The 288,358-nt window shown below is 44.1% G+C and overlaps 2 protein-coding genes across 2 annotated transcripts; both read right to left on the reverse strand.

The window, feature by feature from the left end:
- Positions 1-66,780: 66,780 nt before the first annotated feature.
- LOC147896341 (choline/ethanolaminephosphotransferase 1-like) lies at positions 66,781-223,250 on the reverse strand. The gene is made up of 19 exons (XM_087382292.1): positions 223,030-223,250; positions 176,592-176,748; positions 159,756-159,765; positions 159,580-159,630; positions 123,046-123,123; positions 122,684-122,759; positions 122,532-122,554; positions 122,293-122,393; positions 103,963-104,057; positions 103,632-103,700; positions 91,327-91,396; positions 91,124-91,187; positions 90,741-90,781; positions 75,364-75,448; positions 75,205-75,267; positions 74,953-75,011; positions 68,259-68,311; positions 67,941-68,013; positions 66,781-67,718 (listed from the first exon to the last, which is right to left on the reverse strand). Exons 2-19 carry the CDS (start codon positions 176,726-176,728, stop codon positions 67,697-67,699), a joined length of 1,170 nt encoding a protein of 389 aa, XP_087238418.1. The 5' UTR covers positions 176,729-176,748; positions 223,030-223,250; the 3' UTR covers positions 66,781-67,696.
- Positions 223,251-269,009: 45,759 nt separating this feature from the next.
- On the reverse strand, positions 269,010-270,008 carry LEA14 (Late embryogenesis abundant protein). Its single transcript, XM_087382444.1, has 2 exons — positions 269,702-270,008; positions 269,010-269,450 (listed from the first exon to the last, which is right to left on the reverse strand). Exons 1-2 carry the CDS (start codon positions 269,905-269,907, stop codon positions 269,201-269,203), a joined length of 456 nt encoding a protein of 151 aa, XP_087238570.1. The 5' UTR covers positions 269,908-270,008; the 3' UTR covers positions 269,010-269,200.
- Between the last annotated feature and the right edge of the window lie 18,350 nt (positions 270,009-288,358).

Raw genomic sequence — 288,358 nt, forward strand, 5'->3', positions numbered from 1 at the left:
CTACAATTTTAGTAGTCTACAATGCGTACTTTGTTACATAGTCTCTAGTATAATAAAACAACTTTACCAACAACATCAAGGTTTTACTAGAAAGGTCTAAGGAAACAAAGAACGCTTTGAGAAGACTATGTTTGATTTTAAATGTAACAACAATAAGGTTTTACTAGCAAGGTTGAAGAAAAAAAATAAGAAAACAACTTTACGAACAACTCAAGGTTTCACTAGCAAGGTCCAAGAAAACAAAGAAAGCTTTCAGAAGACTATGTTTGATTTTGAATGTAACAACAATAAGGTTTTACTAGCAAGGTTGAACAAATAAAAATTTGAGAGGCATAGGCTCTTTGTAAAATAAGGCCATTCAATGTAGCCCAAAAAGTGGGGGGAAAGTGGCTTTGTTATAGTGACCTAGTCAGAAAACAAAGGATTAAGATGTAATATTGGGCAATACATAAACTTGGAAACTCCTTGATAAAATAGGAGATGGGTCTTCACTATTGTCTAATCACAAAGGGTCAAAGCATGTTTGTGAGTGTAGTCAATCATGGAACTAATTTGGTAGCACTTTGCAATCATGGGCATTTTTGACCTGCGGCCTCATTTATTACAATGGAGGGACCCAATTTCAACCTGGCCTCTAGCCATCTCTTTCGAGACTCCTTAACTACAAAATACTACAAGTATTATCAAATAAATTGTGCGAGTTAGAGGTTGTGTAATGTGCTACTTCATGCCATAATTAAGGTTCTTAATGGAGGAGATGTGGCACTATATAGGCTTAAAGAAGCCAAGTCAACCATTAGAATAGCTCAACCACATGAACCATCATGGTTGCTCAAACTAGTGACATTAACCACCATGATGGCTGAAACTAGCCGTCTCAACCACTATAGTGGCTCCAACCAATGGCATCAACCACCATAATGGCTCAAAGTAGCAAGATCATCTACCATGATGGCTTAAATCAATCACTATGATGCCTCAAACCTATAGAACCAACCAACATGATGGCTCAAACCAACCACAAGCAATAGCTTAAACCAATGACATCGACCATCATGATGGCTTCAATAAACCAAATCAACCACCACAATGCCTCAAACTAGCCATGTCAAGCTCTATCACAAGAAAAACTAGCCATGTTGACCACTGCAATTGCTTAAATGAGCCACAATTTATGGTGGCTCAAACTAGTGAATCGTGATGTTAACCATCACAATGGCTCAAATCATCCTATTGTATGGCATGTGTGTTCATGTAGGCCATTGAGCTTGCTTTATTTGCATGGATGGCATTATGCACTTTGGAAGCTACCCACATCATAATATGACTAAAGAAATATAATTTACATAACCAACCAACTCTCTGTATGAATTCGATTACATAGCCTCATGTGCATGTACACTGGACCTTGCACTAGCCTATGAAAATGACTAGATGAATCAATTTTTTTTTGTCCCTAAGCTCTATATAATTTCTACTCTTTGCAAGCTCATGGCAATCCTGTAGTATTTCTCAATATTAACCAATGCAAAATAGAATAACTAAGCCCGTTGGAGGCCCTTTTGAGACCCCATTTCTCCCCTAATGGGAGTAACAATGATGCAATAACCTATCCTAATCTATCTAAGTGCCTAGATTGCCTTGAAATAGCAATCCAAATTTCCTCACTTATATACACATGTCAAAGCTCCAAATATTGAGTAATGTCAAGTATGATTCCACCTCATCTTTACGATTTTGGGTAATTAGTATAAAACCTAGAAGTTTATAGGATTTGAGATGATAAATCTGGTTGACTTGAATGTTGTTTTTATTAAGATTAGTTATAGATTGAAGATTTTCTGTCCTAATTTTAAGGGATTTGAGATGTACCAATGAGAGTGCTCCATTGTGTGGGGCAATGATATGTTGAGGTGGAGATGAGATAGAGGGATGGCAGGCATGCAAAGAGCTACTATTGGCTATTCCTCTTTGTACATTGGGGACAACCCCTCTCGCCCCCCTTAACCCATCCTCCCATGTGCACCTACCCCAAATCATCCCCAAATCTCATTCAAGGCTTTGTGGGACCTTTTGGGCAAATTTCTCTTCTCCTTTGGCGTATTGTGCAGGTCTGCCCCTTCTTTCTCTACTCCTTTATTATGGTCCAACTACCCTCTCCCTCCATTGTGGGCCGTTTTGAACAAATTTCTTTTGTCCTCTAGCCTACTACAGGTCTACCCCTCTTTCTCTTCTCCTCTAATCTGGTCCAACTATTATCTCCCTCCATTTTTTAAACATTTGGGTTGCAACACCTCCTACAATTGGTCTTCTCTCTCCTACTCTTTCCCCTCTTTCTTTACCTCCTCCTACTATGTCCCCTCATGCTCTACCTCTACTTGCTCTTTCCTCTCTTGATCTACCCTCTCTTGCTCTATGCCCTCTTGCTCTACCCTCTCTTGCAAGTGCTCTTTCCCCTCCAATAGTTGCTTTGTCCCCTCTTACTTTTCCTTCTACTATAGCAACTCTTTTCCCTCCTACAAGTGCTTTTCCCCTCTTGTTTTTCCATCTCATGTAGGACACAACTACTCTTTCCACTCCTATAGCTATTATTTTCCCAACAGGAATGGTCATGAACAAAGTGATAGAAGCTGGCAATATTGTGAGCTTCAATGTGTTATAAAGGCATGGTCAAGAACAAAGTGACACAGCCTAGAAATATTGTGAGCTCTAGTGCATTCTAGAGGCACGGTCAAGAGCAAAGTGACAGAAGTTGCCAATGTTGTGAGCTCTAGTGTGTTCTAGACCACTAAAAATGCATTGGATGATTGGATGACTTGAACTTATAGTTTGACTAACTAGATAGTCATGGAAGGTTCAACTAACGGTCCACATAAGCTTCCCAAGCTAAGGAAGGATGTCTTACCACATCTTGAACTTCAAGGAGAGGAAGGATCTCTTGCCAAGTTGCAACATGTGAGCAACATGTGTACAAGGCAAAGGACACATGCCTTGCTTCTAGGATACCATCACATTGTGAGTCATTCTTTCTATGTACCTTCCTTCTCTATCTTCTTTACAAGTGTGAGTGTCAAGATCCTATTTGAGCATAGGAATGGGACCTAGTGGAATCTCTAATAGGTAAGTTTCATTGCCCTTCGTGAGGGTTTAAATATTACTAACAATGGACTCTCTCTAAGTTATGTGCAAGAATACCTTTTAATCATGGATAATGAAATGCTACAGTCCTTCAACCTTACTTGAAATGCTAAAAAGGTAGGCAAGCATCTAACAAATTTCATGAACAATATCTATTTTATCAAGCCATTGTTTGCTTGGGTGTAGCCATTTTTGTGAGGTTCAGGGACTTTTTTGTATATAGGTATCTTGCATGATCCATAAGTACTTATGCATTGCTTAATGGAATTCAGCAAACTTTGTCTTAAAGTTTTAGTACACATTCCAAACTTGAACATGAGACCAAAAAATTTTGGAATAAGGATTTGGAACGAGACCGTTAAAGCATTACAAGTGCTATGTTGCATGTGAAGCATGCATTCTAAAGACTATAGTATATAGCAATTTATTGAAAAACATCAAAATTTTGTTATGTACATACATGCAACCAAGTAGTCATTCAAAAGTACACTACGTGATCTTATCCTTAACCGAAGGACACACCTAAATGAGAACACTAGGCATGGGCCTCCAATATGGTGCTAAAGTGATGCGCACCCATTTGAGGGCACGCGTACGCTCCATAACTTTTTGTGGATTTGTTGAAAACCAAAATGGATTGAAAATTTGGAATCCAAACTAGTGGGAGTACTGCATGGTGGTCTTAAAACGTTGATAGTCGTTGGTATTGGTATCTAGATTCATCCTAAAATAGAAGAAGGAGCATGCGTAGACTCCATAACTTTTTTTGGATTTGTTGAAAACCAAAAGGGATTGAAAATTTGGAATTCAAACTAGTGGGACTACTGCATGGTGGTCTTAAAACGTTGATAGTTGTTGGTATTGGTATCTAGATTCATCCTAAAATAGAAGAAGTTGAAAATATGCAATTTGTGCATGTGCAAAGATCTTTTAATAAATCCAACACTATTTACAATTTTGAATTGTTTCTTTTTCCATGCACTTGCTTGCTATATGGCTCATAAGCATGCCAAAGTTCATTGCATTTCAAACCCAAAGGGAGCCCTTTGGCCTATTTGTATTTTGAAACATTTTAGGTCACATTACACTTGTTTGGGATATCCAATTCTACTGATGTGTATCACCAGAAGGGGGAAAACCAGTAGCTGAAAATTTTGCTACCCCTGCAAATTTTAAATTTTCACACCTCCTGCCCATCAAATCTTGGAAGATTAAGTACTTACAACCTACCCTGCCCTGCAACCTACACGCACCTCAACATGACCTTATGCAAACTTTGGTTTGGCATTGTCTTCTTTTGGATAAGTTGTTTTCTATTCTTTGCTTGCCTCACCATCTAGCTTCTTTGGGTCTATTTTGGACTGATTGTGGCCATGGTGTCAATGGAAACATGCAGCTCGCCATGGCTTACAAGAGAAGCAAATAGAGGCTACAAGACAGGAAAGCTGAAAAGCTTGGTCAAGGCACAAGGAATAGATTATGGGTCGAGGAAAGCGATGGCATGATATCAAAACAGCAATGGAAGGCACTTTTGCAACATCTGCAAAGAGAGAAAAAACAAGAAGAATGAAAACTCATTGCAGAGCAACAGCAAGAAGTGGTTGGCAGATGCATGCATTGGATCATTGACATCGGAGCGAAGAACATGAGCTGTGGTGTCACAATTAGTGGGAGTATTTGAGGCAGCAACATCAGGCCATTCCGATGAATACCAATCTCGAGTCTTTACAAGCTTTAGCTTGCATCCTAAACTTCATAGAAGAACAACCCTACCAACACCTCAGGAGATGCACATCTAAGAGGCGATGCTTTCTAATCTAAGAAATGGCCTACAAAAAGCAAAAGGGGTGCACAGCTTAGATCAACTAGCTACAAAGAGGGTGACATTAGCTATGTTGGTTTCCCCTAAAACAAAAGAGAAATGGCTTGGGCGCACAATGTCAAAGATGTTGTCAACAATTAGAAGGACCAACGTGGCTCCAGTGGTTGAACATAGAGCAGAAGCAATGCACGATCATCCGGATCTAAGAAGTCTGTGGGCTTCAATAAAATGCAAGAAAAGGAGAGACAGCCTAAGTGCATAAGTCATTGCTATAGTGACGATGTTTTGGCGCAAAAATAAGAGAGTTTCTCGAAGTAGAAAGGACATCTGTAAAAAGAGAACGAAATGCAAGGTGTTTGAGGAGCACATCATACACATGCTTGATACAACGCAGGTCTGTGGTGCCTAAACCAGCCTGGTGGTTGTTTCTGATTGAGCTTTGGGATAGTTTACTTGTTTCATTTCTTAAACTAGGCTTGGACTAAATGTGATTGTCCTAAACCAACCCGGTCATTAGAACATCATGCAACTATAGGCTGGTTTAGCTCAATCGCCAGTTATGTGATTGTCCTGAACCAGCATGGTTGAATAGACATTAGTTGTTGTCCAGCTCGATGGCATGGTTGAGAAGAAATTACCATCAATATATTTTGGAAAAGAATAGCAATATATTGTTATTGTACTAAACCAACCCCGTGGTTGGAACATCATGCAACTGTGGTGGCTGCTTTAGCTCAATCACAAGTTATGTGATTGTCCTGAACCAGCATGGTTGAACAAACATTAGTTGTTGATCATCTCGGTGGTTGAAATTATTATTTTTCTTATTACTTCAATTCGTTAAATTTAATTTCCTGCTATTCGGGTCATATACCACTATTTCTAGATCGGGATGGCTTGGACATAATGTGATTGTCCTAAACCAGCCCAGACAAATAGCATTTATTGACTAAAATTGTGATTGAGAAATTAAGAAATGAAAAGCAATATATTGTTATTTTCTAATTGTGAAATTTAGAAATGAAAAGCAATAAACTTGTTATTGTTTAATATGTGAAGTTGAGAGCATCAGGCTAAACAAGCCTAGTGGTTGAAATTGTGACAATGTCCTAAATCATCCTGGTGGTTGAAATTGTGACTAGTGTCCTAAATATGTTCTAAACCAGCACAATGGCTAACTGACCTAAACATGTCTAAACCAGCCCGGTGATTGAAATTGTGACTATCCTAAACTAGCCTCGTAGTTGAAATTGTGACTGTCCTAAACTAGCATGATGGTTGAAAATTATTTTGCTTCATTATATACTTTAATTTGTAAGCCCTGGTATGTCAAGAAACTCAAAGATAAGAATATTTGTTGTTGCAAAACACACATACACTTTAACCTAGCCCGGTAAGCTATGAATGACTTGAGGTCTGGTTGTGTTGGAGCATTGCTCCATGGGGATCGATGCCCATGTCTCCCTGATGAATGCGCAGTCTGTAGGCCACCTGGATCCTCATCATGTGTTGCAAGGGAGATTAGGTTTGGTAGCCTAAGGTCTCTATGGGAGCTAGTGGTTTGTCCAAAGGGAGACCGTGAGTGGCACCACATTGAATCCATTTGTGGCACATGCAAGGTGATTGAAATTGTGACTGCAGCCTGGTAGTTGAAATTGTGACTGTCCTAAACTATCACGGTGGTTGAAAATTTTTTTGCTTCATTATATACTTTAATTCAAACTTTGTTTTGTCTTGTTTTAGTAGTGTGGAAAGAGGGCTCATTGTACTATTGTTCCATTTAAAATATGCCTCACTGTTGTTCCTGCATGTTGGGTCAGCAAACAAAGTTGTATCTCAAGTTTATGGATCAGAATCCTGACATTTCAATTGAGCATTGTAAGCCCTGGTACATTAATAAACTCAAATATAGGAATGTTTGTTGTTGCAAAACACACATACACTTTGACTTGGCTTGGTAAGCTATGAATGACTTGAGATCTGGTTGTGTTGGAGCATTGCTCCATGGGGATTGATGTTCAGATCTCCTGGATGAATGCACAGTCTATAGGCCACCTGGATAGGCCACCTGGATACTCATCATGTGTTGCAAGGGAGAGCAGGTTTGGTAGCCTAAGGTCTCTATGGGAGCCAGTGTTTGGAGACCATGAGTGGCACTGCATTGAATGCATTCATGGCACATGCAAGCATTGTAGTGTAATGCTGAAGAAGAAGATATTTCATGTCTGTTCAAGGGCCCACCCCTCCCTTCATGTCGCTTCCTCTTTCCTTGATTTGAGCTTCTTGGTTGCAGGATCAACCCTTCTTGCTCCTTTCCTAAAGGGGGCTAGTTCCTCCCTTCAGGCTTCTTTTCCTCGCAGTCAGTTGGAATTCTTCCATTTGAGCTCTTTGTCTTTTGAATTTTGTGCCCAAATGGCAAATTGAGCTATAGCATCTACTATCTCATTATAGATAGATGTAGCAGGCAGGCACATTTGATCTGTCCATGACCTAGGAAATGGCAAATGACATTCTCTATATAGAGATCTTGCATGCACAAACACCCCAAAGCAAAAGACATGCATAGATGGAGGCCATCGAATCATTGAGTTCATCTGTGATGGGAGTATGGTAGACCATGCATTTCGGGCCCTATTGCATAGCAGGATAGGCATCTGATTTAACTATTGTGGCCATCAATACCATAGTCTTGCTCTATGCATGATGAAGTTGCTTCTTTATTCCTTCCTCCCTCATCCTACGGCTGCAGATGTTCTTCTTCATCTCCTCCATTGTTTGCTCACTCCATGCAATAGCTTCATTCTGCATCCCTCGGCATCTGTTGAAGCGACTTAAAGTGCTCAAAATCATCAACATCGGCCGTTTCTAAGACTTCCACTCTAGTTTGGAAATCTCTCATGACGACGGACTACTTTTCAAAACTGTAGAAAGCCACGGCAAGCTCATGCACAACCCTATCGTAATCTTGTTGCAGGGTCTTATAGCTTACTCTTTGAACTTCCAACAGTGTTTTTTAAAAAAAACCGCATGACCGTGGCTGTTGTAACTTGCTCCACTGTGACTGCTCTCTGCATCCTTTTCCTGGCCTAGAGAGCTACCTCATTGTCTTCTCCACCCTGGTTGCTCTCTACCCCATCCTTCCTTTCCTTGAGGCTCTCTTGTAGATCTTGCATCACCGCTCTAGTTTTTGCATTCCCCCTTTTCAGCTCCTCCATCATCAGGTATTTTCAATGTTCAATGCATTTTGCATGTTGCAGACTCGGGGGGGTCACTCATTATATGTAACCCTATCATGTGAGTTCAATAGAATGATGTTTTTAATATCTAAATTTAACAAAAGTTAATTTATGTAAGGGAGTATTTATAACAATTTTCAAAAAAATTTACAGATTTGTATAGAAAAGGGGTACATTTTATTAATGAAAATTTTACAGATAAGGGATTTTAGAAATATGCCTTGAACGTACGTGATATAGAGGGTTTATACATAGTGACCCTCCTGAGGTTGCAGAGCCATTTGTAAAGACCCTCCTTTTTTTATCTCTAATCTTCAAGCTCCTTTCACATCTTTGCTAGCTCCTTGTCTGCAATGTCCCCATCACTTCTAACTTCTTCAAGCCTATCTCAGAGCTCCTTGATGCGCTTCTCTACTTCTTCTCCTCTATGCCTTTCCATGTCGACCATTTTCGCAGTGCCTCAGCTTGCTCTTGTGCCTGCAAGGCCCTTTCTTTTTCCTCTACCTTGGCTTCAGCTCCCTCGAAAATTTTCTCAAGTTGCACTGCCTTTGCTGCATCGATGGCTTTCTCTTGTAGAAATTTCACCTTTTGAGATATCTTCTTATCATATTGCTCAAAACTCTCTTTGAGGTTAGATGTCATCAGGTGCATTGCAACCTCAATAGTCTGAGATGTCAATTGGGATTTGCCATCCATGCAATTCTTCAGGTTGGTTATCACACTCTTGGAGATCGCCCTTGAGAAAGATGCATCACATCCTTTAAGTTTGTCTACTGCAACTTAACAGAACTTCATGATTCCTTTCGTATCAGGAAAGAAGTGCATTGTGTTCTTCAGCACATCTTGGAGGTCTATTGGTAAGCTAGAAAGATTGACTCCACCATCTTTACTAATCTGAGCATTGGGGTATACATCTAGAATATCATGTCTCTTCCATTGCTTCTCAAAGAAGTGTGCTTGCAAATTGCCTCCAAGAATGCCTAGTGCATTTTCAATCATGCTTTCAATGATGGTAATCTTCTGAAGTTGATAGACTATTTGTCCCTCCTTCACGTTCACCTCTTGTACCAATGTAGTGAAGTTGCGGAGAGCATCCAAACTAGCCTTTTGAAGAGTGAGTGAGAAGCTCCTAGATGTCACGATCTCAAGATTAGGGGAGGAGAGGCTCTTGCACGGTGTTGTAGAGGAGGAGGCCCAGATTGTGTGAGGAGCTCCCAGATTGTGCAGGCTCCATTACGATAGGGGATAGAAGTTGCAGCAAGAGTGCAAAGGAGTCCAAGTGCAAGGGAGAAAGAAATGGTCGAGAGGGATAGAAAACAAAATAGTTAAGGGAATGGAATAGTGGAGGCTTAAGTTTGTAGCGTGACTACAAGGAACTGTCAAGGTGAGAGCCATCGTGGTGGTCAGCCCAAATTTTGATTAATTTCAAGGCGGTAGTACTACCTTGCATGGTAATGACTAATTAGAGGTGGTGGTGTCTAAGATTACCAGCCATGTCTATGGTGGCGGCTAATATTCCATCGTTCTGGCAGTTAATTACAAGCCACCATCACAGTGGCCTTCAATTACTCACCTTCCAGTTACCACCACTGGGCTTGCATGCATGATTACTACAAGTGCAGTAAATTACCAATCACTAGGCTTGCATGCTCAGTAAAGTACTAGAGTGCATGGTAATGAGTGATTACAGGTGATTAGGCTTCATGATTTGTTTTTGTGGTAATTACTATTGAGTGGTGGTGGCTCTCATCAGCCACATTTGTGGTGGCTAATATGCAAGCTTGCATGCTCAGTAGATTACTAATGAGTGATTAATGGTGATTAGGATTCATGATTTACTTTTTAGGTAATTACTTCTTGGTGGTGGTGGCTCTCATCAGCCATGTCTATGGTGGCTAAGATGCCACCAAGCTGGTAGTTATTTAGAGGTTATTTACTAGCCATTACAGTGGCCCATAGTTACTCACCCATCAGTTACCACCACTAGGATTGCATGCATGATTATTATGAGTGCAATAAATTACTACTCATCAGGCTTGCATGCTCAGTACAGTACTAGAGTGCATGGTAATGAGTGATTAGAGTTAATTAGGCTTCATAATTTACTTTTGTGGTAATTATTATTGCCTGGTGGTGGTGGCTCTCATCAGCCACCTCTGTCATGGCTAAGATTCCACCAAACTGGTAGCTAATTATTGGCCACCATAGTGGCTCCTCACCCACCACTAGGCATCTACTTCATGATTACCAGCCCCTGTCTAGGGTAGCGCCTAAGATTCCACCATGGCAGCCTACAAAATTAATATGGATGGAACCCCAGGGTCCAACCACCATAATGGCTCAAACTTTATAATATATAAGATATGTGGCATTTGGCATTTTGCTACATTGCTCTCATCCTACCCCTGCTCTGCTACTTTGCTCCACACACCCTCCTCCAACTCTTTTTTGCCCTTGCTCTACTTTGCTCCATGCTCCCTCCTCCAACTCTCATCACTCATCTACTCCCCTGCTCATCTGCTACTCACCCACTCATCTTCATCATGCCTACTACCACCCCCCCTCGATGCACTGTGATCCCAATGTTATCTTCCTTGTCATATAAGGTGATTGTGTTGCACTCACCTGGAGTAGAAATGTTGGCACTAGTGGGCACCCTTCGTTCCCATCGTTGATTACCCCCATATCTGCATGTTGCCACCTGACATGCTCACTTCTGGCATCTTTATGGTTGTGTTGTATGGGTTCCCCCTAGACGTCAATGAAGGCCTCAGGATTTTCACAATAGAGTCATCTCAACTTGTTGGGGAGGCCGTAATCTGAGTTTTGGCAATGTGCATGGTCTTTGGCCTCTCCATTGTCTCCTCCATTGGCCCCCTAAAAAAATTTAATGCAACAAGATGGGCTAGTGGCAATGTTTGCTAGTGTAGTGGTCATCATAGACCTCCTTCTATAGTACGTCAAAATAGATAACGGAGCTATAACTCCAAGAACTAGCGTGGTGATTGCTCCAAGGCAACCTTGAATTCTGGGTGATGAGTAGGTTGTCAGACCAGATACTGCATTGAGGCGACATTCAGAATGATAGATTGCATCTCATTATTATGCCAAAAACCAACATGGTGGTCTCTCCAAGCCAACCTATGATTTGCATGGGCATGCTGCCTAGTGGTAGGTAACAAATCTGCGGCAAGGCATGATGATAGGCGGTCAGCTACGCTGCGACGATAGTAGGGCGATGGTCTTTATAATAATAGATTGTTTCTCATTATTACACCAAGAACCAATGCGGTGGTCTCTCCAAGACAACCTTGAATTTTAATGATCTGCATGAGCGAGCTATCGAGTGGTAGGTGGCAAAGCTGCGACAAAAGGCTGTGCAATGATAGGTGGTCAGTCGGGCACTGTGCGAAGTAGTGTAGAGATGCATGATGTACCGCAAAGCTATTGTGTGTCAAGCTCTACAGTGTTCAGAATAAATAGATTGCATCTCATTATTATGCCAGTGCAACATCATGATGTTGAGAAAGGCGAGAGCATGGATCCACACAAAATTCAAAATTTCACCCAGGAGCACGTTGCGTCGCAGCTCCAAAATGGCTTCGAAAATAGTTTCACGATTGGCTACACCCAAGAAAACATTGACCCTGTCACTCATGCAACATTAAACTATGTGTTTGACTAGTGCAAGCTACCCATCATATTCTAGGTTGGGCATTCTGGCATTTGCATAAAGTTTTCTTCATGACTTAGAGGACATAAAGAATAGTGATGCATTTTATTTTGATGTTTTATTGTGTGGTTTCATGTCTAAAGTTTTTAGGTAATATGTCGCATTTTTTACATTTTATATCTTTTTTTTTTGTATATAAACGGGCAAGAGGAATTTTCACTTCACTTTTCTTCTAGAAACTATCATTGTGCTTTGCTTGCATCATACACAATGAACATTGGAAGAGAGGACAATTTTTAGAGATCAATTGCAATTAAAGGACACAATGCTATGATGGTAGGCAACCTACGTACTGATTTATTGTTTATGGTCTTCTAATCTAATGTGATTTGTTAGATCTACTAATGTAATGGTTGTTCAATCATTGCAAGAGGCATTTGAGATTGAGGAGTTATCTCCTAAGCAAGCCAACTTTCATAGCACATTTTATTGAAATCACTCTTTGGTGCATTATATTAGTCAATCAGGAGGACATGTTGTGCTCTTCCACATCCAATTTTCACAAGGGCCTACTTAACTACTGAAGTTAATCAAAATATTGACAGGTTGATCATTGTGATCCATCACATGGCTTCCCCTAATGCATTTGTATCCAATTGGCAATGATGTAATAAACTTTATGCTTGGCTACCCTGAGAGGAGAGCCTTAATGGTATTTATATTAGGAACTTACGTAGGTATTTCAAAAACCTCTATTTTTTATGTATTAGAGGTAAAACAAAGAGGAGGTGCAGGCTAAGTAGAGTATTAAATACACCACCTCCAAGTTTACTGTGTACAGAGGTGAACCTTTTATATGCAAACTTGTCCCTTTTCCTTCATTTGTATCCAAAGTAATTATAAAGTTATGACCCCCTCAACTTGTGAGTGATTTTTAAGGGCCTTATACATTGAATTTTAATATTCGGGGGAAATAGAGTCATAGATCATATTTTTCTAGTCAAATATAGAAGAGCTACTCATGCTCTCAATTTTGAACTAAAAATATTTGCAATCGGAGTTACAGTGCAAAAGTTATAGCCATCTCACTATTCTCTTCATATTCCGTGCAATTTAGTTCTATCAATTATTTATATATATATATATATATATATAATTTAATTTAGTAAAATATTATGAATATTCTAAGTCAATAAAATACTCTAGACCAAGTTTGGCCATTTTGTTGACCATTTTTGGCAAATTTAGAAAGAATTTGACGATGGCACAAAAGGCAAAGTTGATCCGGACGTCATGGGGTGTCCAAAAATGCCAAAATCTACCATGGCATGGATTTGGCCATTTGGAGGGTGCCCAAATTGCCAAATCCACACTGTGGTGGGTTTTGGCCTTTTTGGACACCCCATGATGTCTCGATCAACTTTTTCTTTTACATCGTGATCAAGTTCCTTCTAGCTTTGCCAAAAATGGGCATTGAAATGGCTGAAGTTATCAAGTTCCTTCATCTACCTAGCTGGCAGTTAATTACCAGCCACTGCAGTGGCCCGCAGTTAGTCACCTGCTAGTTACCACCACTATAGCGACGCTTATTCGTCGCTATATAGCGACGGAACAGAGGAAAGCGTCGCTATATAGCGACGCTTACTGTCACTTTTTTTATGTGGCCTCAAGAGAAGCTCAAACATGCTATTTTATAATTGTTAATATCTCCTAATGACCCATTCCATATATTGCACCTTCACTGAAAAATTGTGGTGGAGTATCTCACAAGAAAAAGTTTGGCCACTCCTTTTCAACTATTGGTTGTCATTAACTCTACTTATCATGGCACTTAACATGAAAAAAAAGATTTGTCCTGATTTTCTCCTATGAGGAAACAACAACTCTACCCATTCAATGAGAGTTTTCTCACAAGGTTAATTCAAAATATAAATTTAATTTCTCCATACATTAAATAATCAATACAATGATCCAATACCATATGCCATTTTGCCTCATACAATAAAATAATAAATACATTGCAAATTATCAAGCTATTAAGTAGTCCGGACAATGGATCCTCAATACATGTGCATGTCAATTCTAAATACAGCAATCCACTTAATACATGAATACTAAATACAACAATTCCATGCCAATCCTCTAGTTTGATTCAATTGAGTGGTCCTTGTTGTTTTAGAGGCTCGTCTACATTGATTGAATTGAGTATTTCAAAATAACGTGGCTGAATTGAGTGCTTCCTATTATTTGTTGAGGTGTTTTAAATAAAATTAGAGAAGCATACTATATGATCAACAAATCCAATGCTAACTTGAATTAGGTTTTCCCAAAACAATAGAAGGAACTATGGATGAGCTTGGTAACCAAATATCAAATTCTTCAAAAAAAATTGCAAAAAACATGGCATAAAGAGATAGTTTGCATATAGGTATACTCCTCAATAGAATAGAATTGTAGAAAGAAAGAACATAGTCATAGAAAAGTCATTCAGATGCATACTAATAGAGAACAATGTTCCATATCCTTATTGGATAGAAGCATATAAACTTATGAGTAGTTCCATCTTGTGAAATGTTACACTAGAATAAGTTTCCACAGGTGAAACCATTTGTGACAGTCAATCATTTGAGAGTTTTTGGCTCTCTTTCATATGCACAAATTCTAGATGAAGTATTAATAAGTTGGATACAAAATCCATCAAATGTGCCTTTATTTTCTATATTTTAGAGTCAAATCATGCTTCCTCTTTGATCTAGTGAAAAGGAAACTTATCATTATAGTAGATGTTATTAATGAAACATAATATTTTGCTAAGCCTGCAATAGTGTTAGTAGCACTATCTATGACTCTAACTATTCGAACGATTACCTCTAGTAAAAAAACATTCTTACATAGGAAGTGTTCAATCTACTATTATGATACAGAGCAAAGGAAAAGGAAATGTCATAGATGTAGTTGGAATTGTGATGATAGTGGTTATTTATAATATAACAAAACATTATACCATGACCATGAAGATATGCTCATGATCAAAAGGAACATGAAAGATGCACCTATAATTTAAAAAAATCACTCATGGCTAATGTAATGAATTAGAAAAGCTTGCATCATTCCAAGAAGCAAAGCAACTTTCAAAATGGCAATAAGTAATGGATGAAGAGTACAATGCTCTTATCAATAATATTCAAAATTAAATTTCCCTTGCTTCTATTTAATTAGTATATCCATTAAATGGATGTTAGGAATGTTGAGATATCGAGCTCCACACTGTTGTGCATTTATGTCACCAACTTGTTAGCTGCAAATGCAGTTGGTACACCACCCATGAATAATAGGTGGATGACAGTTATCTTTATGTACTCTAGTTAGTGGCTCAGTTAGTATGCCACCTTACTTAGCTGAGTTTGGTTTGAGACCCACATATAGGTTTTACCTATTCTTTTGTACTTAGAGTTCTTTTGGCTTTCACAACTAAGAAGAGGAAAACTATTTTCAGCCTCCACCTTTGTGCATATTCCCCCATTGTGTATGTGAGAAAGCTGCAAGTGAGACTCCTTCCTTCTCTCCCACTCTCTTCACATGGTATCAGAGCTCAGTTCATGGTAAAGAGCTCAAGAAAGCAAACCAAGTTTGCGGTGTCCTAGTAAGAGGATCGGTGTTGCTTTCCTTTTTTTCGAGTTTGGGAGCAAATCTCTATAGGTAGCACAGCCGAAAAGTGCAAGAGTGCATTGTTGCAGATTGGAATGCCCTTCACAGTGTGGCGAGAGGGCAGTATATGCTACGGGTGTGGGCATAGCCCTCAATGAAATTATTTTTTTGATTCGAGGCCATTTTGGGGCCCGTTTTGGTGGCAGAAGTTTTCCGCAGGCACTTAGGCAAGTGCCCTGTTTTTGCTGTGTGACCACTGTTCTACAGGTCGATGAAAAGTTATCGCAAAAATTACATCGTATGCCTGTGCGTAGAGATATTGGGAGTGACAGAATCATTCTTATTGCCTGTTGATGCATAATCATCACTAGGAAGTGATTGTGTGGTCAAATACCACTCTCGTCAGTTTTGCAGATTTGCCCTTATGAGGTAGAAGTTGTGTTTTTTTGCAGTGACAGAATACTTTGCAGTGTTCTGTAATGGCGTTTGATGCTCTTTCACAGATTGTCACTGAAAAGCTTGACAAGAACAACTTCCAAGCATGGAAGTTTAGAATGACAAATTTCCTTAAGGGAAAAGGCTATTGGGAGTTCATTACTGGAGCTGAATTCAGGATGCAAGCATGTCGAAGGAGGCATGGGATACTTAGACAAAAATGTATAGCATAAATGTGGAAGCCATGAAAATGCAACTCAAGCAAGGGTTGCATAATGTGCAGAGAGAAAATATGAGCATTAATGACTACCACATGAAGGTGAAGAAGATTGCAAATGCACTTGCTTCTATTGGGTCACCAGTGGAAGATGATGATTTAGTTTTTGTGACCTTGAATGGTCTAGGAAAGGATTATGCATAATTCCGGACATTCATTGCCATCCGTGAGAATTTTCTTGATTTTGAGGAGTTGATTGCTCTTCTAATTTCTGAAGAGCAGAGAAATGGTGGTGCATCTTCTTCAGGAGGAACTTCAAAAGAAGCTATCTTCTACTCAAATGCTAGAAGAGGTAGAGGCAAAGGTAGAGTACGCCGATTTGGAGGCCGTGGCAGAAATCAAAATATGCAGCAAATTCAAGAAAACCAGTCCTATGGAGGAGGATGTTGGGGTAAAGGACAGTGTGCCCACCCATTGTACAGTGCCCATGTATACTCATATACATATGATAGAGGAATAAGCTGGAGTAGCTTTTGCTCTACCATATACGGTGTCTCTTATCCCTTCCTGAGTGCTCCCTCTTCCCCCTCAACTGGTATCACAGCATGGTGAGAGCTTGGTGAGTGTGGCCAGCAAGGTTAGAGAGGAGCACCCCGATGGGAGCTTCATCGATCGAATTGGAACTGCAGTGAAGGCGAAGAAGCGGATGATCTAATAGAGAGCTCTTGCAAGAAGCTGAAGCAAGCTTGGGCTTGGTAGCTCATAAAAAGAAGGTACAACGTTAGAAGAGTGGAAAGGAATAGAATGGGAAACCGAGGGGGGTGAATGAGGCACATAACTCTTTCTTGTATATTGCGAAACAGATGGACAAGGCGTTGGTGATACTGAATTTGGATTGTTTGGTTGGGCCTGGAATTGGCAGAATAGGAAGCTGACCGACCTCTGAGAATGTCTTTTCATTGGCCATTTTGCTTCCAATATCGAGCTCGTATTTAAGAGAGCAAGCTAGTGAGTAGAAAAGTCCCCAATTGCATTCCATACAAGCTAAAGAACTGGATTTTTCGCTCTCATCAAAGGAGGAGAAGATGTGAGATGGGATGCACATTCCTAGTCCCCTCAGTGTGCCCCATTGGACTTTTGCCAGCAAGCTTCGCTTGTAAGCAGCTGCATTTGGCAAACTGTCAGTTTGTTGATCGAGATTGTTGTTGGAAGACCAGTCCGTTGAACTGATGGCTTTCCCAAGATGAGGTCGAGAGGAAATCTGGTTATGGCTAGAGGATAACGGGTTGGATTCTCATATGCATTGCATGTATCAGAGGTGTCCAGGATAAGATGCTTATGATTAGTAAGTAGCCATTAGTTAGTCTATGGTATGCTTTGAGAGTGCTCTCAACGGAAGCAAGAACGGAAGAAGGAGAGAGAGAGACAGAGAGCCACACAAGTTTTGGTGGGTGCAGAACCACCCTAATCTTCTTTTTCATTCATTTATATATGTGTTTGAGTATTGTACATAACTGGGGTTAAGGCACAGTGACCTTTAACCCCACAACCTCCCACTTAAAGGACAATGTGCCTTTAAGGGAGAACAACTAGTGAGCATACTATCCAATGCCCATCAATACACGACAATACTCAAACCGCTGACTAGGTAGACTCTTCGTCAGCATATCTGCAGGGTTATCATCTGTATGAACCTTGACAAGCTCTATGCGCTTGTCCTCAAGTACCTCCCTAATGAAATGGTACCTGACCTCAATGTGTTTGGTCTTTGCATGAAAGACCGGATTCCGTGCTAGCTGAATAGCACTCATGGAATCACTATGCAATGTCGGTACACCTGTATGAATCCCCAAATCTCCCACTAGCCGATCAAGCCATATAGCCTCCTTGCAACCCTCTGTGGCTGCAACATACTCAGCCTCTGTGGTAGACAAAGCAACACACTTCTGTGCACGAGACATCCACGACACTGCACCACCTGCAAAGGTGAACACATAACCAGAAGTGGATCTCCTACTATCCACATGCCCTGCATAGTCTGAATCTGTGTACCCAAGTACACGCATGTCTCCTTTACCAAAGCAAATGCACATCTCCTTGGTACCCTTCATGTACCTCATGATGCACTTAACTGCCTCCCAATGCCTCTTTCCTGGATTAGCCATATATCGGCTAACAACTCCCACTGCAAATGCAATGTCTGGTCTAGTAGCTATCATAGCATACATAAGACTCCCAACTGCTGATGCATAAGGAACCTTGGCCATCATGGCCCTCTCCTCATCTGATTTGGGACTATCTGTATGACTCAGTTTCACATATGGAGGCAATGGAGTACTCACTGCCTTCCCCCCCTCCATATTGAAACGCTGCAATACTTTTGTAACATACTCTTTTTGTGAAAGCCAAAGGAGTTTCCTACTCCGATCACGCGTGAGCAAATCTGGCCCAAAAGAAAATGCCAATAAGTGCCAAATGACTCAAGCATAAACACTGTCCACTGGCATATGCATCAATAATGTCTCATCCAAGAGAGCATAGCACTATCAGTGCATCACCTGCAATGTGTCAAAGCTGTCCCTCAGCATAAAATAGCATCCATGTGCAAAGCGTCCATAAAAATAGCATCCCACAAGGCAATTTGGGCCTATCAGCGCATCCAACAAGGACCGCAATGCATCCAAATGGCCTATAAATCATCCACTGCAACCCAATGCATACCACGAATGAGCGCACACTGCTCAAACTGCAACCAGAGTGATCTGCATAAGGTATGCTCAAGAAATCATAGTCCCACGGTAATGAGCGCTACTGAAAATAGAACCTGAGATGCTTCAAAACATGGGCGCCATTGCATAATTGGACTCAGCAAGAAAATCTGCAAATATCTCTCTTCTGCCAGAACTCCAAAATCCCAACCGATGAGTGAGAAATGGGAGTCAACACTTATCCACTGCCATGTGGCATAAATCTAAGGTTTCAAAACCTTAGTATGAAAAATGCATAACAGAGAGACGAAATCGAATACACAGAGATTTATAACTCTGAAAATCCTCCACCGAATCACGCAAGAACTGATAGGTAGGGGTTTTTGGGCGTCCGGAACGCAATGGGACAGACGGTTTTGGAAACCGTGGTCTCAATCACTGGGTCCAACACACGAACTGAAAAACGTTTTTGGAAATAGAGCTATCTGTAAACTTCACCGGAGTGCGAATGATGAGCAACATAGAAGTTTTAGGACCTCCTGAGTCCACCGGAACTGACAGATCTGCAAATGGTTGCTCCAAACTTGAGTTCCAACACCCGGGCAAAAAACGCAGGAACTGACACAGTGACTCAGAAATCCAATGAAATGATCCCAGATTCAAGAATGAAGGTGTTTCCAGGCTCCTGAAGTAATGTGGACACCAAAAGCAAGCAATAGTTGCCTCTACAAGTCAATACGGAGTCTCTGTCATCGAACGGAACAGGGAAAAGCTCAAAAAACGACTTTTTCTTTGAAAGCTCTTAACAGGCTCTCAAAACCACTTCGCAAAGCCAAAGTGACTTTTCCAAAGGTTCCTCCAAGGTCTCTGCACACTCGGATGCAAGTAAAGTCACCCACAAAGCTTCCCACAAAGCTTCTCCTTCCTCCCACAGAGCTACTGAGCTTCAAGCATTCACGCACGCTCAGCTAGATCACTCGGGCTCTGATACCAGTTGAGAGTGCTCTCAACGGAAGCAAGAACGGAAGTAGGAGAGAGAGAGACAGAGAGCCACACAAGTTTTGGTGGGTGCAGAACCACCCTAATTGGACATATGTCTACTGCAGGTATGGAAGCCCTTACAACATTGAGATACATTCCTGTTATGGATGTCTCCAAATTTTATGTCATGATTGTGATGATGGTCAGCAGTCAGGATCCTCTTTTGTGAGGAAGATACTCAATGAGAGGTATGTTGAGCCATTGCAGTTGGTTCATAGTGCAGTTTGTGGGCCTATGTCTACCGTTTCACTCGGTGGTGCCTCTTACTTTGTGACATTTATTGATGTTGCTACAAAGTACATATGGGTATATCCGATTCGGCAAAAGCATGATGTATATGATACATTTCAGCGCTTCTTGGGTAATGCTGAAAATCAGTCAGGAAAGAAGCTATTGAGCTTGATGTCTAATGGTGATGCAGAGTTTACCTCTTCTAGATTTCAGCATCTATGTGATACACTTGGTATCAGGAGGGTGTTGACCACTCCTCATCTTTTTGCTCACGATGCCTTGGCAGAAGACATAAATCAGATTCTATTGGACAAGATTGGTAGCATGCTATGATATGCAGGTCTTACCGAATGCTATTGGGCTGAGGCATGTAAGATAGCTGCATACTTGCTTAATAGGTCACCCAGGAGATCTTTGAATGGTAGAGTGCCATTTGACTTCTTTACAAGCAGGGCACCATGTTATGAGCATTTACGTGTGTTTGGCTATGAGGCTTATGCTCATGGTTCCCAATCGAGGAGGTGTATCTTCCTTGGATACAGTGAGTCTAGTAGGGACTACAGGTTATGGCATTCTTCAACTAGAGAGTTGATACGCAACCATAATGTCTATTTCAGAGAGGATGCTATGTTTAGACAGCCCAGGATAGTGGATAGTAGGAGAGTGGTGTTCCAGTAGGGTGTAAGTGCACTGATACCTCCGAATTCTTTGTAAGGGCAGCCCATATCCCTTGAGTGGGAGGTTTTTCCCACGGTGAGCAAGTTGTAAAGTTGGGACAGCCACGATTACTTCCTGATTTTGGTCAGAGATCAGATGTCTCGAGTATTCCACAGGTTTATACTCCTATGGAGATTGTTGATACATCTTCTATGGATAGTTACATTTTACTCCCAGGATGCGGAGTGCCTCTTGCAGATGAGGATGAGGCTATGTATGGTGAGGAGGATACCTTGGCTAATGATGCCCGGTATGATCCATTGGCTGGTTATGCCAGGACAGATGTGGTTTGTGTAGTTATTGACTCGGGTCATATTGCGCATGGGCAGGAATCATTGATATGTTTGCTTCGTAAGTGCCTCCATGGCCAGAAGCAATCCCCTCGAGCTTGGCTTCATAGGTTTTATACTGTTATGAGAGCTCAAGATGTGATGTGCATTGAGACAGGTTATGGTCTCAGTATTCAGGAGGTTGCTATCCTTCTAAGGTTACTTGCCATATAGTTCCTTATGGATAGGGATCCTTTGCAGTGGGAGCTGCATGGTCTTGATGATGTTTGTCAGATACTTAGTTGTTTCAGTATGGAGAGGGGGAAGTTACTGAGTACTCCATTGCCTGTATTGGCTCCATACTTGAAACACAGTAGGTTTGACAATCACAGATCAGTTGAGCAGCAAGTTATGGTTGATATGGCAGCCATAGTACATCATGCATCCATGACTGTGTTGAGACTTGGTTCTCACATGTTTGCCATTGGGGCTACACTTCCGATTCTTGCTTCCGTTGCAGTGGGAGTTGGTAGCATGATTATGGCAGATTTTGGTAGTAGGGAAGCGGTTGTGGACATCAATTCCTTATGCTTCCAGGAGCAGCATGCAAGTGATGCAGGTTGGGTAGACCAGCAGAGGTCTATTGTAGGGCATGTGCTTCTGGTCACAGGTGGTACAAAGACATTTTCTTTGCACAGTGATAGTTCGGGTGCTATGGACTTAGCATAGGAGCACGTGGTGGTGAGAGTTCACTCTCCCAGTGAGATTTGGCATGAGATCTTGGTTGACAGGCATCTACAGCTTGTCATTTTCTATCCTGCAAACCTGATGTCTGCTAGTAGCTTATCCTCTATGCACTTTGCACATTGTAAAGTGCCAATGGGCATAGCACGACAGTCTGGTCATCTTGTTTTTCAGCCTATGGCTGATTGTATTATATGTATACTATACTCCCTTAAAGGCACACTATCTTTAAGCGGGAGGTTGTTGGGGTAAAGGGCAATGTGCCCACCCATTGTACAATGCCCATGTATACTCATATATATATGATAGAGGAATAAGCTAGAGTAGCTTTGGTTCCACCATATACAGTGTCTCTTATCCCTTCCTGAGTGCTCCCTCTTCCCCCTTAGAGGACGTGGTAACTTTAGAGGCAAGGAGAGCCAAAGAGGTCGTGGTGATGGCAGAGAGGCCAAAATGCAAACAACAATGTTGAATGCTACTACTGTGGTAAAATGGGTCATACGGTTAAAGACTGCTATAAAAAGCAAAATTGACATCATGACTCGAAAATTACAACAAGGCAACTATGCATCCTCTAGTACATAGGGTGATGACAGAAATGAGCATCTGTTTATGGTGCAGCACGACCAATTCTGTGACAAGTGCAAAAGAAAGCAATGATGTGTGGTATGTTGACTCAGGTGCATCAAACCACATGACAGGTCATGCAAAATGGATGCAGGATGTAAGGAAAATGGAAAGACCAGGATTTGTGGAGACTGGTGATGATACTGCACATCCTATTGTGCAGATTGGTAAAATTCCTTTGTCTATGCAGGATGGAAAAAAGAAATACCTATTTGATAGCAAGGAAACCATTTCTTAGACATGTTCAAGAGAGTAAGAGGCCATTGGAATTAATCCACTCTGATGTGTGGACTACTAAAGCTGCATCTATTGGAGGCTGTCATTATTTTGTCACTTTTATTGATGACTATAGCAGAAAAGTTTGGGTGTATTTTATGAAAAAGAAAAGTGAAGTGTTTGGGCATTTCAAAGCTTTTAAAGCTATGGTTGAAAAAGAAGTAGGCCTGCAAATAAAATGCCTAAGGTCAGATGGAGGGGGAAAGTACCTCTCAAATGAGTTTGCAAGTTTCCTATAGGAGCATGGCATAAAGCAGCAATATTCATGCAGTCATACCCCATAGCAAAATGGACTTGTAGAAAGGAAAAGCAGGCATATTGGAGAGGTATCTTGTGCCATGCTCAACAAAAAAGACCTGCCAGATTATTATTGGGTTAAAGCAGTTGCTACATCAGTCTACATAATGAACAAGACTCCCACTACAGCAATACATGGCATGATGCTAGAGGACAAGAATACTGGTAGGAAACCAGATATTTCTCATTTGAAAGTTTTTGGTTACATTGCCTATGTTGATGTACCAGATGAGTTGAGATCCAAGTTGGATCCAAAAGCTAAGAAGTGCATCTTTATTGGTTATTCTCTGCAGCAGAAAGCATATAGATGCTATAACCCTTCTACTCATAAGTTTACAGTGAGCAAAAATGTTTTTTATGAGATGAGCAGCTGGTATAAACTAGTAAATGTGATTGATGATGTAGATGCACAAAATGGTAATGCTGCACAAAATTCATAGCAGCAATCACAAAATATTAGTGGACTTGTAGTGTCCTCTAGCAGTGGTTCACATACTTCGCCATGGACAGGCAGATTGAGATCGGGAGGATCTCCTCAAAGCAATGCAGATAGTGGTATGCAAGTATCACAAAAAGGAAAAGAGAAAGTAGATTAGCCCATGGTTGATGTGAATGCAAGTCACTCTTATGTGGATGGTGAATCCAGTGGCCCAGAATAGAGCCTTGATGATGAGTTGGGTATTCCTTCTATTGTTACACCTGGAGTAAGGAAGACAAGGGATGTTTTGAGAGCACCTGGTAGTGAGCCTATTTTGCACAGGTCTACCAGAGCTAGGTATCCTATGGATAGGCTGAAATATGATGGATTTATAGCCATTCACTATGCCTATATGGTCAAAGTGATACATGAACCAAAACCCACTTCTTTTGAGCAAGCCATGGGAAAAGAAAAATGGGAGAAAGCCATGGATAAAGAAATGGATGCCTTGGAAGCAAATGCTACATGGGAATTGGTGCCTTTGCCTAAAGACAAGAATAAAATTGGCTGCAAGTGGGTGTATAAGAAGCACAATGCAGATGGTTCTGTGAACATATACAAGGCAAGATTAGTTGCCGAGGGGTATGCATAGACATATGGCATTGATTATGAAGAAGCATTTAATCCGGTTGCAAGGAGGGCAACCATAAGAGCAATCATTGCTATGGCTACATCAAAGGGATGGTCTTTACATCAGATGGATGTAAAGAATGCTTTCTTGCATGGTGATTTGCAAGAAGAGGTCTATATGGAGCAGCCACCAGGATATGTTCATGCTGTTCATCCTGAGTTTGTTTGCAGGTTGAAGAAAGCCTTGTATGGCTTGAAGCAAGCACCCAGACATGGTCTGACACGATAGGATAGTATCTTGTCACTATTGGCTTTCAAATTTCCAAGGTAGATTTCTCACTTTATGTGAGAAAAACAGAGAAAGGCATTATGATGCTTGTCATTTATGTTGATGATTTGATCATCACAGGTGATAGTGATGAAGATATCCTTCATGTCAAAATTCTATTGAAGTAGAAGTTTGAGATGAAGGATTTGGGAGAGCTGCGTTACTTCTTGGGCATTGAGGTGATTAGATCCACAAGTGGGATATGGCTCTTGCAGAGGCAGTATGGATTGGACATGCTGTCCAAAGATGGGATGACAGGCTATAAGCCTATTTCAGTTCCTTTGGAGCAGAATGTGAAGCTGAGCACAGATGCACATGATCTTCTGGAAGACCCTACTATGTACAGACGCATAGTAGGAGGTTTGATTTATATGATTATTACCGGGCCAGATTTGAGCTATGATGATGTTGGTTTGGTAAGTCAATTTATGCAGGCTCCAAGGAAACCACATTTGGATGGGGCTAGACGCATACTGAGGTATGTGAAGTCCACATTGCACTATGGACTATTTTATGAGACTGGGGTTTAGATACAGTTGCATGGATACATTGATGCTGATTGGGCTGGTAGTATTTCTGATAGACGATCTACAAGTGGATATATGTTCTCTTTTGGGAAAGCTACAGTCACTTGGAGCAGCAAGAAACAGCTTATAGTTGCCTTGTCGAGCACAAAGGCTGAGTACAAGGATGCAACAATGGCTACTTGTGAGATAGCTTGGTTGCATAAGCTACTTTATGATATGCATTAGTCTACAGATGGGCCAGTTGTCATTTATTGTGACAACATGAGTAGTATACACTTGGCAAATAACCTAGCTATCATGCTAGAACAAAGCACATTGAGGTGTATTATCACTATGTGCAGGAGAAGGTTCTAGTAGGTTGTATTGATCTAGTTTATGTCAGCATAGAGGATCAAGTAGCTGACATATTCATGAAGGCATTGGGTGCAGAGAAGCTACGCAAGTTCAGAGACCTGCTTGGTGTGCAGGAATTGGGATTGAGCTCGAGGGGGAGTGTTGAGATATCGAGCTCCACTCGTGATATGCTAGGGTGACCATTGTGCATTTATGTCACCGACTTGTTAGTTGCAGATGTGGTTGGTACACCACCCGTGAATAATAGCTGGATGACAGCTATCTTTATGTACTCTAGTTAGTGGCTCAGTAAGTATGCCACCAGAAGAGGAAAACTGTTTTCAACCTCCACCTTTGTGCATATTCCCCCATTGTGTATGTAAGAAAGCTGCAAGTGAGACTCCTTCCTTCTCTCCCACTCTCTTCACAAGGAATACTTTCCTCAACACATACTTGGATGCAAAAATCTACATTATGCAACTACATGATATTTGTCAATGGCATGGAAAAGAAAGTCTAGAAATTGTAGAGACAACTTTTACGGTTCGAAAATGGCAATCTACCTTATTACCAAAGGTCCCTCCTCGTGTGATTAAGAAGGATCGTTTTATAGATGGACTGAAGTTTGACATTTCACTTTCTTGCTCAATATTTTCAAGATTAATCTCGGATCTATCTCTTTACATCAAAAACATTAATAAAGATATTATTTTTTAAGTTCTTTGCATTGATGACTTGATCATCACAAGTTCCAATGGACACCCCATTTCCCAAGTCAAAAGGCACCTCGCATTAGAGTTTGACATGAAGGATATGGGAGAGATCCATTGTTTTCTTGGGGTATAAATATAGAGAAATGATACAGATATTATGCTCACATAGGGAAAATATAGATATTATGCTCACATAGGGAAAATACATCTACAAGTTCTTAGAAAATACATTTACAAGTTCTTAAGTAGCTTAATTTGCATGACTATGAACTGTTTCCAAGTCTATGGAATGCAACATCAAAATTAATTGTCTGTTCATGATATTTATCCTACTATAGATCCGCATTAGCACAGATAGCTTATTGGAAGCTTGACCTATTTGATAATCATATGGCTAAATATCTTACTCAATTGTTGTTGGGTTATTATTCTAAGTCAATTTGTGAAAATATCTTAATCATATGGCTAAATATATTACTCAATTGTTGTTGGGTTGTAATTCTGAGTCAATTTATACAAAATCCCAAAAAGACTTGTCATTATAGATATAAAGTGTTTTTGGACAATTAAAATGTAAATGGTTTTATGGATTTCTTTATGACAAGTACACAAATTTTGCCTTTCATGGTTATGTCAATGTTGATTGGGTAGGAAGTATAGATTATTGAAAATCCACTAGAGTAGTTATAACTTTAGTCTTGAATTAGTAGTTTTTTCATGGCAAAGAAAGAAGCAACCAATAATAAGTTTATCCTGTATAGAAGGATAACACAAAGGATCTAGTAATATTTCATGGAAATAGTTTAGTTCAAAAGGTTTTATTAGATATTGAAACCCTTTTAGAAGAACCTAACCTTAAGGGGAGAAATTGAATAGATTCATCATATTATTCATTGTAATGTAGTGTACATTTAATATGCATGTGCACTATGCACTCCTCTCCTTCACTCTCTCCTAGCTTCTCCCTTTCCAAAAAAAGATGAGGGATCACTTCTAAAGCTTGTTGGTAGCTCTCAATAAAGTTCATGCTATGTGCCTTATATACATCCTCATGGATATGAGACCTTAGATGAGAGAGTCTTGAAAGATTCACTTTATGACGAGCACTTCTAAAGCCTTGTGGGCTTTAATAAAATTCATATTATGTAAAACCAAGATTCCTTATGGATTCATTTGTACTTTATAAACTCGTGATGGATGCCTATTATATGTGACCTCTGACATGCATGCTTTGACGTCAAGAAGACCCCCTTGTTTATGAGGTGCCCCTTCAAACCATTCCATTTTACTATATTATACATATACATATGTGCTTTATAAAATGTTGCATGAGTGAACCTAATGGATCTTGAGAAGTACCCAAGTTTTATGCTATAGCTATAGTAAACATGCCCTTTCTATAAATTTTGCATGAAATGCATAGTGAATCTCTTGAGGAGCACATCCATCTTGATTTTTAGAGTGGCTAGCTAAAGATCACTACCCAATTGTATTCTATTATGTACTTGAAAATCCTTTTGTGTTCTATGTGGATCATCAAGCCCTACTTTATCTCATCAACAAAACTATCATTCAAGGATGGGTTGTTCATTGAATGTTGTTGTTGCAGGAGTTCAACTTCAAGATTATTCATAAACCAGGTGTAAGACCAATGTGGGCGCTGATTGTTTGTCCAAGTTACCAGTACCAGAGCAAACTCAAGAAGTTGACATGGAATTATCAGATGTTGATTTGTTTGCACTTGATTATTATGAGAATGAGAATGCTGAGCCGATCACAATTACTTGTCTCAAGGCACATTCCTTGAAACTATGTCTTGAGATAAACACAAGCAATTAGCTTTTAAGGCTTGGAAATATACTTTTCGTGTTTGTTACGGTGGTCAAATGAAAATCTTGGTGGTGACCTTTGGTCTGGCCAGAGGGGCTCTATGGTAGCACCCTCGACTCCCACAGCCGTTAAGGTTCTTCTTTCCCCAGCTGACAAGGAACAGGTACATCAGGTAGTTCAGTCCCTCTAGGACAAGGCGCTTGTCGGCAGAATTGTGGGCCTCACACCTACACGGAGACAGGTGCGAGAGTGGATTTAGGCGAGCTTAACATTAGAGGGCGACTACATCCAGGAGGTCACCATCTATGGACAAGGCATTTTCCTCATCCAGCTGAGCTCCCCTGACACCGCCTCGACACTTGTGGAGCAGAGCCCCATACTCCTTGGCAGACAATTGTACGGACAATGTGTAGATGGGATTCTTCACCCATGGGTGCTACCTCATGAACGTGCAGTGGTGTTGCAAAAGTCTCACTTGGGTCCATTTGGAGGAAACTTTCAAGGTGAGTTAACTGCTCAAAAAGTCTTACAAGCAAGGTTGTCATGGGAGTCATTGTTCAAAGATGCTCAAACCAGATGTACGCAGTGCAATATTATGTGCCAACACACTGGACAGATATTGTCCAAACAATCTATGCCTTTGCAACCCACCAGACCTTGGGAAGCCTTTTTTAGTAGAATCTAAGGCACCTCGAGATAATTCATCTCGGAGCACAGGTAAATTTGGGTATGCAAATATTATATGCTGGTATGGATGTCCTCTCTAACTTGCTAGTGATCAAGGAGCACATTTACTCCATGATGTGATGCAAGTACTTAAAAAGGAATTCAAAATTATGCTCCACTACTTATTATGCTCGTGGTAATGGTGAAGCCAAGTCAACTAACAAAAGGTTGAAGCTCATCTTCACAAAAACAATACAATCGGCTAAATGGGAATGGGACATCAAGTGATACTCTGCTTTGTGGGCTTACAGAATGGCTTACAAGGTAACTACCAACCTCACACTTTTCCATATGGCTTTTGGCCTAGAAGCAATTGTTCCCTTAGAATTTGTGGTGCCGAGCCTTTGAGAAGCTATTGAGCATCATTTGGGTGAGCCAGATGCAATCAAGGGACGATTGAAACAACTAAGCCACCTAGATGAGATATGTCTCCGAGCTACCTAGTCAAGAACAGTGATACAGCCTTGATACAACATAGAAGGAATTTGGAAAGCCTAGAACGATCGACATATTTTACCTAAGAATTTGAAGAAGGGTATGCTTATATTACACTATCTCCTGAAGTGCCTTCACACCTGATTTTTTTGGGCCTCTTAATCTTTGGGGGACCCTACACTGGCCTCTGGATATGGCCCCATGGCCGCTTGTCCACTTTGAACTTCTTTTGCCTCTCCTCCCTTGCAACTGCCCCTTCAGACTCCTCTTCCTATGTCTGGTGGGTCTCGAAAGTAATTCACTCAGTTGTAAATGCCTTGGTGAATTTTTTGCAAGCCAACATGCCAGCAGCTAACTATATAATTATTGTGGGCCAAGTGCATTGTGTGATGCTGCATGGCATGATTAACGTTAAGGGCTTATTAATGTTGAGATATCATGCTAAAGTAATGGAGATCCATGCAACTACTACTTGCAATTGCAAATACTAAACAAATATAGTTGATTAGAAGCTCCACTGATTAAAGCTGATACCAATTGCAAATTTTGAATATACAATCATTATCATCTTCGTCGTCTCCCACAGCTACCTTGTAGATACTCTATGCTCTTGTTCTTTCACCTCCATCCATCCCTTTGCATTTCTTGTCCTCATCAAGCCAATGTATCACTCACCTATAGCTTTCCTCACAACCTTCTCTTTCTATCCCTACCTTTGTCATCTTTGTCGTGATGGCAAATCATAAAACCCATCACTCACCCATCGTAAGGAAGCGCAGCTCTCGCATTTCTCCTTCGCACCCCATTGAGAACTTCTCTGATGATGTTGTCACTGGTATTCTTGTAGTGAATCACATCCTCAAGTTTGTTCAGCTACCCTAGAAGGACATCTATGACGAGGAGCTCATTGAGGAGAACCTAGATTCATATGATGAGAATGATCACAGTCTCAACATTAATGGAACACATATTAGGATTACTTCGGAACCTCTACAAAGGGCATTCTAAATGAAGTAGTGATCCAATCCCAAGAAGATGGGAAATGCTAAATGTTGTGTTGCGTTCTTTGTGGTGGGCAATTATATTACTCATCTTCACAAGGCTATCTCATCAACAAATCAAAAGGATGAAGTCCTGAAGACAACCTATAGTTTTTTGTCCAGTCTCAAGAAGAGTGTTGGGTGTGTGCCCCGCTTAGAGTATGTAGCCCGAGTCATTACGATAATGGAGGACTAACTCCATGTGGACTCGTTCACAATTTTTTTTAAAGCTTTTGAGAACCAACTCTGCTGAGCTATCAACAAGGGAAAATCCATTGCAAGCTCGGCCCCCATCTATGTATGCTCCATCATAGACTAATATCTAGGAGGGTGCCTTAGCCGGAGTCACACTACAAGTAGGAAGGGTTAGGAACTTTGGGAGTGTGTGACAAGATGAACAAGAGCAAGCCGAGCTAGATAAGGGGCAACAACAAGAGGACAAAGGAGTGGAATAGGGATAGGGAGAAGGTGAGCAGGACAAAGGAGTGGACTAGGAACAGGGACACGGAGAAGGTAAGCAAGAAAAAGGTGAAGAACAAGAGGAGCAAGGAACAGGTGAGGAATGGCTGGATAGCCAAACAAGTGTGATAATAAGAAGATTAGAATCTAGAGGGGAACGATGACAAGGACACCTCTAAGAAAGCTAATCATGGGGGGAACAACAAGGAGAGCACCCCCAAGGAGTAGGAACAGTTGGAGGGGAACAGCCAATAGGGCACCTCTAATGGAGAGGACAATGATGGTAGGGATATAGTGGAACAGGAGCCAACAAAGGAGGCTGAGGTTGTGCATAATACCCCCACTTCATGCCCCCCTCCAGAGACTTGGTCTAGTAGAGCCATTTCCTCTCGACTTGCTACTAACCAAAAAAGAGTATTAGGACCACACAGTCACAGAAAGTCAGTGGTGGTAGGTGCTGAGAGAGAATATGGTTTACATAGCATAGTCCTTGGACTATTTGGCCAACCATTGGATTCCTCCCCAGGTGCTAGAACATAACTTTATTTTGCAAGCCATGTACTGCGAGGAGGTGAGAAAAATTTTCAAGGAACAAACATCCAATCTATGTCAGGTGGAAGGTGACCTGGCTACCAAGTGTAAGTCTCTACAAGAATAGCTCGAGGGAGTAAGGATAGTTCATGATGAGCTCCTTCAAGTGCACGTGCAATTGCAACAGACACATACCAAGCTCCAGACTAACTATAGCAACTTGCAATGCAAGCTCGAGCGTTAGAAGGACCTCACAAACAAGGCCCAAGGCACTGTGGTGTCCATTGCTACAAAAAATGTTAACATGCGATAGGTTGTACAGAAGCTCTAACAATAGGTCGTAGTAGTAGCAGGTAGGACCAGATTGAGGTGCCAAAGTACGAGAATGTGTGCCTGAGGGAGCAGGTCGTAGAAGGGGAGACGTTGCGAGAGGAGAATTCAAAGCTCCAAGCACAAATAGAGAGGTAAAGCAACTCATCCGCCTCCTCCAAGTGCCCAGCGAACACCCTGACAAACTACCTTGCAAACAACCCCCAGATCAGGATTGAGTTGGTGGTCCAACAAGTGGCCACCAATAGTCCACTCCAAAAGAGTAATCTGGAAACTTGGACCCACATTCCTTGGCCAAGGGAGGGATTTTGCAGACGAAGGGTCTAGAAGGGGTCACAACCTAAACACTGCTATTGTTACATTCTAGTAAGGAGACCCATATCGAGTGGGCACTACAAATGAACTGCAGTTTTGGTATAACAATGCAGATCCGAGTTTTGGCCAAGGTCAAAAGTAAGGAGGTACAAACCAAATGTAGATCCGAGTTTTTGCCAGATGAAATTCTTCCAATTGCTATAGCAACGAAAGTTTTGCAGCGTGTTCTAGGTAAGGAGGAGATGCCTATCTACTACAGGGTTTATCGATAGCCGGTAGGATATGATGTGTTTACTGCACCCTCCATGCATAAGGACATTTTGGAACCCATCCAACCGATCAATTCTGTCTATGGCAAGGCCATCCAAGACATCAACCATTCTGTGAAGGAGAGCTAAGCAATGCACAACATATTCAAAGCCAAACGTAGATTGATTCTTGCACGAGCTTAGCAGCTACCTAAGCCTACCATAGCCAAGTTACTCGTCTACTATGGCAAGCTTTACGGGAGCTTGAGCACCTAATTTGTATTCATGTAACACAAGTGCAGTCCATGCAGGATAACATATGTGACTTGTGTAAGGAACCAAGGGCTAAATGGCAAGAACACGTCAGCCGGGTGCAACAGTACCACACTGATTTTGAAGCACTCTGCATCGACTTCCCATCTGAGGACTTAGTTGCTGAAGCTTGGTTGGCTGGCTGAACCCAAACCCAAGCAACCACCAGTATACATCTCCAATGTCTATCCTTGGCCACCAAGGGGTCGCCATTTTGAACTAGCATGTTCCCCTCCTCAACCACCACCTACAGATTAAGCCAAGCCTTCTCAACCATCCGTCTGCCCTCAATCATCCAATCAATGAAGGTGTTGCCACCCCCGCAAGTTCAATCCACAAGCATCTGCCTCTGAGCAATGACTGGTCCCTGTCAATCTGTGAGGCCACGGGCAAGGATAGTCGACGCGAAATGTTTCAAGGCAACTACTATGCGGTCATCGAGCACAGATAGCAGGAGCGGTAGCCGAGCACCTGCTTACAGCAATGGGTGTAGATTTGTTGGCACTTGTTCTGCACTCGAGCACCCCTACCTTATGATTGAAGAGCAAGCATCTTCACGAAGCATAGTACCAGGTTGGGAATTGACCTAAGTATTCTGAGTTAGTAGGGTGAGTGAAAATGAGCGTCAACAAAGTTATGGGTTCATGATTTAGGAAGAAAAGGTAGTAAATGGGAGAGTTTCTGATGGAATCCATAGAGCACTCAATAGTCAAACTCTAACATTCGACGTTAAAGTTTCAAAATTAGAGTTTAGCAAGATTGGACTCAATGGTAGACTCAATTTCTAATGGCTAAGTCAAGCTTCAATCTTATGGTTTAAAAATGATGGTTTAGGAACAGTGCACTCAAAGGAGACATCTACATTCCAAATCTCTCCCTCAAGAGTTGGTTTTAACATCCGATGTGCCTAATTGGCATCCCATGTTTTGTCAAAATTTAAAAGAGTATTCTTGGGGTATTCTTGCATTATGTGGGGAATGCTTACACTAGTCCAATGTTGGTGCAAATAATGAAGACAAAGCATGTGGATGAAAGGGAGAAAAAAACACAAAAGAAGTTTGTAAGAAATCCATGGTGGGCATGACATCAAAAAGCCTCATCTTTATCAAACTGACGGTACATGTAGGGCACATGATTTTCATCCAACTTCTATGCATCTACATACCCATTGCACTAATACATTTTACTTTTGAATATGGGCAATTATTGACAATAGAGTGCCATATTAAATATTACTCCCAACAACCATTGCACCTAGTCACAATAGAGTGCCAAATCTTTTTTGGACATTGAGAGTAACCCATCAATTGATCATCCTTAGAGATAGATCCTACTTATAAATGGAAATTTAAATCTACCTTAGGGTTGATGTATCGCATAGAATTTTGCTTTATTCACCACTTCACATAGCAAATATAAGCTTCATGTTGACATGTTGTACCCCGATTCCCTAGCTAACTCACTAGCCCTCAATCTGTTGCTTGTGATCCAAATCAATATAAGGGAATGACGTGCACCTGCAAACAACTTGCCTACAAAGTTTGTGCTACTAAACACATGATTATCTTCTATATTAAAAGGAAGACATGGGGTCATCTTGCATAGGAGACAGACTTGTTAGTATGAGAGTAATTGTACCATGCCATGTCACCTTCCTAGGGCACCTTCTTCTCTTTCTTAGGGAGCATTCTAGGGAAGCATGCCTTATAACTAGCAATAACCGGGCTATATTAAAAGAAAGTAGTAGAGCTAGTTTGCATAAGATGTAGACATATTAGCATGCGAGGAATACAAATCTCACATATTAAAGGAAAGCACTGTAGTAAGAGGCACACCCATCAACATGAGAAGAATCCAACTCTAGTCATATATTCATAGTGGACTCAAACTTGAAGGGGAATATACAAAATTTGATAGTGGCCGCAAATGATCACATGGTCCAAGTCGTCTCATGAACAAATCATGTGAAGATGAAGTAGGTGCCCCATTGGACAAATTTCCCTGGTTGGATCCATCAAACCACATTTGTGCTTTCTCCGGATATTTGAAAGTAAATACACTTTTTTTGGCACTTGGACTGGATGCTTGCAATTCCTAGATCCTTACAAATAGCATTTTCTCGCCTTTATTTGATGCCACAGTTGCTAAATTGTTTGTACCGATTGCCCAACAAAAGAAATCAGACATCTCATATTAATTGTTATAAGCACACTTCAGCAATGCTCCATATGTATGTATGTATGTATGTACACACACACGGCTTACATATACACTAGTACACGCAAAATATGTACGTATCGGTATATCAGCGGCCACAAGTCCCGTTATATAAACCGTCGTGGCCATTGGAGGTTTCCATTGAAATGCTCTGTGCTCTTACCCAGACCTCGTCCTGTGTCCTTATCTCCTTAAGAAGCTCTTGTAGAGATCTCCATCTTCTCAGCTATGGCGACCTCTGCTTCCCTCCAGTTGATCACGGTTGCTCTTACGTTGCTGGTGTTTGCTCTCTCATCTCCCGTTTGCAATGCCTGCGGCTGCGAGACAACTCCCAGCTCTCACAACGCCCCCTCCACACCCAAAGTGTCCACTCTCCCCAGCCCCACTACCCCCTCCACTTCTCCCACTACCCCCTCCACCTCTGCCACATGCCCTGTTGACATTGCTAACCTTGGCGTCTGCCTTCCTCTCCTCTCAGGTACCGCCAGTAGCCACTGTTGTGCCCTTCTCGGTCTCCTCCAGCTTGACGTAGAAGTATGCCTTTGCTTGGCCATCGACGTTAATATCCTGGGTCTTATAACCATCGATGCTAAGCTCGACGTGATTGTGAGCATCCTCACCTCCTGCGGTCTCCACGCCCCCCCAAATCTTTCTTGCCCGTGAGGTGTTTGTGTCCTTGAGCAAACAATACGGAGCCTCGCCTTAACCCAGCTTCTTGAACCTCTTTCGTCACTAATAAAGTCTCAAAGGACTGATCTGATTGGCATAAATTAGTCCTTGGCCGATGGAATTAGATATCATCGTGTTTGCTAGTTGAAGCAGTGTACTGAAGTAGCTTCTCCTAGGAACGGCGAGATCGCCAAGAATCGCTCGTGGCATTTTACATCTCGGGCATCTCTATCGTCCCTATATTGTCTCAGGGCGGATCTGATTGGAATTTTTGCATTTGGTTAGCTACCATAGAGTGGCTAGTAGTCGATCTGCAGAACAGATTGAAATAGTAAATGTAATGATTTCTTGCTATTCTTTTTCCATCTTATATATAACTATCAGCGTTTATTTACGGTTGCTTCACATTCCTCCAACATACTACATGGCGATTGTCTTTGCTTCACAGAGTTCTACTTACCGTTAGCGTCGCGCTCAATAATAACGCGGTAAAATGTGCTTATAATAAGAACTCATTGTATGCCCAGCCGCATTTTACATAGACTTCACACGGAGCTTCTCATCAATCACTATTTTGGTTAGTAAAATTGGAATGACATCAACTAAAGAAAGTGAAAACTAACGGAGAGAATTTCTCTATAGATTTCTTTATATTAACTAAAGAAAGTGAAGTAGATAACGCGAAGATCTTCATAACTAAAGTAGATAATTTCTATACAGATTTCTTAATTTATACAAGAGACATTTTCTCTTCATCATTTGGAAAGAGGCTCTTGCATTGGGAAGCTATGTTTGAAAGAACAATCATGTATATTAGAAAGATGTATACATGATGCCCATGACTTCGAACCTTTAAACCATAAACACTTTTAAAATTCAAGCTTTTTATTAAAAAAATCAAGCTCTAATGCCAAACATTCCTAATGCAACATGAATTTCCTCATTTCTTTAAGTAAGCAAGAGAATAAACTCAATGTCCCTATGTATTTGTTCTAGGGAGGACTCACTCTCAATGTGATTATTATCATTATCGACCTCTATAGAGGCTCTTTATGCACAAATGACTCTCATCTAATTTCTCCATTAATTTTCTCATCTATACTTTGCATTTGTGTATTCTAAAGGCCCTTAGGATTCCTTGCATCATATAACTTAACTCACTTAAGGTAAGGGCAGAAGGCCTTTATTTTTCAATTTAAAAATTCAATTGATTTCTTAGGTAAAAAGGTAGAGTATCCACCAACCTGTACCCAATTAAGTGAAGGTAAAAGAGATAGCTTCAAATTTTCATGCAAAGGGAGAACATGAACTCAAAAATATCCATTAGTAACTTTGAAGGTCCTACCATAAGGCTCGAGGGGTTTCACCTCACAAATGTTAGTGTACCACAAGCATTCAAAAGGAGGGGTATTTTACTTTCAACTTTTTGGAAAAAATTAAGAGGATTACAATAGCAGGAGGGGCTTGTTAATTCAACTTTAGGAAACATTCAAGCTTATTTCATAAGTAAAGAGGGGTGCTTTTATTAGGCAAAAAACTCAAGAATATTTTAGTTGAGGGATTTTTTTAGTACCCCTTGAATGCATGTGATACATAGGATTTCTTAGTAGTGCACCCCTTGAGCCATAAGGCTACATGAAGATTTTGTATAAGAAGTAGAGTGTAAAAGTGATAAATGCTTTTCCTCATAAATAAGAGGGAAGGGGGGCCCTCTTCCCACTCGAGGGGGTCACTATGTGTAAACCCTCTATATCACGTGCATTCAAGGCCTATATTTAAAATCCCTTATCTGTAAATTTTTTCATTAATAAAATGTACCCCTTTTCTATACAAATCTGTAATTTTTTTCCAAAACTAATTTAAATAGTCCCTTATGTATATTTATTTCTATAAATTTTAGGAATAAAAAATATCCTTTTGTTGAACTCACGTGATAGGGTTACATATGATGAGTGACCCCCCCGAGTCTTCCCATAAATACAAGGATTTGAAAGAGATTTAAATCAATCTTTTTAAATCTATGTTTAAAGCCTTTCAAACATTTTTGGACAAAAAGGTCGACATTTGAATTGCCCCAGCAATGAATTTTTCCCACCACCAACCATGTCTAGTCACTACATAGTAATACCATGTCACTGCATGGTACCTTTTTATATCATGCATTGCTCTAATAACACCACATGATTTTGTACTATTATCATGTGGTATTTAATGTTATTGTGTGGTACATGCGTGTGCATGCCTCTGTGCATGTGTGTGTGTGTGTGTGTGTGTGTGTGTGTGTGTTAAGATTAGACTAGAATCCCTCAAGAAGGCCCAAGAATATATGCACACCACTGAACTTGATATGATTATAAAAAAGGACTACTTAAAAAGAGCTGATGTGGTTGAATCCTTTTTTAAAAATTTTATAGGATTCAATTGAAAAATTCCATGGTAGAACCTTTGCACAAACCTCAACCATCAATGTTGATACCCGCCACCATGCAAAAAGTTTAAGTTAGGACCAAAACAAAAAGGGAAGGCAGGTGTTGCAGTGTTGCTATACTTGTTATCATTGTCCAAAGTAAAGTACAAGAAGAAATTATAGAAAAACACAGATAGGAGAAATTCCTAAATCCTCACACATTTTTTTTAGAGTACAAAATATTCAAATTCATGAACATAAAAGAGAATGTCCATATGTAAGAGAAGGAAGATATATACGAGAATAGACCATAATTGTATGTGTGGAATTAAGAGAATATCTCTAAACCCTATGTGTGGCGCATTATGTATATATGAGAGAATATACATCTAAAAGAATGTACTTTTGTATAGGAGAATATACATATAAGAGAATGTACACATAAGAGAACGTATATATAAGAAAATGTACATATAAGAGAATGTACGTATGTAAAAGAACAAGCATGGCCTTAATTAGGGGAATAGTAGAGCATACTATCCCTGTATATGTAGAGGAGAAGTATCCAATTACATAACATTATTGCCTATAAGTGAGTGGCCTTAAATAATAGAACTTTCCGCGAGAGATCCTATGGAGCATAAGAGCACATACAAATGGCTATGTAGATAGAAATGGCCTTGTAAAAAGGAATGGCCATATAGTAGAGATGCTTGAGAGATCATACAAATGGCCATGTACATAGTAGAGTAGGGAAATGGTCTAAAGAAAATTTCTATTACTTAATCCCTTTTGGCACCTTAGTATGCAAGAACATGCAACACATTTACACGAGCTCTTACGTGAAGTGCTTCACTTCAAGTGCCGAGTCACATAGCCAAGGCCATGGCGATGCAACTGAGTCTAAATGTGTCGCTTTTTGATATTGCATAACCGTGAGTTGTGTTGAGATATGGTGCCATGAGCACATAGATTAAAGGCTAAGGTATGGTATAGGAAAGAATTAAAGTAGCCACCCTAGGATGTGGACTACATGATGTGAGATGTGGATCAAGGATATCCAGCACCATGACAGAGACATAAGATAGGCAACACTCGATCCTAGAAGTGTTGACTATTCTAAAGGCTCTCTCTATATAAGAAGCCTATCATGTATTGTTGATTATATATTTGCAAAAGATTCATCCACATCTCTCCTTCTGGATATCCTTGATCCACATCTCACATCTTGTAGTCCACATCCTAGGGTGGCTACTTTAATTCTTTCCTATACCATACCTTAGCCTTTAATCTATGTGCTCATGGCACCATATCTCAACACCTCCCCTTGGTGCCATGATCCTTTGGCTACTGCAAGGTGGTTACATGTGAGTTACAAGATCAAATCCTTCCTTGGGTGCTTACATGGCTACTCTCAAGTGGTCCGTTTTGATTTACAAATGTGTGGGCTGAAGGTGGCAAGGCTTTTGCTTCTCAATACATGTTGTTCTTATCATTCTACTCATGGCTTGATGATGACTCCATGTAGTTGACCTGTTGGTTCTTCAATCTGCAATCTTCTTCCTTGTGTCCCAATTCCTTGCAATGGTGACACTTTGGTTTGTGCTTCAGTCTGCAGTCACTTTGATAGTGACCCATCCTTTCGCAATGGTAGCACTTCGTTGATGTTTTACTGAACAATGCTTGTTCTTCATTATAGCTGTTGTTTGTTGATGTAGATGTCAATGCCCTCAAATCTCTTTCTTTTTCAAGAAGAGAGGATACACATTCCTCAAACTTTGGATCTAGCAAATTCTTCAAAGTGGTTGTCAGTGATCTGTACTCTGCAGGCATGCTTTTAAGGAGAATTGCAAGTGCATCTTTTTCCCCTACTTTTGCATTTATGCCTTCTAGTTGGGTCATAATGCTTTTGATTTTGTTGACAAATTGTGCCATGGATTCATTGAAGCTCATGTGCAAACCATAGAATTCAATCTTAAGATGACTTTCTTGGTTTTTGGCTTTTGCACCAAACACTGTGTTGAACTCATCCCATGCATCTTTGGCATGATCCTTGGAGTCTATATGATGAATTATGTTTGGACCTAAGTGCAAACCAATGAGTGGGTATGTTTTTCCTTTCAGGCATCATTTTGTATAGTGGGTATGTTTTCTTTTATAGTCTTCCAAAGCTTTTGATGCATCAAAAGATACCTCATTTGTGTAGACTAGGTATGAAATCCTTCCCCAATGAACTTCTTAATAGTTGGGGTGTGTACCGCCATTGAAAAGGTCTTTACAATTGAAGAAACTTTCAAATCTGGTAGTGTCTAATTGCATACAGAAAGTCTTGTAAGAAACAAAGAAGCGATCGGAAAGATATGGGCAGTTTATTGGATGGGGGTAAAAACTGTCTGAAAAAGAAACAATCACACACAGAGAGTCATAGATTTTTGGTTTGACATCTAATACAATAATTGAAGACATAAGATGATGCTTCTTGAAGAGATATTTGCACTGATATAAGTTGTGTCCAAATCGGACCACCGAGCAAAAAGTTATGAGCAAAATACTTATAGGGGGTCAAACTGTCATGAAAAACACCTACTCCTTCTATAGGTGCCGACTTGGGAGAATACTGCCTCCATGCTTAGCCTTCATCAATGATCCAAGTCCCATAGAGGTCGCCTAGGAGGGAAGGAAGAGCTCCCTTTATGGCTTGGGAAATAGATAAACCATGTATGCGCAATGAGCGACCGAATAGACAACACTTTTGAGAACTTTGGAAGAGAAAACAATGGAAAAAGAAAAGAGACACTCAAGAGAGAGAACCTGAAGTGACCTTCATTACCAATAGAGTGAGACTCCACTCCAATGCAACTCAAAATACTACAAACACAAGGGAGAAGAAGAGGTTTCATACGTACAAGAGGGAGCAGAAGCTCCAAGACTACTCATAGAGAGAGAGATGGACTCAAGAGTCTACACAAGAGAATATCTACAAGAGGGAGAGAAGGCTCATGGAAGAGGCTTAGGGAGACTAGAGCTACAACAACATGAGGCTTAATGGTGGAAGAGATGTTGAACAAGGGAGAGGAGGGCTCCTTTTATAGAGATTTTGTCACCCTCCTTCACCCATTTATAATTGCTACTTGTAGATTCTTTTCCCCATCAATCACATAAGCCTGTATGTCACCATCCATGTCCTTTTTGGCTACTTTTGCCATGTGTCCCATCAAAAGATGCTCAAGACTCTTAAAATATTGAGAAAGTCAAGAGTCTCCCCACATGGAGCCCATCGGGACCCTCTCTTTTCCATATGTCCACATCCTCCTTATTCCACATAGGAATTCTAGAAGGATTCTTCTTGACTCCACACTCCTCCACATTCCTTCCACATGCTTGGCATGTGATCTCTCTTATATTATTGGAACACACGGACATGAGCCCACCTCTTTATATGACTCACTCTTCCTATTTTCTAAAAACCCCATAATATCCCATACACAAATAACTCTCACCCCATACCAAGGTATTTATCATTCATACACATGGTATTTACAATGATCCATTCCACTCATCCTCTCAATCCCATACAATATCTCAGAAAATAGAAATAAGTGAGAGCAACTAGGCTATCACTTTTTACTCAAACTCTTATCAAACATAGAAAAAAACAATACCAATGCCAAATAAAAAAATATCAATTTTTGGCATCACATCTTTCCCCCCTAGAAGATCCTCTCTAGTGACAGAGAGGGTCTGCTGGCCCTTAAGGTGGTCGAGCATAGATGAATTTAAGGCGATACTCATTGGTGCGTCTGGATATCACCATGCCATCAACATCCTCAAGCTGATAGGTTTCATTCGTGAACTTCTTTTTGACTCGATATGGTCCCTCCCATCAGCTGATAAACTTTTTGTCTAGCCGCTTGTCTAGATGGCTATCAAATCTCATGACCAAATCTCCTTCTGCAATATCTTTCTTCTTGCATAGTTTGGTGTCAAAACGAGCCTTGCGCCTTTTTTGAGAAGCTTCCAAGTTTTCTAAGGCCTGTAATCAGCATTGATCCAAGGCTTCTAGCTGTACCAAGCATTGAGCATAGGCATCCTCTTGTCTTACTTTTCTTGCAATAATAGTGTGAAGACTATGTATCTCCAATTCAATGGGTAAAATGGCTTCTATTCTATACACTAGTTGGAATGGTGTAAACCCAATAGCTAGCTTGTGTGTGGTTCTATAAGCCCATAAAACTTCTACCAAGTGCCTATCTCAATGCCTTTTCTTGGTGTCTACAAGCTTTCCCATTGAATTGCACAACAATCCATTTGTTTTCTCAGCCAAGCCATTACATTAGGGATAGTATGGTGTGGACATGCTATGATTTATCTTTAGCTTATGCACCACATCTTCAATTAGTTCATTTCTAAAAGAGGTTCCTCCATCAGTGAGAATTTCCAAAGGACAACCAAAGATTGAACAAATTTGATCAAAGAGAAATTTTGCAACTGTGCTTACCTTGCTATTGATTGTGGCCTTACTGTGCTTACCTTGCTAGCCTTGGCCTCTGCCCACCAAGTTGCATAATCTGTGGCCACCAATAAATAATGCTTCCCTGAGATGAGCCAGGGAGTGGTCCCACAAAGTCCAACCCCCACCTCTCAAATGGTCCATATGCTGGAATAGGCTTCAAGGGCCTAGGAATCAATTGTCACCTTCCAAACTTTTGGCATACTTTACAACTTCGACAAAAGTAACATGCATTAAGAATTCTCCTAGCTGTGCTCACTGAAGCAAAATGATCGGAGCATTCATGACACATTTCTAGGATTCTCCTAGTCTCCATGGGATGGACCACCCGACGGAGCACCTTATCTTTTCCCAATTTATAGCTAGCTCATCTGCCCTTTGATTTTCTTTTTTGTTTATATGAACAAACTTGCAAAAATCAGACTAACTACATAGTGCCATAGCCTTTTGATTAAGCTCATTCAAATGAGGACTTCTTGTCTTGTAATGCCCTTGCATTTGCTTTATAATAATCTGAGAATCTCCTCTTACTTCCAATTCTTTAACTTGACTTTGAAGACAACCCTCCAAACCAAGAATCAAAGCATTATACTTAGCTGCATTGTTAGTTGTGATACCTGGAAGCTCTTGTCCTCTTGCCCACACCTCTTGACCTTCAAAATTCATCAATACTATCCCCCCGACTCCTTATTGGCATGAAGGACTAAAAGCCCCATCAAAACACAAGACAAAAGCTGTTGGTGGTGTCTCCCTTTCATCATTAATGTCCTCCTTATATTTCTTTTCTTCTCTTAGATCCTGCCATCCTGTGAGTAAATCTGCCATAGTGGACCTAGTGGTATTTTCAGTGACAAAAGAGAAAGAGAACTCTTGAAGCTCTGACAACCATTTTGCAAATCTCCCCCCAGGATTAGGCTTGCGAACTAGATATGCTAATATAGACAAAGGTAAGGAAGAAAAATGGCCGAGGTAATAAATAGGAGCGAATCTTTCTGACTAAAAATGCCAAAGAGAGGGCTTGCTACTCCATTTCTTCATACCTTGTTTCCACCTCTGTAAGCTGTCGGTTGGCATAATAGATGGGTTGCATTCTACCTGCCTCTCCTTTTTGTAGTAATACAGCACCAGCTGAATGCAAAGATACACTTGGATTTACATAAAAGTCTTGAGACTAATCAAGGGGCTTCAATATTAGGCCCTTACTCATGGCCTCCTTAAGTTACTAAAAAGACTCTTTTAGCTCCACACCCCATTGGAAAGAAACTCCTTTTCTTGTCAACAAGTTCATGGGGTGCACTATCTCTGTGAAATCATCACAAAAGCATTGATAATACTTGCTTTTGCCTAGAAGTCTGCGAACACTAGTGACACTCTCAGGACTTGGCAATGCCATGATTGCTTGAACCTTGTCAGGATCCATTTTTAGGCCTTCTTCAGACACAATATGCCCCAATACGACTTCTTTTGTTTGAGCCAAATGACACTTGCTAGGATTTAGACACCCTTTTGTTTCATCAATCCTAGCTAAGGCCATCTTTAACTTCTCCATGTGATCTATGTGCTGAGAATAAATGCAAAAACCATCCAAAAACACCCTTATGAACTTTCCCAAGTAAGGCTCGAGCATTTGACTCAATAACCTTTGAAATATAGCTGGTGCATTGGTCAACCCAAAAGGCATTACTTTGTAAGCAAAAACTTCCCAAGGTGTGACAAATGATGTTTTCTTTTGATCTTCCTCTCGAATATGAATTTGAAAGTACCCAGAATACCCGTCACATACAAAACATCTCATGCCCTTCTACTTGGTCTAGTATTTCATCTTGGAATGGCAAAGGAAAATGATCCCTCTTAGTGCATGCATTCAAAGGACGAAAGTCCACACAGACCCACCACTTATTTCCTTTCTTTGTTGTGACAACTACAAGAGATATCCATTCTGAATCATCAATAGGAAAGATGAATCTCGCCTCAAGTAGTTGTGTTACCTCTTTCTTTAGTGCCTTAGCTTGGATCACCCCCAATCACCTTAAGCGTTGCACAACTGGCTTGCTTTCTGGCTTTAACTCAATCTTGTGCTCCACAAGAGAGACTGGTCGAACCTGTGAATAGCTTGCTCTTGCAAAGAGACATGGAAAATCATCTAACATATCCAATTACTGGAGCTTCTCGCTACCTAATAGAGAATCACCAAGAAGCTCTTCATTGCGTTGGCGTCGTTTAGTGTGCTCCACATTCTCCACATGAAGTGTCTCTCCAGGATCTTCTTTTACCACCACCTTATTCCCTCCTGACTCATCCCGATCAGCACCAAGACAAAGACCAAAGGTGACTCCTTCCACCTCATCCTTTGCGTTGGTCTCCTCAGAGCTACACCCTGTCTCTTCTTCTTCATCGATTAAGTCAGAGCTTGAACTCTTTGATGTTGAAGACTCCTCCTTGATAACTTTATTTTTGCCGCTTCTGATGCTGTAGCATACCTTCTTATCATTTCCCTACAAAATCAATTATCTAGTATCCCACTTTTGAACAGCCTTCACGTTGCGTACCCAAGGCCTTCCCAAAATCAATGGATAGGCATGTGCATCTGGCTTAGTAGGGATCACCTGAAAATTAGTCGCCATAGAAATTCCACGTACATCCACTTCTAGATTCTTCACAACTCCCAAGGTCCTTACCCTAGTGTTGTCAGCCAATTTGATGCGATAAGGAGAGGTAGTACTAGAGTATTTTAAATTAGCATCTATCATGGTCTTCTCACTCATGACATTAATCGATGCACCTCCATCAATGTACACATTAGAAATCACTTGACCATCAATCAAGTACACCCAAGACCGTTTAGTAAGGTGCGATGAATCCAATACCAAGCGTACCCGGCATCTCCACCAAAAGACGTGACATGAAGTTGGGGGTAATAACTTCACGCACCTCTTCACTTCCTACTGCTTTCAAACTAAGTGATAGAGATATTCATCACTAGGAAAGGGACATTAAAAATAAGCTTTTATACCAAGAGACCACACCATACTATCCTCCCTTAGATCAGAATGAAGATGGTAACATCCCAAGTGATGTTGTACTCGAGCATAGGGAGAAGGAAAGGATCAGCGGAGACCATAATCTCAGCAAGCCGGTCTGCACCAAAGAGAAGAGCGATACGTTGTTGAAAGAAGATCTTGCGACTCAACATGACATGAACTGATATATATCGAGGAGTTTGAAGGGGATGATTGGGTCGGATGGGTAGGTTTCGGGGAAACATTGCACCTCCTTCATAGATACCTTTACAATTACCTCAAAACACTCTCTAAAATATCATAAGACACAAAGACCCATAACTTTTAGCAAAGACATGATATCAAAAATTTTAAAACATATTGAGATGCGCCTTAAAATGGGCTTCGTTCTGATATAAGTTTCGTAAGAAATAGAGAAGCGGTTAGAAAGATATGGGCAGTTTACTATACAAGAGTAAAAACTGTTTGAAAAAAAAACAGTCACACACAGAGAGTCATAGATTTTTGGTTTGACATCTAATATAATAACTAAAGACATAAGATGATGCTCCTTGAAGAGAGCTTCACACTTCTATAAGTTTCGTCCAAATCAGACCATCGAGCAAAAAGTTATGAGAAAAATACTGACAGGGGGTCAAACTATCATGAAAAACACCTACTCCTTCTACTGGTGCCGACTTGGGAAAATACTACCTCCATGCTTAGACTTCATCAAAGATCCAAGTCCCATATAGGTTGCCTAGGAGGGAAGGAAGAGCTCCCTTTGTGGCTTGGGAAATAGATAAACCATGTGCGCGCAATGAGCGGCCGAATAGACAACACTTTTGAGCACTTTGGAAGAGAAAACAATGGAAAAAGGAAAAAGACACTCAAGAGAGAGAACCTGAAGCGACCTTCATTACCAATAGAGTGAGACTCCACTCCAATGCAACTCAAAATACTACAAAAACAAGGGAGAAGAAGAGGTTTCATATGTACAAGAGGGAGCGGAAGCTCCAAGACTACTCATAGAGAGAGAATGAACTAGAGAGAGATGGACTCAAGAGTCTACATAAGAGAATATCTATAAGAGGGAGAGAAGGCTCATGGAAGAGGCTTGAGGAGAACAGAGCTACAACAACATGAGGCCTAATGGTGGAAGAGATGTTGAACAAGGGAGAGGAGCGCTCCTTTTATAGAGATTTTGTCACCCTCCTTCACCCATTTACATCAATCACATAAGCCTGTATGTCACCATCCATGTCCCCATCAATCACATAAGCCTGTATGTCACCATCCATGTCCTTTTTGGCTACTCTTGCCATGTGTCCCATCAAAAGATGCTCAAGACTCTTAAAATATTGAGAAAGTCAAGAGTCTCCCCACATGGAGCCCATAGGGACCCTCTCTTTTCCATATATCCACATCCTCCTTATTCCACATAGGAATTCTAGAAGGATTCCTCTTGACTCCACACTCCTCCACATGCCTTCCACATGCTTAGCATGTGATCTCTCTTATATTATTGGAACATATGGACATGAGCCCACCTCTTTGTATGACTCACTCTTCCTATTTTTAAAAAACCCCATAATATCCCATACACAAATAACTCTCACCCCATACCAAGGTATTTATCATTCGTACACATGGTATTTACAATGATCCATTTCACTCATCCTCTGAATCCCATACAATATCTTAGAAAATAGAAATAAGTGAGAGCCGCTAGGCTATCACTTGATACTCAAACTCTTATCAAACATAGAGAAAAACAATACCAATGCCAAATAAAAAAATATCAATTTTTGGCATCACAGTGGCGGAGATCAATTAGAGATAGGTCGATTGTTGGAGTGCTAGTTGAGTGGCTGTGGGTGTTGCTGGGCTATGCATGTAGTGTAACTTGGAGACAGCTCTGCGTTGAAGGAAGCCCGTTGGCCTGTTCGTGGGGGCACTGTTGTAGAGATGCCATTTGGAGGCAACTCGTTTGGAGGCCAGGAGCTCACGGGAGTTGAGAGACATTGCAGAGTCGCTCATTGAGGGAGCTATAGAAGTAGGAAGTCAGAGGTCCCATCGCTGCTATCAGTCCACCTCGCTGGTTGTTGAAGCAAGTCGAGGTCCGTGGGAGTTGTGCGGGGCTGTTGCTACTGCAGGGTCGTGTGCGGGCTTAAGCAGTTGACATTGTGAGCAACCTCCTTTGTTGCAATCCGTGTAGGAGCTAAGCCTTTACTGCTAATCCTTGAGAGGGATGGACATCGAAGAAGACTTGTTGGGGAGGCTTAACTTAGGAGCTTAGCTTAGTTAGTTGCCCATTTGTTGTTGCTTGTAGGAGCTTACTTGAGGAGTCGGGATGCTGTAAAGCCTTTGTGAGACTCGTTGGAGGCTACAGTTGGCTGTGAGCATTGGCTGTGAAGGAGCAAGTTGTAGATAGACAAGCTCCCAAAGAATAAGATTTGCGACCTCCCTCTCAAAATTGTCATGGCTAATGCAGGAAATGGGATGCTATCTCTTCCTATTTCTCAATGAATCTCTTTCGATTCTCACAATGGAGTTCTTTCTAAAGGCAACGATATTCTCTCATGAACTAAGAAATCCCTCAGAAATCAATATAGCCTAAATCTCTCTCTCTCTCTCTCTCTCTCTCTCTCTCTCTCTCTCTCGGAGAATGAATGGGCGAAAATCTCTCAAAATGAACGGAAATTTTCTCAAATGGATGAAAATTCTATTGAGCAAATGGAAATTCTCTCAATGAAAGAGAATCCTCACAATCACTCAAGAACCCTCTCGATCACTCTCTCTCTCTCTCTCTCAAGAATCGCAATGCCTCAACAGAAGGCAAGGGAGCTCTGATACCATGTAAAAAGCGAGGGATCAAGGAGGATCGTAACACCATGAGAGAGACATAAGATAGGCAACACTCAATCTATTGCAAATATATGATCAATAATACATGCGATCCTCCTTGATCCCTCCCTTTTTACAAGTTGCTCTAATGTTTGGTCCTCATTGTGAATTCGCCCTCTTTGTAAGGCACTATACTTTCGTCAACCTTCATTGAAACTCATCAATTGCAGGCATTGTCTTTTATAGTGTTTATATAATGTTAAATGGTGATTGATTTACATTACTCGTTACAACTCCCAACCCTTGGATTTCCAAATGAAAACAATTCATTCCCACTCCTCCACACTTATGTATATGTTTTTCCTTAGAACTTAATTGCCCATGTTTATATTGGGATTCCATGCATAGCCCAATTGTATAAAGGGTGGAATTAGTTTCATTGGTCCCCTATTGTGAGATTGATATCACCATACAACAAATATAAATAAGAGATACTTCATTTTTATTTCAAAATGCCTCATATATTTAAGTGACCTCTCCATCATCCCATGAAAAATATTTAAATCTTTTATCATTTGGACTATTACATCAGGTAAGAAAAATGATTATTTTTTTTACCTAACTACATTGTATATCCATTCTTGACATGAATTGTCAAGAATTTGGTTGTACCCACCCTTATCCCATGGTGGGCACTACACCATAAATGGAGGGATGGTAGACACCCCATCATGGGTAGTGCCTACCATAGAACTCCTTAGCTACACAAAGTTCTTTATATAGAAATATATCTTCAAGGAGTTCAACCAGATCTCGTATGTCTAGTAGAGCACCAAGAAACTCTGAGGACATTAAGAATTGTCGTATGAGATGTACTAATTTTTTTTAAAAACCCATTGTTGGTCATAAAACTGACCATTTTTAAAATAGCAACAAAATTTGTGGCATTATTTGCTACGTAAGTATGGAATAGGAACATTTTGGGAAAGGATCATTTTGTATGCTTGGTCAATAGGTCTATTAGAAGTGGATAAATTCGGATACATGAAAAGGAAGTGTTTTTGTTTTTTCAAATTTATCTAATATAAAACTTCTGTCTCCTAAGATCTCAATAAGAGATACATGAAATTTGTTGATAGAGTTACCACATTATCCAAACACATATGGATTTATGAGTGGTCATGGGATACCTTCCGTATACCTATCAATAACTCTACATCGGGTAGAGTATTGAAGTTTGATGATTTTGTGGGTAGCTTGTTGGCCAAGGAGATTAGATGAAAGTCTACGGAAGGCAAAAAGCAAGATGTAGCCTTAAATGTACAAAGGGGTAGATCACCGTTCAGGGGGAAGTCCCAAGAAAGAGGAAGGTCTCGTAGCAAATCTAGGGCACAAAACATTGAGTGTTACCATTGTGGCAAGAAGTGCCACATGAAAAAGGATTGCTACAAGCTAAAAAGAGAGCAAAAGGATAAGAAAATGAATGCAAATTTGGGTGCAAATAAGAAGGAAGAGAGTCCAAGGGAGGACAAAGTAAAAGTGAAGATCGAGGAGATCAATGCGATCAGTGATAATAGTGACAATGACATTCTCTTCATGTCTAGTCTACCTGCTACTGCTGACTTGCTTACCACTTCAGATGATTCTTTTATCTCAATCAGAGGTCAAGGATGAATCCAAAAGGGATTATTTTGATCTCTAATAGCATTTGGATGAAGAAAATCTTTTATAAGATTATTGTTAATACATAGAATGTCATCAATGTTACCTAAACATGTGTTTGAAGAGTGGTAACAAGTAAACTCTACGAAGTTTCATGAGCCTTAAAATGAATAAAGACTCATACCAAAAGAAATAAACAATGAGTGATAAGCCATGATTGTACTAAAATCAATTTGTTTTTGTCTAGGCAAATTGAACCTTGTATATTTGTCAAATATTTAGACCATTTTGGCTCTTGAAAGAGTGGGCCCATAAAAAACCTAAATTTCCAAGTCCTTTTTAAAAGCTGACACTTCATTAATATGGATAATTAACTTCATATTTGAGGTATTTGTTAATCTTCCATTGAAAATTAACTCTATCTTTTGCTCATCTTTTGTGTTGATATAGCTAAGTGCTATGAATCTTTACCTTATTATGGAGATAATTGATTAGTAACCATACTTGCAAAGGTGGTTACTCAGGCCTTCAAGCAAAAACCCATAGTGACAATGACATTCTCTTCATGTCTAGTCTACCTGCTGCTGCTGACTTGCTTACCACTTCAGATGATTCTTTTATCTCAATCAGAGGACAAGGATGAATCCAAAAGGGATTATTTTGATCTCTAATAGCATTTGGATGAAGAAAATCTTTTATAAGATTATTGTTAATACATAGAATGTCATCAATGTTACCTAAACATGTGTTTGAAGAGTGGTAACAAGTAAACTCTACGAATTTTCATGAGCCTTAAAATGAATAAAGACTCATACCAAAAGAAATAAACAATGAGTGATAAGCCATGATTGTACTAAAATCAATTTGTTTTGGTCTAGGCAAATTGAACCTTGTATATTTGTCAAATATTTAGACCATTTTGGCTCCTGAAAGAGTGGGCCCATTAAAAACCTAGATTTCCAAGTCCTTTTTAAAAGCTGACACTTCATTAATATGGATAATTAACTTCATATTTGAGGTATTTGTTAATCTTCCATTGAAAATTAACTCTATCTTTTGCTCATCTTTTGTGTTGATATAGCTAAGTGCTATGAATCTTTACCTTATTATGGAGATAATTGATTAGTAACCATACTTGCAAAGGTGGTTACTCAGGCCTTCAAGCAAAAACCCTTACAACCTTTATCTTGACCCATTTCAATGAGCCTAAAGGGACAAATTAGGAGTGTATATATTCTCATAATAAGTTTGGCTAGGGCAAAATATCTATACATTTATATATAGGCTCTATCCCACGGCTTCTGCAGGATGAGCAAGGTGTTTAGTGTTTGCATGGTTCTGAAGCTTTTGTCACCTATAAATATATCGATGTCATTATTGTAGTACACATGTAGCTTAGGACCTTGGGTTGTATTCTAGTGAGAGACATTGGCTCAAGTGTGGAAAGCAAACATTGCACATGCTTCTATGAAAGGAACATTCATTAACATGGTCGAAGTAATGAAGGATTTTGCCTCCATCGGGGGTTTTAAGGTTTAAAAAGAGTTTCAGGATTTATAAGGGGGCTTTAAGGTTCAAAAGGAGGTTCTAGGGTTTAGAATGAGGTTCCAGGGTTCAAAAGGGGGTTCAAGGTTCAGAAGGAGGATCTAGGGTTTAGAGTAGAGTACATGGTGGAGAACGTGTCTCCCTCATAGATCATGGAGGTCAAGGGTTTAGGAGCTCACCCAAGAGGGTAAGGGTTTAGGGGAATCATAGGAGTGGGAGAGAAGGAAGGTGTAAGAGAATGGGCGTGAGGGAGAGAGAGGAGAGTAGGAATTGCAAAGCTGGAGGAGAGGGGAGGACATGCTCTTAGACGTGGAGTGAAGGGATGCATGGACACTTGGAGACAATTTTATAGAACACCAAAATAGAATTCAACACAATGCTCCAAAGAGTGTGGGCTTCATTCCATTAAGGGATATTCATACAAGTTGGAGAGCTTCTCTTTACATGTAGGAATTTGTAAGACTTTCTCTCTCTACATGTAGAACTGGCATTTAGGATGCATATGTAGAAGTTGCATGTAGGAGTTGCATGTTGCATGCATGAGTTGCATGTAGGAACTGCATGTAGGAATTGCATGTAGGAACTTCATATAGAAACTGCATGTAGGACTTGCATGTTGCATGTAGGAACGACATGTAGGAACTTGCATGTAGGACTGCATGCTGCATGTAGAAACTGGATGTAGGAATTGTATGTAGAACTTGTATGTAGAACATGCATGTAGGAGTTTCATGTAGGACTTGCATGTAGAACATGCGTGTTGGATTCCTAAGAGATATTATTCCTAGACTTGTGCAAGTACAAGTGGAGCTTTGCCACTACTCTGCACACACATTTTGTGCTACTTGAGTCCATGTGGACACAAAGTTAACATTCCCCTGGAATCCGGATCCATTTTACTACCCATCGTCAGGTTATGGCCTATTGTGATCACAGAGTTGGTATGCCATTTGTGTAACCCAATGGCTATGAAACTTGTGGCATGCTAGTCGATCATATTGTAATGCCTTTGCACCATATAATTTCTTCTCTATTTCTAGGAAGCCTATATCCACCATTGGTTTAAAAAGAGATATGTGGCGTGTGTCAAAGAAAATGACCTTTGATAGAGTCTGGCTTGTAGTCTAAGCATTGATCCATCTATTGGGATTGAAATTGAGTGTACGCAAATGGCGATCGATGTGGTTGGGGACCTCCAACATGTATTCCAAGTTTTTGCAAAAGATAGCACTTTGTCAGAGGATGCAGTCAATGTTGCCTCGCATTATTGCCTCATGCTATTGAAGTGCTCAGATCAGTGTGCCTTGTATGTTCCATTCTACTCCATAGTTTGGCTCAATCATTGGCCAATTAAATGTGTGATCCTTACCCAAAGTGTGTATGTTGGCCGCCCATCTATACCGTCGTGGAACTGCATAGATTTTGGGATGGGTTCTGAGGCATGGAGGTGCATGGAGGTATTCATTCAAGAATTTTACATCAAAAAGCTTGGGGTGATACCAGTCCGCCGGTTGGGGATCCAAGCTTCAGTAAACTGATGTTAATGAAGGTTGACTGGGAAGTTGCTAAGAGTCCATCTGCCAAGAGTTTTCATATCTCATTTTTTTTTAATGGGGTTAATTGGAAGTGGTATTACATCTAAATCATAACCATCATTGGCATGGGAGTGGATTTTGATTATTTGGATCTGAATATTCAAAATCAAAGATCTAGTCCATTTCTGTTGATGGCATCTCAAGTAGTATCGGAGGTGATGGTAGTGCATAGAAAAAATCTAGGGACATGAAGGAATAATATAGAAGAGTGTTATTTGTGGGAAGGGTATCTGAGGGGGGGGGGGGGGGGGGGGGGAGAACTAGGAAAATGGATTGAGCAACTTGGTAATACTCGGAGGCAGGATTAGTAAGGGTAGGAAAAAAGTTAGGACTGAGGAGATGGTAAGTTTGTGATGTTTGGTGAGTTGGAAGTGGTGAGAGGCAAGAGCAAAGTGACAATGAAGAGAGTAGATATTTGGCTAGAGCTCAAGAAAGGTTAAAAGGGTTGTGGCAGCAAGGGAAAGTGAGGTTATGATATTGGCATAGAGAGCGGTTAGATATGGCAAGCTAGATGTGAGATAGGCCATGTCATCCTCTAACACTTCTTTCTGTTGGTGAGATGGGATCATCAGCTGGCAGGGTGGGATGTTGGTTATGTCATGCCCTCTAGATAAGAGTGGTGGATTTTATAGCAATGGAAATAGACCACCAATGATCTTGAGGGGAGGACTGCCCATGAGGCAACATATGCTATGAAAGCATCCTTCCTAAGTGCAGTAAACCCAGCATGTGTGGATAGGCAGAAGATATTTTTTTCATCTGCTCACAAGTCTTGACAAATTTTGTGCATAGTTTTTGCCCCTATGGAACATTCCCATTTTATGTTTGGATAAGCGGGTATGATCTTGACTTGGAGTTGTTTCCATTGGATGAGTGCCCATGCTCTTAGATGATCTTTGGCTTGATCTTTGGCTTGTAGAGCAACCATAAGTTCTCGTACACTTTGGTCGTGCACTATAGTGGGACTTCATTTGTGGTATCATCCATTGCCTCGTTGTTTTGCACTAGCAATTGGAGTTCAACCTTTGAGTTGGCTACCTTGTGGGAGTGCAGCTCATCCAACCTTTCCTTATGATAGATGGATGTATATGCATCCTTAAGATTTTTCATCTGCAAAGGTGATGTGTGCTTGCTGATGAATGGCTTCATTGATATTTGACCATTGATCCAAGACTTGAGCAATGCTTGCCTTTGTTTTTCCCACAATGCTTGCATGCCTTGTACTTGCTCTTTGATGAAAACTTTACTGTAAGTACTTCTGTGTGTACTTTACCCATTCTTAAAGTGTTCTTTCTTTTCTCCTCTTGTAAAGCACTGATGATGCCCTCCATGTGGGTTGGTGAAGATTCTTCAAAGTAGTTACAACATAATCATACGCTTGAGGCATGCTTTTTAAGAGCACAACCATAGCATCATCTTCAATCATTGGAGAGTTGATTGAGGCCAATTGTGTCATAAGACTCCTCAAAGTATTAACATGAGCTACAACATTGTCTCCATCCATCTTAAGTTCAATGAACTTAATTTTCAAATTTAACTCAGAAGTATGAGAGCTAGCACCAAATAATACATCTATCTTATGCTATGCCTCAAAAGGGGATTCCAAATCTGAAATATGATGCACATAATCATCTCCCAAACCTAATGCAATTATTGCATAAGCTTTCTCTATCCTTTAAGGATCTACAGGTCTAGTTGAAGAAGAATCACTTGCTTTCCCTTTACCTTTAGTTGTGGTTGATTCTCCTTCTTGATATGATTGATTCCCTGACTTGACCAAGTCCCACAAATTCTCTTTCATAAGCACAAATTTGATTTTCATTTGCCAAGTGTGAAAACCTTAGCCATTGAACTTGTCAATCTTAAAGGTAGCCATGAGAGGGTCTTATCTTTATCAAGTAGTGTCTACTCTCTTACAAAATGACTAATCTTGCTGAGCAAAGAAATCTCCCTCACCATATAAATGTAGATTTCTAGAGAGAAACTCAGAAAAGCCTAGTTGTTTATAATATGCATACCTAGTTGGCTTCTCCCAAAGCTTAGCATTGGAAGAGCATTGAGAGCTTGGCATTTTAACAAGATATCAATGCCAACTGAACTACAGACTGAAAGAGCATTCTCTGAACTGTAGTTTAGCACCACTTCATACCTCAACCATCAACTTAGCATTTACTTTAGCATCAAACTTCAAGAACTGTAAAAAATGCTTACAAAAAATAGAGTAACTTGGAGGCTTGATATCTCACTCCACATAACTTCAAATTTGGGGCTTTGTGAGCTAGAATGAAGTCCCTATATTAGACAAGAAGCACGTAGAGGAGGGGTGAAAATTTGTGCCACGTTGCCCGTGAGAGTCACGCCAATGTCAACCGGTCTTTTGCTAAATTCTCAGAAACCACTAGACCAAATGGGCTCAAATTTCACTACGAGCAAGCTCTTAGTACTGCCTAAGTTGTGCTTGAAGGCCAGGTCGTCATTTGTACTGTAGAGGTAGAATTTTGCTAACATGCACAGAAGACAGAGAGTGTTGGTACGCATAGCAAAGACGATATCTCGAGGAATTATTTGAGCCAAAGGTGTACCCCAGGGGGAAGAAACTTCAGTTCAGAGGGTTTGGCAAATGGCGCAATGGATGAGGAGAACAGAGCTTAGAAAAATTTGAAGAGAAAGGAAGAGGGAGCTTCAAAAATGGAGGTGGTGGAGAAGATGATGAGGTGGCACTTTCAAAGTGGATTCTCTAGAACCTATATGCTCTGATACCAAATTAAGAGATGGGTGGGATAGAAGAGGTGCATAATGACACAAAGGAAGAGCACAAGTGAAGGCAAAATCAAGTGTATTGAAATGAAGGGTGAACCTCCCTTATATAGACTAGAGAGGAAGGTGTCCTAGATCATAGGCACCTCCCCTACATCAGTGGCAATCAGCCCCTACATCATAGAAACTGGCTAAATCAAAGGAACCTCTCATGTGGGGGCCTTTGTACTTACATTATCACCTGTGTCATGGTCTGACACCTCATAGCACTAGATGTGCTTCTACTACACACACACACACATGTGACTCCCCTATATGCACACATGCAACTAAGAGCAAGCCCTTAATCACATTTATCCCAGCTACAACCTTTGTATTGGTGGCAAGTTGGTCTTTTAATAGTTGGCATTCCCTTGTAGGCTCCTCAATGCTGAAACTGTGTGTGTCGCCTAATGATGTTGAAGCTTGTACATGCACTCCATCTGATTTTATTCTATTGTGCAAATCATATTTAGAAAAAGTGAAAAGAGTGGTTGATCCAACACTAATAAGGAATTATGGAAATACTAATGTTAGTGATGAGGTCGATGAGACAATTGAAGGAGAAGAGATGGAAGAGCCATCAAATGTAAGAGATATATTAGCACTAATGGGAATGCAGATCTACAAAACAAACGGATCACAAATGAGTACCTCGGCACGTAATGGGAGTGTAGATTTACAAACAAATGGATCACATGTGAGTTTTGATGCAATAAATGTCAGTTAAGGAAGAAAAAGAAAAGGAAGAGATCAGTCATCTATGGAGGATGATTTTCTTCGACAACAGTGCACAAAGAGCACTTGACTTGCTAGATTGTGTGGGGGCTAAAAGCCACTGTGTCTTAACCCCGGGTATGTACAATACTCAAACACATATATATATATGGATGACATAGAAGATTAGGGTGTTCTTCACCCACCAACAAATAAGTGTCCTAGTAGCGGTCATTGCCATGAGGCCATGATTTGTTGGACATACCTTATGCATAGCACTCTAGTTACAGTTTGAGCCATGTGTGCTCATTCGTGATTTGAATTGGGTTGCAACGGATTCTTTACAGGCCATTTGTATACATTGCGGCCCTTGTTGGATGCGTTGATAGGCCCACATTGCCTTTGGGATGCTTTATTGGATGAATGTTTAGCACACAAATGCTATTTTATGCTAAGGGATAGCTTTGATGCATTGCAATTAATACATTGATTATGCTATGCTTTCTTGGATGAGACATTGATGATGCTTATGTCCATGGATGGTGTTTATGATTGAAACATTTGGCTCTTATTGGCATTGGGTTTGCCATTGTTTTGTCATTGCAGGTTGGCATTTTCTTTTGAGCCACATTTGCTCATCTGGATGCATAGTATATGCACATTAGTCAGTTGCATTCTGATGTTTTGAGCTTTGAGTTTTTAGTGACATTACCCTCCATTGTGGTATACATATTTGGATGCACCTAGTATTTGGTGTGATTCTTTCTTGCACACACTAGAATCAGGGATTTTGCTTTATTTGCATCATGGCATCCTCTTTGATGACTGAAAAGGAGTTTTTCAGCATTAAAAAGTTTGATGAAATAAATGTTTCTTTGTAGAAAGAAAAGATAAGAGATGTGCTTATTCAAAAGAAGCAAATTAAACCCTTGGAAGGGATTGCAACTAAGCTTGCAGCTATGCCTGAGGATGATTGGAGTGAGTTGGATGCATTAGCAAAGTCTACTACTAGACTTTATCTTGCAGAGTCAGTTTATTTCACAATAGTAAATAATCAGACTATGGAAGATATGTGGAAGAAATTTTGTGCCACTTATGAGAAGGAAACTACCTCTAATAAAGTTTACCTCATGAAGAGGTTGTTTAAGCTAATGAAGGAAGGAGTCTCCATTTCTTCTCAATTGAATGAATTCAATATTATTTCGAGCTAGCTTCAGGCTCAAAAGCTGAATTTTGATGCAGAGACTAAGGCAATATTCCTCTTGTGTTTATTGCCATCCACATGGGATACCTTCTGTACAACGATCAGTAACTATGCACCTGGTGGAGTACTGAAGTTTGATGATGTTGTCGGTAGATCGTTGACTGAGGAGATTAGACGGAAGTAAATGGATGGCAACAAGCAAGATGTAGCCTTAAATGAGCAAAGGGGACGATCACAATTCAAGGAAAAGTCCCAAGAAAGAGGAAAGTATCGTAGCAAATTCAAGGCACGGAACATTGAGTGAACATTGTGGCAAGAAGGGCCACATAAAAAAGGACTACTACAAGATGAAAAGAGAGCAAAAGGATAAGAAAAAGAATGCAAATTGAGGTGGAAATAAAAAGGAAGAGAGTCCAAGCTAGGACAAAGGAAAATTGAAGATTGAGGAGATCGATGCAGTCATCACTGGTGATAGTGACAATGACATTCTCTTCATGTCTAGTCTATATGTAGAGTTTCTTACCACTTCAGATGATGCATATTCCCAGGATTGAATTTTGAATTCTGGTGCTTCATTCCATGTTACTACCCATAGGGAATGGTTCTCCACTTATGACAGTGGAAAGACAAGTTGTGTGCATCTTGGAAATAACTATGCATGTTACATAGTGGGAGAAGGTGACATAAACTTTTCTTTTGCAAATGGGTTTGCTTTTGTTTTGAAAATTGTGAGACATGTTCCTAAGCTGACCAAGAGTCTCATTTCAGTGGGTCAGCTAGATGATGCTGGCCAAACCACCTTTGGCTTTTAGAGTTGGAAAATTCAGAATGGCTCTATGGTTTTGGCAAAAGGTGCCAAGTGTGGGACATTGTATCCCTTACATGTACCAGGGGTGTCTAATCATGTTGTTGCAAAAACCAAGCAGCCAAGTACTTCTTTGTGGCATTGCTAGTTGGGGCACATGAGCTAGAATGGAATGACACTCTTATGCCATTTGGATTATGTACCACATTTGAGTTTTTCTGACTTTGAATTTTGTGAGCATGGATGTTTTTATCGAAGGTATATATATATATTAATATAAAATCTTGGTGAAATTTTATCAAGCTATTTTTTTTAGTTTCACAATGTTGATAGCGCACAATTTTGTATATTTTCATTTGAATTTTGAAGTAAAATATGTAAATCCTTGTGAAACTTCCAATTTTTTCACATAAAAGTTTCAAATCCTGGCGAATGTTTCAAACATTTATTTGTATTAAGGCATACAAACTTTCGACACCAATATAAATGTTTCGCTTCTTAACGAAACTAACATGAAAAAATCATCCTTGTTTGTGAGCATTGTCTCTATGGGAAGCAGACTAAATCAGTCCATAAAAGAAGGGGAAAGAAAGATCTTGAAAAGCTTGATTTGGTGCATTCATATGTATGTGGTCCCATGCCTACAAGGTCATTAGGCGGGGCTGAATACTATGTGACATTCATTGATGATGCAACTAGGAAAGTGTGGGCCTATGCTATGGCTCAAAAGAGCGACGTGTTCCAGGTATTTCATAATTTGTTGGTTTTGGTTGAAAATCAATCAGGAAGACCATAGAATTCTTAAATGCCTATGGATTGACAATGATGGATAGTATCTCTCTCATGACTTTCAACATTTATGTGATACACATGGGATCAAGAGGGAGCTCACATCCCCTCATATTCTAGAGCAAAATCTAGTTGTAGAACAGATGAACCGCACCATTTAGGAAAGGTTACAATGTATGCTTTCCAACGCAAGTCTTTTTTGTGGTTTTTGGGCTGAGGCAATGAAGACTGTAGTGCATGTGATCTGTTAGCTTCATCTCAGTGATGAACAATTCTAAGATTGCCACATGATAGGAACTATCTTGGCTTTGCCCTCAAATTACCATGCTCTTAGCCTTGATAACTTTCCATGTGTCGTTGATGGATACACAAAACCACCCATCCTTCCATTCGTTATCTTCCATCAATACCTTCCATCTATTTTTCTCAAGATGAACCAACTTTAGCCATGCTACTTTCAATTGCTTTAATGTGTGATCTACTTCTCTTATAACTATATATTTGAGATCATTCAATGAACATAAGGTATCAAGATGAGACTTTAGTAAAACAATATCATTTACCTCTAGCCAAGGAGGAACACATCCAACACAGCCAGGCTAGATTAAGCATGTTCTCAATCCTAAATCTATTGTCTCATATGCAATGATACCACCTCCATGTTGCAAAGGAATAAACTTATGCAATAAAGAACTTATTGGCCTTATACAATCCCATGTGTATGGAAGATATGCATTTTGTAGAACACTCATGCTAGTAGGGGTATCTACATCTAATCTTTCATGTCCTCTTTCAACTGCAACCCGTTGCCTATAGTAGTGCGCTCAAAATAATAGTTGTATGTCATTTGTGGTAATTAATTTGGGTTCCTACTATCGAAAGCTATCTTGAAACAAATAAGAAGCATCCCAAAAACATGTCATGTCATTTGCAAGCTCACTATCCACCAACTCCTCATCTTGTATAAGGAGAGCCTCAACTCTAGGATTTTAGATTAGGATTAAGGAATGCCTTTGCCACAAATATGTACAAAGAAAGTGATTACCCTCATTGGAATGATCTAGAAATGTTTGGTTCCAGGCCTCCTATTATTAAAAACATTGAAATAAAAACCTTCCAACTATGTGGTCTTAGGTAGTGACTCATGTGTCATGGGATCTAGCCCAATAGACAATGTGGTACTCCCTCCAAGTGAATTTGGATGAAGAGTAATGCATGCAAATGTTGGTTGCTAGTTTCATCTAGCAATTCTTGGATTGTTGCAATCATGAATCCAGAAGAGAAGAAGGGGGAAGGGAATGTAGAAGAGAGGAGGAGGGAAAAGGGAAGAGAACATGGCATTCACAAGAGGCATGCAAAGGAAACAAGAACAAAGTTCAAGAGATGAAAGAGAGATTGTATTCCAGTGAGAGCATATAACAATTGAAGGCCAAACCCAACTACTTGGGCTTTTATAAATGCCACCTTTTGAAAGGAAGGCCAACCCTATTCTTTCTTGACCACTGTCACTTTCTTCCTTGATTCTTTACAATCATCTTGGGCCCATCTGGCTCCAAGGCACAGTCCTAGCTCTATGAACTTGCCACCATCTATCAAATGGCATTACCAACCAATGTGATTACCATGCCCCCCTTTCTACTCTTGATCCACAATCCCATGGATCATGTAAAGGTCATGGTTGTTGGAGTATGGTCGATGAAGATCATTCCTTTTGTGCACTCGTGTGAACTTTCCCAGGCTGCATGGCTTTTTAGTCCTTCAGTGGATCCCTGGTTCTGGAATTGTTATTGGAAGGATTGATATTTCATCTGGTGATGTGTGGCTTCTAGCACCAGATTTTGCATGGCATGAGCAATTGCAGTGGCTAGGCATTGGGTGGATGGATCAGAGCCGAGTACTTATACCTTTCAAATAAAGAAGAAGAAAAAGAAAAATCTAACATTTAAGTTATTAAGAAGAAGGTGTTAATAGGGTTGATGTAAGATCGTAGTGTCCTAGCAGTGTTAGAGTCAATAGAGTATTACCATGCTCCTCCTTAAGTCCCATATTTGATTTGAGTGGGAGTTATGTTGGAATCTCATTAGACTTGACATGCCATGTTTGTATGCCTAGAGTTGTGCATGACATTTTGACATGCCATGTTTGTATGCCTAGAGTTGTGCATGACATTTGTCTTGATTTTTTGCATAGGGGCTTCTTTCTAAACCTATTTCATGGATTCCACTTCATTGAGGCTTTTTCCTTGAAGTTTCTTTGAGTCTAATAAGGTTGTGGTGCAATTTAGGAGCTCTATTTTTTTGAGTCATCGAATCCAAGGAGTGTAATAATACACCATACAACTCCTACAATGAGGACTATGGTTGAAGAGGTTTATAGCATCTTGGATTATAGGAAATTTCTCAAAGTTAAAAGTGATATTATGTTGGAAGGTGCAAATGGTTAAGTGGGTACTAGTCTTTGTCAAAAAAAAGAAAAAGAATAAGGGAAAATTAAAAGTAAAATTTAAAAAAAAGAAGAGGAAGATTTGGAGTTAGATAAGGAAGGGTGGTTTTACTAAATGAATGTGGAAAAGCTTTAAGGGTCACATGAAACTCATCTAGACCCATTTTGTGTCATCAAATTCACCTTGCAATCGAATGCATGATCTAGATTTGTTGGTGTAGAACCACTTGTTTTTCCATTTATGGACAAATGCATTGGGACACTGGGGGTTGATATGAGCTTAAGTAGCCCTAGACCTTAAAGAAGTAATTAGGTTGCATGCCTTGTTGATAGCCATGAGCTATATGAATTGACTATCTCATTTATTTGGGTCTTCATCATAGTTCGATAATCGCTCGAAGTAGTATTATCGAGACACTGATGGGGACCTTTGTTAGTCACGTGTTTTCTACCCATGGTAGCAACATTTCTGTAAGGTCTTGGATGTCTTTTGCCGTAGTAGCTTCTTATGGGTCTACTCTAGTTTTAGGAGCATGATCTTGTGGGTCTACTACTATGGAGGTGGACCGAATGTCATGTTGAAGGAGTGATTTTGTAATTCTTTGTTGGGACACCCATCAAAGACTTTGAACTACCCTCTCCTTTCCCTTTGCGGACCCTATAGTAGGTTCTTGTGGAACCTCTCCATTTTGAGGAGCAGGTTCTTGTGTAACTACTGCCAGTGCATTCTTTGTTGTCGTGGTGATGTAGGATTAAACTTTTAGGGTCTCCACTCTCATTGGTGTGGCTATAGAGGGGTGAAGTGGCCCTTGAGGCAAGCAAGAGAAGGTGGGCTACATTGTTGATGATGCTTAGGGATCCACATTTGAGTATTGCCATCATAATATCCATAATAACTGTCTTGTGCCTTTGTTAATTACATCCTCTCTTATGTTCCAAATTCATTGTATCACTGTAATAAAGTGATATATATTATTTGAAGTAAATTTAAGTAGGACTACAATGTCTCAAAGATCTTTTGTGTTTGTTTAGCCCAAGTTTCTTTTGAGGAAGTTCTTAGTGAAGATAATTTTTCATTCACATTGGAAGGTTCTTGAGTGACTTCCATTGTGACTGGCATGGTTGGTGTGACAGGTTCTTGTATAGCTCCCATGAAGCTTAATATCAAATTTATTACTAAGGAAGGTTCTTGTGTAGCTCCCAAAGTAGATTCTATTCTTTTCTTGGTAGGCTCTTGTGTTATTGTCTCTTTTTTAGAGACAAATTCCTGCCTTGAATATGTTGCAGTGATTTCAAGACATTTTAATAGACTTGTGGTTGAGCAACTTCTTGTGCTACTAGTTTTGTTTGCAAGAAAGGTTCTTATTTAACTATTTGAGAGGAGGTAGAGGATGTTCTTTGTGTGTGATCCTCCTATATTGGTGCTTCTTGTCGTTATACCTTTTTCAAGGTAGGTTCTTGTCACTTTGCTCGCTATATTTGCCTTGATTTTGCATAATGGATAGGCACGAAATCAATGGATTCCTCTCACTTATCAATTTCAATTGTAGAGGCTTTAGAATCCATTCTTTTCTTCCATGCTTTGTTGAACACATCATCATTGTTGCTTGAAGATGATGGAGTTGATCTTGTTACACATAGTACCTTGGGTACCTAGATATTAGCGTTTCCAAGGTAATATCCCTGGGCCTCTAGTATTGTTATGGGAATCCAATAGTAATGTACCTGCCTTGTTGTATGGCATCATTTTGTTCTTCAATGTCAAGGTTTGTTGTTTACCTGATGGGGTGGATTTTGATGTCAAGGTTTCATTGGAATCCAAACATTCGACTCACCTTCAAAGTACCCTTGGGTCTTCATTAGGAATCCAAATAGATGATTCATTTTCATTGGAATCCAAATATATGATGTTGATGCTTGAATGTCGACTCATTTGGTAGTGATTGGTACATCTTGATAGGTTGATGCATTGTCAAAAAACCCTTTGTAAGTGGCTTGGATCCAACTTCTACCAAGAATTGCTACTATTGTTAAGGTACTTGTAGGAGTTACAAAAAGCTTGCAAGGCACTAGGCGATTGTCCATGGAAACATTCATATTAAAGAACCAATAACCCAAATTGAGGTACCTCCTATGGATTGAATTTTAGAATCACATTCCATGCATTTTGAATTAGTGATGAGGACTTTTTCTTTTGGAGTTCAAATTATTTCTTTACTGGGATTCAAAAAGCTTTATAGCCAGGCTAGATGTTGCTTTCAGGCTATCAACCAAGTATCATTAGTCATTGCCTAGTCCTGTAAGTCTAGGAACTCATTGCACAACCTAAGAGACCTATCAAGTACTTCTTTTAGAGTGGAATTAATGGATTCTCAGATTGTATAGATAGAACTTGCGAGTAAGGAGGGAAATTGTGAGTCTTCTTGCTCAAGAGGGTGGGCTTAACATCGTTGATCTAGATAGAGGACCTTTGCCTGAGATGTGTAATTTTTTTTGTTACGATGCATTGGTAGGTCTTGTATTCCTCCTTCCTTAGGAAAATACTAGGGTTTTTTATTTCTACAGTCCCCCAAATACCTTCTTCACCACATATGGCTACATTATCAAAGATTGTCACACTTCAAGTGTTCCTTACAAAGGACTCTCCCATTTTTGTGAAGGACTCCCCACTTTGCAAGATGAGATTGATAGATAGCTAATCATGTGGAATGATTCAACTTTGAATGATATTGTTAGACCTCTAGGTGCTTCTTGTTATATGCCACTTGATTTAGTGGAAGAGAGGCCTCGCTTCTTTGGAGGGGTCTTGGAAGGATTTTAAGTATCTCTTCGAAGAACACACCATGATGATGGTTAGTCACCTCATAGGAAAAAGCAGAGAAATTACTCAAATAGATGCATCTATCCCTTGGAATTGGGCCACTAAAGATGAAAGACAACATAGACTTGTCAGATGGATAGGTTATTTCTCTATAGCACAAGTTCCCCATTGCATTGGTATCTTGTGAGATAGAGGTGGACATATCATGGCTTTCTCCAACATAGGTATTCCATTACAGTTTATCGGGCTCATGGTTTTCGAAGTGTAGTTAGGGGACAAGCTAGTTAGATCGTTGGATCAATATGTTATTATAGATGCACACTTTGGCCCAACCAATCATGGTCCATGTGGAGCAATGCTTTTGTGCTATGGGCTAGTATATTGAACCTCATTTGGAGGACACTACCCTAGTTATTTGGAGGCTTTGGCTTTATGGAAGTGTTCCCACAAAGGTTCTTCACTATGTATAGCTGCATTATCAAAGATTGTCACAACATTAAGTGTTCCTTGCAAAAGACTCTTCCTATGTTGTAAAAGACACCCCATTTTGGAGGATGATAGATAGCCAGTCATGTGAATCAGTCTATTTTGATCACTTTCTAAGAGTACCAAAGAACAGAGCGATTATCAAATCCCAGTATCTAGGGGACAAACGAGTCTCCCACGCCCCGAGGATCACCATTGGACAAATGTAGATCTCATCCCATAAGTAGAGGATAGAGGCAAGGAGAGCCACAGGTACAAGAGAGCAGTGGATCTGTAGACTATGCATGTCAAATGAGGTGGAGACAAAGCACTTCCTGTGTATTTGCCCTGTTTACTATGGGATCCGGGGACAATATCATTGCCTATTTTAGGAGAGACGTGGTTTTGGACCTCTCCCGACTAATTTGCATCTCCATCTTATGGAGATGCATCGGCATAGAGAGACCTTGTTGCGCCTTATTAGAGAGCAAATCGGAGAGGAAGAGGAGACGGTGACGCGAGACTGAGATAGATCGAGCCCACAACATGTCACATATCTTTACAAATTTAATTTTTGCCCTGGACATAACAAAGTAGAGGAGGAGATAGATGATATGAGGGCTACATGGGTCAATGGAATGAGACGATGATGAAGAGGGATGCAACCAAAGATGCAAGAGCTACACACGATACAGAGACGAGAACCAAGACACGGACGATGGAGGTCCAACCCATCACACCTATATTCATAGGGGATCACCCAATCGGGTGGCTCATAGGAGAGCCACCTAAGCACTGGGTTATGTATTTTGACTCTGTAATTTAGCATAGTGCTCAACAAAGGGCCTTAGCGCGCCTCCTGCTTCAGCCCACAGTATCTTGTATGAGTTATCTTTGTGATTGTACTTTGTCTCATACGCCTGCGAGGCCTCCTAAAAACGGTAATACATCTCTCTCTCTCTCTCTCTCTCTCTCTCTCTCCACCCTAATACACATTAATTAGTCAACATAAGAGGAACCTCCCTCATGTTGATTCATTTCTTCTTGGTCTCATACACTTTATGGCCTTCTGCAGGTATTACTAAACCTCTCTCTCTCTCTCTCTCTCTCTCTTCATCCTGGGAATTTAATCCTATACATAGGAAGGATTTACAAAAACAAGATTCTCAAGTACTTTTAAGGTTTGCATATAAAGGGGGGAACACTATAAGCCCTAGTAAATTGACACCACCTCACCCACATTCATCTCAAAAGTAAAAGTCAATGCTCTTTTGATAAAGGTCGCGAGGCAAAGCCCAACTAGTAGTGCCATGTAGTGCCATAGCAAGGTCACCAACTACACTCCACATAACAAGCCTCCATTAGCATCTTTCCAATGCAAGAATAAGTCACATGCACCATACATGCAAATTTGACCTAGAGCCACTTGTGATTGAGCAAAATGCCCAAAACAACGTCATCAGCCGCATTCCACATAGCAAGCCTCATTTAACCCAGTTTCCACAGAAAGAATTAAGGCATGTCCTGGCTGTGCAAATGTGAATGCTATCTGTAACAACCACATGCTCAATGTCAATACCCATGATGGGGTGTCTTAATGTCATAACTCTTCTTCTATCGCACTAAAAGGCTAGTTGAAAGACAAGCCACATTACAATGTTGCTAAAATGGGCATAAAAAACAAGGCATGGTTCCACAGTTGAGCCAAACATACACCAAAGAGTTCTTATGTTGAGGCACCTCACATGTGAGACATCGCCCTTAGACAAAGATGAAGATAGCGGTCTAAAGACAGCTACCTGAATCTCAGAACCAGAGCAACACTCAGCTGGCTAGAAGTCCGGCTAGAAGTCCAACTGACACGGCTAATGAGTGTCTTCGTATGTATGGGACGATGTCAAATAGTGGAGAAAGTCCTGAACTCTTATAATTAGATCATGAATGAAGAATTATCCAATTAATACCTACTCAGCTGGTGTCTCCCAAAGAGTCTAAAGCTGAAAAACCAGACAACCCTGCAGTGTCTACATCACCAGTAACACAGCTGTCCACAAGGGAATGTGAATAGAGATGAAGTGATATAGCCTGAACATTTAACTTTTAAAGGAATGCCTCAAATAGAAACCAGTGTTTTGTCCCATTTTACAACGCATCTCCGATAACCACATCTACCACTATTTATCATATCTGGACAAGGATAATTCAAGAATGGTGAATTTTATGGAGCTGCATGCAGAGGCTTCAAATCTTTCTGTCAGATGTGACAATTGAGCATACCAAGTTACAACAAATGCAAATTTCTCTCTGTCAACGACCTGAGGGCATATGCACCAACAAATGGATTATCATCCCACAAGAACTACTATAGGGAAAGAAAATAAACTTCCAAACCCCCTTCTTAATGAATAAGCAAACCTTGATAGGGCACAACAAAAACGGCAATGCCTTTTATTCCATCATCCAAAATTAGGGTCCATATTTCAATTGCTCATATTGGGCATACACTCAAAAGCAAATAAGAGTTGTTACATGAGCTTTTGCTATGGATTATCGCCACAAGCTGGGAGATTTCGTCATTTCGCATGAAACGACAGTAATGCCACCTTTTCAAAACCTTTCATTTTAACATGCTCGTACACAGTTGGCTTTGCTTCCATTCATATTGGCAGTATCCTTTCCTTTATCCAAGATAAGCTTAAAATAAAGAACTCCTAACATTGAAAACTTATTGCAGACTGTTGGGCTGTCACAAGGTGAGGAGGGCAACTTCCCAATGAAGTACGGCGACATGAATCCGGACAATGGTGCTGTCTGCAAATACTGCCTTGCCAATTGGTCAATATCTCTCTGAATAGCATTGCATTGCTGTACCTCCCTACTGACAAATATAGGTAGCAGCAACTGCATCTCTCAATCTCATGTCAAAATAGAGCCGAAAGCTTACAATATGAATCATGCCTCCTTCCTGCCAATCCTGCACCCACGCAATATTTACAGCTTTGTTTTATCGCACATTGCCAAAATCTTCCCAGATTTTTTCTAAACAGAAAAGTCAACAAAACACATTTTTTGCAGTATTCCATGAAAGCAATGCTTTTAAATTTACATATAACCCTGGAAAATCCTATCATACACCAGGAAAATTCTCAATTAAGTTTAGACAACAGGCTGATACTGCTATGTAAGTGAGGTTTACCTGAAGCAATGGATGCCAAGGGCACCTGTGATCTCATGAATAACACTAATTGCAAAGTGCATGTATAATGAGACTGCACAAAAAACCGTAAGATCAGCTCAGCCTTTAAGAAAAGTAAAAGTTCACTTCAACCCTTCAATTGTATATCATAGTCAAAGCTCGGACATTGGAAATAAAAACATGATTGCGAAGTGCATATATGATGAGACTGCACAAACATAATCTCAACCTTCAAGAAAAGTTAAAGTTCAATTCATCCTTAGAGTGTATAACCTAGTCAGGGTTGGTACACTGGAAAGAAAAACAACAGAGATTTACTTGTAAAAGCACAGTAACCAGCGAGAAGCCATTGCTCATCAATCAAAGGTGACCTGCAGAGTGCAATACATGAGACCAGGTTAAGAGCTGTTGCACCAGAATAATGCAGAAAAAGGGCCTGTATGCAAATAAGAGGTGATTAGAGACCATAACTTTCAAGAATCATAAAAGGCAAATATCACAATGTAACATTCAAAGTCATCAAACTAAACCAAACAAGACGTTTTTGACAACAAAAGAGCTATAAAGCATGGCTATACATTAACAGTACTGCTTTAATGGAGCTGTTTATCAGCACAGAAACTCGAAAAACAATGATAGAACCCATAATACATTCAAATATCTCTGAAAGCCACAGGGGTAACTCAAAGTCATCACATACTGCTCATTGACTTTCAGGATGATTCTATTTTGCTACCTCATATTAATCTAGAGGAGGCAAGGATATCTGGATTATCCACAGACAAGCGAGCTCTGACCACTACGTATGGGCACTCTTTCTTGGAAGTGGACAAGATACATGACTTCATTGGCTATAATGGTCTAGACGGAAGGCCTTCCTCATGTGGATTCACTTATTTCCCACACAGGGGAGGCTCTAATGTAGTTGATTACCTCATGGGATCCCCTACCTTCGCCTCACATATCACTAATTTATTCGTTTCCCCAACACCTCCTAAATCTGATCATCCTTATCTTAGTAGCACAGTTAGTCAGAGAGTATTCCAAGCCCCTTGCCTTTTACATTAATGACTTAGGCAAAAGAAGAGCTTTAGCATCTATATCTATCTAATTATCTATGTACTCTTGAAGGGTGGCAAGATAGCTACCATATATGTGATCTAGAGTGGTCAAAGTCACATTGATAGTCTGTAGATGAGGAGGCTGTGCATGGCAGGCTTTTCTTGCTCAAATGCAAGCTGTGACTCGGGATTATGGTAAATTATTTATGCGAGCCACACGGGAGACTATTGTGCATGCTAAACTCACTTGCTAGAGTCTGACTAAGCTTAGTCACCTTCAGCCTTTGTCTTCTGATGAAAGCATGCACTTATGTCAGGCCAAATTCTGCCTCCAATCAAATGATAGAAGAAAGCTTGCTAAATGGGAAACACGATATGTAGATGAGGAGGCTGTGCATGGCAGGATTTTGTTGCTCGAATGCAAGCTATGATTAGGGATTATGGTAAATCATTTATTCGAGCCACACGGGAGACTGTTGTGCATGCTAAACTCAATGGCCAGAGTCTAACTAAGCTTAGTCACCTTCAGCCTTTGTCTTCTGATAAAAGCATGCACTTCTGTCAGGCCAAATTCTACCTCTAATCAAATGATAGAAGAAAGCTTGCTACATGGGAAACATGATCTCGACAAAGAGCTTTTTTGGATAAAGGCTGCTCTTCGAAGCAATTTTTCAAAAGTTTGCATTACAAACGACGGGCTGCAAATATTTGTCAAGTCCGGATGCCTCATTGTTCTTCGTCATCATCTCACTCTGAACTTGCTGATTTTCGTGTGCAGCACCTCTCCTCTCATTTTGGGCATGTGGACTTTCCTTCTCTTGAGATTTTGTCTGCACGTCAGCTTCTTTTACAGCATGTCCATCCAATTCTTTCTCAAGCTCAGGCCTTGGAGCTGGAACTTCCCTTCACTGAACTGGAATTGTTAGATGCAATCAAATCCTGTGGTAGATGGAAATCTCCAGGATGGGATGGCCTCACTATTGAATTTTTCCTTGCTTTCTGGGATAGCCTCAAATCCCCTCTGCTACAAATGGCTAATTCAGCTTGGGAAAATCAACAAATGCCTTTGTCATGGGAAAAGGGACTGGTAAAGCTCCTTCCTAGGAAGCAGATTTCTGATTTTATCACTGATTGGAGACCAATCACGCTTATGCCAATCATTTACAAGGTCATAGCTAAAATGCTTGTGGACCTTATCAAAGGCTATCTGCATGATGGACTGCATCCTTTCCAATATGGTTTTGTTCCTCGTAGGCATATCATGGACAATATCGCCAATGCTTATGTTGGGATTGAATATGCCAAGTACACGCAGCAGGATGTTTTGCTCTTACAGATTGACATTGCCAAAACTTTTGACACAATTCAATGGGAGTTCATCTCGCAAACAATGTGATCCTTGGGCTTTGGAATAAAAATGCATCAGGTTATTTATTGGCTCTACAGGGATAGCAATGCTGCTTGTATTCTTTCTGTAGACATTTCTGAAGAATGGACTCTTCGTAGTTCGGTTCGTCACGGATCTCCCCTTAGTGTCTTACTGTATGCTATTGTTACTCATCGTATGCTGCAATACATTGATCATCTAGTGGCTGCGCATTCTCTCAATGGTTTGGAACTGGATGAAAATCGCCGCATGGTTGCTCAGGCCTATGCTGATGATTCTTTCTTTACTCCAAGGAATACTCCGCCTAATCTTCTTGCTTTGATGCAAGCCCTTTCAGTTTATGGCTTGGCAGCTGGCCTTCATGTTAACTTTCAAAAGTCTAAGCTGCTCCCATTGCATCTTAAAGACTGGCACAGTCTCTTATGGCCAGGGGAGATCATCCCACCCACACAGTTAGCTCGTCACCTTGGTTATCCTTTGGGCTGGGGACTTACTCATCAACAGCAAATTGATTGGGTTCTAATCAAGCTCCCGAAAAAGCTTGAATATTGGAAACTGGCAACCTTTTACATGTTTGCCTCCGAATAGTGCAGTCCATTCTTGTGGCGTACATTGAATTTCATTTGCCTTTGATCATGTTCACCAAGGCAAGCCTTGCTTGTATTCTTTCAGGAGACATCTCGGAAGAATGGGCCCTTCGTAGTTCGGTTTGTCAGGGCTGTCCCCTTAGTGGCTTACTGTATGCTATTGCTACTCATACTATGCTGTAATACATTGATCATCTAGTGGCTACAGATTCTCTCCATGGTTTGGAACTGGATGAAAATCGCAACATGGTTGCTCAGGCTTATGCTAATGATTCTTTCTTTACTCCAAGGAATACTCCGCCTGATCTTTCAGCTTTGATGCAAGCTCTTTCAGTTTATGGTTTCGCAGCTAGCCTTCATGTTAACTTTCAAAAGTCTAAGCTACTCCCATTGCACTTCAAGACTGGCACAGTCTCTTATGGCCAGGGGAGATCATCCCACCCACTTTCTTGGACCGACACCTTGGTTATCCTTTGGGCTGGGGACTTACTCGTCGACAGCAAATTGATTGGGTTCTAATCAAGCTCCGGAAAAAGCTTGAATATTGGAAATTGGCAACCTGGCCTTTACATGTTCGCCTCCGAATAGTGCAGTCCATACTTGTTCCATATATTCAATTCTATTTGCCTTTGATAATGTTCACCAAGGCAGATCTTGATTCCTTATGTCTGTCATTATGGAGATCTTTTGGCATTCTAAACATGGCAGAAAAAGTCTCAAACTGCTTTCGATGCATCAAATTTGTTTCCCTAAGATGCATGGCGGTTTGAATATTACTAATATCCAGGTGCACATCCTTGCTCACAGGGGAAAAATGTTGCTGCAATTTCTAAAAGGTGATCAGTCCTGGGCTCTCATGATTCAATCACTGCTCACACATATCAGTACTCTTGCTTTTGGTCATTGGCAACCCACTCAGTGGGATTTCTTGTTTGGGTGCATTGATGGCACTTTGCATGGCTGACCTATGGTCTCCAAATTACTTCTTGACTAGAAGCATATTCTGTCTCACCTGGAATGGCATGGTTGACAGTCTTTGATGGGTAATTCTTTGCGGGCTGAAAGCATTCACTGGACAAAAGTTTTTCAGCCTCCACTTGCTTTACAGGAGCCTCGCCATTCTTACTTTATTTATTTTAAAGGGATCAATACTGTTGCTGATGTTATTCATGATGATGGCTCTATGCTTCCCTTTCTCTGGCAGCCACAAAGTTCTCATTATCGTACTTTGTGGTAGCAAATCACTTGTATGCTTTCACCTTTGGTCCCGATTCCCCCTTTGGAACTCCAGGATAGATTAGAAGATTGGACTTTGACTTCCCTTGGGTCCTCCTCTCATCCTTTGAGGCTATCTCAGATTACTATGCTTGCATTATACAAAATCCTTTTGCCTCAACCCTGGGTTTCGGGAAAGGGTAATTCTATTTTGGCAATTGAATCAGACAGCTAAGTGGTGGAGGAAAAGACTACGGGAACTTTGGGTATACAAGCTTTCACTTCGGCAACAGGTTTTTCCATGGCGAGTGCTTCTGGGAAATTTTCCCACTGGACAATTGATGGCCCATAGGCACATTGCTCTTGCTTTATGTCATCGCTGTCTGAGCTCTCAGGAGACTGTGCCTCATTTATTCTAACATTGCCCGTCTTCTCAGCAGTTTTTGGATTCTCTTCAACAGCGGCTATGAGCAAGATTCCCGACTCTTCTCTTCGGGAAATTTTTCTGGTCCTTTGGCTTTCTTCCACACCGATCGGAGTTTCATCTTTTCTTTGTTTCGGCTCGCTATTGGGCACTTTGGACTTTATGGACAGACCGCAATTGTAAAGTCTTTAGTGATCCCATTTTTTCTTTGTTTGCTTACTTTAAGCGTTCTCTGCAGCAAGCTTTCTTTGATTGCTTGCAGACTCACCAGATAGATCAGGATGTATATTTGGCTTATACTGAGATCTTCATTTGATGTATTTTCTAGCGCCTCTTTTCTTAGGTGACTATTCTTGTAATATAATCAATCAAAGTTTTCACTAAAAAAAGTGTGTCTTGAATAGACTAGGTGGAGTGACAAGTCGAAGCATGAGTGGGAATGATCTGCTTCCAACGTGAGGGTATGGACTATGATATTAATATATGTATTGTGAAGGTTAGGGATCCTATGATGTAGCCCACTACACTATGGTGACCCTATGTGGGCAGCATGAAATTTTTTTTTATCTTTGTCATCTTTGTAGCCCATTGTAAATAATCAACACATGAGTCGTGCACATGTCAATAGAGACCTCCCATACTATGTGACGGCGGATGTCTCCGACTAGAACCTAAGCTCTTCCAGCATAGATGAGAGCATGACGGCATTGTCCTGAAAATCTAGGATGTTTGTGTGCTTGTCTCTGATCTCCCATGAGTAGACCTTACTCTGTTGCCTGTATGTCTAAATATACTCATTTAGTACCATGAGTACGATCCCGCTTTGCATCTTGGAGGACCTCACTATAGTCCTAGCATTGCACCATTGGGCTTCTCTATGAGATCATGGACAAACTGGGGGAAGCCCTTGATGTGTGTACTCACCTATCTGTGGACAGGTATCCTGTACTCATGAGTCATCCTTTGAAGTTTAGCATTTTTTGATCTAGCAAAGTAGCAATGCTTAGAATTCCTTTTAATATATGTTTTCTTTTTTCTAAACATATTTCTTATGAAGGATTCAAGACCTTAAGGAGATCTGGAACACGCATTGGGATTGGTTTAATAGGCCAATCCATATTGTTGCTCATATCCTTCATCCCCTATGGAGGAATGAGCAGCAATATGTTGACAGAGAATTAGAGGATGGGTGGTCAGCTTATATGAGCAAGATTGTGGGAGATGATGATGATCTGCTCTTGAAGCTGGAGGATGAGTGTCTTCTTTTCCGCAAACGAAGCGGTGTTTTTGGATCGCGCAATGCACAGAGAGAGAGAGAGAGACTATCACCCTACGCACTTCCTCCCCATCCTTTACATGAAACTAGCTAGCATTGTTACTTCACTAATTCTCACGGAACACCCACCTCCTAGCTCATGCAATCAACCCGCCCTTCGAACAAGATCACAGCTCCCCTCCCAGTTGTTATCTCTCTTGCCATCTTCCCCATGGGATCGCAAAAACCCCCTTTCCTTCCAGGACCATCTTCCAACCGCCTTCTCCACGTACTTTGCCACCTTCATCCTCCAGAAGATTCAACCCGCCATCACATAGCTCACCCTTGCATGCATGGATTACCCACATCATTCATGCTTTTTACTTCTCTCAAAGGTTTTCTTAAACCTTAGGTCCATTAATCCCCAACCTTAGGCTTTAAGCACACCCTTTTACAAAACCTTCAAGCAAGCCCTTAGTGTTTGACTGCCGCATATGACCACACATTCATGAAGCCCACAACCCATGATATGAATGCTCACAGGACTTACAAATCGGAAACCACTCATCGCAAGATAAACATAGCACAGGACAACAATGAAAGACATGTCATCCCACACCAAATGCTCTGGAGTGCTTGATGCACCCACACTGCTCTATCATCATATCCTGAGAGTCCCTGCAAATGTATCTACAATCTCAAGAAAATATCTACATCAATGTAGATTCTTTTATGAGAGTGTCCATAACTCAAAGCCACCACCAACTAGCTATGTACATAGCTATGCACCTACCCATCAGCATGCAACAAGTGAAAAACATATTTACATTTTTATCCACACAACGTTTCCAACTGTTTCAATGGTATATCTATGGTTTCATTGATGCTTTACCAAGGGACTTATCGACCTCTCAATGAGCAATGCCACAACCACAATGAAGAAGCTATGGAAAAATTATTTTTAAAGCTTTAGAATGACTACTGTATACAGAAAAGCTAATGTCAGCCACCCAACAACATGGGTGGGGTACCACTAGCTACAGCACTAAAAGACCTATTTAGGCGAGAAGTATGTGCTCTTACCCGCCCAAAAGCCTTGCAGACAAAGCATTAGCAATAGCAAGTGGAATGAGCAACAATGACTGCAGAAAACACAACAAAGTACTATCAGCACACCAAGTCTAAATGTCATCATCAGACAAAGTGCTTTAACATGATTGCTGTGTAATCCTCGTTTTATTAAAAAATGAATTTTAAACACTGCCTTGAACAATTTGACAGGAATACTTTGAAAATAAAATACTGAAAAGACTTTTAGCTAAAGGATTATCATACTATGCACATGCCGGTCTTCAAACCTTTTGGTTCATCGCACAGGTGAGCTAAGATCATCCTCCCCTGACCAAAGGTTGCCTTTAAAATTAGCATTATTCTTCTTAATGCAGGTACAATTATACAAGGAGCAAAATGCATGGATAGGGCCAATAAACTCACAACAAGGTAACCAAATGCAAACCCTGTACCAAGCAAAACCAAATGAGGCTGCGTCTGAAGTATGTCGGAAGGTGATAATAAGCACCTGCAATAATACATGAGAACTTTGATATCATTTGACAGCTCAACCAAGGAAAACACATTAAAATAATATGCACATCAATCCACATTGAAAACAATAAGAATCACTAATACAGGCCTTCTTAGATTCACCAATAGAATAGACTTACCATCTCAAAACGGATAACCCACATGGGGTCTTGCTACATGGCAGCTTACCTAGACACCCATTGCCATACTGATGCTGAATGTTACTTTCTATAGAATCTCACATAGTTTCCAAAAGTCTCTTTACAAGCAACAGTTGGCAAACATTTGGCTCATCAAACTTACATGTGCCTGACCAAAGATACAATCATAACCAAAGAGCACGAAAATTGGCAGCATCCATTGTCATTCATTATAACAAAGCTGCAATATCCAACCTCACCTGAATCAACAGCACTAAAGGTCACATGAATAGAGATATGTCAACTTTAGTATCACACCTATGGCCAAGGTCACATCACTAAAGATATGTCATCTTCAACATCAGGCCACACCATGACGAGCTCCTATCATCCTCCCATGGAGCTGCATGCAATGTCAACAGTTCTCCAACCAAATGCAATGCTTGGGGATCTTCCCTCCATGTTCTGTTAGAATATTTATATTTCCTTAGGCCATGGCCAATGTTATTATGTACAGGTCTTTTACCCTTAACCTCAGTTAGAGGTTGAGTTTGTGGGTGAGTTAGTCACCACACATCTTTTGACCCTAGTTAGGGTTCATTCTACGGTTTTGTCACATTCTCTCGCTTCCATTTCCAACATTGGTATCATAGTAGGTTATCCCTCGCTCCCATTATCTGTTGCTGTTTCAGCCTGTTTTTTGCAGGTTTCTGGCTCCAAAACGGAGTCACCTCTCTCTTGAGCCTCATTTTCAGCATGACGACCTGTTTTTTGCACCTCCAGAGCTGTTTGGAATCAGGGCGACATGGCTTTTGTGGGTCTTTCCACTGAACTCCAGACACAACATCTGTTTGAAGGGCTGGGCTTGTGTCTGTTTGAAGGGCTGGGCACTATTTCGAGGTGTTTTTCAGGACTATTTTGCTGTTATGAAGCTGTTTCATCACTCTCGGCACTGTTTCCGGGCTTCTGGAGACCTCTCCTTGCTGTTTAGAACCTGTCTCAGGTAGTATTGTGCAAGGACAGGCCATCTTTTGCACTTTTGGGTGCATTTTCAGTCCACTCGGTTAGGGAGCTCTCTGTTTTTTTTGCAAAACAGTGATTAAAATCAGCATTTATATTTACTATTTGTAGTTCCATTTTGTGTGGCCCCGAATCCCCAACCACTGGTTGAACCATACAACCAAAAGCCATTCCCACCCTTACTTCATCGTGCATCATGTCAGCCCCCATCTTCACCCATCATGCACTTACTTCCTCAAAAAAAATAGGGCTTTGCGATTGGCTATTGGTTCAGGATAGAGGTGTCTTTCAGTTGGGTTTATGCCTTGTTGAGGCAAGCATTGGCTGGCTTTTGAGAGAGAATTCTAAGATTGCAGCAAATATCCCAGCACAGGACTTTTCTGGTAGATTTGGGTGCATCCTCATCCCTAGTACAGGCTTTGTCAGTGATTTCTATTGCTTAAGCAGGGTGTTCACAGCACGTGAACTTTGTTGAGATTTCATTGCCTCTTTTTGTTTGCTCAAATGGCACAACAAAATCCGAATGATGTCTTTCAGTTGCTTGCCAAGGAGGATCGGTTGGATGGCACCAACTATCCTCTTTGGAGTTTTTTGATTCGGAAACTGTTGGTTGCCAAGGGTGTCTAGGATTATGTTACAGGAGATGAGGCCCGCCCCGGTCCTATAGCGCCAGGTACTCTCCACAGCAAGGGGGGGTCGTGGTGGTGGTGGTGTAGATCGTGGGCAACAAGGACAACAAGCTGACCCGGTTGGGCAAGCACCTACACGTATTACTCCTACGAAAAGGAGGTGGAACATACGTAATGCTCAAGCCTTGTCTTTGATTTTACTAAGTATCAAGAGGTTTATTGTCCCTCATTTCAGGTCCTACTGGATTGCTAAAGATGCCTAGGATATTTTGGAAAATATGTATCAAGCTGGTAATGAGGCAAGAGTCTCATATTTGCGTAGAGAGCTTGATAGTGTGCACATGGATGAGGATGACTGTATGCAGGAACATGTCACTAGGATTCATTCTTGCAAATCTTGAACATTGACGAGGTCATTCCATACTCACAGCATGTTAACATTACTTTGAACTCCTTGCCGGAGTCTTATCTTTCGCTTCATATACGTCTCTCAACCTTTCGATGCAAGGACTCAAAATCACCTCACTTTTCAAGAATTGCTAGCACTTTTGCTGTAGGATAAAGAAAGAAATTCTATTAACGTCCACTGGAGACCAAATGGTCTATGGGACAGCAAGAAACCCTCTAGTACATCTGCTTTAGGGAGGGCACATGGCAGCTCCACTGCCCATTTTCCATCCTTTCTGGGAGCCCTGACTTTTGCTAATTCAGTTGCCTTATTCTTGGGTCGAGCTTGTGTAAGCTCCTCTGCTATCCATACTTTGGTACCCTTCAACTTGTAAGATTGTCGAAGAAGCTTGATCCACATATCTTTTAACTTGAGTGTAAGGATTGCATGACCTATAATATAGTGCATAATAGAAGCTGGCCTGGAGTCGCGTCGTCATCATCTTGCTTATCATCATCCACCCATTCAATGTTGGGCAAGCTTGCTTTGATCTTTGTCAATATTTCACGATATGTGTCCTCTTTGTACCACTCTTCTGGAAGTCCCCCTATTCTAATCTTCAGTGCATTATCACATCTAGCTTAGGGTTCTTTAATCTCTGCTTGAATATCAGACTTACTTGCTTTGGTGTCCACTTCCATAGTCACTTCCTTCTTAGCAATTTGTACTTCAATATGAACAAGATCTTTGACTGTAGAGACCAGCTGCGCCTTAGATTAATCTAACCCCCGGGATGGGTTGGGAGTTTAGCCCAACTCAGTGTTAGGGTTACTGTGTTTGTTGCTCGCCGAGGTAACTGCTGGCTGAGACAAAGGGGTGACGGGCTGCTAACGGATTGGATGGAGAGATACGGGGAGGCACGGGCTGCTAAAGGAGAGGTACGGTGCCGAGCTAGTACGAACCTCTTTCAAAAGGGGCACGGCTTTGGACCACTCTCTCAGTTCATCTACTTCCATGACTAGGTATGTGTTAGCCTCTACATGATTGAGATGAGATGGCATAGAGAGATCCTATTGAGGCAAATCAAGCAGCAACAGCAGGAGATGATAGCACTGCAGGAGACTCGGATAGACCGAGCATAATGACATGTCACGGACTTCTACGCATTTGAGTTAGCTCCATAACATAGTGGGGTAGAGGAGGAGGAGCTAGCCGCCATGATGACACAGATGACATGGAGGTGTGGAGCCAAAGACGAAGAGAGCACTCACGATACAAAGGCTGACCAAGAGTACGCATGATGGAGGTCCAACCTATCTCAGCTCGTCTCAAAGGGACCATCAGATCCAAGGTGTCACTCTTGATATGGCTCACCGGATACAAAGATCACGAAGACCATGCCCCGTGCCACAATGAGGGACAACTCGATAGACACAAATACGAGATATCTACGCAGCTCACTGAAGAGCCACCACAGAACCTAGTTTTGTATTTGAATACCAGTTTTGATTTGAGCTTGAGCTTTTGAGCTTCTTAGCTTAGCATTGCACTAAGCAAGGGCCCTAGCGAGCCCTTTCCCTCAGCCCACAATGGCCTCTAAGGGTTACTCTTTTTTATTGTACTCTGTCTCATAGGCCCAAAGACGTACATACACCTCTCTTTCTCAAAGCTAGAGTATTATCAAGACAACATAAACCCTTCATGTTGGTCTACATACATGTCCATGGAGGCCTCTGCTCAGCCCTACATTAGCACACCTATTCCCCTTCTCTATCGCAGAAATATAGCTAGGTTTCGCACCAGATCTCATACGCTTGCTATACAGAAGGGAGCTTGGATGCATCAGCCCAGACACGCCAGAGTTTGTACTCTCTGCGACCTACAGTCAGTTGAGACGGAGGCACATGTAGCTTTATAGTTGCCCTCGATATGCACATATCAAGGAGGACTACCAGCAAATACTGGAGGACTCCGCTCAGTTGACATCAGTTCTCTCTACTACCTCTCCGGCAGCGTTGGGATCTTTTGTCACCCATCTTTTTACATGTCGTCAGGAACTCATAGATTCATGACTCCTCTTTTTTACGAGACTTTCTTTACATTGTATTGAGATGGTCCCATGGGTCATTTTTGGCTGCCCGTGGACGTTAATAAATTATACTTCTACTTCTCTCTCTCTCTCATATAAATACTTAGGATTGGATTTCACGAACTACAAATGGAATGCATGCGTGGAAACAAGGATTTTGGTAGGTCTCAAAGCTATACATAGCTTCTAAAATAAAAGGCGCATCTGTGGAATTGGAAAATGAGAAAGTTTCTATACACGATGCTTGTGTAGACAGTAATCCTCTATCGATGCCCTGCCTGAGCATCCGGGCTGTCTAGGACATACTGAGACAGAATAGAAATTATATGTAAACGCTTTTTGATAGGGGAGCTAGGGGTTAAGGCACAAACACCCTACCCTATCCTACTAGCTGACAATGGGAATGATACCTCTAGAGGGGGCAGTGCTATGTCAATTCATGGCTTACCTCAACAAAGTTGAGAACATGGCTGCCAGTAGGATATAACACAAGGCGATAGAAGCTACACAAGCCATGGGCTGGCACAAAGAAAGAAATAAATAAATAAATAAATTTTATTAGAGTCTTCGGAACACCGATGGGTCTATGAGACTTAAAGAAAACCTTATACAAATCACAATAAGAGTGGAGCTACTAAAACGAGCATCATCACCCGTGATGAATCCCAAGTCTGATCATACATAATCAAATACGGGTATGACAATGAAAAGAAAAAAGACTGGAGCGGAGCGGAATCCTCCGTATGTCATGTCGCCCTAGCTGATGCATAGCTGGTGATGGGATGCTGGCGTCCGTCAAGGGCTCCCGTGCATCTCGATCTCCTGGAGGAGACTCGACGTAAGACCAGAGCTACCGTGACTCCCGTGGGACATATCTCGGGTCTAAACAATGACGCGAGGTCTCTCAGAGTGATCTGTGTGTCCCATCGATGTCTTGTGTGTCGTGTTGCGATCGTCAGGTCGGGGTCTCTATCACGTCTGCGGCTAGACACTGGACGATCAATGTCACTCGATGGGAAGAACTCTGTGATCCTGCCCCAAAAGGTGTCTAATGGTGTGGCCAAACCCCGTCGCCTGAGTAAGTACTCTCTGTGTCAGACCCCCTCGTGAATGAATGCCACGAGACATCTCTGATCTGGGTAGGCGAGGAATCTGGAAAGGAGCCTGGAGCCGTCTCTGAAGAGACAATGGTAGCGACCTCGGATCTCGTAGTACACTGGACACCTGAAAATAAAATGCTCCTCTGACTCAACCTCCTGACAGTCGCACAATATGCATATGCGATGCTCCCTGGGAATCCCCTCTGCTCTGCCGCTCTCTATGCGGCGGCGGTGTGATGGGACCTGAAATTGTCCGATGGAGTCCGTAGTGAGTGAGGCATATGAAGCTCAGTGTATCCTAGTAGTGTGATGAATCCCTCCTCCGAAATACGAAGACAATAATCTATGTAGAAACTCATCTTCACTGGGAGCTCCCTCGGCTCCAACCAGATCCTAAAGGTGTGTAACTGCAAGAGATCCTCTCGAATGACCTGGTTGGTGTGTGGCCCGATCGGGATGGTGGGTGGGAGTACCAGAGGGGCATCTAAACTATACTGAAAAGGAGGTATTCTTACGATGTGAAACCCTAGTCTCACAAACCATCTGTGAGTCCGTGCATACCAGCATCGCTTGTCTCCCTCTGCTGCCAACCTCATGGAGGAATCAAGAGCCAACCATGGCAACCTCTGTCTCCCTAATGTGCAATCCCCATATGATCTAACCCGGTGTAGATATGTGATGGTCTAAAAGGCTGCATCTAACTGGAGTGGAGAAGCACCAAACTCGGCCTGAATGATGTGATGTCGTACAGATGGTTTCCCTCGGATCATCCGTGAGAGCATGAGGATCTGTAGGCGCTCCACCCGTGTCCACTCTATCTCTGAAATGTCAGGTCCCCAACAAGGGCTACCATACATACCGCGTGGTCGGACCAAGGAGTCAAAGAGAAGATCCTTGGTCCGAGGGTCCTGAAAGCGGGACTGGAAGCACTGTCTCTCTAGCCGAGCCAGTGAAGCGTATCTCCTACTCAATCTGGCCTGCATCGTTGGTCTCATCGTGAAGATCAGGCCAGAGAAGATGACGCCCAAGTAAGTGTATGAGGATACGATCTCAACTGGTGACCCACCGAAAGTAAAAGTAAACTGCTTCCGTTGCATGTTTGCTCGACAGGTGTTAAAGATCATGACCTTGGTCTTGCCAAGGTTTGCCTCTAAATCATGGGATAAACAAAAAGCCTGTAGTGCAACTAGGTGTCGCTAGAGCCCCTCGGGTGTGGACAACATGAGTGCCACGTTATCTTCATAAAGTAGGATCCTGATGATGATCCCGACAAGTGAGCAACCGGTCCCTCCGGAAGCCCCCATGAAAGTCTAAAGCTCATCAATGTAGAGACCAAACAAGGTTGGTGATAAGAAGCAACCCTGTTTGACCCCTATGGTACTCAAAGTCTCATCTGTCTAACCTGCCCCTGTCCGAACTCGACCTGAGACTCTCTCATAAAGTGCCATGATTGCCCAGATGATCTCGTGATCAAATCCCAGTGTCTGTAGGTGTGTGATGAGACGAGCTCGAGGTACTATGTCAAAGGCTTTGCGAAAATCCACAAAGCAGCAATATACCCTCTCCTTCCGTGATATGGCCTCCTTAATGACACTCCTAAGTGTGAGTATGTGATCCATAGTCCCATCGTCTCGCCTGCAACTGGCCTGACCCTCTGCTCTAAGCCCTCTCATCTCTGCGAACAGGCTGACCAACGCATCCAATATAGCTGCATAGATCTTGGACATCACATGTCCAATCATGATAGTCCTATAGTTACTTGGGTCCATGGGATCCCCTGCCTTGTGGATGGGGGTGATGGTGTTGAGTGTCCAACTGTGAGGGAAGCCAAGGCAAACAACGTCATTGAATAGCTTTGCTAGGATCAGGAATAAACTCAGTGCATAGTCCCTCGTGATCCTTAGCTTGGCCATTGTGCAGTTTTAATGTCGCGTCCTCGACTCTTCCTCTAGTGAACAACATGCAAGTGGTGGGGCAAGGTTTGTGTATGAGATCTGGAGTGCGCTGGTATGGGACATCATAAAGATGGTGTGCATACGTGTGCTAGACTCTTGTGTCGGTGAGGGGTGATGGAGACCTACGCTCAAGAAATCTCCGCAAAAAATCCTTAGAGTTGTTGCTGAACAAGATGTGCAGCAGCTCCTCATTTCGACGAAGAAATACTTGCTTCTTCCGACGTACGAGACGTCGGTACTTGCATACCGTGTCTGGTGTGTTCGGGAGATGACATCTGGTTTCAAGTCAGAGCTGTCGGCGATAAGCCTTGCACTCCACATCGTACCAATTGTTGCAAGGTATAGAACCAAGAGGTGGTGGTCTAGTGGACCGTGTGGTGTGGGGAAAGATTTGGAGGACAGCCTCATGAAGTGTGCCACTAATCAGGGCAGCACGGTCCTCTATGAGTGGTATGTGATCGATGTAGGTTAGAAGTCTGTTTAGGCATCCAGAGTAGGCCGGTGAGAGGCTATGATCAAAGTGTATGTCATGGTAGGTGTCGTGCTTCCTATGTGGTGTGTGTGGTGTGACTAAGCGTCGGGTGGTGATAGTGAAGAATAAGTATGTGTGATTAGCTCATAAAGGGAGTGGTGCTACAGTGAAGTCGGTGATACATGAATTGAAGGTAGGGGATCCCATGATGTACTCTACTACACTACTGCCCCCGCCGTGTGGGAAGCAAATAAAACCACCTGAGGACGGCCATAGGTCAAGCCCGTTGTAGATGATGAGATCATGCATGCCGGTGGGCCCAGTGGTGAGGCTACTGGAGAGGAGACCTGTGATGATGATGCAGGAGAGGGGGAGGAGAGAGGGGGCGTAGATGATGAGGCAGATGATGGTGGTGAAATAGTGGTGCTAACCATAGAGGTCGAGGATGTGGTGAGCAGCGTGGGCTTTGGGTGGGCCCCTTTCTTCTGGGCCGCGTTGCTGTCCACTGTCAAACCGCTCCGGTTGCTGCGTTTGTTGAAGTCCTCCAGACTGAGTTGCTTTTGTGTTTTCCCCTTGTCATTGTTCCCCTTCCCCATCTCCACGCATATGCAAATTTGGACCGAAGGGTCTCCCGCCTAGTCTTCTGTCCTCATCCCCCTGTTCCCTTCATTATGGGGGAGGCAGCAGCGAGCAAGGAAGGGATTGCAGGAGGTCGGAGCTGTTGGGAGAAAGAAAAAAAAAAGGTCGGAGCTGCAAGTGGGGGTTTTTATTTTTATTTTTATTTTTTTTTAAAGCTGAGCGAGGGATAGCGGGGGGTAGCGGAGCGGGTAGCGAGGGGGTAGCGGGGGGTAGCGGAGGGGGTAGCAGCGAGGGGGTAGCGGGGGGGTAGTGGAGGGGGTAGCGGAGGGGTAGCAGCGAGGGGGTAGCGGGGGGTAGCAGCGAGGGGGTAGTGGGGGGTAGCAAAGGATAGCGGCAGGTAGCCGAGGGGTAGCAGCGAGGGGGTAGCGAGGGGGTAGCAGCGAGGGGGTAGCAGTGACGGTTTGCAGTGAGGGAATGCTAACAGCAATGGGGAGCACACACACAGCAAACTGTAAATGTGAACAGAGAAAGAGAGAGTCGACTCAGAAGGTGGGAAAAAATTCTCTGTTCACTGAGAGAGAACCTGAGCACAAGAGGGAATGAAGTGGATGCAAAAATCATGGGGTATAACAGCCGCTGACATACCAGAAGACATGTGAAATAAGGGAGATTGTGATGCAGAAAATGCTCCAGAAACTCTGGCAAAAACTGGGAACCAAAATGCAGTTTTAAAACAAGAAATCAGCTCAATGAACAGCCATGAAATGCAGAAATACCTTGGGGAAGACATCAACATTTAAACGACATCTAATCTGCAAAATCAGAACCAATTACATTATCTTGAGGTAGACAAGGATAGATGGGCAAGCCCACGGATTCCCAAGGCAAGAACCTGAAAAATCTGCCCCACAAGGGCGGTAGAAAAAGAACAGCATGTACTTCTGAGATGTAGAGCCCATGCACATCAGACAAGGCTATGGAGACAGCACAGATCTAGAAAGTCTGCTGGAGCAGCCAGCCAAAAAGCTAGGAAGCTACCTGAAAAAGACTTTAGAACATCCCAATAACATTCTAGGTTTAGCACACAAGCTAGCCCAACAAGTACTCGATACATGACAAGTTTGTAATGTTTTCTCTCACTGAATGTAAGGGGTCACTATTAGCTAATAGTAATCGCCAGTCCCATAGATCGTGAAGGGTCCCCCACGGACTTTAATACAATCATATCATATCATATCATCTCTCTCTCTCTCTCTCTCTCTCTCTCTCTCTCTCTCTCTCTGTGGGACCCTACGGACTTTAATACAATCATATCATATCATATCATCTCTCTCTCTCTGTGGGATCCTTTGGAGGCGTCGAACTACAGGACCATTATGATTGGCCATGTCATGGCCAAGATTTATGCGACCATTCTAGAAGGACATATAAATGACCATGCCGAGGCGACAGGCATGAGAGCTAGAGGGCAGGCAGGATTTCGTGCAGAGCACTCGACTCTAGATCATATCTTCACACTCAGGGCTTTGATTGAGGAGGCGAAGTCACGTAAGCAACGGCTCTATTGTTGCTTCGTGGACTTCAGAAAGGCATTTGACACTGTGCCGCGTTTCAGACTCTTCCAGCGACTTCGTGACTTGGGATTCAATGGGGAGATTCAATGGGCGATCATGGCCTTGTATGAGAGAGTCACAGGTAGAGTCAGGACACGGGCGGGGCTGTCGGGGGAAGTACGCAGTACGATAGGGGTGAAGCAGGGGTGTCCTTTGTCTCCGACACTCTTTGGTCTCTATATCGATGAGTTAGAGATGTACATACAGACGATGGGTGGTACAGGTTCTTTATTGGCAGGATCCACGATACCGATTCTCCTCTATGCAGATGACGTGGTTCTTATTTCTTCCTCCCAGCAGGGTTTACAGGCACATCTCCATACACTCCACAGCTTTTGTCAGGACAGAGGGTTGTCTGTAAACCTTGGGAAGACCAAAGTCATGGTCTTCAACACGTCATACCAGGTTTATAGGAGAGGCGAGTTCTCTTTCACATTTGATGGGCAGGAGGTGGAGCTAGTCAGGAAGTATACATATTTGGGTGCCACATTTAGAGGTCCAGTCTTCACCATGACGCATGCAGCACGAGATAGGATCAGTAGAGGGTATGCCACCTTGGCTCTTCTCGAGAGGCAGTGTGCACAGTCACATTTTCAGCATCCCGACACGAAGTCCTTACTTTTCGATACGCTGGTGAGACCTGCAGTCATGTATGCTAGCCCCTTTTGGGCAGGAGATCTCAGTGTTGCAGATCGGAGACGAGTAGAGAGGTTACAGATCATCATGTTCTCCAGATTGATCAGAGCGAAGCCCACGGTACCGCATCAGATTACGTTCGCAGAGTTCGGAGCTACACCCCTAGCGCTAGATGCAGCATTTCAGTCAGTTACATACTTGCATAGGATCAGGGCGCTCGGAGACTCAGCAGTAGGCAGAGCACGATTACCGTGGCTAGCACTGACATCCTCGCAGATGTTAGCGGAAAGAGGTCATACTTTTTGTTGGTACCACACACTCTCCACATGGCTCACCTCGCTGGGCTTGGATATGGATAGGCTGCCACCATTTCGATACAGCATAGATGCCCCTCGCCTCCCTCTCACTCGACATGAGCTCAGCCAGGTTATCAGGGCAGATTTGTTGCAGCTACACACGTTTCGCACTTGGGTTCATCCCACGGAGCTTCCTACGAAGATGGCCACATATCGTGACCATTTTCTCAAGATTTCAGAGGATGGCTTTATCATATCTCCAGGATATATCGGCGTTCATATGTCGCACTCACTCAGGATTGCCTTGGGCCAGCTCAGGGTATCTTCCCACAGATTAGACGTTGAGGCCGGCAGGATGCGTCGTATAGCTACCGGACATAGACCCAGGCGAGAGACTAGGATATGCCCTTGTTGCACTATGGGGGAGGTGGAGACTGAGGAGCACTTTGTTTGCAGATGCCCTTTATATTATGAGATCCGTGGCAGATTTCACTGTTTATTTGGGCACGGATTTGGACCTCTCTCTCGGATTATGGAGTATGAGGATCAGTATTGCTTAGCGTTGTTCATCAGGGAGATCACCAGATACAGAGAGAGATTCCTCAGAGAGCACCGTCGCATCCCTGCCAGAGACCTGGTTATTCATGAGGAGCAGGACAAGGCGCAGGACCATGAGCACAGAGATAGCCCATCTTGCCAGAGAGCACCGATGGTTCCACCCCGAGGATGTACATATGACATGATCCGGCAGCACCGCAGGATGATCTTACACAGAGGCCGTACCCGTCGCTTTATTTCTAGACGACGGAGGATGATGACAGATTTTCGGAGGAGATTGCTCCATGGAGACTTGGCACCGCCAGCAGCCCATTTGACACTTGCCCAGATCTTCACACTCGTGGCAGGAGGCATGGTCGATGGCCATGACTTCCATCATTTCTTTGGATCACAGACCCCTTAGGGAAGACGATGTTCCTCATATTTCATATTTTACATTTTGTATCTAGGCATTTTTGGTACTCTATTTCATTTCATTTTGTATCTAGGATTTTTGTAGCCATTTTTGGCATCTTAGCGGTATTACGATGAGGCCACCTAGTTGGCGCATCGTTGATGATGTATTTTCCTTTCGGATGATTTTGTGTCCCATAGGCCATGTATGGCCTTCCGTGGACCTTTAATAAAATTTCTTTCTTTCTTTCTTTCTCTCTCTCTCTCTATGGTTACCACCACTATTTCACCACCATCATCCGCCTCATCAAATACGCCACCTCTCTCCTCCCCCTCTCCTGCATCATCATCACAGGTCTCCTCTACAGTAGCCTCACCATTGGCCCCACCGGCCACGGCTCCACAGTACTTTCCCCTCGTATCACCTCTACCTCTCAGTCAGCCACCCTTCATCACCTTGTCCGGCCTCGCTACTCCTACATACCACTCCCCCGCCCAGATCATGCTGTCCCCACCCTCAGTACAACCTCAGCAGCCAACCTTCATTCCAACCCCTCTCGAGATCCAGTTCTCACCAGATGTTTGGGACTCCCTATTGGCTGAGATACACAGCATCCGGGCCCGTCAGGCAGAGCTGACACATTACACCCAGGAGCAGGCCCGATACATCCAGGAGCAGGCCTGCATTATACAAGAGCAAGGCACCCTTATCTAGGGACTCAGACACGACATCACACAGCTTCGAGAGGAGCTCGGGACCCTCAGAGCAGCGCCTGGATGGACCCCAATCACAAAGATGGAGGCACAGATAGCCACGATACAGTCGGCTATACCAGAGACGACTAGGTGGGTGGATGTGGCGAAACGGGAGCCCGCAAAGGCAACTGTTTCAGCCGCCATACAGGAGCAGCAGAAGAGGGCTTCGAAGGCCCTCAACATCCGGATACGAGGGATCACGCGAGACAGCACCAGCACCACTAGGACGCCCATGGACGAGGCATTCACCTTTGTGACCACCACCATGGGGGTTCCCGACCATGGCATAGAGGAAGCATGGCGTGTACCTCAGACCCCAGTACCTCAAGGATAGAGGAGTCTCACATGCACTGAGGATTGCAGTTGGACAGATGCGGCTCTCATCCCATCAGCAAAGGATTGCGTTGCAGGTATACCCAAAGAGCAAACGATTTGCATGCACCTCGAGGATAGAGGAGTCTCTAACCCCAGTACCTCGAGGATAGCGGAGTCTCACATGCACTGAGGATTGCAATTGGACAGATGCGGCTTTCATCCCATCAGCAAAGGATTGCGTCGCAGGTATACCCAAAGAGCAGAGGATTTGCATGCTATGTACGCTGGGGGCAGTTGATTCTAAAGACTGGCATACTCTTTTATGGCCGGAGGAAATTGTCCCGTCTACTCAGTTAGTTTGCCATCTTGGTTCCCCTTTGGGCTGGATCATTACTCATCACCAACAAGCTAATTGGGTACTTGCAAAATTGAAGAAAAGGCTTGATTAGCAACTTGGTCATTGCATGTTCGCCTCAAGACAGTTCAGTCTATTTTGGTGGCATATATTCAGTTTTACTTGCCTTTGATCATGTTTGGCAAGGGAGATCTTGCATGCTTTATGTCAGCCATTATGGAAACTTTTTGGCAATCCAAACATGGCCGGAAAAGTTTAAGATTGCTTTCAGTGCAACGTCTCTGTTCGCCAAAGATGCATGGGGGTTTAAATATTCTCAACATACATGTGCATATCCTTGCTCATAAGGGGAAAATGATGCTGCGATTTATTCAAGGAAATCAATCTTGGGCTGCCATGATGTGTTATTTGCTTTTGCAAATCAACGCCTCTGCTTTGGGTCATTGGCAGCCAACTCAATGGGATTGTCTTCTTGGCTATATTGATGGCAAGATGAAAGACTGTCCTTTGGTTTCCAAAATGTTATTTGATTGGAAGCATATCCTTTTCCACTTGGAATGGAATGGCCTCGACTCCTTGAAGGGCAGTTCTTTAAGGGCTGAAAGTTTACATTGGTCGAAGGTCTTTGACCCTCCGTTGGCTTTGCAGGAACCCAATCGTTCCTATTTATTAGTTCCAAAGGGATCTACTCTGTGGCTGATGTAATTCATGATGATAGTACCATGATTTCTTCTCCGTTGGCTGCCAGACAATATGGTTCAGGCATGCATTATCGTCCTCTGTGGCAAAAGATTGTTTAAATGCTTCAGTGTTTTCTGCCGCTACCACCACTTGACCTTCAAGATAGGCTTGATGATTGGACTCTTCATTCCCCAGGCTCATCAGCCCGTCCCTTGAGGCTATCTCACATTACGGTATCTTCCTTGTACAAAGTTTTGCTGCTACCATCTTGGGCTACAAATCAACTCTGGCGCATGAATTGCCCGGCAAAGTGGATTGCGGCAGCTTTGGACTTCAGAAGTCTCTCTTAGGCGGCAAGTTCTCTTGTGGCAGGTGATGCAAGGGGTTCTTTTCTCTGGCCAAGAGTACATATTGCTCCAACTGTTTGTCACAGATGTTTGGCTCTACGGGAATCTGTGCCTCATCTCCTTTGGCATTGGCCACACACCAGTGATTTCTTGGGTCTTCTTCGGCAACATTTGAGAGCTAGATTTCTTGCTGCTACCTTAGGGAAGCATTTCTGGCTTTTTGGGATTCACCCGCGCAGACAAGGGTTTGAGTTCTTCTTCAATTTGGTTCGTTATTGGACACTCTGGACTCTATGGAACGATCGAAATCATAGAGTCTTAGGCGATCCTACTTTTTCCACTTTCCCCTTTTTCAAACGCTCTCTGCAGTAATCTTTCTTTGATTGTCTGCAAACTCATTGCATAGACTACAATGTATACTTGTCATATACTAAGATCTTCTGCTGATGTAATGTTGAGCTCCCCATTTAGGGGAAGCTTCTGTGTAATATAAAGAATCAGAATTCCACACAAAAAGTGTGTGTAAAGTTGTCAAACACGATGAAACCTTTAGTGGGAGCTAAAAGGTACACAGCCGTTTCCCTTCTCCGCTGGGCTCCCTTTTAAATTAAAAAATGCCCTCCTCTAGTCTCGATGAGTGGGATGGACACTACATGAGCGTATTAATTCTTCGGCTTAATCAGGAATCGGATTGCCCTTCTTTACTTACCATAGAAAGTTGAGCTCTATGGTCAATCACATACCCTCTCAAGGTATGCCTTCTATTAAAAAGTACATCACTTAGCAAAACTGTGCAGCTGTCAGCTGAAACAACCTTAAACGTATTTATATTTCACATGATAGAAATGAGGGTTTTGATCTTGGAATGACTCATTCGAAACATGTCTGGGCACATCTATCTTTTGTCTGCTGTTCTTAAATCCAAAGCAAGATAATCCACTGTGGAAAAGCGGTGTTTAACATACCACGTAGTGACGCCGCCCATCAGCAAGAAGAATGGAAAAAGCTGGGACAAAACAAGGCCACAATTAACGATGCCCTTCAATACACCCTAACCAGAATATTTTAGATCAAATGGTTCTAACAGGATGACCTAGCAGATGTTAATTGGATATAAGTTTGGGCACATAAAGCACAGAACCTGATGGCTAGATGGCCAAGACTGCGTAAATTACAGAATGATCTCTCGAGCAGAATATGTAGTATTGAGAGAGTTAATGATTCAAATAGGTTGATTTATAAACTTCATTGCAACATTCAAGAATGAAGATGATTGTTATAAGGCACTCCTGCACAGGCACTTGATGCCCAGAACACTTAGCACGCTCTGAATGGCGAAGAAAAATACCATGGCCAATGCCAAAAGCATGCTTCCATTCTTACTTTTAACCACTTTGTAGACATTGTAGACACTGCCAGAGCAAGCCAGATAGGAAGAGTTAAAACGGAATCTTCCACCATGAAGACTGTCACAAATAGAGGTGGGAACAGGACAGCAATAAAAGAATAAATTTACTTTGACGAATGTCTGATGGGTGTGCTACTGCTTACTTGTAGCCCACAGTTGGTGCAACTGCTAGCACCATCATTGCAATTATGACGACGTCGTACAACACCAGTCCTGGACACAAATATTATGTTGCAAAACCATGCTTGTCATTCCTAACTTAACAAGCAACCACTGCAACAGTGAAATTAGAAACAAACTGAAGAGACCTTTCCATTTCACTAAACCTCTACTAAAATAGACGAATTCTGTGAAATAGTTCGTTCATTCGTAGAAAATTTATCCTGTAACTATGGAAGCTTTGTAGTGATTGTTTGCTAAAGAGATTTTATCCTTCAAACAAACCCTTTCATTTACAGTGACTTTTATCAAATCCCTGAAGGGCTACCAAAACCTCAAAAATGGCAAGTGCATATATCTCAAATCCAAGACCTTAGTGCTCTTCCAACACAATTCTCCAGGGAAATAAATGAAGCTGTAGGTTGAATGCTATGAATTAAGACCTTTTTCTTTTTTTGTAAAACCAAGATACTTATATTATAAAACATTCATTTACATCCAGGCCGTGCTCAAAATAGAGCTACAGCCCTATCCATCAGAAACAGTACAAGAAAAGTTGAATACAAGAAACATCCAAATCTTCCTCATGTAAGGCATCATATAAAGACTGCCTTAATGAGGCTCTGAAAAACTCATAAGGATGCTGAAGAGGAGAATTCAGATATGCTTGGATGCGCTGCAGCCAGAGGGTCCATAAGGCCCAGTATCTAATCCAGTGGAAGAAGAGAGAATACTGTGACAAAGAAGCTGATAGTTTGCCATACATCCAGAAAAACCTGTAGAACCTGTGTGCTGGAAATCTGAGAGATAAACAATAGGAGATTCTATCTAGAAGGTCTCTGGAATATGAACAAAACCACAATAAATGCGGAATACTCTCCGATGCAAGGTGACATCTTGGACAGAGAGGTGAAGCTATTCGTCGTTTAGCCAATTTCACTCCCACTGGGAGAATACCAACAATACATCTCCATAGGAATAGTCTTTGCTTCAATGGCATTTTCAACTTCCATATCATTTGCAATCTTCCTTTCCACCAGGCTAATGATTTGTTCAGATGCCATAAAGAATTAGCATGATGGGCAATCCAAGGAGGAGGTAATATTAATCTATAAGCCTGTATAGATGTCAATGACTGCAAAGGCTTAGAAGAAATGCTTGGACTTGAAGACTGAAGGTGCCAATCTTGAAGCCTGTCACTGCCATTCAATGTCGGAATCGGAACCAGAGGAAGTAGGAGATCAGCAATAGCTTTCCAAATAGGTCTATGATGCATTGCCAGGTTGTATTGTCTACATGCTGCTGGAAAAAGGAGAATATTTCCTTGCATATCTACAACGTCATCAATGAACCGGATACCCATTTTCATAAGATTGTAAGCTCTGATGGGTTGTTGAACAGCAAGGGGAGAGGAAAACACAGCACTCCAATGAATACTCTCCAATCTGAGTGATGATGCTAGAGAAGCAGGATGAGGAGACCATTTGATGTGAGAGAGTACTTGCTTCCAATCCTGAATCAAGGAATTAGAAAATGGACAACCAGGGATTTTACCTTGAAATTTTTCAAGTACTACTTCCGATGGATCTACTATCCAATGTCCATAAGCATGTGTGCGCATCTGACCACACAAAATTGCTAGCATAATAGACCAAGGCTGCTCTTGTTGAAAGAATGTTTTGAGCATAGTGATCTTTCTTGCCAACACATGATATTTGATGTTTATTATATTCAAACCACCATGCATTCTGGGTGAGCAAAGCAAGTCCATTTTGAGCAACCGTAAAGCTTTTTTATGAAGCTTGGTTTTCCAAAAAATCTCCATGGCTTGAGACATAAAAGATGAGAGATCTCGAGATGACCAATGTAATAGAGGAAGGTAGAACTGGACATAAGCTAGAACAATAGACTGGACAATTCGAAGCCGTACATGCAGAGGCCATGTGGAAATCTTCCAATATTGTAATTTGTCCTGAATTTTGTTGAACACCCACAACATTTGTTGCTTATTACTGATTTTCCAGCCAATAGGATAACCCAAATGTCTTACTATATTTTCCGGTTGAATAATCTGGCCTGGCCACAGAATAGCATGCCAATCACAAAGCTTGAGAGGCAAGAGTTTTGATTTTTGAAAATTAATTTTAAGACCAGCTGCCAACCCAAAATCTGAAAGGGTATCCATCAAGAGGCGAATCTCCAATGGACTGTTCTTTAGCATGAAGAATGAATCATCTGCATAGGCCTGCGCTATGAAGGGTCGTGAACCAGAAATCTGAAGCCCCTCTAGTTGTCCAGTATCAACCATGTTATCCATATAAAGAAGCAAAGGATGTGAAGCGATGGCATAAAGCAAGGCACTGAGAGGACATCCTTGTCGAACCGAACGTTCGAGAGTCCAAGACTCAGACAAATGTTTCCCTATAAAGCATTGTGCAGTAGAATTGAATAAAGCCAATATATGACATTAGATAGCTTTGGCCCAAAACCAAGTTTTTGCATGATTTGAGAGACATAATCCCACTGTACTGTATCAAACGCCTTCGCCACATCCACCTGCATGACCAACACATCTTGATCTGAATATTTAGCATATTCCATTGCGATAAGAGTGTTAGTGATATTGTCATGTATGTGCCATCTTGGAACAAAACCATATTGCCTGGGATGAAGTCCATCATGAAGGATATCCTTTATCTGATGTACCAACATTTTGGCAATCAGTTTGTATATCACCGGCATCAAAGTAATTGGTCTCCAGTCATCCATAGTCTCACAAAGAATCTTTTTGGGCACAAGCTTAACCAGACCATGCTTCCAAGCTGAGGGAAGATGTTGGTGCTGCCATGCTGCATTAATAAACTGCAGAATTGGACCCTTCATTTTTGGCCAAAAGGCTTCGAAAAATTTAACCGTCAGACCATCCCAGCCAGGGGATTTATGTTTACCCAAATGCTTAAGGGCTTCATCCAATTCATCATCTGAAAGAGACATTTCCAGCATTGAGGCTTTTTGCGGGGAGACAATGGGAGAAACAAGCTCAGTAAATCTGTTACGAGCCAATGCGACCTGAGGTGCAGAAGAAGATGGCTGAGAATAAAGGAGCTGAAAATGATCCAGACATTGTTTTTCAAGCTGTGAGAGAGACTGGGTCCAGAGACCATCTGATTTCCTTACCCTCATGATAGATTGGCTTTGTCTGTGTGCATGTAAGTTCCGGAAAAAAGATTTAGAGGAACAGCCCTTATCTAGCATAGGTTTAACCCTCGCCCTAATCTGCCATTTAGACAGCTTGCGTTTGTCATTGGCATCAATTATAGAGGAAGCACAAGATAATAAATGCTGCTCAGAATCAGATAGAGATCTTTGATGACTAATATGTACAAGATACTGCTTGTATGATTTTGCCCACTGGATATGATGTCTGGTTTCTGCCAAGTACCATCTTCCATATTCCTTGAAGACATTTTGAATACGATGTATGAAAGAGATCCAAGCAAATTCCAGATCCTCCTGAGCATGGGATAGCAATGGCCTGCAAGCCAGTCTGATCATATGCTGAAATTTTTCGTGAGAAAGATAGAATTGATTAACCTGTAAATTTCTGACTGAAGAGAGCTGCAAGTCATCCAGAGGCATACCAAAAGAAAGGGTGAGCCAAAGTGGAGTGTGATCAGATAATTGTTGTGAATAATCAGTCCACATCTGACATGTATATTCATCATATTGCTGAGCATGAATGAGATAAAATCTATCAAGCCTGGCCCAATAATCTGTAAAAGCATTATGATGATATGTAAATCCCATCACTGAAGGATGAGTTGCTGTCCATAAATCTGCAAATCGAAGTGATGATGTCATGTGTTCCCATTGCTGGATTTCAGAGGGCAGCATATGTGATTTATGCGTGGTATTGTCCTTCCAGTGAGGAAAATTGTTGAAATCACCACAAAGTAGAGCATTAGAGGACCAAGGATATTGCTTTATGGAGTTCCACATTTGAGCTCTGGAAGCTGAATTTTGAGAGGCATACAAAGATCCTATTTCAAAAATCTCTCCATTGATTATACATTGGATAATCATCCATCGTCCACCTAGATCATTATATGCTATCAAGGGTTGCAGATCATGTCTGGCTAAAATGCACAGCCCAGAGAATTGTTCCGATCCTGAATAGAATATATCATATCCTGAAAAAAAACCCATGCTGTCCAGCAAAAAAATGCTGATTATGCTCTTGGAGACATACAACATCCGGATGAGTTGTATTTATATAATGCCAGAGAAGCCTCCATTTATTCTGGTTGCAGAGGCCCTGTATATTATAGGAAAAACATTTAAGAGAAGCACGCATGAAAATATATACAAGAGAATGATCGGTCCTCCAAAAGAGTGGGAGGCCTCAAGCCTCTACCATTGCCACAGGGTCTTGCTGACCCTCAGCTTCCAATTCCCTGATAATATCATCTTCTTCACAAAGGGGAAGACCCTTCTTGACTGCATTGACCCAAGCCTTTGAGATGGGGCTGCTTGAAGAGGTAGAAGATTGTCCTGGAGAAGGAGCAGAGGCATCCCAATTACGAGATTGGAGAGGTCTTTGTTTGAGAGGCACCGTCTTCTTTGCAGTCTGCCATCCCTCATGAGATGATGAAATATTTTCTCCTAACTTGCTTTTGCCTTTATCCTTATTTTGAGCTGAATTGGCCTGGCTCCCTGTATGAACTGAAGGCTTTGCTCCTTTAGCTTCAATCTTTTCCACATATGTCTTCTGACCTCCTTTATTAGATGGCAGAGGAATAGCAGCTGGAGGAGGTGGATGAAGGATAGAAGGACACTCCGAAGCAAGATGCCCAAATTTGTGACAAGAAAAACAAGCTCCAGCAAAAATGCCCCATTTTAAGGTGAAATATTTCTTGCCCAAATTAACACCCTCAATCTCAACTGCAATAGAAGAAGGGATCGGTCTATCAGTATCCCATAAGATGCAAAAACGATTTTTATTACCTGTTAGACGAGGGGAACAGATCACTTGTTCCAATGTCATAGCTAAACCTGGAAGCTCTGTTCTCATATAATCTGGAAAATCAACCACTTCAACCCATACAGGGCAATGATGCTTGATGAGGTTCTGATAGTCCTTATTGGGGGACCAGGGCATGATATGCACCATCTGGCGACCAAAAAATAAAGGGGACATTTCCAGCATCTTTTGTTTTGTCAAAGCATCCAAAAGATGAACTTCATAAAATCCTCGGGAGGCAAAATAGACTCCTTCTACAAAGCATCCACCTAGGAGAGAATTCACCCATTGTCCCACATCATTAGCAGAGGGAATTTTGCCTGGGAAAAAGATGATAACTGCAGTTTGAGAGAGCTTCTTCAAAGGTTGCACAAGAGATGGCAGCTTCATTTTGTAAGTGAGTTCCGGAGCAGGTTGAATCCATTCCCTTCTGCTTTGTTGAAAATCATCATTCAGCATATCAAACACATAGGAAGCATCTTCAGAAGAAGGAGCTATGGGGGAAGAGGCTTCCCTTAATTGTCTTTTGGGTTCAGGAGAGAGGGCTCTCTTGACATAGTACTTGTTTGCTTCTGCCATGGAGGCTAAGGGATTGAACAGATATCAAACAGGGAGAATCGGACAAGGCACAAAGAAAGGCTGGCAGGCTGTACGGACGCTGGGATGAAGCACTGTACGGACGCAACGAAGAAACTGACAGAAACTGTACGGACAGATTGAGAGATTGCAGGAAAGGACTGACAGGCTGTACGGGATCACTGACAGGCTGTACGGGACAACAGACAGTCTGTACGAAAGAGTTAACGACTGTACGGAATGATTAAACGGGAAAAGTACGGACGGACTGTATGGACTTTGGGAAGGAAGACTGCAGGTAAGAACTGTCGTGCAGGGTTGAATGGAGCCGCGATGGTAAGGTAACCTGACGCAAAAGCCGTACGGGAACCGTACGACGGCCGTACGATGGTACGGACAAAAAGACGGGCGCCAAACAATGACGGATGACGCTGATCAGCAAGCACTCAGACCCTCACGATCGACGCTCTCTCTCTCTCTCTCTCTTTTTTTGGTAAAATCCATTGTATTTATAAGCTCATGAATTTACAATATGGGAAGTCTCCCACACACTAGCATAGAACTCCGAAAGAGAGCCCGATAGAAGAACTCAAAAACAAGTAGAGAACACTTCAAGGCAAGTAGCATCCAAATCCCTTGCAGCAAGACTGTCATGTAAAGACTGCTTAAGGGACATTCTGAAGAAAATATATGCCTGAGGAAACTGTTGACCCATCCTAGAATGCAGTCTCTGTGTCCAGATGGTCCATAATACCCAAAAGCGAGTCCAATGAAAGAAAAGGAGTAATGGAGACATCTGAGATGAGCAGCATCCAAACATCCAGAAAAGTTTCCCAAATCTGATAGAAGGGAACCGAAGCCGCAGTAAATGAGAAACATGAGTGATCAATGTGCGAGAGTGCGGGCAAAACCATAATAAGTGAGGAACTGTCTCGCGGGGATGAGAGCAACGGGGGCAGAAAGGAGAAGCAATGCGGCGAGCTGCCAATTTCACCCCAATGGAAAAGGCTCCCACTATACATCTCCAAAAGAAAAGCCTCTGTTTCAATGGCAATTTGGTTTTCCAGATTTTCATGAGACGGGATTGCCACCAAGATAAAGGCCTATCCAAATTCCAAAGAGTGTTGGCATGCTTGTCAATCCATGGCTGTGGAAGAAGAAATCTGTAAACCTTCGAGGAAGTCAGATTGTGTATCGAGAGTGTATGTGTAGCAGGAGGTATGGAAGTCAAATTCCAGTCCATTAATCTGTCCTGTGCAAACAGTGGAGGAACCGGAACAAATGGCTGCAACATAGTTGAAAGTGTTCTCCAAATGGATCTATGATGCAGGCCCAAGGAGAATGTCCTGCAAGCTTGTGGAAATGAAAGTGTATAGCCTTGTTGATCCACAACATCACCAACAAATCTTATGCCCAATTTCATGAGATTATATGCTTTGATAGGTGCCTGTAAAGCGAGAGGCGATGCAAACACCTTGCTCCAATGGATGCTTTCCAATCGAAAAGAATTGCCATGATGAGAGGAAGCACCTGTCCATTTTGCATATGAAAGAATTCTCTTCCAATCATGAAGAAAAGCAGTAGAAACAGGGCAACCAGGAATTTTTCCCTGAAAGGTAGATAAAACTGCTTCCCAGTGATCTGTAATCCAATGCCCATATGCATGGGAAGCCATGTTTCCACACATAGCTGCTAACATAATAGCCCATGGTTGTTTTTGCTGAAAAAAATCAGCAATCATAGTGCTCTTTCTTGCCAACATATGAACCTGGAGATTGAGAATATTCAGCCCCCCATGAGTCTTGGGTGAACAAATAGACTGCATAGGTAGTAGTCGCAAAGCTTTTTTAAGAGATTTGCTTTTCCAAAATATCTCCATAGCTTGGGACATATAAGAGGCCAAATGCTTGAAAGACCAAGGAAGAAGAGGCAAATAAAATTGCACATATGCCATAATGATGGACTGTACTATCCGGAGTCGAACATGTAGAGGCCAAGTGGACAAATGCCAGTATTCCAGCTTCTTATTGATCTTTTGAAGCACCCATTTGAGCTGTTGCTGCGGAGTAATATTCCAGCCAATGGGGTATCCGAGATGTCTGACAATAGTAAGGGAAGAGATAATGTGGCCTGGCCAAAACAGTGCATGCCAATCAGCTTCTTTCAAAGCTAGAAGTTTTGATTTCTGAAAATTGATATGCAGTCCAGCAGCTATGCCAAAATCATTCAGTGTATGCATCAAACGAGAAAGATCACTTTGAGAATTCCTTGGCATGAAGAATGAATCATCAGCATAGGCCTGTGCAAGAAAAGACTGTGCCCCTGGAATTTGCAAACCATGAAGCTGTCCTGTATCTGTCAGATAGTCCATATGCAAGAGTAACGGATGGGTAGCAATGGCATACAGTAGGGAACTAAGAGGGCAACCCTGTCTCACTGAGCGAGTCATAGTCCAGGTTCTTGACAACCCACCACCAAGCAAGCACTGTGCCGTGGCGTGAGAATAAAGCCAGTAAATGATGTGGACAAGTCGAGAGCCAAATCCCAATTTTTGCATAGTTTGAGAGATGAAATCCCAATGGACAGTATCAAAAGCTTTCGCAATGTCTACTTGCAGAATGAGAACATCTTGTTTAGAATATTTGGCATACTCAATCGCAAGCAAGGCATTGGAGATATTGTCAGTGATCTGCCTTCTGGGGACAAACCCATACTGCCTAGGATGAAGTCCTGCTTGCAAGAGGAAGCGAACCCTGAGGACAATCATTTTAGCAATGAGTTTGTAAATGACAGGCATGAGGGATATAGGCCGCCAATCAGCCATCGTCTCACACAACCTTTTTTTGGGAATCAATTTTACTAGGCCATGTTTCCAGGATGGAGGAAGAGATTGTTCTGCCCAAGCATGATTGATCATTAGAAGGAGAGTATTCTTGAGATCACCCCAAAATGCACGGAAGAATTCAACAGTCAGTCCATCCCAACCAGGGGAGCTGCTTTTGCGTAGATGACTCAAAGCATCTTCCAGTTCACTAAGCATAAAAGGCTGTTCCAATGCATGGGCCTGTTCCCGAGATACTATGGGCTGAACATGCATAAGAAATTGAGACCTGGCTGCATTTACTTGCATCAAATGATCAGGTTGAGAGGAAAGGAGCTGCTGAAAGTGACTAGAACATTGCAATTCCAAGTCTGATTTGGAAGTGGTCCAGGTGCCATCAGCCTTCTTGATCCTGCAAATATCCTCCTTTCGCCTATCCGCATGGAGACTTTTAAAAAAGGCTTTGGAGGAGCAGCCCTTATCCAAAAGGGGTTTCATACGAGCTCGGATTTGCCACTTCTTTAATTTGCGAAGATCATTTTGATGGATGATATGAACCGCATAAGCACAAGAATCCTGTTCAGAAGAAGTAAGCTGCCTATGAGAACTGATTGCATCCATTTGCTGCTTGTGGGATTGAGCCCATTTTATCTTGAGCCGAAGGTTTTCCATGTAACTCCGTCCATAGTCTTGAATAACAGCCTGTAAACGATGAGCAAGGCTGATCCAAGCAAAATCCATATCCTCCTGAGCATGTAAGAGGAGGGGACGGACAGCCACTCTCACCATGTTCTGAAATTGTTGATGAAGCAAGTAGGCACTATTAACATGGAGCAAGCGATGACCAAAAAAAGGCATATCATCTGTCAGACGTGCTATTGATAATGTCAAGCATACTGGGAAATGATCAGATAGCAGGAGGGAGTGATCAATCCGCAATGTACATGTGAAATCAGCATACTGCTGAGCATGCAGCAAATACCATCTGTCAAGTCGAGCCCAGTAATGATTAAAAGCATTGTGATGATATGTATAACCCATATCTGTGTCCCTTGTTGAGAGCCATAGATCTTCAGCATGCAGAGATGAGAGCATATCTTCCCAATGTCGGAACTCAGTGGGGATCATGTGAGAGCGATGAGTAGTATTATCTTGGGAGGCAGGCGAATTGTTAAAGTCTCCACACAAAAAAGCATTGGAAAGCCATGGGTATTGTTTGAGGGAGTCCCACATTTGAGCTCTAGTCGCAGAAGTTTGTGAGGCATAAACAGATGCTATTTCATAGAGAGTATCCTGCCAGGTGCACCTGATCACCATCCATCGACCCTGAGGATCATTGTGGGCCACCGTGGGCTGTATATCATGTTTTACAAGCATGCAAACCCCCGAAAAGTGCATTGTACCAGCATAAAAAATATCATAACCAGCATAGTGGCCTTGCTGACCAGCCAAGAAATGTTGATTGTGTTCTTGTAAGGAGATCACATCGGGATGCATTCTATGTACATAATGCCAGAAGAGTCTCCACTTATTGGCATTGCAAAGACCCTGAACATTGTATGTAATGCAAGTGATTGAAGTAGACATAAAAGATATGTACAGTCAAACCAAAAGGCAGAATAGAATGTAAACTGTCAGGCCTCAGCCATGACATCAACATCCACCTGGGCTCCTGGATCATTAGCTCTATGATCCTCATCATTATCACATACAGGGATGCCTCTTTTTAGCACATCAACCCACAGTTGAGAAGCAAGGCTGTCAGCAGGGGAAGAGGTCTGGCCAGGGGTAGAAATTGAAGCATCCCAATGGCGAGATTGTAGTGGACGTGGTTTGAGAGCAAAAACCTTTTTGGGTTGCTGCCAGGCACCCTGGGGAGAGACATGAGATTCTGAAATTTTGCCCTTACCCTTATCCTTTTGCTTAGCTGAAACCTGAAGTACATTTTCCTTGGAAGGGACAGATTTGAGAGCCACATCACCCAGTTTGGTAGGCATTGCCTTAGACCCCGAGGGATAAGTCGGAGGGGGAGTATTTTCTGGAGCAATAGCTGTGGGAGGAAGCTGATGCAGAACTGCAGGACACTGTGAGGCTAAGTGGCCAAACTTATGGCATGTGAAACAAGCCCCTGCAAAAACTCCCCATTTCAAGTCAAAATATTTTTCACCAAGGGGAACATCCTCCACTTCGACCGCAATGGAAGGAGGGGTTGGGTGATCTGTATCCCAAAGAATACAAAAGCGATTGCGATTACCCGAAGGGCGGGGTGGGCAAACAACTTGCCCCAAAGTGGCTGCCAAACTTGGTAACTCAGCCCTCATATAGTCTGGAAAATCCACTACCTCAACCCATACGGGGCAATGATGTCGAATGAGGCTGTGGTAATCTTTGTTTGGCGACCATGGCATGACATGCACCATTTGTCTGCCATAGAAAAGGGGCGACATCTCCAAAATCTGCTGGCGATATGAGGCATCTGAAAAGTGTACCTCATAAAAACCCCTAGAAGCAAAATATACCCCTTCAACAAAGCAGCCTCCCAACAATGCCTGAACCCATTGAGCCACATCATTTGCTGAAGGAAGCTTTCCTGGGAAGAAGATAATAACTGCTTGCTGAGAGAATTTTCGAAGAGGAGCAACCAATGATGGAAGCTTCAACTTGTATTTGATGGCCGGGGGAGGTTTGGCCCACTCCTTCCGGCTGTACTGAAATTCATCTTTAAGCATATCAAAGACATAGTGAGCGTCGACCGAATCTGTAGTAGAAAAATCAACCTGTTGTCTTTTGGAGTCCCGGGTCGACTCCTTACGAGAGTAGCTTTTGAACTGATCTTCCATGAAGAGAAGCAGGGCAGGATTGAAGGAAGGGCAGAGCAAAGAAGGGCTGTACGGACGAAGAATAAGCTAGAGATGCGAGCTGTACGGAAAGAAGGAAGAAGCAGGGAGAATAAAGACTGTACGAATTTCGGAAGTGGAGAGGGGGCTGACGCAACAGGCAGGACTGTGTGTACGGAAAAGGGCAAGAGATACGACGGTGAAACAAGGAAGAAAGCGTAGGGCAAGCTGACGGGACGGAGCAGCGCAGGAGGAGAGAAGAGTGGCTGTACGGCGTCCGTACGAAAGTACGGCGTCCGTACAGTTGTACGGACAGAACGCAGGAGCGAGCGGAAGAACGAGGGGAACGCGGACGTGTACGGAGAGCGCAGGTACGATCAGAGACCACGAGTCGAATTCGTTTCTCTCGCGCACATGGAATCCCTCGCCGTCGTCACTTCTCCTCCACCACCACGCACACCTCTCTCTCTCACACACACACACACTACCTCTCTCTCTCTCTCTCTCACACACACACATACACATACATACACGCACGCCTAATTAAGACCTTTTTCACTACTAAGCTAGTTATGTTGGAGGCCAACTGTTAACTAACTAGCTTAGTAGTGAATTAAGACCTTTTTCACTACTAAGCTAGTTAGTTAACAGTTGGCCTCCAACATATCTCCATTGTGAGCGCTGCCACCCCAGGCACTTGTGAGCCTAGCTTTGACTTTAAAGCTTGGTGATTACCCTCTCCTCGTTTCACATGTCTAGAGCACCCATCAATATTAAGACATACGTATTCAATCAGATATCAAAGAGGGGTACCCACAACAGTGCATGAGTCTTCTTGTTTCCATGAGATGACATATTATCTTCCTCAATTCTGATACCTACTGCCCTATACATAAATTGCTAGTTTTCATTCATATTATCTGAAATCCAAAACCCCCGTTTCTCGATATATTAGTATAAAGAATTCAAATAAATTAAACTCGCATAAGGCAATGTCATGGGTCATTACAGAAATCAAAAGCACCAGAGCCTCACCTGAAAAAAATGGTAACCCTGCAAAAATATGAGAAACATCACCCAATTTTTGGCTCCACCAAGTTGGTCCTACAAAGTCAACAACAGAACACAATCCTCATGAAATATTGTTACCTACAATCAATCAAATTACAATGGCAAGCCAAACCTAGGCATTCACTTTGATCACATTCTAGAGAGGAATCCAAAATGACGCAGGCAAGAGCTTGTTTTAAAAAACACATCGGACAACTAACTAATATTTATTCAACCCAACAATTGAACAACTAATTGATTGTTAACCCAACCAAAAGAGCTTCCAAGAAAAGGACCAGAGATTTTGTTCAATTACCAACAATAGCTGTGAAAAAATGAGTAAGGTATATAAGCATAAGGCCTTCAGTGGGACCATTGATCTCTGGAAGGATCAGAGTGTGTGTGAAAAAGCTGCAACACAAATAAAATGAAGATTGAAATAAATGACAACTAAAGTATTTCAAAAAACAAAACTAAAAACTGCTTTGAAGGAAGAAATGAGTGCAGAATATACAAAACTCAGTGGCTAATTCAACATAAAAAAGATTTATGTTCCAGAGAAATATAGCTCATAACCTGCTCGACATACATGATCATTCTACAGGAAAAAGGCACTTCATCATGTGCTATGAGTAAGTGTGATTGAGTACTAGGACACTAGGGTGTATTTGGGTCTATATGACACCTCGTTTGTACTTTCTCATCATCCATTTGCAAGTACACTCAATTGCTTTATGCTTGTTATCTGCTCCCTTGCATTTCAGCTTTCTTCCACTGCTTCCCCAATCCTACCTCCCCCCGCCTCCCTTTCGTGCTTCGACGGCTCATTGCTCTTCTCAAACATCTTGCAGCCCGACTTCATTTGTGCAGCTCCAGCTCATCTTTGCTACTGACAAGCAGATTGCATAGCATCACTCCAGTTTAGCGTGTCCCCCGATCGCATAGCACTGCCATTGCAAAAGCATTTGAGTTGCTCCTGCTCAAACAGTCATGACTGATTCACAGACATATCCAGCTGATTCGCGCATGCATTGCCATTGCCGCCCTTGTGATCAATTCCCTGTTGGAGTACTATCTGCTGCACCAGCTTCGTCAAACAAGTACTCCCCGTACAATAGTTGACCGACAGTTTCAGGCCCTGCATTGTGCTCAGAATCTGTCCATACAAGCGCTGTTATATTCATCCTTACAGGTGCTATCAGCTATCCTTACACAGGTGCGACCCGTAAAATAGTCGCATGGGTCTATATGAGCCCTCAGTTGTACTTTCTCAATATCCATTTGCAAGTACACTCCACCGCTTTCAGCTTATTGTCTGATTCCTTGCATTCCAGCTTTCCTTCAATGTGACCGAATGCTAGCCTGTCTGTGGATACTCCAGAAATCCTTGTCTCATCTACATCAATATCTGGTAATAAGATAGTGTCATCGTGAAAATCAAGAAGTAATGCCCGACGCATCCCGTCCTCGTGTTTAAGTCCCCAACAAGGAGGACTTCCCCGCAGCTCAAGAAATCCATGATGTTTCGATGAGGGGCCATGTACAGTGAAGTTTCAGTCTCCTCACGTAGATCTCTAGCGAAGTGTGAGGTCTAGAGAGGGAAGTAGCATGCTGCAATGAAGAGGTCCTATCAAGAGGTGCGTCGGATCCAAACCCAAAGAAATCTGGAATGTGTGTCATGCCTCTTGACAGAGATCATCTAAATGAGAGATTATCTGTATAGTACTATCACTCCTAATCCACGCACTCCACCTGTCTCTCAAGTCTCATCTGGGTATGCTCTCTCCCATGTGTAGCCACCGACTAAAGGCTGCTCTAGGCTGTTATGGGTCTTTGCGTAGAAAGCTGTATATCGTCCTGTGTATGATTTAGAGACATGAACGGATCTGACCATGATGTACTATTACAGTTCCAAACAATGCCGATCAGGGTCTCGGTACTCAAAGTCTCATAGATGCCATCGTAGTATGTAGAGAGACTTTGTTGTACAAGGGAGCACCTCTCCTATACTTCCAAAGGTGTGGGGTTCTCATCTAAATGGATTTAGGGGTGGTCTCGTGGAGCCGACCGCTTGCGTAGTGTTGCTTGCAAGGCTAGCCTAAGTCTCCCGAAATCGAATGACAAGACACTGCTCTGGAGTGGGGTCACATCCTATGCCCCATGCGCCCTCAATCCCATGCTCCGGAACTCCCAAGGTGGAAGCAACAAAGTTTCAATGGTAGTGCTGGATGTACGAGGGGTCCTCCTAGCTCTAATGTTAAGAGTCTTACTAGCTCTGTGCTGCCGCTCAAGAATGGTTGGCCCAAATAGTGGCCTTTGCAAGCTGCATTTCCCAACATCCTCCTCCATGGCCGACTGCATGGTGGCTATCTGTGCCCGCAGTACTGGCCCCTTGCTCAAGGCTGTCTCTATGAAAAAAAAATTTATATGAAAGCTTCAAAAGACCACGGTCTATGAGACTGAGAAAACCAGATACAATGAGAAACAATCTGAATAAGTGGAGCCACTAAGCGGGCATCCACATCCAACACAAATACTAATATATGAACCCATGGGATAAAAGATAGATCGACAAAGTGACATCCCTATGGCGGTCCTCTATATGTTGTCTAAGCCCCAACAAAGCCCGTCTTGTTGCAAAAGGATATGCGCAACAACAAGGCATTGACTTTAAGGAGACATTTGCTCCCACATCCAAGATTACTACCATTAGATGTGTCATTGCCATTGCAACCCGTCATCATTGGCAAGTGCACCAACTTGACATTAAGACTACTTTTCTTCATGGGGATGTGCAGGAAGAAGTATATGTCACACAACCTCCTGGCTTTGAGGTTGTTAATTCTGAAAATAAGGTATGCCGGCTTAGAAAAGACCTTTATGGTTTGAAGCAGGCACCCAGGGCATGGTATGCCAAAATTCATGCACACTTACTATCCCTTGGTTTTCAGAATAGCCCCACAGAACCCACTCTTTATGTCCGCGGGAGTGGATCTGATTTTTTAGTGCTGATTTTATATGTGGATGATATGCTCATCATGGGCCCAGATACTCAGCAAATTGCAGCTTTCAAGGCTGATTTGCAGCAGATTTTTGACATGTCAGACATGGGACGGCTCCATTATTATTTGGGCATTCAGTTTGCTCATGTTGAGGGGGGTATCATGATGTCTCAGTCCAAGTATATTGGACAGCTCTTTGATCGTTTTCAGTTCGAGGATTGCAAGCCAATCTCTACTCCAGTGGACCCTGGCTTCAAATTCTCAACTCATGATGGGAGCCCACCATGTGATATCACTCTTTATCAACAGGCTGTTGGATGCCTTATTTACTTATGTAACACCAGACCCGACTTACAGTATGCAGTATCTCAGCTCAGCAGATTCATGCACATGCCCAATTCACAGCATTGGCAGGCACTGAAGAGAGTCTTCAGATATCTCAGAGGTTGGCCCTCTTCTATGATGATCAGCGTTCACTTACCATGCATGCTTACACGGATAGTGACTGGGCAGGATGTTCCGACCAGTGTTCACAGAAAACATTTTTGTCAACAAATCACAAAACTTGGGGTTTCAAATTTTGAAGGTTTTTTTGAGAATTTGCAAATTTTTTGGTTTAAATATAACTAATTTGCCTAAAATTTTGCAGATTTTACAAAATTGAGAAAATATAGGTTCATCGTAAATAGTTCGCAGGTTTTCTGTGAACACTCGTTCCGACACCAGAGTGTCACATACTGGCAATTGTTTTTTGCTTGGCAATTCATGTATCTCTTGGCTCAGCAAGAAGCAACCAATAGTTGCCACATCTAGCTGTGAGGCTGAGTACAGGGCAGCTTTCACCGCTACAGTAGAGTGTGTTTGGCTTCGGCAGTTACTTACAAATCTTGGTATTCGTGAAACATCCTCCACTATTGTCCACACTGACAACCAGAGTGCTTTGGCCATTGCGTGTAACCCAGTGTTTCATGCGCGCACCAAGCATATTGATGTTCACTATCATTATGTTCGGGAGCGGTTGTCAACAAGAGACATAGAGTTGTCCTATTTTCCAGAAGACAACATAGCAAATATGTTTGCAAAGGCACTTCCTCGTCCCAAGTTCAAAGTCTTCCGATAGGCTTTACACTTGGTTCCCTTTGTTACATGATCTGACATCCCTTGTACATTCATAGGTGGCTATATCCTTTTGGATGAACATGTGCCACCATGACCAGAAAATACCAGGTATTCTGAGACGTTTCCAGAATACTTCAGCCCATAGGCCATGGTATGTGCCTTGTAGGCATAAATAGAGGCACTAAATATGGTATGTGCCTTGTAGGCATAAATATAGGCACTTAATGCCTATACTTATGCCTACAAGGCACATACCATGGCCTGTAGGGCATCACTAGAACCATCTAGAGATGGCCTACAAGCCCCCCTCCATAGGATGGGCTGAAGTATTCTGGAAACATCTCAGAATACCTAGTATTTTCTGATCATGGTGGCAGATGTTCATCCAAAACGATATAGCCACCTATGAATGTACAAGGGAAGTCAGATCATGTAACAAAGGGAACCAAGTGTAAAGCCTGTTGGAAGACTTCGAACTTGGGACGAGGAAGTGCCTTTGTAAACATATCTGCTATGTTGTCCTCTGTGGGAAGATAGGACAACTCTATGTCTCTACACGGTTGACTTGGCATTCTCAGCCTCAGCCTTAGTTTCTTTCTACCTCATTCCTCTGAGGTGTTTTCATTACATGTTTAGCATGTTGTATTTCCGCACAGAGCTTGCTCTAGCGAGTTTCTTTCTTATTTAATAGAAGTCTCCTTTTTGCAAAATAAAAATAAAAAAGTTACATATCAAGCTAGAGGAGGATCAAACACAGCATCCTTCAGCTTCCAATTATTGCTCTGTAAAAACTGATGCAGTGATGAAACCACACCATCAATAAAAACAAGCTGTTTTTTGCCCTTGTGGTTCTTCTTGATATAGGCTGGTACCCGAAATTTCTGAATCACAGGGTAAAAAACCTGTTGTAACATGGGATGAAAAGATTTCAGTAAAAAAGGTACTTCTGCATCCCAAACAGAAGAAGACTCTGGCACAGGCATCAAAGGCAAAGGGGCTAAATCAACATTTGTATCCTCCGACGAAAGAGTTGCATCTGATAAAGTAGGACTCAGCATTTTAGCTTCACTCTGAGGATCAACCTAAGAAAGAGCAGGGGCAGCATCTTGTATAATCCCCTCTGCAAGAGGCACATCCATATCCTGAGGGGAAGGAAGCTGAAGATGCTCAACACCCAGGAGTCGCATCCTAAACTTCTTCAGCAAGAGAAAGAGTGGCCTGTGATTTTTCTACCTTCCTCCAGTAATGCTTCGTGGCAATAAAAGAAGGCTTATCCAGCAAAGCCTTAGCAGAAACCGGAGGAGAAGGAAGAGTAAACTTCATAGCTGAAGAAGGAGCAAGAGGAGTGGTCATGGAAGTAGAAGGGCAGGCACGTGCAAAATGACCAACCTGACGACACCGATAACAGGCTGTAGGAAAAGAAGCAAAATGTAGCCTGATGCGCATCATATCAGCAAAGCCCAAATCATGATCCAAAGTAGATGGCACAGGTTGCATCATATCCCATAAGATACAGAGTCGAACATCACGGGTAGCCTGCAAAAACTCTGGTCTCGGAACATGGAGAGACCTCCCCAGAAGTGTTGCAAGAGTTGGCAGATGCTGAAGAAGAGGCACAGGCAGCGCTTTGAGGGTAATCCAAACCGGACAATGGGTCAAAAGAGAGGCAGACGGATCAAATAGGGGATCCCAGGGCATCACATAAGCAAAAAAACCCGCTCCAGGAACACCAGCACGACTGACAAGGCACTCTACCAAATCAATCGAAGAGCAGTGGGCATAGTAAAATCCTTTGCCTAGAAAGACAAAGAAAGAGATAGGGCGCGACTGAACAAAACAGGGCTGGGACTGTACAAACGGGGGGAGAAGGGAGCAGGAAGCTGTACGGACGGTATGGATGGGGCTGGGAGGTGAATAGAGGATGACGGAATTGAAACTCGACCAGGGCTACGGGGGCTCCAAAGCTCTCCATCGCTCACCTTACATCTCTCTCTCACACTGATCGAACGCACACACACACACACACACACACACAGAATGAAATGAAATAAAATGCATGTATTAAAGTCCACGGAAGAGCCATCTAGATGTATGGGGCTGGAAAAAGACCAATATACAGAAGCTGTACCGGAAAGTTCTAAAGATAACTCTTCTGGATAGAAAATCAAAATTGAACAAACAGCCTAAACTGGGGTATATGAATCTACCCAGTACCAAGCTAGAAAAACACACTGAGACACAGAAAGTGCATATTACAAACATATAATGGGAGATAAAGAGACCAGAGAGAATGTGCTATCTCCTCCAACCGTGGTAGCCAGAATACTCTACCTCTAGAGAAGGGTTAGGAAGGGTTGAAAGGATCTCCACTGGTGATCAACGTCCCGCCCTAAGTGCTAGGAATGCTCTCCTATGTGCCGAGATCTGGATCAATAAATCTCCAATCTGCCGTGATGGGAGGGAGAGAAAGGTCATCAGATCCTAGCCCTGTGCTGATCTGATGTCGGAGTACCTCTGACACTACCAGATAAAATGGTGCTCATCCTCAATCAAACTATCGCCACATATCTTGCACAGCCTCTCTTGACTTGGGGTGTCTGTCAATCTACTTGTCTCTACCTCCAAGTCGGGTGAGCTGACTCTAAATTTGTATATGTAAGTATGTAGAGATGCTCATTGTATGTGAGCATAGGATTGACCTCTTTTTTCTAGAACTCCATTACCCCTTTGCATCTGTTCCATAAGGTGTCCACCACTTTCTGTTGTACAAAGCCCCTTATGGCTCCCTTTTTCCCCGGTAGGTCTTGACTTGAAATGCTCCATGTTTCTAACCAGTTCTTTGGTTCTTTAAACCACCCTTTCTCTTTTGTTGCTTCCATCACCCTGCAAGGAATTCTGTTCTTTTCTATTTTTTCAAGTTTTGCTTCACCCTCAAGGGGTAGCATCCCTTTCTCTGCTAGAATCATGGGGGATGAGGTTTGAAATTCTTACCCCTAGTTCTTCTCTGAGAAACCTTTTTCAAACTCTCTGTCTTTTCTTCCACATCTCTTTTGTTTATGAAGGACATTCAGATGGCCTACTCTACAATGGCATAAGGATGTAACTGCAGGCATCCATCTGGATTTTGGAGGCCTGGACGCTTTAGCTACAAGTAAAGGGAAAGGAAACAGTAGGGGGGACTGGGACCTTTAACATGCACTAGAGAGCCAAAAGAACAAAAAGAAAATTGATTCTGTTGACCTACTCTACAATGATGGATGTAGATTCACGCATCCCATCCGGATTTCACAGGTCTTGAATGCTTTGGCTAATTATAATCCACATCATGGACCTTTGTATGGCACTGAATCTCCTCCTTTGCTGCCCTCCTATAATAACTGTGGCATCTATCCTTTCTCTAGCTTTACTTACCCAAAAGCAGAAAATGTATTCAGAGCTCGGACTACTCACATGCAAAGGCATGTACAGCTTACATAAGACATTGCACACTCTTTGAGATCAGCCATGATACTGAAACTTGAGCTACCTTTCCAATATTTTTACACAGAAGCCTCTAGCCACAAGTAGCCTCTGTTTGGGGTATCATCCAGTTGACATAATACTCAATTTCAACACTCATAATTTCTCTCTCACCATCTCAATTAACCCGAGGCAGATACATAGTGTGGTTCCAAGATAACTTCATCATCAACAGGTTTCATTCCGCCTGCCTTGCCAAGTTCTTTTAATGCCTTTAAAAAAAGGCACTGTACATTACAGTTCCATTAGATTACTGCCAACTAACCCTCACCGGTCCCCTTGACCGTTAGGCAGTCAATAATAATCATAGTCTAGATTCCACTTTAAGAGCAGTCATGACAATAAGGGTTTTAAGACTAGCCATGAAAGAAAGCACCACAAGAAAGAGCTCTTACGCATCCTCTACAAGAGTAATTCCAAAGAATTTTGGGTTTGACTCCTAGAAAGAAAATTGTCATGTCCTATCCATGACCCTAGTCTTTGGAGAGCCTATGCAGATACACTTTATGATGTCCCTTGTCAACTCCATCCCTGTGAGGGGCAAAACACCCGCTTACATATTACTTAGTAATTAAAGATTCTTTTTTGGATATTTGCCCTGAAAAGCAAAAGGGAGATCACACAACACAAGATTAGGCGGTCAAGGTGTGGACCCCCTGTGAGTAGCAAGATGCAGACCTCCTTGGATCCTACTTTGCATTGAGTCCCACCAAATGAAAAATGTGGTTCTTTTACCATTGCTCCTATCTTCTCATGGTTGGCAACCACGATATCAGAACTCTTTTCCAAGTAATGAGTGGAAGAACAGGCTCTAATCTCATAAAAGGAAGTCATTTGCCTCATATTTCTTCAACAGTCCCAGATACTTCTAGGAATCCGAAACCACAGATTGTATTTTCAGATAAACAAGAACTGCTATAAATCAGAACTGATCCCAGAATAGAGAAAATTTTGCCATGATTTCCTTCAGTTCTGCTTGTAACAACGATAGACAGCATTGATGAAGTATTGCCTGAGAGCCACAAGAAGAAGGGATGAATTAGAGTGAAGGGGCTGGAAAGGCTTTTCTGCTTCAGGCTGAGGTAATTCATGTGATTGCCTCTGTTGATTGCAAGCTGGATAGACAAAGTCAGATGCTGAAACTCGGTGAACAGCTTAGCAACGAGTGCAATAGAGTATGCGAGGGCAAGGAGGCAGACTGCAGGGGCTGTTGAGCTAGCAGGGAATGCACAGGAAGGACTAAAGCAGGGCTGGCTAGTCCGACAAATAACCACCATAGGGCTGTTTATGTTAGCTGGGCCCTTGCCTAATTTCACCCGTGACCCAACTAGGGCTCCAAGATAGGCATGAATCTCCCTTGAATCTGACAAAGGGAGCATGTAGCTGTCCAAGGGTGAGCCTGGTGGACAGCCAAGGTACATTGCCTGTAAGCTGAAAGAGAGAGATTCACATGGCCTGCGACTGCATGGGAAAGGAAGGGGAGAGCTGCCACGTGTGATTGCAAGATTTTGGAAGTAGCACATGGAAATTTGACTGAATCTTCAAGTGGGTTCCCCCTTCTATTCCCTGTTCTCCTGCAACAAACTTTGATTTAAGCACTGATCCCAGAATTGGATGAATTGGAGTTATCCATAGTGTAAAAGTTGTTCTTGGTATTTTATTGACTCCCTTGGTACGAAATTGATAGAAATCTCAGTCCTCCTTAAAGGTAACAGGCACGGGATTTTATCTGCTTTAAAGTTCTGATATAATCCCTGCCTCGATCGCCAGCTGATGTAACGAGACCCGCATCTCTCCAATGGCAATCCTCTGTGTGTGTGTCTGTGTGTACTGTTCAATGGGATTTTATCTCTCAAATCATGACAAAGTTGGGCTTTGGTCCCAAGATAGCAAATGCAATTTATTGGCTTTATTCTGGCTCTACTTCTCAATGCATTCTTGGGGGTCATCTATCTCGGTCATGGACATTGGGTAGATCAGTTAGACAGGGCTTCCCTCTTAGTGGTCTCTTCTATGCCATTGCGACCCATCCCCTCTTGATGTATCTTGATCATCTTACAAACACAGGACAGATGACTGGTCTTAAAATCCCTAAGGCTGCATCTTTTTTGGCACAAGCATATGCTGATGATTCCTTCTTTATGCCATAGAACTCTCCCCGGGAAGTTCACATGCTAATGACCACACTATCATTGTATGGATTAGCAGTGGGATTGCATGTCAACTTTGACAAATCTAAATTGCTTCCCCTGAAACAATGTGACTGGCATTCTATTCTCTGGCCAGGTCAGGTAGTGCATTCCAAAGATATAGTCAGGCATTTGGGATATCCTATAGGATGGCATATCACTAGGAAGCAGCAGTTAAAATGGATCTTCCAAAGACTTCAACATAAACTGAAATATTGGAAAATTTCTACTTGGCCACTTCATGTCAGACTCAGAATAGTACAGTCCATTGTAATGTCCTATGTTCAGTTCTTTTTGCCTTTGCTACATTGGTCCTCCAGAGATATTTCAACCTTTATGTCTCAAGCTATGGAGCTGTTATGGAGGACAAAAACTGCTACGAAAGCATTGAGACTGATGAAGATGGAAATGGTGTGCTCTCCTAGGATGCATGGGGGACTCAATGTTCTCAATATAAGATATCATGTACTTGCAAGGAAGGCGACTATGCTCCATACTTTTTTCCGTCAACAACAGCCATGGACTTGTATGATAGCATCCATGTGTGTCAACATGAGGACATCTGCTTATGGCCATTGGACTATTGATCATTGGGAGGTTGTCATTGGGAGATTTGTAGGGAAGATTCCTGGCTGCCCTTGCTCTACTGCTCTGATACTTGACTCGAAACAAGTACTTTCCAAGGTCAAATGGGCTCCTGATAATTGCTCGGGGACAAACTCAATGAGGAAAGAAATTCTTCATTGGAGTGCCATCTTTGACATTCCACTTGCTTTACAGGAACCTGTTCGGGCATATAATCTCATGAAATTGGGAATTAGATACATCAATGATGTGGTAGATGATCAGGGTTATGTCTTATCTTTGCCTCAGGCCACTGCCTCCTATGCATTGGGAATGCATCATAGGTCCATATGGAAGAAAATTGCTGATCTGTTACATCCTCTTCTACCTGTTCCTCCTGTGGCTGACACAGACAGGCTTATGAATTGGCAATTGCAACCCTCTGCTACATGCTCTCATCCTGTTCCTCTACCTGCTTTGACCTCCATCAAAGCCTACAAGCTTCTTCAACCTGCTCCATGGATTCAGCAATATACTAATACTCTGTGGCATATCAGGAAGCCCCTCTCATGGTGGCGGAAGAATCTCCGAATATTATGGAGGTGTAAAATGCCTTTGAAACAAAGACTTTTTCTTTGGAGATGCATGACCGGCACATTGTCAGTGGGAATCACACTTGCCAAACGTCACATTGCACCATCCACATGTTTACCATGTCAAGCTCCTTCAGAGACTGTCCCTCATTTGCTTTGGCACTGCCCGTCTTCTAGGAACCTCCTTGGGAGAATTTCAGATCATCTTCGGCTCCGTTTCCCGAGTCACAGATTTGGGAAACATTTTTGGTTATTTGGCAAATTTATGAGGTCTTTGTCTCAATACTCACTATTTCTCTCATGGGTAAGATATTGGGCTCTTTGGACAATCTGGAATGAGCATAATTTGGCATACTTGGGCCGGCAAATTCACAAGTCATATGAATCTTTCCGAGCCTCATTGCGGCAATCCTTATATGATGCCTGCCATGAGGGTGATCTAATGCTTCTTGCATAGAGCTTTTCTTTTTATGCTTCTGATCTTTGGGATACTCTCCATTTTGGAGACTTCCCATCTTGTAAATTTATGAGAATATAAATACAATGCACTGGATTTTACCCAAAAAAAAAGTGTGATGTGTAGGTGAGAGTGGTAGCGATGGAGAGCTCTGGAGCCCCCGCAGCCCTGGTCGACCCTCCAACCCCCTCTGTTCCCTACCTAGTTTTGCCCGTACAACCCTCGTCTTCCACCTTGCAATCTTCATCGCCATTCGTACAGCTTCCGCCGGCTGTACGGAACTCCGTACAGCCCCCGACCCCTGCAATTCTCTATACAGCCTTCGGTTCAGCCCTTCGTACAACCCTCCATACAGGTACACGTGGTGCAGACACCCGTACCTGCCTCATCCGTACCTAATCTACCTGCCTCATCCGTACCTGCAAAATCCGTACAGGTTTCCCCGTTGATAGGACAAAATCTGTATCAAGTTTTTGAGCACTGTATATAGCTGTGGGTAGGCACATAGTTGTACACATCTAGGGTAGGTGTGGGCTTTTGGCATTTGTGGATTTTTCTTTCACAAGCATGATGGACTAATGTATAGTTTTTTGAGACGATAAAGTATGTTTTGCACGGACTTCATGGGAGATGATGAAATGCAATGTGGTTGTATCAGTCTTCTAGAGCAAGGGTGTCCAGTGTGTGGTCAAGTGAAATGTTTTTGGGGTCATGTAAAGTCAAGTCATGAAGGGCTTTTTAATATTTTCCTGAGTCAATGTGCACTTGCATGTTACGGGAATTCGACATGTTTTGGTGCCCACGTCAAGGGGCTTTTCATGTGTGTGTACAGGGGTGCATGCAAGCTTTAATGTGCATGCTAATGTGTGTGGGGATTGTGTGACTAAAGGTCCAAAATGTGCATTTAATGTGCCTTGGGGGAATATTTGCATTTTTTAAATGGGAGAGTGGTAAAATGTCACTGATGAGGTGGCAAATTAGGCTGAGGTGGCTGGACTGATTGGGAAGGCATCTTGCTCATGCAAAGGTGGCTACGTAGCAAGGAATGTAGAGCGGCTGGATTGCGATCGATCATGTGTAAAGAAATCTAGTATTTCTGAAGAAAAGAGGAAGCGACGCACGTAACTAGGGGTCTCGTAGATGAAAGCGAAAGGCTAAGCGCCCATCAAAAAAAAGGCCTACGTACGTGATGGGATGGGGATTTCTGACTGCATGCTTGGCACAAATGAACACTAGGTGCTTGGTGATGATGAGCTCGGTGGTGTAAGTGGCGCTTACTGAAGTCCTGTAGAATTTTGGCCGTGTGTTGATAGTGCGGTTAAAGGAGAGGATCTTGGGCGATTGAGTCTGTGAGCTCCACGAAATCCAAGAGCATGGGCTGACTCTTATTCGGGGTACACGTTCGCTTCAAGGCTGACAGCAGGGAGGCTTTGGCCAAGCAAGTGCCCGGTGATGCTGAGGAGACCTTGGTGCTGAAGAAATCCAGAGATAGCGATCTGTTCGTAGTTGGCTGAGCAATGCTACCTTACAGGCAGGACCATCATCGTTAGTTCTAAGTTTATCTGTTTCGGGCTGTGTAGTCTTTTGGCTCTCTTTGAGTCTGTGTAATCCATGTTCACTCAGTTTTTGTGGGGGTTTGTCTCGATGCCTAATACAAAGACACATGCTCTGGAACCTGGTTCATAAGCTTATCATCTACGAACCCACATTGCAGCTGATCCCTATGAAGTCTCAGCTATCCGATGTGGTGAAGTACATAATTCCTGGTTGTCTTTCCTTTTTTTTCCTTATCACTGTTCGTACAGCCCGTACAATATGTACGGTCGTCCGTACAGGCTCCCGAAACATCTTCTGTTTTTTTCGCTTCCTTTGTTCCTCCTGCTCGAGTTTTCATTCGACGGAAGCGTGGTGCTTTGCCTTCTTCATCCTCTTTCAAATCGGCAAAGCTTGATCTCGCAGATGGCCCTTCTTCTTCCCAACAGCTGGATCTTCTACGTCAGTTATGCTCAGCCTCTGTCACAAATGATCCTTCATCGGGTTTCCCATTTGTTTGTTCATTGGATTCTGCCCTTCTGGTTTCAGGTCTTCGACAGGCTCAACAGTTTGGAGTCTGTCTCTACTTTATGGGCAGGGTTCTTTCTGCCGCTCATCTTCGTCGTTGGAAGCCGCAATTGGTCCGGATTGTATTTTCTCCTTTGTCTTTCTGGGCACAGGATTTTATTATCACCATGTTTCTTCGTCTGATGTGGTGGAGCGGCTAGTCAGTCATGCTGGTGTTCCTGGGGCTGGTTTCTTCGCTCATGTGATGCCCTGGGATCCACTTTTCGATCCTTCTGCTACCCTTCTGACTCAATGTCCGGTTTGGATTACTCTCAAAGCGCTGCTTGTGCCTCTTCTTCAGCATCTTTCTACTCTTGCAGCGCTTTTGGGAAGGCCTCTTCATGTTCCGCGACAAGAGTTCTTGCAAGCTTCCCGTGATGTTCGCCTTTGCATTTTGTGGGATATGACTCAGCCCGTGCCATCTACTCTGGATCTTGATTTAGGATTTGCCCATCCAATGCACATCAAGCTGCATTTTGCATCTTTTCCCACTGCATGTTATCGATGCCAACAGGTTGGTCATTTTGCACGTAATTACCCTTCTACATCCAGGCCCACTCCTCCTACTCCTTCTTTAGCTGTCAAGGTTACTCTCTTCTCCTTCGGTTTCTGCTATGGCTTCTTTGGAGAAGCCTTCTACAGCTACGAAGCACTACTGGAGGAAGGTCGATAAATCACAGGCCAATCTTCCTCTTGCTGAAGAAGCTCAGGATTGCACCCCTGTTGAGCACCATCAGTCTCCTTCTCCTCAGGATATGGATGTGCCCCTTGCAGAGGGGATTTTACAGGATGATCTGCATGCTCTCTCTTAGGATGCTACCCCTACTCTTTCTCAGGTTGATCCTCAGAATGAAGCTGAAATGCTGAGTCCTACTTTATCAGATGCAGCTCTTTCATCGGAGGATACAGATGTTGATTTAGCCTCTTTGCCTTTGATGCCTGTGCCAGAGTCTTCTTCTGTTCGGGATGCAGAAGTACCTTTTTCACTAGAATCTTTTCATCCCATGTTACAACAGATTTTTGACCCTATGATTCAAAAATTTCGGGTACCAGCCTATATCAAGAAGAATCACAAGGGCAAAAAATAGCTTGTTTTTATTGATGGTGTGGTTTCATCACTGCATCAGTTTTTACAGAACAACAATTTGAAACTGGAGGATGCTGTGTTTGATCCTCCTCCAGCTTGATATGTAACTTTTTACTTTGGCTGCCTCATGACTTTTGCTCTGAGGCTTTACTTGTAAATTTTTTCCTTGTACTTATTGGTGGGTTTTAACCTCCTTTGAGGTTTCCCACATAGAAATATAAGATTTCACTACAAAAGAGTGTGTGTGTGTGTGTGTACTGAAGAAGAAATCTGTAGACCTTCGAGGAGGTCAAATTATGCATTGAGAGCGTATGAGTAGCAGGAGGTAAGGAAGTCAATTTCCAGTCCAGTAATCTGTCCTGTACAAACAGTGTGTACAAACAGTGGAGGGACCGGAACAACTGGCTGCAACATAGTTGAAAGAGTTCTCCAAATGGACCTATGATGTAGACCCAAGGAGAATGTCCTGCAAGCTTGTGGAAATGAAAGCATACAACCTTGTTGATCCACAACATCAGCAACAAATCTGATGCCATGGATTGATAAGCATGCCAACACTCTTTGGAATTTGGATAGGCCTCTATCTTGGTGGCAATCACGACTCATGAAAATCTGGAAAGCCAAATTGCCATTGAAACAGAGGTTTTTCTTTTGGAGATGTATAGTGGGAGCTTTCTCCATTGGGGCGAAATTGGCAGCACGCCGCATTGCTTCCCCCTCCTGTCCCCGTTGCTCTCATCACTGTGAAACAGTTCCTCATCTATTATGGTCTTGCCCACACTCTCGCATATTGATCACTCGTATTTCTCATTTGCTGCGGCTTCGGTTTCCCTCCATCAGATTTGGGAAACTTTTCTGGATGTTTGGATGCCTCTCATCTCAGATGTCTCCATTCCTCCTCTTCTTTCACTGGACTCGCTTTTGGGTACTATGGACCATTTGGACTCAGAGACTGCATTCCAGGATGGGTCAACAGTTTCCTCAAGCATATATTTTCTTCACAATGTCCCTCAAGCAATCCTTATATGACAGTTTTGCTGCAAGGGACTTGGATGCTACTAGCCTTGAAGTGTTCTCTATCTGTTTTTGAGTTTTTTACATTGGGCTCTAGTTTGGAGTCTAATGTCAGTGTGTGGGAGACTTCTCATCTTGTAAATTTATGAGAATATAGATACACTGGATTTTACCAAAAAAAGTGTGTGTGTGTGTACTGTATGCCATTGCTACTCATCCTATGCTGCAATATATTAATCATCTTGTGGCTACAGGATCACTTCATGGCTTGGAATTGGATGCTAATCGCAGCACGGTTGCTCAATCTTACGCTGATGATTCTTTCTTTACCCCGAAGAATACGCCCCATGATCTTTGATGCAGGCCCTCTTTGTTTATGGTTTGGCAGCTGGTCTTCATGTTAATTTTCAGAAGTCTAAGCTCCTCCCTTTGCGCCCGGGGATATCATTCCACCCACTCAGTTTCTTCGTCATCTTGGTTACCCTTTGGGGTGGGAACTCACTCACCGACAACAAACTGATTGGGTTTTGGCTAAGATTCGGAAAAAGCTTGAGTATTGGAAACTGGCAACCTGGCCTTTGCACATTTGTCTTCGAATAGTGCAGTCCATCCTTTCCCGCTTGGATTGGCATGGCAGTGATTCCTTGCAGGGAAACTCTTTCAGAGCTGAAAGTATACATCGGTCTAGAGTGTTCGTCCTTCCTTTGGCTTTGCAGGATCCTCGACGTTCGTATTTTCTAAGTATCAAGGGGATTCGTTTGGTTCAGGATGTTGTTGATGATGCTGGATTTCCCCTTACTTTTCCTTTAGCCGGTGCCAAATTTGGCCTTGGAATGCATTATCGTCCACTTTGGCATAAGATTACTTTGATGCTTCAATCTTTCCAACCGGTTTCTCCATTGCATCTACAGGATCGTCTTCAAGACTGGACACTTTCTTCTGTGAGCTTGTCATGCCATCCTCTACAGTTTGCACATATTACTATCTCTTCTCTTTATAAAGTTCTACTTCCTCCACCATTTATTTCGCAAAAGGCAAATCAACTTTGGCATCTTAATCATCCTATGAAATGGTGGCGGAAACGTTTGAGACAGATTTGGCATTCTAAGATTCCTCTCCGTCAGCAGGTTTTCTTGTGGAGAGTTTTGTTGGGTGTTCTTCCTCATGGACAGCTCTTGGCACGATGACATATTGCTTCCTCTATTTGTCGCAGATGTCTCGCTCCGAGAGAGACTGTGCCTCATCTCTTTTGGCATTGTCCTTCCTCTAGTGCTTTCTTGGACTTCCTTGGGCAGATTTTGAGAGCTCGGTTTCCTGAGATTGCTTTTGGCAAGTTCTTCTAGCTTTTTGGTGTACATCCACCCAGACAGGAGTTTGATTTCTTTTTTGTTTGGGTTCGCTACTGGGCACTCTGGACTTTCTAGAAGGATCGCAATCATAGGGTCTTTGGTGATCCTGTTTTTTCCTATTTCTCTTTCTTCAGACACTCTTTGCAGCAATCACTTTTTGATTGCTTGCAATCTCATGTCTTTGATCATGATGTATATTTGTCCTACAGTGAGATTTTCTCTTGATGTATTATAGCTCTCCCTTTTTGGGATAGCTTTTTTTGTAATATAATGACTCAAAGATTCCACACAAAAAAAGTATGTGACTCTTCGATACTCAAGGTATTGGGGTTTGATGATGAGTCCATCCTCTGACACTCTCAAGAAGTGATCAATAGAACTGGATCTTGGTGGGGAACTCCTTGTCCCCTCCCCAAGTCCGGGATGTATAGAGCTGGAGGAGGCCTAACCGTATGATACGGTTAATCTCTTCTAGAGGGATCAACTCGGGTGGTGCAAAAAGGGTTTCTAATCAGACTCAAACTCGCCACCCTATCTCACTAAGCTAAAACAGGCATGCTGCCACTAGAAGGGGAAGCCCTATGCCAACACATAAGATATCTCAATACAGCAAAATTGCGAAGGATAAGCTCCCCTGCAAAGCAATTAAGCAACCAAACACTAGGAGGTGAAGCCCTATGCCCACACATAGAAGGGGATGCCCTATGCCAACACATAAGATATATTAATATAGGATCAAAAATGTGTAAGGACAAGCTCCCCTGCAAAGCAATGGAAGCAACCAAACACAAGAGCTGGTACCAAACAGGAATAGAGTGGCTGGACTATTGGGTGATTAATGCAGAAAAACTCCCGGACACCGCCATTGACATCAGAGATTGGTAGCTAAAACAGGCAAAAAACTACAGAACGACCCAAAAGAGAGGATGACCTTCTATAGAAGAGAAATCAATCCAATGCTGCCCTGTGGGGGACACAACATACAGAGGCTGCGACAGTTGACCTACTAATGACAGGGTCGCCACCTTCACTCATGCAGACAATTATGCTCTTCTGCAGAGACATCACAGTGTATTTCACTATTTCGTTATTGTCATCTCAAACATCATCCTTGGGTGTGAATGCCCGCTTAGTGGCTGCATCCCTTATCTTTTATCATATCTAGTTTTCTTCAGGCTGATAGACACTTTGGTCTTTTGCAGAATTGAATAAACTTCCTTTCTTTCATTATTTATTTATATCTCTTATCCACTTATCATACTCTGTACAAATAGCTATGGGACAGCTCATCCCATCGACTCCATATCAAGGTAGGATGCAAGAAGCAACGGTAGCAGCCTCATGTCGAATCATTGACAACTCAAGCCAACCATGTGCTGGACTTCTCTAAACAAATGTAACTTCCAAAAAAAGCTCTGTGGAATCAACAAAAAGACATCTCTCCCTTCCAACCACCACTTCCAAAAGAGTAAATTTCAAAAAATTCATTCCAAATTTTCATGAGGCCTTTTCCCTTTTGGTTTTGCAGTGTTCATGAGAATTGACAAAATGAGACCCCCGATACCAATAAAAAGTTATTGGACTTGACGAAAGAATTGCAATAACAAGGCATACAATTTGATCTATGCAAGATACAAGGAGACGGAAGCGTACTGTTCCCAAGTTGCCCCATAAAAGGGGATAGCGGATATCACCCAAAACCACAATGTATGCTTCCCACTCATGAATGTATTTCCAAAAGCCATTGTCTCAAACTGTCAAGTGGCCAAATGGAAAAGGTTTACTGCAAAAAGTAAATCTAAACAGAAACAAAGATAACTCTGTTGAGCAATCAGTGCTGCTGGTTTGAAAATTTCTTCCCAAGAACATGAACAATGCAATGCTCATCTTACCGCACAAGCAAGAGCATCACAACCTGCAGACACAAGTCAAGAGTATGCAGTCAGCTACATATGTTCACAAAATCTGCAAACCTCTTGGCTTTATGCTGCAACCATGATCAACTACATTCCAAAATTCTGATTTAGAACAAAAAGAGCCATACCATGGTCAAAAAGTTCCCCCAAAGGACTAGAAGAACTGGTGCGCCTAGCTTGCTTGCCATCAACAGCATCAAAAGTCTAGATACATTCCAAACAACAAGAGTCACTCAGATCATCAAAACCAACCTCTAGCCACACTCCAGTCCTTAAAATTCAACAACTAAGGTTTGAGACTTGATCCTCTTCCCATTTGCACTGCTCTTTCAGCTCACAAAAAGACTTGCGTTTGACCACATGCAGAAGTGCATACCACATGTTTGAAACTCCAACTAAATCCTGGATATGGAAATGCTTCGACTACATTTCCTTCTACTGTTTCGTGGACTCCCAGATATGCTACATTTGATAAGATCAGGGAGCAAACCTGATATAGGAATAGCAGTAGACCATGCATGAAGTGAACCCATTTTGGAGAAGCGGATTGAAACCCAGGAGAATAGATCTGCATGGAACACCAATTATCCGCAGAGCTAAGTTGCTAGGCAACTAAAGTAGAAGTATGAAAAAAGAAAAATTAATTCATGCAGAAAAGAATCTCAATAGAATTCAGGAAAACATAAAAAGCTGAATTGTGCAACTTCCGAGATAGCATCGCCTCTGAGGAACAAATCTTACAACATATCAAGCGTGAAAATCAGGTAACGTAGACCACACCATTGATTTACTCCTTTGTCAGTCAGTCAATCATCCAAAAAGCTTCCAAGTGAGGAAAATGAAATTGAGAGGCAGTTTCACCTTAACCACCATGGGAAGCTGCAATTTTAATCTCAAAGAAAAGGATAAGTGTGTTTACATGTGCACCAATAAAGAGGATTTAATCAATTGGCCATTGAGAAGAATCAATACCACAATGGATGACCAACTTCATGGTGTAATGGACTTCAATGTCTTTTATCCAAGGTCCAAAATAAGACTTTGGAAGTTCCATAATGGCATTTAGGGTTGATTATTATGGGTTTTTGAGATGGTAAAATTTGAATCACTCTACACATTCCCACCCACCGCAACACGCATGAAGCAATCAAATGATCAGATCTATGACATGAAGGATACCAAAGATGGTGCTTTAAAATAGCAAGATCCTCAGGATATAGCTGGGAGGCATCCAACTATAGTAAGAAGCTGGACTGGAACTGACGAGAGATGTAAAATCAGTTTAGAGAGAAAGAAAGAAAGAAAGTTTATGAAAGTCTTCGGAGGACCGATGGGTCTATGAGACTGTGAAAACAAATCCAGCTGGAGGGGTGGAGCTCCTAACTGAGCATCCACACCCATACAAAAGCAGAAAAACTGTATCCTATACAAAAGCAGAAAAACTGTATCCTACATAGTCATATCGAAATAGTAGTCATCTACAGCATCACCATCCTCAACTGCCATCATAATACAAAGTGAAATGTGCTCCAAGGTCAATGTGTTCCCTTCCATCATCGCGAGGGAGCGAAAGCATGAAATCAGATATGGAGTGCTGCCGGCCCCCTATGAAAAACTGCGATCATAAATTAAAGTACATACAGGGATGTGCCTTAAAGGAGCTTCGTATTGATATAAGTTTCGTTGAAAACAAATAACCGGTTGAAGAGATATGGATAGTTTACTGAAAGGGGGTAAAAACTACCATAAAAATAAGTAGTCATACACAGAGACTCATAACTTCTTGTCTTGGACCCATTGTAAGAAACTAATAAATGGGAGGGAGACCCTTAAAGAGAGCTTCGCTCTGATATAAGTTTCATTGAAAACAGATAACCGGTTGAAGAGATATGGACAATTTATAAATTCAATCTACGTTAAAAAGATTAGCAATTGAGTCAAGGCAGATTTTGAGGTGGCAAGGTGCGTTTGTATGCATGATTACACATTCTTTTATCAATGGATTTTCTATCAGTTGAGTTGAAGCAGTTTCCTTCGCAGATCTTTTGTGTAAAATAACCTTCTTGGGCTGCACGGCTTGCACGTCCTATATTCTTTGCCATTTCATATATCTTTGGTTTCTATTTGCAGGTTGTAGGATCGTTAGATGATAGAGAGAGAGAGCAAGGTGCAAAGAGTTTGTAGGATCGTTAGATGATAGAGAGAGAGCAAGGTGCAAAGAGTCGATAATGGAGGGAACGTCCCCAAGTGTAATCTGCGCATCAACCCCCTGCCTGAGTTGTTGTGTCTGGCTCTGGGTCTCGATCATGTCTAGGACCTGTAGGGGGGGAGTCCATGTGATCCGGCTGGAAGAACTCAATGATAATGCTCTGAGAAGAGTCCACCAACCTACACTCATGTCTCTGAGATCGGAGTAGGCACTCACGATGCCTAACTGCCTCATGAATGAATGCGGCCAGGTATCTCTGATCTGGAAAAGAGAGATAACAGGATAACAGCCCGGAGCTATCTCTGAATAGACAATAAAATCGTCCTCTGATCTCATAGTAAACAAGGCATCTGAAGATGAAATGTTCCTCCAACTCCACCCCCTGTAGGCTGCAAAAAATACATATGCGCCTCTCCCTAGGTAGACCCTCTGCCCAGCCACTCTCAATGCGGAGTCTAGGTGAAGAGACCCGAAAGTGCCCAATGAAGATCCTCAATGAATGGGGTAAATTAACCATGGTGGGTCAATAAACCCCTCATCCGAGATATGTAGGCAATGATCTCTGTAGAAGCTAAGCTTCACTGGGAGCTCATTTGGTCCCATAGTCACAAGAAACGTTTCATCTGTTTCGCCGTTTCGACAGGTTTTGTTTCGTTTCGTTATCATACTCAAAATCTCATCTGTTCATCCAGCTCTCCTGTCCGAACTCTGGCTGAGACTCTCGTAAAGTGCCATAATTGCCCAGATAACCTCCTGATCATAACCCAAGTCCTGCAAATGCCTGATGAGACGGGATCTAAGAACTGTATCAAGGCTTTGCAAAAACCCACAAAGTAACAATAAACCCTCTGCCTCTGTGCCCTCGCCTTCTCAATAATACATCCGAGTGTGAGAATGTAATCCATGGTCCCATGATCATGTTAGAACCCGGCCTGTCCATATGCTTAAAGCCCCCGCATTTCTGCGAATCGACTGACCTCAAAATCAAGCACTGATACATAAATCTTGGACATGACATGCTCAATCATAATGGTCTTGTAGTTCCCCGGGTTCATGAGATCCCCTGCCTTGTGGATAGGTGAGATAGTGTTAAGAGTCCAAGTGCATGGGAAGCCAAGGCAAACAACTTCATTAAACAGCTTTGCTAGCATCAGGGCGAGGATGTCTTTTTTACAGAGAACAGGGCGAGGATGTTAATCCCATATGCAATGAATTCAGTGCATAGAACCTCATGAACTTTCGCTTGGCCAAGACTCACAACAAACCTGCATCTTCTAGGTCGAGATCTGGTAACATAATTGAATCATCTCTGAAGTCAAGGAGAGATACCTAACATGTTCCTGTCCTCGCGTTGAAATCCCCAACCAAGATGACTTCCCCACAACTCCAAAAATCAACGATACCCTGATGGAGAGCTACGACCTGTGATGTCTCAGTCTCTTGTCTCAATCTCAACGATACCCTAATAGAGAGCTGCGACTAGTGATGTCTCAATCTCCTCGCAAACATCTCGGGCAAAGTATGAGGTCTCGGGGGAAAAGTAGCATACTGCTATGAACAAATCATGTATGCCTGCGTATCGAATCCGGATCTAGAGAAACCTAGAGTGTGAGTTCATCTTCTCTACTAAAATGGCCTCCAAAAGAGAAGACCTATAGAGAACCACTACTCCATTGGACCCTCGTACTCCTCCAGTGTCCCTCGTCTCCTCTCTGTAAGCCGCCTCCCAAGTGTAGTCACTACCCACGGGTAGAGGACGCTCTAGACTCTAATGTGTCTCTGTATAGAAGACTATGTCAAGACCTGTATAGGATTCCGAGAAGTTCCCTGGTTTCGACCATAAGGTACCATTACAATTCCAAATGGTGTGGGATAGGGTCTCGGATATCAGAGTCCCATAGACCCCGCCCCTACACTAGGGGAGGAGCCCTGTGCCTGACGGGGGCCTGTAAAGAGTCGCCCATCTCGTACTACCGCCCACTTCCCATCCTTCCGAACCTGATCTTGCTATTGTATCAAAGTGTGTCTCTCCTCTACCTATAAGGGGGTGAGATCCTCATCCATGGAGATCGATGGGTGGTCTCATAGGACAGATCTCTGTCGTATAGCAACTAGTCATGCCTATGCACCATGAAAGCATATAATGGGTGGCTGCTCTTGATTGGGGTCTCTCCCAAGTCGCCAAACCCTCTCGATCCCATGCTCTGCTACCCATGTTTTTGGTCATTGTTTGTACGTACTATTTTTTGTCATCATTTGTTCTTTGTCAACATACTTTTCCGTAGGTTGTCCGTTCTGTTCTTTTGTCCCTTCTTTGTTTTTTTATTTGTTCTTTTCTCTGTGCTCTCCGTTCTCCTTTGGGCTGCTGCTGTCTTTTTTTTCTTTCCTCCTGTCCTTTCTTCTCTTGTCCTGCTGTCCTTCTTCTGTTCCTTCTCTCCCTCTGTCACAATGGCAGATTGTCCTTATGAGAAGACCTTTCACAAAGAGAGATTGCTTCAGAGCAAAAAGCAAAAGCAGGTAATGGGTTAGGATGACCCCCCTACATGCCTTTGCAGAGGCTCAACTGGTATATGAAGTAATGCATGAGGGCTTTCAGGATATGAGATAAAGTTGGAATGATCCGGTCCCTACCGCAGGTATCATGATTGAGGTAGATGATATCTTCGACCCCGTGAAGGATTATGCCAAACATGCCATCTTTATTTTCTTTCCAAGACGGATGCTTGCTGCTGCAAATGTTGGCAATTGGTGAACCCTGGGTGGTTGCTATGTCAAGAAAGTGCATTTAACCGAGGGGGTTTTTTTAAGTGATAATGGCTGATGAAGAGCATAGACGGATTTTGTTGGAGCACTCCCCGCTCTTCTATGGCCAGCAGATGGTCCATGTATTGCCCTGGTCTCCTACCAGGGATTATCAGGCATTGATTCAGCATCGCTGCCCTATATGGGTAGAATTTGTGGATTTTCCTCAATGCATGTCTTCTCTATTGCCAAAAATTGCAGCCTCTCTTGGTAAGGTGGTTTGTCCACACCAAGACCAAATGGCAATTCGAATCGCTTTTGCATTTTGCAGGACACAAATAATCCCACACCGGCTTCTTATTTAGTTACTGTCAATAATGTTTCCATGGGCAGTGCTTTCTACAAGCTGAAATGGGAGCTGTTTGCAAGTGCTAGCTTTGAATGCAAGCAATTTGGGCATATGGCTTCACAATGCCCTTCCCGAGCTCCCAGAATGCCAGTACAAACTATGTTTGTACAAGCTGAAATGGTTCCGCCTCAGAGTAAGAATGCCAATGCCTCTTCTTTGGTAAAAAAACAAAGGGGTAAAACAGTTTTTTGTTGTTCAAGACAAAGGTAATGCCCCGCCTGTCTCAAATGCTACTGCTCCTCTTCCTATGCCCTCGGCCTCTCAGTCTCAGGTGAAGGGTAAAATTTTGGATGAAGGATGGCAAACTCCTCGCAAAGTTCTCTCTCCTAGGAGACCTCTGCCATTCAGGACTTGGAATGGTGCATCTTCATAAGCCAAGACACCAGCTGAAAACTCTGGCATCGGTTTGACTTGGGCTGCAGTCACTACCAATCGTACCCTCTTCCTAGAAGAGGACGTTGCTGCTCTACTGTCTTCCCGTCAGGCTGATTCCTCTTCTCAGGGCAGAGGTCCAGATATTGAGATGGAGATGCAGACATAGTCAATTTGTTTATTGCTGTACATAACTGTCCCATAGCGGTAAATATGCTTGACCACATCAAATGTGTTACACTCAATGTACAAGATTTGTGTGATCGTAGAAAGTGGAAACTTGTGTGGCTGTATATCAGACAATTGCAGCCAGACATATTAGCTTTGCAGGAACATAATCAGCACATGTATGCTGGTCACAAAGGACATTTTGCTGGTTATGATATTTTCTATGCTGGACAGCACTCTTTCTCTAGAGTGGCTTTTTTGGTAAGGCATGATCTTCAGCCCATTGTGGCTCTCAATGATCACCATGGTAGATGGATTATTATCCAATGCTTGTTTCAAGTAGAAATATTTGAATTTGCATCGGTTTATGCCCCTCAATCTTCCAATGGTCGAGCTTTGATTTGGGATGCCATGCATAATTATCCGTGCAGACATTATGCATTCATCTGTGGTGATTTCAACAACGCTCCGCAACCAAGAGATAATACTTCGGGCCACACTCATATGTTTTCTTTTGCGCAAAAAGTAGTGCTAATTATATTGCTTGAAAACGAGAGTACAAGAGGGCCTAAAGGCCAGCGGGCTACAATCACAAAATGGATACAGCCCGAGGAACCAAAATACTAATTACAAGCCTCTCAGGGCATAATCATCGGAGAGTGGACAAACAGCCACGGTGGGGGTGAGTAATGCCACTGAAGACTCTGAGCAGAGTGCTGGAAGAACAGCTCTCGGTGGTCCCAGTCACGAAGGAAGCGCCGTCTCTTCTCCTTCCCTGCCCGGGACTCCCCCTGAATCTGATCCCACTGACCCTTGAGCGTGTGAATGATCGTGCTCCAAATGTCTGGGTAGCAGAAGAAACCTGATCTCCTAAGGTCTGCACGCATCTGGAAGTCCAGATATGCCAGCATGCAATGCTCCCTATGATCTCCCAAACTAGGTGTCGAGTCATCGCTCCTGCGTCTGTCTCTGTCAGATGCCAAGGGAAGCTGTCCATGTATGCCCAGGTGGCCTGCGTGATGAAGAAAACTGGATCCTGCCTAGAGAACTCATAAGCCAAGTGATGTCCCATCTCGGTGCTGCACCAGCAAACGGCTCCCCAAGTGACCGGTCCTAGCTCGGGTGCAGCCCTCGCTAAGATCCCCATGACTCCCTTCCAAACTGTCTGAGCATGCGAGCAACTCCAAAGGCAGTGCTTCAGGGACTCCTCCTGAAAACACATCTGGCAGTGCCCCTCCTGCCCCATCTGCCTCAGCCAGCTGCCAACTGGTATCCCCTTGTGGGCCACCATCCAAAGAAAGTAAGAGATCTTCCTCGGCCGCCAGCTTGCCCAAAGAGTCTTCCAGAATGTGCGAAGAAAGACCAGAGATATCCCTTGGGCATACCAACTATGTGCCTGTGTGGGTAGCCCGCGCTGGAGGGCCCCAAGAGCACGCCTACCAGTACGTGCACTGTAAGAGAAGAAGGGGGTAGGGTTCTCTAAGGTCTCCAATGGTGGCCAGCGCCACTCCCTTGGGTCCCACTCCACCTCTGTCAAGGAACAGCCCTCCCAGATCCAAAGTCTCCAGTCCTGGTCCTGCATAATCAGGGGGTCTATATGCCACGTTTTCCCTTGCAGCCCTATGATGCGAAGGCGCTGCCAGGGAAGCTGGGGGTCGATCACAACCTCTCTGCTCTGGAGACGGCTATCATCGGCGACGAAGAAGAAGTGGATCGAGGAGTCCGAGAAAAGGCCTGCAACCACCAAAGGAATGCCACGGGGTGTGAACTGCCCTAGCCACCTCTCATCTCCTAGGAAGAGCTGTCTAATGATCATGGGAATCCTCCAACCTGCAGGAATGGCAGCATCAATCTCCGCTCGCCCAGCCTGGATCCCACGTGCCGTACCTACTGCTGCTGCCAGCTAGCCTGGGCTGAGCTGGCTGTAGACGTCCCTCCAAACCCGAACCGAGCGCGCAGGCCCACGCGCCCAAAGCACCCAAGGTATATGGGCTCTCTCTCCAAGCTGGCGACCTGTATCATCTGTCACCTGGCTGCTCCAGATCAGGGCTGTCTATCTCTCTCCTCTCGACAGCTAGGGGAAACCTGGGAAAGGCTGTCTCGTAACTTCCTCCAGACCGAGACGAGGCTACAGAGGAAGGGGGAGCGGGGCTCAGTCAGTGGGGAAAAAGTGAAGATCCACCGGATAGATGGCTGCCAATCACCCCCTCTCTGGGGGGTACACGCACTGAGACCATGCTGAAGCAAGAGCTTCCACGTCTGCCCTCCTGGGGTTAGACCGCGGATGACTAACTTGCCAAGTAATGCCTGACTCTGCCATTCTGGATCTATGATGCCAAGGCCACCCTCTGTCTAGGGGAGAATGACCGTCTGCCAGGCGAACCGGGCTTTGGTGGTGCCGGAACCATCTGAGTCAGACCATAGGAAGTTCCGCACCAGTCTCCTCAGCTGGGCTACACACGATCTCGAGAAATACCAGCAAGAGGCCACGTACCAAGCAGTGGCAAGGACCTGGTTGACCACAAGGGCCCTGCCTGCCAAGGATAGCCGAGCCGTGCTCCAGAAGGCTAGCTTCCGTTGTATGGAGGCTAGGACCGGTAAGAACTGCTGAGCCGGCGTGATGTCCAGACCTACTTGGAATCCCAGGTAACGTGTCGTCTGTCCTCTAGGGATCCAACGAAACCCCAGGAAAATACCCCACTGTGAGCTGGCTCCCGGGTCCGTAAGAAAAGCAACTGACTTATGCCAGTTGATTTTCGCCCCAGCGGCTAGGCAAAAAACCTCTAAGGCCAGTCTCACTCGCTCTAGTGACTTGATATCATCCTTCACATATAGGGCTGTGTCGTCTGCATACTCGGAGTTCAGAAGTTCTGCATCGTCTCGAATAGGGAGGCGCATCCCGCAAAGACCAGTGGTACGGGCTCGTAGGAAGTGAGTCATGGCCTCCGCAAAAAATAGGAAGAGGTAGGGCGCAAGCGGGCAGCCCTGACGCACCGAGCGCTCAAGGGTGAATCTCTCCCCCATCCTACCGCTGATGATAACCCGACTGGAGGCCGACCTGTAGAGGCTAGCAATACCTCTGATCCACTCGTCCGGAAAACCGAACCGAGAGAGTGTACCTTCCAAGAAGGACCAGTCTACCCTATCGTACGCCTTCTCAAAGTCAAGGAGTATGGCAAGGTGCTGGCCACTGTGCTGGGCCCACTCCATCGCCTCTGAGAAAGTGAAAATGTTGTCCAAAATGCTGCGATCTTGGACAAAACTAGTCTGGGTGTCATGGATCAAGTCATGTAGCAGGAGGCGGATGCGGCTACTGATCATCTTGGCGAGGATTTTGTAGGCAGTCGGGAGGAGGGTGATAGGGCGCCACTGTCTAATCTCCTGACGGTCCCCTTTGGGGATGAGGCAAATCAAGCCTGTCGCAAGGCTCTCTGGCATCTATCCGCTGGAGAAGATATGCTTGAAGGCTACAAGCAAGGGCTAGTGGACCTGCTCCCAGAAGGTGGTGAAGAAAGCTCTAGAGAGCCCATTCTCACCTGGGCATTTCTGCCCATCAATAGTGCTCACTGCATCCTGCATCTCTGCCACGGTGAAAGGGGCGAGAAGGGAATCACTCATGCTAGGCTGCATGAGCAATGGTGTATACCTCCACACCTCCTCCTTGCAACGGCGGCCACGAGGGTCTGGGGGCTCCTGCTGGAACAGGGATCTGTAGAAATCTGTCGCCAAGTCTCGGACCTCACCTGGATCTATCCTGACACTACCATCCTGCGCTCTAAGAGATTGGAGCTGTTCCCCTGCTGACCTCTGGCCATGAGTCCTGAAGAACTCTCTACACATCCTGTCGCCTTTCCTAGCCCAGAAGGACTTGGAAGCATGAAACGAGAACTCTGAGCGTCGCTGGATGATCTCCTCTAGCATGGCTCGGGCTCTAATCTCCTGCCATCTGAGCTCCTCAGAGCCTGGAGAAGACTGCTGCATCCGCTGTATCGAGGCGAGATCTCGTCTGAGACCCATCTCCTTCGCCCACCACTGCTACCTGACCTGAATCGCCTCCTGCTGACAGATGAGACTAGACTCGGCTAGCGCCTGAGCTACCTGTGCTGCCATATCCCCCATGGGGTCCCAATCCTACTCCCACAGGTCCACTATCTTGCTGCAAACCGCTGCTCTGGAGTAGATGGAGTCTCGGATCCGGCATGAGCGTGGAGGTCAGGAGTGAGGGGCTGAGTCCAAGACTAAGATGACTCGGACATGGTCAGAGAGTGTCGTCCCTGGAACCACACTCCTGACTCTCCGCCTCTGCCAAAATCGCTGACATAGAAACGGTCCAACCGCTCCAGAAGTCTACCTCCCTCCCTCTTGTAACCCCAAGAGAAGTCCAGACTCCCTGTCCATCTGCAAAAGGAAGGCTCCCTCCAGCTGTCCCGACCTCCCACTGCGAACAGGAAGGAGTCCCAATCTGCCTGCTCTGCCTAAGCTATACCGAGGAACTCTGGGCCCCGTCCCTGCTGATCCTCTAAGGTCTCAAGGTTATTGAAGTCCCCTCCTACAATCCAAGAATCCATCTCTGGCAATAAGTCTGTCAAAGAGCTCCAAAAAGCCGCTCTCCGTTTAAGGTCGGTCGGGGCATAGATATTGAGGATGCCGATACGGGATCCCTCAATATTCAAGCCCACCCAAAGCGCTCGTCCTGGGATCAGGGTGCCAAAACCACACACATGTTGAACTAGAGAAGCGTCGATGGAGGTACAGACACCCCGCTCCTCCCCTGCTTGCCGATCGAAGGTTCCCAGTAGGTGTGGGAGCGTCCTGTGAGGACCTTCCCACAATTATTGGTCTGAGAAGCCGAAAGCTTGTGTTCCTGCAATAGGAGCACATCTAGCCTTCCCACAAAGGCTGGCTGGAGCTCCTGTCTAAGCACCATCTTCCTGGGGCCGCGGGTTCCTGATGAGTGGACCCCGTTGACGTTCCAAGAGATAATGCGTATACTCATGAAGAGGGAAGATGGGCCACAAACAGCTGTCTACTTGTGGTCGATGTCGGGGTGATTAGAGGATGTCCAGTATGCAGACGAACGCGCTTCTGTGAGGGTTTCGAAGGTGAGGCCGGATCATCGGACCCATCCTCTAAAACCTTCAACAGAGGGGAGAGTTCCTTCGTCCCATGGTGGTAAGCTCTCCTAACCAACTCGACGCCTCTGCCAGGGAAATATTGTAGAAGCCTGCTACCTCTGAGGTCCTCCACGGGCGGAGCCCTTCCGCGTAGGCCCACTCCAGAGGCGGCCGAATAATGATCAAAAGGCGGAATCGTTTGGCGCTGTGGTGCCATCTCAAACGAACGTCACCCTCCTTCCACTGCTGCTGAAGAATCTCCGCTGCTCTGCTACCGATCCAGTCCTGCACCTGCTCCTAGAACTGATCTCGAATCGTCTCCCAAACATTTTCATTCGTCCATTGCTCATTCCCGTCACTAGTGATAGTGAAGGAATAGCTAGGACCATCGTGGGGGGCAAGGACGGACACCTTACCCTCCACCCCCTTTCGGAGGAAGAAGATGCTGATGTCTAAGCATGCAGGAAAGGAGCCAATACCCGCTGCATCCAAATAATCCCAAGGTCATGCTCGGTAAAACTCCAAAGGTAGAGCTCTAGGAGCAGCCCTTGGGTGTGGGGACGAGGATGAGGAGTCTGAACCAGAGAGAGGGATGCTAACTGTCAAACAAGCTGGAGTGGTGCTAGCCATCTGCGGGGAAGGGCCTCTCCCCTCCGTCGGGCCAGGAGGGATAGGCGTGGGGGAGGTCTGTGCTGGCTTCAGGGCCACAGGTGGTGCAGGCGGAGATGGGGGGTTCCCTCGGAATCATGCTCGAGGGAGAGAGGGGAGCAGAAACCACCGGTGCTGGGGGGATCCTAGAGGGGGTGGAGCTAGGGGGACCAAGGAGGAGGGAGGAGGCGAGGGAGGGCGGGGTGAAGGATGAGGGGGAGGCTGGCTGATCTTCTCCTTCCCTTTCTCCTTCCCCTTACCGGGCTGCTGCTGATTGGTGACCACAGGGGGCGGCTCTTGCTGTGGATGGGAAGGCTTTTTTGGTCCTGCTTTGTTTCCTTTCCGTTTTCTTTTGACCTCAATCCAGCCTTCCCCTTCGAGAGAGGGTGTCGATGCCTAGAGGGGGGGATCCTGAGTTGCCTGGATGGGGGCCTTCTGAGGTTCTGTCCTCGTGAAGCGAGGGCAGGAACGCGCCTGGTGGTCGAAGCCGTGGCATCTCAGACGCTGATCAGGGCGACCAGTGACCATAATGCGCTGCGTCACCACACCTATGTCCGTCTCAATCTCGAACTCCGAGGGGATACTCTGCGGATCTAGGACTGCCACTTTGACACGTGGCACCCCTTGGGCTGCCGCTGCATCAACGAAGGTGTCCTGCATGAGCCAACCAAAGTGCGCCCCCAGGTCCTTGATGATCGGGCGAAGCTCAGTTGCGAGGCCTGGGAAAATGAGGGTAGCTGAATAGCGAGGAATGCGGAAGCGGGCATCAAAGTCCGCTACACTGAAACCCCTATACCATGGGACCATAAGGATGATCTTCCCACCCACAGAAGTAGGGGATCGTCTGACCATATCGCTCGCAGCCTGTGCTGAGGAGAGCTTGAGCCAGAAGATACCACGTCCCATGAGTGCAACCTCCTCAATGTGGCTGTCCTCAAGGTAGAGGGTGGACTGCAACCAGTCCCTGATGTCTGCTCGTGAAGGGGCGTAGCCAATGACTCTCCCATAAATGGATGTCTGGGAGAAGTCCGTGGCGACTTGCTTCACCAAGGAGACCTGATGCTCTGTCAGTGTTACGCGGTAGGCTAATGGAGGGGGGGTCCGTCTGGTCCACCGGCGGTTCCGGGCTCTTGGCCGCCATACCGCACCGACAAACTGCGAACGCTCCAAAGGCGGGGGAGTGAGAAGGAAACGGCAGAGACAAAGGAGGGGGGGAGTGGTACAGAGGCGGGGGAGGAAAGAGGGAGGGATGGAGAGGTACGGGGAAGCAGGGGGAGAGGTGGTGGAGAGGGAACGGGTGGCGGAGGGGGAAGGAAGGAGGAGAGAGGGAGAGGGCAGCGCAGCGCAGGGTGGGGAAGAGGGGGAGGGAAAGGGAGGGGTTGTGGCAGCGCAGCACGAGAGGGGGCGGGGAGGAGAGGCGAGGAAGGAGGGGGAAGAGGGGGCAGCATTGCGCTGCAGCGGGGGGGAGGAGGGAGCGGGGGGGGTGGTAGCGCAACGCGAGGGGGGGAAGGCGGGGAGAGGACGGAGAGCGGAGAGGGGAGGAGCGGAGCGAGGGGGGACGGCGGGCGGAGAGGGAAGAGAGGGAAACGACGGGGCATGGTGGGGGGCGACGGCGAAAGAGGAGGGGGAGGGGAGGGGGGGCCGCGCAGCGCACGAGGGGGGGTAGATGGGAGCGGGGGGGGCGTTCGCGGGAGCTCCGTAGGCCACACTCATATGTTGGCTTTTGTGGTCTGACTTTTTGGTTCAGCTACGTTTGGTTCTACAGAGATCACTTCTTACATATCACAGCGGAGGGTTTGATTGACCCACCAGGATACACACAGATTCACCTACCCCACTCGCTGAGGATCTCTCTTGGGCAAGCAGTTTCGGGTCTCTTCACACAAACTTCGCATCGAGAGCGGCAGAGCAAAGCGACTACCCAAGGAGAGGCGCATATGCACACTATGTGACATGCAGGAGGTTGAGACAAAGGAGCATTTCATCTTCAAGTGTCATGTGTACTATGAGATCCGAGGGCGTTTCCACTGCCTCTCCAAGGATAGTTATGGGATTTTGGCCTGTTTCCTCTCCTACCCTAACCAGCGGTGTTTGGCAAGTTTCATTCATGAGGCACTTAGACACCGTGAGAGGATACTTCGAGCACAGACACAGGAGCAAACTTCTTCCTCGGCTGATCCCTCTCAGAGCTCTATCACGGAATTCTTTCAACTAGATCACATCGACCCCCACGAGACGAGGCCTCGACATGACCGTGACCGTGACCCGGAGCCTGTGACCCCATAGCTCAGACAGAGGGTCGACACACAGATCACACTTGGGGACATCCCATCCTTCTTTAGAGTCCGAGCCCGATCGACGGGGGTCACAGTAGCCCTGGTCAGACGCGGAGCTATGACCAGGAGACGTGCCAGGACCGCACCTCTGAGTGGCCGACAGTACTCTATTGCTGACTTCATGCCTCCACTACCTCATCCATCCTGATATCTTGCTGCTGCGGATAATGATGACGATGCTAAGACTGATATATAGTCGACCATCGACATGACTATGTTGTACTTAGGACTTAGTACTACCATTCTGCATTTTTGCATTTTGCATTGGTATGGACGCTCGTTTAGTAGCTCCACTACCACAACTTGTTGTATCAGGATTTTCAACCACAACTTGTTGTATCAGGATTTTCACAGTCTCATAGATCCATCGGTCTTCCGAAGACTTTAATAAACTTTCTTTCTTTTCTTTCTTTCTGGAAGGAATTACAGCCCACAATCCCGGGCTATACCTTTCAACACAATGCTCAATCTTCTTATCAGGCACGCCTGGACAGATGGTATCAGGTTGATCCGCAGCATTGTGATGCCTTTACCTGTCAACTTTGGGTTGATCATGCCTTCACGTATTCTGATCATTCACCTCTTTGGCTGAGGCTCTCCATGCATGACTTTCCTGATGAAAGATTGCCTTGCAGAAGGCTTTTGTTGGTGCATAACAGTTATCTAGAACATGCTGATTTTAAAGTTCTGGTTTCTGATGCCATTTAGCCTCTCTCTTCTCACATGCTTTTTGATATGGATTATGCATGGCAAGCTTTTGTTGCTCGAATGCAAGCTGTGATTCAGGATTATGGTAAATCATTTATGCGAGCCACACGGGAGACTGTTGTGCATGCTAAACTCACTTGCCAGAGTCTGACTAAGCTTAGTCACCTTTGGCCTTTGTCTTCTGATGAAAGCATGCACTTATGTCAAGCCAAATTCTATCTCCAATCAACTTATCGAAGAAAGCTTGCTAAATGGGAAACCTGATCTCGACAAAGGGCTTTTTTAGATAAAGGCTGCTCATCAAAGCAATTTTTCAAAAGTTTGCATTACAAACCACAGGCTGCAATTATTTGTCGGGTCCGAATGCCTCATGGTTCTTGGTCATCATCTCGCTCTAAACTTGCTGATTTTTGTGTGCAGCACTTCTCCTCCCATTTTGGACACGTGGACTTTCCTTCTCCTGATATTTTCTCTGCACATCAACTTCTTTTACAGCATGTCCATCCAATTCTTTCTCAAGGTCAGGCTTTGGAACTGGAACTTCCCTTCACTGAAAGGGAATTGTCCGATGCAGTTAAATCATGTGGTAGATGGAAATATCCAGGATGGGATAGCCTCACTGTTGAATTTTTTCTTGCTTTCTGGGATAGCCTCATATCCCCTCTGCTGCAAATGGCTAATTCAGCTTGGGAAAATCAGCAAATGCCTCTGTCATGGGAAAAGGGACTGGTAAAGCTCCTTCCTAAGAAACAGATTTCTGATTTTATCACTGATTGGAGACCAATCACGCTTATGCTAGTCATTTACAAGATCATAGCTAAAATGCTAGTTGACCATATCAAAGGCTATCTGCATGATGGGCTGCATCCTTCCCAATATGGTTTTGCATCCTTCCCAATATGGTTTTGTTCCTCGTAGGCATATCAAGGACAATACCGCCAATGCTTATGTTGGGATTAAATATGCCAAGTACACGCAGCAGGATGTTTTGCTCTTACAGATCGACATTGCCAAAGCTTTTGACACAGTTCAATGGGAGTTCATCTCGCAAACAATGCGATCCTTGGGCTTTGGAATAAAAATGCAGCAGGTTATTTATTGGCTCTACAGGGATAGCAATGCTGCTTGTATTCTTTCTAGAGACATTTCTAAAGAATGGACTCTTCGTAGTTCAATTCGTCACAGATCTCCCCTTAGTATCTTACTGTATGCTATTGCTACTCATCGTATGCTGCAATACATTGATCATCTAGTGGCTGTGCATTCTCTCAGTGGTTTGGAACTGGATGAAAATCGTCACATGGTTGCTCAAGCCTATGCTGACGATTCTTTCTTTACTCCAAGGAATACTCTCCCTCATCTTTTTACTTTGATGCAAGCCCTTTCAGTTTATGGTTTGGCAGCTGGCCTTCATGTTAACTTTCAAAAGTCTAAGCTGCTCCCATTGCATCTTAAAGACTGGCATAGTCTCTTATGGCCAGGGGAGATCATCCCACCCACACAATTACCTCGTCACCTTGGTTATCCTTTGGGCTAGGGACTTACTCATCGACAGCAAATTGATTTATCCTTTGGGCTAGGGACTTACTCATCGACAGCAAATTGATTGGGTTCTAATCAAGCTCCCCAAAAAGCTTGAATATTGAAAACTGGCAACCTGGCCTTTACATGTTCGCCTCCAAATAGTGCAGTCCATTCTTGTGGCGTACATTGAATTTCATTTGCCTTTGATCATATTCACCAAGGTAGGCCTTGCTTCCTTTATGTCTGTCATTGTGAAAATCTTTCGGCGTTCCAAACATGGAAGAAAATGTCTCAGACTGCTTTCGATACATCGAATTTGTTTCCCTAAAATGCATGGAGGATTGAACATCACTAATATCCAGGTGCACATCCTTGCTCACAAGGGAAAAATCTTGCTGCAATTTCTGAAAGGTGATCAGCCCTGGGCTCTCATGATTCAATCTCTGGTCACACATATCAGTACTCCTGATTTTGGTCATTGGCAACCCACTCAGTGAGATTTCTTGTTTGGGTGCATTGATGGCACTTTGCATGGCTACCCTATGGTCTCCAACTTGCTTCTTGACTGGAAGCATATTCTGTCTCAACTGGAATGGCATGGTCGACAGTCTCTGATGGGTAATTCTTTGCGGGCTCAAAGCATTCACTGGTCAAAAGTTTTTCAACCTCCGCTTGCTTTAAAGGGATCAATACTGTTGCTAAAGTTATTCATGATGATGGCTCTATGCTTCCCTTTTCTCTAGTAGCCACACAGTATGGTTTGGGTTCTCATTATCGTACTTTGTGGCAGCAAATCACTTGTATGCTTTCCCCTTTGGTTCTGATTCCCCCTTTGGAACTCGAGGATCGATTAGAGGATTGGACATTGACTCCCTTGGGTCCTCCTCTCGTCCTTTGAGGCTATCTCAGATTACTGTGCTTGCATTATACAAAATCCTGTTGCCTCAAACCCTGGGTTTCAGAAAGGGGTACTTCTCTTTGGCGAATGCATCGGCTAGCTAAGTGGTGGAGAAAAAGACTGCGACAACTTTGGCCATACAAGGTTCCACTTCGGCAATAGGTTTTTTTATGGCGAGTGCTTCTAGGAATTTTTCCATCTGGACAGTTGCTGGCCCGTAGGCACAGTGCTCCTGCTTTATGTCACCGGTGTCCGATTTCTCAGGAGACTGTGCCTCATTTATTATGGCATTGCCCTTCTTCTCAGCAGTTTCTGGATTCTCTTCGACAAAGGCTACAAGCGAGATTCCCGACTCTCCTCTTTGGAAAATTTTTCTGGCTCTTTGGTTTTCATCCACAGCAACCGGAGTTTCATCTTTTCTTTGTTTGGGCTCACTATTGGGCACTTTGGACTTTATGGACATACCACAATTGTAAAGTCTTTAGTAATCCCAATTTTTCGTTGTTTGCTTTCTTTAAGCGTTCTCTGCAGCAATCTTTCTTTGATTTCTTGCAGACTCGCCAAATAGATCAAGATGTATATTTGGCTTATACTGAGATCTTCAGTTGATGTATTTTCTAGCGCCTCTTTCCTGAGGTGACTATTCTTGTAATATAATACAATCAAAGATTTCACTAAAATTAAAATAAGAAGTGTGTGTGTGTGTGTACCACTTTTGATTGTTTGCAAACACGCTGCATAGATCATGATGTGTATTTGACCTATACAGAGATTTTCAACTGATGTATTTTCTAGCACCTCGCTTTGAGGAGGCTATTCTTGTAATATAACACCACATGGATTTCACTAAAAAATAAAAATAAAAAGTGTGTATCCCTTTTGAGGTGACTATTCTTGTAATATAATCAATCAAGCTTTCACTATAAAAAAGGTGTGTGTGTACCCCTTGTTGATTTGTGGAAAGAATCACAGCCTATGCTGCCTGGTTACACATTTCAACACAATGCTCATTCTGCTTATCGGGCTCGGTAGGATAGATGGTATAGAGTTGATCCTCAGCATTATGACTATCTTACTGTCAATTTATGGGTGGATTACATGTTCACACATTTTGATCATTCCCCTTTGTGGTTGAGGATTGGTCTCCATGAGATGCCTGATGACAAGCTAGTCCACAGAAGATTGCTCATTGTCAACAATAGTTATTTGCAGCATGAAGCATACAAGGCTCTGCTTAAAGATGTGGTTCAGCCACTATCTCAACAAGCTACCATTGGCATTGATTTTGCTTGAGAATCTTTTGTTACACGCATGCAAGCAATCATTCATAGTTATGGCAAAAGCTAAATGAAGACCTTGAGGGACAATGTTGCTCAGGCAAAATCTCAGTGTCAGTCTTTGACAGAGTTGAGTCACCTCAGGAATCTTTCCAATCTAGAAAATCAGATTTTATGTCAGGCAAAATATTATTTTCAATGCAATGACAATAGGAAAATAGCCAAATGGGAGACACGTGCTTGATAGAGAGCCTTTTTGGATAAAGGCTGCTCATCCAAAGCATTTTTTTAAGGGCTGCATTAAGGTCCTGTCAAAATATTTGCGGGGCTTTGTTATTAGATGGTGTTTGGACTTCTTCTAGGGCACAGCTTGCTGCAGGTTGTGTTCGACATTTTTCTTCTCAGTTTGAAAAAGCAGATTTACCTTCGCAGGAGGTCATCACAACCGGGGGGAAATTATTACAGCATGTCACTCCAATTGTCTCACCGGCACAGGCCTTCAATTTGGAAGCTCCTTTCACTAGACGAGAGCTAAGTGATGCTATTAAATCATGTGGTAGATGGAAATCTCCTAGCTGGGATGGTCTCACAGTAGAATTTTTCTTGGCTTTTTGGGATTTGTTGAAATTGCCATTGCTGCAAATGATTAATACTTCTTGGCACAATCAATATCTACCAGATTCTTGGAAGAAAGGGTTGGTCAAACTTCTTTCCAAGAAGCCCATTTGTGAGTCCTTAGCTGATTGGAGGCCCATTACTTTGATGCCGGTGATTTACAAGATCATCACCAAAATGGTGGTTGATCGGATTAAGGAATACTAAAATGATGGTCTGCATCCAGCTCAGTATGGCTTTACTCCAAGACGGCATATTACTGATAATATTGCCAATGCTTATGTTGGGAGTGAGTATGCCAAGTACACAGCTGCAGCGGCCTGGAAACTCTAGAGTCGGCGATGAAAAGCTCCAAAACAGCCTTGGTAGCCACACGTGCAGGCGCTAGTAGACTAGGGTACCGACCAGCAGATAATAGGACCGCCTATAGCTCCAAAATGACCCAAATAGAATTGAAAAGAGGAGGGGAATAGAGGCTGCAGGCTTTGGAGATTGTAGACAGCTAGAAACGAAGGTGAAGTGGCTATGGAGGAGGCTGAATGAAGGCAGAAATGGAGACGGCTGTGCAGAAACCCTGATCGAGTAGGAGCAGCTGAAAGGGGCCTGATGAGCCTAGCAGCCAATGGAACGGGAGCCAGAAATATAATCCTGATAAATGAACAAATAGAAGGCACCTGGCTCCATCCTGAGGCAAGGCAACTCTAGGATCTGAGGATCAAAAGCCAAGTGTGGGAGCTGACTTTTCTGCAAGGCAACTCTCGAATTTTTTGAACATTTTAGGGGAGGCAACTTTGCAATTCTTCCATTCCTCCCAATGGGCGTCCTAACACCCCCCCCTCGGCAGTGACCCCCCCTTGCCTCGCATAGATCCAGCTTCCAAAGGGAATCTCAGCTCTTATATGCCCTTCTCCCCTCCATAGTTTCAGCTTAAAAACGTGATATTCAGCAAAGGATAAAAACCAAGAGAGAGAGGGGAAAGCAAACAGCATGGCGAAAGGGATAACTTATAAGGCTAAGGAAAAGGGAGAGAAATCCAATACAGAAGAGAAGCAGCAAAAGCAACTCAGAATTGAGGACATGAATAAGTGGAGCAATCACAATGGGCTACGGATTGATAGCACAACGGTACAGAAAACATCTTCGTCCTCAGCCTCAGCTTCCACATCAGCATCACCGTCAACACATTATACCATCATTGGAGGGGGTAGTACCACCATCGCCATCGGGGACAGCGATATCACCATTGAAGAGGGGACCAGGGACAGCTCTGGCATGCCTTTCCAGCCCCTCGCGTGGCGCCACCAACCCCCCCGCCCCCTCCTGCCCCTCCCCGCTAAGGCGCTTCGCTGCCCCCCCCCCTTCCCTCCCCTCCTCACTTCTCCTCCCCACCCCCCCTCGTGCGGCGCTGCCACACCTCCCCTTCCCCTTCCTCTCACCCCCCTGCGTTGCGCTGCCACCCCCCCTCTCTTTCTCCTCCTCCTTCCTCCGCCACCCCCCTTCGTCACCACCTCTCTCCCCCCCCGCTTCCTCATACCTCTCCATCCCTCCTTCTTCCCTCCCCCGCCTTAATCCCCCATCCCCGCCTCTTCCGTTTCCTTCCCCTTCCCCCGCCTTGGATATAGCGGCCACGTGCCCGGAACCGGTGGCCTAGACGGACCCCCCCCTCCATCAGCCTATCGCGTAACATTGACAGAGCACTGGGTCTCCTTGGTGAAGCAGGCCGCCATGGACTTCTCCCAGACATCCGTTTATGGGAGAGTCATTGGCTACTCCCCTTCACGAGCAGACATCAGGGACTGGTTGCAGTCCACCCTCTACCTCGAGGACAGTCACATCGAGGAGGTGCACTCATGGGACGTGGCATCTTCTGGCTCAAGCTCTCCTCAGCACAGGCTGCGAGCGATATGGTCAGGCGATCATCCTCATGGTCCCATGGTACAGGGGTTTCAGTGTAGCGGACTTCGATGCCCGCTTTCGCATTCCTCGCCATCCAATTACCCTTATCTTCCCACGTCTCGCAACCGAGCTTCACCCGATCATCAAGGACCTGGGGGCGCACTTTGGCTGAACTATGCAGGACACCTACGTTGATGCGGCAGCAGCCCAAGGCGTGCCACGTGTCAAAGTGGCAGTCCTCGATCCACAGAGCATCCCCTCGGAGTTCGAGATCGAGACAGACATAGGTGTGGTGACACAGCGGATTCTGGTCACTGGTCGCCCAAATCAGTGTCTGAGATGCCATGGCTTCGGGCACCAGGCGCGCTCATGTCCTAAGATGGAAGGGAAACAAAGCAGGACCCAAAAAACCTGCCCATCTACAGCAAGAGCCCCCCCCGGTGGTCCCTACTCATCAGCAGCCCGGTAAGGGGAAGGAGAAGGGAAAGGAGAAGATCAGCAAGCCTCCCCCTCATCCTTCACCCCGCCCTCCTCCCCCTCCCCCCTCCTCCTCGATTCTCTAACCCCCACCCCCTCCAGGATCCCCCCCCGCACCGGTGGTTTCCACTCCACTTTCTTCCTCGAGCATGATCCACAGGGAACCCCCCCCTCCGCCTGAGCCACCTGCAGCCCCGAAGCCAGCACAGACCTCACCCGCGCCTATCCCTCCTGGCCCGGCGGAGGGGAGAGGCCCTTCCTCGCAGGTGGCCAGCACCCCTCTCTCTGGTTCAGACTCCTCATCTTCGTCCCCATGCCCAAGGGCTGCTCCTAGAGCTCTTCCATTGGAGTTTTATCGAGCAGGTCCTTGGGATTATTTGGATGCAGCGGGTATTCGCTCCTTCCCTACATGCCTAGACATCAGCATCTTCTTCCTCCGCAAGGGGGCGGAGGGTAAGGTGTCCGTCCTTGCCCCACACAATGGTCCTAGCTATTCCTTCACTATCTCCAGTGAAGGGAATGAGCAATGGACGAATGAAAATGTTTGGGAGACGATACGAGATCAGTCCCAAGAGCAAGTGCAGGACTGGATTGGTAGCAGAGCAGCGGAGCTTCTTCAGCAGCAGTGGCAGGAGGGTGATGTTCGTCTACGATGGCGCCACAGCGCCAAATGTTTCCGACTCCTAGTCATTATTCAGCCACCTCTGGAGTGGGCCTACGCGGAAGGGCTCCGCCCATGGAGGACCTCAGAGGTAGTGGGCTTCTACAGTATTTCCCTGGCAGAGGCGTCGAGCTGGTTAGAGAGAGCCTACCACCACGGGACGAAGGGCCTCTCCCCTCTGTTGAAGGTTTTAGAGGATGGGTCCAATGATCCGACCTCTCCTTCGAAACCCTCACAGAAGCGCCTTCGTCTCCACACTGGACATCCTCCGACCACTTCGACATCGACCGCAAGCAGACAGCTGTTTGTGGCCCACCTTCCCTCCTCATGAGTATACGCATTATCTCTTGGAACGTCAACGGGGTCCACTCATCAGGAACCCGAGGCCCCAGGAAGATGGTGCTCAGACAGGAGCTCCAGCCAGCCTTGGTGGGAAGGGTAGATGTGCTCCTACTACAGGAACACAAGCTTTCGGCTTCTCACACCAGTATTTGTGGGAAGGTCCTCACAGGACGCTCCCACACCTACTGGGAACCTTCGATTGGCAAGCAGGGGAGGAGCGGGGGTGTCTGTACCTCCATCGACGCTTCTCTAGTTCAGCATGTGTGTGGTTTTGGCACTCTGATCCCAGGACGTGCGCTTTGGGTGGGCTTGCATATTGAGGGATCCCGTATCGGCATCCTCAATATCTATGCCCCGACCGATCTCAGACGGAGAGCCGTTTTTTGGAGGTCCTTGACAGACTTGTTGCCAGAGATGGACTCTTGGATTGTAGGAGGGGACTTCAACAACCTTGACACCCTAGAGGATCAGCAGGGACGGGGCCCAGAGTTCCTCGGTATAGCTCAGGCAGAGCAGGCAGATTGGGACTCCTTCCTATTCGCAGTGGGAGATCGGGACAGCTGGAGGAAGCCTTCCTTTCGCAGATGGTCAGGGAGTCTGGACTTCTCTTGGGGATACAGGAGGGAGGGAGGCAGACTTCTGGAGCGGCTGGACCGTTTCTATGTCAGCGATTGGGCGCTTGGCAGAGGAGGAGAGTGAGGAGTGGTTCCAGGGATGACACTCTCAGACCATGCCCTAGTCATCCTAGTCCTGGACTCAGCCTCTCACTCCTCACCTCCACGCTCATGCCGGATCCCAGACTCCATCTACTCTAGAGCAGCGGTTCACAGCAGGATAGTGGACCTGTGGGAGCAGGATTGGGACCCCACCAGGGATATGGCAGCATAGGTAGCTCAGGCGCTTGCTGAGTCTAGCCTCATCTGTCAGCAGGAGGCGATTCATGTCAGGCAGCAGTGTTGGACGAGGGAGAGGGGTCTCAGACGTGATCTCGCTTCGATTCAGCGGATGCAGCAGTCTTCTCCAGGCTCTGAGGAGCTCAGACAGCAGGAGGTTCGGGCCCGAGCCATGCTAGAGGAGATCACCCAGCGTCGCTCAGAGTTCTCATTTCATGCTTCCAAGTCCTTCTGGGCTAGGACAAGCGACAGGATGTGTAGAGAGTTCTTCAGGACTCATGGACAGAGGTCAGCAGGGGAACAGCTCCGTTCTCTTAGGGCGCAGGATGGTAGTGTCAGGACAAATCCAGACGAGGTCCGGGACATGGCGACAGATTTCTACAGATCATTGTTCCAGCAGGAGCCCCAGACCCTGATGACCGCCTATGCAGGCAGGAGGTGTGGAGATCTACACCGCGGCTCGTGCATCCTAGCATGAGTGACGCCCTTCTCGCCCCTTTCACCGTGACGGAGATGCAGGATGCAGTGAGCGCTATTGATGGGCAGAAATGCCCAGGTGAGGACGGCCTCTCCAGAGCTTTCTTCACCACCTTTTGGGAGCAGGTCCACCAGCCCTTGCTCGGAGCCTTCCAGCATATCTTCTCCAGCGGGCAGATGCCAGAGAGCCTTGCGACAGGCTGATTTGCCTCACCCCCAAAGGAGGGGACCGTCAGGAGATCAAACAGTGGCGCCCTATCACCCTCCTCCCGACCGCCTACAAAATCCTCGCCAAGATGATCAGTAGCCGCATCCGCCCCCTGCTACACGACTTGATTCATGACACCCAGACTGGTTTTGTCCAAGATCGCAGCATTTTGGACAACATCTTCACTTTCTCAAAGGCAAAGGAATGGGCCCAGCACAGTGGCCAGCACCTTGCCATACTCCTTCTCGACTTTGAGAAGGCGTACAACAGGGTAGACTGATCCTTCTTGGAAGGTACACTCTCTCGGTTTGGTTTCCCGGACGAGTGGATTAGAGGTATTGCTAGCCTTTACAGATCGGCCTCCAGTCGGGTTATCATCAGTGGCAAGATGGGGGAGAAATTCACACTCGAGCGCTCGGTGCATCAGGGCTGTCCGTTAGCGCCCTACCTCTTCCTATTTTTTGCGGAGGCCATGACCCACTTCCTTCAAGCCCGTACCACTGGTCTTCGCGAGATGCGTCTCCCTATTCGAGATGATGTAGAACTTCTGGACTCCGAGTATGCAGACGACACAGCCCTATATGTGCAGGATGATGTCGAGTCACTAGAGCGAGTGCGACTGTCCCTAGAGATTTTTTGCCTTGCGGCTGGGGCGAAAATCAACTGGCATAAGTCAGTTGGTTTTCTTACGGATCCGGGAGCCAGCTCACAGTGGGGTATTTTCCTGGGGTTTCGCTGGATCCCTAGAGGACAGACGAGACGTTACCTGGGATTCCAGGTAGGCCTGGACATCACGCCGGCTCAGCAGTTCTTACCGGTCCTAACCTCCATACGACGGAAGCTAGCCTTCTGGAGCACGGCTCGGCTATCCTTGGCAGGCAGGGCCCTTGTGGTCAACCAGGTCCTTGCCACCGCTTGGTACGTGGCCTCTTGCTGGTGTTTCTCGAGATCATGTGTAGCCCAGCTGAGGAGACTGGTGCGGAACTTCCTATGGTCTGGTTCATACGGTTCTGGCACCACCAAAGCCAGTGTCTCTAGAGCAAAGATCTACATCCCCTATTATTGACCCGATCAATTGGCACACCTACGCATGCACATTTTATGACATTCCTCACTAGACCTCCCAGATCTACCACGCCCCAATTCCCGTGCACTATTCCTAAGCCTGCAGATTTTATGACATTCCACACCATCCCTCACCAAACCTGCCACATCTACCACGCCCGACTTCTTGTGCACTCTTCACTACTCGAGTAACCAAACATGCTGCCCTCGAGATACATAATGGCCGAGCCAAAGACCATGAAGTTACCATCAATGGGGCTCTAGTAGAGATAATTGCATCCCACACATACCTCAGTGTCCCCTTTTAGGTCCCATGGATTATAGAAAGAGGAAGGATGATCAGAAGGAGGCGGCTAGCTCAGAGTCAAAGGAGTCAAGTGCGAATGTGGTGGCAAAGGCAAGCCCAAAAAGGACAAATCTGACAACAGAGCAGACTCTTCAGATGAAGCAAACAAGAAGACAAGAACTAAAGAAAAGAAATGCTTCTATTGTAATGAGCCGCGACATTTTGTGAAGAATTGTAGAGAGAAGAAGGCTGATCAAAAGGAGGAGGAAGCTAGCTCAGAGTCAAAGGAATCAAGTGCTAATGTGGTGGTCAGAGAGGAACTTTTCTTAGTGACATCTCTCCGTGTTGCTGAGGTAAACTATGCAACCCCGATGTTACCGTCTGGATGTCTAACATTAAGAGATGGTCAAAAGAGGAGTCAAAAACTTGTCTGAAGGTGATGGACAGTGATGAGTGCCTGGAGCCATTTGAGTGCTTGGCTAATGTTGCTAACACAAGGGGGATTCTTCAACACGACCTGAGGACTCAAGAGTCAGATGGATGTTGTGACTTAGAGGGATACCAGAGGACTACACATGGAGACTTACGGTCCACGTAATCTAGATCTCAAGTATGCTATTTGGTTGCAGACCTTGCCAGGCGGAGAACGGGTTGAAACAGATCCTGAGAGCATGGTGCCTTGAAGACTTCAAGCTGTTCGCCCATCATGAGAGGGACAATTGGAGGATATTGGTACCCAGAGTGCTCGAGTTTGAAGGCAGGTTCCAGAGATATGAGGCCAGCCTATTATGCCAACAGGGTGAAGAGTGAAGTAGAAAGGAAGTATTCAGCGATTGAATTGGTCCTGGCTAGCCTCTTGTATGCCTGTAGGAGATTTCGGTCTTATCAATTGTCCAGACCTTTTGTGGTTCTAACCTCATGTTCACTACTACCTCATATGTTGAATAGTACAAACATCTTCGGGAGCATGATTAAATGGATAGTAGAGTTACAGGAGTACTCTTTTACATTCTAGGTTGAGAACTCTACCAGAGCTTCCTTGGCTGATCTCCTCACTTATAAGGAAGGACCTATTTTAGTTGAAGATGTGGAGAAGAACACTGACATGAACGAAGAAAATGAAGGATCTTCTAGGAATGAGAGGGTGCACGTACGTAAAGGGTCGCAGAACCCCTGTCACGACACGCTTGAATTATCCAAAACTAAAGAGTACAAGGTAGAAGAACCTATACCCAGGACTAAGTGTCCTAGGTGTCACATAGGACTAAGTGTCCTATGTGGCCTATAGAGCATCACTAGAACCACCAGAGGATGGCCTACAAACCCCCCTCCATGGGATGGGCTGAAGTACTCTGGAAACGTCTCAGAATACCTAGTATTTTCTAGTCATGGTGGCACATGTTCATTCAAAAGGATATAGCCACCTATGAATGTACAAGGGATGTCAGATCATGTAACAAAGGGAACCAAGTGTAAAGCCTGTCGAAAGACTTCGAACTTGGGACGAGGAAGTGTCTTTGTAAACATATCTGCTATGTTGTCCTCTGTGGGAAGATAGGACAAATCTATGTCTCCTGCTGATAATGATAGTGAACTTCAATATGCTTGGTACGCGCATGAAACGCTAGGTTACGCGCAATGGCCAAAGCACTGTGGCTGTCAGTGTAGACTATAGTGGAGGATGTCTGGTGAATACCAAGATCTGTAAGTAACTGTCGAAGCCAAACACACTCTACTGTAGCGGTGAAAGCTGCCCTGTACTCAGCCTCACAGCTAGACGTGGCAACTGTTGGTTGCTTCTTGCTGAGCCAAGAGATACATGAATTACCAAGCTAAAAACAATTGCCAGTATGTGACACTCTGGTGTCGGAACATCCTGCCCAGTCACTATCCGTGTAAGCATGCATGGTAAGTCAACCCTGATGACCATAGAAGAGGGCCAACCTCTGAAATATCTGAAGACTCTCTTCACTGCCTGCCAATGGTGTGAACTGGGCATGTGCATGAATCTACTGAGCTGAGATACTAAATACTAAAAGTCAGGTCTGCTATCACATAAATAAATAAGGCATCCACCCTGCTGATAAAGAGTGATATCACATGGTGGGCTCCCATCATGAGCTGAGAATTTGAAGCCAGGGTCCACTCGAGTAGAGATTGGCTTGCAATCCTCAAACTGAAAACGATCAAGGAGCTGTCCAATATACTTGGACTGAGACATCATGATACCCCCCTCAACATGAGCAAACTAAATGCCCAAAGAATAATGGAGCCGTCCCACGTCTGACATGTCAAAAATCTGCTGCAAATCAGCCTTGAAAGCTGCAATTTGCTGAGTATCTGGGCCCGTGATGAGCATATCATCCACATATAGAATCAGCACTAAAAAATCAGATCCACTCCCGCGGACATAAAGAGTGGGTTCTATGGGGCTATTCTGAAAACCAAGGGATAGTAAGTGTGCATGAAGTTTGGCATACCATGCCCTGGGTGCCTGCTTCAAACCATAAAGGGCTTTTCTAAGCCGGCATACCTTATTTTCAGAATTAACAACCTCAAATCCAGGAGGTTGTGTGACATAGACTTCCTCCTGCAGATCCCCATGAAGAAAAGCAGTTTTGCTGTCAAGCTCGTGCACTTGCCAATGATGATGGGCTGCAATGGCAATGACACATCTAATGGAGCAAATGTCTCCTCAAAGTCAATGCCTTGTTGTTGGGCGTACCCTTTTGCAACAAGACGGGCTTTGTATCGATCTATGCTGCCATCAGATTTCCTTTTTAATTTGTAGACCCACCGCGTTCCAATGGCATGGTTGCCGGGAGGGAGATCTACTAATTCCCATGTGTCATTTTTGGCAATAGATTGTAACTCAGCTCTCATTGCATCCATCCACTCTTTGCTGTCAAAAGCATCTTTATGGCACAGAGGCTCTTCATTGCAAGCTGTAGCAAGGAGTGCAAACTCAAGAAAGTGACCATGCTGTCTATTCCCTGATCTTGTCCAGGCAGCAAAAGGCTGATCTTGTTTGCTGTCCCTCAATGTATCAAGAAGCCATCTGGGAACTTGCCTTTGCTGTCTATTGACAGCTCTTTCTTCAATGACTGCATCATGAATAGTGGCATCATTTTGTGCCGGAAGAGAAACCTGCAAATCAGCATGAGGTTGTGGCTGATTATTGCTTAGTGGAGGGCCTGCAGGAGGCTCATGTTGCTGGTCAAAATCCTCTTCTGATGATGGCAGAGGTAACCAAGATTCAAAGGCATCAAACATGTCAACATTTGGCTTTGCTTTGTTCAGCAAAGATTACATCTCTACTGACAATAATCTTCCCAGTATTTGGTTGATATAACCGATACCCTCTGCTCTCCTAGCTGTAACCAATAAATATGCATTTGATTGCCTTGTCATCAAGCTTATGTCTCAGCTGAGATGGCACATGAACATATGCAAGAGACCCAAAAACTCTCATGTGTGAAAGTGAAGGCTTCCTGCCTTTCCATGCTTCATAAGGTGTAACAATCTTCAATGCCCGTGTAGGTGATCTATTTAGCACATAGTTGGCACACATTACTGCATCAAGCCAAAATTTATTGGGCAAAGACTTGGCCCTAAGCATGCATCTGGCCATCTCCATTGTGGACCTGTTTTTCCTTTCAGAAACAGGATTCTGCTGAGGAGTGTAAGGAGTAGTGGATGAGTGAATAATGCCCCGTGAAGACAAAAATGCATCAAAATCCTTTGACATATACTCTCCCCCCCATATCTGTGTTGAGGGTGACAAGCTTGCATCCTCATTCATTCTCAACCATATTCAGCCATCTCTGAAAGCATAAGAAAACTTCAGATTTGGCTTTTAAAGGATATACCCAGCAATATCTTGTGAAATCATCAATGAGAGTCATGAAATACTTATACCCCCCAATGGCATTTGTCCTCATTGGGCCACAGACATCACTGTGTACTAGCTGCAATTTCCTTTGTGAGAGTTTTGGACAATTCTTTTGAAAAGGAAATCGATGCATCTTACCCAAAAGACAACCCTCACACACATGTTTGGAAACTGTGTGAGTCTGAGGTACATCATTTGCCATCTACTATGAATGTAGCTTTGCAAGAGCTCTATAATTGAGATGGCCCATTCTCTCATGCCAAAGATGAGTTTCAACAAGCTGTGAATCTGAAATAGCCAATGCTTCAATAGAAATTGCAGCTGAATGATGATCAAGGTGATAAAGCCCTTTTTGCAAAGTGCCAGTGAGAACTATTGCATTGTCATCACGAAGATCATAAAGTAGACATTTGTAGCCATCAGAAATCACTCTGAAACCTTAAGTAGCAATTGCTGATATTGAAATCAAGTTGACTTCAATCCCATGCACAAAAAGAACATTTGTCAGAGTGCCAAGCTGGGTTAAAATGGATGTGAGCTGCACATCTCCAACTCCCTTTACAGCATATGAAGCATTATTAGCACATGTAATAGTCCCCCCCCTCGAGGTGCATCAGCTAAAGAATGAAACAACTATCTGCAAGATGTGAGATGCTTGGAAGCACCACTATCAAAGTACTAGGACTGAGCATCATTAGCAGTAAACAATGCATCAGCTTTGGATGGATCAAATGAGCAATGGACAGTCCATGCCCAATCATCCTGAAGAGCATGTGCATGTGAAGCATCTTTTGGCTCATGGGATTCAATAGCATGAGAGGCATTAACTGTCAATCCTGCTTTCTTTTTCTTCGAAGCAATGCGCTTCCTGCATTCGGAAATGTCATGTCCAGGCTTGCGACAATAGATGCATTTTTTCTTCTTTGTCTTATCTGCAGTATTTTTAGATGCATGGGAGGAATCGCAGCTGCTATGCACAGATATTGGCTTGCCCATAGGCTTAGAAGCCTTGCCTCTTCCTGTCTGCTGTGAAGCAAATGCATGATCAGGAATAATGGCTTGTCTATTAGCTCTACTTTGCTGTTCCTGCAAAAGCAAAGTAGCTAGCTCATCAAAAGAATAGTGGTCTGGATTACCCATGGCCACTAATCGACGGGTGGTAACGCTAACTGACGCCATCAACGACCTGCTGCAATCGACGCCCACGCCTAGGGCCTGCTGCCATCGACAAACCTGCCCACCATCCCCTTTGTTGCTACTCTTTTTTGGTTATGCTCAAGGAGCAGCACCTGGATCAAGGAGCAGCAGCCCAATTTGCCCCAATTCTCTGTTTCTTCCCAAATTTCAAGGCCTTCTCCATCATGCCTCCTCGCAAGTCTCCCACTCAACGTGATGTTTGGCAAGATTCAGTTCTCATTAGCAAATATGGTACTTCTGGCACAAAATGTGTGGTTTGCAAATATTGTGGGAAAACAATTCGAGGAGCATCAAACCAGGAGAAGGCACATTACATTTAGGAGAGAGCACAAGGAACACATGGCTGCACTCATGTTCCAGAAGGTATTTTTTTGGCCCATGGTGGATTGCCATCAAAGTTTGAAGAGGTCCGGTCATTGCTCCTTCTACCTTTGCCTTCGGAGATAATTGATGGGAAGGTGCAAGAAGCCAAGGAAAGTGAAGCGCTGAAAAGAGGGGCCTCTACTTCAACAAGAACCTCAGTTCAAGTGTCTTCTCAAAGTAATACTTGGGCTTCTTCCCAAGTTCATATCACCCCGGAGTCTTCTAACATTGGAGGGTCTTTACCCAATGTCAATGCAGATGAAGCTCCCTCGCATGTTGTGGCTTCTCCACATTCATCAAGCTTTGTTAGTGTTGCTGTGGGTCATGAGAGGATCCCAACATCCTCCCATATTCATCTCAAGGCTGCAACAACAAGAAAGAGGGGAAGAGAGCTGCCAAGACGCCAAATCACCCTTGATGCTAGCTTTGCTCCAAAGTTGAAGCAAAAGGCTCAAATAGCTGAGCATCAATTCGTCTATCAATGCAACCTTGCTTTCAACATAGCTCGATGTCCAGCATACCAAAAGTTTTATCGTGCACTTGTGGCAACAGCCGCAGCAAGAGCTACAGGTCTACAACCAGCAAATTCTGAGTCCTTGAGAAGTACCCACTTAACAAACCAAGTGAGGCAAATTCAAGAGGAGCTTGTGGGTTTGAGAGCTTGTTGGGAGCGATATGGTTGTAGCATCGTGTCAGATGGATGGAGTGACACTGTAAGTTATAAGTACAAACCTTCACTCTTGACTCTTGAGTCTTTGGTAAGATTTGTGGTGGCTGATTTTAGTATTAACAACAAATGTATGATTTACTTATGAATCTTGATTCTTGTGACTTGCCATATGTGGCCAGCAGCGGCGCCACATGATAAATATCTTGGTCTCATCTTGTGCTGGCACTACATTACTTCGTGTAGTTGATGCCTCCACCCCTGGCTTGAGTATCACTGGGGAATGGATTTATGGACACATTAAAAATGCCATTGAGGAGGTTGGGCCACAAAATGTGGTCCAAATTATTACTGACAATGGCTCCAATTGTGCCAAGATGGGAGAATTGGTTGAGAGAGATTATAAAAGCATTGTTTGGACTCCATGTGCTTCTCACTCGATGGCCTTGATGATGGAGGACATTGCCAAGTTGGATTGGGTGCAATCTACTCTTAATAAAGCAAGCCAAATCATCAAGTTCATAACAAGAAAGAGCCTTGCATTAGCTCTTTTCAGAGCAGTATGCAAGTATGATCTTGTGAAGCCATCTAAGACAAGATTTGGCTCTCTCTTTCTTGTTCTTCAAAGGTAAGTCAACATCCTTTTTTAGCTAGCCAATTGAGAGTTCATTTCAATTCTTAATACTTATGTATTCAAATTTTGATTCTTAACTTGTCCTAAACTTGTAGGATGACACAAACGAAAGATGCGCTTAGGCGTCTCGTTTGTAGTGAAGAGTGGGAAGCTTGGAGAGGAAGCCACAAAGCGGAGGCATGTACAATCACTTCATACATCTTGGACAGTATGTTTTGGGAAGAAGCTGCAGCCATAAAGGCTGCCATTGCACCTTTGTACTTCATTTTAAGATTATTTTTGTCTGATAGATGATGTTCTTAACATGAAAGGGGCTGATCTGGTGCTCAGAAGAATTCCCTGGCATGAGGAAGTTTTTCATATTCTACAAGCTAATCATGAGGGAGTATGTGGAGGACATTTTGCTTTCAAAATCATGCTAAGGAAAATACTTACAGAATGGTATGTGTGGCCATCCCTCCAGAGAGACATAAGACATTGGTGCAGGTCATGCCTACAGTGTCAGCAAATGAGTAAGAGGATCTTACATCCAGAACTAAGAAATATCATGCTTGCTTATAATATTTTTTAGAAATGGGGAATAGATGCCATCGGTCCTCTACCCATGACAGCCAAGGGAAATGGTTATATGCTGACAGCTGTGGATTATTTGGAGATGGGCTGAAGCACGAGCAATACAGGCTGTCAATGCAAAATCTGTATGTAAATTTGTGTATGAGGATATTTGCTGTAGATTTGGTGTGCCACCGGAGTTGCTTTCTGATAGAGGTCCAGGTTTCAGGAGTCAACTGATGGATTCATTATGTGGTAAGCTGAAGATTAAACACAGATATGCAAGTCCCTATTACCCTCAATGTAATGGGATGAATGAAAAATTTAATGGTGTGTGTACTCATATCATGGGAAAGATCATGAGAACCTATGAGAAGGAGTGGGATCTTGCTTTGCACTGGGCTTTATGGGCTTACAGAGTTGCAATAAAAGAAGGCGCCCAGTTTTCACAATTTCATCTTGTTTACGGGAAAGAAGCTCTATTACCCTTGGAAGTAGAAATTCTTGCATTACAGATGTTAATGAAGATAAACGAGGATTCAAATTCTACTTTCCAGAACCGATGATTGGATTTGCAGGAAGCACAACTAGACAGACAAAAGGCGGTGGAACATTATGCTTTAATTCAAGAGGAGAATGAGAAGAGAGCAAACAGGAAGTTCAGGGATAAGAAAATCGGGGAGGGTGATCTAGTTTTGAGATACAACAGTAGTCTTGATTTAATGTGATTTGGGGGAAATGTCTTGAGAGTGGTAAAATGTCACTGATGAGGTGGCAAATTAGGCTGAGGTGGCTGGACTGATTGGGAAGGCATCCTGCTCATGCAAAGGTGGCTACGTGATGGATGAAGGGGAGCTTCTAGGCTGTGAGCTAGAGCTACGTGGAGATGGCGGCTGCGAGCTAATTCAGTTTTACGCTGGAAGGATCTACGATGCAAGGGGGGCTCCTAGAAGAGGAGGCTGAACGATGAAAAATGGAGGGGGCTCTCGTAGATGAAAGAGGGTGTGTGCGCTGAGAAGACCTTGGCGCTAGGGATCTCCAGAGATTACGAGCTGTTTTTCGTTGGCTGAGCATAGCTACTACGTAGGTAGGACAGTCGTCGTTTGCACGTGAGCTGATGCAAAGAATCGTGGTCTGGCTGAGATCATATGGAAGGGCTCTGTTTTTTTTCTGATTGAGGAAGCTACGTGGCTGTGCGGGTGACACTATAAATGTGAGCTAGTCTCTCCGTGAGAAATGAAGGCAGCAGGGCTATTGCTGGAAGTGTCTTCCGTTGGGTTTGTGCAAAGTTGGTGATGATCTATGGATTAACACAGCTTAAGGCATAGCTATGTATTGTTGTCTGCTAGCTCAAGGATTTTGGGTGACAGAGACTCCATGAACTCCGTATGCAAAGAGATAGAGGGACCAAGGAATTGCAGGCTAAGGCGCAATGGATCGTGACCTGCATCGATGATGGTTGTCCTAAAGGAGTTAGGCAATTGATGCTTGCTGCAGATGTTCGTCAATCACTGATCTTCTGCTTTGTGAGGGAAGAGAAGTTATCCTAAAGGAATCGAAAGCCTCTTTGACATGGTTTTGATCTTATGTTAATTTGATCACGGGAGATTTCTGAATACTGATAGAGAGGGAGAGGAGGAGGCGCTGTTGCAGCTTTGCAGGAATTATGAGCTGTTGTTCTTGATGGAAGATTAGGAGTGTGGGCTGTGGGTTCATAGCTGGCTGTTCTCTGAGTTTTTGGGGGGAAGTTCAGTTCTAAGTTTATCTGCTTTGGGCTGTGTAGTCTTTTGGCTCTCTTTGAATCCGCGTGATCCATGTTCAGTCAGTTTTTGTGGGGGTTTGTCTCAGTGCCTAATACAAAGACACATGCTCTGGAACCTGGTTCATCAGCTCATCATCTACGAGCCCACATTGTAGCTGATCCCTATGAAGTCTCAGATATCTGACGTGGTGAACGACATAATTCCTGGTTGTCTTTCCTTTTTTTTCCTTATCACCGTCCCCTCCTCTCAGTACAGACTTGCAAATGCATCAGTGGACATGTGCTCGGCGACTATAGCAAGGATCACTACCTGGCAAATTTGGAGATCTAGATGCACAAAGGCTATTCATGGCATCCAGATCCAGCCAACTCATACCTTGGCCAGCATTTGGACAGATATTGTACACTCTTATGGCTATTAGGTCTAGGATGCAGGGTTCTTCTAGGTCCACTTTGACGAGGACGACGATCTTTCTTAGACTTTTTGAGTCGTATTCTACCACAATCTTTTCATGCTTTGCATGACATATCTTTGCCTTGAGTTTCTTCTCTCGGCTGTTTCTTTCATATGTAATTGAAGTCGGTTTTAAAAGGACAAGGACAGAAGAAAAAAGGGGGGAGGGAGGGGCAGGGGGGGGGGGTGGGGGGTGGGACACAAGAATGACTGCAAATCTCAATTTTCAAAGACATGTAAAGAATTACGATCACATGAAAGAATGAAAAACATTTTTCAATCCGTGGACTCAAATATAGGAGACATTTGAAACTCATAAAGGCTGACGGCATGATTGGTAATCACTTGAAAACCATATGTACTATATATGATTGGTGTTGGCTAGGTAATCACACAAAAAAAGGGTGAATGTGTCGGAAAAACTTTGAAACTTGGGGAAGGAATATGGAAGAGCTTTGGGTCATTTTTATTTTAAAGACTCCAAATTGAGGAGCGGAATTGTAAGATCATGCACAATGAAAGCTTGGGGGAGATGTGGGAAAAACTTTGAAGCTTAGGGAAAGAAGATGGATGTTTGGGAAAGACAGGAATCATAAGATCATGCACAGCAAAAGATAGGATGACTGAAGGTAAAATCCATACAGTATTTGATTCAGTGATTTGGGTCCATAAGTCTTAAGTGTGTATTGACTAGCAGACAATACAGTAAATCTGCTTTAAAAAGTAGTTTGTTGATGCAGCTTGTGCAAGTTAAAGCCTGTGTTAAATCACTTCAGGTTGATTCAGGCATACTAAACTATAACAATGCAACACCCGAAAAGACATGTGACAAAATGGACGATTTGCCATGAAAAATTAAATTGGAAGTGAAATAAGCACAAGTCAACCAGTCCAATATTTGCAGATACGTGAGAGTCTGAAGGAGTCGTCCAAGAAAGGCCTCAGGTGCCATGAGCTGGTTGGGACGAGATGTGAAGTTAAGCAAGGCCTCAAAATTCTGCGCCACTCCCCCGTCTCTCAGACTTCGTAGAGGTTATTTGAACCCATATAGTTGACGGGAAAAAAAAAAATTTTTTTCAAGGTAATCCCGTAACCTGCGCACGCTGATTTATTGCCTTGAGGCTCTGCTAGATGACCCGTCAACCACGCATCGCCGTCAAGTCACCCACATAGCTATGACGATGTCCGTGCGTCGTCCATCACCACGCCTCAATTCGCTCTCTGTTTCGGAATCAGCCTCAGCCCACGTCGTTCGTCGTCACACGCTCTCTAGGCACTCGTTCAAGCCTTTGCTAAGATGTGGGTGATCCATCAATAGAATGCCATTTGCGAGGGACAGAATTGAGTCTCCTGCATTTGGGTGGCAGACTTTGTTGTTTGCTGCTGCATCATCGGAGGCAGGCTGATCAGAGTTGGTGCGGACGACCTACACAGAACACTTTCGCGGTACTGAGGAGTATAGCTTGTCCTGTATAGAGGATTGTGGAAGCCAAGAGCCCATCAGAGCCCATCGCCGCCCATCGTCAACCTACCCCGCTGATTTCCATCGCCGCCCATAACACCTTGCGCTTCCTTCATACGCAATTCGTATGAATCCCTTCGTCGAGCCTGAGCACTCTGATACCAAATGATAAGCTCAAATTACTGCTATCTGTTCCTTTCGTCGAATCACAAGCAATCAAAGGCGTTGGCATCATATTTTTCCTCCCAGCCTCTCTCATGGATCGCATGCACACAAAATACGTAATTACATTCCTTCATGCCTATCCACAAGCCCACAATTCCCTAGATGGTTCCCTCCTGCCACATGTCATCATTTTAGACCTTTAGCTTGGTACACCATTTATCCCTCTCTTGGGGCACAATTAAAACATTTGCCCCTTGGCATTCTTACACATTTAGGTGCACCTAGGCCTGAGCACTCAGAACCACCTAGTCGATGCCAATACACCCTCACCTAGGACCTTGGCAGTTACTTCCCTTGACCATTTTATTTACGCACATAAAATATTACAAAAGTCGGTCATCTAAGGGAAAATGCCCACCGATCTTTCCGAGGTCATGCTATCTCGGCTAGAGCATAACACTTAACAACTCACACAATCTTCCAAACTATTGAAACTGAAACTTTGGACATCCAAATAAGAACAAAATTGATGGATTGTGTATTAAACTTACATAACTAAGCACAGCAGATGTAACCAGGAATAGGAACCCTGTCAAGGTAATCTGATATATAGAAAACCATAGCAAATATCAGTATTTAGGCAATCCATCACAATCATGAGCATTGAAAAATTCTGATAAAACCTCCAAGTTCAAAATAATTGAAGAGTGGACTGCCTTTCACTCACCATATTTGGCCTGATGGGGCAAAACCAGGCCACGCCCAAAATAACCAAACAATCAAAAGTACAAATCAAATTAGTATGCTATGGCAAACTTCCAGCCTGCAAATGTAGAACAGTCCTTTATTTGTAACAAAAGACTCCATATTGCATACAAATAAGCTCATATTTCCAAAAGTACAACATGGAAGCATGTGTGAATTGTCATTGTTGCCAACCAAAAGATAACCTCTTGCCTGCTGTTTGAAGTTGAAGAAAGGAATACTAAACACAAATGAGGTCTTAATTGCAATCTATAATGATTCGTATATCATATCTTCCACTTTTTGAGACCACTTGTTTGAAGCTTAGTGAGAGAAATTCGTTAACAGTTGCATTATCCAAAAGGGAGCATAAGGAACTATTGCATGCAACGGGACTGTGCTTGGAGATCACACTTGTACACATATTGGTGGACCAGCAGTTACAAAAATTGATATTCTCAATCTTAGGAAATGCCATGGTTGAAAAGGTACTCGTGCAAAAGTGGAGAAGGAAACCTTACAACTCATGGGTAACAATAGGACAAAAATAAAGATATAGCAGATGACATTCAGGTCCTACCAGAAAAAGAAATGGTAGTTTACAAATTGTGAGCAACAAGATAAAAATGCAACTTTACACTACCATAAAAGACACAAAAAATAGTATTCAGGTCCCAAAAAAAGACATAAATTTTATAAATAATGGCACTAATAACAAATAAGCTCCTTGCCAAGCCCATGTCATACTTTGGATTAGGCACTATCAAAACCTCCATCTCCTAATGATCCTAGTTGCTTTCTTTTCTTCTTGTTACTGCCTAACTGTGGTTCTGAGGTCCTGCTGATGATGATGATGATGATGATGGTTATGATGATGCCGATGATGATGCTGAGATTGATATATATAGTCGAGATATGACTATGTTGTACTTAGGACTTAGTACTGCCATTTTGCATTTTTTTGCATTCTGCATTGGTGTGGATGCTCATTTAGTAGCTCCATGTAGGCCATCTTCTCCTGGTTCTAGTGATGCACTATCAGCCATGGTATGTGCCTTGTAGGCATAGTTATAGACACTTATAGTTTTAGTGCCTTCTATGCCACATAGGACATTTAGTCCTATGTGACACCTAGGACACTTAGTCCTAGGGTCTACCTTCAAGTACTATGTACTTCTCTTTTCATCTAATCTAGTTGACGTGACGGCTGATATTTATCGACTCTTGAATCTTGTGCTTGCTCTCTCGTTTATCGATCCTTCGCTGGTATCAGAGCCCAGGTTTTACATTTATCTTCCAGCTCTCCTCAGCCCCCCGAGTCCTCCATTGCTCATTGGGAGTCTGCTGCTCTGCTGGTCGTCACATTTCCAGCCTGTTTGAGGCTCTTCAGCTGCTGTCCAAGGCTTCCTTAGTCTTTTTGTCGCCATAAATTGCCTCATTGCTGTTTCCAGGCTGAGGCGATTGCTTCTAGGTCCTGCTGCAGCATTTTCAAGGTCTCCTACAGCACCCATGGCCATCTGTCGCCATTTTTTGTGCTGCAGATCACTTCAACCAGACTCAGATCCAGGCGCCCAGCTCCCGCGACCTCTCTAGAGTCATTTGCAAGAGGCGTCCTATTGTCGCGACCTGTCCAGATCCCTCCACAGGAGACACTTGCAGCCACGTACTCGTTTCGAGGTGTCTGAGGGCTGTTCCAGCTTTGCTCCAGCCACCTTTTGCACTTCAACTTGCTGCAGCAGCACCGTGGTCTGTCATATTCTACCTACAGAGGTCTTTTGGGTCTCAGCCCTAAGTTCGGGGGACCAGAAGCTGATTTACAAGCAACATTTGCTGTCTCTTACTATTTTTTTACAGTTTTTACTGTCAAACCCTAATTTCCAACAGGAAATTTTAGGGCTTTTGACATTTGGACCTTCAACCTGTCAATACAACACTTTGGACAAGCTTGACAACTGAAATCCTTCCAAAATTTGAAGTTTTCAGTAAAATTCAGGTTCAGGACTGTCACATTGTGCCATGTCATCACTCAGGCCAACAAAATTTGGGGCTTTCGTGTTGGGAGCTCAATTTCAGCTGGTATCTCTGTTCCTATACCTTGCTGCACATATTTTCAGTCTTTTTGCTATTTCTATTTTATCATCTGAGCAAGAAAAGGCACCGTGTTGCCTTGAGGCCCAATGCAGCCTCCTGGAAATATCTATTGTTGGCTCACAGGTATTTGGGACAGTAAGACATATTTTTGCAGTTTAAAGCCTTGAGGCTATCCTTTGGTCACTTTGTCAGTGCATTTCTATTAGTACTATTTACAATGGCTAGGAACAATCACGACTTATTTGGTATTCTTCATGAAGATGATAAATTGGATGGAACCAACTATCCGATGTGGTCTTATCTCATGAAACATATTCTTGTTGCAAGGCACTTTTGGAATATTGTTTCTGAGGTTGATCTGAGGCCAGCCAATGCTACAGTGGCTTCTCCTACTACTGGTCCCTCTGCAGAGGGTACTACTCCTGATGCCTTATCTTCTAGCACCCCTGCTGCTGCTCCCCCAACTCAAGAACAACCAAGATGGGATGCAAGAGATGCAAATGCACATTCCTGTATTGCTTTATCATGCAAGAGAATCATTATTCCACACATCCGATCTTGTAGGACAGCAAAGGATGCTTGGGACAAATTCGCTTCTCTTTATCAGATTCGCAATGAGGCACGTGTTGCATATTTAAGAAGGCAATTGCAGGAAGTCAGTATGAATGAAGGTGACTCTATGGATGCATACCTGACAAAGGTCAAGGACCTCATGGAACTGTAGGCCATCTTCTGGTGGTTCTAGTGATGCCCTATAGGCCATGGTATGTGCCTTGTAGGCATAAGTGTAGGCACTTATAGTGTTAGTGCCTTTTAGGCCACATAGGACACTTAGTCCTATGTGACACCTAGGACACTGAGTCCTAGGTCTAGGTACAAGTACTTTGTACTTGTGTGTTATCATCTATCTAAAGTTTGACGTGACTATTGATCAATTGACTCGTTACGTACCTGCACTCTCTCTTTCTTCGTTCGTACCTTCAATGGTATCAGAGCGCTACTGGACTTGTTCCCCTGCCTCCGGATCAGCATCACTCACAAATTTCAACAGCCTGCGCTCCATCCGTATAATCCATACGACTGTACAGACTTCCATACAAATCCCGAATCCTACCGCCCAGCTACGTCGCTAGCTATTCTGCCCGTCGCACCTGCTCCGTACAACAGCACCTACAGCGATAGATCGACCGTACAACGGTACTTGAGTCGTACAACCGTACCTGCACAAAAACTTCTCAGTACAAGGTACCTACGCCGTACAACTGTACCTGTGCAAAAACTTCTCTGTACAACTGTACCTACGTAAGAACTTCTCCGTACAAGGTACCTGCACCGTACATGTTCCGTACAAGTACTTGGTTTCCGTACGATCTTCCGTACATGTATACATACAGATCAGTCGTCAGCAGCTTGTACCAGCTTTCCGTACACATGTACATGTAGAACAGCTCATCGTACAGCTTGTACTTGCTCTGGGTATTCCGTACAATTTCACACGTGCGAATCTACCTACAGGTTCCGTTTTGGCATTGGCTGTGAACCAGGTTCTTGGTTCCTGCTTGCTATAACCCTTTTTGGGTCTCACTGCAGTCATCTACAAACATTTGCAGTCTTGGGGCTTCTGCAGGACATTGGTAAATTTGGGGCTTTCAGTTCTTTTCACCTCCTTTGGTTGCAATTTCTTGCAAAAATATTGGAGTTTTGGGATTTGGTCTGCAATTTCTTGTTTAGATTGCAGTACATTGGGTCAGATTGCAGGACATTAAGTTACATTTGCAGGACATTGAGTCAGATTTGCATACATTGGGTCACATTTGCAAAAATTTCAGCAACATTTGGGGCTTTTCTGCATTTGCCCTCTTTTTGGCCTACTTGCCCTCAATAAATTTGGGGCTTTTGCCAAATTTGCTGTTTTTGCAGTGAACATTGACTGTCACAGTCACATTTGGGTCAAATCTGCATTTGCCCTTTCATCTGGGTCAGAAATTTGCAAATATTTGCTGTCATTTTTGGGACAGCCAGCTTTTTGCAGTGATAGCCTTGAGGTTTTTGGGTTTTCAGGCCTTTTTCAGGGTATCACAATTGCTATGGCTGGGAACAATCAAGATTTATTTGGAGTTCTTCGTGAAGATGATAAGTGGATGGCACCAACTATCCGATGTGGTCTTATCTCACGAAACATATTCTTGTTGCAAAGCATTTGTGGAATATTGTTTCTAGGGCTGATCTGAGGCCAGCCAATGCTACAGTGGTTGTTTCTACTGCTGGTCCTTCTGCAGGGGGTACTCCTCCTAATGCCTCTTCCTCTAGCACTCTTGCCGCTGCTCTTCCAACTCAAGAACAGTCAAGATGGGATGCAAGAGATGCAAATGCACATTCATGCATTGCTTTATCATGCAAGAGAATCATTATTCCACACATCCGGTCTTGCAGCACAGCAAAGGATGCTTGGGATAAATTGGCTTCTCTCTATCAGATTCGCAATAAAGCTCGTGTTGCATATTTGAGAAGGCAATTACAGGAAGTGAATATGAATGAAGGTGAGTCAATGGATGCATGTTTGACAAAGGTCAAGAACCTCATGGAACAGCTTCCCAACATTGATGAGGTGGTGCCAAATTCACAGCTTGTCAGTACCACATTGAATGGACTGCCAGATACATATCAAGGGTTTGCTACAACCCTTCAATTAGTGGCCATGGGTAATCCAGACCACTATTCTTTTGACCAACTAGTTACTTTGCTTTTGCAGGAAGAGCAAAGTAGAGCTAATAGACAAGCCATTATTCCTGATCATGCATTTGCTTCACAGCAGACAGGAAGAGGCAAGGCTTCCAAGCCTATGGGCACGCCAAAATCTGCGCATAGCAGCTGCAATTCCTCTACGCATAGCAGCTGCAATTCCTCCCATGCATCTAAAAATACAGCAGATAAGGGAAAGAAGAAAAGATGCAACTATTGTTGCAAGCCTGGACATGACATTTCAGAATGCAGGAAGCGCATTGCTTCGGAGAAAAAGAAAGCACGATTGACAGTTAATGCCTCACATGCTATTGAATCCCATTAGCCAGCAGATGCTTCACATGCACATGCTCTTCAGCATGATTGGGCATGGGCTGTCCATTGCTCATTTGATCCCTCCAAAGCTGATGCACTCTTTACTGCTAATGATGCTCAGTCCTGGTAACTTTGATAGTGGTGCTTCCAAGCATGTCACCTCGAGGGGGGGCTGTTACATGTGCTAATAATGCTTCATATGCTGTAAAAGGAGTTGGAGATGTGCAGCTCACATCCATTTCCAGCCATCCTGTCACTCTGACAAATGTTCTTTTTGTGCCTGGCATTGAAGTCAACTTGATTTCAATTTCAGCAATTGCTACTTCAGGTTTCAGAGTAATTTTTGATGGCTACAAATGCCTAGTATATGATCTTCGTGATGACAATGCCATAGTTCTCACTGGCACTTTGTAAAAAGGGCTTTATCACCTTGATCATCATCCAGCTGCACTTTCTATTGAAGCATTGGCTATTTCAGATTCACAACTTGCTGAAACTCATCTTTGGCATGAGAGAATGGGCCATCTCAATTATAGAGCTCTTGCAAAGCTACATTCACAGTAGATAACAAATGATGTACCTCACACTCACACAGTTTCCAAACATGTGTGTGAGGGTTGTCTTTTGGGTAAGATGCATCGATTTCCTTTTCAAAAGAATTGTCCCAAACTCTCACAAAGGAAATTGCAGCTAGTACACAGTGATGTCTGTGGCCCAATGAGGACAAATGCCATTGGAGGATACAAGTATTTCATGACTCTCATTGATGATTTCACAAGGTATTGCTGGGTATATCCTTTAAAGGCCAAATCTGAAGTTTTCTTATGCTTTCAGAGATGGCTGAATATGGTTGAGAATGAATCAGGAAACAAGCTTGTCACCCTCAACACAGATAGGGGGCGTGAGTATATGTCAAAGCAGTTTGATGCATTTCTATCCTCACGGGGCATTATTCACTCATGCACTACTCCTTACACTCCTCAGTAGAATCCTGTTTCTGAAAGGAAAACAGGTCCACAATGGAGATGGCCAGATGCATGCTTAAGGCCAAGTCTTTGCCCAATAAATTTTGGCTTGATGCAGTAATGTGTGCCAGCTATGTGCTGAATAGATCACCTACACGGGCATTGAAGACTATTACACCTTATGAAGCATGGAAAGGCAGGAAGCCTTCACTTTCACACATGAAAGTTTTTGGATCTCTTGCATATGTTCATATACCATCTCAGCTGAGACATAAGCTTGATGACAAGGCAATCAAATGCATATTCATTGGTTACAGCAGTACTTTAGCCCATCCCATATAGGGGGGTTTGTAGGCCATCTTCTGGTGGTTCTAGTAATGCCCTATAGGCCATGGTATGTGCCTTGTAGGCATAAGTGTAGGCACTTATAGTGTTGGTGCCTTTTAGGCCACATAGGACACTTAGTCCTATGTGACACCTAGGACACTTAGTCCTAGGTCTAGGTACAAGTACTTTGTACTTGTGTGTTATCATCTATCTAAAGTTTGACGTGACTATTGATCTATTGACTCGTTACGTACCTGCACTCTCTCTTTCTTCGTTTTGTACCTTCAGGAACAACTTGCCAATATTGATGAGGTGGTGCCAAATTCTCAGCTTGTCAGTACCACATTGAATGGACTGCCAGATACATATCAAGGATTTGCTACAACCCTTCGATTAGTGGCCATGGGTAATCCAGACCACTACTCTTTTGATCAGCTAGTCACTTTGCTTTTGCAACAAAAGCAAAGTCGTGCTAATAGACAAGCCATTATTCTTGATCATGCATTTGCTTCACAACAGACAAGAAGAGGCAAGGCTTCCAAGCCTATGGGCAAGCCTAAGTATGGGCCTAGCAGTGCAATTCCTCCAATGCATCTAAAAATACAGCAGATAAGTCAAAGAAGAAACGATACAACTATTGTCGCAAGCCTGGGCATGAAATTTCAGAATGCAGGAAGCGCATTGCTTCGGAGAAAAAGAAAGCAGGATTGGCAGTTAATGCCTTAACTGCCAATCACATGCAATTGAATCCCACGAGCTAGCAGATGCCTCACATGCACATGCTCTCCAGGATGATTGGGCATGGGCTGTCCATTGCTCCTTTGATCCCTCCCAAGTTGATGCATTCTTTACTACTAATGATGCTCAGTCTTGGTATTTTGATAGTGGTGCTTCCAAGCACGTTACATCTTGCAGACAGTTGTTTCGTTCCTTAGCTGATGCACCTCGTGGGGGAACTGTCACATGCACTAACAAAGCCTCCTATGCTGTAAAAGGAATTGGAGATGTGCAGCTCACATCCATTTCAAGCCATCCTATCACTCTGACTAATGTTATTTTCGTGCCTGGAATAGAAGTCAACTTGATTTCAATTTCAGCAATTGCCACTTCAGGTTTCAGAGTGATTTTTGATGGATACAGATGTCTGGTATATGATCTTCGTGATGACAATGCCATAGTTCTCACTGGCACTTTAAAAAGGGGCTTTATCGCCTTGATGATCACTCAGCTCCACTCTCTATTGAAATTTGAAGCATTTGCTATTTCAGATTCACAGCTTGCTGAAACTCATCTTTTGGCATGAGAGAATGGATCATCTAAATTAAAGAGCTCTTGCCAAGTTACATTCAACTGTCCATTCCACCGGGATGGCTGCATCTATCTGCTGAATCATGCGTGCTACCCCTCTGGGGTTACTCACGAACTATAGTCCCTAATCCTCAGGTAGCTTGATAAAAGCCTTCCAAGTGCCTACTGTGTAAGCGGGACCTCTCTCCCATCTAGACCACTGCATGTAATGGGAAGTGCCCAATGGTCTGCCATGCTCATCAAGTATACTATCATTCCAAATGATCAGCTACCTATCAATCTCTTCGATGGTAGAGGGCAGAACCCTTCGAAGAGTGTTCCTGAAGCTCCCCCAAGCTTTGAGGATGGCATTCATGAGAGGAGAGGCAGGAGACCTCAGAGAGGCGGAAGTAAAAATCCAGCGAGGGCTGTCCACCCAATCATCTCCCAAGGTAGGTGTGCAAGCCTGAATGCGTCCAAAAAAGATATCCTTCCAAGGTTCTTCTCGCCACCACCTTACAAAGCAATGCCCTGCACTGCAAGTCCGGGTCAATGATATTAAGGCCCCCTTCACATGTAGGGAGAATAATGGTCTCCCAGGCCACCCTCGCTGCAACATCTGCCGTGCCATCGAGTCCACTCCATAAAAAATTTCTGACTGGTCTAATGAGCTGAGTGATGCAATCCCTAGACCGGCACCAGCAAGAACACACAAACCAGGCGGTGGTCAAAAGAACCTGGTTCACTACCACAACTCTAGATGCAAGGTCGAGTTTGGCTGAGCTCCAAAAAAGGAGCTTTTTCCTTATACTTTCTAGTACTGGGGCAAACTGCTGTGTTGGAGAAATGCCCAATCCTATTTGGCATCCCAAATATCTGACAGAATCACCCCTCTGAATCCAGGAAAAGCCAATGTCAACTCCCCAGCCTGGAGTGTCCTCATCACTGATCCAAAAGCCAAAGGATTTATGTCAATTAATGTGTGCCCCTGCAACTGAGCAAAAAATATCCAAGGCTGTCCGGAAAGAATCAAGTGACTGCGAAGAGGCCTCAATAAAAATAGCAGTGTCATCAGCTAACTCACAATCAAGAAGCTCCTGCTCCTGTCTCAAGGGCAATCTCAGCCCATAAACCGCAGCCTAAGATCTAAGAAAGATACTCATAGCTTTTGCCACAGAAAGAAAGAGGAAGGGGGCTAAAGGGCATCCCTGACGAACTGATCTAGAAATCTGAAACCTGTCACCCCTTACCCCTCCAATCAAAACCTGGCTGTGGGCTGATCTGTAAAGGGAGGCCACCCCTCTAATCCATGCATCTGAAAATCCAAATCGTAGAAGAGTGCTCTCAAGAAAACCCCAATCTACTCTGTCATAGGCTTTCTCAAAGTCCAGGAGTAGAACTGCCAACCTCTGCCCACTCTACATAGCCCACTCTATGGCTTCCCAAAAGGAAAAGATATTATCAAATATGCTCCTGTCATGCACAAAGCCTGTCTGAGTATCATGGATGAGGTCTGAAAGAAGGGGCTGCAATCAGATGCTGATCGCCTTGGCAAGGATTTTGTATAGAGTGCCCAAAACAGTGATGGGTCTCCAAGGTCCTCTAGAGCGGAAAAGAAGTTCCGCTAAGCCAGTCCTGGGAAGGGGGTCCAAAGGATTCCTACCGAAGCAGGAGAGAATGTAAGACCCCCTTCCCTCTATCCACGGAGGGAGGCACCTGTACTGTGTCCTAATCAAGTGCTGCGGACAAGGTGCCAACAACCTGGGCTACTAAGGGAGGTACAGCATGATCCTGGGGTGGAGTGGAAGAAGGCTCCTGAATACTAGGCTCCAAGGCGTTAGCCTCCCAAGGCTCCAAGGGGGTAGCCTCCGAAGCGGTGGAGGTATGATCTGAAGTAGAGGGCCTAACCGCGACCGGAACCCACCGTGGGCCAGACGTGGTGCGAGGTGCAGGAGGGACTCGAGTAGCCCTAGGAGGGGGGGGAGCTTGTGTCTGAGGCAGTGCCTATGGAGCGGTAGGTCCTGCTCCTGCTCTCTATCGTAAGCTAGTACGAGCTAGTTGCTTTCTGAACCTCTTTTTCTTCTTTGGGTAATCTCTGGCGAAGTGCCCCGAGGATCTGCAAATCCTGCACTGGTCCTGCCGACCTGCAACCTCAAATCACTGGCGGAAGAAAGACCCATCGGGTCGCTGTAGCATGATGTGGTCATCTGAAATATTAGGGTCCTGAACAATGACCCTAACCCTGGGTATCCCATCCAACCTGACCGTCTCAACAACCGAAGAGGGCTCGCCAAGAAGAGAGGGGATCTCTGCTACCACACCAAACCTCTTGCCAATAACTGAAAGAAGCCAGTGATAAACTGAGGGGAGACCAGGGAACCTGATGAAAACAGAAATTCCCTGCTTGTCCTCTTCAACTGGGTCAAAGCCCAGTTGAAAGGGAAATGAAAAAATCCTCCTGTAGCCTAGAAATAGAAACCCGACCTGCAGCAAGTCTCTCGTGACGTCCAGGGAATCTAGGCACACCTAAAAGAAACCTCGTCCCAACAAACGAACATCCTTAAGGTGGGGGGCGAGCTCCTAGGGAAGCGCCACAAGCATCCAATCTCTAGGCTGTGAGCCAAAGATGCGTGTGAAGAGAGTTGTGAAACACTCATGCTCCAAGTCCTTTTGCAACTGCTGCAGCTCGTCTTTTGAAAATGTGACGGTTCTCGCAGCCGGTGTGTGCGGTAACGGATTGACTAAATGGGTGCCCATTCGTCAATCGAGGTGGGGAAGGCCGACTCAAACACACACAAAAAAACTCCGTCTGCTTTCCTGATGCCCAGGAGACCCCCAAAAAACGGGGGTACACCTGAAGGGAGAGGGTGAAGGAAGGAGGGAGAGAGGAGAGAGAGCAAGTCAAAGAAGTAGGGGATAGGTTGAAGAAGGAGGGAGGTTGAAGAAGGGGGGAGCTGGAAGGGGGGAGAGGGAGGGCGGCAAGGGAGAGAAGGGAAAGGGACAGCAGGGGTGTGAAGAGGAGAGAGGGAAGGGAGGAGAGGAGGAGGGGGAGAGGGAGGGGGGGCGGGGGAGGGGAGGTGCAAGCAGCAGCAGCGCAGGGGGGGGGGGGGGGGGGGATAAACTGAGGAGATTCTACATGAATGAAGCAAAAGGATCCGCAATATCATTGCGATAAGACTCATGCTACAGGCTGGTCGTGGGTAGCTTGTTTGTCTGTGCACAACTAGGCAGTTGGTGTGCTCAGCCAGTTCAAGCACAATCCAAAAGGCTCACATTATAAGGCATCCCAATAATTGCTAAGTCCGTCCATGATACCATTCAGTTTGAAAGGCATGACAATGAAGTGCTTGCTTGCACCCTCAAGGGTTTTGTGATTCAGATTATGCTGTTAATCTTTACCACCACACATCAACTTCGAGTTACTGTTCTCACTTGGCGCTACTTTCATCTTGACTCAATAACAAACATGACTGAACCAACAGTCTTCAACTGCCTTTGTCTTCATCCTGTTCAAGATGTGAATGGATGTATTAACCGCCCACCCCAATAGGCCTTTCAGAGGTTCTTCCCCTCATTATGGTCAACCGCATTTCCACTATCACATGGTTCTTCCTTTTGGCAACTCAGTTCTGTGAGATGTGCGAGCTGAAGTAAGCTGACTTTTGATTCCGCTCTTCTTACAGAAAGCATCAAATGCTTCTGAAGTAAATTCTATCTTCACAGCCTTCCCTGACTCCTTTTCTACCTTGGCCTTCCACTCCTTGAATTTATCAAAAGCTTGAGATTTCTTTGGCACGCAGTACATCCAAACCATATAAATACAATCATCAATAAAAGTCAAAAAGGAGCGAGAACCTGCAAATGGGTTAGTTGACATGGGCCTGCACATATCAGTGTATTAACTCCAGCAGAGCCTTGGTCCTCGATGTGGCCCCCTTCAGGAATGGCTCCGGGTGTTGCTTGTCCTCCAAGGAAGCCTTGCAAACCCCATACGAGCCTGCTATTGGTGGAAGTCCATCCGCCATCTTTCCCTTCTCCATCTCTAACAAGGTCCCATAATTGACGTGACCAAATCTCTCATGCCACAGTCTAGAACCTACTTTGGCCATGAACCAATAGTGCATTGACCCTATGCAACCCATTCTCCTTAAGCCATGATTTGCCCGGTATCTTTTGATCTAACCAAGGCATCATTGTCATCAAACTCCTACTTCATCCTGTTTCTTGTCATCTGACTCACAGATAGTAAGTTCTTACAAAGATCACAAATATCAACCAAGTCTGTGATGAAAGGAATGCTGCCAATACTCTTCACTAGTTGTTTTGTTGTCTCCCACCATCACCTTCGAGTCTAGATGTGTAGGCTCCATGACTTTGAACCATCGTTTCTTGGTGGACTATGTCCTATCCATACCAGCCTTGTTTGCCTTCACTCCCCGCATGAGCTGAGCAATGTGACCACGAACAGCAGTCACATTGGTTGATTCGGATTTGGACTCCTCCTTGGGCTTGGAGTCTTCCTTGGGCTTGGCCTCCTCCTCCTTCCTCTTCTTCTTCTTATATGCCTTCTTCTTCTAGCACTCTTTTGATATGTGGCCTAGCTTCTCATAGTAGAAACATTTCCGTTCCCGGTTTTTGCTCTTTTTTACATCACTTAACCTGTCACCTTGGATTCATCTTTAAGCCCACCCTTGCTAGAATTGCCCTTGTCCTTTGTACCAGGAATGCTTTGTCATTGTTGTTGTCATAGAGTTTCTCTCGAGCCTCCTCCTGGAGCAACAAGGGGCCGAGTTGCTTGAATGTAAGAGGCCTAGTCCTCTCTCTTGCTGTCACAATAGTCATGAAGCTCTTGAAACTCCTCGAAAGCATCCCAAGCACTAGCAGTGCTAGCTGGCTTCACTCCACTTTGTCACCAAGTGATGCCAATTGATCTCTCACCACCTTCAACTTCATGAGGTGGCCATGTACTTGATCCCCTTCTTCCATGTTCATGTTGAACAGCTGATGCTAAAGAGCTAGGATTCTTGACATGCTGTCTATACCGTACAACTCCTTTAGAGCCGTCCACACTTCACCAAACGTATCAGCTGTCTAAATATGTGAAAAGACGGTAATCCACCATTGTCCCTATAATCAATGCAAATGTTGGGCATCCTTGTCCTCCCATGCTTCAAGCTCGTCCGCCATCGTAATCCTTCCTTAAGCCTAGGCCTTTGCATCTACTCCCGTTGTAATGTTCAAAAGCTTCCTAGCCACAAGATTGCTACGAAGCTTGACCTTCAAGATGGGCCCATTAAGCTTCCTTGCTTCTCCAAAATTTGGAATAGTAGTAGTAGGAGTGGTAATGGAAGCGGTAGTGATCGAGGGAACAGAAGTAGCTTGCCTACTAACCTACACTTAGACCTAGCTTGGACTGACCTTGAGGACGGAATGGACCTACGTAGCTAGGCTTGACTCGTCCTTGGACTAGGGCTCACAATGGGGCAATGGCATACAACAAAATATCCTAATTTTGAAAAACGGTTATAAATAATGCACTTGATGATGAGCTTAGTGTGTCACAATGCACCCACTGCAAGGGTGCATCTGACATTGCATTTGCTTAAATTATGGATGGCAATGGAAGCTAAGGCACGGAATGAATCTGCCCAGCTAATGTGATCATGATGACCACTAACTGCGGCTCAAAACTTGACTGTCCTACCAAAGAACTAGGGAATGCTTATCTGGCACTAGAACTGAAAAGGCAATTCTCCAAAAAGTTGAGGAACAAATGCTTAGTTGTGGTTACAATGCAACTCGATATAGACTCATGAGAACCAGTACTACCTCGACTGCTAAAAGCCAAACTACCATGGCCGATCCAATCACGCTACCACTATGAACTGCAGATAAGTGAATGCTCATGTGGGTGGTATGGCACTCTAATAGGCTTCATAAAATATCGATTGCATGATGTCCTCTAAAATTGCTAAGGACTGACGGAACAACACACTGAGTTCTCTGTTGGAAATGGAAGCGAGATAACGTGAGAGAATGGAGCTGAAGCTAAAGGGTAGTCATAGAGATAAAACCCTAGGATGGACACTAATTGCAATCAAAACATGTGCGATAACTAACTCCCTCACAAACTCAACCTCTAACTGAGGTTAGGGATTAAAAATCTTAATAAAGGCAAAAAGTGCCACTAGCTCCTTATTACATAACATAGGCCACTGCCTTAGGACATACTAATATTTCTAACACCCGCTTGCAATGACAATGTCACAATGTACAAGGTATCAATTACCAAACGGACGAGGTAATGCTTTGGTGAATAGACTCGCCACATTCTGCTGGATGACTACTGGCAAAAAGCCTCAAACTTTGGACAAGGTCATACTTTCGTGAATAGATCTGCCACATTCTGTTGTGTAGCGCAAAAGACTAAGCTGATATCCTGTGCATGTAGCCGCTCCCTGGCATAGTGATAATGAATTTCAATGTATTTTGTACGAGCATGAAACACAAGATTTTGCGCCACAGCAATGTCAGTGAGAATTGTAGTAGGCTTCTCGAATGATGCATGAAGATCTGCCAACAAATGCATCAGCCATATACACTCGACTGTGGTTCTGACTGTGGTTGTGAAGGCTACCATCAACTTAGAACACAACACCCGAGAGCTAGATTGCTCTTGTCTTGCAACAAACACCAGATTGGCCCTAAACTTAGCACCCCTTTCAGCATTTCTTTATCTTTTATTCATAAGGCATTCGAATATAAGAAAGCACTGCAGTGCATCAGCCCACAAACAGCCAACTGTATAATCCCTTCACAAGCTCTTCCGTCCTGCTATGCAATCACAGAAAAAGCATCCCAGTCCAGTGCAACATTCTACAGCAGCCCTTCTTCCAAATCTGGCTGAGGGTTCTAACCTAGCAGCTCTGATACCCACTAGGGGAGTCCTGGAAGGATAGAATCAGCGCAATTTGTCTTGGTAGCTTTGAATACCCGTCAAGGGAGTCCTAGCAAGACAAAAGCCACCAACACAACCATACTTGGCTGTTCCTGGCAATCAGAAAGGCCAACTAAAAAAGTGAAAGGATCTGAAGGTTCTAGGGCAGTAAGAAAGCTCCCGGAAAGCAATCAACCGACTGGAAAGCTCAGGAAACCCTGGAAAAGCAGCAAGCATGGAAAAACGAAATTCCCTAGCAAGATCTATGGCACCCTGGCAGGTGTAAATCAGCAAAAGCAACCTTGGAAAACCTGTTGGAAGAGAATCGCCAAGTTTGGAAGCCTCCTGGAGAAATTCACCAACCCTGAAAGCACCTGGATGGCCTGGTAGATGAGGAAACCTAGAAGCAGAGTGCTGGAGATCACCGCAACAGCCCAGGTCAGTGGAAAACTAAAACAGGCTGGGGAGCTCCTGCAAATTGCGAAATTGGCTGGAACAGCCTTGTGAACACCCATAGTGAATCGCCCTGTTTGGAAGCGGAAAACAGCCTGAATCAGTGCGCAAACTGGAAACGCATGCCCTGGCAGCACCCAAATGAATCACGATTTGAGAAACCAGCTCCCGGAACAGCCCTGATAAATTGCGGTTTCCTATAGCACCCTCTGGCAAGTGCACTTTTGCTGTCCTAGACCTAGCAGGGCTCTTGGGTGATGCAGATCTGACAAAACTGGCTCGTGTCTGGACAGCTGGGAAGCAAGAATAACGAGATTCCGATCTGAGAATCCACTTGAGCCAAGAATAGCTGCCTTTGCTTGCCTTGCAAGTCATTGGATTTTAACCCCTCTCTAACCCTCAGATCCTTTGCCTAATTAATTGCACTGAAGTGTCCTTTACAGATTTAATCAGTTTGAGGCCAAATCAGTCGCCGTAAATTCCTAAAAATTTGAAACTCACGTCCTTGTGCAATACCTCTGATTGGGCAGGTGATTGGGACATCAGACGCTCAACATCAAGCTATTGTTTCATGCTTGCATCAGGTGCCATGCCATGGCCTAGCGAGACACAGCCAACAATTGACCTTTCTTCAACGGAGGCGATGTATAAGGCTGCCCGTACTGCAGCTTGGGAGACATTGTAACTCAGGTGGATACATATACTTTTAGGAGGGTGCACCTGTGATTTTGTGCGACAACCAGAATTACATAGCTATTGCCAAGTACCCTGTGTTTCAAGCACAAACAAACACATTGAGGTCTTACTGTTTTCCTTTGCCCAGACATCTGCAGCATGTTCGTGGCTCTATCCTAAAGTGATTTTTTCACTCTTGTAGTTCGTATTCTGAAGCTTACTTGGAAGAACATATGCTGCTGTGTCTCTGTTTATTTACAGTTTGTAGTTCACTCTTGTAGTTTGTATTCTGAAGCTTTGGAAGTACATGTGCTGCTGTGTCTCTGTTTATTTACAGTTTGTAGGTTCAAGATTCATTCTGCATTCATAGGTGTTTGGAAACAGTCTTCTAGATCTATCGACTGCATGGAAGTTCAAGTTTCTAGACCTCTATTTCTAACAAAGGGCAGGATGGAGCAGACTCTCACTAGCAAGAGAGCGACAAGGAGAAGGGTGGGGGAGGGAGAATAAAGACACAAAGGATACTTGAGAAGCCTAAGACTAGAGTGACATCCAAAGATGAATACTTTGAGGTTGTAAAGCTCTTCTAGGTTGTAGCTCCTAATTTTAATAAGGTCCACTCCTCCTTGACAAGAGGTGTGTTGTCTCACCTTCATCTCCATATTATACACCTATCCGAAAAACCTAGTTCACCATCATGGTAAGTAGGTTCCCACAATATATACAAAATAGATCAAATTGAACATATATGCTTGTCTTGTACTCCTCATTACTACCGAGCACCATAGAAGTTAGAACTTGCAGCATCCACAAAGCATAAATTAAAGAAAGCGGCTGAACGCATATTTAGCAATGTGTAAGGATCCACACCCACTACATTTGTATTTTTGTGAGGCAAGTAAAACAATGGCCACATTACACAAGTTGGTCCAGTACACAATCAAATTAAAGAAACAACTTGTTTTACTCATCTCATAATCTGAATTACCTCAGAGCATATACAAGAAACTTAGAAGTTAGAACTTACGGCATCCACAGTGGGAAAATTAGAACAAAGCGGCTCCAAAAGGGCTGAAACACATATTTTGCCATGTATGAATGGTCTACACCACTGTATTTATATTTTTGTAATGTCTCCACTCCATGCTTGCCAATGTAACTCATTTTAACAATCCGCGAGTACACTGCAAGAAGTCGAATAAGCAACCTGATAAAAATGCAAGCTTCTTACAGAGCTTTAAGTATGCCAATCCATGCAAGAAAAGAAACAAGAACACAGCCAAAAGTGTTTATTTGCCCTTTCCCCTTATAAATAAACAACACCTGTTGATAGTAGCCCTTAAAGTTACCACACAAAACTGTGTATAGAATAAGGCAGCTAGTGTTACAAGAGCATAAGATCACGCAATGATCATGACAAAGGAGACACTTGTAAAACATGCACATGCAACAACACTCCTACTAAAATAGAGACAATTATGAATCAAGAATAAGAATATACTGCTTTTCTAAATTTATAGATTGATAAAAGAGAACAAACAGTCTGATATCTTCTTCATTTCTTTAGCAGTCTGGTATCTTAGATGGATATCAACCATGTAACTCTCAATATGCAATCAAGTGACAAGTTGAACCTTAAAAGTTAAAATTCTCATTAGGACCATTGAGTCTCATATAACACACATTTATTACAAAGAACCATAGGGCATGCTGTCTTTCTTTGATGCAGGTCCTCCTCCTAGACTACTAGATCTCAAGGGGCCCGGCTGTCCTCTCTGTGGGCAAGAATTAGGCCGTTTTGAATCGAGGTTCTTCTTGGCTGAATATACGTAGATGAATCCAGGGACATTCCCAAACTCATCCTCTAGAAACACAACATAATGCAGTTTCAATCTCACGATAGTCACTCGTAAGATTGAAAACCATAAACTCCATCAAGCATAGCAGAGACTAGCTACTATGACATCCTGTCATCAGCGCCCTACAGTGGGTGTAGACCATAGTATAAAAATACACTCTGACACATACAAATCCACACACCCACACATACTTGAGCATCCATTTATACAAAGTCTTTGTACTGAGTTTCTGTCGGCACTCCGGAGGTGAAGGGCAAACTCAGCCATGACGAAGGCTAGCACTAAAGGAGAAGGCTAATCAAAAAGTAGTCCAAATCTCTTCATTCAAGCTACAACTGCTTGTGAATTCTAAACGATTTCATTTTAGTCTCTCCCAAACGAGCACCTAAATCTAGGCTGAATACTCAGCTCAACTGATGGAAATCTCCTTCAAATGCATGGAGAAGCGTGAGCTGTGGGCAGACTGATCTGTTGTCTTTTCAACAAAACTCACTTTGCTCTGAAGACTGACACCATGGGAGAGATTCCCCCATGCATGTTATACATAACAGCAGAAGCAACCTTTAACCAAGAATAGTTCACACATGAGAGAGAAGAGACAATATAGACAAAATCTATTGGAGTGTTAGGGTCGATGCCCCACCTATGACGCCCAAATGTGGAGGACAAAGGGGCTTGACACCTCTAGCAATATGGGTGAGCATGGTGCCACATGGGCACATGGAGAGGGACTAGAGGAGCTGCCACATGGGCTGCGTACAGGCTGCCAAGAGTGCAGAAGCAACAGACTGTTTTTAGGTTTATTCTAGGGCAGCCACATGGGCCACCCTGGCCAGCACATATGGCTGGCAGTAGGCCCTGGTTTAGGGCAAGTAATGAGCCCATTGTATAGGCGGAAAGGCTGGGAGATCCCAGCAATAGGCTGCCTGCAAAAGGCCTATTTATAGGCTGGTACAGGAGCAGCAAGTCAGCTGCTGGACATGGCCCACAGAGGCTGGTTGGCAACCGGTCAGCAGAACAGGGCAGATCGGGAGCAGGGAGGTACTGTTAGAAAACAGAGGTGGAGGTTGCTTGCTACAGCCCACACGCCCTGCAGCAGAAGATTATGAAAATGTTTGCCCATAAATCACACAGTGCTAATCCAAAACTCGCTCCTTTACTTAATGTGTACAGAATTGAATGTAAAAAGATAGACAGACTTAATTCCTTGAACAGCGCAACAGTAGGGTAGAACAGTAGATCATGTATTAATGCTTGCTCCAAACAAATGGGCAGAACCTGGTGCCAAAAGGGTGTGTTCAGTGTCTGTCTCAACCTGCAAGATGCCTCCTGGCCCCACCCTGTAGAAGCTATGACGAAAGGACCCAAGGGATTCCCCAAAAAAAACAAATCTTAAGAGGCACCCCTGTCCGCAAGAACTGCCCAAACTAGCAGGTGCTAGTGTGTGAGTGAGTAGCCTATATAAGGCTTGTACTTCACTTGTCATGATACACTTGATGAATGAATGAAAGCCTTCTTCATGTCTTCATTCGAGCATTATTTCTTCACACCCTCTCTCTCTCTCTCTCTCTCCTCCCGTAGCCTCTCCGCCCCCCCTTCCCGTAGCCTCTCCGTCCTCCCGTAGCCCCTCCGCCCCCCCTCCCGTAGCCTCTCTCTCTCTCGTAGCCTCTCCGTCCTCCCGTAGCCTCTCCGCCCCCCCCTTCCCGTAGCCTCTCCGTCCTCCCGTAGCTTCTCCGGTACCTCGCCGACCTGCCTTCCTCGACTCCCTTGCACCTCGAAAGGGGTCACGGGTATTGCTCAGTACACCAAGAACAGGCCGTCCGCCTTCCAGCTCGTCCAGCAAGGTCCTGTAGGAAGACGAGCAATCTGACAGGCCTCAAGGCAGAGATGGGGACTTTTCAGACCCCTTTCAAACTGAGCAAGAAACTAGATCTTGCCACTCCGTTCTCGAAGGTTTACTGCACCAAAAACAGCAAGAAAATTGACATGCTCATTAACATGTTGGTGGAACTCCAAGCAAAAAATCTCCAACTCCACAAGACTATGATGCAATTGCAAAACAGAGTGACGGTGCTAGAAACCAAAGTGGAAACAGGCTGCAAACAGGTACATGAACTTAAACAAGCCCAAGAACAGGGGAACAAGGAAAGATTCACTCTAGAGGAACCCAAAAAGTGGGTAGAAGTTGCCTCAAAGCTCACCCCCGGTGGAAATGCAAACGAGCATAAACAAGTTCAACAAGCCCAAATTCCTCCAGCCCGTAACAACACTGCTACACAGGAAGACCTACAAGAACAAAAAGAAAAAGAAAGACGATCCCGTAACCTTATCATACGAGGAATTCCAGAGGTGGAAAAGAAGAGTCCCCTCAGCCTAGCAAAAGAGGTGACAGAGTTCTTTGCAGAGCACTTCGCGATGTCAGATGTCGCAGTGTATGGAGCACATCGTGTGGGTAGAATAGAAGAAGGTACGACTGGCAAAAGAGCCATTGTATGCACAGTGATGGACACAACAAAACATGACATCATTTTGGACAGCAGTAGAGTATACCTCAAGGGCTCCCCTTTCTATGTCAGTGAGGACCGCACCCCAAAACAGCAAGAAATAAGAAGGAAGCAATACAATGAGAGGCTCAAGCGACAGGGGAAAATCCCTCCAATGGAGGAGACTATCAAATAGGGATGCGAGACCCATGGGATTCACAAGTCCTTACAAGTAATGTTTTGGAATTGAAGAGGATTCCCCTGGAACAAGGGAATTAGTATCAATGCTTTCATACAAGATGCAGACATCATTTTCCTTGGAGAAACATGGGAGAGCGAAATTTGCAGGATTCCAAACGTACCAGGATACGTGGTGCATACCGTGTATGAGAAACAGATAGGGAAAAGAGGTCAAGGTGGTGTAGCATGCATGTATCAGGAACATTTGGCAGAAAAGATCAGTTTCTACAGAGCCGACAAATACAAGAGGTTTATATGGCTGAAAGTCAAAGGTGCATGCCCTCTCTTCATTGCAGGTTGCTATATACCACATCATGACTCTCCCTTTTACGGCAGGAATGGAATAGACACCAGTGATGCATTTGCAGCCTTATGCCTAGACATTGCTGAGTTGAAGGAAGTAGGTAAAGTTATAATACTGGGTGATCTCAATGCAAGAACTGGACAAATGCAATTTCAGTCGATCATGCACGATGAAATGGATAAAGAGGATGCAATCGAAGTGGATGACAGATGGTACAGGATCTCAGACGATAACACCATTAATGCACAAGGCAGAGCACTCAGAAGCATGATGAATGGTCTACATATGCCAATACTAAATGGAATGCAACTATTTCCCGGGACCAACGGGACTACATGCTTTTCAGCTAGTGGAGGGCACAGTGTATTAGATTATGCTTTGGCACATGTACATGCATTACCTGACATTCAGAGCCTCAAAATAGGAGCAAAACAGCCAGAGTCAGACCATCTCTCCCTGTGGCTCACCCTTAGTGTGCAGGCTGAAATCCACACACAAAATTACAACACATCCAGGAGGCTTCCGGGTGGATCAAGAGAAATAGAAAGAATATGCCATCACACTGGATGCAAAGCTGAATGCAATGGCAGTTGCACCCACATGGGGAGCCCTCAAAGAGGCTATCTTGGACACCGCCACAAAGGTGTTTGGAGTAGCCCCCCAAGCAAGACAGAAATTGGTCAAAGGTCTACCATGTAAGAAATGGTACGATGAAGAGTGCAAGCAAATGCGCAAAGCATTGAAACACATTCCAAACACAGACGTGTACAGACAGAAGGAGAAACAATATAATGCTCTCGCACGGAAAAAGAAGAGGCATTACATTCTAGAAAAGGAAAAATCTGATTTACTTACATTCATTAAAAATCCCAAGAAAGGTTGGAGGCATGTCAAGAGTCCGAAGAAAAAGATCATGGGGAATATATCAGATGAAGATATGATGGAAAACGTCATTAAACTCTACAATCATGTCAATGCGACAGAAATGGGGACTGAAGAGATACCACTTGCTTCTCCCAATCCTTTTGCATTTGAAGACATAGAAACAGGGCTGAAAAAGATGGCCAATGGAAAAGCATCTGACCACATGTCTATGTGCGCTGAATTTCTAAAATGGACAAGAGACAAAGCAAGAGAGTGGCTATCACAGGTGTTAACACACGCTTTACAACATGGTTTCCCGCTGGATTGGCAGGAAAATTGGGTTCAGCCCCTTTTCAAGGGAGGCGACAAAAATTCAGTTACCAATTATTGAACTATAATGGTCAGCTCCACCCCAGCCAAACTTTTTAGTACAATACTTGAAGCAAAAATCAGCAGCTGGGCAGAAGAAGCCAAGAAAAGGGCTATTGGGCAAGCAGGCTTCCGCAAAGAACACAGAACTGCAGACCACCTCGTTACACTGAGGGTCCTCATGGATGAAAGCAGATTACACGGAAACACTCTACTCTGTTGCTTTGTTGATTTCAGAAAAGCATTTGATACAGTACCATGAGGAGGTTTATGGGATAGAATGCACATCCTAGAGGTCCCTCTGACACTCAAAGTGGGCATCTCCCGGATATATGAAAAAGTTCTATACCGATTGAAGCAATCTCAGGGACTATCGACTGCATTTCAAAGCAACATGGGAGTCAAGCAAGGCTGCCCACTCTCACCCACTTTATTTGGGATATGCATTGACAGGCTAGAAGAACTTGTAAAAGAAGCTATGTCAACAGAAGACATACAAGGCCCCAAAATAGGAGTGTGGGTAATATTGTTACTGCTATATGCAGATGATATAGTTCTTTTTGCATATGATCCCGACCACATGCACAAACTATTACAGATATTGAAGACCTTTTGTCTAGAGAGCGGGCTGCAGGTAAATGTCAACAAAACCAAAATGATGGCAGTGTGCACCATTCAGCCTTTACATCCCCCAGACATTATATTCGATGGACAGCCCCTCGAATATGTCAATACTTTTAAATACCTAGGAATTGATATTCCAGCAGATCATAGATGGTGGCAATGTATCCAAAGAAGACTAGACACAGGCTGGGGCAAATACTATCACTTTGAAAATGACTGCAGGCACACCGACACTCGTAATTGGAAGATTCGGAACATTTTGTTTGATGCATATGTGGTTCAAACAGTACTCTATGGAGTGGAAGTATGGGGAGGCAGCATTCCCCCATCAATATGGAATGAGATCGAAAAAATGCAGAAGGCTTTCTTACGCCGCCACTTAGGTGTAAAGGTAACTACTCCATACTCGGTGCTACTATTAGAAACAGGCAGGAGACCTATCGAGTTCCATGCTTTGGTTAGAGTACTGCAATACTTAGTGGAGGTACAACAAATGCAAACAGATAGATTACCTCACAGGGCATGGATGGCCAGCATGAAACTTCAAAAGAACCATAAGAGCAAGATCATTTGCACAGGATGGGGGACAGATATAAGGAAGTGGTTCAGCAGATGGAATGTAGACTCATACCTGACTATGCCACCCGCAAGAATTGATATTCAAGAGTTTCAGATGTCCCTACTGAGCACTCTACAGACTTAATGGCTAACAACAAAGAAGAGGGTGAAGCTGGAGTATTACCAAGATCACATCAACCCCACATGTTGGTCCACATATATGACAAAAGAGGCCCCTACTCAGGCATACATCAGCACTTCCATCCCCTTGCTCTATCGCAGAAATATTGCTAGATTCCGGACTAGATCTCACATGCTTGCAATTGAGAAGGGAGTGCGGTTGAATCTTCCGCGACATGCCAGAATATGCAGATTTTGTGACTCTCAAACAGTGGAGACAGAGGCACATATAGCTCTGCAGTGTCCCAGTTATGCACACATTAGGGAGGACTACCGGAAGTTACTGGGAGACTCCACACAGTTAACATCAGTCCTTTCCACTACCTCGCCGGCAGCATTAGGATCTTTTGTTACCCGCCTCTTTTTGTACCGTCAAGAACTTGAAAAATCTTGACCCCTCCACACCGGAGGAGACTTTTCTTGTACACCGTTCGGGTCCCATGGGTTGTTTTCGGCCCCCCGTGGACGATAATAATTTCTACTTCTACTTCTACTTCTCATGTTTCTAACAGGGGCGAGGGGGCAACCCTGTCGAACTGAGTGAGAAAGAGAAAGGCCTCGCCCATGTGCCCCCCAATGATCACCTCACTGAAGCTCCCTACATAAAAATCCCTTTGATCCACCTCTTCGAGAAGCCCAATCTTTGCCCTCCCAGAAGGACCACTCCACTCTGTCATACACCTCAAAATCCAAGCAAGGGGCTGCGACTCCTCCCTGGCCCAATCCAATGCCTCCCAAGATGTTGTCTAGGATACTATGAACAAAACCTATCTGCATGTCATGAATGATATCAAGCAAATGGGGCCTCAACTGCAAGCTCAAGACCTTGGCCAAGATCTTGTAAGCAGTATCCAGTAGAGTGATCGTTCTCCACTAACAATGTCAGATCTATCTCCCCCCTTCGAGATTAGGCAAATCTGGCCTCAACTCAAAGACTCCAAAAGTGAACATGAGTCAAAAATCCCCTGGCAAGCCAATGAGAATATGCTCCCAAAAACACCAAAAGAAACTTGAGGTCAGGCCATCCTCCCCAAGGCACTTCTGAGGAAGGAGGGCCATGAGGGCCTCCCAGAGCTCTTCATCCATGAACAGAGTCTACTCAAACCTAGCCGTCTAATCAAGCTTGGTGGGACTACTAACGGCACCTACTCCCAAACTGCCTCTTGGGCTACAAGAGTCGTGGTCAACTCCTCCTCAGACTAAAACAACTGCCAGTGGTCAACTCAAGAATCTCCTACATCTGCCCTTGTACATCCTACAACCGTTGTAGTTGTGTCCCTGCCAACTGTGATACAGTGGTCTGAAAGAGCTGTCTGGTCATCCTATCCCCCTACTGCATCCATTTGGTCTGGGAGGAATGGTTTGAGAACTCGGCTCGACGAACCTCTGTGGCCAAGAATCTCATGAAGATCCATGTGCATCTGCCTCTGCTCATCCTGCAACTGCTACAGTTGTGTCCCTGCTGACCGTGGTACAATGGTGTGAAAGAACTGTCTAGTCATCCTGTCCCCCGGTAGCGTCCATTTGATTTGGGAGGAATGGTACAAGAACTCGGCTCAACAAACCTCGGTGGCTTGCAAGTCCAGCTTGCACGCTCATAGCAGTCACTGAGCCACTAGGAGCCTAGATCTTGCTCTTTGATCACAATGCTCTCTCCAACTCTTGAAGAGCATGCCTTCATCTAGGGGCCTGAGAATGTAGCTCCTAATGCTCCGATAAATCGCATTTGCTACCCAAGAAGCCCAACCAGTTATGGGCCCTCCCTCTGGCTATCGCTAGATCTCAGCTATTGCTTGTTGTAAATTCGCCTCCTGGAGTAGATCATCGATGTGGACCTCCTTTTAGGAAAGTCCAAGGTGGGCTGCTCTAGGGGAAGAACGATAGGGGAGTGATTCAACAACATAGTGCCTGTCATGACAAGAGAAATCACTAATCCGTGATTAGTAGACATAAGAACATTTTTATATATTATACGCCAATGGTGTAACATAAATTTGTATTTATGATGGACACCGACCGATTTGTTATGGCGGTGGATCATCTCACTAGATAGAACTAGTCGAGCTGGAGCCATTGCTTCAAACGGCATCAAATTTGGACATGTGACACTTATATACCTAGATGAATCCAGGAACATTCCCAAACTCATCCTCTAAAAACACAACATAGTGCAGTTTCAATCTCACGATAGTCACTCATAAGGTTGAAAATCATAAACTCCATCATGCATAGCAGGGACTAGCTACTATGACATCCCCACTGACGTCATCAGCACCCAACAATGGGTGTAGACCATAGTATCAAAATATGCTCTCACACCTACAAATCCACACACCCACACATACTTTGAGCATCCATTTATACAAAGTCTTTGTACGGAGTATCTGTCGGCACTCCGGAAGTAAAGGGCAAACTCAGCCATGACGAAGAAGGCTAATCAAAAAGTAGTCCAAATCTCTTCATTCAAGCTACAATTGCTTGTGAAGTCTAAACTATTTCATTTTAGTCTCTCCCAAACGAGCATCTAAATCTAGCTGATAGGGAATGCATCATTTAAGATAGAAAGAATTTCCGCAATAACAACAAGACGCAACTTGGACGAAAACTTCACAAGGTAAAATTTGCATATCCGCTAAGACGACACTTATTTTATTAATAAGGATGTGCAAACATGTGTCTGGGTCCTAGGGGCAATAGGAAGGGAAGGGTGCATTAAGGTGCATTGAATGGTAGATGCATGGGTCATAGGCTAAGAGTAGGTGTAAATGGGAAGATGAAACTTGAGTGATCTCAAGGGACATTAATGAAAGGGTATCACCCTTCATTGTGAATCTCACCTAGCATTCTCCATTCACCTTGCATTCATCCGCCATCTCTCTCCAACCTTACATGTAGGTCGAAAAGAGAAACAAGTACTCTCACGAGGGCACTCTTCCCCCATTGGAGGGCCAATTGGCATTCAAATTCTGCATTGCACACATTTGCATTCTCGAGGAATTCGGTTCTTCACATTTGGTATCAAAGCAGGACAATCCATGATTGAGACAATAAAAGAGTGTGCGGGATGGAGGCACGGGTAGCAAGCACGACCATATGAGAAGACTGCATGGAAGGGAGCCGCACAAGGAGGCGATGCATAGGAAAAGACTGCAGACACAGCGGAAGAGTGCCGCACAAAGGCCATGCACAAGAAGAGCCGGACGAAAGAAAGGGCGCAGGACACCCCTGCACAGACAAGGACGTGGAGGCCTACAGATCTGTGCGCAAAAATAGTATCTTAGTCGGCCCTTATGCGTAGCCCGATATCATATGAAGCCCTTGACTGAAGACCGTCTGCAAAGGCCGAGTTTTGAAGGAAGATATTTTCTTATTCCTACAAATCCTGGATTTTGGAGTCCTTGAGGTAAGGCTTCCCTCTGAAAATTTTGGTCTTTGGACGGAAACGGGATGTCCTAACGGGGTGACTCCCCCCAGGTGCGAATAGACCCTTAAAACCCTCACACCGTGAGGAAAAGAGACCCCCCCATTTTTCCCAATGAAAAGTCGGATCAGAACAAGATTTTAAGGGTGTGATCCACCCACCAAGTACCCCTATAATGGTATCTAGAGTACCAATCCGCTCAAAACAAGTAGCCCAAACGGAGTGTACCAGTTTACGGCAGAAATACAAGAAGAAATGCCCAAAAGAGAAGGAAGAAGAGCTTAATTCAAGTGGTTTTTCGACACTAGCAAAGCGGGAGTCAGATAAGTACCACCAACTCTACAACACTTGACCTTTGCTGTAAAATAAACCCCTTTTCTGAAATTACAGCAAGTCATTTTCTCTCTTGTATTACTAAAAGGTAAGAATGGAAGGGGAAGGGAGATTTGATAATGAACTTGTCCTTTTTCCTCCACTACCAGAAGGAGGTAGGGAGAGAACACCATCACCGCCTCTTGAAGAAGATAATGTAGATGAAGTTACACACATATTGAGTATGATAACCCACGTATAGAATTAACTTCATCTCTCCTTGAAGAAGCTCTTGATATGGAGTTTTCGTTTAGAAATGAAGGGAGAAATGAGTCCATCCAAAAAGCAAGGCACTAAGTTTACGCCTTTAACTCAAAATCCCATACACATGGATTATAATCCAAGTGCAAGAGGAAGAGAGGAGTCTCCCATTGATAAGCTAGTTTCTCAGCTTAGCCATATGATTGAACAGTCCATTATGACAAAATTTGGGTCTAAGAGAGGGTTGAATTTTGGGGATGAAGATTTAGGTACCCCCTCGAAGAGAGCCAAATTTCAACCTCAAGAGAGAATGGAATTCCCAAAGTATGATGAAGCAAGAGAGGCAAATAAAATCCTTACTTGGATTAGCCATATTGAGCTATATTTTGCCCATCAAGATAAGGCTGATCACAAGAAGCTTGCTCTTGCCACAATGCATCTACAGAAGGATGCATTGATGTGGTGGTCCTTATCACAAACAGGAAAAGAGCCTATTCTTCAATGTTCCAAGTTTGTAGAGCAGCTTAAGGCCACTTTCATGCCTCCGAGGCATGAAGAAGAATTGACCTTCCCTTGGAAAAGATTCAAGCAATTCGATAATGAGAGTAACACTGGAAACTCTCTTTAGAGTTACCTAAGAAGAGTGAGGATAATAGAAGGAAAAAGTATTTAGCAGCCCTAAGCCCAAAAGTGAGGTATGAGGTTGAAATGTTCAATCCAACCACCCTGAAAGACCTCACTAAATTGACTGAATCCTCGTAAACCCTTCAACAAAGGAAAGGAGAAAGCTATTGTACAAAATGTTAACAGCCAATCATATCCTGGATGGATACCATTTTCTTCCATGACTGACAATGAGAAGAAAAAGCTAATTAAGGAGGGTAAATGTTTCGGATGTAAGAAACATAAGATCCATGGCATAAATGTCCTACTCTATTAGCCAAAATTGCCAAAACCATTTCTTTAAAATGGAAAGGCAAAGCATCCAAGCAAGAGGGTGAGGCTTCTACCTTCTCGTCCTGGGACTCTAGGGTGAACATAGAGCCAAGAGTAAATGCTATCCATTCAGCCAACACTGATGTATGGATGTGTGAACTGAATAGCGAGTAGGCGTATTCATTGTAGAATATGGACAGAGAATAAAGAATTTTCTTCTCCATGTAGAGTGTCTTACAGGATGAATAGAGCTGAAATAGAAGAGTTGGAAAAAGAGATTGATTATCTATAGTCTCTATAGATTAAGAAGCTCTTCATCGCAAAATCATCTATAACCAAGGTCTACCTAGTTCAATGAAACATTTGGGTGAGAGATCATTTTTTTAATACTGACCAGTTTGTTGAGAAAATGTTTCAGCTTATTGAGCAGGTTATTATAAAAAGCTTTCAGCAGCTTCGTATTCAGAAGAGGATTCTGAGCATGAAGAGATATTGAAGGCATTGCAGTGGTACTTCTACATTTCGAATATTCAGCATCAAGAGGAACCACAACTTGGAGATAAGATTTAAGTTCTGATTCAAAAGACCTCGTGTGCTATCAAGAGAAGACTATTTGCAGATTATGAAGAGGAGATGCAAATGCAGAAGTAAAAAAGAAAAGCGTACACAAGTGACAAGAGAAAGAGACAAAAGAGGATTCAGAAGAGGACTTCTGTCCATTCAAGCAAAACGGAGTGTCATGACAAGAGAATCACTAATTCATGATTAGTAGACATCAGATATTATTATATATTATACGCCAATGATGTAACATGTATTTGTATTTATGATGGACGCCGACCGATTTGTTATGACGATGGATCATCTCAGTAGGTAGAACTAGCCGAGCTAGAGCCATTGCTTCAACCGGCATCAAATTTAGACACGTGACACTTATTTTATTAATAAAGATGTACACACGTGTCGAGGTCCTAGGGGCAATAGGAAGGAAAGGGTGCATTAAGGTGCATTGCATGGTAGATGAATGGGTCATAGGCTAAGGGTAGGTGTAAATGGAAAGATGGAATTTGAGTGATCTCAAGGGACATTAACGAAAGGGTATTGTGACACAAAACTAGGGGTTTGGTTTTGGTCACGTCTCAACCCACAAATTGAAGAAGAGAGAAGAGATTTGGGCATTAGATGAAGCTTAAAGAGACACTCACTCTCTATCTTCTCAGATCAAAACAAAGATATAGACGTCAAAGGTGAGGTTGTACTCTAGCATTGGAAATAAGAAAGGCTGAGCGGAAGCATTGATTTGAGTTCATCGGTCAGCCCCAAAAGTAAGGGCGAGCCATTGTTGGAAGAACATCTTTTGAATCAACACAATGTGAACTGATGTGAAAGGCGTGAATTGATAGGGCTGATTTGACTAAATGAGACGGTTGGGACGAAACATAGATCTCGAAAAGACGAAGATTATGATATCAGTTTCATTCAAAATGGAGCTTGGAACAAAAAGTTATGATGGTTTTACGAAAGGTTCTCAAAACTCCTCCAAACAACAGACCCAACCACTCAGACAACAATGGAACAAATATCTGAATACATCAATAGATAGATCTTGAAAAGACGAAGATTCTCATATAAGTTTCATTCAAAACGGAGCTCAGAGTAGAAAGTTATGACCATTTTACGGAAGACTGTCAAAACTGTCCATACCCGATTGCAGTTATGGAAAGGGCAACGATCTCCTTCAGCAGAGAAGTAGCTTCCAAGATACATGGCAAATTGAGGTCGCCCAGGGAAGTAGAGAATACCCTTAAAACAGATCTAGAAATGACTCACTCATGTGGGTACACTAAGCTTTAGAGCGAGGAGAGAGGAGATGGAAGAAGCATGAGGAAAAAGAAGCATGAACTTTATTCAAAACATCAGAAGCAAGAAGAGGGATACAAAGTGAGAGTCTAATGCTCTAGGGAGAAGGGAAGAGATAGGCAAAGCTAGATACAAGTGATGGCATAACTACAATGAGAAGAACCAGATGCTAGAGAGGGAGGAGAGAGGTCTCTTTTATAGAGCAATTCTCACCCTCCTTCACCTTATTACATTTTCAGCCAGTAAATTTCTTCACCCCGTGGTGACATAAGGACATGGGTCACTATCAAATGTCCTTTTGGGCACATTTTGACAAGTGTCCCATCACAAGATCCTCATGACTCTTTAAAAATTGAGAAAGTCAAGAGTCTTTCCCCTTAGAGCCCATAGGGACACTCTCTTTTCCATATGTCAACATCCTCCATATACCACCTTGGAATTCTAGAAGGATTCCTCTTGACTTTACACTCTTCCACACTCCTCCACATGGCCTCCATGTGCTTGGCATGTGCTCTCCATATTATTTTAGTACATTATGGAGGCCATGCAGTCATCTGGCCCACTCAAAATACATGACTCATTTCTATTTTCCCAATTACAAAGCAAATAATATATCTCCCAAACCATTATATCCCTATACCAAGGTATTTATATTTCATACCCGTGGTATGCACTCCACTCATAATCACATTTGCAATCATTTTCACTAATTAGTCTAATTAGTGTCAAATCCACATAAATGATTACATGAAATAAAGTAGTAGACATCAAAAGATTGACGAGCCGCAATGAAAAGGCCGTCTCCCGCCACCAACTTCTCCGTCACACTTCTTGGTTCTTTGTCTCCTGTGAGGGAAAGAGAGGAGTGGAACGATAGGAGAGAGAGACACCAAGAGTGTGGGTGTGTAAAAATGTGTTGAGCCACACCACAAACTCAAAGGTTTTATTAGGATTAGGGATTCACCCTATGGGGTCATAACTTTTAAAGGGTGGCAATGTGCCTTTACCCCAACAACCTCCCACCTAAAGGCCAATGTGCCTAAAGGGGAGAAAAGAATAAAAATTACAGCAATATACAGTTACTGTATACAAGACCATAAAATAAGAATGGTCTCATCCTAATCCCATGATGTGGCGACAATGTGCAAACCGCTCTGTAGGCAAGCTCTTAGTGAGCAAATCTGCAGGATTATCATCAGTATGCACCTTCACAAGCTCAAGCCGCTTGTCTTCCAGTACCTCCCTGATGAAATGGTATTTCACATCTATGTGCTTGGTCTTCTTATGAAAGACCGGATTCTTTGCCAACATGATAGCACTCTGACTATCACAATGCAAAACTGGCATATCTCCTGTAATGCCCAAATCTCCCACCAGCCGAGTAAGCCATATTGCTTCCTTGCAAGCTTCCTTGCAAGCCACAGTGGCTGCAACATATTCAGCTTCAGTGGTTGACAGTGCAATGCATTTCTGCAACCGAGACACCCATGATATAGCACCTCCTGCAAATGTGAAAATATAACCAGTAGACTTCCGGTTATCTGCATTCCCTGCATAGTCTGAATCTGTAAAACCATACACCAATGCATCCTGCCTACCATAGCATATGCACAAGTATTTGGTACCCTTGAGATACCTCAAGACGCCTTTCACTGCTTCCCAGTGCCGCTTGCCTGGATTTGCCATATACCTGCTGATGACTCCCACTGCAAAAGCAATATCCGGACGAGTGGCAACCATGGCATACATCAAAGAACCAACTGCAGATGCATAGGGAACCTTGGCCATCTCAACCTTATCATCATCTGATCTGGGGCTGTCCTTACTGCTGAGTTTTAAATATGGAGGCAACGGGGTACTAATAGACTTCCCCCCCTCCATTTTAAACCTCTGCAGTACTTTGTCAATGTACTCCTTCTGTGACAGAAACAAAAGTCCCTTGGACCTGTCACGAATAATCCGCATACCAAATATGGTTTGCATCACCCAAGTCTTTCATGTCAAAAGACTTATGCAGTTGCTTCTTCAAAGCACTAATCTCCTGCTGAGATTTGCTGGCAATCAGCATGTCATCCACATATAGAATGAGTAGCATCAAACTGCCATCCTTTGCCCGTTTGGTGTACAAGCAGTGACCGGTCTCACACCTATGATACCCTTGGGACTACATGAAGGCATCAAACTTCTTGTACCATTCTCTTGGCGCCTGCTTGAGTCCATACAAGCTCCTCTTGAGCTTACACACAAGCTGCTCTTTCCCTTTAACAGCATATCCCTCTGGCTTACTCATGTAGATCTCATCATGGAGATCTCCGTGAAGAAAAGCAGTCTTCACATCCATCTGACATAAATCCATGTCCTCATGAGCAACAAGAGCTAACACTGCTCTCAAAGTAGTCATCTTGACTACAGGGGAAAAGATCTCATCAAAGTCAATGCCCTTCTCCTGCTTAAATCCCTTAGCAACCAATCTGGCCTTATACCTCGGTAAAGCATTTGAATCTACTTTGACTTTGTAAACCCACTTGCATGGCAAAACATTTGTCTGGCTGATTTTCAGCCTGTATACCCTCTTGAACAGGGTTATTTACAGCAGCCTGCTGCTGCATATTAATGGGCATTCTTTGCTGTCTGACATCATCATAAACAACCCTCCTGTATTCCACAGATTGCACAGGTTCTTTGTGTACACTATTCTCTTTAAAGATGACGTCATTGCTGCGTATAATCTTCCGTTTGACAGGATCCCATAACCTGTACCCCATTTCACCTTCGTCACCGTAACCCATGAAGATGCATCTGAAAGACTTTGGCTCCAGTTTGGTGCGCAGTTCTTTGCGTACATGAGCAAAGCACTCGCAGCCAAACACACGTAAGTGCTTATATGAAGGTGGCTTGCCAGACCACACCTCCTCTGGCACTTTCAACTCCAAAGCCTTGTTCGGCGACCTGTTAATTAGGTGAACTGCTGTTTGCACGGCTTCTGCCCAAAAGCCATGGGGCAATGCAGCATAAGACAACATACATCGAACTTTCTCCTGAATAGTTCGATTCATCCGCTCACTCACACCATTTTAAGATGCATTATGAGGGGCTGTGAGTTCCTGTTTAATGCCCTTAGCTTCGCATAACTGTACAAAAGCATGTGACACATACTCACCCCCATTATCGGATCTGAGGCATTTCAGCCTGCGTCCTGTCCGATTCTCAACCTGAGCGACAAACTTCTTGAAAGCATCTAAGGCATCGCTCTTATGCTTCAAGAAATAAACCCACACTTTGCGTGTGGCATCATCAATAAAAGTAATGAAATACTTTGCACCCCCTAGTGATAGCTGTGGCATCTCACACAAATCAGTGTGCACTAGATCAAGCGGTGCTCTATTCTGGGGAGTTCTCCTCTTATGAGGAGTCATAGAATGCTTTCCAAAAATGCAATGATCACAAGTAGGCAAATCTGAAAAAGAAAGAGACGGCAGATAACCCAAACGTGACAATTCTTGCATTCCTTTAACGGACATGTGTCCCAACCGGCTATGCCACAATGAAACCTTTGGCAGCTCGGTTATGGCAACAACATGATTACCTGCACTGGAAACATAAAGAGGGTACAAGGTATCACTCTTATAACCCTCAGCCACTACAACCTGGCCATCAGTAATCACCCATTTGGAATCCCCAAATGTGGTGTGGTAACCACTGTCATCCAACAAGCCAGTGCTAATCAGATTTTTCTTGATTTGCGGCACATGGCGAATACCATCAAGCATAAATATGCGTCCATCAAGGAATACTATCTGTATACTGCCAATCCCTGTAATCAGACATGCATAGTTGTTCCCAAGGTGAACAACTCCATGAGTACCTGTGTAGGAAGTAAACCACTCCCTATGAGGCGTAACATGAAAAGAAGCACCTGAATCCAAGAGCCAGGTGTGCATGTCATGGCCATCAACAACCAATGTATGTGCAATTACAGCAGAAGAACATAATACATCATGTCTGTCACTGTCACTGTCCTCTACTGCAACATTCACTGCATCCAAGTCATCTGCCTTGGCCTTGCCTTTGCCTTTGCTTCCACTGCCTGCATCCTTTGTCTCAGCCTTCTTGGCTTTCTGATCCCGTAGAAACTTGAAGCACTTAGACTTCACATGTCCCTTCTTGCCACAGTAAAAGCATTCAATATCCTTTTTGCCATGGGACTGACTGCGGGATTTGGACTTGCCAGCAGATCTCCCCTTCTGCTGAGTCCTACCTCTTTCCTGTACCTGCAAAGCATTGGAAGACTTGCTGCCCATATTATTCTTCCTGCTCATCTCCTCCATAAGGAGAGAGCTCTCCACATCAGCATACATAAGAGTGACATTTGAATTTGACAGAGTGGTCTTGAAAGTGTCCCAACTCTCAGGGAGGGTACACAACAAGAAAGTAGCCTTGAACTCCTCATCAAGGTTCAATCCCTGTGCAATAAGCTGTGTAAAGATGGCATTGAACTCACTCAAGTGTGAGGTCATAGTTGTACCTTCCTTCATGCGAAGGTCGACAAGCTTCTTCAACCAATAAACCTTACTGGCTGAAATATTTTGGGCATACAGCTCTTCTAGCCTCTGCCATAGGCCATAAGAGGTCTTTTCAGCCTGAACATTGAACACAAGAGAATCAGTGAGAGTAAGCATGATAGCAGCCCTTGCGGACAAATCAAGCTCCTCCCACTCATCATCTGCCATCCCAGATGGCTTGACACCCTTCACCCTTATGGGCTTAGAAATCTTCTTTAGCAGAAGTACATTCAAACACTGTTCTGCCCATAATGCATAATTGTGTGCCCCTTCCAATTTCTTTATGTTCAGTATTGAGGATTCACTTCCCCCTGATGCCATATCAGACAAGGAAAGTGCCTGACTCCCTGTAAGTCAAAAAAAAGACTAAATAAAATTCTGATTTCTCAAAAAAACCTGCTCTATCAAGAGCCAGGAGCACTCACAATAGTGCTGTTTTTTTTTTTTTTTTTAACTCTCAAAAAATCTGCAGCAAAACAGAAAATTTTCCCTCCAGTCACTGTACCTTCTGACACACTATACCGTGCTCAAATAGGCATAAAACAGTAACTTCAGAATGCTGCAGCTGTTCCACAAGTGCTTTACAAGTGCATCATCATCTGACGAAACACAAAACACTGATGTCCTGATCACTTCTCCCACCTCAGATGAGGTATTGCACTGATTTTATATGCATAAACCACTTGTCATACACTGTTTTGTCCACTGAAAAAGGCTCCAAACACCTCAGCCTGTTACAAAACCTGCAACAAAGTATGGGACAAATCCCAAACAATCACCCTTCTGCCAAGGGGATAAAAGGCATCTGAAGTTCTCAAACAGTAACTCAAGTGCTCACAAGCAAATTCTGGGCAAAAGCCCCTTGATTTGACACCTGTACCAAGTGAAAAACACCTCAACACTGAGGTAGCATACAAAATACAGCGCTCTCCTGGCACTTTCACCTGACAAAGTAATGCATAAACTGCCTGTGTGCACAGTGGCAACACAGATCCCAACGTACAAACACCGAAAAGAAGATCTTTTGAGCGCTGTCAACGATGGACAGTTAGGGACCGAGTAAACTCGATGCGCCCTGGCCAAGCGTGGCCCAACTGAGATTTTCAAAGTGTCGTACACAAATTGTGACCTGCAAAGAAATGTCATTGATACACTGCGGAAAACAAGACCAATGTGGGCACCCTAGCTCCACACTGCCTCAAGGCATACACTGCATACACTTCCAGGCAAAAGCCCTATGAAATTGTCACCCGAAAACTGAGATTTGCACTCAGCAAAAGCATAAAAGCCCTCTGCAAAATCAAGGCATCTGACCTTCCCGAAAAATAACTGTGCAACCACCACACACTGTGGCACTAGTCACCTCAAGCACGAGGGACACGAGTGTACTTGCTGTACCTCAAACACACAGTTTTAGAACTGAAAAATTCCAGGAATGCATCAAGAAAAAAAACCTCGTTGTACTTCTGTACCTGCGTGTACTTGCAAGTATCACGCAAAAAAAGGGCAGAGTGCTCTCACTCTTTTCCTTCTTCCCCAAAAAAAATATGTGCCTGCTGTACCTTCTGTACCTGCGCAGGGTACGGATCCCCAAAAAAATCGTCGAAATTCTGGCTGAGGGTACAGCCGGTACGGCTGCCTGTACATGGACGTGTCCGTACAGCCGGTACGGCTGGCTGTACCTGTCGCGGCTGGTCGCGATCGCGACCAGCTGCCTGTGCAGCCTGGTTGCGCGCGGCCGGTGCTGCGCGCTGCGCCCGCCTGGTAGGCTGCGGCCGCCGGTAGGCGGGTAGCAGCTAGCAGCAGCTAGCTGCTGCTGCAGCTATAGCTGCTCGCGCAGCTGCTCCTGCGCGCTGCACGCGCTGGCTGCGCCCTGCTCGCTGCTGAGGGCACGAGGCCCGAGGGGAGAGGGAGGGGTAGAGGGAGGGGTAGACCGGAGTGAGAGGGAGAGAGTGGCTCTGATACCACTTGTGAGGGAAAGAGAGGAGTGGAACGATAGGAGAGAGAGACACCAAGAGTGTGGGTGTGTAAAAATGTGTTGAGCCACACCACAAACTCAAAGGTTTTATTAGGATTAGGGATTCACCCTATGACTGTCTTAAGACAGTCATAGGGGTCATAACTTTTAAAGGGTGGCAATGTGCCTTTACCCCAACATCTCCATGGCTAGCTTTTGTCACCTTGCGGGGCCCACAAATCCTCCCACAGGTTTCAAAACAAAATATCATTTTTTGTTGTCACAGTATCACCCTTCATTGTGAATCTCACGTAGCATTCTCCATTCACCTTGCATTCATCCGTCATCTTTCTCCAACCTTACATGTAGGTCGAAAAGAGAAACAAGTACTCTCATGAGGGCACTCTTCCACCATTGGAGAGCCAATCGGTATTCAAATTCTCCATGCATTGCACACATTTGCATTCTTGAGGAAATTTGGTTCTTCCCAGTGCCTACTGAGATGCCAGTGGAGCCACCCCTGTGTAGTGCCCGGCACTCCAACATGTCTCCTCTGTCCAAAGGAAAAGTGAGGCTACAAAACAGCCGCATGACCTCCACTTCCCTCCAAGAGTTTCTACCACTAATGACAAAAATGAACTGCTCCCAAGTGCTTCTCTCCGCCGTAGGCATCTCAGAGAAAGAAGCACCTCCCTACTTGTCCTCCCCAAAATCTAGGTTGTTAAAGTCACCTCCAACAATCCTAGAGTCAATGCTTGGAAGGCACTTTGTCAACCGCCTCCAAAAAGCTGGGCGGTACTGTCTACAAGCAAGTGCATACACGTTAAAGATCCCTATTCTGGACTTGCCCACTCGAAGACCCATTCAAACTACTCGACTTGTGATGAGCTCTCCGATCAAAGATCTCCTAGGCCATTGCCTTGGAGACTGAGATGCAGACCCTTCCACTCTTGCCGATTACATAAGACCAAACCTCTGGGCCCCTCCCCGAAAGAAGGTGGTGGCTACGTCCAATGTCCGCTGCTGAAGACAAGTGCTCTTGGATCAAAAGAAAATCTATTGTTTGTCCTACCACTCCTCTCTACCTTTCTTGTCGAAGTAGTAGATATTATTGTTGACTGCGTGCACGATCATGAAGTCCATGCACGCTCCAACTCACCATCGTCTAGCTCATGGAGAGGAGGAGAGAGGAAACAAGGCTGGCCTATGAGCAACAGCGGAAACCTGCACAAAAACCCCCAATTTATGTGACTTTGAAGGGGGTTTGGAGGGAAAGTAGTCCATTTCTGAGTGACAGCGAACTAGGGTCACAACAAGCTCAATGCCTACCTTCTATGCTTACTCCAACATGAAGCGGATGTTGACCCTACACAGGTCCGCACATTGCTAAAGCGTCCTTTAATGCGGGTGAGCAATCTCCACTTCTAGTGGCAGGCGGATCACCGCCAAACATGCGCCCGGCCACTACGGGGTAAAACCAAGCTGAAAGTGAGCTTAGGCACCGTAGATAAGCCATAAATCCAACCCCTATGGGTCCATCCACTTATCCATCATGATACACACTTGATCTCCCATCGTGGCATCAAACATAGAAGGTGTCCACTGCTCCTTACCTGTGGAGGCGAACTGAAAACCCCAGAAAGGGCGTGTGCTGGAGCCAACCACAACAATCAAACCCCCTTTTCAAGCTGCAGGATCATCTCTGCCATAGGATAAGAGTCCGCGATCTCGAGGTGGTTCCACAGTCCAAGCCTCCAGAACCCCTCAGCAAGGAGCTGAGTGTTAGCTGTGTAAACTGTAAAAGAGAGCTGAGAAAGCTGTGTGGGAAGGGGAGAGAGCAAAGTGAGAGCAAGAGCAGGAGAGTAAGAGAGCTTTAAACGATAGTTGCAATTAGATGAGTGTGGTACAACTGAATAGAGTGATAGGTTTTGTCTAAGTGACAAAACCTTATCCTTCACTAACCGTAGTTAGTGAACTAACTGTGGTTAAGGGAAAAAACCTCTAAGCGAGGGAAAAGTGCCCCCAACCTACTTATTACATTACATTGGTCACTGCTAAAATTATAACAATAATTCTAACACCCCCCTGCAGTGCCAATGTCATGTACAAGGAAATGATCAATCACCAAAAGGAGATAAGTTCAGGGCACTGCGAAATGCCTCAAACTTTTCACGTGGAAGTGCTTTGGTGAAAATGTCTGCAACATTGTCATGTATTGACACATAGATCATGCTGATCTTTCCTGCATGCAACTTCTCTCTGACGTAGTGATAGTGAACCTCAATGTGCTTCGTGTGAGCATGAAACACAGGATTCTTTGCCACTGCAATAGCACTCTGACTATCAGTGAGAATTGGAGAAGGACCCTCCAATGAAATATGAAGATCAGCAAATAAACGACGCAGCCAAACACATTCAACTGTCGCTGTGAAAGCTGCCCTGTACTCAGCTTCACATGAAGAGGTAGCCACTGTAGATTGTTTCTTGCTCAACCAAGAAATACAAGCTTTGCCCAAAAAGAAACAATTGCCACTTGTGGACTGCCTAGTGTCATAGTCTCCAGCCCAATCTGAGTCACTGTAGGCATGCATCTGCAAGTCACCCCCCCTGAGAAACATCAAGCCAAAAGACTTGGTACCTTGCAAATAACGGAAGATGTGTTTTACAGCCTGCCAATGCATAGTCTTTGGACTGTGCATATATCTGCTCACCTGAGAGACTGCAAACTGAATATCAGCTCGTGTATTGCAGAGATAAATGAGGCATCCAATAGCCTGACTGTAGAGTGTGGCATCAAAGGATTCACCTGCTTCATGCATTGTAAGCTTCAGCCCCGGCTCCATGGGAGTAGCTATGGGCTTACAATCCTGCATGTTGAATCTGTCCAAGAGTTTTTGCACATACTTGGATTGAGACATACCGATGCCACTTTTCTCTTGAGTGAACTAGATCCCCAAATAAAAGTGTAGCAGCCCCAAATCTGACATGTCAAAAGTGGTCTGCAATTCAGCTTTAAAATCTGCAATATTATCTTCATTTGACCCTGTGAGCAGTAAGTCATCTACATAAAGAATGATGACTAAAATATCCCCCCCATCCTTCTTGATGTAGAGGGTGCTCTCAGTTGGACTGTTGTGCAGCCCCTTGCTAGTCAGAAAGGCATAAATTTTTACATACCATGCACGTGGGGCCTGTTTCAGCCCATACAAAGCTTTATTCAGCTTGCATACCTGAAGTGCATTTCCTGAAATTTCAAAGCCTGGAGGTTGTTTGACATAAACCTCTTCCAACAAGTCTCCATTAAGGAAGGCTGTTTTTATGTCCAACTGATGAACATTCCATTGAAAATTTGCAGCCATTGCGATAACTAACCGGATGGTTATCATTTTGGATGTAGGAGCAAAAGTCTCCGCATAGTCTATCCCCTTTTTCTGAGCATATCCTTTTGCGACCAGCCTTGCCTTGTACTTGTCAATGGTGCCATCTGGCTTTCTTTTAACTTCGAAAACCCACCGTGTACCTATGGCATGTTTTCCTGGTGGCAAATCGACAACTTCCCATGTCTAATTTTTCTGAATGGACTGCAACTCATCGTGCACGGCATTCATCCAATGCACATTATCCTGTGCCTCTTCAAATGTCTCAGGTTCCTCCTCATCAAGAAGAGTACCTGCATAAGCTGATTCAACTGAAAGAGCACCTCCCCCATGCCTTACTGCACTCCGAGTTCTGCCAGGTAATGGAGCATCAATTTTACTCTCCCTGAGAGTATGTAACAGCCAATTTGGGACTGTTTTTGCTGCATGTATATCTGCAATTTCTTGCTGAACAACCTCTTCCACGGCTTGTGGAGGTGGTATGACATCTTGTGGCTGAATCGGAGTATGTGGAGGTATCAGAAAATTCTGATTTGCATCAGATATATCAGCAGGGGAACCCAAGGCAATGGGCAATAACCCCTCAAAGACATCATCGAAAGAAGAAGGCAAATCAAATTCAGCTTGAGTGTGAGCTGAATTTTCTGAAAATATTACATCTCTACTGACAATAATCTTGCGTGTGACAGGATTGTAGAGACGGTAGCCCTTGCTCTCTGCACTGTACCCAACGAAAATGCATTTGATTGCCTTATCAGACAACTTATGCCGAAACTCAATGGGCACATGAGCATATGCAAGGCATCCAAAGACACGGAAATGATCCACAGAAGGCTTTCTCCCTTGCCAAACTTCATAGGGAGTCTTGGTCTTCAAAGCTTTTGTGGGTGCTCGATTCAAAACATAATTGGCACACATGAGACCTTCAAGCCAAAATTTGTGAGGCAGTTTTTTGCTTTTTAGCATACATCTATCCATCTCCATAAGAGTACGATTTTTCCTCTCAGCTTTGCCATTTTGCTGAGGAGTTAGCCTCACTGTAAGCTGATGTACAATGCCCTTGTCTTTCAAAAAAGCATCAAAATCTGCAGACAAGTACTCCCCTCCTCTATCTGTGCGTAATGTCTGTATCTTGAGTCCGGATTCATTCTCAACCATGGCTGCAAAGTGTTTGAAAACCATAAACACTTCTGATTTGCGTTTCAGCCCATAAACCCAAGTGTAGTTGGAGTAGTCATCTATAAAAGTGACAAAGTAAAGATGGCCACCCAATGATGGAGTCCTCATGGGACCACAGACATCACTATGGATAAGCTGTAATTTTCGAACGACTTTAACTAATCCATCCTTCTTAAAAGGAGATCTGTGCATTTTACCAAGAATGCACCCTTCACACGCATGTGAAGGAGGTGTTTCAAAAGGAGGCAATGCATCAACCATGGCATGTTTTTGAAGCATCATCAAGCTGCCATAATGCATGTGTCCATATCTGGCATGCCATAACTCCGCATTCTACATAGCAGCACTAGGAGTGGAAACTGCAAGAGCATGTGCTGGTCTTTTCTCATACATGTAAAGCTGAAAAAGACCACGTAACAAAGTGCCAGACAATCTCAAGGCATAGTCATGCTCTCTGTCATGGACTGCACACTTGTCATCTTCAAAAATGACCTGAAATCCAGCTCTGTTAAGAGTGGACACTGAAAGTAGATTTTTTGTGATACCAGGCACATACAAGACATCAAAAATTCTGAATGTTGAGCCATCAATGGCTGTAAGTTCAACTTCTCATGTACCATGAACTGAATAGGAGTAGTTGTTGGCACATGTGACCTTTTTACCAACGGGTGGTGGATGCAGAGATGTGAAGAGACACTTCCTGGAAGTGATATGCTTTGAGGCACCGCTGTCAAAATACCATGTATTTTGTGTCTCATTGACACTGAAAGCTGATGCATCCTTGGAAGAATCATAACTGCATGTCAAAAAGGCATAAGTATCATCATTACAAGTGGCTGTACTATCCCGAGCAGCCAACTGAGAGTCTGAAATGCAAGACAAGAAGGCATAGTCGTGCTCCACAAAGTTGACTGTAGCTTGCTCATTGTCAGATGCATGAGGAGCTGAATCTGAGACAGCCATACCGGAGCTGTTTTTCTTTTCTTTTGCAAGCCTTTTCTTGCATTCTCCAATGTAGTGACCTGGCTTTTTGCAGTAATGACATATTCCCTTCTTCTTGGGCTTACCTGCATCACCCTTAGCCTTTTGAGAAGTCTGTCCTGAACCACTGGAAGGCTGATTTGCTGAAGTCTTGGCCTGTCCCTTTACTTTAGGCTTGAATTTTGAAAGCATGGCATGTTCACCTGCTCGTGAAGCCATGTTTTTCCTGGTCTGCAGCTTGTCGATGTAGCCAAAGTGTCACCTTGCACCCAAGTGCAGGGGTGCATGTGACACGTAGATGGTGACCTCTTGGATGTAGTCACTACCTAGTGCCAGGCTGGCCAATCTAGTACCTACCTCCTCGAAGGAGTGATGCCCACGATCCGGCCCACAATTGCTTTGTAGGCTATCTCATGGGCTATCCATAGATGCCACTTATACCTTGGTATGAACCTTGTAAGCCTAGTTATAGTCAGTTAGGACTATTGGTACAGTTAGTTTATGTACCATCTAGGTTAGTTAGGACACTTAGTCCAGTTAGGGCAGTTAGCCCTAGGGTTTTGTTATGTTGGCTCTCCCTTGAGCCTCCACACTTCAGTTTTGCAGCAATCTATTACAGCATCTCGTTTTTCTTCATTGTGCTTCCATTTTTGAGCTTCCATTGCTTCCAACACCCAACAGTGGTATCAGAGCAGGTCGGGAATCCATTACTGCAGCCATTGACAGCTTTCTCAAACTGTTTGGCAGCCTTCTAAGCCCTCATGCTTGCTGATTTGCTCAGTTTTTCCAGGTTTTCTACACATCTATGAGGACCTGTGACCTCCTGGAGCATTTCTATCGCAGGAACTTCACTTTTGGCGCGGGAAATCAGTGTTCTAGAGCTTTTTCTGCTGAAAACGGTGCATTTACTGCACATTAATTGCTCGCAGCATCTGTACAGAAAACTGTACGGACCTGTTAGAGAATTCTGTGCAACCGTACGGAGCTGTCAGAAATTACGTGCAACTGTACGGACTGTCAGAAATTCCATACAACTGTACGGACTGTCAAAAATTCCGTACATTTACTGCAGTACGAGAGCTGCCTCGGGGTGCGTGCCAGTTATATTGAAGGTTTCTCAACATTTCGGAGCTGCCTCGAGCTGTGTGTTAGCATTTTGAAGCTGCCTCAAGCTGCATGCCAACATTTTGGAGCTACCTCGAGCTGCGTGCCGGCATTTGGAGCCATTTGGAGCTGCTGAATTGATCCGGAGACTTCTCTTTGAGCCCTTCCCTCCTCATCTGGCATCCCTTTGCCTCGGGCTGCGAGCTTCTCTCCATTGGATCTCTTTCTCTCCATTTCTATGTGCTCTTCTCCTCGTGGGAGCACTTCTTTTGCTGTAATTCTCATTTCCAGCCCTCATTTGCTCGCTTTCAGAGCCTATCACTGCTGTACATCATTGGGTAAGCCGTTGTTGCATTGGCTTTTTCCAATTTCTGCTTCATTTGCATTTTGTAAAGGCCTCGTGTTGCCTATGGGAATTTTTCTTGCAACAAATACACCTTGGGACAGCAGAGTCTTTTGCAAACATAAGCTTTGAAGCTTGGCAGATTTTTGGCACCTGATTCTGAGAGGTTGCCTTTCTCTCATTTGTTTTGCCAATTGGTGCATTTGCCTTGTATTTCAGCACCATGTCTAGTGGCAAAGATTATTTGTTTGGGTTGATTGGGACCGATGACAAGCTTGATGGCACCAATTACCCCATGTTGTCATACATGATGAGACATGTTTTGGTTGCCAAGAATCTATGGCATATCGTTTCAGGTTCTGAGGCCAGGCCTACACGCACTGTTACTGGTGCTACACCTGCAGCCTATGCTTCTTCAAGTGATGATTCTACTGCTACAGCCAGGACTTCTGCACCTCCTCCTCCAGGTGCTTTGCCTCCTTCACAGGAGCAAATTCAATGGGATGGTCGTGATGCCAAAGCACATGCCTTGATTGCTCTTTCAGTGAAACGGGTTATTATCCCTCATATTCGGTCTTGCAAGACAGCTAAGCAAGCATGGGATCAGCTTGCATCTTTGTATCATGTGCGGAATGAGGCGAGGGTTGCCTATCTCCGCAGGCAGTTGAAATATTTAAAGCTTGATGAGGGTGGTAACATGAATGCCTATCTCACTAATGTGAAGGATTTGACAGTTGGCCAACATTGATGAGATTATCCATGATTCTCAGCTGGTTTCTAATACCCTTGATGGGTTGCCTAATTCATATCAAGGCTTTGCTACTACATTGAGGTTGGTTGCAGGGGGTGATGCATATCATTTCTCATTTGACCAGCTTGTTGCTCTTCTTCTTCACGAGGAGCAAAGCCGTGTGAATCGCAATGCTACTATGGCTAGTGATCAAGCATTTGCTGCCCATCACAAACAAAAAGGTAAAGGCAAGGTTTCAGCTAGAAAGCCCTCTCATTCCCATGCTGATCATTCACATGGTGCCTCTTCTTCAACGGATAACAAAAAGAAGAAGAGATGTAATTATTGCAAGAAACTTGGGCATGATATTTTTAAATGCAGGAAGCGCATAGCATCTGAAAAGAAAAAGAAAGAGTTTGTTCTTGCAGTATCTGGTTCTTCTAGTACAGAAGATCGACATAAGTCCGCTAATTTCGCACAAGACCACTATTGGGATTTCTTGGTTACATGTCAATATAATCCTGATGTTCGTGATGCCTGGTTGATAGTGGTGCTAGCAAGTACATCACTTCCTGCATGAAGTTATTCAACTCATTAGAGCTTATCTAAGGGAGGCAGTGTCACATGTGCCAATAATGCATCATATACCGTGAAAGGTATTGGGCAAGTTGCTCTTACTTCTGTCTCTAGTGGTATTGTCACTCTAGAGAATGTGCTTTATGTTCCAGGCATTCGTAAGAACCTCATTTCTATTTCAATCATTGCTACATGTGGCTTTCAGGTTATTTTTGATGGTGTGAGGTGTGTAGTGTATGATGTTACACATGCCTTTACCCTGGTTTTGACTAGCACATTGTCTAGCGGTCTTTACAGACTTGATGCTTATGACAGATGTTCAAATGATGATGATGCACTTGCCGATGCACATGCCTTTGCTATTGATTCTACCATGGCAGATACTCATTTGTGGCATGAGAGGTTTGGACACCTCAATTTTGGAGCCCTAGTGAAGTTATATAAGGAAGATATGGTTGTGGATCTTCCCAAAATGCATATGCCTAACAAACATGTTTGTGAACCATGCTTACTAGGTGAGATGCACCGTGCTGCGTTTCCCGAGGATGGGAGAGTTGGTGCTTCACGCAAGCTTTACCTCGTTCATTGTGATGCTTGTGGACCCATGAGGGTTGCAACTCTTGGGGGATTCTACTATTTTGTTACTTTTATTAATGGTTTCACCAGGTACGCTTGGATTTTCGCATTGAAATCCAAGTCTGATGTTTCTTCATGCTTCAAGCACTTTATTGCCTTGGCTGAGAATGAGAGTGGGCTGCACATTGCTCACATTAATACAGACAAGGGAGGTGAATACATGTCGAAGGAGTTTGCTATTTTTGCTTCCCGTGGCGTTAATCATCGATGCACGGTGCCTTATACTCCTCAATAGAATCCCATGGCTGAGCGGAAGAATAGATCAATGATGGAAATGACCAGATGCGTGTTGAAAGGCAAACATTTGCCTAATAAGTTGTGGTTGGATGCGGTCATGTGTGCAAATTACATCTTGAATAGATGTCCTACAGAGGCATTGCACACCTTATGAGGCTTGGACGGGTCGTAAGCCTCGCATTTCCCACATAAGGACTTTTGGATGCTTAGCTTATGCTCATGTGCCTTCACAAAGACGCACTAAGTTGGATGATAAAGCTGTTAAATGCATTTTTATTGGGTATAGTTCAGAGAGCAGGGGCTATAAGCTATATCAGCCCTGCACGGGCAAGTGTTTTGTCAATCGGGATGTTGTGTTTGATGAATCTTCCACTATGCCTTTGCTGGACTGTCATAAACAGCCCATTGTTGATGCCCCAAACATATTTGACAGCTTGATGCCTTTGTTTCCATCCGATGCTCGGGATGATGTCCCATCTGCGGTTGTCCCTCCTCCATCTGTTGGTCATTTGCAGCCATATGTGCATGCAGAAATTCAGCCTGATATGTCTATCATTGATCAGGATCATTTGCACCAAGCTCTTGACCAAGAAAGAGCATAAATTCTGGAGCCTAAAAAGGTACCCCATTGGCTCCTTGACACATTAAAAGACAGCAAACAAGACACTCCTCTGCCAGCCCGTACGAGAGCATCTATCTGGAAAGAGCATGCTAGTTTCGTTGCTTATGCTTTGGTTGCTACAGCATGCAATGAAGAGCCATTATGTCATCAAGATGCTTTTCAGAATGATTGTTGGATGAAGGCCATGCAAGCTGAATTGGATTCTATCCATCAAAATGACACTTGGGAGTTGTGTGATTTGCCTTATGGCAAGAATGCCATTGGAACTAAGTGGGTTTACAAGATCAAACGGAAAGCTGATGGTTCAGTGGACCGTTACAAAGCCCGTCTTGTTGCTAAGGGCTATGCTCAGCAACATGGCATTGACTTTGAGGAGACTTTTGCTCCCACTTCCAGGATCACTACCATTCGCATGTTATCGCCTTTGCTGCCCACTTTCATTGGCAGATACATCAGCTTGATATTAAGACAGCTTTCCTTCATGGGTTTTTCCAGGAAGAGGTCTATGTTTCCCAACCTCCTGGCTTTAAGGTTGAAGGTTCTGAAAGCAAGGTATGCCGCTTGAAAAAGGCCCTCTATGGATTGAAGCAGGCACCTCGGGCTTGGTATTCAAGAATTCATTCTCATTTTCTCACACTTGGCTTTCAAAACAGCCCTACAGAGGCTACCCTTTACATCCGCAAGCGTGGGACAGATTTGCTGATTTTAGTCCTTTATGTGGATGACATGCTTGTAACTGGGAGACATGCTCGGCAAATTGCTGATTTTAAAATTGATTTGCAGCAGACATTTGCTATGTCTGATCTTGGTCCTCTGCACTACTATCTGGGCATTCAATTTGCTAGCAGTAAGGGGGGCATTTTGATGTCACAATCCAAGTACATTGGACAGCTTTTGCAGAATTTTCAGTTTGAGGATTGCAAGCCAGTATCCACACCATTAGAGACTGGTTTTCACTTCTCTTCTGAGGATGACAACGGTACATGTGATGTCACTCTCTATCAGCAGGCAGTTGGTTGTTTGATTTACCTAAGCCATACGAGACCTGATCTACAGTATGCTGTCTCACAGTTGAGCAGATATATGCACAGCCCATCTATGCACCATTGGCATGCCGTGCAGCGTGTTTTCGGATATCTTAAAGGCACTCAGCATTTAGGCCTTCTTTATGGGGCTGATACTTCACTTGTCATGCATGGATTCACTGATAGTGATTGGGCTGGTTGTTCTGACACTCGTGTGTCACATAGTGGCAACTGTTTTATGCTTGGTACTTCATGTGTTTCTTGGTTCAGCAAGAAGCAGAGTACAGTTGCTACTTCTAGCTGTGAAGCTGAGTACAGAGCGGCTTTTACAGCTACAATGGAGTGTGTTTGGCTTCGGAAGCTACTTGCAGATCTTTGTGCATGTCAGACTGCTCCTACCGTCATCTTCACTGATAGTCAAAGTGCTTTGGCTGTCGCACGGAATCCAGTTTTCCATGCTCGCACAAAGCACATTGAGGTTCACTATCACTATGTCAAAGAGCGATTATCAGCAGGTGATATCGAGTTGTCTTATGTTCCCACTGAAGACAACTTGGCAAATCTTTTTACGAAGGCTCTACCTCAACCTAAGTTTGAGGCTTTTCGGCAAGCTTTAAACATAGTACCTTTTGTAACTTGATCTGTTGTACTCTGTACAGTCATAGGTTGCTATATCCTATGGGACGAGCATGTGCAACCATGACACTAGCTATTTAGGTATCCTGAGCCATGTCCAGGATACTTCAGCCCATACCATGGAGGGGGGTTTGTAGGCTATCTCATGGGCTATCCATAGATGCCACTTATACCTTGGTATGACCCTTGTAGGCCGAGTTATAGTCAGTCAGGACTATTGGTACAGTTAGATTATGTACCATCTAGGTCAGTTAGGACACTTAGTCCAGTTAGGGCAATTAGCCCTAGGGTTTTGTTATGTTGGCTCTCCCTTGAGCCTCCACACTTCAGTTTTGCAGCAATCTATTACAACATGTCATTTTTCTCCATTGTGCTTCCATTTTTTAGCTTCCATTGCTTCCAACACCCAACATGCTTTGGCTTAAAGTATTGACCTGCGTGCTTAACATGGTGCTTGTCCTCAGGCGAAAGAAAAACTTTTGCGGCTTGGCGAGTCAAGGGTGCTGTCATCTGAGCCCCTCTGGCGAGTGTTGGAATGGTCACCTCCCATATGAGGAGAGCATGGGGGAAGTAGACCCGGAAATATTGGGGCTGCCACATGGGCAGCACGAGCTGCCATGTGGGCAGATGTCAAGGCAAAGGGCAGGCCATGGACCTGCAATTGGAGGCGCAGCATGGCGACCTGTTTGGGCAGGTTTGTGCACAGGCTTATTGCCTGCAGCAGGTCCTGAACAGGGCAACGACCAGTACGGCTGCATGGCGGGGGTCTATGAGCAGGCATAAGGCCTGCAAACAGGCCTGCAATAGGCACAGGAATGGGCAAAGGCAGCAGCCCAAAAGGGGCTACCAAAGGCCCTTATATAGGGCTGGTTGGACCGGCCAATCAGGTCGGCCAGCAAGCAGACTGGTCGGCCAGGATGAGGTTGGCTGGTCGGTCCATTCAAGGGGGCCTTGTGCCGTATAAAAGGAGGGCTTCCATGCCCTCATTCTACATCATCTAGAGCAGCTCTTGAGAAGCAGAAAGGAACAGTACTAGCAGCAGCAGTTGGGCCTCATCCTGGAGGTGAACTTGGCTGGAGACCTGCAGACTTAGCTCACTCAGAGGGCTGCCCGCCTAGGCTGGTTTCCAGACAGCAAGGTGGAGAGGATCACTCTAGACGGAGAGTCTACATATGCTCCAGGTGGAGCACGCGGACAGAGATCTAGAAGTGCTTGGCATCTAGTAGGAGAACCTGTTGGTTTTGTATCCTGTCCTACTTTGTGGACAGACAGAAATATAAACAGTTGCTTCTATATTTGTCTTTGAGCATTGTCTATTTACTGGCTTGCACATCTATGCACATAAGTTAAGAAGTCTATGATTCCACACCCCACACGCACACTGTGTGAGCTCCAGGGCATTACTATCAGTCTTCCGCTGTGCGTACCCTCTGTTGGGTCATTTTCTAACAGCCAGACCGAGCAGTCACCGCCAAGAACCTTTTCCGCCTAACCCAAGCAAAAATCTCACCGCTGCCTGAGAAGAAAAAGGGAGCAAGCAGGGGAGCTGCTCCGTAACCCAAAAAACAAAAAAAAAAGGAGAGGCCAAGAGCACTGAAAGCCCCTGCTAGTAAGGCCTGTCAAAGCTTCTCTGCACGAGCTTGAAAGTCACGGGAAGAAGCCCCTTGCAGCACACTAGCAATGGGCTGGCCACAAGCACCAGGGAACCCACCTGGGGGAGGAACCCAGGAACCCGAGGCCCTAGCTACCCTTCTGAAAGAGCTTGCAAAGCACAAACCAGCAACCCGAGAACCAAGCTGCTGCAAGGGCACTACCTAGGGAACTCCACTTCCAGATGGTAAGTGAAAAATTGCTCCACAAACGACCTGCAGGCTGAGGCACCCACGCAGCAAGCATCTCCAAGCTTGGGCTGCACCCAAGATTCATGAGCCAGCCAGCCAGGCTGGCGAGCTCCAACTAAGGCCACAGCTGTTCGTAAAGCAGCCCGGGAGCTAGGCAAGAGGTGCCTAGCAATGGAGCCAAACGCGCCAACACACAGCGTGCGGGCAGCTTCACCAGTGCAGGCTCATGCAGCAAACCATGTGAACACAACCCCCGAGGGGCGGCCTTGAAGACGAGCAGGTGCTGCGGAAAATGGTCTGGCTAGAGAGGCAGAAGAGGCTGGTCAGAGGGCAAAGGAAGAAAGGCAAGCAGGAGCAAAGGAAGGCAAGGAGGCGAGGAGCTGAGAGCCGGGGGGGGAGGGGGCACAGGGGGCAGCAGCCGGGAGAAGCAAGCAGGGGAGCAATGGACTGCTGGTGCACTTCAATATGCACATCAAAACCTGGTTTGGATGTCAGGAACAAAGGGAGGTCTATCAAGTAACATTGACTGGTATTGACCCATTCCCTCAAGTGTAACTTCACTAAGAATATTATTTTTGCAGGTTTCTGAGGCATGGGTTTTTGGACCTTCCTGCAATGAAGCTGTACGCAAGCAGCCAACAATACATTGCAGCTAAATTGGAAATTCCCCATGCGTAAATGAAGATGGTTTCAGATGTTGCAAAAGATGCAGGCTGATTGGATTTCCATGAGCTAAACATGGTGCCTGCAGGGAAATGCAAAGAATCCTAATTTCAATGCACTAGAAGATGACATGGAAGCCTTCATACAAGAAGGTCCGTGGCACATTGTAAATTATTATCCCTGATGTTATCTATGATTTCCCTATATCTAACCTAGGTAAGGAAATTCCTAGGGCTGGTGAACATTGGTTACGATGCTTAAACTACGCAGCAAAGGCACATTTAGTATATGAAGGTCGTAATTTAATTTAGGTCCAGGCTAATTATAGCCAAATGGGCGAGGGCTATATTAACAAGCCCATCTGGATCTCCTTGTGAGGCCAAGAGAACTAGTCTATGTCAAGGACAGCAGTCTTCCAAGTGTGTCCTAGTGGTGGTATAGGATGCTCACTAACAAAGGACTATGATAGTAATCTTCAATTCATGGTGGTCCAAGGTACTATGACTTATGGTCGGGAGGTGAGTCCAGCGCCTATGACCCAATGTTGTTAAGGTGTCCGCTAAATACTCAAGATAGTTATGGGCTGGACGCCTTCACCTTGATATCAAAGCCAAGTTTCAACTCACCCACCATGCTCCCGGAGAAAAATGCTCGTATTTCTAAAAGACCGATTGGACCAATCACCTGGGATAACTGTTAGAATTTGCACTGCCAGATACCATATGCTTGCAGCCCCTTCATGATTGTGTCTGCTCATACTCAGCCAACGTTTAGGCTGCAATCTCTGTTTCTTGCAAGTGATTACAGCTCCAAGAGCTCTTGGGCAGGTATTGCCCTAGCTGAACTTGGTGTTTTCCTCTTGCTTTCTAATGACAGCAAGCAGCCTCTGCTTGAGAATCCATCTACGGGGTGGAGGTGGGGATACCTCCCTGTCAAACGTTGCACATGCGGAGCATGAAACACAAGACAGCAACAAAGAGAAAAAAAACGAATCAGAGATGCTCGTATTTCTAAAAGACCGATTGGACCCATCATCCGGGATAGCTGTTAGAATTTGCACTAGCCAGATACGATATGTTTGCAGCCCCTTCATGATTGTGTCTGCTCAAACTCAGCCCACCTTTAGGCTGCAATCTCTGTTCCTTGCAAGTGATTACAGCTCCAAGAGCTCTTGGGCAGGTATTGCCGTACTTGACCTTGGTGTTTTCCTCTTGCTTTCTAGTGAGAGCAATCAGCCTCTACTTGATCTATGGCTCACAATGGGAATCCATCCGCGGGGTGGAGTTGGGGATACCTCCCTGTCAAACGGTGCACATGCGGAGCATGAAACAAGAGACAGCAAAAAAGAGAGAGAAAACAAATTAGAGATGAGGCAATGTGCACCGGTATAAGACCGATGGGTCTATGAGACTGTGAAAAACCTGATACAATGAGCTCTGGTAGTGGAGCTACTAAACGAGCATCCACACCAATGCAGAATGCAAAAAATGCAAAATGGCAGTACTAAATCCTAAGTACAACATAGTCATATCTCGACTGTATATATCAATCAATCTCAGCATCATCGTCGATATCATCATAACCGTCATCATCAACAGCAGCAGGACATCAGGATGGATGATGCTGTGGAAGTGGAGGCATGAGGTCAGCAATAGAGCGTTGTCGCCCCCCTCATGGTGCCGTCTTGGTACGTCTCCTGTTGGAGATAAGTGCACACTAAGTGTACTATCTACATTTGTCTAAGTCTAAGTCTAAGTGTAGTCTTTATGTCTTGAGTGTGTGCCATGTGGCACTTCTACAATTATCCCATAAGCACTCTTGCTTTATGTCTTGTACTTTGGCCCATATATTCAATGGGTCACATCATTGTAATTTATCAGTCTAGCTTGTGTCTTGTCTACACTCTTCTCAAGGTATTTCTAGTCTTTCAGTCTTGTCATTTCATTTCTAGTTTCTAGTTCTAGTTCTTGCTTCCCTATCAGAGCTAGATTGATCCGTCTTCTCCCTCTTCTCTCTTCTCAAATCTGCCCCCCCCGCTCAGATCTGCCTCTTCTCTCCCCTGCTGCAGATCTGCCCCTCTTTCTGCCCCGCCATTGCGCTCCAGATACAGGATAGGATCTTGGATGTCTGGGTCTCATAGACCCCGCCTCCCTATGCGGGAGGAGAGGTGGGTCTCTGACGGGGGCCTGTAAGGAGTCGTCCATCTCGTACTACTGCCCACTTTCCCTCCTTGCGGGCCTAATCCCGCTTTTGCAACAGAAGACGCCTCTCCTCAACCTGTAGTGGAGTGAGGTCCTCATCCATGGAGATCGTTGGCTAGTCTCGTAAGGCTGACCTAAAGCCGAAAGTCGGGCCTGGGCATCATGGAACCGTATGATAAGGGGCTGCTCTCGATTGGGGTCCCTCCCAACCCGCCATGCTCTCTCAATCCTATGCTCAATCACCCCTAGGATAGTGGTCACAAAGGCCTGCGCATCTACCATTGGTGTAGCCTCAGTCAAGGAATCCCACGTACTCTGATGTTGAGAGCCTTGTTGGCTCTCTGCTGCTGCTACGAGGGTAGCCGAAACGGTTACCCTTGCAGATTCCCGTTTGGCTACGTCAACCCATTTGGACGTCTCCTCGATGGCAGATTGCATGCTCGCAATCTGTGCCTCCATAACTGGGGTGCTCCCTGGGACTGTACGTATAGCAATGACCTCCTGTCGGAGCTATGAGATCTCCTGTCTGAGCCCCTGAATAAGATTAGCCTGGTCTCGGATAGCCTGAGATTGCTCATGTATGAGACGTGCCTGCTCCTGGGTGAAGCATGTTTGCTCCTGTGCGAAGCGTGACAGCTCGCTCTCGCGCTCTCGAATGCTCTAGACCTCCATCAGCAAGTACTCCCAAGCCTCTAATGGGTCAGCTCGTCCGTGCTCCAATGGAAACTAAAAGAACTGTGGTCTGAAAGTGTGAGGATGGGACTGGAGGCTGGGTGATGGCTGGGTGAGATGGGTGTGGTATGGAGAGGATAGTGGCCTGGAGGAGGCGATCCCAGCAGGGTGTGGGAGTGTGGGCTGACTGAGAGGCAAAGGGGAGAAAAAGGTTGAGTAGTGCATAACAATGTATGACCCCTCCAAAGTAGGTGTCACAATCGGAGAGAGAACTGTAGTGGGAGAAGAAGGGAGAGATGGAAGAGATGGTGTCAATGGAAACCCCTCTATCCTAGGGGAGGGTGGAGCAATAGATGTCATGGGTAGGGGTATATCAAAGCCAGTAGTTGTAACTGTAGAGGCTGTGGGCGTAAGTGTAGCTGAAACTGGAACTAGAGCTGACGTTGAAGCTGGCGCTGAGGCTGAGGATGAGGATGTAGCTGAGACCGAGGCTGAGACTAGAGCTGAAACTGAAGCTGTGGCTGAAGCTGAGGCAGAGGTGGGTCCCGCCTTTGCTTTGCTGTCCACTCTGAGTCTACTACGGTTGTAGCGTGTGTTCACATCTTCGAGTTTCAATTGTGTTTGTTTCTTGGCTTTGTTGTCGTCTTTCTTGGCGGCTTTATCCGTATCCTTGCGATCAATAGGGGAGAAGGGCATTATATATAGGGCAGTAAAATAGCTAACCCAAGGGGCTGTGACAGCCGACCCAAGGTTAGTCATCTGACCTAGGTCAAGTCGGTTGACCCGACTCGGGTCAGCCGACTTGGGTGACCCAACGAGGGTGACCGACCCAAGTTTACTAAACCTGGACGCTTGTTTTGTTGCTCAAATCTGGCCCCATGCCAAGGGAACCCTGCCCCAAATCTAGCCAACTGGTGAACACATCTCGTTTATAGCTGTGTGACCTGAGCCTTCCTTGCCTGCTAGATACCAGTTTGTGGGGCTCTAGCCAGCCCGCTCCCTCCCGGAAGCCCTCTTTGGCTTTGGCACGTGTACGGACCCATACCTAAGTGCTAGAAAGCTGGAACAATCTGAGTATTGCTGCCCTAGGATCATCAGACTTGTCATCAGTCTCATCCTTGTCTTTTGATGTGCCCTTGTCCTTCAACCGGTAATCTTTGGCAAGGTGCCCTCTCTTCCCGCGAGCATAGCACTGGCTCGGTCCTTTCTTTTGCACTATCGAAAGTGCCTGATCACCGTGCAGAGTTACCTACAGCAGATTCCTCCTACAAGGGAAGGGAGCAGAGGTCATCAAAATTCAACTAAGATGTAGTAACTTGGGACCACGATGTTGGAATGGTCACCTCCCCATTTGCGAGCCCCCAAATGAGGAGAGCATGGGGGAGGTAGACCAAGGAATGATTAGGCTGCTACATGGGCAGCACAAAGAAGACCTTGTGCAGGAAAGATGGCGGGGGCATGTAGACCTGGATCTGACCTGGCAAGACAAAGCTTCATGGCAAGCGTACGGCCTGCAACAGATCCCCATGAAAGGAGCGATGACTCAGCAGGATGTACGGAGCTGTACAGCGCTGAAGAAGGGGCTGGCAGAAGCGCAACATGGCAGGGGTTACCAGCAGGTTGGTCGGCCAGGTGTAGGGCTGGTAGGGCTGGTTCCAGCCAGCCTAACATGCCTAGAAATGGCAGGGCAAAAGGGGGCTGGACCCTGCATATATAAGAGGGCATCAGCCCTTGAAGTGAGGGCCAAAGCCCTAGTTTTGTGGGCCAGGGGCCCTGGTTAAGTGAGCCCTTTTAGGGCAGTTTTATAGCAGCCTGGTCGGCCTGATTGGGTCGGCCAGATTCAGGCTGCTGGTCGGTTTTTGGGGCAGGCCTTGTGCCCTATAAAAGGAGGGCCTCCAGCCCTCATTCAACATCACTTGCAGAAGCAGTTGGGGAGCAGACGCAGCAGCACCTAGCCCACCCTTGGACCTACACACAGGAGGAGAAGGAGGCTGACATAGGGCTGCAGACTGAGCTCAAGGTGCTGCCCACCTAGGCTGGCTTTCGGACAGCAAGGTGGAAGGGATCTAGACAGAGAGTCTACATATGCTCGAGGTGGAGCACGCGGGCTCAAAGATCTAGAAGTGCCAGGCTTGTAGTTGAAGAACCTTTTGGTATTATCCTGTCCTACTTTCTGGACGGACGGAAATATAAAGTGTTGCTTCTATATTTGTCTCTGAGCATTGTCTATTTACTAGCTTGCACATCTATGCACATAAGTTAAGAAGTTTGTGATTCCACACCCCACACCACACTGTGTGAGCTCCTGGGCAATTCTATCAGTCTTCCACTGTGCGTACCCTCTGTTGGGTAATTTCTAACACACAAAGCTCAAGAAACCATGTCGTACTCAAGGGGAAGCTTCGTGAGAATAAAGGCAGCCTGCTGAAAAGAAGATAAGGCAACACCCATTGCCAAAAGTTGGTCATGGATGGCCTTGGCCTTCATCAAGAACGGCTGCATGGTACTCCCTGCGGGGAACTTGAGACTGTATAGCTGACCTTGCAAAGTGACAGCTCGCATAGCAGGATCCTTGGCATAGAGATCCTCCAATTTAGACCATACTTTGAAAGCACTGGTTAACATTTGTACTGCTGGAGAGACCTCCTTGGTAACAGGGTGTATCAACACCGAATGTGCCTTGGAGTCTCAGTCCTCCCAATCATGTAGCTCCTTCAAGAAAGCATCCTCTCGGGCAGCATCCCAATGATAGAGCTCTTGGTATCCCTGAACAATGTCCCATATGCCCTTGTGAATAAACAAGACCTTGAGATTCAACTTCCGATGGGCGTAATTGGTGCAATCGAGTTTGTCCTCCTTGTTCATGCATAAGGGTCCAATGGAGCCACTCCAACTTCACACACCTCTGCTGATCCTTAAAGGGCGGAGAAGAAGAGAGGGAAGGCTGGATGGTGGTATGGGAGAGAGGGAGGCAGCCTTGCTGCTGTCTCCAACAAGATGCCAACCCCTATGCTGTCCACACCTTGGGCAGGCTGCTCCGAACAGCCTCCTATGACCTCTGCCTCAAATCGAATTGTACCAGGCTCTTCAGTCACTGATCAGCCCTTCGATGTGCCTTCAGATCTACATCACAATGCCTGGACTGCGTCAGCTCCGCTATAATTCCCACGAGTTTCGGAAACGGGGAAACGAAAACGGGTGGGAAACGGTGTTTCGGAGTTTCGGTCACCAGAAGAAACAGTGGAAACAGAGTTTCGGTTTTTAAGGTTAGTAAAATATATTTAATATATATATTTATTATTAATACATATGTCATACAACAAGGCCCGAGAGGACAACAAGGAGGAGAGGAGAGGGCAAGGGCTGAGGAGAGCAAGGAGAAGAGGCAAGGGCCGAGGAAAGCAAGGAGGAGAGGAGAGCAAGAAGCCACAGCCCCGTACAGATTCCATAAAGGTGTACGGCCTGTACGGACTGTTTCGCCTGATACAGGTTGCTGCTGGAAAGAGTGGAAAGACTCGGTTCCATCGGTTGGCCTCATGGTTGAAGTGGATGAAATTGTGGAGCCAGTTAGAGAATATGCCAAAAATGCAGTCATTTTATTTTTCCCAGGTCGGATGCCACCTGCTGCACAGGTAGGCAACTGGTTGACCCGCACACTAGCTGGCTCATTTGTTCGCAAGGTACACTATGCAGCCAGGGGTTTTTTTGAGGTCATTATGGTAGATGAGATTCATAGGCGAATGCTTTTGGAACATTCGCCCCTCTTTTTTGGGCAGCAAATGGTGCACATATTGCCATGGTCTCCCACAAGGGATTTTCAGGCTTTGATCCGACACCGATGTCCGGTCTGGGTTGAAGTTGTAGACTTCCCGCAATGCATGGCTTCACTCTTGCCTAAAATTGCAGCGACTTTAGGCAAAGTGGTTTGCCCACCACGGCCTAATGGCAACTCAAATCGATTTTGAATTCTCTGGGATACTGATAATCCCACGCCAGACTCTTATTCAGTCACGGTGAACAATGTCGACATGGGAAGTGCTTTTTTTAAATTGAAATGGGAATTATTTGCAGGGGCTTGCTTTGACTGCAAAAAATTTGGACACATGGCTTCACAGTGTCCAATGAATCAGCATAAAAGCCTCCTGCTACTTTGCCTGTTCAAATGCCTACTAAGGATGCTCCTACCTCTATTGGAAATAAAAACAAAGGTAGTAGACAGTTTTTTGGAACTCAGAATAAAGGCAAAGCTCCAGTGGTTTCAAATGGAAATGTTTCTTCACATTCACCTCCTGCTATTCAACCCTCAACAAAAGGACCGAAACCTCCAATTGATGGATGGCAAAGTCCAAGAAAAGTTATTTCTGCTCGAAGACTTCCACCCCCTTGCACTTGGAATGGTGTGTCTTCTAGTGGAAACTCCCCAGAGGTCAATACAAGAATTGGGATCACACGGGCTGCAGTGACAGCTAGCAGAACACTCTTCCCTGAAGAAGAAGTTGCTGCTTTGCTGTCTACCCCTCAGGTGGATATTTCTTCTCAGGGAAGATGCCTTGACCCTGAGATCGAAATGTAGGGCTGACATCATGAAAATTTTATGTTGTACATAGCTGTTATTTTACTATAAATATCTGTAAATATGACTGCTCATATCAAATGTTTTACACTTAATGTCCAAGGGATGTGTGACAATAGGAAATGGAAATCTGTGTGGCTGTATATCAATCGATTTCAGCCTAACATAGTGGCATTACAAGAACACAACCAACATGTCTATGTAGGAAAGACAGGTCACTACTGTGGCTATGATATTTTCTATGCTAGGAAGCACTCTTTCTCAGGGGTAGTCTTTCTGATCAAGCATGAGCTTCAGCCAGTTATTGCTTTAAATGACAATCAAGGAAGATGGCTTATTCTTCAATGCATCATTCAAGGAGAGGTGTTTGAATTTGCTTCTGTCTATGCACCTCAATCCTCTCGAGAAAGAACTGCAATTTCGGATGCCATGCAACAATATCCATGGAGATATCATGCCTTTATATGTGGGGATTTCAATAATGCTCCGCAACAGGGTGACAATACCTCCGGACATACTCATATGTTAACCCCTGAAAGGCATGCATGGTCTCAATTACTGATGCATCTTGATTTGGTTGATCTTTGGAAGGAATTGCAGCCTTTGTCACCCGCATACACCTTCCAACATAATGCCCTTTCTTCTTATCAGGCACATCTGGATTGATGGTATAGTGTAGCTCTGCAACAAAATGGTGATGTTACATGCAAAATGTGGATTGACTATGCCTTTGTGCATTCAGATCATGCACCTCTATGGTTGAGGTTATCCTTTTATGATATGCCAGATAATAGATTGCCACAAAGGCGACATCTAATAGTGAACAATAGCTATTTGCAGCATGCTGCTTTCAAGGCCATGGTTACTGAAGCATCTCATTCTCTGTCTTCTCACAGACATATTGATATTGATAATGCATGGGATTCTTTTGTTTCCAAAATGCAAGTTGTGATTAGAGGTTATGGCAAGTCTTACATGAAGACTCTGAGGGAAACTATTGCTCATGCCAAATTCACTTGTCAGGACCTCACCGAACTCAGTCATCTTCGTTCGTTGTCCCTGCATGAGCAAACAACACTATGCCAAGCTAGACATTGTCTTCAACTCAATGATCACAGGAAACTGGTTAAATGGGAGACTAGAGCAAGACAAAGAGCCTTTACAGATAAAGGCTGCTCTACCAAACAATTTTTCAAAAGCTTGCATCAGAAGAGATTAAAAACAGAAATTTGCAGGGTGCTTCTACCTAATGGTTCATGGACTACCTCACGGTCACAGCTTGCTTCTGTTTGTGTGCATCATTTCTCTCAGCAGTTTGGTTCTGCAGTTCCTCCCTCGCAGCAGGTTCTGTCTGCAAGAAATTTACTGTTACAGCATGTTTCTCCTATTATTTCCACTACTCAAGCTTTGGAATTGGAGGAACCTTTTACTAAGAGGGAATTGTCAGATGCAATCAAATCCTGTGGTAGATGGAAATCTCCAGGATGGGATGGTCTTACAGTTGAGTTTTTTCTAGAATATTGGCCTCTTTTGAAGCATACATTGCTGCATATGGTGAACGCTGCTTGGCAAAATCAGAAAATGCCAGACACATGGAAGAGAGGTCTTGTTAAACTCCTTCCAAAAAAGCAAATTTGTGAATCTTTGGCTGACTGGAGACCTATCACCCTTATGCCAGTCATTTACAAAGTTACTACCAAAATGATTCTCGATCGGCTAAAGGGGTTTTTACATGATGGGTTGCATCCTGCGCAATATGGTTTTGTTCCGCGTAGGCATATCACAGATAACATTGCTAATGCCTATGTTGGAATTGAATATGCCAAATACATGCAGCAGGATGTTTTGCTATTGCAAGTTGATATTGCCAAAGCTTTTGATACTGTTAAGTGGGATTTTATTTCATCGACTATGCAGGCATTGGGATTTGGCACAAAAATGCAGCAAGTTATCACTTGGTTATATCAAGATAGCAAAGCTGCATGCATACTTTCAGGGGATATTTCTACAACCTGGACTCTTGGTTGTTCTGTTCGGCAAGGATGTCCCCTAAGTGCTTTACTTTTTGCCATAGCCACTCATCCAATGCTTCAATATCTGGACCACCTTTTGGACACTGGCCAGTTACACGGCTTGGAGATTCCTAGCAACCGTAGCATGATCGCTCAAGCATATGCTGATGATTCTTTCTTTACCCCAAAAAATACTCGGAGTGATCTGTCCATGATTATGCAGGCTCTTTCTACATATGGATTGGCTGCTGGTCTTCAGGTCAATTTTCAAAAATCAAAATTGTTGCCGTTGCATGCTCATGAATGGCCTAGGGAAATTGTTCCGACTTCTCAATTGATTCGGCATCTTGGCTATCCTCTAGGTTGGGCACTCACCCGTTCTCAACAAACTGATTGGGTGCTCGCAAAGTTGAGGGCAAAACTTGAATATTGGAAGCTTGCAACTTGGCCATTACATGTTCGTTTGTGAATAACACAATCCATTTTGATAGCATACATACAATTTTATCTGCCTCTCATCATGTTCACTAAGGCAGATCTGGTTTCCTTTATGTCTGCTATCATGGAAACTTTCTGGTGTTCAAAAAATGGCAAGAAAAGTCTCAGATTACTCTCTATGCATCGTCTCTGCTCTCCAAAGATGCACGGGGGTCTGGACATTCTCAATATTCAAATGCATCTACTTGCTCACAGAGGGAAAATGATGTTGCAGTTTATGAAAGGAGATCAGCCTTGGGCTTTCATGATCCGCTCTCTTTTATTACATATTGATACTTCTGCTTTTGGGCATTGGCAGCCTACCCAGTGGGATTTCCTAATTGGCTCTATCCAAGGCAAGATCAGAGGCTGCCCTTTTGTCTCTCGTATGCTTCTTGATTGGAAACATATTTTATCCCACTTGGAATGGAATGGCAGGGATTCTTTGTCGGGCAATTCTTTGAGGGCTGAGAATATTTATTGGTCTAAAGTATCCCACCCTTCTTTGGCCATACAAGAACCCAGACGTTCTTATTTTCTCTCTTTCAAAGGCATTTCTTCTGTGGCGGATGTACTTCAGGATGATGGCACTCTTTGGCTATACCTTTACAAGCTAGATTAATGCATCCCTCAGGGCTTCTGTGGTAGCTAGCAAATACGGTTTGGGAGCTCATTATCGTCCTTTATGGCATCAGATTTCAGCAATGCTTCAACCGTTCTTGCTGGTACCTCGTTTGGAACTTCTGAATAGGCTTGAGGATTGGACTTTACATTCTTCTTCCTCTTCAGCCCGTCCTTTGAAGCTCTCACATATCACAGTGTCATCTCTGTATAAAGTGTTATTATTTTCCCCTTGGGTTTCTAACATAGCAAATTCTGTTTGGCATATGGATCGCCCACTAAAGTGGTGGAGAAAGCGACTGCGTCTCCTTTGGCATTATAAAGTCCCTCTTCAGCAACAGCTTTTCCTTTGGCGAGTCCTACTTGGCATTTTTCCATCTGGCCAATTACTCGCACATAGACATATTGCTCCAGCTGTTTGCCACAGATGTCTGCTGAATCTGTGCTTCACATCTTCTGGCACTGTCCACACACTTGTCATTTCAGCGCTCTCATCCGACAGAGGCTTCGAGCGAGATTTCCTACTGTTACTTTTGGCAGGTTCTTCTGGTTGTTTGGTTTTCATCCAGCTAGACAGGGTTTTGATCTATTTTTTGTATGGGTATGCTACTGGGCACTGTGGACTCTATGGATGGACAAAAGTCATAGAGTCTTTGGTGATCCCCTGTTTTCATCTTTTGTTTTTTTCAAACGATCTTTGCAGCAATCAGCAATCATTCTATGATTGTGTTCAGACTCGTTTGATTGATCAGGATGTATATACAGCTTATACTGAGATTTTCAGTTGAGTAGTAGTTACTCCACTTTTGAAGTAACTATGAATGTAATTATTTTACAGCAATAAAAGATTTCCTCCCACAAAAAAAGTGTGTGTGTGGAGAGAGAGAGAGTTCCTGATTTGTATGCTCAGAGATTTCTCTGCTACATATGGTGTGACAAACAATTCAAGCATGGGACTGTGTTCTCTTATAGATGCAATGGATTGGATAAGGGCAGCTATGCAATGAAGCTACATAACAGACCCATACGCTGTTGGGGACCCCTATGAAGCCTGCTACGTGAATGCATGGAACAACAGAAGGCTGTACGCAGCACCTCAGAGCTACCTGGAAGGCCACAATTAGTGAAGGAAATGGCCGTGCCAGCAAGAGGAGACTCGGGCCACTAGGTGGCTTTCCTCGGACTGAACTTTTCTACTGTAAGTCCACAACATCAGAAGATAAGGCTCATCAGTCCCACAGAATTTCATCCATTCCCTTGGTAACTGAAGTGCAATCATCAACACGCACAGAACCATATTTTACTTTTTATTTGGACTACTGCACCCCACACCCTATGCACTTCAATCCATGTCGTGTAAGCCGCAGACTGTGGTTCATGATTTTGTAAAGCAAGCTGCGAAGTTTGGGTGGCGTTCTCTAGCAATGGCAATGCACATGTCCAAGCACCCTATCGCTTAAAACCAACAGATCTTCAATCATTCCCTCGGCAACTGAAGCGCCACCATCAACCCGCACAGAATCATAGCTTGCAATCAACTTAAGATATTGACCCCCCACACTGTGCACTTCAATCCACATCGTGTAAGCCGCAGGCTGTCGTTAACGCATTTGTCAAGCAAGCTGCGAAGCTGAAGCAGCACCAAACGAAAACCCCACTGCACCCGTGGTCTCCGGTTTTCAATCCACACCCTTTCGTTTAGAACATTAGACTTTTCGTGCATTTATCATGCGCCCACTAGATCTCCTCCCACTCATGCACCGGCTGCATCTGCCCCTTTTGCAGCCCCATCACACACCGTTTCGAATTGCTGCCTGATCATTGTCTGAGTGGAAGGATCATTTGTTGGCAGGGGCTGGTTGGGTCATTAGGAAGAGAAGGTATTTGATCCGGATCATCTTGCTATTCATCCTCTTCGCCAAAACCCAAACCCAAACATATTGAGATATTCATTGAGCTCGTCCCCAATGAATGTTGCGATTGAATGAGCGTCGTTGTAGTACGAACTGAGTTATAGATGCTTTCACTGCCTCTATTGCCCGCTTCAGAGCCCAGGGCCTTTCGTATTCATAGAGAACTGCACCTAATATAGACTATATGCACTATGACCGCTATACGTGAAGCGCAAGGAACCCACAAGCTATAAGTGAAGTTTGTGAAGCTACGTACCTTCCAACAGCGCCGGAGAGAGTGACAGCGATAACAATCCGAGGCGTTCCGGAGCTCCCCTGTTCCCGCCAGTGGCCGCCAGTCAGCTGGGAATAGGAGGTCTGTAAGCGTAAATACGGGAAGATCTCGCTATTTTTTCTGGAGGATAATTAAATGGAGGTTTGTTGCAACTCTTCAAGTGCCCTCAAGATTAGGGGGAATGGGCACCCAAGAGCCAATGGGGGTGCTAGTATCCTTCATGGATCTTCTTGAAACTATCATCCGTGAGATTAGATGGACTTTCGAGTCTCGTCATGTGATGCATTTTGGAACACAACGAGAAAAGAGTATGTCCCCATAACATTCATGTGATGCATTTTGGAGCACAAAACAGAAAAGAGATTCACAAGATTAGAGGGTGTTTCTAGTGTCTCCAAAAGATAGTGTAGAATGTCTAAGAGGGTGAGTTTTAGAGCTCCTCTTGTCCAAATATTAGACTACATGAAGATAAGACAATTGCATGTAGACACCATAGAGGAGCTCCCGCAGGTCGAGCTTAGCAAAAAATGCAAAAGAATTATGGATTAAGGAAACATGTCAAGACACTCACCTTGCTACCACCAACATTCACAGCATAATGAGGTAGGGTTAATATCCTTGATTAGTGTCTTATACAAGGCCTATGGGACACCACTATGTTACCTTCCATAGTTTAGACAATCTTATCTTGCCATTTGACACTTCCGAGGGGTGAAGTACCTTACTTGGTTGTTAAAGAACCTCCTTAGACAATTTGACATTCATGACAAATATAAAAATCATATATTGGAAATATTGTACTTGGAATTGAAAATATTATTCTTCCAAGTACAATATTTCCAAGATTGTACTTCCAAGTACACTAACGCATAGGTTGCAACGTTAATACAACTGCCCCTATGCTGTTCACTCACTCCCATGAGTATTGATGATGTGCATACGTTAACCTAAAAATGGGAACGCATTGTCCCTATCACTAGAAAAAAAGAAAAAACATACATAAGAGAACTCCTTTTAAAAAGATATTTGGGCAAACTCAACCATTCAATGCTACAAATGGCACTCGTGGGACATATTTTTGCCTTGTTTCTTAATCCTTAAGCCACATTGCTCAACATACACATTATGAATCTACAAGTCACTAAGGGGTCCCACTTTCATTGTTTGCTCTATCCTCAAGAATAAAGGAATTCGTCCCCAACTTGAATTGATTATAACTTAATGCATAAATTCTAGGCCAGCACAAACTAGGCCCACAGCTTTTAAATTTGACAATCTTGTGTTTATTTTATCATTGATTAGCCCATCCAAAGTAGCATATTTTGTTTTGTGAGCCTTTTGCAAACGTTTGGGGTAATGATTTACATGCAAGCCCATCTAAAGTAACATATTTTATTTTGCTAGTCTTTTGCAACGTCTTGCATTATATACAAGCATACTTGTGGACCAAGCTCATTTTTCCCATTGTGTACATTACAAATTTGCACTTATAAACCTCATAAACAAAAAGGTAGCCAAACTTGAATTAAGTTTTGGCTTTTCTACCTTTAAACCCTTTCCAAGAAAAACTATGAGGTTTGAATGTATTAGGAACATGTGTTTTCCTCATATTTCCCTATTAGGTATCCATTTTTTAGTTTATTTCTCACTTGAAGCCATGGGAAAGGTATCAACAAAGCCTCACGGCATTCAATGAAGGCGTGCCATACTGCAACGTTCTCATTCTTATCATTGGATGCCATGTTTTCGACCAAGAAAAGTCATTGTCAAAGTGCACCCTTAGGTGGCAAATCATGAATGTGCATCGTGTTAATGCATCATTTATTAGTAAGTTCTTTTTGTATGAGTGGAGCAAGTTTTGATAGTGAATAATGTAAAAAATGTATTGCAATTCATAAGCTTGCTCATTGATATTTGTTTTATATGGCACTTTTCAAAACCCATAGAAACTTTTTCCATAATCAAATTGATACTCATCCACTCCTTTAAAGATACAAATATTGGTATCGTTGAAAAGAGGCAAGAGCAACACATGACGCGACGAGTTAAGAGATGTCCAAAAGGGAGAACCCCAAGCATAACCTTCCATAGAAAAAACTTTTGCTCAAGTGGGAGTTTGGAAACCCATGTTAACATCACAATGCCATTACATAGGTCAAATATAAGAGGTCCCCGCAATAAAAAAGGATTTACTTAATAGTGAAAACATATGAGGGGAGGGGTGGGAAGGCAAGCACGATGGGGAAGGAGGAAGCGGGGTGAGGAGGGGGGGGAGAGGGGGTAGGGCACTCCCCCTATCTAGATCGCTTTCCCATTATATTACAATGCACTGGAAAGAATTAAGTACTAAAATCTTGCCCTAATGCAAGAAAGTATATATTACATTGTGAGACTTGATCTCAAGGTGAGGAGTTAACCTCATTTATTTTTTGCCAATGTTGTTATATTATCTCTTAATTAGCATCGTCATCCCCTTTCTCATCCTCATTCATAGATGCAAATGTTAATGCCATGCATTCTTGGATGTGCCTACTCCCTACAACCCAATAGAACCATACCTTTAAAAAACAAATGTTCACTTTAAAGAATTTTCAAAATCCCACTACAAAAAACAAGCATGGAGTTTAAATAAATTTCAAAACGCCACTACTTAGATAAACTATGAAACCCCACATATACTTTAAAGAAATTCCAAAATCCTACTATGAAAAGCACCAACCTCGCAATAGAGTTCAATATAACTATAATTCTTCTCCTTTGAATTACCCAAGAGCATGCATGTGTGTCGCATGCTCATGGCATTCATTTTGTAGTTTGCAATCTACATGCACACAAAATGCCATCAAGTACATGTTTATGCGATAACTCACAACAAAATTGGCCATGGATCTGTATCATTGCAAGTCTTCTCACTTGAATTACCCAAGATTAGAGTGTAAGTCATCCATGACTTGATCATGACATTGAGATCATTATGCAAGTCAAATGACATGTCCACGTTTTTTTGGTTCCAAACGTCTTTGCCAATTAGAACGAAAGATTTGTACCATTCCCATGATTCCAAATTAAAAACTTTATTAGGAAAAACACCAAACATAAGCATATTATGCTAGTGCACCACATAAAGATGATCTAATTAAGGAGAAATTGGATTGTGATACCCAAATCTATATCCATCCTCGTCACAACCTTGTCATATGCTTCAACAAACACATGAAAAAACATACGAGACATGTGACAGATACATAGGACTGAAAAAAAAGGCAAACAAAAGATAATCCACGAAACATGCCTTGCCACTTGATTCCAAGTGTAGGCTATTGTGAAGAAAATGAATTTAAAGACATACAATCAAGGGCGTCATATCCTAGAAATGTTGACTTACATTAAAGGGCGGGAGTGCTATCTTTTGTACAATTTTCCTCAATAGTGATATAATGAAATGTTGGCTTATATTAAATAGTGACTAGGCCAAAATAAGTGAGAATTACAAAAACAAAAGCTATGCATGGCCTAGCCTCACTCCCTCTAATCTAGGTAATCCATATACATGCTCACATACATGATGCCTGAGTGTCATTCGTGGCACTACTATATGTCGTAGAAACTAGCTCGTATAATAAGTTTGAAATCTCATTTGCTAGCTTATTTCTTTCTTCTTATTCTCAATTTCATTCCACTTTTTAAAATTTTCCTTCACAATCCTTTGCACTATTTTCACCTCCTCTTTGGTCTTTTTGATCTCTTCCTTGGTATGCCTACCATTGTTTTCCCTATTTATTTGTTTGTGCAACTTCTAATTGAGTTTTTCCAAGCACATGCTCCATAGTTTCCATAGGTTTACTTGATAGAGTGCTGTCTAAGGTGTGCAAAAAGAATTCCCTTAGTATAAATTAGGGAAGAGAGGGAAGAGTACTGAAAAAGATACGAGTGTTCTTTGATTCCTTCCATTTTGTGAAGAAGATAGGAGAAGTGTGAACAACATGAGAGAACTAGGAAAAAAGGAGAAAGGGTGAGAAGAGGAGATCAAACAGATGAAAGGGAGAGGAGATGAGGGATGGCATGGGGGGGTAGATATGGGAGAGAGGAAAAGGAAGGGGATGATATAGAGGGAGAGGAGGTGAGGATGAGATGGTAGTGTTATTTAACTTATATTTCTTGCATTACTTTCTTGGTGTTTCTCATATGAGGTATACAGTCAAAGACTATGGCAAAGGACTCCATGGAAATTCACCTAATGTGGTGGGGTTTCTAGAGGATACTTTGTGTGGTCTAGTTGGGGATGCCTAATGAAGGCTGTGCTTTGCCTTGCTAGATGGTTGACATGGTGGGTAATTCCATGTTAATAATACTGCCACTAGTGTTCTTGGTACTATTATGATTATAATATGTTAAACATATTTGTGTTTGGGACTAATTGAGCTTGTGATTATTGTATACTAGTGTAATTATGTTGGGATGGACTGATTCGGCCCTTCATTCAATTTATTGTTACTAATGTGATTGCATCTTGACTAGGTGATGGGACATATGATGTGGCATTATCTACAACCCAAGGTGGTGCATGATGCACATTACACGTCCATGGTCTAGATTTTTTATTTACATTGTTATTATATATTATGGAAAATAATTTCCATAATTCAACTATATGAGCTATGTAAAAGCATCCCTTATATTTGTGGACAAAGGGATAACTTTGGACTTTATATATTGGGCTCTATGTGCTTTAATGGAATATCTTAAATCTTCTAGATGGGGAAGCATGAGTGGTCCATCTAGAGGGGTAGTGTTGTGCTAGTCTCGGTCACTTTGATAGAAGCAAAGAAGCTGTCTCACTATACCTCAATAGGGGAGACCTTGGAAAGAACGACTTTTGACATTGTAGTCTTCAAATTTTGACTATCTACAGAAGGGTGTCTAAGTCATTTTAACAGCATATCAATGCCACATTAATGTGCTAGGCCACATTATTGTGCTAGGCTACAATGAATATCAGGTTAAGGTGGAAGAGCTCGAGGTAGCATCTCAAACTTAGTCTCCAAGTCGTGGCACCTCACATCAGACCTGTTCCCGAGTCCCAACCTCCCTTAATGTCTCGGTTTTGATACCACAATCCCCTTATGTGCAGCATTAGCCAAACATGACCCCTGGCATGGGCCGGCCGTCGAGTATTCCACTGAGCACGCCCCACTGGGCAAGCCCTTAGGCTTCATGGTCTTCGGTCCTCAGACTCACACAGGTCGCCAAGACCCCGGGAATGTCCACCACGCAACGTCTCGATCAGCCCACGTTTCCTTCTTGGCTAGTGGCCTTTACATGGGTCGGCACGCTTGACCACTTCGGGCTCGAATTTGACGAAAGTCAAAAATGAACTCGCCACCAGTGAATCCTTGGTCCATACGTTTATGGAACATGCAAAAAAGGTAGAATCAGCCTTGTGCACGACATTGGAGCAGCAAGCATAGGTAAAGTAGCGGTATGCCCACACCCAGGAGACCAACGACCAATAGATCTGCTCCCTACAGGGTCTCCTAACACAAGAGAGAAGCCTCACGGTCTCCCTCTAAGAAGAAATTGAAAGACAGTGCGCCACTGGTCACTCAGAGGAGTCAGGGTTGGAAGACCACGAGTAGTAGGAGTTCAAGATGTACCAGGAGATATCTGCGCAGTTAGCCACGTATACACTTGCACCATGCACCATCACCCAAACCTTGCAAATGCACTTCGTTGCACTCTGCGCACAAAACCTTACCTTCCACCTAGACCCTTCCACCTAGACCTCACTACTCCAGTACTGCCTAACGCCCTTCAAACTATCCTCCGTCGTAATCTTGACCACTGTCGCCCCATCTCAGCCATGTCTTATTTTTCTGTTGACTTTCAGCCCACCTCCCTATCTCTTCTCCGCCCTTCCGATCTCCAAACACTATATGCCCATACCATTCTTCTCAATTTTCAAGGCTGGTGTTGCGCCATCACAGAGTCCCTTAATTATCCTGCAGGCGATGAGGAGATGCAACTCGCAAAGCCTGAGGAACTCACACCATGGATCTGCACTCTCGAAGGTCTACATGCAGACATAAGTTGGATGTAGACCTACGACCGACGAACCTCAGTAGTCCAACCTCAAGGACATCTACCAGCAGACCACCATCTACCAACCCCTCGGAATAAGAGTACTCTTTATTGTAGTGCCTTTGGTGGTTGTCCGTGAGACTGAATTTTGGAATGTTTAATTTCTACATTGGGCTAGCTCAGACTTAATGTAATTGTCCTAAACTAGCCTAGTAGTTGGAACATTATGCAATCATGGTGGCTGATTCAGATCAAACACCGGCTATGTGATTGTCCTAACCAGCATGGTTGAATAGAAATTAACATCAATATATTTTGCAATAGAGCATTGATATATTATTATTATCTAATTGATGACTAGCATTGTGGTTGAAATTATTGTGTTTCCTAATAGCTAAATTGGATTTTCTATTGGTTTGGGTCATATTCATGTCAAACATCAATTATGTTATTGAAATTATGGTTAGACATAAATACAAAAGTGAATAGCAACATATTGTTATTATTTAATTGTCATACATCACTGAGCACTATTCAGGTCAAGACACTAGTTATGTGAGTATACTAAACCAACCCGATGGTAGAAGTTGTTTAGTTGATTAGTTTAATTATTAGTTTGATTATAGATGATTGTCCTACACTAGCTTGGTGGTTGACATTGTTTTGTTTAGATGGCATTTTTGCAATTTTCCTCATAGTAGTGCAAACAGAGGTATTAACTTAATGATGGGCTTCCAAGAGAGGTTGGATAGATTTGGTACTATGTTTATAGACTACCATGCAGAGAACCAACTCCTATCAGAGTACACAAGGCATGCCCTTCTTCTGGTTTTCATGTAGACCCATCATCAAGCTACCATTCTAAGGGGAATGGTTGAGCGAAGACCCTAGGTGGCCTTTCCATTCTCCTCTTCACCCAAAAGGTGAGGAAAATATCATAAGATGTTGGGCATCTCTCATATGGTCATGGCTCCACTTTTTAGATGATTGATCAAGATTTTACCACTTTTGGATAGATTTTATGAAGATGTTGGAATGCTTGAGCCAAGGCTTTTCCATTTCCCTCGCCTATTGAGACACTTTGGTTGCATAACTTTGGACAAAGTTTGGCCGAAAAATTTCAGAATAAGTGTACTAGAAGGCAAGGTGAATGAAATATTTACATTCCATTATTAGGGCAAAAACTGACAGAGGTCCTACCACCGCAATGGTGTTGAGATGACAAGTGCTAAAAGTGATAAAAGAAGTCCCACAAAGATGTAACAATTGCTAACAAGCTCCTCTTTGGATGTAATCTCTTTTGTTTAACTTTTTCTCTGGATGTAATCTCTTTTGTTTCAACTTTGAATATAATACTATTATCGCAAAAACTATTGTTACTGTTACTTTCAGGTAGTGAAAATGGTTCTAAAGAAGAAAAATTTCCCTCATTTATGGTTTACTATAAAAACTATTGTTATTGTTGTTACTTTGGTAGTGAAAATGGTTATACCCCCAAATACAAACGACTTCGAGACCAAATCATAATGAATCGATTCAGATGCACACCACAACAAGAAGGACCCCTTCCCCATAAATATGGCATAGTAACATGTAGCTAGAGTATCACATTTTGAAAGTAGGAAATCCCTGAGTTCCATGAAAGAAGAGACTCTTCCCATTGTAAATAACATATATAATCCCCCCTTGCCAACCGCTTAAACTCCAGCTTAACAACATCTAAGGATACCTCACAAATGATTGCATGCTCCTTACCGTCATCCAATTGACCCTTCCTTTTTGCTTCTCTGTGTCACCAATCTAACTCCTGCTTCAAAATCTCCTAGACCTCCTATTCGGACAATGGTGTAAATCCTCCTTGTCCTTTGTGAGCTACTATGTCAACAGAGGATTGTACCCCCTCAGATTTGGCATCACTCTAGTCTCCTCAGATGTTGGCTTATCTACCATCTTCTCCCCACCATCTCTTTCCTTACTATGCTCGACACCCTTAACAATACCTCTTGTGCACTTTGATCACTCAGTGGAGATGCCTTGGGAGTCGCGTATTATGCCATCTCATAGCATCTATGCTTGATACCTTGTCTTCTTACCCCATGGTGCATAGAAATCGAAACGGCTGACATGCAACATCTGCTCACTCAACTCTCCCAATTTTTTTCTTTCGACCCATTAGACAAGTTTTTATAGCATCATAAGGCAATTCAAAAGTTCAGCATTAATCTATCCCAATTCATGTCAAAAATATCAAAGCATGATGTTTATTTATTATTTTCACATGCACACACATAGATACATGCACATGTACACACACCCGCACGCATAGACAAACCATGCACATGCACATGCAAATGCACACAAACATGCAAAGTGCATGTGTGTGTGCATGCAAATGTATAGAAACATGGAAACGTGCATGTGCATGCACATGCGAATGCACAAAAACATGGAAATGTGCATGTGCATGGGCATGCAAAAATGAAAATGTTCACACCATGCACATGCACACGCATGCACACATGCACATGCACATGCACACACATGCATACATGCACATGCACCATGCACACATAGGCATACTCACACATGTACACACATAGACACACATGCATAACATGTACACATGCACATTTGTGCACGTGCACACACACACACACACACACACAAATTTAGCTTAATAATTTATCTTATTATCACACACACACATCCATGGATAGTTCCTTTATTTGTTGGGCACCCTTATAGGCATTTTTATGTAGGGATACATTCTCATTGTGCTTGGAGCAAAAGGTCGCACATAGGCTAGCCTAATGTCAAGGAGCATTTTCATTGATTACCCTTGAGCTAGGCTAACGCAAAAGGAGCATTTTCATTAATCCTTAATATAGTGATATATCTTTAAGGGTCTCATGGGGAACCTTCGTCTAATAGAGAAAGTACTAAGGATATGACCTTATGACTTCTTAGCAATATTGGAAAATTTCCCTTGTGAGAATATGTAACTATGGTCTCTTTGGTCACTGACTCAGACTCCCTATTAATCTATAAATTCTTAATGAGAAGGCTCTTTAATGTTGGATACTTTACTTTGGATTTCTTAACAAGGATGGTCCCTCTATAAGTTTTCCCTTAACCGTGGTTTAGTAAGTCGCAAGTCATAGAATCCCATGATTATTGTTACTATATGATTCCTTTATGTGAGAATTGATATTGTTCATTAAAAATAATTCTCTCTTGTTTCTTTGAGAGAGAACCCATGGATACTTATATTTCCTATGCCTCCAGGTATTTGGAATATTAGATGTTTGATAGGTTAAAACACACACACACACACACACACACACACACACACACACACACACATTTTATTCACTTTTACACTCATACCCGCTAACCCCTCTCCATACATTCGCACATGCAGAACATGTACACATGCACATGCCCAGTGTACATGGACACATGCACATTTGTGCATGTGCGCGTGCGCGCACACACATACACATAGTAATTTAGCTTAATAATTTATCTTATTATCACAAACAAACACACACACACACACACATGCACATGCATGCATGCACGCGCGCACACACACACACACATTTTATTCACTTTTACACTCATACCCCCTAACCCCTCTCCATACATTCACACATAATTTATTATTTTTTTTCCAATTTTTATTTATTATTATTATTTATCTTTTACGTATGAAGTTTACTTTTCCCCCCCTTGCACTACTTCTTAAAACAATAAATATTTATTAAGCTTTATATAGATCTTTCCAATTGAATTTAATGCATAGTAGAGATCTTTCTTTTTTCTTTTCCCCCCCAAAACCCCACATACTCCTCCTCCACCCTTCTCATGAATTTAGTCTTCCAATTTTTAAATTAAAGAAATTATGATTAATAATTATCAAATCCTATTAAAAAATGTCTTTTCTATTGCCCTCAACCCTTAATATATGGGCGCTAATCCTTCCCCCTTACTAATATAATGACTTCTTTTAGTTATAGGCCTTATCCTCTCTGTGATTTTTTCAATAACCTCTTTGGTCTCCACCACCTTTTGTTTTGATTACACATTCTTTTTCTCTATCTCAAAGACACACTTGTACCCTCCATCTACCTTTATTTTTATTTTGGTAATTTTTTGGCGGACTATATATATATATATATATTAGCTTGTGCCTTAGTGTATTAGTGTTTTTTAGTTTATATGGTTACTTTGCCTAATTCTCACACGAACTTACTACCTTAAAAATTGTAACTACAAAAGATCGACCTCCCCCCTTGTTGGTTGCACATCGACTTGTCACCTTTGCCTTGCTTAAACGGCTTCTTGCTCCACTCGTTTTCTCTCATGACCTTCTATATATGCCCAGGCTTAGTATAGCCTTCAACGCTAAAAAGATCACAAGAGATGCCGCTATGTGTGATTTGGATTCCTTCTACCTTTCCTCCTTTGCTTGGTGGCGGGGAGTTTCTTCAACAAGGCTTTGTTGATGATCTCTACAACACCAACATGATGATGCGAGAGCTACCTTGGCTCCCATATCGGCGATAAACTCGTGCTATCCCACAAAACCAAGCCGCTCTCCCCTTCAAATCTACACACACACACGCACGCATGCACGCACCTAGTGCACATTTATACAAGTGCATGCACGTGCACGTGCACATGCACACACACAGGCACACGCACATGCACATGCACACTCATAGGCACACGCACACGCACACATGCACACACACACACACACACACACACACCCTCCCCTTGGGGAGCCCTGTGATCCCAGGCTGTGCAAGTTGGGTCCACATGACCCTTCATGCTAGGAGAAGAGTCTCTTGGGCCCGACAAAAATTTCTATCTTTATGGCATGAACTCTTGTTATTAATGGAGGAATCTTAATGGACATGATTGGATTATAGGCCCTAGATAACCAAACTAATGCTATGGGTACATATTGTTGCCCCCCACCTTGCCATGACTATTCCCACTTTCTATGTATGGACTTCATGGTCCACTTATCGAGTGAACTCCCTATGATACAAGTGCATCCTAAAGGCCTTTTGACCTTGACTAACTTAACATGTTGGAAAGATCCTAGTAGAGGGACTAAGATGTTCACATACTATAGAGATATTTCTACCCCCAAGGTGGATATGCCACAAGCTCAGTCCCCACCCTTTGAGACCTTGTTGGCATATGGCTTGAAGGACTCGATTGGAAGATCTCACTGAGAGTTTGATGACTATGGACTCAGCCAGCTCTATGGTGCAGACGCTTGAGAAGGAATTGTGAGTGCGAGCATTAAGCAGCCTATAGAAGCCAAACTATGGCAGTAAAATTGGTGGAATCTTTTATTGGTATAGGGATAAACAAGCTTTATTTCTCCAATTAGCTTAATTTATTAAAATAATGGATGTACTAGCAATGCCACCTTGCCGTCGACAGTCCATTAAATTATTGGGAGCACTCCTATACTGGCCACACACCCCAAATTGGAGGATTTATGATAGAAAGCTATCCCAGATATTGACAGTAGGATTCTACATGGGAGTGGGAAGAGCATGGGGGAGAGAGCCATTGGGAAATGTTTACACTACTAGTCTTACTTACCCTTCCCTTAATTGCTTGAAGACAGAGCAATCTGCACACGGCTCGAGGAAGACTATGGGAACTGTGGAGGTGTGATGTGAGTGAGAAGACTAGCTTGCAACTTTGTGGACTATAAGATGTCATGAGAATGCTCTGATTGAGGTAGAAGACATTGTCTAAGCCCTTTTCATGGTTCCATTTCTTGAATATTTTCTTTACCTTCAGTCGTATCCTTTGGAATTTTATTAAGAGAGTTCATGGATATGTCATGATCTTAATTGACTCTGCATTCTAGTCCCAAGCCAAAAGCTGTGTGTTTGAAAGCACTCTAGTCCATATGTATGTTGCTCAAGTGTCGTGTTGCTTTTTCAATCAAAAGTTATGGCTGAAATAGTGCAAGCATATCTAGCTGTCCAACACAAGCTAATTGGCTTAGTACATGGAAGGTTATTGATTTGAATAGAAAGTCATGGAGAAGTTCCCTTAAGTGGCTGATGGTGGTAGTAATTTACTAGCTGTAACAACATCAACTTTTAGCTATTTTGTAAATAGTATAACTTCTGCTACAAATGTCTAATTGATACGCTTCCATAGTAAAAATTAGAGCTTGTCCAAAGATCTGGAACTTCTTAGTTCAATGTAGAATGCGATTCCTTATGTATCAGAAGATATGCAGCTTGCAATATGGCTGTCCACAATTTTCTATCACTACTTGAGAATGCAGTAATTTACTGGCTATAACAAAACAACAACTTTTATCTTTCTTGTAGAAGCTATAACTTTTGCTACAAATGTCTGATCGATATGCTTCCAAAAGTAAAATTATAGCTTGCCCATAGATATGCAACTTCTCAGTTCAAGTCAGAATGTGATCCCTTATGTATTGGAAGATATGCAGCATGCAATATGGTTGTCCACAAATTTCCATCACTACTTGAGAAGGGAGTCCTTTGTAAAATTGATTACCATTTGCTTATAACACCCTCTATTTTGGCATAGTCAAAATCATGTTATCTAATTCAGGATATATTTTAGACATGCTTCATCTTAATCCCTCGTATGGATGTAGATTTCATGAGAATTACTTGTATAGGCACTTGATAAAATTTATAAATGCCAACAGCCTTGAAAATGCCAAGATTTTATTAATGCCAATCTAGATTGAGTGACAAGGATAACAACTATGTGCCAGCCTTGAAGCCTAGCTTCCACAGCAAAAATGTATTATTCTAACTTTCATTTTTGTTGTGATGGTGCCAGGTGAGCTGGCACACCTCTCTATTGGATTTGCAAGTAGAGTCTTGGGCATGATATTGCGGAAGAAGACGTTGGCAACCTTGAAGAGTTCACTTGAGAGACTTATGATGAGAGATATAGTACTCTCGACCCTATTATGCACACTTATGTACATAATTATATGTGTTTGCAATTTAAGAACTTGAAAGTGAACTACCTTGCAACTTGCTTAATTTAGAAATTGTCTTATGGTTTTCACCATTGGACAAATTGATAGGACATTATTCTCTTGGATTCACGATTTGAAATGCAGCTAGAATAATCAAATGGATTTCTCTTTTCTTGAGGATTCTCTCTAGACTCTATTGCACCCTTACACACTAACGTAAATGTGAACAGAGTCTTGATGAAGCAATGGCTGCCATGGGCCTTTCAAAGCATTGACTAAGAATTTAGATCAGTGGAGATTTAGATTCATTGAAATAGTAGGTAACACACACCGATGCAAGTTCACTTGGATTTCAAATATCCCAACTTGGTGGATCATCTCCTATAGGTCCCTTCTTGGTCCAAGGACCTCACCAAACTTGGGTACAAGGATCCATTTTGAGCCCCCCTCACTGGCATACGAGAATATCATGACGATGGTCAATGGAAACAAGTGATATTCAATGGGACCATCCAAAGTCATCTCGACTCATGGCCTCGACCAATCAGCCGGGGACCTTCACTTGGTTTGTTATGGATGATGTCCCTGCCCCTTAACACTCTTATACCCTTACTATTGGAGCCTTTTTGGCCCATTATTGGAAATTTTGTATCTTCCTCTAACTGGTTGAAGAGATCTGACACTTCCTTTTACTTTAAAGATGCTTTGAGGACTCGTTCATAGCCACAACAATGGTAAGGGGATATGGGTTCCATTAGAATTTAATATCTATAACTTTTTCTTAATTTGATAAAAATCAAAGTGGATTAAAATTTTGGAATCCAAACTAGTGGGACTACTGTATGGTCATATTAAAACATTGATAGTTGGTAATATTGGTATCTAGATTCACCCTAGAATGATTTTATCTAGGGAAGTAGTCCGACCCAATCCATTGTGATGGATGGACTACTGCCCTCACTTGGATTTTGTGTCGAGAACCTGCGGGAATGCGGTCCGTGGGAAACACACACACACACCCCTCCCCTTGGGGACCCCTGTGATCCCAGGCTGTGCAATTTGGGTCCACATGACCCTTCATGCTAGGAGAGGAGTCTCTTGGACCTGACAAAAATCTCTATCTTTATGGCATGACCTCTTGTTATTAATGGAGGAATCTTAATGGGACATGCTTGGATCATAGGCCCTAGATAACCAAACTAATGTTATGGCTACATATTGTTGCCCCCCACCTTGGCACGACTATTCCCGCCTTCTATGTATGGACTTCATGGTCCACTTGTCAAGTGAACTCCCTATGATATGAGTGCATCCGAAAGGCCTTTATGACCTTGACTAACTTAACATCCAAGTAGAGGGACTAAGATGTTCACATATTATAGATATATTTCTGCCCCCGAGGAGGATATGCCTCAAGCTCAGTCCTCGCCCTTTGAGACCTTGTTTGCATACGACTTGAACGACTCGATTGGAAGACCTCATTGAGAGTTTGATGACTATGGACTAAGCCAGCTCTATGGAGCGGACGCGAATTACAAATGCAAGCATTAAGCAGCCTATAGAAGCCAAACTATGATCAGAAAAATGGTGGAATCTTTTATTGGTATAGGGATAAACAAGCTTTATTTCTCCAATTAGCTTAATTTATAAAAATAATGGATGTACTAGTAGTGCTATCTTGCCGACACTCCATTAAATTATTGGGAGCGCTCCTATACTGGCCACACACCCCAAATTGGATCATTTATGATAGATAGCTATCCCAGATATTGATAGCAAGATTCTACATGGGAGCGGGAATAGCATGGGGGGGAGAGCCATTGGGAAATGTTTACATTACTAGTCTTACTTACCCTTCCCTTAATTGCTTGAAGACAGAGCAATCTGTACATGGCTCAAGGAAGACTATGGGAGTTGTGGAGGTATGATGCCAGTGAGAAGACAAGCCTGCAAAAGGCTCAAGGAGTTGAAGGCTCTTGAGATTTGAGAAGACCCCGAGCAGTTATGCTAGCTGCACGAAGGCCTAACACAAAATTCAAGGAAGCACAAAGGGTGAGCTCAACGCCTGTGCCGTTACACTAGCTGCACTTCCACTCTAAACGTTGAGGGGCTTGAGGAGATCTCTTTGATGATACACCGATCATTGAGGGAGATGTTCAACACCTAGTAGGTCATTTCCCCTCCCCCCCCCTCACAGTCCTTTTTGCATGCATTTGGCATGTTTTTCTTTCTCCCCCTCCTACTTCCACCCCTGCTTATTTTGGTAAGAGAGCAGCGAGACACAGGTACATTTGGGGAGGTCCAATTTGCTGCAACATAAGCCTCCTCTCGCATGAATGAATTATTATGTCTACTGGCTATAGATGGCCATGGTAGATGCAATTTTGTCAGAATTGAATGCCTAAAGGACATTTGATGTGGGTGAGTGCTGCCTATTTAAGTGGGACTTTGCATGCACCAACCCTTGTTGTGAATCTCAACCCCTCATTTCTAGGATTGCATTCACACCGCCAATCTATGTTTTCCCATCCAAGTGATCCCAACTTGGACCAAATTACACTACAAGGTAGTGGCCTTGTTTTTCCACCATTGCATATTCGTTGATGTGCTTACAGACCTAGTGTCGAGATGCGATATCAATTTTTGAGTTGGAATCACTTTTACCTTCAATTTTGCCATGTGGATGGCATGTACCTACATGCTCTCTCTAGGAGGTCAAACCTCATCGATGAGGCCGTGATAAGATTTCAAGAGGAGTTTTTTGGCATACCCCTTTGGTTGAGAATCGTCATGTGTAAGCTTGCATGTTTTTTGTAATGATTTGATGAAACAAGGGAGCCCCTCTTTCTTATTTCCATGTTTTATCAACATGTCATAAAGACATGGAATGTGTGCATATGTGCATACCTCATTATATCTACTCATTGACAATGATGTATGAATGTTGGACTCTTTTGTGTTCTGCTTTAATATAGGTATATGCGATGTACGCCGAATGGTTTGAGCAATGCATTTTCATTTATAGTCTCACGTGTCTAAAATTAGCACTATAGAAGTTGAACAAATTTGCTATGATCAAAGCACTTGCAAAGCAGTGCCATTTTAGTGTTCCCAAAATCCAACACCCGGTTCCATGCGTACAAAGCTTAACACCAGAAAGATGTAGCTATATTTTGAGAATCAATACAAAACTATATACAAAGCTATATGCCACCAATCAATTTATTCATTTTGTAGTACACATCAAAAGGGGCCTCTTCAGAGCCCCATTTTGAGGCCACTTTGAGCTAAGGGAACCTCGTTTGGAGGCCATTTTGAGACCCAAACTTAGGGGCTACATTGATGAAAGGTGGCTCTCCGAACGTCATATTGGATATGCACTAGCACTTATCAAAAGAGGGCTTCTTAACAACCTTGTTTTGAGGCCACTTTGATCTAGAGAAACCTCGTTTGGAGGCCACTTCAAGCCCTGAACTAGGGGCTACATTGATCAAGGGGGTGGTAAAAGGGGGCTCTCCAATTCCCATTTTGGATTTGCGCTAGCATATATCAAAAGGGACCTTCTAGGAGCCTTGTTTTGAGGCCACTTCAAGTTGAATGAACCCTATTTGGAGGCCACTTAAAGCCCTAAACTTGGGGGTTGCATTGAGCAAAGGGGGTGGAGAATGAGGGCTCTATGATAATTATTTTAGATGTGCACTAGCGCACATCAAAAGGGGCCTCCCAAGAATCCTATTTTGAGACACTTTGAGCCAAAGGGACCCCATTTGGAGGCCACTTTGAACCGAGGAAAGCCCTTTTGAAGGCCGCTTTGAGCCCCAAACTCGAGGGGTACATTGATTAAGGGTGTGAAAAAAGGAGGCTCTCTGAAGACCTTTTGGATGTGCACTAGCACACATCAAAAGGGCTATCAAGAACCCCCTTTTAAGGCCATTTTGAGCTGAGGGGACCCCATTTAGAGGACACTTTGAGCCCCAAACTCAAGGGCTATTGGAAAGAGGTTCTCCAAAGCCCATTTTGGATGTGCACAAGGGCACATTAAAAGGGGCCTCTTGAGAGCTCCATTTTGAGCCCACTTTGAGTCGAGGGAACTCTATTTGGAGGTTGCTTCAAGCCCTAGACTTGGGGGCTATATGATGGAAGTGACGATGCAACCAAGAGAGCAAGAGAGAGACACAAGATATCATGGGTGCTACAGGTGCAATAGTCACCACACCCTTATTCTCTATATATCCACAAATAAAGAATAACCATGGTATAAGTGCATTGGGTAGGCCATAGGCCTTTACCCCAACAACCTCCCACTTAAAGGTCAATGTGCCTTTAAGGAGAACAATTAGCCATATGGATGAAGTTGGACATCCAATTATCACCCAATGCCCATCAACAACACTCTGCAATGTGCAAAGCGCTCGAAGGATAAACTCTTCGTGAGAAGATCTGTAGGGTTATCATCTATGCAAATCTTGACAAGCCCAATGTGCTTGTCCTCAAGCACTTCCCTAATGAAGTGATTCTTCACATCTATATGCTTTGTCTTCGCATGAAAGACAAGATTCCATGCAAACAAGATGGCATTTTGACTGACAAAGTGCAAAACTGGAACCTTTGCTATAACGCCTAAGTCTCCCACTAGACGAGTAAGCCATATGGCTTATTTGCATGCCTCAATGGGCTACAGCATTGTCTGCCTCAGTGGTAGACAAATCTATACATGCCTGAAAACAAGAGGCTTATGAAATTGCACCTCCATTGAATGTGAAAACATATCATGTCATAAACTTTCTATTGTCTATATTCCCAGCAAAATTTGCATTTGCATAACCAAGGACAGATGCATCCTTCCTCCCAAAGCAAATGCACAAATCCTTTGTACCATTCAAGTATCTCAAAATAACTTTTACTACTTCCCAATGCTTCTTGCCAAGATTAGCCATATATCTGCTAACCACTCCCACTACAAAAGCAATGTCTTCACGTGTAGCTACCATAGCATACATGAAGCTACCAAAACTACAGATGCATAAGGGGCTCTCCCACCTCTGACACGATCATGCCCTACATTATGTGGAACATGCCTTGATTGTGGCGCATATGGTGCTTGCCCATCCTCTTGAAACACCACTCTATGTATCTCAACGGTTTGCATGGGCTTTTTGTGCATCTTGTCTTCATTGAAGACAACATCATGGCTGTCTACTATCTTTCTAGCCTTTGGATCCCATAAGCAGTATCTCATTTCTCCAGAATCACCATACCTAAGAAATATGCATTTCTTTGACTTTGGATCAAGCTTGATGTGTTTTTCTTGAGGTATATGCACATACACCTCATAGCCAAATACCCGTAGATGCTCATAAGAGGGTGGGTTTACCAACCATGCCTCTTCAGGGACTTTTCCATCCAAATCCCTACTTGGTGATCTGTTAATAAGATGTACTACTATATTAATAGATTCTGCCCAAAAGCCATGTGGAAGACCAGCACTAGAAAGCATGATAAGATTTCTTACTTGTATGGTTTGATCCATCTTGTCAGTGCAACACCATTCTAAGAAGGATTATCAGACTAGTAACTCCCTCTTGATACCACGCATCTCACATAACTTCTAAAAGGCAAGAGAACTGTACTCTCTTCCATTATCAGTATGCAGGCACTTAAGTTTCTTACCAGACTAATTTTCAACATATGCCAAGAACTTTTGAAATGCATCAAAAGTATCATCCTTCTTCCAAATCAGATAAACCCATACTTTGCATGTAGCATCATCAATAAAAGTAACAAAATATGATGCACCACCCAATGACACTGTAGGCATGGGTCCACATACATCACTATGATCCAAATCCAATGGTTCAGTTTTCCTCATACCACATGATTTCTTATGTGAAGACCTATTTTGTTTGCCATACATGCAATGCCCACACATAGTGAAATCTAAAAAATTGAAGACAAGCACATACTGCAAACCAAAGAGTATTTTCATTCCTTTCAAACTCATATGCCCCATATGGCGATGCCACAATGACCCAAATGGTTGATCTGTCACAACTATGACATGATCCTTCACACTAGATACATGCAAAGGATACAATGTTCCTCCCCTCACGATTATTACTGGTTTGTTTCCATTGCTACAAAAGCCATCACTATTACCTATAGGGCATGACATAACCAACATCCCACCCTTGCAACAACTGATGATCCCATCACACCAACAAAAAGAAGTGTTGAGGATGACTTGATCTATCTCACATCTAACTTCCCATATCTAACCACTCTCTATGCCAATCTCATAACTTCACTTACCTAGGACTTACCGTTGCTGCTACCACCCTCTTAACCTTCCCTGAGCTCCAGCCTTAACATCTACTCCCTTCATTGTCTCTTTTCTCATGCCTCTCACCACTTTTAACTAACCCAATAGTCGCAAACTTACCAGCCCCTCACACCTAACTTATTTCCTTCCCTTGCTAATCCTACCCTCGAGGATAACCAAGCTGCTCAAACCATTTGCCCAGTTCTTCCCTCCCTCCCCTCTGATTCCCCTCTAACAACTAACTCTCTTCCATATTTCTCCCCGATGTCCCCAGATTCTCTCCTTGCCCCACCATCACCTCCGACACTACTTGTGCTACCATTAGGCAAAAATGACCCAATATTTGATTTTGAATATCAAGATCCAGATAATTCAATTCACACTCCCATGCCAAATTCCAATGATGGATATGATTTTAATATAATACCACTTCCCAGTAACCCCATCAAGGATTTCTTGAGCAAATATCCTGATATGGAAACTTGAGGTGGATGGACCCTAGAACTTCCCTACCAACCTTCGTCAGCACCAAATTAGTCAAGCTTGGGTCAGCAAGTTGGATCCCCAACCTGATTGGCGCTACCCCAAGCTCTTTGATGTAATCTTCTTGAAAGAGCACCTATGTGCACCTCCATGTCTTAGACCCCATCCCAAGTTCTATGCAGTTCCACAATGTCACATATGGGAGCCAACATACACACTTTGGGTGAGGATCACACCATTAATTGGCCAATGATCGAGCCTTACTTTGGTGTAGAATGGAACATCCAAGGCACACTGATCTGAGCATTTCAACATGAGAAAATAATGCACGGCAACATTAACCGCATCATTCGCTAAAGTGCAGTCTTCTACAAAACATTGGAATACATTCTGGAGGTCCCCATCCACATCGACCACCATTTGCCTACTCAGTTTCAATCCCAATGAATGGATCAATGCTCAGACTACAAGCAGACTCTAATAAAGAGTCATCTTTTTAGAAGCACGCCACATATCTTTGTTTGAACAAATGGTGTGGATATAGGCTTCCTGGAAATAGAGCAAAAATTGTATGGTGCCAAGGCTTTACAACAGGATCGGCTGGCCTGCCACAAGTTTCATAGCCGTTGGGTTACGCGGATGGCATCCCAACTCCATGATCATAATAAGCCATAACTCGAGGACGGGTAATAAAATGGATCCGGGAGTATGTTGTCTCTGTGCCAACATGGACTTAGGTAGCACAAAATGTGTGTGTAGAGTAGCAGCAAAGTTTCGCTTGTACTTGCATAAGGCTAGGAATAATCTGCCTTAGGAATCCAACATGCATGTTCCCCATTCAAGTTCTACATGCAAGTCCTACATGCAACTCCTACATGCATGTTCTACATGCATGAAGTCAAGAGTTTTGGGATGCAATATTAGTAAAGGAAACCACGCTTCAATGTCTCAAGCAATCAAGGTAATACAAGAAAATAAAATCCCACATTAAACTAACAATTTGCTCCATTTAGTGCGGCATGGCCTGTTGCTTGAGCTGTGCAACCATTGTCAACTGGCTTTCCTATGCCGAGAGCTGGGCTTGGATGAGATTGGAGAGTTGTGAGGGTTGCTCCTACCTCCTTTGTAAGATCGTGCAGGCAACTTGTGGCAGTTGTGCCATGGCTTCAAAGAGGTTCATCTCCATGACGTCAGCGCATGACAACTGTTCTATCGTCAGCCTCCCATTGCCCTATATAGGGCCGCGCTACCAAAATTGTATGGCGTCTGCTAGGCCCGCCCATGGCATGGAAGAGGTGCTTGTAGCGAAGGATGCTATCTCCTGAGGGGTGGTGGAGACTGAGACGAAGGGTGCATTGAGGGTTGTTGGCATAGTTTTGGCTCGTGTATGGAGGTCGATTTCAATGTGGTGTCATCGCCTTGGAGGTCTTCAATGAGAATAGGCCCTCTTTGCACATGTTTGCCCTTATCCTGAGGACCTAACTGGTGCATGCATAGTTGTCGTTGCATGAATTCGTGCAACTGGCTTTCCTCATATTTGTTGAGCGGCTAACTTGGTTCCAGTTGCACCTGGGTGACCAAAGTGGCACTTGGCATTGTCCTCACTCTCTTGGGCCTTATTTTTGTCTCTTCCTACTCGATCTGTATGGGGCCGATGGAGGATTTCTCGATGAGTCCAAAGCCGCGATCGGTGGATGCTGACTTTTCAGGTAATAGAGGACCGGCATGTACAACATGGCATTTGTCCCCGTGGGTGCTGAGAACATCTCTCATCTAGCTACAGTAGTAGTCAGCCCAATTCATCTTCTGAAAGTTCGCCATCCTCAATAAGATATTGGGCACAATGGATTGATGATGATCCATGTGCTTCACTTGAGTGAGCCATTGCAGGGCTGGGCGCTCTACCTCCGGCTTGTAGATGGTGGTGAACTGGATGCGGCCTCTGCACTTGTGGTGATCATAGGGATAGACCATCTTTAGGGAGTCGAGGTTCTTCTTTTGCTTGGAATATTTCTCTGCCACCAAAGGTTGAATACTACCCGCACCATGTCTTGATTGATCTGGTAGTGGTGAGGATTGTCGGCGGCTGCATCATGCAAGACACCAATGTTGGTGTTGATGTCGTATGTCTTGAGGAATTCTGCCAACAGCTTCAGGTGGCATGGGAAACGGGCTGCTACTCTTCCCAAGCCTGAAAAGTTAAGGGCTTCTATGACTGCGGGTCCTGGAGAGTGGCATATGCTATTGCAGTGTGGTAGTGGAGGGTGTAGTCTTGACCCTTGAAAGCGAAGCGCAAGTGGATCATGCAAGCATCTAGCTCTCGGAGTTGTGCTTCTCCCAATGGTGAGTGCGCTTGTGAACACACGATCTTGTACCCGCCAGCAGTTGGCGCCGGGGTGCGCTTTTGTGTTTTCATGGAGGACATGCCTGCTCTGGCTAGCTCTTCTTGAGTAGCCTGTGTGGTGGAGGTTTCTTCGTGTTGTAGGTCCTCCACGGGTATTTCGTCCAGCATTCGAATTGTGACCAAGGGAGTGCTCTGAGAATCTGATGGGCTAGTGGCCTCTAGAATAGGGTGAGGGTGGCGATCCAGGTGAGCCTCGAATTCAAAAAAGTCATGTCTGGACTCCATGGCAAACAGAAGTGGAAGTTGCGTGACGAGGGAATCGGTGGATGAGGAAGAACAAGAGGACATCAATTTGTTGATGGGGAATGGAGAAGAAGTGGGCAGGAAACTGTCAGACTTCTGGATAAATTTTGACAAAGTTTTGCTGCAACAGCTATGGCAACGACCTGGCGGGGTAGGCTTGCTTTTATAGATTTCTATCCCCTCGACCAACACAATGCTGGTATGGCAACGATCGGTGCTGAATTTGATGGCAATGGTCGGCGGTGAACTTTGATGGCGACAATCAGTGTGGAGTATCTTAGGCCGCAGTCGGCGTGGTACCCAAATGGCAACAGGGCAGTGCTATGTTGGATGGCGATGACCTGATGGGGATTGTAATCACAACAGTCAATGTCGAACCTTTTAGCGACGGTTAATGGTGAACTCTTTAGCGATAGTCGGTGCTGAATTTGATGGCAACAGTTGGTGGGAAACTTTTCGACGATGGTCAGTGGCATAGTGACTGTGTAAGCATAGGAAAAAAGAGAAGGAAGGAGGAGTGGGGTGGGGGAAATGTGGACGGAGCAGAGTGCACTTGTGTTGTGCAACATGATAATGAGGCCAGCGTGTGAGAACATGAGCACTTATAAAAATGCAAGCACGGACTCTAGTCACCTACTAGTGCTAACCATGTGTGTGTGTGTGGTGTGTTCGGTAGAGACTAGTGTGCTGCTCATACATCAAGTGAGATGCCTACCGTACTGACTCACCTAGACCTAGACGTGATGATTATGATGAATGTGGTGGAGGCATATGTCATATTGTAGCATAGCAAGTAAGGAGCCAAGTAGAGTACGTGTCCAGCTTGTTCTTTACCTTGGATGCCAGAGGCACCCTTGTATTGGACTTTGTTGGCTCAAGTGTCCATCCCCAAGTCAAGGCTCTTGTGTGACTCTTTGTGGGGTGGAATTTGGTTCCTGTGGGGTCCGTCGACTAGTGGCGGCAATGCTTGTGTTGAGTCGAACCGCCCGTGGCACCATTACGTATGTAGTACCTTGGGGCTGTCCTATTGTGTCCAGATCATTGCGGCATGTTCTTATGGTGCTATATCCTGGGAGGACACAGGTTCTTGTGCCTTTGTCGCCTTCGGGGTTTGCAATGTCTTCTTTTGGATCCAGGAGACTTTGTTGCCTCGGACGCCCACGCGGGCGGTGTTGCGCGAACTGTTGGTGATGCGTGGGGGTAGATGAGGCATGAGCATTGGGCACGCCTTTCTCCAGGTAGTGAATGTGTGTGGGGGAAGCGATCTTGAGGTGACTTGAGCTGGCGTTACCGCACTTGGGGTGTCGATTCCGATCGAAGTGATGTTGGGCGTAGCGGGGATAGCATCTTGTACTTGCAGCTCTCTAATTTTTTGAGTAGAGGATGGTAGCATGGGTTGAGCATGTAATGGCATTGGTGGCGAGCTTTGTTCTCCTTTTGCACTGGGTTGTGCTGGTGGAGGCTGGGGCTTCCAGTTGGCTTTGCTACATCACTTCATTGTCTCGTGAACTGATGAGGTCGGGGCCGAAGAGGGGGGTTTGGTTTGCACGGCAAGACTACTACCGTTTAACCACCATTGGTAAGCGAAGCAATTCGGGCACGCCATTTGACTTGGCAGTTGATGAACTAGCACCAGGTTCTTCCTAGAATAATATGCTCTTCAGTGGCTTCTGTAGGGAGAACATAAATGCGTATATCCAAAGCTTGGCGAACAACCATTAGACTTAGATTTACATAACCCAAGGTTTGCAAAAGTTGGTCATCTATAGCTCTTAATGAGGCAATAGTGAGGGTTAGGGGTACCTGCATCTTTTCCCATACCTCTCGGGAGATGAAATTGTGGCTCGCACCTGGGTCCACGAGTGCTTTGATGCGCATGCGCAGTACTTGTAATTGAACAAGCAACCTAGCTAGCCCTATTGTTAGCTTATCCCCATTAGTTGCGTTTGTTCAGTCGTTGCCTTAAAAAGGGTCATTTGTCTGCACTGTCGGATCTTAGCATTACAAATTCTTGCTTCCTCGATGGCTTGGCACTTCATCCTAGCCACATCTGCCTTGAGTTCTTTTTCTCTATGCACGGTTTGAAGGGTAGGAATAGTGAGTGGTCCATAGTATCTTTTCAATTTATTTCCATTTACGTAGCCATCCATTTCTGTCCCATCAAGGGTGGCTATTTGGCACGCCCCTTGGAGGGTGATCTCAACTACGCGATAAGGACCCATACCTTGGTACTTAAGCTTATGTTTGGTGTTGGGGACACTGTACAAGAGTGCCAAGTCTCCTTCTGCCAAGTCCTTGTTCTTGAGGTTGTGGTCGAACCACTTTTTACATCGGACCTTTTTTACTCAAAGAGCATAGGTTGCTCACAACCTTGTCTCTTCTAGCTTTTTGAGATTGACTAGCCTTTCGGCTAGCGTATTTTCCGTGAGTCTTTCCTTTATGGCAAGATGGAGGCTAGGCACTACATACTCTGTTGGCATTACTGCCTCTACCCCAAGGGCTAACTTGAAGGGGGTACAATGTGTTGCCACCTTGTAGGAGGTCCTAAAGGCCCATAACGCTACTATGAGCTTATACGCCCAGTCGGTACGACTGGCTTCTACCATACATGTGATAATCTTACAGCAAGTTTTGTTGGAGCTTTCGGCCAAGCCATTTTCTCTGGGATAGTATGGCGTTGACTTCCTATGAATGATCATAAACTCGCTTGCCAGGATTGCTATGGTTTCATTGAGGAAGTGGGTTCCTCGATCACTGACTAACTCCAACGGGCATCCAAACCGCGTGATGACTTGTTCATATAAGAACTTGGCGGTGGATCTTGCATCAGTCTTTACCGTGGCCCTTCCTTCTACCCACTTGGTGAAGTAGTCGGTGGCTAGGATGATGTATCGAGCCTCGATCCCCTTAGCGACTGGGCTTATGGGACCAATGAAATCGATGCCCCACTTCTCGAAGGGTTGGTCAGCCAGGATCTCGATCAAGGGCATCATGTTTGCCTTGTGTGGGATTTGGATGCGCTGGCAGGGGTCACGTTGTTTGACCAATTTGACTGCATCTCCGAAGAGTGTTGGCCACCAGAGACCAACTTGTAGCACTTTACGTGCGATAACCTTAGTGGCAAAATGGCCTCTTCCAATTCCTGAGTGGGCTTCTTCAAGCACCTCGATGTATTCGTGTTTGCGTACGCATCTTTGCAGTATGCCATCCTTACCCATGCGGTAGAGTTGGCTTGCTATCACAGCTGATATGGCGCTGCATCCTTAATGATTTTACGGGCTCTATCCTTCTTAAGGTCTTGGCCTAGGGGTAGTTCGTTGGCCAGGTAGTGGCTGATTTCCGCGGCCCATTCTGGAATGACGTCGAGGAAGAAGAGGGAAGCGTCGGCGAGATCATCTTCTACTCCTGTTAAGGCTTCGCCCGTTAGGGCTCCTTGATAGGTGGTTGGCTAGAACGTGGGTTTTGCCTTTGCGAACAGCAATTGTAAAGTCGAATTCTAGCAAGATCAGCATCCACCCAGTGATGCATCCCGTCATGCAAGGTTTGTTGACCAAGGACAGTAGTGCTTGATGGTCCACGAAGAAGAAAAACTTGTTAGCTAACAAGTAGTGCCTGAATTTCTTAACTACATAGACCATGGCGAGACCCTCTCTCTCGGTGGTGTAGTTAACTTTGGCCTCATTTAGTTGACGGCTTGCAAAGTATATCGGGTAATCCAAATTGTGCTCCCTGGGCTGACCTAACACACATCCAATGGCAAAGCTAGAGGCATCAATGTGGACGTGGAATATTAAATTCCAGTCGGGAGATCTCAGTACTGGGGCAGTGGCTAGGGATAGCTTGAGGGTTTTAAAGGATGTTTGGCATTCTTCGGTCCACTCAAAATATACTAGCAATTTGTATAATGGGCGGGCTAGGTTGGCGTTGAACAAAATAAATCTTTGGTAATAGCCTGTGTGGCCAGTGAATCGTTGAACTCCCTTAGTGTTGGTGGGGGGCGGTAACTTGATTTTATTATGGTCCGTAGAGATTCCATTCTAGGGCACTATGTGACCGAGGATGACACCACGTTTGACCCAAAACTAGCACTTAAGGAGATTGAGGGATATGCGGTATAAGCGGCAATTCTGGAGGACGAGCCTGAGATACTTCAAGTGGTCATCCCATTTTGAGTTCATGCAAATATCATCCAAGAAGACTTCCACAAAGTCCCTCAGGTATTCCTTGAATACCATGATCATCATATGTTGGATAGCTGGGGCATTGGTTATACCAAATATCATAACCCTAGCTACATATACTCCCCATTCGGTTGTGAAGGCGATCTTATGTTGACCTTGGGGGCAATTGAGACTTGGTTGTAACCCAAAAATCCATCTAGGAAGCTATATGCTTCCTTTCTGGCTACCCTTTATAGAACATGTTCTGTGAATGGCAAGGGGTAGTGGTCACGTCTCGTGGCCGCATTAACCTTTTTCAATACTTCTCGTGGTTTGAGCATATTGAACATCCTTAGGGGGACCACCGGGGTCAGACCCTCGAACTCTAGGGTGGTGATCGGAAATCCTACTCTTTCTGGGACATCTATGTTGGCTAAGATGTGCATCCAGTTCTGCGAGAATTCTGGCTTGGGGAGAGGTGCATACCATTCTCATCCTCTTCCTTGTCACAGGGATGGAATAGCTCCACAGAGGTGGTTTGGGCGGTGGTGTCGGACTCCGCAGCAAAGAGGTGCCCTGACAATGGGTGTGCCTTGTAGGTATGCAGGTCCACTCTCATGGTTTGCTCCTCGTGCCGCAAGTAGATATTATCATTATGCCAGTCATGCACGAGTCCGGACATTTGTAAGAAGGGTCTGCCTAGGATAGCTTCATATCCGAGCTATTGATGAGTGAAGTCCATGACCACGAACCTGAAGGGTACGTGAATCCAAACACCTTAATGTGTTTATGCCAGTCTCAGTACTCCCAGAGGTTCAGTGGTTCCTCCATCGGCTAGCTTTACTACCAGATGGGTCTGCTCAAGTCCGAGTTTTCCCCATTTTTCCCAGAATTCCTTGGTGTAGAAACTCACTCCTGCTCCCCCATCGAGGATGGCTTCCACCTTTTGGTTTTGGTAGACTATGGGGATTCAGGCGTTTGTGTCGTCACTCTCGAAATATTGGCCTAGCTTGTTGATAGGAATCTTGGGTAGGTTCTGCCCCTTATCTAGCATTGATTGGTTGGGCCTAGGGCTGGCAGGGGCTGGAGGTACAAATGGTCTGTTCATCCAATTGGACAGATCACACCATAGGATGGGATTTCCTCTTAGCACAGAGACGCGATCGGCATTTTCACTTCTATAGATAGGAAGGCAGCCAACCTGACATTGTCGCAGGGTTCTGGTGAAGGTTCTTTCTCCGTGGACAACATGTCATCGAAGCTGTATAGGTCTCCTTCGTCTTGGAGGTTTTGCAGCATTGGGTCTTCTTGGAACATCTTCTGCATTAGATCCAGAGCTTCCGACTACTCCAAGCTGAGGTGTTCCTCTTCACTCTTTCTGGGACCTTGAACGATTTCGTCCCTCAATGCCCCATCAGGTGGGCTGGATGGATAGTATTTGATCCCCTACTGGCCTTTACTCGATGCTCAAACTTATCCTCGCACTCACGCACCAAGTCTTGGGCATCCTTTACATATTGCTTTTCTAAGACCGCATCGGGATAGGTCTCTTTATAGGTGGGAGCCGGTGCTAGGCCCTGAGCCTAAACTGGTTTGTTTACTTCTAGAATAGGAGGTACCTCTGGATGGAAGATTGTTCGGAAGCAAAGGAGGTGGCAAGGGTAGCCATCTCCTCATCGGCACCATCTTGGATGAACACCTGATCGGAATCGTCACCTACTCAAATGGCTTTCTTGGAACGAGATAGAGGCTGTGGAGGAATCTTGGGATCGGGCAACGGGGATACCTTACCCTTCTTGGTGAGCTTCTTCATGGCCTTCCCTAGTGCCTTGTGGCCACATGACCTTGTTCGATGCTAAGCAGATTGAGGCTCGTGCTCTTTGGCAAGGTGAGTGGAGTGGTTGGTCTTTTCGTGGGACATTCCTGGAATAGATGCTCCGTGCCACATCTTGTGCACAAGGGAGTGGGGTTGGGTGCGGTTGGGGCAGTGGGCGTACGATCCTTGTATGGATAGTCATTCAAGAAGTGTGGGACTTGGCATTTGAAACAAGACACCGTTAGGTTCAAAGTGCCTCGGTAGGGGCATTCACTTGCTCTATGGGGACCTTGGCAAGTATAACATTGGAGCGAGGGCCTCCGAGCAATTGAGTTCAAATCTCTCACCCTTGCGTTTATGGGGGCAATCTGAAATATGGGGACTTGTTGATCCTCCGACGAGAGGTAGTGAGCCAGGGCTCCACTCCCCTCCTCGTAAGGGTAATAATCATGAGGTCCATGATCAGGATCCATTTCCTCCCAGTCGTTGGGTGACTCTTCAACCAACACTTGATTGACTGGGCCGATGCATGGTAGCGGGGGTTGTGGGCCTAGTATGGGTGGAGACAGCGGAGCTAGCTACACACGGTACTGGCTAGAGCTACCTAGAGGGCCACCTTGCAAGATCTGGGGGTTGGGTGGGGCTATTAGGCCAACGGGGTTCACATTTGATACATGGGTTGGGGAAGGGACCTCAAAAAATGACATTGCGAGGTATCATGGTTTCCCCACCTATGGCAGTGTGCATAATAGAGTGTTGGTCTTGCCCTTAGGTGTGGGCACTCATTGGACGCATGGTTGCCATTGCATACCCCACACTAGACATTGTCTCTTCATGGAAACAAGTGGGGGTTGCTCGGCACCTCTTTGGAGGTTCTTGCTCTCCATTGTTGCTGACCTAGCTGCTCCAACAAATTGGAGGCTAGCTCACTTACATCCAAGCTTTTAGGCTCGTTATCCTCCTTCTTGCTTGACTCTACACTCGAGGACGTAACTGAGGGGGTGACTTTGGAGGGGACTGAGGCCTTGTCCGAATCCACTTTGTCCATCATATTGTCACATATACGGATGGCCACCTTGCTGCATAGATCAAAGGAGGCGGGATTCATCACCATGAGATGGTCGTGCAGCTTTGGGTCTGCTAACCTGATAAGGAAGCGTGGCAATAGTCATTCGTCACTCATTCGCTCATAGGGTTCACAGCAAGCATTGAGGTGCTTAATCCTCGCAATGTAATTCCTAAGGGATTCTTTGTTGTTTTGTTTTACCCCATATAGCTGGTTGATCGGGCTCCATTTATGGCCGATGGAAGTGAATCCCATAATAAAAGCCTTTCTCACTGTCTCCCAGTTGATCTTTTCCTCGGGGGTGAGAGCCCTATACCATTGCCCTACCTTGCCATCTAGGCTAAGGCCAAATGCATTGGCCATTTCAAGGTCACCTGGTGCACGGCTTCGGCTTCACAAATCTGCTCGAACCTTTCCACGTGAGAGATCGGGTCTCCTTCTCCAAGGAACTTGGTCATCAGCTTGGAAATGGCTATGGGACGGCTTCTTGAGGGGTTTGCCATCCGTGCAAGGAACACTGGGGCAGGTGGTGTTGCCCCCCTTCCTAGGGCGTTCACTAAAATAAGCATTGCCTCGTCTGTTAACACCATTTGAGCAGCTAGCGGAGGTGTTGTTGTTGTGGGCTTGACGGGTCGCAGGGCTAGCCTTAGGCCTTGCCCAGATGGTGGTGTCCATGTAGTTGCTGGTGTCAGCATTAGGACAGAAGTACCCATGCCTACATTCATTGGCACAACCGGTATAGACGGGAAGGGACGGACTCTCAGAGGTGTGGGGTCTTGGGACATGGTAACATTGGTCCCATGTTGCGGGCCGTAGGATGGAAATTGCGGTGCCCCAAAGTTGACGAAGGCTGGTGGGGCCAAGGCAATTAGAGGGTCATAAGGCATTCCACCTTCGAAGTTCCTAGTATCCCCTCGACTCAGGTCTTGTCTACGGAGTTTCCTCATCCATGGATCTTCATCACCCATGTTCTTCCACTGGGGGGTCTGGCGTAAGCGGAGGAACCTGGATTGGCATTACTGTCCTAGTTTGTCGCTTGGGAACTATATGTTGCTAGCCTTCCCTTCTTGTGGACATGCTGGAGTATGCCGACTCTGTTCGTCCTAAGCGGCCGAACATACGTGGGGTCTTGCATCACTCCTTCAAGACTCTCTGTTTCATCTAAACTAGATGGAGTTTCTAGAGAGGGTCCTACGAACGAGTGGAGGCTTGAAATTGAGCTTCTAGACTCCCAACTAGGATGGAGGGTGGGATGAGTGTAGCTCAAAGCACTTTCTTCTAGCATTAGACCCCTTGGTAAAATCCTTCCAGACCTCAAGTGCATGGATGTGGGATGCCTCTGGCTGGGGACACCCAAGGTGAACTGAGGTTATGGAATTTTTTGTTAATTCCTTAGCTACCCCAGAGGTATCGCACCGGTCGGCGGGATAACTCTACGGCACCGATCACTGGGCTACGGGTATAGCAACAGGCAGTGTGGTACGGTTTTGGCAGTGGGCGATAGCGTAACCTGTCAGTGACGATCAACGGAATAAGGAAATAGCACCAGTCGGTGTGATGGATGTATCGCGACGACGATCGGCAGGAAAATAGTTGCCACGTGGTTGACACGATTGGTCGGACGGGATATCCCCATAGGCATAGGGATACGGTATGACACTGATCGACGGGATAGTATAGCAACGATGGCGAGGTAAGCGGACCACACCGGACGGTGGGATTTCATAGCAACGAGCGATGCGATGGAGTAACACAATGGCGTAGGGGAACGATTACGACTACAGACAGAGGGGTAGGTTCACCGCACTGACGGCGGGAAAGTAAGATAGCAATGATCGACGAGGAAACACTACAGCACCAGTCAATGACTTGTTAGATCGGTGCGAAAGTAACTCTGACAAGCATTAACTCTGAGCAGCAGGGTAAACCGTGGGGTTAGGTCGACAGGGAAGCGTTACGGCACCAAGTCAACGGAGGTTGACCCCGGCAGGCGACTAACGAGCTGATCGGCGGGAAAATTGATCGGTGTGATATGGCTACCGCACCGACTCGACGGGATAGTCAAACACAGTTTCGCTAACTGAGATTTGGTGATTTCTGAGGATTTTGTAGTTTTTGTTCCTGATTTTTTGTGATGGGGTTTGCTACACTACCTATTCTACCTACTCCATGAAAAAAAACTTGAAAGCAAACACTTTTTGAAAGTCAAAATGCAAAAACTCTGAAAAAGGAAGTTCTAGAACATGAAACTACTTCAAAACTTGACAAAAATCCTTAGTTTTGTTGTTTTTTTAAGGTGATTAGACCACACACACACCCCTTAGCAATCAAGCCTACTAAGTTCCTATCAACTTGAAACACCAAAAAGCAACCAAAACAAGCTTCCCAAGCTCACAAATGGTATTCCTACATGAAAAAATAGATTTTCGTCCCCTCTCTCTCTCTCTCTCTCTCTCTCTCTCTCCACCTCTCTTCTCTCCTACAACTCCACTTACAAGCTCCAAGGTAAGCTTGAAAACTTGTGCGATGGGAATATATCAAAGGGAGACAAGTGCAAATGTAAAAGCATACCTTTTATGCTCGATAGCGACGCCAAAAATGTAGTGGGTCTCAGCGGTGACTCACGTGTCGTGGGGTAGTTGAAGATATGCCGATCGAGCTTTCACTCCCGGCTACTCCTTGTGGGAGAAATGCAAGGGAGAGGGAGAAGGAGGGGAGAAGGAGGGAGGAGGAAGGGAAGAAGGAGAAGGGAGTGAAGGGGGATAGAGTGACAACCACAAAGGCACTACAATGGAAACAAGAGAACACCCAAAACACTCTCTTAGAAGAAAAGAGGGAGCTTGTATTCAAGCTTGTGCAAACAACAATGAAGACCAAAGTCAAACATTTGGCCTTTTATACAAGTCACCTTTTGAAGGGAGGGCCAACTCTTTTCCTTTTTAGCACTCTCCCTCACTTTACAACCATGGGCTCTTGGGCTCGTAGGGCACCAAGACATATTACTATTCTTACCGACTCTCCCTACTAGTAGAAATAGCGCTTGTGTTAACCATATTAAAGCGCTTTGGAACAAACCTAGAATTAGGAGGTGGTCCTAACCGGTTCCCAAATAGCGCTTGTGTTAGCCTCGCCACTCCTAGGCTAGGGTGATTTGGGGCTCAAACTCCCTGAGCGCCCTCACACCTTCACCTGTTTGGTGTTTAAACCTCATGAACGCGGAAACTTGGAGTGACAAGGCTAGGCTTTCGTGAGACACTCAAAGGTAATCCTGAATGTTGTTGGGAAGCCTTTTCTTTAAAATATTTGGGAAACAAACTCCCTGAGTTTGAGCAGTATTTCTTATGGGGCTATTTTTGTTGGTGTCGCTATTTCCTGTGGATGTGGAGCTGAAAAGGGCAAGGCGCATGCACTCTTCGTGGCCCAGAAGTGTGCATCTCCTTAGTCCTGCACCTCCTTGTTCCGGGCGAGGACAGCTGGAACATACAGCATGTGCACGTTGCCTGGAATCTTTGGACTTTGGGACGGGGGCTTAGGGTATTTGGGGATCAAACTCCCTGAGTTTAAGCTATACTCCTTCCGTGGACACATTGCTTTGCAATCATTGACCTTGGTGTATTTGGGTATCAAACTCCCTTGAGCTTGTCCTATTGAAGTAGATCATTCGGCTTGGTCACCTTTACTCATTGATTACCCTACATTTGACGTTGTACTCTATGGATGTTAAGAGAGCCCTACGTTCAGTGGAGGAATTTCTTCACCATGAGTGTCCAGTGTGGGTGGAGTTCTCAGGTTTACCTGCATGGTTTACCTGCATGGCTAGGAAGTGCAATGGAAAGGCTAGTCCGCACATTGGGGAGAACGCTTCTCATTCCTCAGTCCTCTTGCAAAGACTTTGTTCTTTGTAAAGCCTAGATACTATGGGATCAGAGCCAGGACCCTCTAGATTACATACAATGGCCTTTCATGTCAGTGGATCGTTGCGACATGTTCATTTTGGGCCTTTTCTAGATTCTTACTACATTTGCAAGGAACGGGTCATTATGCTAGAGCATGCCCTCGGCAATTTGAGAACACTAGACTTGCAAGGGAGCCAGTTGAAGAGGGAGTTAAGGATGGCTCGGCGTATCAAGAAGGTGAAACACAAGCAAGCAAAAAGGGTCGAAGGTCCTCTCCAAATAATCAAGAGAAAAATCAGGTTCCTATCATTTGTGTGAGGCCTTAGGGGCAGGACTCCAATGATGCTTGTCACATACAGCAAGACAAAAGTGTTCGTGAGAAGTCTATTCAAGCAGCTCCTCTTGAGAAGACAAAGGAGAGCATACAGCTTGAGCAGGGTTATCATGGAGCTGAATCCTCGAGAACCCCTACATGGAAGGTGGTGGGGAAGAAAGGAAGAGTACATGAAATCAACATCAGAGCACCTTACGGGCCGATTGCAAGTGGGGATTGCCTTGATAGCATGGATGTGCAGCAGCAATCAGAAGGTATTGGAAACCGTCTTTAATTCTGGTGGTCAGACTAAGGTTGATCTATGTAAAGATTCACAAGCCAGTTGGGCAGACTTATCTGACAAAGAGTGGGGGTCTAGTGGAGATCAAGAAATCCTAGAAGCTAATCACAAAATGAGAGTGTTGAAGGAAAAGAATATACAAGTTCCTATATGTGGTAAAGTGGTCATATTAAAGACAAATGCAAGCATCAAAAGGAGATTTGAAGAGAATCAAGGATATGGTTTGAAACACTACATCGCAAAGAAAATCACTTCCACTTCTTGCGAGATGCATATAAAGCCCTTGCTCAGTAATGACGCGAAGGAGGTGAGCAGAAAGGTCAAGATTCTATCCTAGAATATTTGTGGCTGCTATGACAAAAATAAGCAGAATGCCTCAAGGTCTTCCTGAAGAAAAATCTGGGTGTCATCCTTATCCAAAAGCTAAATTGTGGTGTTGATGATAGTTTGAGTTTTCTCTCAAGACAATTAACAAAAGCATTGCAAAGGGAAGGGGGGTTCAGCAGTGCTAGTGTGTCAAGGAGTGTGTGTAAAGGAAGTCTACAGAAATAAGAATGGTGGGTTTATAGGTGTAGAGTTAGTCTCTGAAGGTTTGGTATTTATAGTGGTTTTGCATTTGTGCTACGAATAGTGTTAGTGAAAGAATTGAGTGCTGGAAAGACTTAAAGTCACGTCTGGTAGGTTCCAATTGGTTGTTAGGAGGAGATTGAAATGTGACGGAGAAGATGGAAGATCATTCTCATGGTGGGAGATTAATGGGGAGTGCTGGGAGTGGCCTATCTTTGTTGATGGGCTTAATTGACTGCGTGGAGTTGGATGAGAAAGTTATAAAGGGAATTTTCTTGGAACAGGGTCTGAGTTGAAGGCGGGGAGACTGGATAGTTTTATGTCTCTGAGGAAGCCTGGTGGTGGCTGAAGCCTCCCTTGGAGGGTCATATGTAATGACTTTCTGTCTTTCCAATCATGTACCAGTTGAATGGATTATTTCCTTATCTTGTTCAAGTGGCAGATCACTGGACATTCCATTCAAGTTTAACAATTAACACTTAAAAAGCAAGGAGTTCTGTAGGTTGATCCGCAGTATGTGGAAGCAAGCATTTGGAGGGATAGCAGACCCAGTTCTTAAGTGGGACACGGTCATTAGACCAATTCTACTGAAGGCTAGAGGTGGTGGAGTCTCCAAAGGATTAGGTTCTTTCCACTCTTCTTGTTGAGTTAGAATTGGTGTTTCATGATAGGTAATTAATAGTTGCTGAGGAAGATAGAATTGACAGTAGGCAAACATGGTTGCAAGTGGAGGACTATCCCTCTAAGCTATTTTTTCAGTTAGTTAAGAGGAAGTATGTCAGGGAGTTAGTTGATAGAACATAGGATAAAAGTGGCAAGATGGTGGCTGAATATTTGCATATAGCTAAGGCATTTCTTTAAAGAGTTGAGCAGTATTGTCAGTCAAGAAGGTGCTTAGGATGCATACTGGTTTGAATGCCTACAAGAGGCATTTCTTTAAAGAGTTGAGCAGTATTGTTAGTCAAGAAGGTGATACTGGTTTGAATGCCTACAAGAGGTGTTGGCTAGGGTACACTACAGAATTGTGGATGGCCAAAGAAATTTGCTGGCTTGGCCTTTCTTAGTGAATGAATTTCGGAATGTGTTATCTTGCATGGAAAAAGAAAAGGCCTCGAGGCCGGATGGGTATGCACTTTTGGGAGCTACTCAACTCTGACTTGGTGGATATGGCCAATGAGGCTGTAAGGAGAGATACCCTTTCTAAAGATGTTAATTCCTATTTAGTAAAGTTATTCCCTAAGAGGTAGTCCAAACTAGTGGATGGGGACTGGCACCCAATCACTATGTTGAATATCTCGAATAAAATTATTGCCTAGTCTCTGGCGTTGAGGATAAGAGTTCCATTGTGGACACGGAGCAGACTCAGTTCATAGAGTCAAGAGATATATTTGTGAATATTTTAATATGTTGACATTGTCCTAGGAGGATTGCACTAGTGTGAGGAATTTGTTCTTTGTGGTGATGAAGTTTTGTACTGCATCTGGCTCAATATGTAGCTGGAAAAAGACGTTTGCATTCATGCTTGATCAGAATGATCTTCCTTTATGGGCTAATGATTTGAGTGTCAAGTGGATTAAGGTTATCAGACTTTGGGGTGCTCCTATAGGGCTGGTGATCACCCTACGATCAAGATTTGATTGGTTCAAGTCTAAATTGAAGCAGAAGTTGTTGGGATGGTGTGGTCTCCCATTGGACTGGAATGCTTGTTTCCTAGTTCTACAGAATATCTTTCTTTTAGCCTCTAGTACATATCTTGAATCAGTATGGAAAATCAGAAAGAGTCATTGGGTTGAGGTAGTGAAACTTTTTAGAGTGTTTCTTTGGGCTGAAGAGAATGGCACTAAGAGGCTTCACTATATAGCGTGGGATCTAATAAAGACTCCCAAGAGAAAGCGAGGGCTAGGTCTAGTGGATGTGGAGATGAAGAACAATTCCCTTACCTATAAATTGATGCCCAAATTATTAGAGTCCAAGCCACCTTGGGTTCAGATTGTGAAATGGTTCTTGCACCATGCTAAAGGAAAAGCTATTAGTAGTTGGAATAATATGTCTTGGTACGAGAAGTTATTTTCCAATTTTCCTATCGAAATCAAGGGCTCAGATTTGGTGAAGGGCCTGGTAAGGGCATGGAAAGATAGATTCAGTGCCTACATGGAAAGGCAAAGCTGGTCTTCGTGGGGGATGACACTTTAGGGGAGGCCATATGGTGGGGGAAGACAATCCAGGTAGAGGATCAGCCATTAGTTAGGCTGAATTTTCCTACTGCAAGGGGTCTTCATAGGAAAGGAGTGAGAAGATGGAAGGACCTTTGGGATATTATCTCAGTGGGATGGAAGTCAATGGAGATGCTTAAAGATAAGTTCAAACTCAGGCGCCATGAACAAAATTTCCTATCCGAGGTCTTAGAGAGAGCGCCTGATAATTGGCCTACTAATACGATATTTTCTGATAAGTAGATAGCCAACCAATGGGCTTTCAATCGCATATACTTAAGAAAAATAACTGGTAGGGTAGCATTGCTGAATGTTGAGCCGTTGGCACCAAGTTTAAATGCTAAATGCGGGATCGGGTGCAGGAATAAGTGGTGGCTGGATAGATATACGGATGTATGGAAAGGTTGTAAATTTGGAAACGCCAGTTTCTTGCTATGGAAGATGCTACATCGATGCTTACCAGTGAGAGGGAAGCTGTCCAAGTGGGCTAATATCAATCTGATTTGCCGAATTTGTGGATGCGCTATAAAGGAGGCAGAGAGGTCAAACACATGTTTTGGACATGCCCTTTGGTCAGGGATTTGTGGGGAAAGATTGAAAGACCCATCAAGCATTACGGGCTGATGACATGTTTCAGCATAAGGGTAAGTGAAGAGTTGCACTACTTGGGGATTGTGAAGGTTTGTCTCCTACCACAACAGCCTGTTGGCCATTTGTGAATAAGATTGTCTTCTCGAGAGGTACTATTCGTGGCCATTCAGGCTTTTCGTTGTCTACTATGGTTTCTGTTACGTCAGCCATAATCCCGGAGTCGACTGGTGCGATTATGGTGAGGCGGGAAACCAAGAGGGCTTGACACTGCAACGGTGGATGTAATTAAGTGTGGCTAGGAACAATCGGGACCTAGCATTAGAGAGGGATGCCAAGAAGAGATAAAGACTAAGGTCCCGTAGAAGGACACTTGGCATCTAGAAGTCCACATAGCATGCAGTGGGCTAGGAGGGAGAATTCTAGAGGGAGCCAAAAAAGAAAGGAGGTTTTGGGGAAAACAGAGGACCTCAGGAGGTAGAGGACCCAGCCACGGATTCTCTTTGGAGCCCCGGACTAGCAGAGAAGAGGCCCTCGAGGTTTGGGGACCCGTATCATTGATATCAGAGCGAAGGGGACGAGAGTTCTGGGAAAGTGAAAGCGAAGGGGATGAACACATATCATATATGGAATCTCAGCGGCCCGTCTTTGAAATCCGTATGGCACTGAGTTGAAAAGCTGTCTAATTATTCGGTGAATAGTCTCAAACATTAGATCACCGTCACAACCACAACCATCATAGTTAAAGCTATAGCCCGCAGCCGTATTGCCCATCAGCTCAGCTATTGTAGATGCTGAACAACGAAGTGGGAGTTGACACGGAGTCCCATACCGCGATACACGAAAGAATCGGTTATTGTGCTACTAGTTTGCTAGATCCAAGCTACAGAGATTTGGAGAAGCTGTGCGTCGTGCAGCTCGTCTGAAGGCTAACACCATACACAGATTTGCGGGAGCACTGTTCTGAAGATTTCCAAGGCTACTGTGCAGCCGTCATCATCAAAGTGGGACCAGAGCGGGCGTCACCTAGTCAGAGCTACAGCTTTGATTACCCAGGCTCTGAGAGAGAGTCAAAGATTCAGACTCCAAGGCCTTATGAACTTACAAACGTTGGAAGTAGAAAAAGAAGCCGCAATCGCGTCGACATCATCATTGCGCAGAGAGCAAGGAAGGAAATTACAACAATTGCCACGTCATTCAAAGATTCCCAAACCTTTGAAAAAAAACCCACCTCACTTTTTTTCTTTTTTAACCCCTCTCATCTCTAAGATTACTTTGTCTTCCACCAAGGACTAAAGAGCCATTTTACCTCTCCTAAAGGCCCCTAATTTCCCCAATCTCCTTAGCCTCTCCAAACTTAAAAAAGAAGATCGAAGTGCGGACTTTGAGATCGAAAAAAGCGGAAGAGGCCGGAGTTAAAAGAAGATTTTGGGGATCGAGTTCGAGGAAAATGAAGGCGACGAGTCCCTGAATCAAAGAAAGCGAGACAACTTTGAAGACAAATCCAACGCCTCGAACAAATACCAGGAAAGTGGGCATCACATTTTTCTCTCTAATATAAAGCGCTTTGCTTTACATTTTCTGGAAAATATACGTCTTTAAAATGACAACTCAAGAAAGGGATGGTATGATTAGGGAGGCCGAGGAAAGGGCTAGAAAGGAAAAAGCAATAGTTGGAAAGGAAACACATGAGGAGGTACAAACTGAAACGCAAGAGGATAATGTGAAAATGGAGGATATTGATTACGGTGATTATGGAATTGCGTATGCGAACTTCACTAAACTTGAAACTCGAATGCAAAATATAGAAACACAGTTAGGGGTTATCAACGAAACATTAAAAACCCTAGCTGAAGCTATAACTAAGATAGCCGATTCTCAATCGATATCTATTACTGAGAAATCACCGATTCCTCCTAATCAAGTTGAGAGGGCTACCTCTCGACTTAGAGAAACATCGAATATTCTTAAGGACTTAAAACCGTCAATTTTCAATGGGGAAGAAAAGGAGCGTAATAAAGATTCGATTAATACGTTCTTGCAAAAGTGGCAAGACTTCCACCGACTCAGGAATACAACTCCTGAAAATCAAGTCGTGGAAGCAAGTCTTTCCCTTGGAAATAAAGCCTATAAATGGTGGATGAGCCTTAGGGAGAGTGATAGAATTCCTAGATATTGGACTGAGTTTGAACAAGTCTTCCTAAAAGAGTTTTTACCGAAAAATGATTTAGAAAGAGCGTGGGAGGCTTGGGACAATTGCACTATGGGTAAAAACACTCTAGTCCAATACATAGCGAATTATAGGGAGGTAGTCCTTAAGCTGAAAGGAATTGATGAATTCCAAAAGATGAGGGGTTTCATGAGAGGTCTCAAAGACACTTATAAGGTTGAGGTGAAAAGAAATTCTCCTAAAACCTTTGAGGAAGCCATTAAGTATGCCCAAATATACAATGATACGACGGGAAAATTCAGAGTTGGAACTTCATAGCAAACAAGTTTTGTTCCAAAGTTTAATAAATTTTCCAATTTAAAAAGGAAGGGATACTTTAAGAAGGATGTTCCTTAAGCACCACCTAAGAAACCTCAAGCACAAAATTATCCTCTCTTGAAGAAAGAGGATTATGAAAGAGCCAAGCAAGAAAATCTTTGCTTCAAATGTTTGGGCAAAGACCATGCTGCTTGGAACTGCCCTAAAAATAAATCAGCGGGAACTAAAGCCCCAAATAGACCTCCACAAAGACAAGTGCATGCGGCGCAAGTGTTGCCGCTTAATGGTACTGAAAAGTACACTGAGGTAGAGGCCTATCATGAAGATAGCACCCACATGTGCTGTCTATCATCGACAATGTGGCAGCCCACCTTTGGTCCTCATGATTTAATGAGGATGCATGGAAAAATTAAGGGGCAAAGAGTAAGAGTGATGGTCGATGATAGTGCAACACATAATTTCTTAAACTACTCGTTAGTTAAGAAATTAAAATTGCCTGAGAGTCCCAGTGCCCATAAATATGTGGTCTCTTTGGCGAAGGGCAGTGATAAAAAAGTTTGGGACACCATGATATATGGTGTAGAGGTGGATATTCAAGGCTATCAGGATGCCTTGGATTTTCAAATCATGCATCTCGACCGAACAGATGTAGTGCTTGGTCGAGAATGGCTGTATAGTCTTAGGCATAGCTTACAAAGGAGTTATCTTAATAACTCCATTATATTTGAAAAAGAGGGTACAATCTTCTAGATTCAAGCAGAACATGATGTGCCTAACTCTCCTCTTATTTGTTTGATGGAATTGGAACGACTACTACACCAAGAAGAATGCGAGATATATTTTTGTGAACTTACTTTTATTGGTGATTTTATGTCTTCTGCATCGGAAAGAAGTAATGTTGTTTTAGATAATGTTAAAAAGTATAAATTTTCTTTCAATGATTTAATGTTCGAATTTAAAGATGTTTTTTCGTCTCATTTACCTGATGGTTTACCTCTTGAGAGAGAAGTAGATCATAAATAGATTTAATTCCTAGATCTACTCCCGTTTGTAAACCCCCATATAGGCTTAGTCAAACGAAGGAACGTGAGGTCGAAAGACAATTAACGGAATATCTTAAGAAGAGCCAAATTTAAACAAGTAGCTCACCTTGGTGTGCACCAGTTTTACTGGTAAAGAAAAAGGATGGTACTATGCGTTTATGCATAGATTACCGAGCACTAAATAAAATCACCATAAAAAATAAGTATCCTATGCCTCGCATTGATGAGCTCTTTGATCAAATGCAAGGGACAAAATACTTTACTAAAATTGATTTAAGATCAAGATATCACCAAGTACGAATTAGGGAAGAGGATGTCCCTAAGACATCATTTCGTACTAGGTATGGGCATTATCAATTTAAAGTAATGCCATTTGGGTTAACAAATGCTCCAGCAACTTTCATGACACTTATGAATAGTGTCTTAAGACCATATCTAGGAAAATTTACTGTAGTATTTCTAGACGATATCCTTATTTATAGTAAAACCAGAAAAAAACATTTGAAACGTTTGCGAAAAGTGTTCCAACTACTTAGGGATAATTCACTCTTTGCTGAAGAATCCAAATATGAATTCTTTGCAAAAGAAGTGAAATACTTGGGACATATAATATCCCAAGAAGGGGTGCGTATGGACCCTGACAAAGTAAGGGCCATATTGGAATGGCCACATCCTACAAATATAGAAGAATTACAAATATTCTTCGGTTTGTCAGGATTCTATAGGAGATTCATCCAAGATTATGCTAGGATTGATGTTTCGATGACAGACCAGCTTAAGGGGAAGGGAAGTACCTTCATATGGGATGAACCTCAAAAGAGAAGTTTTGCTCCTGTCTTAAAAGTAGTGGATCCCAATGAACCCCATTCGTGGTTGAGACAGATGCCAGTGATTTTGCTGTTGGGGCAATACTTATACAAAAAGGTCGACCAGTGGCTTTTGAAAGAAAAAAGCTAGATCGCGCCCAACGGAATTACTCGGCATATGAGAAGGAACTATACGCTATAGTCTATGCTTTAAAAAAGTGGAGGCACTAATTATATGGTGCAAAATTTGAGATCATCTTTGATCAGGAGAGCATTAAGTGGATTTGTAATCAACCAGAGCTTAAAGGTAGAAAAGCCAGATGGGCTGAGTTAATGCAAGAGTTTGATATACAATTGACATATAGGAAAGGGAAGTTCAATGTGGTAGCAGACTCTCTTAGCCGAATGCCAATTGTTAATGAATTGAGTTTTACTCAATTTCAAAATGATTTCCTAGAGTTCTTAAAGGGGAAATGTGAGTTTGATCCTCACTTCTCTGAAATATAGAAAGCAATTAAAAATAGGGATCCAACTAATCGAGAGGCTTTCACTGAGGAGTCGCATGGAAATGGCGACACACCACAGGTTGGTGATAAAGAACTCAAGTGGAGAAAATATACTATTGAAGATGGCTACCTGCTCTACAAGGGTAGAGTATATGTCCCGGATGATAATGACATTAGGTGCCAAATCCTTTTTGAATGTCATGATAGTTCGAGTATTGGACACCCGAGAATTCAGAAGACATATTTGCTTCTGAAAAGACAATTCTTTTGGCCTGGAATAGGTAAGGATGTCCAAGATTATGTATTAAAGTGCCAAAAATGCTAGGTCAATAAGTTTGAACGCCTTAAGGTAGAAGGTCTCCTACACCCATTGGAGATTCCATCTGGAAAATGGGAAAGCATCTCCATGGATTTCATTGTGGGGTTACCTAGAACACAGAGGGGGCATAACTCTGTGTGGGTAATTATGGATCGGTTGACCAAGATGGCTCATTTTGTTCCTGTCAGTGAAGATGTTAAAAATCCAGAATTAGCTAGGCTATTTGTGGAGCATATCTATAGACTGTATGGGCTACCAACCCCGATATTGTTAGTGATCGGGATAGCAAATTTAACATGCATTTTTGAAGGGCTGTGTTAAGAGGTTAGAAACTTCATTGAATATGAGCACCACGGATCATCCACAGAGTGATGGTCAAACTAAAAGGGTCAATCAGATCATTGAGGATATGCTTCGAGCATATGTAAGTAAACGGCAAACTAATTGGAAACAATATCTGCCCATATTAGAATTTGCATATAACAGTGCCAAACATTCAGCTACAGGTTTTAGTCCATTCATGATGAGGTATGGATTTCAACCAAGAGCCCCAATGACAGTGGGACTCGAAAAAGAGAAGGTTCAAGCGGCCAAAGACTTTCTTGAGGATATGAATCAAATAGTTAAGTTAGCTAAAGATAGTATAAAAAGAGCTTTAAGTGGAAAGATAGATCTGAAGAGAGTTCAACATGGGAAAGGGTAAGCAGTCTCCAGAGGAGGTTTCCCAATTTTGTTTTCGAGGACGTAAACCATTCTTAAGGGGAAGGGAATGTTACGTCAGCCATAATCCCGGAGTCGACTGGTGCGATTATGGTGAGGCGGGAAACCAAGAGGGCTTGACACTGCAACAGTGGATGTAATTAAGTGTGGCTAGGAACAAGCGGGACCTAGCATTAGAGAGGGATGCCATGAAGAGGTAAAGGCTAAGGTCCCCTAGAAGGACACTTGGCATCTAAAAGTCCATATGGCATGCAATGGGCTAGGAGGGAGGATTCTAGAGGGAGCCAAAAAAGAAAGGAGGTTTCGAGGAAAATAGAGGACCTCAGGAGGCAGAGGGGGGCTCGAGAGAGAATTCGAGGCTAGGTGGACTAGCAGAGAAGAGGCCCTCGAGGTTTGGGGACCTGTATCGTTGGTGACCTTAATCTTTACCTCTTCTTGGCATCCCTCTCTAATGCTAGGTCCCGCTTGTTCCTAGTCACACTTAATTACATCCACGGTTGCAGTGTCAAGCCCTCTTGGTTTCCCGCCTCACCATAATCGCACCAGTCGACTGCAGGATTATGGCTGACGTAACAATTTCTTCAATGCTCCATGATATGGGAGTGTTGAAATGTATTGAGGATGACTTGGTTGGCTATAGCCTCAAAGAGTTAAGTTTTCATCTCAATAAGGAACTACCTGCATACAAGCGTTGGCCTTGGGCACTTAGCCCTAGCTAGTTGGCCACACTTTTATAAGGGTCTTTCTCAAGGACTTCACCCATCCGTTATTAATAAAGCTGGCCTCTTCTGTGTTTTTTTTAATATAATAAACCTAGTCTAATGGCTAATGGTGCTTTTTCTTTTATGATGTTGTAAAAACTACTCTAATGCTAATGGTGATTTTCTTTTGGTTGCCTTTTTGCTACTTATATAATAAAGCTCAAATTAACTTTGAGTATTGCTTTGAATCTCCTGAAGATGTTGCCCTTATTTACTATGCTTTGAAAAGACTTCAAAATAGACTTATTACACTTTTATTGTAAAGATGGCTCGTAAAATAAATATTTTATCAAAATAGTTATTTTTTGAGTTATTATTTGATGAGTCGAATGAGACTATGTAAAATGGATATTTTACTTGTTAAGATTCCAGCTCCCTTTGTTTTCTTTTTTGCATTGTACTGAAATTGAAATTGCCAAGCTCCCTTTTTTGTAAGAGACTTTACTTGGGTTGATGGAAAATATAAAATCTATTATGTTTATGTTCTTGATATTATCTCTCCTAACACATGCAATGGTAAAGACCATGGGCTTGTTGATATTGTACGTCCTAACACATGCAATGGTAAAGATAATGGACTTTTCCATATTCATAAGTTGTTCCTTTGAGATGCTAAATATCGTAGCAATCAAAGGTTATCATGCGTTCAAGCCGTGTACCACAGAGGCCGCCTAGCGCTTCTTCCTCTCCTCCAAAAGGGCCATCCCTCTTGGGGAACCCCCATGATATGTCATATCATTTAAGGACCATTTATCCATCAATAATTGTAAACTTTATAATCACATTTGCAGGAGCAAGCCATTTGCGAGCAAGTGAGGGGGACATGGAGCCATTTAAGTTATTCTAGTCTCATCAAGGTCTTGGGGAGGCTAGAAGACAACCCCAACCATCTGAGTAGGAGCTCTTGTTTTCAAGAAGTCCCAACGTAGAGTGCGATGGGTCTGAATCATGTTAGAATTCCATGCTTTTGAGCTATCGCTTCAAAAGATGAGATGGAGGTCATCATCAAAGTGGGATGATGGAGGTGTCGCTTGGAAGATGAGATGAAGGTCACGATCAATGTCAATTCCGAGGAACTTGACACCATGGGAAGTCCTTTCCAGAGAGGAAGCTGAGAGGATTCCAACAACTGGCCGAAGGCCGAGAGTCAAAATCCAACAAAATTTCGATGCTCTTTCAAGCCATCAAGAAAAGTGGGGAGGGAGGGATCCTCACCATGTGGCTGCTAGCCCACTATCTGGATTGCTTGTTTTGGGGACACTTTAGGCTGCCTTGATCGGTGGAGATTAAATCTCCACCGACCAACGACCTTGACTTTTGAAAAATCCCTTTAGTGGGAATTTCCCTCATGTCTTTATCTAGGGTAGTGTAGTGAAGGGTTTCCAAGCTCCTCAATTGTCGTTGCTCGTCCAATGGCTGAAGGACTTGTAGTTTAGTTACATAGTTTTCTGATTTTTTTGAAGTGCTTAGAACTAAATGGGATTGTGCATTAGAAAGTGTCTTCAGATTTTCTCCATTCACTCCTTTGAAGGGCACACGCAAACTACACTTCAATTTTCTTCCCCCTAGTGTGTCTCTCAAACGTGGAATTTGATGTGCCGAGAAAAGATTGAAATGAAACGGATCGCTTTGCTTGTGAGGAGGCAGACGTCGCAGAAAGAGTATGCAATCTGGAGGCACAAACATCGATCTAAAGTACTCAAAAGGAGTCACAGAATCCCGACGCTTTTGGGATCACCAAAAGCTTAGTACACAAAAATTCACTCTGCCGGGGAAACGTTGAAACGACCTCGATCGCTTTTGCCTGGAAGAAGGCAGATGGAGTTAACTTTTGGAGGCTGGATCTAAGGTACTCGAAGGGAACAAATACACAGACAAGCGTTTAAATTTTTTTTGTAACACCTTACATCAAACGCCAGTTCGAAAGAAGAGATCTAACCTCCTCGATGAGGGATAAGGCCGTTACTTTGAGACAGGCAACAGAAGGAATAGAACGTTAAAACAACAAATTAAGCTGCTACATGGGAACTATATGTTGACGGAGTAAGTGCTTAGAGTAGGTCCGATAGTGTTGGGAGCTTCAACGTGCCCTTCTTATGCAAGGGGATCGTGAAGTTGCCGATAATCGGAAGGTCGAGCATCAATCCCACATCGAATTCGTAGTCTATATCCCAATCCGCCCCGATATCCCTCATAATGCTGATCAAGAAGTCGTATGCAACCTCTGTTGGGACAATGATCGCAGTCTTATCCTTAGCTTTGATGGATCCAGGATCGGGTATTGTTCCCGAAGCAATCTCTCTGCGCAGAAAAGAAGCATTTGCTCAGCAGCATTCAGAATGCCGGTGTTCATCAGGACTGAGCGAAAAGGTCTCAAAAAGCGAAGCGACAAACCGTGAAACTTCCTGCGTCAAAGCTAGCCTCCACTTATAATTAATTAGAAACGTGACACCTTTTGTATGCTCATGAGGTATCTCAAACGAGAGCAAATGCGCGGCACAGAAGCCGAAACGTGCTGCGTTTCGTCTGTGAAGAAAAAAATTGCGACGTACCTGTTGCCGCATTTGAGCTTGTAGCTGATCTCACAGATGGGAAGGTCGTGGCTGTAAGGGTTGGTGACGAGGACGTGGGACTGCAAATTGATGGAGTTACGGTCGACGTTCTTGATGGAGACAGAGGTGAGGTCGGCCTCAGGCTTCTCCATGTGAGCGACCTTGTCGGCGACGAAGAGTTTAGCCTTATCAACGAGGGAAGCCATGGAAGGTGAAGGGATGGATGGAAGAAAGGAAACAAATGCGAAGCTGAAGCTGAAGATGAAGATGAAGACGATGAAGATGAAGATGAAGATGAAGATGAAGACGATGACGAGAAGGGTTGAATTTCAAGGCCCAGCCAATGTCGGTGAAATTGATGAGACCTCAACACGTACCCAATTTGACCCCCCTCCTTTACACTTGTTACCCCTTCTCTCCCAACAAATGTTTTGGGACCCCCCCCCCCATCTCCATCTCGTCGCCATGGCGCGCTTTTCGTCTTCTCACCACCATGCAGATAACATATGGTCGCGCTCAGTGCCCACACAAGTCTCACGATTTTGTCAGACTCGTTTACCCACCCAACTGCGCTAGAGGCCTAGAAATATTGATGTCAATGGGTGTCAATAATGGAAGCCTATTGCTAGTAGCTCACCTCCACAAGTTCCTATCAATCACCATCCTCCATAGGTTCCTATTGATTGTTTCTTAGTGTGGCCTAAATTCTCATGGTTTGATTGCTTTATTTCTCATTTTTTTACTTACAACATTCAGCCTCTTCTAATGAAAGTAACTCGATCCCCTTTTTTGGAGTCATAATTGTAGTTAAGCACCCTTTTTTCTTGTAGCCTATTCAACCCTTGGGAGCACTATCATTTAAGGATCTCAAAGAAATTTTTGTACAAAGAGAATGGAAGGGCAAGTAGTGTAGGGAGCCAAGAGGGAAAATCCTTCTAATTTAAGGGGTATCTTAAATTCCCTACTTACTTTCTTTATAATGTTTTACACTATAAAGTTCCAATCTTTGTAAATTGAATAAATTCACCCCTTCTATATGCAACTTTCTATGAGATGTACCCTTTTATTGAGCACATGTGTGTGTGTGTGTGTGTGTGTGTGTTGTAGAGGCACATCTAGTGCTATGATGTGTCTAGGTTGTTACCTAAGTGATGATGTAAGCCAAAGGCCCCCACATGGGAGGTTCCTTTAATTTAGGCCAGTCCCACTGATGTAGGGGCTGATTGCCACTAACTTAGCTTGGAAAGGGGAGTGGAGGGGTGAGGAAAGGAAGGAGAGTGGAGAGGGATAACAAATACAAAGGAGATGCACACTTCTGGGCCACGAAGAGTGCATGCGCCTTGCTCTTTTCAGCTCCACATCCATAGGAATAGCGACACCAACAAAAATAGCCCCATAAGAAATACAACTCAAACTCAGGGAGTTTGTTTCCCAAATATTCCAAAGAAAAGGCTTCCCAGCAACATTCAGGATTACCTTTGAGTGTCTCACGAAAGCCTAGCCTCGTCACTCCAGGTTTTGAGCCGCGTTCATGAGGTTCAAACACCAAACAGGTGAAGGTGTGAGGGCGCTCAGGGAGTTTGAGCCCCAAATCACCCTAGCCTAGGAGTGGCGAGGCTAACACAAGCGCTATTTGGGAACCGGTTAGGACCACCTCCTAATTCTAGGTTTGTTCCAAAGCGCTTTAATATGGTTAACACAAGCGCTATTTCTACTAGTAGGGAGAGTCGGTAAGAATAGTAATATGTCTTGGTGCCCTACGAGCCCAAGAGCCCATGGTTGTAAAGTGAGGGAGAGTGCTAAAAAGGAAAAGGGTTGGCCCTCCCTTCAAAAGGTGACTTGTATAAAAGGCCAAATGTTTGACTTTGGTCTTCATTGTTGTTTGCAGAAGTTTGAATACAAGCTCCCTCTTTCCTTCTAAGAGAGTGTTTTGGGTGTTCTCTTGTTTCCATTGTAGTGCCTTTGTGGTTGTCACTCCATCCCCCTTCACTCCCTTCTCCTTCTTCCCTTCCTCCTCCCTCCTTCTCCCCTCCTTCTCCCTCTCCCTTGCATTTCTCCCACAAGGAGTAGCCGGGAGTGGAAGCTCCGTCGGCATATCTTCAACTACCCCACAACACGTGAGTCACCGCCCCGGGGGATTCACTCTTCATTAAAGGGGGACATCACCTGCATGGACTTAAAGAAAACCCCGTATTTAAGATCCACGTAGGATGATAAAACACCCCTATTTAAGCTTATAAGATACCACCAAAATTATCTTATGTCCCCCCCTTTCCTTAAACCTATGTTCTTTCTCAAGAATTTAGATTACACAATAAGCAAATTTAGATTATTTAGATTAATTTCCCTATGACTATTTAAAACCATAAATAAAACCAAACTTGTTTAGACTAGTTACCCAAGGTAGCCTTTACTACGTCACCCCCTTGTAAATATGGCATGGCCCCCCTAGCTTAAATTCAATATTGGGAAAAAATAGAAAGGGCCCCCACCCCTAATGTATAAGCTTATGCCTCATTTCAAAAAACCCCCCTATTGTACACTCACGTGATATCATAAGTTTTTCCCTATGAATCCCCCTGGGTCACTGCTGAGAGCCACTACATTTTTGGCATCGCTGTCGGGCAGAAAAGGTATGCTTTTGCATTTGCACTTGTCTCCCTTTGATATATTCCCATTGCACAAGTTTTCAAGCTTACCTTGGAGCTTGTTAGTGGAGTTCTAGGAGAGAAGAGAAGTGGAGAGAGAGAGAGAGAGAGAGAGAGAGAGAGAGAGAGAGAGAGAGAGTTTTTTACTTCGTGGGAACAATCCCAAGGAGCCAATTCTGACTCATCCGAAGTCGATCACAAAGGATCGAACACAACACACACAACGACACAAACCAGGGCCTCAACCACCAAGACCCACGCGGGTTTTACAAAACTTGATGGGGAAGGATGGCTTATACACGGAGAGAGAGAGAATTTTTTACTTCGTAGGACCAATCCCCAGGAGCCAATTCTGACTCATCCGAAGTTGATCACAAAGGATCGAACACAACACACACAACGACACAAACCAGAGCCTCAACCACCAAGACCCACGCGGGTTTTACAAAGCTTGATGGGGAAGGATGGCTTATACATAGAGAGAGAGAGAGAGGTTTTTACTTTGTAGGAACAATCCCAAGGAGCCAATTTTGACTCATCCGAAGTCGATCACAAAGGATCGAACACAACACACACAACGACACAAACCAGAGCCTCAACCACTTCATGTAGGAATACCATTTGTGAGCTTGGGAAGCTTGTTTTGGTTGCTTTTTGGTGTTTCAAGTTGATAGGAACTTAGTAGGCTTGATTGCTAAGGTGTGTGTGTGTGGTCTAATCACCTTAAAAAAACAACAAAACTAAGGATTTTTGTTAAGTTTTGAAGTAGTTTCATGCTCTAGAACTTTCTTTTTCCGAGTTTTTGCATTTTGACTTTCAAAAAGTGTTTGCTTTTAAGTTTTTATTCATGGAGTAGGTAGAATAGGTAGTGTAGCACCCCCCATCATAAAAAATCAGGAACAAAAACTACAAAATCCTCAGAAATCACCAAATCTCAGTCAGCGAAACTGTGTTTGACTATCCCGTCGAGTCGGTGCGGTAGCCGTATCGCACCAATCAATTTCCTCGCCGATCGGATCGTTAGCCGCCTATCGGGGTCAACCTCCGTTGACTTGGTGCCGTAACGCTTCCCTGTCAACCTAACCCCACGGTTTACCCTGCTGCTCAGAGTTAATGCTTGTCAAAGTTACTTTCGCACCGATCTAACAAGTCATCGACCGGTGCTTTAGTGTTTCCTCGCCGACCGTTGCTATCTTACTATCCTGCCATCAACGCGGTGAACCTACCCCTCCGTCTGTAGTCGTAATCGTTCCCCTGCACCATTGCGTTACTCCATCGCACCGCCCGTTGCTATGAAATCCCACCATCCGGTGTGGTCCACTTACCCCACCGTCGTTGCTATACTATCCCGTCGATCGGTGTCATACCGTATCCCTATGCCTGTGGGGATATCCCGTCTGACCAATCGCGTAGACCACGTGGCAACTATTTTCCTGCTAATCGTCATCGCGATACATCCATCACACCGACTGGTGCTATTTCCTTATTCCGTCGATCGTCACTGAAAGGTTACGCTACCGCCCGCTGCCAAAACCGTACCACACTGCCTGTTGCTATACCCATAGCCCATTGATCGGTGCCGTAGAGTTATCCCGCCGACCGGTGCGATACCTCTGGGGTAGCTAAGGAATTAACAAAAAATTCCAGAACCTCAGTTCACGTTGGGTGTCCCCAGCCAAAGGCATCCCACATGCACTTGAGGTCCGGAAGGATTTTGCCAAGGGGTCCAATGCTAGAAGAAAGTGCTTTGAGCTACGCTCATCCCACCCTCCATCCTAGTTGGGAGTCTAGAAGCTCGATTTCAAGCCTCCACTTGTTTGTAGGACCCTGTCCAGAAACTCCATCCAGTTTAGATGAAATAGAGAGTCTTGAAGGAGTGATGCAAGACCCCATAGGTCTAAGGGCATCGGAAGCCCCCTTCACGAGTGTAGCCTCTCCCAACTCTCCTGCACCTTCGGTTGCATCCAGGATTAGAGGTACGTTCTCTAATATGTTCGACTGCTTAGGACGAACAGAGTCGGCATACATGGAGAACCCCTTTGCCGGCATGTCCGCAAGAAGGGAAGGCCAGCAACATATAGTTCCCAAGCGTTAGACTGGGACAATAACTACTTTCGCCAATCCAGGTTCCTCCGCTTACGCTAGAACCCCCAGTGAAAGAACATGGGTGATGAAGATCCATGGATGAGGAAACTCCGTAGACAAGACCCGAGTCGAGGGATACTAGGAACCTCCAAGGTGGAATGCCTTACGACCCTCTAATTGCCTTGGCCCCACCAGCCTTCGTCAACTTTGGGGCACTACAATTTCCACCCTACGACCTGCAGCATGGGACCAATGTTACCATATCCCAACACCCCCCACCTCCGAGAGTCTGTCCCTTCCTATCTATATCAGTTGCGCAATGAACGCAGGCATGGGTACTTCTGTCCCAATGCCGACACCAGCAACTACATGGACACCACCATTTGGGCAAGGCCTAAGGCTAGCCCTGCGACCCGTCAGGCCCACAACAACACCACCTCCGCTAGCTGCTCAAACGGTGTTGATAGACGAGGCAATGCATATTTTAGTGAATGCCCTAGGAAGGGGGGCAACACTACCACCACCTGCTCCAGTGTTCCTTGCAGGGATGGCAAACCCCTCAAGAAGCCATCCCATAGCCATTTCCAAGCTGATGACCAAGTTCCTTGGAGAAGGAGACCCGATCTCTCATGTGGAAAGGTTCGAGCAGATTTGTGAAGCCTTTGGTGCACAAGGTGACCTTGAAATGGCTAATGCACTCGGCCTTAGCCTAGATGGCAAGGTAGGGCAATGGTATAGGGCTCTCACCCCCGAGGAAAAGATCAACTGGGAGACATTGAGAAAGGCTTTTATTGTGGGATTTGCTCCCAGCGGCCATAAATGGAGCCCGATCAACCAGCTATATGGGGTAAAACAAAACGACAAAGAATCCCTTAGGAATTACATTGCGAGGATTAAGCACCTCAATGCTTGCTGTGAACCTTATGAGCGAATGAGTGACGAACGACTGTTGCCACACTTCCTTATCGGGTTAGCAGACCCAAAGCTGCACGACCATCTCATGGTGATGAATCCCACCTCCTTTGATCTATGCAGGAAGGTGGCCATCCGTATATGTGACAATATAATGGACAAAGTGGATTCGGACAAGGCCTCGGTCCCCTTCGAAGTCGCCCCCTCAGTTAGGTCCTCGAGTGTAGAGTCAAGCAAGAAGGAGGCTAACGAGCCTAAAAGCTTGGATGTAAGTGAGCTAGCCTCCAATTTGTTGGAGCAGCTAGGTCAGCAATAATGGAGAGCAAGAACCTCCAAAGAGGTTCCGAGCAACCCCCACTTGTTTCCACGAAGAGACAATGTCTAGTGTGGGGTATGCAATGGCAACCACGCGTCCAATGAGTGCCCGCACCTAAGGGCAAGGCCAACACTCTATTGTGCACACTGCCATAGGTGGGGAAACTATGATAGCCCCACCCAACCCCCAGATCCTGCAAGGTGGCCCTCTAGGTAGCTCTAGCCAGTATCGTGTGTAGCTAGCTCCGCTACCTCCACCCATACTAGGCCCACAACCCCCGCTACCGTGCATCGGCCCAGTCAATCAAGTGTTGGTTGAAGAGTCACCCAACGACTGGGAGGAAATGGATCTTGATCATGGACCTCATGATTATTACCCTTACGAGGAGGGGAGTGGATCCCTGGCTCACTACCTCCCGTCGAAGGATCAACAAGTCCCCGTATTTCAGACTACCCCCATAAACGCAAGGGTGAGAGATCTGAACTCAATCGCTCGGAGGCCCTCGCTCCAATGTTATACTTGCCAAGGTCCCCATAGAGCAAGTGAATGCCCCTACCGAGGTACTTCAAACCTGACGGTGTCCTGTTTCAAATGCCAGGGCCCACACTTCTTGAACGACTGTCCATACAAGGATCGTACGCCCACTGTCCCAACCGCACCCAACCCCACTCCCTTGTGCATGAGATGTGGCATGGAGCATCTATTCCAGGAATGTCCCACGAAAAGACCAACCACTCCACTCACCTCGCCAAAAAGCACGAGCCTCAATCTGCTTAGCATCGAACAAGGTCATGTGGCCACAAGGCACTAGGGAAGGTCATGAAGAAGCTCACCAAGAAGGGTAAGGTATCCCCGTTGCCTAATCCCAAGATTCCTCCACAGCCTCTAACTCGTTCTAAGAAAGCCATTTGAGTAGGTGACGATTCCGATCAGGTGTTCATCCAAGACGGTGCCGATGAGGAGATGGCTACCCTTGGCACCTCCTTTGCTTCCGAACAATCTTCCATCCAAGGTGACCCTGAGGTACCTCCTATTCTAGAAGTAAACAAACCAGTTTAGGCTCAGGGCCTGGCACCGGCTCCCACCTATAAAGAGACCTATCCTGATGCGGTCTTAGAAAAGCAATACATAAAGGATGCCCAAGACTTGGTGCGTGAGTGCCAGGATAAGTTTGAGCATCGAGTAAAGGCCAGTAGGGGATCAGATACTATCCATCCAGCCCACCTGATGGGGCATTGAGGGACGAAATTGTTCAAGGTCCCAGAAAGAGTGAAGAGGAACACAGCTTGGAGCAGTCGGAAGCTTCGGATCTGATGCAGAAGATGTTCCAAGAAGACCCAATGCTGCAAAACCTCAAAGATGAAGGAGACCTATATAGCTTCTATGACATGTCGTCCATGGAGGAAGAAGCTTCACCAAAACCCTACGACAGTGTCAGGTTGGCTGCCTTCCTATCTATAGAAGTGAAAATGCCGATCGCGTCTCTGTGCTACGAGGAAATCCCATCCTTTGGTGTGATCTGTCCAATTGGATGAACGGACCATTTGTACCTCCAGCCCTTGCCAGCCCTAGGCCCAACCAATCAATGCTAGATAAGGGGCAGAACCTACCCAAGATTCCCATCAACAAGCTAGGCCAATATTTCGAGAGTGACGACACAAACGCATGAATCCCCACAGTCTACCAAATCCAGAAGGTGGAAGCCATCCTGGATGGGGGAGTAGGAGTGCGTTTCTACACCAAGGAATGCTGGGAAAAATGGGAAAAACCCAGACTTGAGCAGACCCATCTGGTAGTAAAGCTAGCTGATGGAGGAACCGCTGAACCTCTGGGAGTACTGAGACTGGCATAAACATTAAGGTGTTGGGAATCACGTACCCTGTCAGGTTCGTGGTCATGGACTTCACTCGTCGCGACAGCTCGGATATGAAGCTATCCTAGGCAAACCCTTCTTACAAAATGTCCGGACTCGTGCATGACTGGCATAATGATAATATCTACTTGCAGCAGGAGGAGCAAACCATGAGAGTGGACCTGCATACCTATAAGGCACACCCATTGTTAGGGCACCTCTTTGCTACGGAGTCCAACACCACCGCCCAAACCACCTCCGTGGAGCTATTCCATCCCTGTGACAAGGAAGAGGATGAGAAGGAGTTTGACGAATTCTGGTATGCACCTCTCCCCGAGCCAGAATTCTCAAAGAACTGGATGCACATCTTAGCCAACATAGATGTCCAAGAAAGAGTAGGATTTCCGATCACCACCCTAGAGTTCGAGGGTCTGACCCCGGTGGTCCCCCTAAGGATGTTCAATATGCTCAAACCACGAGACGTAAGCAAGGGAACAATAATTGTAAAATCGGATCTTCACTCGCTAACCTACGTGGACACCATGACCGCCCACCATGAGTTCTCCTCTAACTGGGGAAACAAGGTGAGTAAGGTAATCACCCCTGTCGGCTCTATAAGTACAAGGGAAGAGCCCCCTTCACGTCCCAAATCCCCTGCATCAAAAGGCAAGGCTAAGGCCAAAAAGTCCATTGCCCCGACTGAAAATGAGAAGGAGATTGAGGATAAAGAAGACCTAGGCAAGTGCCAGCCCACTACAAGGCCTATATATTCAGGATCGCAAGATCTTATACCAACAGGCCAAAAGAACCCGAGAGGACGGTTGTTCTCAAGGATATGATGGACCGGCCCCGATCAAGGAAGTAAACTTAGCCCCGGAAGGCCAAGACCCACAACCTGTATTTGTCACCGGTGACCTCACTTCGAGTGAGGAGAATGCCTTAATAGCCCTCCTACAGGAATATAAGGATTGCATGGCCTGGAAGTACATGGACATGAAAGGAGTATCGGCCGCAGTAGTGCAACATACAATCCCCATGATGCATGATGCCAGGCCAGTACGGGAATGCCCCTATCCTATGAATCCTAAATATGTACTCATAGTGAGGGAAGAAATCCAGAAACTCATAGATGCAAGATTCATCTACAAGATTGAGCATACAGACTCGGTATCACCCATTGTGATAGTCGTGAAGAAGAATGGAAAAATTAGAGTATGCGTGGATTTGAAGAAGGTTAATGCGGCCACGAGACATGACCACTACCCCTTGCCATTCACAGAACATGCTCTAGAAAGGGTAGCTCGAAAGGAAACATATAGCTTCCTAGATGGATTTTCGGGTTGCAACCAAGTCTCAATTGCCCCCCAAGATCAACATAAGACCGCCTTCACAACCGAATGGGGAGTATATGTAGCTAGGGTTATGATATTTGGTTTAACCAATGCCCCAGCTACTTTCCAACGTATGATGATCATGGTATTCAAGGAATACTTGAGGGACTTTGTGGAAGTCTTCTTGGACGATATTTGCGTGAAGTCAAAATGGGATGACCACCTGAAGTATCTCAGGCTTGTCCTCCAGAAGTGCCGCTTATACCGCATATCCCTCAATCTCCTTAAGTGCTAGTTTTGGGTCAAATGTGGTGTCATCCTGGGTCACATAGTGCCCCAGAATGGAATCTCTATGGACCATAATAAAATCAAGTTACCACCCCCCACCAACACTAAGGGAGTTCAACGATTCACTGGCCACACGGGCTATTACCAGAGATTTATTTTGTTCTATGCCAACATAGCCCGCCCATTATAAAAACTACTAGTATCCTTTGGGTGGACCGAAGAATGCCAAACATCCTTTGAAAGCCTCAAGCTATCCCTAGCCACTACCCCAGTACTGAGGTCTCCCGACTGGAATTTAATATTCCACATCCACATTGATGCCTCTAACTTTGCCATTGGATGTGTGTTAGGTCAACCCAAGGAGCACAATTTGGATTACCCGGTATACTTTGCGAGCCATCAACTAAATGAGGCCAAAGTTAACTACACCACCAAGAGAGAGGGTCTCGCCATGGTGTATGTAGTTAAGAAATTCAGGTACTACTTGTTAGCTAACAAGTTTTTCTTCTTTGTGGACCATCAAGCACTACTGTCCTTGGTCAACAAACCCTGCATGACGGGATGCATCACTATGTGGATGCTGATCTTGCTAGAATTCGACTTTAGAGTCGCTGTGCACAAAGGCAAAACCCACGTCCTAGCTGACCACCTATCGAGGATCCCTAATGGGCGAAGCCTTAACGGGAGTAGAAGATGATCTCCCCGACGCTTCCCTCTTCTTCCTCGACGTCATTCCAGAATGGGCTGTCGAAATTAGCCACTACTTGGCCAACGGACTATCCCTAGGCCAAGACCTTAAGAAGGATAGAGCCCGTAAACTCATTAAGGATGCAACGCCATATCAGCTGATAGCAGGCCAACTCTACTGCATGGGTAAGGATGGCATATTGCAAAGATGCGTATGCGAACACGAATACATCGAGGTGCTTGAAGAAGCCCACTCAGGAATTGGAAGAGGCCATTTTGCTGCTAAGGTTATCGCATGTAAAGTGCTGCAAGTTGGTCTTTGGTGGCCAATGCTCTTTGGAGACGTAGTCAAATTGGTCAAACGATGTGACCTCTGCTAGCGCATCCAAATCCCACACAAGGCAGACATGATGCCCTTGACCGAGATCCTAGCTGACCAACCCTTCGAGAAGTGGGGCATCGATTTCATTGGTCCCATAAGCCCAGTCGCTAAGGGGACCGAGGCTCGATACATCATCCTAGCCACTGACTACTTCACCAAGTGGGTAGAAGGAAGGGCCATGGTAAAGGCTAATGCAAGATCCACCACCAAGTTCTTATATGAACAAGTCATCATGCGGTTTGGATGCCCGTTGGAGTTAGTCAGTGACCAAGGAACCCACTTTCTCAATGAAACCATAGCAATCCTGAACAAAACTTGCTGTAAGATTATCACATGTACGATAGAAGCCAGTCGTACCGACTGGGCGTATAAGCTCATAGCAGCGTTATGGGCCTACAGGACCTCCTACAAGGTGGCAACACATTGTACCCCCTTCAAGTTAGCCTTTGGGGTAGAGGCAATAATGCCAATGGAGTATGTAGTGCCTAGCCTCCATCTTGCCATAAAGGAAAGACTCACGGAAAATGTGCTAGCCAAAAGGCTAGTCGAGCTCAAAAAGCTAGAAGAGACAAGGTTGTGAGCAACCTACGCACTTTGAGTAAAAAAGGTCCAACGTAAAAAGTGGTTCGACCACAACCTCAAGAACAAGGACTTGGCAGAAGGAGACTTGACACTCCTGTACAGTGTCCCCAACACCAAACGTAAGCTTAAGTACTAAGGTATGGGTCCTTATTGCGTAGTTGAGATCACCCTCCAAGGGGTGTGTCGAATAGCCACCCTTGATGGGACAAAAATGCATGGCTACGTAAACGGAAATAAATTGAAAAGATACTACGGACCACTCACTATTCCTACCCTTCAAGCCGTGCATAGAGAAAAAGAACTCAAGGCATAGGTGGCCAAGATGAAGCGCCAAGCTGTCGAGGAAGCCAGAATTTGTAATGCTAAGATCCGACAGCACAGACAAAATGACCCTTTTTAAGGCAACGACTGAACAAATGCAACTAATGGGGATAAGCTAACAATAGGGCCAGCCAGGTTGCTTGTTCAATTACAGGTACTGCGCATGCGCATCAAAGCACTCGTGGACCCCGGTGCGAGCCACAATTTCATCTCTTGAGAGGTATGGGAAAAGATGCAGGTACCACTAACCCTCACTATTGCCTCATTAAGAGCTATAGATGGCCAACTTCTACAAACCTTGGGTTATGTAAATCTAAGTCTAATGGTTGTTCGCCAAGCTCTAAATATATGCATTTATGTTCTCCCTACAGAAGCCACTAAAGAAGAAGAAATTTCAAACCCCGAAGGTGACAAAGGCGCAAGAACCTGTGTCCTCCTAGGATATAGCACCACAAGAACATGCCGCAATGATCTGGATACAACAGGATAGCCCCAAGGTACTACATATGTAATGGTGCCACGGGCGGTTCGACTCAACACAAGCATTGCCGCCACCAGTTGAGGGACCCCATAGGAACCAAATTCCACCCCACAAAGAGTTACACAAGAACCTCGACTTGGGGATGGACACTACACATCGGAGCCCACAACAGCCAACAAAGTCCAATACAAGGGTGCCTCTGGCATCCAAGGTAAAGAACAAGCTGGACATGTACTCTACTTGGCTTCTTACTTGCTATGCTACAGTACGACATCTGCCTCCACCACATTCATCATAATCATCACGTCTAGGTCTAGGTGAGTCAGTACGGTAGGCATCTCACTTGATGCATGAGCAGCACACTCGTCTCTGTCGAACACACCGCACGTGCACACACGGTTAGCACTAGGTGACTAGAGTCCGTTCTTGCATTTTTATAAGTGCTCATGTTCTCACACGCTGGCCTCATTATCATGTTGCACAACACAAGTGCACTCTGCTTCATCCACATTTCCCCCACCCCACTCCTCGTTCCTTCTCTTTTTTCCTATGTATACACAGTCACTATGCCACTAACCGTCGTCGAAAAGTTTCCCACCGACCATCACCATCAAATTCACCACCGACCATCGCTGAAGAGCACCATTGACCGTCGCTGAAAGGTTCGATGTTGACCGTCATGATTACGATCCCCATCAGGTCATCGCCATCCAACATAGCACCGCCCCATCGCCATTTGGGTACCATGCCGACCGTGGCCTAAGATACTCCACACCGATTGTTGCCATCGAAGTTCACCGCCGAACATTGCCATCAAATTCAGCGCTGACCATCACCATACCAGTATTGCACTGGTCGGGGGGATAGAAATCTATAAAAGCAAGCCTACCCCGTCGGGTCATTGCCATAGCTGTTGCAATAAAACTTTGTCAAATTTTATCCAGAAATCTGACAGTTTCTTGCCCACTTCTTCTCCATTCCTTATTAGCAAATTGATGTCCTCTTGTTCTTCCTCATCCACCGACTCTCCACCGATTCCCTCATCATGCAACTTCCACTTCTGTTTGCCATGGAGTCCAAACATGACTTTTTCGAATTCGAGGCTCACCTGGATCTCCACCCTCACCCTATTCCAGAGGCCACTAGCCCATCAGATTCAAGAGCACTCCCTTGGTCACAATTCGAATGTCGAACGAAATACCCACAAAGGACCTACAACACGAAGAAACCTCCACCAGACATGCTATGCAAGAAGAGCTAGCCAGAGCAGGCACATCCTCCATGAAAACACAAAAGTACACCCCGACGCCGGCGAGTACAAGATCGTGTGTTCACAAGCACACTCGCCATTGGGAGAAGCACGGCTCTGAGAGCTAGATGCTTGCGTGATCCACTCGCGCTTCGCTTTCGAGGGTTCGGGACTACACCCTCCACTACCACACTGCAACAGCATATGCCGCTCTCCAGGACCCGACAGTCGTAGGAACCCTTAACTTTTCAGGCTTGGGAAGAGTAGCAGCCCGTTTCCCATGCCACTTGAAGCTGCTGGCGGAATTCCTCAAGACATACGACGTCAACACCAACATTGGTGTCTTGTGTGATGCAACCGCCGACAATCCTCACCACCACCAGATCAATCAAGACATGGTGCGGGCAGTATTCAACCTTCCAGTGGTGGCAGAGAAATATTCCAAGAAAAAGAAGAACCCTGACTCCCTAAAGACGGTCTGTCCCTACGACCGCCACAGGTGCAGAGGAGGCCGCATCTAGTTCACCACCATCTACAAGCTCAGGGTAGAGCGCCCAACAAGAGCCCTGCAATGGCTCACTCAAGTGAAGCACACGGATTATCATCAATCCATTGTGCCCAATATTTTATTGAGGATGGTGAACTTTCAGAAGATGAATTGGGCTGACTACTACTGCAGCAAGATGAGAGATGATCTCAGCACCCACGGGGACAAATTCCATGTTGTACATGCCGGTCCTCTATTACCTGAAAAGTCAGCATCCACCGATCGCGGCTTTGGACTCATCGAGAAATCCTCCATCGGCCCCATACAGACCGAGTAGGAAGAGACAAAAACAAGGCCCAAGAGAGTGAGGACAACGCCAAGTGCCACTTCGGTCACCTAGGTGCAACTTGAACCAAGTCAGCCGTTTAACAAATATGAGGAAAGCCAGTTGCACGAATTCGTGCAACGACAACTATGCATGCAGCAGTTTGGTCCTAAGGATAAGGGCAAACATGTGCAAGGAGGGCCTATTCTCATTGAAGACCTCCAAGGCGATGACACCACATTGAAATCGACCTCCATACAGGAGCCGAAACTATGCCGACAACCCCCGATGCACCCTTCGTCTCAGTCTCCACCACCCCTCAGGAGATAGCATCCTTCGCTACAAGCATCTCTTCCATGCCATGGGTAGGCCTAGCAGAGGCCATACAATTTTGTAGCATGCCCCAATATAGGGCAGTGGGAGGCTGACGACAGAATAGTTGTCATGCGCCGATGTCATGGAGATGAACCTCTTTGAAGCGATGGCACAATTGCTGCAAGTCGCCCGCACGATCTTACAAAGGAGGCAGGAGCAAGCCTCACAACTCTCCTCCAATCTCATCCAAGCCCAGCTCTCGGCATAGGAAAGCCAGTCGACAATGGTTGCGCAACTCAAGCAATGGGCCATGCCGCACTAAATGGAGCCAATGAATATCAGGCTAAGGTGGAAGAGCTCGAGCTAGCGTCTCGGACTTAGTCTCCAAGTCATGGCACCTCACGTCAGACCCGTTGTTGAGTCCCAACCTCCCTTAATGTCTTGGTTTTGATACCACAATCCTCTTATGCGCAGCATTAGCCAAACATGACCCTTGGCACGGGCCAGCCGCCGAGTATCCCACTGAACCATGCCCCACTGTGCAAGCCCTTAGGCTTCATGGTCTTCGGTCCTCAGAGTCACACGGGTCGCCAAGACCCCGGGAATGTCCACCACGCAACGTCTCGATCAGCCCACGTTTCCTTCTTGGCTAGCAGCCTTTACATGGGTCGGCATGCTTGACCCCTTCGAGCTCGACTCTGATGAAAGTCAAAAATGAACTCGCCACCAATGAATCCCTGGTCCATACATTTATGGAACAGGCAAAAAAGGTAGAATCAGCCTTGCGCACGATGCTAGAGCAACAAGCATATGTAAAGCAGCGGTACGCCCGCACCCAGGAGACCCACAACCAATAGATCTGCTCCCTACAAGGCCTCCTAACACAAGAGAGGAGCCTCACGGTCTCCCTCTAAGAAGAAATTGAAAGACAGCATGCCACTGGTCACTCAGAGGGGTCAAGGTTGGAAGACCACGAGTAGTAGGAGTTCAAGATGTACCAGGACATATCTGCGCAGTTAGCCACGTATACACTTGCACCATGCACCATCATCCAAACCTTGAAAATGCACTTCGATGCACTCTGTGCACAAAACCTTACCTTCCACCTCACTACTCCAGTACTGCCTAATGCCCTACAAACTATTCTCCATCGTAATCCTGACCACTGTCGCCCCATCTTAGCCATGTCTTATTTTTCTGTTGTCTTTCAACCCACCTCCCTATCTCTTCTCCGCCGTTCCGATCTCCAAACACTATACGCCCATCCCATTCTTCTCAATTTTCAAGGTTGGTGCTGCACCATCACAGAGTCCCTTAATTATCCTGTAGGCGATGAGCAGATGCAACTCGCAAAGCCTGAGGAACTCACACCATGGATCTGTACTCCCGAAGGTCTACATGCAAACATAACTTGGATGTAGACCTACGACCGAACCTCAGTAGTCCAACCTCAAGGACACCTACCAGACCACCATCTACCAACCCTCGGAATAAGAATACTCTTTAATCGGGTGCTACAAGCTCTCCAAGACTCACTTGAGTCCTTGGTGAGCAATTATGAAACAATTCATGTAGCATACCCTAGGGAAATAATCGAGGACGAAGAAGAGCAAATACACTAAGGTCAATGACAAGCAATGTGCACATGGAAGGAGTATAGCTCAAACTCAGGGAGTTTGATCCCCAAGTACCCTAAGCCCGCCCCAAAGTCCAAAGATGCCAAGCAACGTGCACAAGCTGTATGTTCCAGCTGCCCTCGCTCGTAACAAGGAGGTGTAGGAACAAGGAGATGCACACTTTTGGGCCACGAAGAGCGGCTGAATTTTGCAATTCAAAAGTTCAGCATTAATCTATCTCAATTCATGTCAAAAATATCAAAGCATGATGTTTGTTTATTATTTTCACATGCACACACATAGACACATACACAAGCACATGCACATGTACACACACCTGCACACATAGACAAACCATGCACATGCACATGCAAAGTGCATGTGTGTGTGCATGCAAATGTATAGAAACATGGAAACGTGCATGTGCATGTGCATGTGAATGCACAAAAACATGGAAACGTGCATGTGCATGGGCATGGGCATGCAAAAATGAAAATGTTCACACCATGCACATGCACGATGCACACATAGGCATACTCACACATGTACACACATAGACACACATGTAGAACATGTACACATGCACATTTGTGCATGTGCATAGACACACACACACACACAAATTTAGCTTAATAATTTATCTTATTATCACACACACACTCCTCCCCTTGGGGACCCTTGTGACCCCAAAGTGTGCATGATGGGTCCACATGACATCCCCCCAAGGACCTTTATGAAACTCTGGTGTACCTATAACTGATAGGCCATAATTACACTGAGGGGATATGGATGCCACTTTACCCTCCTAGAGTGGATGGCCTTCACTTTATGGAACAATTTGGCCCTTTCTATTTACTTTGAGAATTTATAAATGTAAAATGTATATCCTCCTAAGTGCTTTATCGATTAAGGGCGAGTGCATAGTGGTTTCTGCACGTGCATTATTTCTAGCAATTTGTAAACATTATATGTGGAAATTGAAAATTGGTGGGACCATAAAAGGAGATGGAGGAATTTAAATGGCCATGTTTGGCTTACACACCCTATATAACCTAACTAATGGTATGGGTACATATTTTTACTCCCCCACCTTTGCAAGGCTATCTCCACCATTTATGTATGACTTCATGTTCCATTTACTAAGTGAGTCTGCATAACTTCTTGCAGCAGGATTTTCTTGATACATTAGCACCATCAGGCATTTATAATTGAGTGTGGCAAGGAAGGGACCCAATGGTGGAGAGTTTAATGACCATGGGCACTCAAAGATCAAGCTTTGAAGGATGGGTATGGATTCACCACAGAAGAGTTGTCATGACCAGATGGACTATTCAAGAGATGTACTCTCAATAGTCTGAAGGGATACCAATAATGACATACAACACCACCTTGCTGGTACTCAGGTACAACACTTTGGAGATTTTCCTCGGGGAGGACTGATGCATTTATGAAAGCGTGCAGCTCTGCTTCTCATCTCCTACCCTTGGTCATTGATTCTCATGGGAGCCAGCACTCTCCTCTTTCACTCCTTCTCTCACTCCTCTCCTTCCTTCTGCTTGCCTGCCTCCAATCACCTCTATATACCTTAGCCACGTTGAGTTGCAGCCTCCTTCTCACCTCCTTCTATGACGGGCAGCTCCCACTCTTTTGTCTCATCTCGGCCAGATCACCCTTCTCTGTGTGTTCTCTGTGGCATTTGCTGCTGGAACAGATCGAAGAAATAATGTTGATCTCCTACAAAAGAGTCAGCAGTACTAGATAATGGACACAAGCTTAGATGCCCACACCTTCCTCAGCTTTGGCAGGGCTTGTAGTCCACACACACACACCCCCTTGGGGACCCTTGCAGTCCTTGGGGTGTATCAATACTTTAATGATAATGACAGTAATGATAATGATGACAATTACTGACACACACACTCATCCCCTTGGGGAGCGTTGTGTTTTTGAGATTTTGCTAAGACTCTAAGAATTTAAACTTTAGTACACTGGATTATGGGACTCTTTTCTACTTGTGATAGGTCAGCCAAAAAGATCACATCCCCTTCAGGATGCTTGTGATTTTGGAGTTATTGATATTTGGATAACTCATGCAAACATTACTGACTTGGATCCCATGCCATTGAACGAAATACCTATTGATTTCTTATGCCCCCCAATGGAGTTGGTATTTCCTAGCTTTTAAAGTCATGAGGAATACGTGATTTTTTGAAGAGAATCCTATATGTAAGGATAAATCATTAATAATGTCTAAGGACATATGAAACTTAGGAAATGTAAGCCTTCCTTGGCCATTTAAAACGTGGTCTAGGGACCACATTGTCCGTTACGAATTGTATCCATCAATGGCAGATGATGGAGGTTTGCTTTGAAGACCTTAGACCACGGTTTTAACTAATGACCATGGCTGGAGGGGATCTTCTAAGATCCTAAAAGGAGTAGTGTTTAAAGACTAAAGGGGAGGGATTTGCACACGGCTCGAGACCTCTAGAAGAGTGAAAGTACTAGAAGAGTGTGAAGCTCAAGGTAATTATTCCCCCTTGGATTTGATAGACCAGAGATCAAGGGCTAGGAAGAGACATTGGGATTGACTTCGTACTTGAGCACACAGCTCAAGGGATCATTCACTAACTTGAGCACACAGCTCAAGGAATCATTCACTAAGTTGCTACATATGCACAAGGACAAAATAAAGGGCTCAGGAACGTCCCCATAGATGAATCGTGATGCAGGATTGGATATTGATGGTGCATTACACACTAGCTGGCAGGAATGTCATC

The sequence above is a fragment of the Dipteris shenzhenensis genome, chromosome 12 (assembly GCF_047967505.1).
Source record: "Dipteris shenzhenensis isolate YYH24624 ecotype China chromosome 12, Dip_SZ_1.0, whole genome shotgun sequence".
Taxonomy (NCBI): Eukaryota; Viridiplantae; Streptophyta; class Polypodiopsida; order Gleicheniales; family Dipteridaceae; genus Dipteris; species Dipteris shenzhenensis.

Excerpts from the sequence above, each read along its gene's own strand:
- LOC147896341 (XM_087382292.1), bottom strand. The coding sequence starts at position 176,728 with ATGAGTTACATTGGCAAGCATGGAGTGGAGACATTACAAAAATATAAA. Across the intron at positions 122,555-122,683 it reads GGGGGAACTTTTTGACCATG|GTTGTGATGCTCTTGCTTGT; the intron begins GTATGGCTCTTT and ends TTGTGTCTGCAG. Across the intron at positions 90,782-91,123 it reads TGCTTTTGGCATTGGCCATG|CTTTTTCCATTCTTCTTGCT; the intron begins GTATTTTTCTTC and ends GTTTTGTCCCAG.
- LEA14 (XM_087382444.1), bottom strand. The coding sequence starts at position 269,907 with ATGGCTTCCCTCGTTGATAAGGCTAAACTCTTCGTCGCCGACAAGGTC. Across the intron at positions 269,451-269,701 it reads AAGCTCAAATGCGGCAACAG|AGAGATTGCTTCGGGAACAA; the intron begins GTACGTCGCAAT and ends TTTTCTGCGCAG.